At 38.3% G+C, this 277,107-nt stretch overlaps 42 protein-coding genes, 2 long non-coding RNA genes and 2 pseudogenes across 54 annotated transcripts; 29 read left to right on the plus strand and 17 right to left on the minus strand.

Moving 5' to 3' along the window:
* The window catches only part of LOC18793230, a 15,029-nt pseudogene extending 9,668 nt beyond the window's left edge, over positions 1-5,361 (plus strand).
* Positions 5,892-6,841, plus strand: LOC18793729 (MFP1 attachment factor 1). Its single transcript, XM_007223550.2, has one exon. It carries the CDS (start codon positions 6,063-6,065, stop codon positions 6,555-6,557), a length of 495 nt encoding a protein of 164 aa, XP_007223612.1. The 5' UTR covers positions 5,892-6,062; the 3' UTR covers positions 6,558-6,841.
* Positions 9,447-10,121, minus strand: LOC18790041. Its single transcript, XM_007227554.2, has 2 exons — positions 9,722-10,121; positions 9,447-9,675 (listed from the first exon to the last, which is right to left on the minus strand). The coding sequence occupies exon 1, from the start codon at positions 10,053-10,055 to the stop codon at positions 9,750-9,752; it is 306 nt and encodes a 101-aa protein (XP_007227616.1). The 5' UTR covers positions 10,056-10,121; the 3' UTR covers positions 9,447-9,675; positions 9,722-9,749.
* Positions 14,910-16,117, plus strand: LOC18793946 (F-box protein GID2). The gene has a single exon (XM_007223468.2). The coding sequence runs from the start codon at positions 15,304-15,306 to the stop codon at positions 15,862-15,864; it is 561 nt and encodes a 186-aa protein (XP_007223530.1). The 5' UTR covers positions 14,910-15,303; the 3' UTR covers positions 15,865-16,117.
* LOC18791451 (protein MRG2) lies at positions 20,927-25,522 on the plus strand. The gene is made up of 10 exons (XM_007225827.2): positions 20,927-21,289; positions 21,497-21,550; positions 21,805-21,818; positions 22,218-22,354; positions 22,969-23,009; positions 23,159-23,260; positions 23,745-23,821; positions 24,149-24,321; positions 24,918-25,002; positions 25,127-25,522. Exons 1-10 carry the CDS (start codon positions 21,095-21,097, stop codon positions 25,215-25,217), a joined length of 969 nt encoding a protein of 322 aa, XP_007225889.2. The 5' UTR covers positions 20,927-21,094; the 3' UTR covers positions 25,218-25,522.
* Positions 25,855-28,500, plus strand: LOC18792249 (putative receptor protein kinase ZmPK1). Its single transcript, XM_007224567.2, has one exon. It carries the CDS (start codon positions 25,910-25,912, stop codon positions 28,307-28,309), a length of 2,400 nt encoding a protein of 799 aa, XP_007224629.1. The 5' UTR covers positions 25,855-25,909; the 3' UTR covers positions 28,310-28,500.
* On the plus strand, positions 29,169-31,832 carry LOC18792425 (putative receptor protein kinase ZmPK1). Its single transcript, XM_007225194.2, has one exon. The coding sequence runs from the start codon at positions 29,186-29,188 to the stop codon at positions 31,583-31,585; it is 2,400 nt and encodes a 799-aa protein (XP_007225256.1). The 5' UTR covers positions 29,169-29,185; the 3' UTR covers positions 31,586-31,832.
* On the minus strand, positions 33,614-36,549 carry LOC109946816. Of its 2 annotated transcripts, none has more exons than XR_002269895.1 (2): positions 35,135-36,298; positions 33,614-34,067 (listed from the first exon to the last, which is right to left on the minus strand). It is a non-coding gene; the product is annotated as an uncharacterized LOC109946816 (long non-coding RNA). The 2 variants fall into 2 exon arrangements; XR_002269896.1 differs by lacking the exon at positions 35,135-36,298 and adding an exon at positions 36,305-36,549 and having other exon boundaries at positions 33,734-34,067.
* Positions 37,969-40,545, plus strand: LOC18791655 (putative receptor protein kinase ZmPK1). The gene has a single exon (XM_007227316.2). It carries the CDS (start codon positions 37,983-37,985, stop codon positions 40,395-40,397), a length of 2,415 nt encoding a protein of 804 aa, XP_007227378.1. The 5' UTR covers positions 37,969-37,982; the 3' UTR covers positions 40,398-40,545.
* On the plus strand, positions 41,774-44,634 carry LOC18793719 (putative receptor protein kinase ZmPK1). Its single transcript, XM_007227176.2, has one exon. It carries the CDS (start codon positions 41,996-41,998, stop codon positions 44,396-44,398), a length of 2,403 nt encoding a protein of 800 aa, XP_007227238.2. The 5' UTR covers positions 41,774-41,995; the 3' UTR covers positions 44,399-44,634.
* LOC18793580 (transcription factor MYB44) lies at positions 46,497-47,807 on the minus strand. Its single transcript, XM_007227653.2, has one exon. The coding sequence runs from the start codon at positions 47,625-47,627 to the stop codon at positions 46,689-46,691; it is 939 nt and encodes a 312-aa protein (XP_007227715.1). The 5' UTR covers positions 47,628-47,807; the 3' UTR covers positions 46,497-46,688.
* Positions 52,346-54,218, plus strand: LOC18794045 (probable carbohydrate esterase At4g34215). Its single transcript, XM_007226692.2, has 2 exons — positions 52,346-53,141; positions 53,709-54,218. Exons 1-2 carry the CDS (start codon positions 52,500-52,502, stop codon positions 54,009-54,011), a joined length of 945 nt encoding a protein of 314 aa, XP_007226754.2. The 5' UTR covers positions 52,346-52,499; the 3' UTR covers positions 54,012-54,218.
* LOC18793101 (probable carbohydrate esterase At4g34215) lies at positions 54,588-57,232 on the plus strand. The gene is made up of 4 exons (XM_007224004.2): positions 54,588-55,679; positions 55,941-56,161; positions 56,275-56,774; positions 56,878-57,232. The coding sequence occupies exons 1-2, from the start codon at positions 55,089-55,091 to the stop codon at positions 56,142-56,144; spliced, it is 795 nt and encodes a 264-aa protein (XP_007224066.1). The 5' UTR covers positions 54,588-55,088; the 3' UTR covers positions 56,145-56,161; positions 56,275-56,774; positions 56,878-57,232.
* On the minus strand, positions 60,471-62,811 carry LOC18792423 (probable isoaspartyl peptidase/L-asparaginase 2). The gene is made up of 4 exons (XM_007222610.2): positions 62,515-62,811; positions 61,926-62,159; positions 61,495-61,581; positions 60,471-61,390 (listed from the first exon to the last, which is right to left on the minus strand). Exons 1-4 carry the CDS (start codon positions 62,674-62,676, stop codon positions 60,893-60,895), a joined length of 981 nt encoding a protein of 326 aa, XP_007222672.1. The 5' UTR covers positions 62,677-62,811; the 3' UTR covers positions 60,471-60,892.
* LOC18789156 (cyclin-D3-1) lies at positions 76,048-78,259 on the minus strand. The gene is made up of 4 exons (XM_007227269.2): positions 77,390-78,259; positions 77,097-77,298; positions 76,819-76,949; positions 76,048-76,706 (listed from the first exon to the last, which is right to left on the minus strand). The coding sequence occupies exons 1-4, from the start codon at positions 77,927-77,929 to the stop codon at positions 76,449-76,451; spliced, it is 1,131 nt and encodes a 376-aa protein (XP_007227331.1). The 5' UTR covers positions 77,930-78,259; the 3' UTR covers positions 76,048-76,448.
* Positions 83,417-86,775, minus strand: LOC18793673 (protein DCL, chloroplastic). The gene is made up of 3 exons (XM_007226461.2): positions 86,113-86,775; positions 85,903-86,017; positions 83,417-83,814 (listed from the first exon to the last, which is right to left on the minus strand). Exons 1-3 carry the CDS (start codon positions 86,451-86,453, stop codon positions 83,644-83,646), a joined length of 627 nt encoding a protein of 208 aa, XP_007226523.2. The 5' UTR covers positions 86,454-86,775; the 3' UTR covers positions 83,417-83,643.
* LOC18792870 (F-box protein At1g47056) lies at positions 90,581-92,597 on the plus strand. Its single transcript, XM_020565050.1, has one exon. The coding sequence runs from the start codon at positions 90,808-90,810 to the stop codon at positions 92,407-92,409; it is 1,602 nt and encodes a 533-aa protein (XP_020420639.1). The 5' UTR covers positions 90,581-90,807; the 3' UTR covers positions 92,410-92,597.
* LOC18792147 (mannose-P-dolichol utilization defect 1 protein homolog 2) lies at positions 93,272-97,154 on the minus strand. The gene is made up of 8 exons (XM_007226021.2): positions 96,845-97,154; positions 96,093-96,246; positions 95,673-95,745; positions 95,488-95,554; positions 95,289-95,348; positions 94,494-94,554; positions 94,362-94,403; positions 93,272-93,782 (listed from the first exon to the last, which is right to left on the minus strand). The coding sequence occupies exons 1-8, from the start codon at positions 96,989-96,991 to the stop codon at positions 93,673-93,675; spliced, it is 714 nt and encodes a 237-aa protein (XP_007226083.1). The 5' UTR covers positions 96,992-97,154; the 3' UTR covers positions 93,272-93,672.
* LOC18792434 lies at positions 99,356-101,420 on the plus strand. Its single transcript, XM_007223060.2, has 7 exons — positions 99,356-99,626; positions 99,736-99,789; positions 99,875-100,006; positions 100,100-100,208; positions 100,297-100,338; positions 100,436-100,492; positions 100,571-101,420. The coding sequence occupies exons 1-7, from the start codon at positions 99,484-99,486 to the stop codon at positions 101,174-101,176; spliced, it is 1,143 nt and encodes a 380-aa protein (XP_007223122.1). The 5' UTR covers positions 99,356-99,483; the 3' UTR covers positions 101,177-101,420.
* LOC18789573 (cysteine proteinase RD21A) lies at positions 103,642-106,951 on the minus strand. Its single transcript, XM_007222823.2, has 5 exons — positions 106,358-106,951; positions 105,049-105,284; positions 104,812-104,952; positions 104,182-104,634; positions 103,642-104,091 (listed from the first exon to the last, which is right to left on the minus strand). Exons 1-5 carry the CDS (start codon positions 106,851-106,853, stop codon positions 103,999-104,001), a joined length of 1,419 nt encoding a protein of 472 aa, XP_007222885.1. The 5' UTR covers positions 106,854-106,951; the 3' UTR covers positions 103,642-103,998.
* On the plus strand, positions 112,369-116,470 carry LOC18789355 (probable WRKY transcription factor 7). 2 transcript variants are annotated; one of them, XM_020554243.1, is made up of 4 exons: positions 112,369-112,538; positions 114,639-115,418; positions 115,529-115,654; positions 115,906-116,470. In XM_020554243.1, the coding sequence occupies exons 1-4, from the start codon at positions 112,510-112,512 to the stop codon at positions 116,066-116,068; spliced, it is 1,098 nt and encodes a 365-aa protein (XP_020409832.1). In that variant the 5' UTR covers positions 112,369-112,509; the 3' UTR covers positions 116,069-116,470. The 2 variants fall into 2 exon arrangements, with proteins under 2 accessions (XP_020409832.1, XP_007222257.2); XM_007222195.2 differs by lacking the exon at positions 112,369-112,538 and having other exon boundaries at positions 114,407-115,418.
* Positions 118,349-119,917, plus strand: LOC18788764 (uncharacterized protein At4g06744). Its single transcript, XM_020554242.1, has one exon. It carries the CDS (start codon positions 118,369-118,371, stop codon positions 119,761-119,763), a length of 1,395 nt encoding a protein of 464 aa, XP_020409831.1. The 5' UTR covers positions 118,349-118,368; the 3' UTR covers positions 119,764-119,917.
* Positions 122,097-125,805, plus strand: LOC18793457 (probable inactive receptor kinase At5g67200). Its single transcript, XM_020555369.1, has 2 exons — positions 122,097-124,035; positions 124,892-125,805. Exons 1-2 carry the CDS (start codon positions 122,625-122,627, stop codon positions 125,521-125,523), a joined length of 2,043 nt encoding a protein of 680 aa, XP_020410958.1. The 5' UTR covers positions 122,097-122,624; the 3' UTR covers positions 125,524-125,805.
* On the minus strand, positions 129,190-130,658 carry LOC109947459. The gene is made up of 2 exons (XM_020557502.1): positions 129,539-130,658; positions 129,190-129,227 (listed from the first exon to the last, which is right to left on the minus strand). Exons 1-2 carry the CDS (start codon positions 130,656-130,658, stop codon positions 129,190-129,192), a joined length of 1,158 nt encoding a protein of 385 aa, XP_020413091.1.
* LOC18791540 lies at positions 131,302-133,219 on the plus strand. The gene is made up of 2 exons (XM_020564081.1): positions 131,302-131,607; positions 132,503-133,219. Exons 1-2 carry the CDS (start codon positions 131,443-131,445, stop codon positions 132,872-132,874), a joined length of 537 nt encoding a protein of 178 aa, XP_020419670.1. The 5' UTR covers positions 131,302-131,442; the 3' UTR covers positions 132,875-133,219.
* LOC18790308 (kinesin-like protein KIN-4A) lies at positions 133,319-143,062 on the minus strand. Of its 3 annotated transcripts, none has more exons than XM_020564073.1 (26): positions 142,556-143,062; positions 141,758-141,904; positions 141,493-141,642; positions 141,131-141,384; positions 140,624-140,811; positions 140,415-140,539; positions 140,247-140,283; positions 139,640-139,731; positions 139,412-139,522; positions 139,069-139,182; positions 138,760-138,853; positions 138,503-138,618; positions 138,307-138,405; positions 138,112-138,222; positions 137,901-138,017; positions 137,715-137,795; positions 137,222-137,293; positions 136,731-136,824; positions 136,443-136,474; positions 136,257-136,354; positions 136,077-136,175; positions 135,683-135,904; positions 134,803-134,965; positions 134,522-134,692; positions 134,120-134,428; positions 133,319-133,895 (listed from the first exon to the last, which is right to left on the minus strand). In XM_020564073.1, the coding sequence occupies exons 1-25, from the start codon at positions 142,670-142,672 to the stop codon at positions 134,216-134,218; spliced, it is 3,117 nt and encodes a 1,038-aa protein (XP_020419662.1). In that variant the 5' UTR covers positions 142,673-143,062; the 3' UTR covers positions 133,319-133,895; positions 134,120-134,215. The 3 variants fall into 3 exon arrangements, with proteins under 3 accessions (XP_020419662.1, XP_020419658.1, XP_007227060.1); XM_020564069.1 differs by having other exon boundaries at positions 138,503-138,633; positions 142,556-143,055; XM_007226998.2 differs by having other exon boundaries at positions 138,503-138,615; positions 142,556-143,052.
* On the plus strand, positions 147,949-152,949 carry LOC18793402 (long chain base biosynthesis protein 1). 2 transcript variants are annotated; one of them, XM_020561911.1, is made up of 14 exons: positions 147,954-148,140; positions 148,410-148,536; positions 148,623-148,823; positions 148,924-149,018; positions 149,406-149,497; positions 149,830-149,923; positions 150,012-150,084; positions 150,224-150,356; positions 150,889-151,063; positions 151,334-151,474; positions 151,567-151,662; positions 151,854-151,995; positions 152,183-152,310; positions 152,399-152,949. In XM_020561911.1, exons 3-14 carry the CDS (start codon positions 148,718-148,720, stop codon positions 152,573-152,575), a joined length of 1,452 nt encoding a protein of 483 aa, XP_020417500.1. In that variant the 5' UTR covers positions 147,954-148,140; positions 148,410-148,536; positions 148,623-148,717; the 3' UTR covers positions 152,576-152,949. The 2 variants fall into 2 exon arrangements, with proteins under 2 accessions (XP_007222663.1, XP_020417500.1); XM_007222601.2 differs by lacking the exon at positions 148,410-148,536 and having other exon boundaries at positions 147,949-148,140.
* Positions 153,221-155,057, plus strand: LOC18789148 (SUMO-conjugating enzyme SCE1). The gene is made up of 5 exons (XM_007223570.2): positions 153,221-153,571; positions 153,676-153,759; positions 154,213-154,365; positions 154,448-154,561; positions 154,659-155,057. Exons 1-5 carry the CDS (start codon positions 153,503-153,505, stop codon positions 154,719-154,721), a joined length of 483 nt encoding a protein of 160 aa, XP_007223632.1. The 5' UTR covers positions 153,221-153,502; the 3' UTR covers positions 154,722-155,057.
* Positions 156,003-158,965, minus strand: LOC18790059. The gene is made up of 2 exons (XM_007225476.2): positions 157,380-158,965; positions 156,003-156,956 (listed from the first exon to the last, which is right to left on the minus strand). The coding sequence occupies exons 1-2, from the start codon at positions 158,302-158,304 to the stop codon at positions 156,463-156,465; spliced, it is 1,419 nt and encodes a 472-aa protein (XP_007225538.1). The 5' UTR covers positions 158,305-158,965; the 3' UTR covers positions 156,003-156,462.
* Positions 161,650-163,361, plus strand: LOC18791925. Its single transcript, XM_007222641.2, has one exon. The coding sequence runs from the start codon at positions 161,800-161,802 to the stop codon at positions 163,036-163,038; it is 1,239 nt and encodes a 412-aa protein (XP_007222703.1). The 5' UTR covers positions 161,650-161,799; the 3' UTR covers positions 163,039-163,361.
* On the plus strand, positions 167,184-169,253 carry LOC18789186 (ethylene-responsive transcription factor ERF011). 2 transcript variants are annotated; one of them, XM_007223515.2, is made up of 2 exons: positions 167,184-167,389; positions 167,590-169,253. In XM_007223515.2, exon 2 carries the CDS (start codon positions 167,612-167,614, stop codon positions 168,137-168,139), a length of 528 nt encoding a protein of 175 aa, XP_007223577.1. In that variant the 5' UTR covers positions 167,184-167,389; positions 167,590-167,611; the 3' UTR covers positions 168,140-169,253. The 2 variants fall into 2 exon arrangements, with proteins under 2 accessions (XP_007223577.1, XP_007223578.1); XM_007223516.2 differs by having other exon boundaries at positions 167,185-167,389; positions 167,527-169,253.
* On the plus strand, positions 177,818-179,478 carry LOC18790010 (WUSCHEL-related homeobox 4). The gene is made up of 3 exons (XM_007223848.2): positions 177,818-178,153; positions 178,436-178,702; positions 178,798-179,478. The coding sequence occupies exons 1-3, from the start codon at positions 177,905-177,907 to the stop codon at positions 178,969-178,971; spliced, it is 690 nt and encodes a 229-aa protein (XP_007223910.1). The 5' UTR covers positions 177,818-177,904; the 3' UTR covers positions 178,972-179,478.
* LOC18790321 (polyadenylate-binding protein 2) lies at positions 181,097-185,040 on the plus strand. The gene is made up of 9 exons (XM_007226900.2): positions 181,097-181,765; positions 182,285-182,403; positions 182,515-183,171; positions 183,263-183,340; positions 183,436-183,525; positions 183,616-183,753; positions 183,847-184,023; positions 184,116-184,313; positions 184,558-185,040. The coding sequence occupies exons 1-9, from the start codon at positions 181,510-181,512 to the stop codon at positions 184,798-184,800; spliced, it is 1,956 nt and encodes a 651-aa protein (XP_007226962.1). The 5' UTR covers positions 181,097-181,509; the 3' UTR covers positions 184,801-185,040.
* On the plus strand, positions 185,924-189,245 carry LOC18793308 (uncharacterized acetyltransferase At3g50280). 2 transcript variants are annotated; one of them, XM_020555192.1, is made up of 3 exons: positions 185,924-187,675; positions 187,772-188,211; positions 189,105-189,245. In XM_020555192.1, the coding sequence occupies exons 1-3, from the start codon at positions 186,774-186,776 to the stop codon at positions 189,131-189,133; spliced, it is 1,371 nt and encodes a 456-aa protein (XP_020410781.1). In that variant the 5' UTR covers positions 185,924-186,773; the 3' UTR covers positions 189,134-189,245. The 2 variants fall into 2 exon arrangements, with proteins under 2 accessions (XP_020410781.1, XP_020410780.1); XM_020555191.1 differs by lacking the exon at positions 189,105-189,245 and having other exon boundaries at positions 187,772-188,291.
* On the plus strand, positions 193,169-195,128 carry LOC18788145 (uncharacterized acetyltransferase At3g50280). The gene is made up of 2 exons (XM_007226497.2): positions 193,169-194,346; positions 194,446-195,128. Exons 1-2 carry the CDS (start codon positions 193,445-193,447, stop codon positions 194,921-194,923), a joined length of 1,380 nt encoding a protein of 459 aa, XP_007226559.1. The 5' UTR covers positions 193,169-193,444; the 3' UTR covers positions 194,924-195,128.
* Positions 197,884-199,692, plus strand: LOC18792906 (uncharacterized acetyltransferase At3g50280). Its single transcript, XM_007224016.2, has 2 exons — positions 197,884-198,944; positions 199,034-199,692. The coding sequence occupies exons 1-2, from the start codon at positions 198,028-198,030 to the stop codon at positions 199,512-199,514; spliced, it is 1,398 nt and encodes a 465-aa protein (XP_007224078.1). The 5' UTR covers positions 197,884-198,027; the 3' UTR covers positions 199,515-199,692.
* LOC18790487 (NAC domain-containing protein 72) lies at positions 201,539-204,479 on the plus strand. Of its 2 annotated transcripts, XM_007224436.2 has the most exons (4): positions 201,543-202,115; positions 202,669-202,956; positions 203,612-204,023; positions 204,106-204,479. In XM_007224436.2, the coding sequence occupies exons 1-3, from the start codon at positions 201,675-201,677 to the stop codon at positions 203,726-203,728; spliced, it is 846 nt and encodes a 281-aa protein (XP_007224498.1). In that variant the 5' UTR covers positions 201,543-201,674; the 3' UTR covers positions 203,729-204,023; positions 204,106-204,479. The 2 variants fall into 2 exon arrangements, with proteins under 2 accessions (XP_020410880.1, XP_007224498.1); XM_020555291.1 differs by lacking the exons at positions 203,612-204,023; positions 204,106-204,479 and adding an exon at positions 203,273-203,415 and having other exon boundaries at positions 201,539-202,115.
* Positions 208,583-213,544, plus strand: LOC18790907 (probable E3 ubiquitin-protein ligase RHG1A). The gene is made up of 6 exons (XM_007225130.2): positions 208,583-208,888; positions 210,109-211,927; positions 212,372-212,425; positions 212,678-212,776; positions 212,876-213,013; positions 213,097-213,544. The coding sequence occupies exons 2-6, from the start codon at positions 210,200-210,202 to the stop codon at positions 213,226-213,228; spliced, it is 2,151 nt and encodes a 716-aa protein (XP_007225192.1). The 5' UTR covers positions 208,583-208,888; positions 210,109-210,199; the 3' UTR covers positions 213,229-213,544.
* LOC18793124 (probable receptor-like protein kinase At3g17420) lies at positions 216,001-226,802 on the plus strand. The gene is made up of 15 exons (XM_020554089.1): positions 216,001-216,602; positions 216,845-216,940; positions 217,014-217,079; positions 217,161-217,226; positions 218,080-218,383; positions 219,482-219,513; positions 220,640-220,687; positions 220,741-220,743; positions 223,808-224,295; positions 224,576-224,680; positions 224,851-224,973; positions 225,053-225,223; positions 225,324-225,453; positions 225,535-225,744; positions 226,362-226,802. The coding sequence occupies exons 1-15, from the start codon at positions 216,180-216,182 to the stop codon at positions 226,515-226,517; spliced, it is 2,421 nt and encodes an 806-aa protein (XP_020409678.1). The 5' UTR covers positions 216,001-216,179; the 3' UTR covers positions 226,518-226,802.
* LOC18789722 (subtilisin-like protease SBT1.8) lies at positions 228,094-230,529 on the minus strand. The gene has a single exon (XM_007224510.2). The coding sequence runs from the start codon at positions 230,475-230,477 to the stop codon at positions 228,132-228,134; it is 2,346 nt and encodes a 781-aa protein (XP_007224572.2). The 5' UTR covers positions 230,478-230,529; the 3' UTR covers positions 228,094-228,131.
* On the minus strand, positions 240,095-242,487 carry LOC18790981 (annotated as a pseudogene). The gene has a single exon (XR_002269919.1). The product of XR_002269919.1 is annotated as a subtilisin-like protease SBT1.7 (transcript).
* LOC18792944 (subtilisin-like protease SBT1.9) lies at positions 244,522-247,283 on the plus strand. The gene has a single exon (XM_007221896.2). It carries the CDS (start codon positions 244,677-244,679, stop codon positions 246,978-246,980), a length of 2,304 nt encoding a protein of 767 aa, XP_007221958.1. The 5' UTR covers positions 244,522-244,676; the 3' UTR covers positions 246,981-247,283.
* Positions 249,824-251,484, minus strand: LOC109946548. The gene is made up of 2 exons (XR_002269677.1): positions 251,301-251,484; positions 249,824-250,124 (listed from the first exon to the last, which is right to left on the minus strand). It is a non-coding gene; the product is annotated as an uncharacterized LOC109946548 (long non-coding RNA).
* Positions 255,389-257,646, minus strand: LOC18788483 (heat stress transcription factor B-4). Its single transcript, XM_007226426.2, has 2 exons — positions 256,761-257,646; positions 255,389-256,651 (listed from the first exon to the last, which is right to left on the minus strand). Exons 1-2 carry the CDS (start codon positions 257,007-257,009, stop codon positions 255,731-255,733), a joined length of 1,170 nt encoding a protein of 389 aa, XP_007226488.1. The 5' UTR covers positions 257,010-257,646; the 3' UTR covers positions 255,389-255,730.
* On the minus strand, positions 267,095-270,388 carry LOC18792835 (probable BOI-related E3 ubiquitin-protein ligase 2). 2 transcript variants are annotated; one of them, XM_007222442.2, is made up of 5 exons: positions 270,293-270,388; positions 270,101-270,192; positions 269,905-270,005; positions 269,281-269,597; positions 267,167-267,868 (listed from the first exon to the last, which is right to left on the minus strand). In XM_007222442.2, the coding sequence occupies exons 2-5, from the start codon at positions 270,169-270,171 to the stop codon at positions 267,341-267,343; spliced, it is 1,017 nt and encodes a 338-aa protein (XP_007222504.1). In that variant the 5' UTR covers positions 270,172-270,192; positions 270,293-270,388; the 3' UTR covers positions 267,167-267,340. The 2 variants fall into 2 exon arrangements, with proteins under 2 accessions (XP_020410887.1, XP_007222504.1); XM_020555298.1 differs by having other exon boundaries at positions 267,095-267,868; positions 270,101-270,314.
* LOC18788995 lies at positions 270,959-272,983 on the minus strand. The gene is made up of 3 exons (XM_007222885.2): positions 271,988-272,983; positions 271,713-271,898; positions 270,959-271,620 (listed from the first exon to the last, which is right to left on the minus strand). The coding sequence occupies exons 1-3, from the start codon at positions 272,471-272,473 to the stop codon at positions 271,339-271,341; spliced, it is 954 nt and encodes a 317-aa protein (XP_007222947.1). The 5' UTR covers positions 272,474-272,983; the 3' UTR covers positions 270,959-271,338.

Here is a 277,107-nt window from a genome sequence, read left to right on the forward strand (position 1 = left end):
TTGGACATTTCACGGAGAACCTTGGGAAGCAACTACTAATGCTAGCAGAAATGTTGAAGAAGATGATGGCCATAGTAGGTACAGTTTTGTGTCTGAAGAAATTGATATGGATGATAATGATTTTGGTGATTTTGGTTCGGATCCGTATGAGTTTGCCAATGTGATTGGGGATGGAGATCAACCAGTGTACCCTGGTTGTAGAAAGTACACGAAGTTATCGGCATTAGTGAAGTTGTATAATTTGAAGGCAAAACATGGGATGAGTGATGTCTGTTTTACAGAATTATTGATACTTCAAGGCGATTTGCTTCCAGAAGGAAATACAATACCAACCTCCATGTATGAGGCTAAAAAGACTTTGTGTGCATTGGGGCTGAGTTATGAGAAAATGCACGCATGCCCCAATGATTGCATCTTGTATAGGAAGGAGTTTGAGGATTCAACTAATTGTCCTACTTGTGGTATCTCAAGGTGGAAGGAAGGCAAAGATGCAATCTTGAAAGAGGGTGTGCCAGCGAAGGTGGTGTGGTATTTTCCCCCAATTCCGAGGTTTAAAAGGATGTTTCAATCACATGAGACAGCTAAGAGTTTGACTTGGTGGCATGTTGCTAGAAAATCAATTGACGGTCAGATGTCTCATCCGGCGGATTCCCCGTCTTGGAAACTTCTTGATGATAAATGGCCTGAGTTTGGTAATGAGCCGAGAAACTTGAGATTGGCTCTTTCATCTGATGGATTCAATCCCCACAGTTCTCTAAGTAGCAGATATAGTTGTTGGCCGGTTATCTTAGTTACATATAATCTCCCTCCATGGCTGTGCATGAAACGAAAGTTCATGATGTTAACCTTATTGATTTCCGGTCCTAAACAACCCGGAAATGATATAGACGTCTACTTGGAGCCTTTGATTGATGATTTAAAATCCTTGTGGGTTGGGATTAGAGGAGTGTATGATGCACATAATGGAGAATACTTTACACTCAGAGCTGCATTAATGTGGACAATTAATGATTTCCCCGCCTATGGAAACTTATCTGGTTGTGTTGTTAAAGGATATAAAGCTTGTCCAATATGCGGCGATGATACACCTAGTCACAGGTTGAAAAATGGCCACAAAATTTGTTACATTGGGCATAGAAAATGGTTACCAATCAATCATCCATATAGGAGGCAACGTGCAGCTTTTAATGGGAAACCTGAATATGGCATACCTCCAGAGCCATTAACTGGAGAAGAAGTGCTGCATATGGTTGAAAATGGTGACAGAGTTTGTTGGAAGAAGAAATCAATATTCTTTGATCTCGAGTATTGGAAATACCTTCCTGTGAGGCATGCCCTAGATGTTATGCACATTGAGAAGAATGTTTGCGATAGTATCATTGGTACATTGCTGGAGATCCCTGGAAAAAATAAAGATGGGATTGCTGCTCGATTAGATTTATTGAACATGGGGGTCAAAACTGATTTGCAACCCGAGTATGGAGAAAGACGTACTCGTTTGCCTCCTGGGCCTTGGAATTTGTCAAGAGCAGAGAAGAGAGAGGTTTGCAATTCTTTCTATGGTATGAAGGTCCCTGAAGGTTATTCTTCAAATATTAAAAATCTTGTATCTGTACAAGATTCAAGACTTCTTGGCCTTAAATCACATGATTGTCATACCTTAATGCAACAATTGCTCCCTGTGGCAATTCGTTCTGTTTTGGAGAAGCCTGCAAGGTATGCAATAACTCGTTTGTGCTTCTTCTTCAATGCTATATGTGCAAAGACTGTTGATGTTTCCAAGCTAGATAAGTTGGAAGAAGATGTAGTAGTTACTCTGTGTTTGCTTGAGAAGTACTTTCCCCCTTCATTCTTTGATATCATGGTTCATCTAGTAGTACATCTTGTCAGAGAAGTTCGTCTATGTGGGCCAGTATATTTTAGGTGGATGTATCCGTTTGAAAGATATATGAAAGTGCTGAAAGGGTATGTTCAGAATCGTACTCGTCCGAAAGTTGCATTGCTGAGCGGTATATAGCTGAAGAAGCGTAGAGTTTGGTACTCAGCATTTATTGATGTTAGTACAGTTGGAGTGCCTTCAAGCCAAAAGATGGGAGTTTCAAAGCCATTATCAGGGTTGCACAGTGAGCGTAGTTGATCAGGACCTGTTTGAATCAAGCACATCTTATATGTCTTGGAGAATACGGAGGAAGTCCTACCTTATATCGAGTACGTATGAGTTTTATTCTTTAAGTTTCCATTTAAAATTATTTCTTATGTTTATCTTATATATTTGGGACCGTAATGCTTGAATTTTTCGTGTCATGTAGGCAACATATGATCCACATCAAGACTGCTTATCCAAAATTTAGAAAGAGAACAAAGTGGCTGCAGGATAAGCACAATAGCACTTTCATTCAATGGCTACGCTTCAAGGTATATGTTGTTGAATAACGTATTTCTCTTTTAATTTTCTTCTTATTTATATGTTAGGATGAATTAAGATATGATTAATTTGCAGGTTCAAAGTGAAGTTGAGGAAGACAATCATGGCGTATCAGAAAATTTAAGGTGGCTAGCAGCTGGTCCAAACATGTCAGTGCCATTATATAGGAGCTATCTTATTAAAGGTATTAAATTCAATATCAAGGCACAAGATGATGTGCGGACAACTCAAAATAGTGGAGTTTATTTACTTGCACATACCATGCAAGTTGCTAGTGCCAAGGATAAAAACCCAATTCTCTCAAATATGGGTTTCTATGGTGTCATTCAAGAAATTTGGGACCTTGACTACCAAAAGTTTACAATCCCAGTCTTTAGGTGTGATTGGATAGATAGTTCTGGTCTTGTAGTCGACGAACTTGGATTTACCCTTGTAGATTTGAGTAAAATTGGACATAGGAATGACCAATTTGTTTTGGCTTCTCAAGTCAAACAAATATTTTTTGTTGACGACCCGATGCATCGTGGTTGGTCGGTAGTGTTATCAATGCCTAGTAGAGAATATAATGATGTTATTGGTGATGAAGTATTAGGTGATGTGATAATTGAGTGTGAGCCATTTACTAGAGGGATGCCAAATGTTGACACATTTGATGAACTGGTAGGTGAGTTAGGCGGTCAAAATATTCGAGATGGGTGTGAAGATATATGGATTGAATGATGCTTATGTAATTGGCAGTGTATGACATTAATTTTGTAATATATTGTAATGTGATTTCTTCACTTTCTACGTTCAAATAAAACACGACGTTATTGTGAATCAGTTATTCAGCATATTTACCGACGTCTTAAAGCAACGTAACAATGAAGAACCACGACGCTATTGTGAAGCAATTATTCAGGATATCACGTCGGTGAAGGATAAAGAACCGCCATGTAATTCAAAATAACACGACTCCAATCCCATAATACCGACGTCTAAAAAACGAGATATGTAATCTGAACGTTAAAAAATACGACGTCATCATACATTTTCCACGTCGCAAGTTCTTTTATAAACGAAGAGGAACGAAATTAATTCCGACGGAAATTCATTATAACCGCCGTCTAATAACAATTAAATGACGTTATTTGTAATACGGCTCCCATCATAATCTACGCCGTCTATATGTTCTGTAATACGGCTCTCATTTATTTGGAACCGACGTTGTTTAGACGTTCAACGTCGTCTATATTATTAAGTGCGTCGTGAGTAATGAATACATATAAATACAACGTCGACTATATAAATATATACGTCGTAAATAATGACACTGACAACTATTTCCACGTCATCTTTTTTAGATAAAATCGAAGTGGAAAATTTATTTCACGACGGTTTTTTGTAAATAAGAGACGTTGTAGAACTTTAGCAGACTAAACACGTCTGTTTTTATTGTTTTCCGACGTTGTTGTATTTAACAACGTCTAATATTTATGGTCGTTGTTTGTTTCTGAAAATAGGACGTATAAATTTTTTAATACGACTCTCATATATTTGTAACTGACGTTGTTTAGTTTTTCAACGTCTACTATAGAAACACATACGTCGTAAATAATGACACTGACAACTATTTCCACGTCATCTTTTATCAAAAAATCGAAGTGGAAAATTAATTGTACGACGGTTGTGTTTATATGTGCGACGTAGTAGGTATCAATAACGTCGTCTTCTAATGTATTTAAAGACGTCATATTTTTTATTGTCGTGAAAATTATATTTAACGTCGGCGTATTTTTATTGTCGTCGTTGTATGTCTATCTTGCGGCCTTGTTCTCTTAATATGTGTCATATTTTCCCTTTTTAACGACGGTCTTTTTAGAGAATTGGTCGTCTATTATCATCATCGATTGCTTTTTTTAGATCTTTTTGCAGTACAAAGACGTCGTTTTGTATTTTTTGATGACGTTGTATTGTTTAACAACGACGGTTATTTAGCGTCGTGGTTTATGAGGGAAAAGATGACGGTGGATTCCACGACCATTGAAAAACCAAATACACGACGGTGATTTACCGTCGTCTTTTTGCTTTTTTGTAGTAGAATGGTATTCAATCAAATGCAGCAAGTTCTTGCAAGGTTTGGTTGACGGACGCCATGAAATTCTATCTGCTTCAAGTGGTGAACATGTCAAAAAGTTGATGATTGACAACTTATTGTCGATGCAAGCAAAAGTGCCTGAGTTGTACACAGATATTATAATCAAAGGAATCATTTTGGTAATTGCACAAATCTTTTACATGTGTTTGATTAGGTTTTTGTTTTGGTATGAATTAATTTGATATCATGTGTACAAATTGCCAAGTAATTGTAGGTGTTGCTAGTTGCTGGGACTGCACAACATCAACAAATCTAGAAGGGGCAATGGCTCTGTTCCTAAACCATCCAGAGGCAATGGAGAAAGCGTGCGTTTTAAGAGCAAGACTTGCCAAAGCTGAGTTACTTACAAAATGTGATCAATGAGGCACTTCGCTTGTACCCGCCTGTTCCATTTCTAGTGCCTCATGAAGCCTCTGAGGATTGTGTTGTGTGATAGGGGGATTTGATGTGCCACGTCATGCAATGTTAGTGGTCAATGCGTGGGCCATCCAGAGGGACCCAGAGGTGTGGAAGGACCCTACGGAGTTTAAGCCAGAGAGGTATGAGAGATGGGTTGAACTTGATGAGGGCTCGGATGGATATAAGCTAATTGCATTTGGGGCTGGAAGGTGAGGATGTCCTGGGGCTGGGCTAGCGAACCGGTTGGTTGGATTGGCACTTGGAAGGTTAATTCAGTCATTTGAGTGGGAGAGGATTGGTGAAGAGAATTTGGACATGGATGAAGGCTTGGGCTTGACCATGCGAAGGGTCAAGCCCTTTTGAGGCTATTTTCAAACCACGACCCATCATGATAGCATAAATGTAACAGAGGATTTGAATGATTTGAGTACCACATTAAACCCCTTTTTTCGGGTTATATTTTATAAAGCGATATTCTAATTTACTCTAATGTATGGGGTGGTGAATAGAATTCGGGTGCAAAGGAGTAGGCAGACACATTGCCTTGATCAACTGGTCTAACGCAGGTTTGTAATTAGCCTAATAATTTATTTAGAATTGTTTAAGGTCTAAAATGCCTCAATCAAAGAAGGTTTAATTTTTGGGACAATACCCACTACCATCTCTATAGTAATAACAATCAAATTTAAGGGTGTGAATCAATAGAAGCTTTGGCCCAAAAATAAAGAAAATTATCAATAGAAGTTATAAATGTGGAATTAAAGTGGCCCAATTTGAATTGAACGGGCCGAATGTAAAAGCAAGAGCCCAACCAACCGGCAACCCTTCTAATTAATTACAGAGGCCTAAAGAAGGGAAACTAATTAAGTAAAATAAATAAAGATGAAAAAGGTGAACCGTCAAACATTTCATTTCAATATCAGCGCTCACTTCTAAGGTAACCCATCCTTTTAACTTTAATTTTTACCTATAAATAACCCACTCTCACCGTAGATTCTTCTCCCACATTTGAATTCCACCAACAAATAAATTTATATAATTTCTCTTTTTTAAATTAGGAAGTGCTTCTTTCCACCTCCACCACAGTCCTCATCAACAAAAATGTCGGACTCAGAGATCACAGTCGCACCAAACCAGAGCTCAGCCATGGATGCCGAACCCCAAAACCAGCAGCCAGAAGACGCACCAGCTCATAAGCCACAGAAGCCCAGCCACGCCACCTCCTTTAGCATATGGCCGCCGACCCAGCGCACCCGCGAGGCCGTGGTGAACCGCCTCATCGAGACTCTCTCCACGCCCTCCCCTCTCTCCAAGCGCTACGGCACCTTGTCCGCTGACGAGGCCTCCGCCGCCGCCCGCCTCATCGAGGATGAAGCCTTCGCCGCCGCCGGTGGCTCCGCGGCGTCCGAGGAGGATGGGATTCAGATCCTGCAGGTCTACTCCAAGGAGATCAGCAAGCGTATGCTCGACACCGTCAAGTCCAGGACAGCCTCTGCTTCCGCTGCTCAAAACGGTGCGTCGGAGTCCGAGAACCCGAGCTCTGTTGAGGACCCCACCGCTGCTGCCCCCAGTGAGGATATCAAGACCGAACCCTAGTGATCTCCTTGTGTGTTTTAGGGCATTTTTAGCTTCAAATTTAGGGCTTCCATTTCGAGATCTATTTCGTATTAGTTATGGATTTCTTGTGATGCCCATATACTATTATGACTTGCTAAATATTTATATGCTTAGGTATTATCGCAATGCGCTTCTGTTTTCTGTGGTTTATATCATGTGGGTTTCTGTTGAGTATAGATCTACTGGTTTTTTATCTGCTTTGTTCGGAGATGTTTGTGCTGAAAATGTTTATAATGAAGTGGATGCATTTTGAATTTGGAAAACATTAAAATCTTTCCTTTTGCATACTCTTCATGTTTTCTAGCTGGTTTGTGTTTCATTTCAGCTTCAATACTAGCTGAATTCCAATGTCTGAATTGAATATTTGCTTACATTTCTTGTGCATAATGTTGCTTCTTGGAGCTTGACATTGCCCTTTAAATAGTGAGGGGTGTTTCCTGCAGCTGGTTTTTCATCACACCATGCCTCTTTGGCCTGGTACCTTGTGTGCTCCTACAATGTGCAGGATTTAATTTTTCTAAAAGTTCCTTTTTCTTGTCAAATTTAAGCTTTCGGTGAAAGTGAGATTGGCTGATGTTGCTCAGAGCTCTGTTGTAGTTCAAGCATGTTAAAACCTAAAAGTAGTCTGCTTTCCATCTATGATGATATGCATATCTACTTTTTCTTGTTTTCACCTTATGTTGCAAATCATGAAAATAAAGGTGACTTACTTTTGGTGTAAGCATTATATAGTTCTTGGTTTTCTACAGCATAAATTCTACCTAATTTAGAGTATTTTTGTTGTAGAATGGTTGAGTGTAGGGAGGATTAGTGTCTGCTGCACCACAACTATTCACAAGTTCCATTCACTCGCACCTTGGACAAATTCGTTGGTTTTAGGTTGATGTTTATAGCAGATGTCTCATTTGTCATTAAGCAGTTTTTACCTCTCTGTCTCTCTGTGGCTGTTGTGGCACTGGCAAGTTTGATGTCCATGGTTTTTGGTGATATGAACATAATCAGAGTCTTGCTTTTGGGTTGTTGTTAGATTATTATGAAGAAGTGATGAAATATAAATGATTTCTTAGTGTATGTTATCTTTGGACCCAGCTCCAGTTTGTCCAGCAAACTAATATCATGCTTAGTTTTCTCTTTTAGCTGGAAGTAGTTGCGCGTTTTATGTCAGTTTTCATTATTTCTTGGTAGTACAGTGGTTATGGTTGTGGTTGTGCATGCTATCATTCTGCGTTTTGTCATGTGGGGAGATTAAGACGCTCCTAATGATGTGTTTAGTGGTTGTCCCCTTCCTAATTCATCAGTCTCTGTTGGTTGTCATCTGTTTCACCGGGTAGAAACAAATACATTCTCTGTAGACGAATTATAGAAACAGAAACATTGGTTTTTTAATTTTGGGGGGCCCTTAAACTGGGCTTGTTGGGGCGGCCCTTGGAATTTATTGAAGAGCAGCTGGTGACTTGGAATCGTTTGCCTTTATCACGTGCTTTAGGGCTATAGATTGTGTGCACATAATGCTGCCCCCTCCCCCTTCTGTTTTGAGTTCGGGTCTGGAAATTAAGGCTATGTTTGGTAGGCCACAGGACTAGACTGGATTAAATATCACTTGAAGTCCATATTTAGTAAGAGAGGGGACTAACTTAAATGAGACCATACAGTCCAACAGTGAAAAAATGGCTCATTCGCTCCTCTAATATAGTGATCTTGAAACGTGGCTCGCAAAATAGCATCATCGCTAAACTGAACAAGTGAGTCCGACTTCTCTTCCCTGATGCCATTCATCACTCTCTCTTCCCACAACTTCTCTAACTCAACAAAATTGAGGTTGAAAAACTGAAGCTCCAAGATATGCAAGATCTGATTGGACCCACCCAACAGTAAAAGAAAAGAACTTATTTTTGGAATTTCTTCTTACCCAACTCTGGAAACCCATCTCCTCCAACGCATCGTCGTCTATTGCATTGCCCCCAACCCCAGCAACATCAATGGCTCCCTCTCAATTCTCTACCCCTCTCTTTGCAAATTCAAAAACCCAACTATTCTTTTTCATGTCCAGAAGAAAGGTCCCATGGATGTTAAATCATTCTCCAGAAACCTCTCTTTGAATGTTTATTAAAAAAAACCGAATATGTGCTTAAACTAGTATATATGCTTTGAGTATCTGTTTTAAAGAATTTCTGAAGGATTTTAATTATAAAAAACATTTTTTATTTATTTCATTACAATTAAATTAAATGAACATTAATTATTGATGAAAAATCATTCCATCAAATATAGTTCGTTATTAATAACACCTGTCACGTCTCTATCCCCCACTGGATCCGCAACAGTTCAAATATTTTTTGGGTTGGGCCTTCCTTTAGTTTTTATATATAGCTTACGTATTCAGCGTAAAGGAAAAAATGAAATTGAAAATGAGCGTCAAACTTGGAACGCTTGTCGTTTATCTGGCTCGTAGGTAGGACCGTGTGGAGTGGTTGGTGGTGTTACATTAAAATATATTTCCACCGCGCCTTTGATTCTTTCAGCAATTTTTGGGAGAGATAGGATTTGTTGGTGGCTTCTTGAAAATTCAACTTTGGTGACTTAAAATTTTTTATACCTTTCATGACTTTGGTTCTCAAAAAATAAAATAAAAATTGTATGACTTTAATTAATAATATATAAAATGAACCCGGGGGCTTAGTGTCTTTTGAGGCTTATTGAAGTTTTTCGATTCGCACCAATTAAAAAACCAAGAACATTAGCAATTGGGAAATATTTATTTTTGCCCCTAAATAAAGTAAAATTGCAGATGGAAATATAGACCCTTCTGTTCATGCAAAAATCTTATTAATGCAATGTGCTTTGCAGGCTTAAGTTTCTTGGGGACTATTTGAGATTCATAAACAAAATTATTTATTAGTCTCTAAAGTTGGAGAGCTTGAACTAACAACAAAACATAATCTGTTGTCCAAATTGTCTAATTGTATGAACCAACCAAAGCCTGAAAAATTACATGTACGTATGAAAATCCTTAGGCGGATAAAAAACAATATCCAATATGTCACATCTTTGTGCATCATGAACATGGAAAATAATTCAACAAGAACAAAAGAATGAGGGGGAGAGAGAGAGAGAGAGAGAGAGAGAGAGAGAGAGAGAGAGAGAGAGAGAGAGATGTAGGCTGCAATTAGGCTAATGGCCAGGGCCTTTTTTGCTAGGTCCAGAGGCCAAACTAAACGCCAAGCTCCTCACTGAAGGACGACGAGCAGTGCTCGAGTTGTAGTTAGAAGAAACAGCAAAGGTAGCCATGCCTACCTCCTCAGCCCCATCAATTCCTTTGCATCCGCCATCACTGCCGCTGTCGCTTGTTGCTGATCGAAGGGCTCTGCAATCAACTTGACCGAACTCTGTTGACACAATCAGCAGCACCATCAACCCCATCACAAGCCAAACGCAACTGGTTGATGCTGTTGAGCTCTTCTTCATTCTCATTGCCATCTTTTACTTCACAGCTAGCACACAAATCTTTCTCTTGACAGTTTTCTGATTGGTTTGTTTTTCTGTGTTTTGAAAACAAGGCCAACCCACTTGTATATATACGCAAGGATTTGAGCTGCTGATGACGGTGCGGCTTAGCTATTAATGTAGTGGGGTCAATCTCATGATGTTTGACTTTTCCCTTTTTTTATATTTTATATTTTACTTTCGTTATAGTTTACTTGTACAATGGAGTGGGGAGCAAGGTGAGAATTCTGGGGGAAGGACGAAGGAGGGAGGTGTGCTTTTACTTTGAAATTGTTTCGTGCTGTTGGAATTTGACTTTAATTGCCAAACCCAAATACGTCTCAAGTCACCAAGAAAAAGCAAGAAAAAGGTTTTTTCTGTCTGCAAAATCCGAACTACTGTCATGAGCATCACCTTTTTGCATGGAAACACACCGTGTGTGATCCAAAACGCGTGCGTATTGTTCCATCTGTACGCGGCACTCTCTTTATTCTATATATATTTTTTCTTTCGTGGCGGAAAAGAAGAAATGAGTGACAGCCAATTGTTAGAGGGACAATTAAAGGCAGTGTTTTTGTAAACCCAAAAAAAAAACATATTTTGTTTGTTGAACCGTCTCTCTCTCTCTCAAGTACAGGACGGTGAAGGTGAACATAGATTTTCAAGATTAAGGGTAGGTGCTCAAATTAGTCCAAAGGGATAGCCAATTTCAACTTTTCAAAGGCTGTTCAAAGGGAGGGAGGAGGCATTAGGGATGTGCAAGAATTTCAACGATCCTTTTTATCTTCTTTTCAAGATCACATGGTCTTTTGAGTGTGCGGAAGACCACTTTGGGGATTTTCTTGCTTTGCTTTGCTCCCATTTTACAGGTAAGTAAGAATGAGGAGTTGGTATGAAACCGTGACCCCATTTTTTCTAGCTTTCAGCATGCATATATAGCAAGCAAGTTGGACATTTTGATTTCCCAACCGATGCCACTAGACACGTGCTTAGGTGTCACTAGACATGTTTGGTGGCCATCTAGTATCAAAATTTGGAAATATAACCATGACAAATTTGGCAAAATCCTACTCGTGACTCGTGAGTCATGAGATTTGATTGTGGTGGACTTTAAGTCATAAAATACAGGGAATTATAGTCACTTTAGTCCCTGCAGTTTTAATTTTTACAATTTAACCCTTGTTGTTTGATTCTGTTACTACACATCTAAATTCCTATTCCAAAATATCCCTATACGTAAGGGACAGGTGTTTATACTGTCAAGAAATTGAATGGAAATTTGGACATATCCTTAAATTGCAATAAAATCAAACTATACATGTCAAATTGCCAGAATTGAAACTACACGAATGAAAGTAGAAATTTCGTCAAACTACAACATATTTTGCCTAAAATATATTGTTGCTTGCAAATGAGTGTGAATGGATTGTGTTGTGTATCATATGTCTCATAAAACAATGACTTTGTAGAGGTCTCATAGGAACAAATATACGTATATTTTACATATGACAGATAGTATTAAAACGATCAACATGTTATATACGAGGCTCGTGAACTTTGATCCTCCAAACATCCAATATGTGATATATGTCAAGTAAGGACGGCGACCGAAATTGAGGACCATCATCCTGCAACAGCCGCCAACAATGGCATTTGCTTGCAAAGTTTGACATGTTATATATGGATTATTTCATGGTGTGTGCTGCTGCTGCCGCCGCCTATATATCATATATATTCACGGGTTCAGATACAATACACTTGTCAACTGAGATTTTCCGCCAAAGCATCTGAATTAAAACAAAATTTATGAAATCTTACTCTTATAGATTAATTTCTGACAGATATATATGTATACATATTCCTTATTGGTTTTATATTGTGAACCAAGAATGTTTACATGCTATATAAATATAGGGAGAAAACCGAACATATGATTATGAAACCTTAATTAGTTTAGTGTTAGGAAAAATTGGTGAGATTCTTTATTATACTACAAGCAATAATATGATATAACCACTGATTAGTTGGGTAATTATTAATTCCACATTCAGTTTAGGTTTATATATATAGTTTTCTTCCACTCTGCAAGTCTGTGACCAAAACTAATTAGAAGAGACTTGCACCAACCCCAAAAAAAAAAAGAACTTGGGAAGTAATCAACTCAATGGCTTCCATTTGGTTCTACAAACCTCCAAAACTGTGGGTTTGTTATTAGATTGGGTTGGAGGGAGAGAATGATATTATACAATAAAAAAATAGATCATGTTCCACAAAAGTCCAAGAGTGTATATATATTTAATTTTCCAATTCCCATAAAATAGGTTGTGCATGTCCCTCTGTTACATCTCCTATATATACTTGAACAATGTGTTGCAGCTCATTCACAAACACCCAAAACACCAAACCAAACTAAAAATGAAGAAGCACCATGGCTTCATCAAAGTCTTTGCAATGAACTCCATCTCTGCAGTCATCTTTCTCTTCCTCATCCTCTCATCTGCTGTGGAAGTTGAAGGCTCCAGGCCTCTTGTGCATAAGCTCTCTTCTAATTCTAATTCAATCAGCAAGTTTCAGATTGTTCGGGCATATTCTGGTCCCAGTAGAAGAGGGGTTGGCCATGCTCTTATGCATCTTAATCTTTCTCCTGCTCCGATCAAGATATCTGAAGCATATTCTGGTCCTGACAAAGGTGGGGATGGCCACTAGATCAGATTCATCACCATGTTCATCTTCTTTCTCCAAGCAGCCCAGCATGCTTGTTCTTATAATCCTATCAGTCGTTTTGTGCTTTTCTATATTATTATTATTTTCCTATTGTTTTGCTTAGAGACATATATCTCGCATTTGTTTTTGTGCAGAAGTGCATTGTTTACTGAAGTGAGATACACACAGATACCATAATTAATTTAGTTTTTTTTCTTTTCCCAAAGTTAAGAGGTGATGGGATATTCTCACACGCTATCGATGTCAAGTTGTCAGGATTCAAATCTTAGACCACTCATTTGCAAGTGAATTTTCTTTTCCACCAAATTAGACCCGTTCTCCAATTAATTTAGTTTATATATATGCTGTTGGGATGGCAAACATTATGTTATGTAGTGCATGGTCCATGTTCAAATTAAATTAAAGTTTCGCTCTCAAGTTTTGAGGGGGGGACATGGAGTGGTGGTTGTATCCGGGAAACAAGAAATGTGATGGCCAAAGTAGGTTGTAATTGTTGGAAATTAAGCAAACAAACAAAAAAATTGTTGGGAAGAAGAAATTCACCACTTCAGTTTATTTTAGTATAAAAAATACTCCAAATGTTGATCATATTTTGCAACTCAGCGGGTTATGAAGAGCCAATGTTTCCTTGGTTTTTTTAATCATTTTCAAATATTAACACACACACATATAATATTATATTATACAATAATGTATATTAATTATTGTAATTTTGACTAGTTTACAATTTGAAGGTCTTGTAGCAGCTTATGATGGTCAACCACTTACCCAAATTTTAAGCATTTGGGTTGGGTCATGTAGCAACCCAAATTTGGGCTGGACTTGAAGAAAACCATAGGACGTGTGCTGTATTTAATGAAATTGGGTTGGGCTTGTAGTTGTACCCGTTGTGTCGTCACCTATGACCAATGACGCTGTTCACTATTGTGTCAGTGCTTTGTGATGCAGCTGCCGGGAAAAAATCATTAAACAAAAATTCATGGAAGATGGTAAACAATAACATGACCGCACACTAGAACCTAAGTGCTTTCTTTCGTTTAACGCATGCATAAACTTAACTAAGTTGGCTGGAGCAGAAGTAATCTCTATTTTGCACGTGAATTTGAATAATTTGTACGTAATTTAGATAAAATTAAATTAGAATATTGCTTAATTATTTATTTATTTTTTCTTTTAACTTTTTCATTTCGTTTGAAACATTTTAGGCCAATTGTGGAAAAGTTAAATTATTTTAGTGATGGAAGGAAGATAATCAACTTACATTTACTAAATTACATTTAAGAATAATAATAAGAGAAGGAAACCGGATATTTATCCGGTTGACCTGGGGAAGAAAGTTGGGTGGTGCCAAAAACGTCAATTTCATTTGGCGATTGGCAACAAAATATTGCTCGGAATCTTACATACAAAACAACAAAATGGTTGGATTTGGATTAGGATGGATAGCTTCAAAAAGATGAAGAAGAGAACGTGGTTTTAGTGCCAACCACTGAAGTTTGTTTAACCACTTCTTCCCCCCGCCTTTTTTTTTCCATTTGTTGTTTTCTCTGCCTTTTCCACAAACCAAAGCTCTTTCGCTCATTCGACCAAGCTAAATGACCATCCAATAAAACAAGACAGAACAAAACAAAATAAAAATATCATAGTGTTATTGTCACATACGGTCTAGTTATAACGTCATTAATAATTCTTCGGTGTGACAATTATAACGTCAATTCAATCATATTATAACATATATATATTTATATATTAATACTATATTATAAGTTGATCACATATTAACCTAATTATCCACCTTCTTTTAATGGTAAATTATTAACATCACATGAGGTGTGACACTAACATTTTTCCAGACTGAGAAAGTAAAAAAGCAAAGATGCCATCTACCAATCAGCCAGTGATGTAATATATAAGAAGTAACCACCGAAATATATAATATTATTTACACAGTTAAACAAATAATTTATGGTTTGATAAAAAAAGAAGATATTCTATCGTTGTTAGCGCATGAAACAAATTAAGCAGGTAAAACAGAAAGAAAAGAGAGAAGGGTAAGAAGCGCAAGTGTACAGCAGCAGCAGCAGAGCAAACAGAGGATATATTCGTCAAAACAGAGACACAAACCAAAGCGCATTCATTTCAGAAATTGTCGTCTTCGAAAACGCACCAAAAACAGGTCCCCACCACTCCCCATAACCCCTCCTCCTCCTTTCTATAACCACCCCCACCCCCACCTCCCTGCCTCCTTATTATTACCAGTTATTTCCACATCCCAGATTATATAATTTGGGGTTTTCAATTCTTAACTGATCTCAAATCCTCTCCAAATTACTCTGAACCACCCAAAAGCCCCAACCTCCCTGCCTCCTTATTATTACCAGTTATTTCCACATCCCAGATTATATAATTTGGGCTTTTCAATTCTTAACTGCCCTCAAATCCTCTCCAAATTACTCTGAACCACCCAAAAGCTGGAACGCAGAGTAGGATCTTCGATCCATTCTGTTCTAATCGATCGATGAAACGCGCATCATCGGGGGACGATTCGATGGCGGCGACCTCAGCTGATGTGAAGATGAAGAAGATGAAGGTTGAGGGTGAAGAAGAAGAGGTGGAGGTTGACCAGATTGACCAGGTTGTGGAAGGGGCTGGGTTTGTGAATCTGGACGACAATCTCATATTCGAGGTGTTTAAGCACGTGGACGCTAGGACGCTGGGGATGGCGTCGTGCGTGAACAAGCAGTGGCACAAGACGGCGCAGGACGAGCGGCTTTGGGAGCTCATCTGCACCAGGCACTGGGCCAACATCGGCTGCGGCAACCAGCAGCTGAGATCTGTGGTCCTCGCTCTCGGCGGCTTTCGTCGGCTTCACTCCCACTTTATCTGGCCTCTCAGCAAGCCTTCCTCCAGCTCTTCTTCTTCCTCATCGTCGTCAGCTTCGCCTTGGGCATCTCCGTTGAAGCCCATGCTCGGCTCCAAGCCTAGCGCTCGTTGGGGAAAAGACGAGGTGAATCTATCACTCTCGCTTCTCTCGATTCGTTTTTACGAGAAGATGAATTACGCTAACAGAGGCAGATGATCAGAGATTCAGAAATTAAACTCGGAAATAAAATTATATAAAAAATATCTATATATAATTTCCTAATTTCAGTTGGATTTTCAATTTTCCCTAATTTTTTGGGATTTATTTGTGTTTTTTTGTTATTGGATCTGTATTCTTGTGGACTTGTAAGCTTAAGCTTTTCTTGTGTAAATTAAGATGGAATTGCTCAAGTTGTGTACTATAATTTTATCAATTTTACAATTATAATTGGTTTGCTAATTTTTATTTCCATGGATTTATTTGGATTGATTGAAAACCGTGTTGGGGGGTTTGGCGGTGGTTGTTGTGATTGGCGGTTCTAGCGATTCGTTTGGCGAATACGAACAAACAGAATAGAAGCAAAAATAAATGGCTGGTTCTGGTTGTGGCCTTTTGCTTTCTGGGCCTTTTGCCACGTTCTAATGGGGGTGTAAATAGCAAAGAGACAGAAGAATGAGTCTTTTTAGAGGTTTGATTAGATCCAAAGTTGAAAGAGTCCCTGGAGGAGAAGGACCAAATTGTCGTTTTTGTAGTCTTCATTTTCTTGGAGAATTGGATGGCTCTACGTCCATATAAGTAAACTCTGCCAGCCTGCCACATTCACCCCTTGACTTTAGTGTAAATTGCTTTTGGTTTCTTCTGCCCAGTTTACCATGTCTCCTCTTGGATCCCATTTCCATTTTCTTTCAACTATTCAAAGTTCAAACCAAATAGAAAATATTTAACCCATACATGGTAATCTGTGATTCGCAAGAAGGAATGATTTCCTTCAAGTCCTTCAAGAAGGAAAAGAGGCAAACAGTATCCAATGACATTTCCAATTTGAAATAATTAAAACGAACCCGATAAAAATGTTGGCTTCATTAGCAAAAAGGAATTTAATAAATGGGTGAAGGTTGGTTTTCGTATTTGTAGCTTCAGTTCAAGTTAAGTTCATGGGTACATGGATAAAGAACTAATATCAACTGTGAAAGCTCTGTTTGCAGAAGAAAAGAACCTTGTACATACAGACTTGTATACTTTCTATTCTACATGGACACTTGTTGCATGAAAACTTGTACAGTATGTATATATCTTCACTTCACCCGTGAAGGGTAATTTAGAAAGAATCTATGTAGTTTTTTAAATTATATGCTGAGGTTTGGACGGACGTCGTTGACAGTGAGCAAAAAGGCTGAAGCTTGCGACAAAGAAAAAGAGAATGGGCAAGTACGTTAGATATATTCTTGGTGGACTCACTGTTTAGTCTCTTGTGCCGTCCCTCCCTCCCTCTGCTTAAAGCCCTTTTCTTCCTCTCTTCTTTGGTCGGTTAACTTCCCTCACGAATTTTGGTCTATCAAATTAGTTTTGTCAGATTCTCTTCTTCCTTTTGTTTTCCTTGGCATTTGGTCTTCTGGTTGGCAGGACAATCCTATCAAATGAACTTTCCCATTTGGACCAAGAATTTCCAGACCTTCATTTTCATTCCATGCTTATAATGACTTACTGACTGCTCTGAACCACCAATGTGCTAATTTCAAAAGCGTAGGCTTATGAAGACTTGCCACCAAACTCATGTGCCAACATTTCAACTCACATACTTTTTTCTAACTTCCCAGGTTTCCTTAGTTTCTAGTCCCCTCCACAGAAACCTAAAATCCGTCCAATTTGTCACCGATCACTGTATTTCACCAAAGAAGAAAAGCCACGAATTTGCCTCACAACATATAACTTTGGTCAGTCAAATTCATTTTTGTGATGATTTTGGGATGCTTTCAACTTATGGCATGAAAATTTGACCCGTCATTTTCTTCCAGTCTTATTGTAGAAAAGGCAGTGCGGGACTTTAGCTGATCAACGGGTCGGGCCAAACTAGAAATCAACCGCTTAAACCCGCCTATCGGATGTTTGGTGACTAGAATTGAATTGGATTGATAAACTCACTATATTTAAGGCATGTTGTGGGAGGAAATGAAGAAATGTTGTCCAAGTTGGAAGGTAGAAGTGGGATCACTCGTGAAGGAAACTTATTCCATGCATTCCTCTCCAAATGGTAGTATAACAACACCTTATAAGTTCATCCCTTATAATATCCTCAAAATGAAAAATACTTAACATCTACCTTCATTTCCTCTTTCAATAGAGCTTACATTTGATGAATTATCTACGTAACTACATTGGACTTAAATGTGAAAACCATCAATGTGTTTCACTTATCAGGCTAATCTAGTACTTATATTACTAATTTGACTTTCTTTTAGGGAATATTAATTTGACTAATTTAGTTCACATTTTTGTATATGTTTCTTACTATAAACGAAATTGACCACATTGACTAACGAATACCAACATAGGAAATAAATTGGTAAAACTAACAAACTTTAGTCATTACAACTCCCTAAGGAATATGATTGGAGTAGAAATTTTATAAACAATTTAGAAAATAACGTTATAATATTTTCAATTAAAATTTAACTTAAAAATAAGAAGCATGATAAAACTAGCAAACCGGATAGACTTTTTTGACATTTAAGCCGAAACATTATACAGTTATACTGGCTTGGGCCAGGCCACAGAAGCTAGGTCCAGACTTGTAAATACAACTTATTTTGGACCAGTTTGAAGCTTTCGAAAAGACAATGTCCTATGGTATCGGCCAGGAGGCTCGTGAGTTGATTCACGACTCGGTGAATAAGCAAGGGCTCCTAGCTTTGATTACTCATCCGCCAGAGACTACTAGGGAAGACGAACCACTTTTCTTTTTTGGATAAGATTTAGGCGCAAAAAGCTATATACGATACCATCAGACGCGCCTCTCGCAGTCAAAACCCTCCTCGCCAGTAGTGGTCCGTCGACCCTTTACAGTGCTTTTTGATGTTTTCAATCTTACGCAGGCAGTTACGCAGGGCACATATCGACAACATGGGTGGGCGGATTCAAAAGGCAAAAGGGATAATTCTCTAATATATACATAGATTTATAATATTAAGTAAATAGTAACAGCATTTTTTCTTGTTTGTCACACAAAATTAAATATTCTACACCTACGTTCCTCAGAACTTAGACTACCTTACTGTATCCGAGTCCATCCATTACGTCCTCAACTGAATCCCTTCAACCAACCCCCTCGTGTTTGAACAAACGCATGCACTTTCCCACTCATTTCTTCCCCCTGGCAGTCAAAAATATGAATCTCTCATTCCCACCTCCTTGCCAATACTATTTATACCTCACAAATCTCCATCATCTTACAAATCAACCCAAATCAGAAACACCAGAAGCTTAATCTGATCAAAGCATCCTTGATCAATTCACAATATATATTCATTCATCCAGACAGATGGCCATCAAAAGCTTCAAGCCAGCTCTCTGCTCCATCCTTGTTCTTCTCACTGTGAGCTCTAGGGTTTTGGTCATATCAGAAGCCCGTCCTCTTAAGCTGGGGAGTTCATGGAGCTCCATAGACAAGGAGATGGAGAGTGTGTTTGATGGGCTGTTCATTGACGCAATGAAGAAAGAAGGCCCGAGCTCCGGAGGAAAGGGTCATGCCTTCACTGATTCTGAAACCCTTGGAGGGATAAAGCACTCTGTGTATATTGGTGCAATGAAGAATGAAGGCCCGAGCTCCGGAGGAAATGGTCATGCCTTCACTGATTCTGAAACCCTTGGAGGGATTAAGCACTCTGTGTATATTGGTGCAATGAAGAATGGAGGCCCGAGCTCCGGAGGAGATGGTCATGCCTTCACTGATTCTGAAACCCTTGGAGGGATCAAGCATTCTGGTCCAAGCTCTGGCGGCAGCGGAAACTAATAAAGTGCAGCAGTAGGCATTGCCACATACTCTTCGAGCTATTTATTCACTTTTGTAGTTGTTTAAAAGCATTTTGTCTAGTCTTAGTATAAAAGACTAGCTATAACCAGTTACAGAATTTAATTTAATTTAAATAAAATGTGTCCTGTATTTTAGAACTGCTATATGCAGCAATGATGTAATCGTACATTCATGATAATATAATAAAAGTGCGTTTTTCTTTTCTTTCATTCAAGGAGTAAAGTTTGCTGTGGTATTTCAGATTGATTGTTTATGGAAACTTGATTCTTAGGAAGTATATACATCTAAGTGTAGGGCTGCTCTGTTTGATTTAGGGTTTCAAAGCTTTTGGCAGTCAAAAGGAGACCAGACTTTCCCTTGTCATTTAATTTGGGTGGACAGTGCAATTGAGATCAAATAATTATAAAGAATGTGAAGATGGGATGAACTTAGAAAAGTCATTACGCCGTCATGAATCGATCAGATATCACTAGCCCATTTAAAACATTATTAGTTTTAATCAAACAATGTGGAACCTATCCTGCTATTGGCACTAATAAAATATGTTGGATCGATTAGTATATTGGTGAGGTGACCTTTACAACAATTGTATCAGAATCGAGCAATTACGTGTTAGAATATGATGATAGAAATGACTGAGTACCTGTTGCTCATTTCTTCAGTCATTAGGTGATAATGTAGTTCATCTATCGTAATGTCACTTGAATTAAGTACATATTTTGGGTAGGTTTCAAATTTTCCTTTCAAAAGTCTTGGCTTTAGAAGGGGGAGTTAACATAGACTTTCCCTTTGTGTGAATCATATACCTATGTGATTTAATGACTTAATTCGATGAACCGTTGTGATTCATGCTTCATGTAACTTTGGACCAATAACCACCTTCCTCATGTTCTATATTTTCTGGTTCAAAAACCACCTTCCTCGTGTTCATGATGAGATTTGGAATATGGTAAAAGTTTTGGTTTTTTCTTTTTTGGTCAAAGGTGTAATTTTTGGTTGGCTCCAGACTTTCAAACCCAAATCCAGTGTAAGCCCAAACTTAGAAAGCCCAAAGTTTACCGCGAAGTTATTACTTACGCTCCCGCCTTCCGGCGACGTGGCTTTTTATTTATTTACCCGTTGTGGTATAAATCCTAGACACGACGTCGTTTTAAGTTTTACCGGAGCGCACAACCGTTCAAGGACAAGCAAACAATGAAACCCCATCCACCGGGGGTGTTCTCGTACTCCTGCATCCGCAACTATAAATAAAGTAGAAGCAAACTCTGATGAAGAAGAACCGCCATAACTAAAAAGCCTCGCATACTAGTTCTCAAGCAAACAGCAATCGAACTTTCTGGAGAGTTCATGTTAATTAATGTTAATCAATTTACTAATTAATCATTACGCAGGAGCAACTGAGCACCCAAAACCAAAATGAGAGGCTCCAAGACTGTCGTTAGCGATACTGACTCGTCCGCCACCCAGTCTGACAGCTCCGCCACCAAGACCGATTCCGACATGATCGACGGTGAAGACGAAGAAGTTTCCGCTCCTTCCCCCGATTCATGCCCCTTCTCCGAAGGCGAGAAGGTGCTCGCTTTTCATGAGACCCAAATTTACGAAGCCAAGGTACTCATTTTCACACACGCACTCTCCCTTCCACCCTCTGTCTCTCTCTCTCTCTCGGCGATTGAATTCTATATGACTCTTAGGGTCTTATGTGCCTTAATATAACTTTAATTGCAATTTCTCGAATTTAATAGAGCGTTTTGGCTAATTGATCACGGATGAAACATTTTCAGTAAATCTCACTGTGCTTTGCGTTTTGTTTGCAAGGTGACCAAAGTCGATTTCAAGATGAACGAATGGAGATTTTATGTTCATTACCTTGTAAGCATCAACTGCTTTCCTATGATTTTTTATTTTCTCTATCAAACATTTACTAAATGCCTATCATGATTATACCTGCCTTGTTTCATTTGTAAGCTTTAATTTTTAATTTTTAATTTGCTTGGAAGTGGAATGCCCTAGGATTTCCATTAATCTTCTTTCGGCATTTCCTCCATTTTGGGGTTACATTGCTTGGGTGATATAGTTGCTCGTTTTGTGGTTACATCTTGATTGTATACTCTTCTATCCTGCAGGGATGGAGCAAAAAGTGAGCCCGCCTTCCTGCTTACTTATGATTCCAGAACGTTTACGAGTTTTGATTTCACATTCCTTGAACCAAGCTCTTGGATGTTGGAAGCATGGTCTACTTCAATTTTCGTTCTTGTTATTTTTTATTATCGTTTTCCATTTTAAGGGGTCTTTTCATCTCACTTATTGCACGGAATTGCATTTTCCTTTTTGTCTTTGAAAAATATGTTTATTAGACCATGGCAGATGTTAGTATTAGATCATTGCATTGAGGGAGGTTGGAAGGTTCTTCGAAGATGAAGACTTTGCTTAAGTTTCTCCCATTCATTCATGGGTTATTCATGCAGTTACAATCTCTTGAAACTTTTGATTTCATTTTATCTTTTTTACTTTTTCTCCCTTTTGCTGCCCTCAACAGTTGGGATGAGTGGGTACACTTGGATCGTCTGATGAAAAACACTGATGAGAATGTGAGGAAACAAGAGCAGCTCAATGCGAACCAGAGAACACACAAGAATGCAAAGCTAACACGCACGTCACAAACTAAACAAAAAGGTTATTATGGTTGGCTTTATCATCTTTAACTTTTACCTTTCTGTTTCCCGATTTTGAAGGCTATAGATTTATTCTTTCCATGCAAGTATGGAATGTATTACGATTTTTGTAGTGTCTTAAAAACGAAAAGATAGATGTAGTGCAGAACTTGTATTTTTTCTTTCTTTATTCATTAGTTTTGAAAGAAGAACAGAAATGTTTGGCCTAACAAAGCAGAACTTTTGGCATGTGACCTGAACCTTCCTATTTTTTGGTGAGCTTTGAGGTTTAAGGACCGTAAGTGTTGCCCTTTGAAGAGGTGGAGAGAAAGAAGTGGTAGGAGTAAGTATAATGGTTATGAGAAGCTGCAAAAGTAACGACGTGGTTAACAAATTTGTTCTCTGGAGAAAATAAGTCTTAATAGGCCACTACCTCATGAAAAGATTTAACAGCATGCTTTCTTCAGTCATGATCATAAATTGGTTATGGTTCTTGAATTAGGATGATAAGAGGTTGGGTTTTGAATATATATATATATATATATATATATATATATATATTTATCAACTTCCCTTGCAAGATGAATGTGTATATAATATGCATTGCTCTTACTTTTGATATGAAATTATGTGCAGTATCAAGAGGAAAAAAGCGAAAGAATGACTCTGTCATTAAGGTATGCTCTGTGATCCGTAGGTTGCGTATCTAGGCTTACCTCTTCCAGATATTGTGTGCTCACTATGAAGAGGCTTGTTATTTAATTTAAAAGTCAACATGAACCTTAAGTTGCAGGTTTTGATTTCTTCTTTTGTTGTCAAATTTTAGGACAAAGATGCCATACCCATGGAAGATCTTGTGCTTCAAATTCCGCTCACACTAAAGAAACAACTAGTTGATGATTGTGAATTCATTACTCATCTGGGCAAGGTAGATGTGTTCCTTTATCATAATACTGAATCCACGAATGAATTGATTAAATAACGTACTATGTAAATTACATGCTTGTGCTGATAATGGTACATCGTAAAAACTTGGAATCTCATGTTCAGACCGCATTACAGAATGGTCAATGGCATTGTTTTAACTTTTGTTATTTGTTTGGTTATGGTGATGTAGAGAGTAAATATTTCATATGGAATTCCTACTAGGATGGATGAATTGCTTTTGGAATATTTGGTCTACATGGCTTGAGCATTTACAGTAGGACTAGAGATGTTCTGGCATATACTTGTCAAATGGTGGGTCTGGCATATCTGGGTTAGTCTTTGTGCACTCTAGTTGTCAGTATGTGCATATCACTTGTGAGTTTCTAATTCCGATGCATCCACTCATCGCATTTTTAATTTCCAAACAAACTCCTATATTCAGTCGTAATGAATTCCCAGTTAATGATATCCACATATTCTTGCAGCTTGTTAAACTTCCACGAACTCCTAACGTGGATGACATAATGAAGAAGTATCTAGATTACAGATCAAAGGACAGTTTGTAAGTTTCTTTCCTTTCATCTCTGTGCATCCAATCTTCTTTTATTCTTTTCTCGGGTGCCATTTTACAAAATACATCCATTTTGAATTTTTTTTTTTTTGAGAGGGTAAATTAACTTTTTATCCTCACAAGAGTGAAGAGATGGATGGGATTACCAATGTCACTTCTCATACATTCTACTGGCTGGTTATCCACTTGGTGAAAGTTGGGGTCTTAACTCAATTATTTGGACCTACAACATTCATAACTTTCAACTTCTTTATTATCTAGAATCCAATTTGGATACAGGCACTGATTTTGATTGATGGACCATTCTTATGAATCTAGGAAGAAAACTCACTCAGTTGAAGAAATCCTGAAAGGACTGTGTTGTTACTTTGACAAAGCACTACCAGTAATGCTTCTATACAAAAATGAACGTCAGCAGTATGAGAAAGCAATTGCACATGATGCCTCTCCTTCATCTGTATATGGTGCTGAGCATCTGTTACGTCTATTCGGTAGGAACATATAATGCATAGCCAAGTCCATTATTTGTGTTCATAATGGTGTATTTCTAAATAGAATTGTTAAAATAAAAGTACTTTTCATCATTTTTGGTGTGATCTTGAATTTGTGGTTTCTCATGTTAATGTTCTACTAAATTACTGATGGAGATTACTTCTATGTTTAATAATTATGTTGAATTTGTAAATATCCCTTCCAATACATTAAAACCCTTGATTCCTTTCCTTCCTTAAGATGCATTTTTATATTGCCCTTGTGTAAATCATAAATTGTGTTTTTAAATGATTATGTACTCAGTATTTGAAAGTAAAAAAAAATTTATCCATGGTGGATTACCTGTGAAATTTGAATTTTCATTGTGATATACTTATCTGTAGTGCAGCGGAACATTATGCTGGTGCTTTGGATACTTGGGCATGTAGTGGATGACATTGCAACGTCCATGTGAATGCCAAATGTTTTCTGAAATTCATCATGCTGAATATTTTTTGGTTGCTTACTGCAGTTTTTGCAGTTTAAGCTTTTGTTATATTGAGTGCTAGTCATCATAAAGTTTGAACTTGAGATGTTATTTTTCTGGTATTTGCAGTTAAGCTCCCTGAGTTATTGTTGAATGCTAACATTGAAGAGGAGACACTGAAAGATTTGCAGCAAAAATTGGTCGACTTTCTCAAGTACTGTCTTCTACTTGCTCTCCTAATAGATATTCGATTGTATATTTTCCAACAAGTACCTGGCTTTCTTATTTTTCGATGTCATTTCTAGTTTTGCTGATTGATCATACATGCTATCATGAAGGTTCCTACAGAAGAATCAGAATGCATTTTTCCTCTCTACCTATCATGTACCAGATGATGTTGAAGCGAGCACCAACAAACCAGATGTTTAAGCGGGGGCATACTTGCAACAATTTGTACATAATACCATATAACCACAGCTGTTGTGAGATGTCTCAGCGCCGTTTTCAACTTCTGCGCTCCAAAAGCTGTTGAAGCCTAATATGCTAGTGTTGCACGTATTAGTATCCTCTATGTTCATGTAACTGGTATGTCAAACTTTAGAATATGTAACTTATGTAGTTAGAACATGCCTAATGCCTTGTAAAATTCTACCGGACACGGAATGTATCCTTTGTGCAATGATAGTTTTGCCTGCCTGTGGGCTGCGACACTTTACTGATTTGTTCTCGATAAATTTTGGAACCGTATTGATCCATTTGGGTACGCAGATTTTTCTTTTTTTGGGTTATATTGGAGGAAATCGAACCAGAACATATCGTACCCTCCCTTACCATTTGGGTAGGTTTTAATTTCCTAGCAATCCTATGATAATTAAGGGCGGAAAATTGTTGACAAGCGTGATTTGGCTTCAGTGTCGGGTGGGTTGATTTAACTTTATCTATTAAATAATGGAGGCGTATTTAGTGCGGCAGTTGGATTCTTCCAATTTTCCCCAGCGTTGGTTTTCCGTCACCCAATCGAAGACATTTAAAACCTTGTCGGGGGCGTGGTCCTACTGCTACAGACTAGTATTTTACTTCTTCAAATACCTCCGTAGCAGCCAGTGCCCCCTTCATTTCCAATGGGTACTCTGTTTCTCATTTTTCTTCTCTCTCTGGCCATTCATTCTCCACTTTCTTCTTCAACCTCCGACTCATTGAGCAGAGGCTCCTCCCTCTCTGTAGAGAAACCAGAAGATGTTTTAGTTTCAGCTGATGGTGTTTTCACTGCTGGCTTCCATCAAGTGGGCAACAATTCATTTTGCTTTGCCATTTGGTTCACAGAGCCATCAATCTCCGACCACTATCGAAACCGCACCGTTGTCTGGATGGCCAATCGTGACCAACCGGTGAACGGAAAACGCTCAAAGCTCTCCCTCCAAAAAACTAGTAACCTCATCTTAACTGATGCGGGTCAGTCCATTGTTTGGGCCACAACCACTACTTCTTTCTCACCAGCTCACTTGAGCCTCCAAAACTCTGGTAATCTGGTTCTACTTCACTCGGGGAGTGTCGTTTTATGGCAAAGCTTTGATTCTCCAACTGATACCCTCCTCCCACTCCAACCCTTCACCAGAAAAGCAACACTTATCTCCACCAGAAGCCAGAGCAACTTCTCCTCTGGTTTCTATAAGCTGTTCTTCAACAATGACAACCTTCTTCGTCTTCTTTTCGACGGTCTCGAGATTTCCAGTGTTTATTGGCCCGACCCTTCTCGTGTGAGTTGGGATAATGCAAGGTCCACCTACAACAACAGCAGAAATGCCATGCTTGATTCCTTAGGCAGTTTTATCTCATCAGACAACTTGACTTTTCTGTCAGCCGATTATGGCGCAAAGCGGCAGAGAAGACTGAGGATTGATTTTGATGGTAATGTTCGATTGTATAGTCGAGAAAATTCAGGAGAGAAATGGGTAGTTTCATGGCAGGCCATCTCGGATTCTTGCATGATCCATGGGATTTGCGGAGCAAACAGCGTGTGTAGCTATGACCCTGGTTTTGGTAGAAAATGCTCATGCCTTCCAGGATATCAGATTATAAATCATACTGATTGGTCTTTTGGGTGTGAACCACAATTCAACCACTCCTACACCAAAGTTAATGAGTCCAGTTTCCTAAAACTTTCTCAAGTTGAGTTCTCTGGTTACGATTATAGCTCCTACCAAAATCGCACCTATGGAGAGTGCGAGAGCGTATGCTTGGACCTGTATAACTGCAGGGGGTTCCAATACACATTTGACAGTGGAAGTGGTGTTTATAACTGCAACCCGAAGACGCAGTTACGAAGTGGTCGCAGATCGGATTTACAAGGATACCTTTATCTAAGATTGCCTAAAGCCTACCTCTTCTCAAATCACTCTGACATGAAGTACCTAAAACAATTTGGGCTTAATTGCGCAGACACAGTTATTTATCTTGACCGGCAGTATGTAAAAAAGCATGTTAGTAAGCCAGTAAAATTCCTGCTGTGGTTTGGCTGTGGATTGGGAGGGTTTGAGATCATTTGTCTCCTTTTGTTTTTCGGTTTGTTAACTAGTAGAACCCGGAAAAGTTCCAAGCAGGATATGCATGATGGATACCTTCTTGCTGCAACTGGGTTCAAAAGATTTAGCTATGCGGAGCTCAAGAAGGCGACACGGGGTTTTAGTGAAGAAATTGGAAGAGGTGCCGGAGGAATTGTGTACAAGGGTGTATTGGCTGATGAACGAGTTGCAGCAATTAAGTTGCTTAATGAAGCTATTCAAGGAGAAGCTGAGTTTCTAGCTGAAGCTAGCACCCTTGGGAGGCTGAACCATATGCACTTGATAGAAATGTGGGGATACTGCTCAGAAAGAAAGCGAAAGCTGCTTGTTTATGAGTACATGGAGCATGGTTCCTTGGCACACAATTTGTCTTCCAATGTTCTTAATTGGGAGAAGAGGTTTGAGATTGCTGTAGGCACAGCGAAAGGTCTTGCTTATCTGCATGAAGAGTGCTTGGAGTGGGTTTTACACTGTGATGTCAAGCCTCAAAACATACTCTTGGACTCGAATTACCAACCAAAGGTGGCAGATTTTGGCCTCTCCAAGCTATTCAACAGAGGGGAGCTTAAGAATTCAAGCTTTTCAAGGATAAGAGGAACCAGAGGTTACATTGCTCCAGAGTGGGTTTACAATCTGCCTATCACATCCAAAGTGGATGTATACAGCTACGGGATTGTTGTGTTGGAGATGGTAACCGGAAAGAACCCGACAATGGGCGTGGATGCTATTGACAGGGAGCAGAGAAGACTGATCATGTCTGTTAGGGAGAAGGTAAATGGAACTAGTGCTATTGGACCACAGATGGGAATGATCATGGACCCCTCGTTTGAAGGTGAATACGATGTGGAGAAGATGGAAATTCTTCTAAGGGTCGCGTTACAATGCGTAGAGGAAGACAAAGATGCAAGACCCACCATGAGACAAGTTGTTGAGATGCTTCTGCACCATGACAAGGATTAAGGGTAACACCGTTAGGCAAGACGTTTGGATCTTACGAGGTTGAGAGGCTTTTATGTGGTGCTTGGAATGTCCAAGGTACTCAGCTTTGCTCAGCAGCAAATATGATATTAGTACTTTTGTCTAAGTCTTTCTTTCTTTGCAATATGTATGCAACTTCTCAGTTCACATTAATGAACGAAATAATTGAGGAATTTTTGGATCATTCAAACAATGACTCTCTTTTTGGGTCGAAGAAAACTTCCTTAAAAGCCAAAGCAGGCCACAAAACAAACAGAACAAGGACCGGCGCCCAAGAAAACAGCAACACCAAAACAAGGCAAGACAAAAAAAAAAGGAAAGTCATTCTGGTGGAACAGGGAGGCCATCGCTAGAAAGGACCAGTCTTACGGCTTGAAGATGAAACATAACCTGTCTGACCCGGATGTCTCAGATGAGCCCAGTTAGGAACTCCTCCTACCACCGTATGTATTGGTCTTGGTCTCCGTCAGCCCAACAGTAAGTAAAAATCTTTATAGCTGTGGTCCTACAAAACGATGACAGCCCCATGTTAAATATGTTATGGTCTGTTTCTCTTTTTTCTTTTTCTTTTTTTGGGTAAAGAGGGGGCTCTGTTTATGCAGGTTTTCTAACGAGTGTCGGGTGGGTTGATTTAACTTTATCTATCAAATAATGGAAGCGTATTAAGGCGGTAGTTGAATTGGATATATATAATAAGTGCGTGTTTAGGGCGGTAGAAAAGTGCGTGTTTATTGGATGCTTCCAATTTTCCTCCACCTTGGTCTCCGGCGGCAACCCAATTGAAGAAAGTCAAATGCACACTAGTATTTTACTTATGCAAATGCCTCTGTAGCAGCCAAAGCCCCCCTTTCATTTCCAATGGGTACCCTGTTTCTCATTTTTCTTCTCTCTCTGGCCATTCATTCTCCACCTTCGTCTTCAACCTCCGACTCTTTGAGTTTGAGCAGAGGCTCCTCCCTCTCTGTTGAGAAACCAGAAGATGTGTTAGTTTCAGCTGATGGTGTTTTCACTGCTGGCTTTCACCAAGTCGGCAACAACTCATTTTGCTTTGCCATTTGGTTCACCGAGCCTTCATCATCTGACCACTACCAAAACCGCACAATAGTTTGGATGGCCAACCGAGACCAACCGGTGAATGGGAAACGCTCAAAGCTCTCCCTCCTAAAAACTGGTAATCTCATCTTAACTGATGCTGGTCAGTCCAATGTTTGGGCCACAACCACCACTTCACTCTCACCAGTGCACTTAACCTTACAAAATTCTGGTAACCTGGTTTTACAGAAGTCGGATCATTTTGTTTTATGGCAAAGCTTTGAGTTCCCAACTGACACCCTTCTTCCGCACCAACCACTCACCAGGAACACAATTCTTGTCTCCATGAGAAGCCAGAGCAACTTCTCCTCTGGTTTCTATAAGCTTTTCTTCGACAATGACAACCTCCTCCGTCTACTCTATGATGGCCTTCAGACTTCAAGTGTCTATTGGTTTGAGCCATGGCTTGCAGGCCAGGATGCTGGAAGGTCCACAGACAATAGCAGTAGAATTGCAGTGCTAGATTCATTGGGAAATTTTACTTCATCCGATAAATATACACTAATGGCAGCTGATTATGGTGCGAAGTCACAGAGAAGATTGACTGTTGATTCTGATGGAAATGTTCGGTTGTATAGCTGGAAAAAGCCCGGAGGCAAATGGGTTGTTTCAGGGCAAGTCATTTCTGATCCATGTAAGATTCATGGCGTTTGTGGAGTTAATAGCGTCTGTAGCTATGATCCTGGTCATGGTAGGAAATGCTCTTGCATTCCAGGTTACCGTTTGATCAACCATACTGATTGGAATTATGGTTGTGAGCCTCAATATAATTACACTTGCACCAAAGGTGAGTCCACTTTCTTTAAACTTTCAAAGCTTGAGTTTTTTGGGTATGATTATGGCTACTTCACGAATTACACCTACGAGGATTGTGAGAACTTGTGCTTGAAACTATGCAACTGCAAAGGTTTTCAGTACTCTCGTATCCCTGGCAGACCGACTTATAGCTGTTACCCGAAGACGGTGTTGCTCAATGGATACAGATCACCTAGCTTTTTTGGAGACTTGTATTTGAGAGTGCCCAAAAACCATTTGTTATCCTACCAGAAGCCCCAAGGAGAGTATAGGTTAAATTGCCTAGGGACAGTTGTTGGTCTAGATAGAAATTATGTAAAAACCAGTGTAACTGGTTCAGTGAAGTTCCTATTGTGGTTTGCCTGTGGAGTTGGAGGGTTTGAGATCATTTGTATCCTTTTGGTTTTGGGATTATTACGTAGTACCAGGCCAAATTCCAATGAGGATATGCAGGGCTACGTACTTGCTGCAACAGGGTTCAAAAGATTCAGCTACGGGGAGCTGAAGAAGGCGACGCGGGGTTTCAGTGAAGAGATCGGAAGAGGAGCAGGAGGAATTGTGTACAAAGGTGTATTGGCTGATCAAAGAGTTGCAGCAATTAAGATGCTTAATGGGGCTGACCCAGGAGAAGCTGAATTTCTAGGTGAAGCTAACACCATTGGGAGGCTGAACCATATGCACTTGATAGAGATGTGGGGATTTTGCTCAGAGAGAAAGCACAGGCTTCTTGTTTATGAGTACATGGAACATGGATCCTTGGCACAAAATTTGTCTTCCAATGTGCTTGACTGGAAAAAGAGGTTTGAGATTGCTGTGGGCACAGCAAAAGGCCTTGCTTATCTGCATGAGGAGTGCTTGGAGTGGGTTTTACACTGTGACGTTAAGCCTCAAAACATACTCTTAGATTCTAATTACCAACCAAAAGTGGCAGATTTTGGCCTCTCCAAGCTATTCAACAGGGGCGGCCTTAAAAATTCAAGTTTTTCAAGGATAAGAGGAACCAGGGGTTACATTGCTCCAGAGTGGGTGTACAATCTACCCATTACATCAAAAGTGGATGTATACAGCTATGGGATTGTTGTGTTGGAGATGGTGACTGGAAAGAACCCGACAATGGGCGTGGATGCCATTGATGGTGAGCAGAGAAGGCTGATCACGTGGGTGAGGGAGAAGGTAAATGGAACTACTGATATTGCATCGAGGATGGGAGAGATAATAGACCCTTCTTTTGAAGGTAATTATGATTTGAAAAAGATGGAGATTTTGTTGGAAGTGGCTTTACATTGTGTAGAGGAAGACAAAGATGCAAGGCCTACCATGAGCCAAGTCGTTGAGATGCTTCTGCAGCTTGAGAAAGACGAATCTCATTAGAGTGCAACAGTGAGTGATGGCTTGCTGTCCTGGGTCCATTGTCATGGTATTATTAAGCACTACATATCACATCTAAATATAGTTTATTTTTATCTTCTTTCAACTGTCAGTTGTCATGGTCTTAAAGGCTGGTTCCCAATATAGTTTCTTCATGTTCTGTTCCTGTAAGCTGTAACACAAAAGTCATCTTTAACTTTTACCTTTCTGTTTCCCCATTTTGAAAGCTATAGATGTATTACTAGCAAAAGGATCCGCGCGATGCTGCGGGTTATGACATTACGTCAAATGTGTATAAAGTTGTGGAAGAAAAGAAATATACAAACATGAAAATGCAGAAATGATAAGCAAACAAACATAACAAAAATAAAGAAATCAGTACCAAAAAAATAGTAAGAGTATAAGGAATAGAGAGGCAATCATGAATTATACCTTTAAAGCGAAGAATCGTTAAACAATTTGGCTGAACGACCGCTTCTCGTATTTGGATTTCGTACCTAAGATCTCTTGAAACAATCAAAATTTCATGGAAGACTGAGATTAAATCAGGGGGAAAAAAACAGAAGGAAAGAGAGCAGAAAACACGTAGTAGTATAGCCAAGTCGAATTTTGTGAAGGAATTTTGAGGCAACACAAGAGAATAAAAAAAGTCAATAAATCAAAATGAAGAAACATTAACCTGAAAGTTATCTTCGCTTCTTTGCTTCAGTGATTGCTTATACGTCAGAGAGGTGAGAGGCAATTGAATCTGTTGAGATAAAATTCTAAAGTTATTGACATGTTGATTTGATTGTGTTATTATTTTGATGAAATCAGGTTAAACAATTTAGTTATTAAAATACTATATGATTTCTTTTGATAAGGTTTTCTGTTTGGTTATTAAAAATTAGTTGGTAAACCCTGAAAATTAGTATTTGGATATGCTGGTTATTTTGTTACAGGGTTTAGGATAGCTCCGTTTTGGTAAGCATGATATGCTGCTATTTGGGTAACTCTGTTTAAAGATATGTTTGTTCTTTAACTATAGGGTTTTAATTCAAATTCGTTCTTATACGGTTTATGGGACTGGAGATTTGAATTTGATAATTTTTGTTTTGGTAGGGGAAATAAAATTTGGGAGTATGATTCTAGGAACTGATTGCAATGTTTTAGCATAGTTGACTTGAAAAAGACGGCTTTGGGAAATATGTGGTTTTTGAGGAAAATCCTTTCGTTTCTATATAAGAAGCCACGTTTAACAATAAAACAATTAATAAGAAATTGCTAGAGGATTAAAGGAACAATTTCATTATTTGCTACCTTAACACTACGATAACACACAATTTTGGGCCTAAAGAGGCTTTAACAATGTAAAATCAGAGGACTATATGCAATTGTGTGCTACCTTAACACTATGATAAACACAATTTTGGGCCTAAAGAGGCTTTAACAATGTAAAATAGGAGGACAATATGCAATTGCGTGATAATGCAGAATAGTAATTTTTTTTTTATTAATTTAAGTCTCGTCACAAATACTATGTCAAATAAAGTAGAGGCATTTTCTATGTTTCACTTAAATGCAATAAAGTACATGAAGAATCCTTTAATTTTGTTTATAATTTTTAGGGCTAGTTAGGCATTGCTGTGCTGTAAAAATAATCGCCGTTAGATTTGCTGTGAGAGAAATTAGCTGTGAAAGAAATCAGTTTGACATTTGGTAAAATTTTTGTTAAAAGTGTTGTTAGTATTGATTTTACGCATAATTAGAAAATGATTGCCGCATAATCATTAAACCCAACGCCTCTTCGAAACTGATTCCTGCATAATCAGAAAATGAAAGCACCTTATTAGCTGATTTCCCTTACAACTTTCTCTCACAGCAATTTTTAACAATAAATGATTTTCTCACAGTTTACCAAACGGGTTGGGCTTCCCAAATTTTTTTAAAAATCACTTATCATCTCAAATAAACAATGCCAAACGGGCACTTAGTATAGTGCTTTTATAGGTTTTTTTTTATTTTTTAAAAAAGCATTTTCAGACCATTGTAAAGCAAATGTTCTACTACAGTGCATATATCAACATTTGGTTTTGCATCTATTTTTCTGTCGCATCTATTTTTATTTTCAACATGCTAGCATCTCCATTTGCTACAGTCGACCCCATTCCTGTATTCTTAAGTAAAATTAACCATATAAAATCGCCATTAAAAATACTTACAAATACCAGGATACTACACAAAACAGCATGTACTCATATCTCATTAACATATTTGAAACCTTCTCTTCATACAAATTCTGGTTTACAGAGTGGGGTGATTTTGTTGAGCATGAAGACTTAATGACCATATTCAGCTCCTGAATAATCAGATTTCCTCTGTTCTTTCAATTCTGTAGCAATCTTCGTTCCCGCCTCCTTTATTTTGTTGTTGAAGTAATGGAAACACTTCATTGCATAGAATCCTATAGCAATTCCCTGCTAATTGTTACATCAATCTTCCTTTGCTGCCATTGAATCAATCTCAGAAAATTAAAGACTATTATTGATATGTCACATGATTGTAAGGAAGTATCAGCATCTTCATATAAACATAGTTAAAATTCTCAAATAGTTCAAAATGCTAAACGAAGAAACAATAGGTCACTATCAAGATAATCATACATAAAATGTTTACTTGACAATGACGAATAAGAATCACAGAGACAGAGAAGTGCCCAAAGAAATGTAGTAATTTAATGAAAACCACAAAGATAATATGGATTTGAGGGTGAACATGCATTTGAAACAATATTCTGCATAATAAAATAATACAATTCACTATTAAAAATGAATGCAATCTTGTACATCTTCATCCATTCCAAATGAAGGCAAATGGAAAAAGCAAAATCACATTAAGAAAATCTCTACGTTGCTTTTGTTCAGAAGAAAGATTTCATACAATGTATGCATTATTTTGCAACTGATAATTTTAGGATACATTAATTGTTTAGATAATACTTGTGTTAACATTAGTTATTATTGTCAAGATGAGAATGAAGGCATTTTCCTAATGGCTATGTGATAAAGCAAACGATTAAGCAAATAAATAGCAAAGAAGAGGACAAAGAAGAAACTGAGGAAAGAAAATAAATTGATATCCTGTATAATAAATAGCAACGCAAACAGGAGGAGGACATAGAAATGACATCTTGTTAAATTCACTCTCTTGCATAACAATATTAAATGAGGAAGACAAAAGAATAAACATGGGCAAATGAATTTATGCAAGATTTCCCCAGATATTTAAATCTGTGCAAAATTCAACTCTCTTACATAGTTTTTCAGCAAACCGTTAAAAAAACCAAAGACAAAAAATTAAGCAAAAGAATAAACTGAAAATAAAAATTTTAAAGCTGAAAAGAGTGGCTTTGAGGCATTTGAAAACCACGAAGTAAAAGCTGAAATATATATATATATATATATATATATATTTCAGGCATAAGTCAAACAAACACACAACCACAATGATACACACAAACAACACCTGCCAATCTACGAAACCCATTGGTAAGCAGCAAGTCAAGAAACTGACCTCATTTAGGTAGGTGTATGTAAATCCATTGCCCTTCTTCAACCATGGATGGCCTTTCCCTTAAGAACCTTTTAACACCCAGTCACCTCGATTTTGCATCAAGGTGAAAGAGGAAATCAAGGTAGATGTATATATTCCATAAAACATGATAAAGGAGCAGTAACAGATAATACAAACAGGAAACATAGAAACAAGATTATAAGGTTTGAAACTGAATTTTTTTTTTTCTTCAAATCAATTCTCATTCCAAAAGTCTAATATGCAGCTCTTATAAGCTCAAAATAGAATAAAACCAAGGTACTCCGGAATACTTCTATAGTTATCATTAAATTACAAAAAGCTTTACTCTAAAATAAACCTCAACAAAACACCCAAAAGATTCAACAACATACTCAGATATTAGAGGGTTTAGGGTTAGAAAGCTCATTTTTTTATTATCAAACAAATAATTGATAAACCCAATACATTTTTAAGGAAGAAATACCTCATTTCAAAATCTGTAGCTTCCAATCAAATCAATCATTAGTATCCAACACTGCAAATCTCATGAGTAAATAGCAAGTAATTCAACCAAGAAGATATCAATTCCATACTATAGATGCCTATAGTAATACCGTAATGCTATCAGAAGTCAGAACCTAAAAATCAATTCCATATCTAACACTATAACTAACAATCACATCGTGCAAAGAGATCTGAAGTCAGAACCTAAGAAATCTATTGCATATCTCAAACTAAGATATTAATTAGATAGAGAAATTTAAAGTGGTATATCGTTAAACCAAATTGAATTTCAGATACTTCACTACAGTTTCACGAACCATTAAGAGAGTACACAAACAAGGGAGGATGGCACTTTATCAGTATGGTTGCTGGTTAATCATTCCCAATTTCTATTTTGTCAAAACCTGATAAATCTTCACTTCTTTTTTCCTTGTGTTTTATCATTAATTTTTTTCTCCATATTTAGGATACAGCAACCAAAAGCAGATTAAAAAATAAATTTTTTATTTTATTTTTAAAGCACGCTTGGTCTTTGCTTTCCAGTGTTTTATCGGCAATTAAAACAGAAATTGGGAATGATTTCCATTTCTAAGATTTCTCCAAGAGAGCAAAGTCATTGAATCGACAATTGATTAAAAAAATTAATAATAAGAACGATGGAAATACCTGAGCTAATCTGTGAGATTCAATCCCCTTCCTGATAGAACCCAAGGGAGTCGGAAAGTGAGCACCTTGGAAAATCAGAGCAATGAAAATGCAAATTGATGGTCTGTGCAGATGGCTGTGTAAAACAGTCGAAGCCTCCAGATGTAGACATCGAAGAACCAACCCAGCTCTCCCATTTTTACCCCTGTAGCTCTCCAACCAGCCAGTTGAAATCGAACCAGACGCCTCTCAACCCTAAACAGCCACTAGTTACATCCGAAGGAAAGAGAGGGCAAAACGGGAAAAACACAAAATAATAGCCAAGGGCAAAACCATGATTTTACAGTTGGCTGAACAGCTTAAAATAAAGGTATTTTCATAAATTCATTGTGCTTAGCTACAGTGTTTAGTTGCATTGGGTTTTAATATATATATAATATAATTTCCATGCAAGTATGGAATGGATTACAATTTTTGTATTCTAAAAATAAAATAAAATAAGATGTAGTGCAGAACTTGTAGTTTGGTGATTTAGAGAAGTAGATCGTTACATTGAGGGAGGTTGGGAGGTTCATCGAAGATGAAGACTTTGCTTAAGTTTCTCCCATTTATTAATGGGTTATTCTAGAAGTGGGCATCTCATCCGAATTATTCGCGTACTGATCGTACCGACGATTTGGTTTGGTTTGATTAAATAATTATTTTTTAATTTTAATTATTCCTATCCGATCCATACCGAGATATTTGGTTTGGTTAACGGAAACAATATTCCTAACCCGACGAAAACTCGTACCGATCTAATATTTATATTTATTATATTATTTTAATTCACTGTATTTAGTTACAGTGTTTAGTTGCACTGGGTTTTAGTATATATAGAATTTATGGGTCTGATCCAAAAGAACCTTGGGCTGGGTTGAGAAAATAACAAAGACAGAAAAGACCCAAGTTTATATAAAGTCCAAGCATATTGGGCCTAGGTGATAAAGCCTTTATTTATTTATTTATTTTTTTTAAAGTTCTGGATTTGAACTTTGGCATGTTGAAGTCTGGGCGAAGTTTTGCATTCTGGCGTTCGAGGTCTAAATTTTGACATTTTAGAGCATGAAGAAGTATGAATTCTCAGTCAAATTTCCTTTGAGGGTGCTGCCATGGTAGCTACTGCGTGGTCTCTTGTAGCACCCAAGACCAATTCTTTGTTCTTATTCTTAATCTTATTAGTTTAATAGAAGCAAATGCAATTGGGTAGTTTTCAATCATATCAATGGTAGTTAGTTTGTCCCAACCTTAGTTTTTCTACGCTGGCGGCAACGACCAAGCAGCTATAGAATTTCTTTCGTTAGCAGCTTCGTTATGAGCAGGAGATCAATTATTTTAATGTTTTTTTGGATAAAGATGAGTCATGTCACAAATACTATATTTATGTAAGATATTTTGTATACGTCGATACGTCTGATTGTGCAATTATGATATCTCATTTTTTATCTAAATCAAACAAAATAGTCCAGTGGACCAAGTCGAACACATCGTGACATACATTATATCATATCATATACACATATAAGTGTTTGACCTTCCAGACCAATCGTCACAAATTCATACAAGTTGTAACCTTCCTTTTTATAAATGCAACTGTCTTTGCTTCTTTGGGGATCAGAATATTTGGCAAAAACTCTGTAGCACCGTTATGTGATCAATCATGGACGCCTATATGGTGTTTTTGTTTCTTTTGTTGACACTATTTTCTCAATTAGGATCATCAGCATCCTATAGTACAATGAGCATGGGCTCATCTCTCTCTGTGGAAAATCCAGCTGATATTTTGATCTCACCAAATGGCATGTTTTCAGCTGGGTTTTTTCAAGTAGGTGAAAATGCATATTGCTTTGCAATATGGTTCACAGAGCCATCCCCAACTCACAACCTCACCGTGGTTTGGATGGCAAACCGTGATGAGCCGGTCAACGGTAGGAGCTCCAAGCTCACCCTCCAAAAAAACGGAAATCTTATTCTCACAGATGCCGGCAAATCCACCATCTGGTCCTCCAACACTGTTTCAGCTTCATTAGCCCAATTGCGTCTCAACGACACTGGCAATCTTGTTCTACTCACTGTCAAGGGTGTTGCTTTGTGGGAAAGCTTTGCTTCACCAACAGACACCCTTTTACCTCACCAACCACTTACAAGGAACACCAAGCTTCTCTCTTCAAGAAGCCTCACCAACTATTCTTCTGGCTTCTACTCACTCTTTTTCGACAATGACAACACTCTCCGCCTTCTCTACGATGGCCCCGAGGTTTCAAGCATTTACTGGCCTGATCCTTGGCTTCTAAGTATCCAAGCTGGGAGGTCCACTTACAACAACAGTAGAATTGCCAAGTTTGATAACTTGGGCAATTTTAGTGCATCCGATGATTTCACCATTTTGTCATCGGATTATGGTGCAAAGCGGCAGAGAATAGTGAAGATGGATGCTGACGGTAATGTTCGAATGTACAGTCGAAAGCAGCCGGGAGATACTTGGGTTGTTACATGGGAAGCAGTTTTGCAACCATGCAAAATTCATGGAATTTGTGGGGCTAATAGTTGGTGCAACTATGTTCCTAGTTTTGGTAGGAAATGCTCATGTGTTCCAGGCTATGTGATTAGAAATAAAAATGATTGGATTTATGGTTGTCAACCAGAATTTAATCTGTCCCACAACAATAGTATTGCTGCTCGTGATCAGTTTGATTTTATGTTCATTCCTCGCGTTGAGATCTACGGGTTCGATTTCGGGATCTTTTATAATTACACCTGGGAAAAGTGCAAAAACTTCTGCCTGGATTTAGGAAACTGTACAGGGTTCCACTTCAAATATGACTCAGGTGGTGGTGGTTTTTATAATTGCTTCCCAAAGATGCAATTACGAAATGGATACCGTTCGCCTGGTTTTGATGGAGACCTGTATGTGAAACTACCCAAATCAATCCTTTCTGCCTATAATGTCACTGAAGCTGAAGAATCCAACAATATTTGCTCAGACAAACTTACAAGAGAGCTGGACAGAATATACCAAAAAGGCAACACAAATCAGTCTGTCAAGTTTATGCTGGAATTCGCATCTGGGCTAGGAGCACTTGAGGTTGTTTGTGTCTTTCTTGTTTGGTTTTTTCTGACTAGAAGAAACGGTGGAGATCAATTAAATTCAGATGATGTGGTCACACAAGGCTACCTTCATGCTGCCACTGGATTCAGAAGATTTAGTTACTCTGAGTTGAAAAAGGCCACAAGAGGTTTCAAAGAAGAGATTGGAAGGGGAGGGGGAGGAATCGTGTACAAAGGCGTATTGTCTGATCAACGAATCGCGGCAATCAAGCAATTGAATGGGGCTAACCAAGGGGAAGCAGAGTTCCTTGCAGAGGTGAGCCTTATTGGGAAGCTGTACCACATGAACTTAATTGAGATGTGGGGATATTGTATGGAAGGAAAGCATAGGCTTTTGGTGTATGAGTACATGGAGCATGGTTCCTTGGCTGAGAAGTTATCTTCCAATGTGCTTGATTGGAAGACAAGGTTTGAAATTGCAGTTGGCACAGCAAAGGGACTAGCTTATTTACATGAAGAATGTTTGGAATGGGTTTTGCATTGTGATGTGAAGCCTCAGAACATACTCTTGGACTCTAATTACAACCCAAAAGTGGCTGATTTTGGATTGTCCAAGCTACTAAACAGAAGTGAGTTTAGCAACTCAAACTTCTCAAGAATAAGAGGAACTAGAGGTTACATGGCTCCAGAGTGGGTTCACAATATGCCCATCACCTCCAAAGTGGATGTATACAGCTATGGGATTGTTGTGTTGGAATTGCTCACAGGAAAAAGCGCAGCGGAAAGTGTTCATGGAGTAGAAGGTGGAGGTGACACACAGAAAAGGATGCTGGCTACATGGGTGAGGGAGAAAATGAATGAAGCATTTGCAGATGCAAAGAGCCCAATAGGAGCTGAATATGAAAAGGGTGAGCTGGAAATTCTTGTAAAAGTTGCTCTTCAATGTATAGAGGAAGACAAAGATGCAAGACCCACCATGAGCCAAGTGGTTCAGATGCTTCTTCATCATGAAAACAATTTACTGTAATTATTAAGGGTGACTTGTTCATAATAATGGTTTGATTTCTTCTTCTGCTCAGATCAATCTGACCAGCTGACTGTGATGTTGGTAATAATACATGTATATATCTTGATTTCTTCTTTCTGCCCAAATCTATAAAATTTGCATTATTGAAGTATGATAATCTATAAGCTCTTTGTTCTGGTATAGAACGAATAATTAGCTCATTCTCCTTGCCTAAATTTTACATGCAGAAGCCTAAGAATATGCATCAACCTGTAATTCAAACAATGAAATGGAGGGCTGTTTGTCACTTTCGTTAAAACTTTTAATTGACACAGTATTGAGGATCAATGAACCTTGAAAGAATAGGAAATTAACATTAAATTTTCCTAAACCCACACATATCAAATGTGTGAACAAGTTTGGATCCCCCTCTTCCTTTGCCCTCTTCTAAAAGACACGTAAGGGTAAGGCCCATCACCCTCACCATAAAACGACATAGAACGACTCTATTCATAATAGACGCACAATAAGTTTATGGGCTTTTGTAAACTTCAAATTAGACCACTCTACAAATAAATATTAAAGTTCTTAACCCACAATTAGTTTGATTCGATTTGATTTAGCATATTTGGAAATCGTTTAAACGAACCAAATCACTTATATTAATTTCATTATTTTTTACACTGACAAATTTTTTTATTCGTTATCACCTATATTAACGTGTGACTTAATCAACTATTTAATACCAAAAACCAAAATTCCTAAACCATTCGAATTTGACTATAAGGTAAGAATGAAGTATTGTTCAATTTGCAGTATCAACTTTGGTTTGATATTTGTAAGAGAAGATAAATCTTTGGTTAATTGCTTGCTATAAAGATAAAATAGTTTCGTTTGATTATGCTACAATATAATTTGAAGTCGAAACCCAAATAATTTGAACCATTATGTTTTTCATTATTTCAATTTGTGATTTGAGCCCACCCTTTGTTGTTTGAAGAGTGTATCTGAAAACTTTTTATAGTCAAAGATACTGCTCAATATATTTTAATATTTCAGAGGCGCCATTTAAAAGCACCTTCCCAGTGCTTGCCTCCTCATTATTTCCACTACTTGGAAGAACATAAGTCTAACGGCTACAATGCTCATAATCACGTGTTTTCTTATTTCATGCATGAATAATTATTATTTTCTTCTCTCTTTTTTTTAATTCATTTCAACTGTAGGATATGCAATTTGCATAATCTTTTTTTTGGTTGGATTAGAGGAAAGAAACCTAAGCGCCATGGCCCATGAGGGGCCACTGGTGTTCAATCCTAAGTGCGATGAGGGAAGGGGGAATGCACACGGCTGTGGTGTGGACCCATTGGCGCAATTTGCATGATCTTTAATCCAAGGCAGATGCTTAATTCTCCCCAACGACAACATTTCAACCGCGGCGGCTGCCATTGCTACAACCCAAAACACACGAATGGTCAAAGGACTACATATTAAACCAAAAGCCTTTATATAGTTCAAACGCCTTCATGCAAGTTGCAACCTTATACTTTTATATGCAAAATCTTTTGCTTCTTTGGGATTAGACTACATTCATTTGCTAATTACCTACTTTGATTTCAATGAAACCCATGGCTGCTACATTTTTGTGCCTTGCTCTTCTTTTTCTGTCACAGTTTTCTCTACTGGCATCATCAGCATCCAACAATTTGAGCCTGGGCTCATCTCTGTCAGTGGAAAATGAAGCTGATACTTTGACCTCACCAAATGGTCTATTTTCAGCCGGATTTTTTCCGGTAGGCAAAAATGCGTATTGCTTTGGAATATGGTACACAGAGCCAGCCGCCCCAGCTCAAAACCTCACCGTGGTTTGGATAGCAAATCGTGACAAGCCAGTCAACGGTAAGAGCTCCAAGCTCACCCTGCAAGGAAATGGTAATCTTATTCTAACCGATGCTGGGAAATATACCATTTGGTCTTCCAACACTGTTTCAAATTCATTAGACCGATTAAGTCTCAACGACAATGGCAATCTTGTTCTGCAAACTCTCAAGGGTGTTGCTTTGTGGGAAAGCTTTGCTTCACCAACAGATACCCTTTTACCTCAACAACAACTTACTAGGAACACAAAGCTTGTCTCATCAAGAAGCCTCACCAACTATTCATCTGGATTTTACTCGCTTTTTTTCGACAATGACAACACTCTTCGCCTTCTCTACGATGGCCCTGAGGTCTCAAGCATTTACTGGCATGACCCTTGGCTTCTAAGTTTGCAAGCTAGAAGGACACCATACAACAACTCTAGAGTTGCAGTTTTAGATGCCATGGGAAACTTTAGTGCATCAGATGGTCTTATTGTTATTGCAGCGGATTATGGCACGAATTTGCAGAGAAGATTGAAGGCAGATGTTGATGGTAATCTCCGATTGTACAGTCGAAAACAGGCCGGAGATACTTGGGTTGTTTCATGGCAAGCCATTCAACAACCGTGCAAAATTCATGGCATTTGTGGGCCCAATGGTTTGTGCACCTATGATCCTAGTTCTGGCAGAAAATGCTCATGCCTTCCAGGCTATGAGATGAGAAACAAATTTGATTGGGCTTATGGATGTCAACCTGCAACTGATGGTTTGAATTTGTCCTGCAAAAGTAGTGATCGTGATCAGTTTGATTTTATGTACCTTCCAAGGGTTGAATATTACGGATATGATTTCTCGATCGTTGTTAATACAACCTTAGAAAAGTGCAAAGCTTTATGCTTGGAGTTGTGCGACTGTCCAGGTTTTCACTACAAGTTTGGTGGTGGTCATCATAATTGTTATCCCAAGACCCAATTTCGAAATGGATACCGTGCCCCGGGCTTTCAAGGAGAGCTGTATCTGAAACTGCCCAAATCAATCCTTTCTTCCTATAATGCTGCCACAAAAGAATCCAATATGTGCTCAAGCAAGCTCACAAGCCAGCTTGACAGAACATATGAAAAAGGCAAACAAAATGGTTCTGTCAAGTTTATGGTGAAATTTGCATCTGGCCTGGGAGGATTTGAGATTGTTTGTATCTTTGTTGTGTGGTACTTTGTGGCTCGAAGAGGCGAAGAGAAAGAAGATTCAGATGTAGTTACACAAGGCTACCTTCAAGCTGCCACTGGATTCCGAAGATTCAGTTACTCAGAGTTGAAAAAGGCCACAAGAGGTTTCAAAGAAGAGATTGGCAGGGGAGGGGGAGGAATTGTGTACAAAGGCGTATTGTCTGATCAACGAATCGTGGCAATCAAGCAATTGAATGGTGCTAACCAAGGGGAAGCAGAGTTCCTTGCAGAGGTGAGCCTTATTGGGAAGCTGTACCACATGAACTTAATTGAGATGTGGGGATATTGTGCGGAAGGAAAGCATAGGCTTTTGGTGTATGAGTACATGGAGCATGGTTCCTTGGCGGAGAAGTTATCTTCCGAGGTGCTTGATTTGAAGACAAAGTTTGAAATTGCTGTGGGCACAGCAAAAGGACTAGCTTATTTACATGAAGAATGTTTGGAATGGGTTTTGCATTGTGATGTGAAGCCTCAGAACATACTCTTGGACTCTAATTACAACCCAAAAGTGGCTGATTTTGGTTTGTCCAAGCTACTGAACAGAAATGAGGTCAGCAACTCAAACTTCTCAAAAATAAGAGGAACCAGAGGTTACATGGCACCAGAGTGGGTTCACAACATGCCCATCACTTCCAAAGTAGATGTTTACAGCTATGGGATTGTTGTGCTGGAAATGCTGACTGGAAAAAGCCCAGCCGAAAGTGTTCAAGCAATAGAAAGTGGAGGGGAGACCCAGAAAAAGATGATGGTTACATGGGTGAAGGAGAAGATGCATGGTGCATTTACAAAGACAGAGAGTCGGATGGGAGCAGATTATGAACAGGGTAGACTTGAAATGCTTGTTAAAGTGGCTCTTCAATGCTTAGAGGAAGACAGAGATGCAAGACCTACCATGAGTCAAGTAGTTGAGATGCTTCTGCATCATGAAAATAATTGATTGGAAAGGTGACATGTTTATAATATATGCTGGGATGTCTGTATGGTCTTCATTTTTCTTAAATCAAAATTTGCATTAGCAGGGAATGAATGTCGAATTTCTCAAAGCCTAACAGAGCAAGTGTGACATTTAGGGTGTATTCAATTTAGATTTCAAAAGATTTTAAAGAAGTTTCAAAGTTTAGGTGTATTTCATCATAAATTTATAGAAGTCTATACCATTCTTGGTGTATTCAATTTTGATTTTTTAAACTTCATTCAAATTGGATGTATTCAATCGCGACTTTAAAAGACTTCATAAAAGTTCGGGTGTATTCAAAAACTCATTCATTTTAAAGGAAATACAAAAAGTGGTGGATTTGGTTTGATTATAGACTAATTTTAGGTCATGAAAATTTTTTGCTTCCCCAAGAGATTTTGATAGATATATTATTTTTATTCTCAATATATGATTTCACCACTTCTACTACCACCATCTTATCATGGCTATCACCACCGCCACTGCCGCCGCCGCCACCACAGTCATCATCGTCGCCGCCACCATCACTACCATCGCCACCACCCCCAGCATCACCACCGCCTCCACCGCCCCCACTACCAACCCCACCATCACCCCCACTGTCACCACCACCACCGCCACAACCATCACCACCACAGCCACCACCACACCACCATCTTTACTCTCACTGCCACCCCCACTATCAGCCCCACTATCACCACCACCATAGCCATCATCGCCGCCGCCACTCCCACCGCCACCACCTCCACCACCACCTCACTCCCATCACCACCACCACTACCACTCCCACCTCCTCCCCTACTACCTCCTCCACCATTACCCACAAACCACCATCGCCATCACCCTTAAACTCTATGTTTATTTCGTGCTATAAACTCCATTAAAATCAATAATAAAACACTAACAAACTCAGTTTAAACCTATACACGAATTCAGTCAAAATCTATGTGGAGTTTATAAAATTCAGTCAAACTCAATTAAATTTCAATTAAACTCCATCAACTTTAAAACTCTTTTAAAATCATTTAAAATCTAAAATTGTATTAAATTGAATCTCTCAAAAGTATTTCCCAAATCTCTTAACAAATATAGAATATGTCAACGGCGTGACAAATTGTATTTATAGTCGACATACCCACCCAGGCCAGTGGCTGAGAATTCCCATTGTGATTCAAATCCAAATCAACAAGATCTGAAAACAAGATGACCAGACTGGGCCACAGCCACATTAAACCGTTGACAACTGCGTTTACTTGAGCTGTCACCATTTCATCTCCATAAGACTACAAAGACTTCACAGCTTTGAATTTTCTTTCAATTAAGATTGTTATTATTTCTTCAATTTTTCCATTTTTAATTAGAAATTTAATTTTCCAATTGAAGAGAAACAAGATTCCCAGATAGCCCAATTTCCATCCACCCAGTTGGCCTCCATTTTATCATATGAGAAAAGCCCCATCATAATCCGCAGTTCGTCCTAGGGGTGGGCACGGTTCGGTTTGGACCGGTTTTTGCCTAAAATTAGAACCGATCCGGTACTATTCATCCGGTTTGGTTCGGTTCGGTTTTAATAAAAAAAATTTCAAAAACTGTCCGGTTCGGTTTGAACCGGTTTCGATCCGGTTCCGGTTTCGGTTCGGTTTTGAACCGGATTATAAAAATTATTTTTTTAAATTATTTTTTAATACAATTCTCAACTGAAATATTATTTTTTTACTTGAAAATTAACAAATTACTCAATTTCATATAAAAAATAAATATTAAAGTAAGAAAAGAGAGATATTTTGACATTGAACTTGAATAAATATTAGGTTTTTTTTAGTGAAATTAAAAATATAGCATTAAATATAAATATATATTGAAATTATATATTTTTTTAGTTTCACCGGTTCGGTTCGGCCCGGTTCGGTTTTTGAAGACATGGAACCGGATCCGGAACCGGTCCAAACCAGTCCGGTTCGGTTTTTGACCGGTTTTTGACTTTTTGGTCAACTCGGTTTTTTTCCGGTTTGGTTCGGTACGGTTCGGCTCGGATTTCCGGTTTGCCGGTTTGAGTGCCCACCCCTAGTTCGTCCCTCTGTACACTACCAAAATTATTTTCACTACAACTTAAAAAGGCCCCAAATAAAAAAAGGAAATTGACGGAAATTTAATTAACAGAATTCATGCTGCTTTTGGGCTAATTCCAAGCTTTTGGTTCCGGGTCGGACTCTGGATCATCTCGATGATCTCAATACTAGGACTACTACGTCATTCTATTCGGTTGCTGCCGCTACTCGATTTTGCTAATCCCAATACGCTTTACGACGGCGTTTCTAATGGCTTCGGTGTGCATGCACAGCCCCGTCTGCTCAACCCCAGACATGTAGTTCCTCACTTCCTTTCTGATCATCTCCTGCATCACATCCAAGAATTCTGAGCTGAAGAACTGCTGATCGTACCCCATCTCACTGTTTTGGTTGCTCTGACGTGGCAGCTGGGCTCCCGCCACGGCGGCTGCTGCCTCTTGCGGTTGTTGTACCATCGAGGTCGGGCTCACCCCCGGGTTGGATCCGAACCCGGACGCCAAGTGATTCGACCCGTCACTCGAGTCAGATCCGGGCAGCGAGAGGCTGAGCGAGGTCGGTGGATCGACAGCCGAAGACGAGGCCTCCATCGGCGGAGCAATGAGGGGTCCGGTTCTCACAAGAGGCCTGAAAACTTGAGTCGGCGACACAATACCGGGCAGACTAGAATCGCTCATATCTGATCCGGACGGGCTACCCGGGTTCAAATAAAGACCCGAAACAGCCGTAACCGCACCGACACTGGCGGATCGTTTGTGAGCCGGATGGGAATGGACGTCCGGGGTCAAATCTTCGGACATGGATGAGCATTTGCGCTTGAGCGTGGAGTTCCAGTGGTTCTTTATAGCGTTATCGGTGCGACCATTGAGCAAGCGAGCGATGGTGGCCCACTTGTTCCCGAACCGGGCGTGGGCCCGGATTATAGTATCGTCCTCATCAGGACTGAAAGGGCGGTGCTCCACCTCCGGTGAGAGCTGGTTGCACCACCGTAGACGGCAAGACTTGCCAGATCGACCAGGTATCGATTTGCTGATCAGAGACCAGTTTCTGGGGCCATAGTTCTTCACCAGTTTCTGTAACGCTTCGTCTTCTTCGGGGCTCCACGGACCCTTTATCCGATCCGCTAGTTTCTTTGTGGAAGCCATAGAAAGTCCTTAACCTTCTTCTTCTTCTTCTAAATTATTTAAGCTAAAAAAATGAAAACAAATCTAAGAAAATTAATAAAAAGGATAATTTAATTTCAGTTGAAAGTTTTGTACAAGAGAGAGAAGGGTTTAAGAAGGAGGTGGTGGAGGCGGAGCCTCACCTTGTTCTGAGAGAGAAGGGCGTGTTACAGGTAGGGTATATATACGGAAGGATAGAGGTGACCGATTATAGCCGGTGCGAATGACCGGTCTTAGCCGTTGCGCGTGGGGATTCTTCCAGGCAAGGCAGTTACTAGCATACAGCTGTCAAACTAACACGCGTCGCTTCCTACCCCTTCCAACTTACACGTAGAAAATATAATCACTCCATCTGTTTTCGCTTTTTTTATTTTTTATTTTATTTTTAAAATAAGAAAAACAAACAAACAAAAAAGTGAAAACCAAAATTAGCTTTGCCTAATTGCCTACTCTCTCCCCCCACTGTTCTAACTATTTCTTTTCCACACACTAGAATCTTGTAAAGTCATCTCAAAGCTGAACAAGAGGCTCCTAGACGATGATGATGATCAAAGGTAGGCCCACATGCACATCCTCAAGTTGAATGCATCTTGACTAGCCTCAATCATCAACGTCCATTTCATTAATTTTTTTCCCGTATAATTTCTTATTAATTTGAATATTTACCGTTTAACAATATTCATTAAATTCAGTAACTATAACTGAGAAGTGAGGGGTTCCCACCACGTCTCTAAAACCACGGGATTTAAATGTTGAATGACCGTTTTGGAAGTTAAACGGTGATTGGGGAGCGGACGTTAACTTCTTCTTTTTTTCCCCTTAAATGCTTAATTTGAAAACAAACGTGGGTTTTAAGATAAAGAGAGTGATCTTATCGGAAATTTTTTAATTTTTTGAGAATTAAAATTAAGATTAAAGCTTAATCAAAAGAAGAGTACGGTTCGGTTTAGTTGGGAGGTGGGGTTGGAATTGGACGGGAGCGTAAGCGGATGGATGACTTTGACCAAAAGCCAGGCTGGCGAGCATTTTGGCGGGGAGGGGGGGGGGGGGGGGGATATTTTTTAATGGGAATGGGAAACGGACGCACGGAAGTGTCGAGCTGGATCACAAAACGACAAAGTTGAGTAGCAGAATCGGGGGAGGAACGGTACTGAAATTCTGTCAGCCCAGCCTGTAAAACCCGGGCCCACACTCCAGTGGACAGTGGCCCCTCCCCACCCCTAACTGCATATGTCCCCCACCGACACGTGTCAGTCACGCTCCCTGAACTGCCAAAACCGACTCCACCGTCTAACCAGCTTAATTTATTGCTATGCTGTTTGCTCCCTTCCTGGTTGCTTCGTCCGTTTGGACTTTGTTATATTTATCTGGAAATTAAATTTGAATCTGGTGGAGGTCGTCTTAGGAATAATATAGTAACGTGTTACAACTTACAACCAATCTCATCATTAATAGAAATGTAATCTTTTTATATATAAAGTAATGCCTTGACAACAATATAGTCTGGTGTGACGTATTATAGCTAGTCTGTATTTTCATTTAACCATAAACAAACAATATGTTAGTTGTCACTAACCTACTATCTACAAAATAATTGAATTTAGGTACATTGGATTGTTGAAGCGGTTATTTGGATAAAATTTTCAATATCATCTTAACACCGTCATATTATACTTTAAAGTAGTAATGTTTCTTCAATTGTTCTATTTTATTTTACCCTTTTAATCTTAAATTTGATGTTTAGGCCTTTTAATATTTTAAAATGTGTCGACATGCCTGAGGATGGTAGCCCCCATCACCGCCCTTATCCCCGATAAAAGATAATTTTGAGGAATACCCATTCTTGTGGACTACCTCCCAAACCCACTCCGAATCTCTAATTTTTTTATTATAAAATATTTATCCTATACTATAACACTTAAATTTCATCTTCAATTATCATTCAACTAAATTATGTTCAATCGAATTATAAAATTGAATTCAATAACTCAAAATAATCTCAGAATTGTAACATATTTGATGAAATAGGGCACATTCACATGTTTTGAAAACTAACATAAAATAGTTAGTAACATACCTGATGGACGGGTTGCCAGGGCATTAACACTCTTCTTAAATATTAGGATGAGTGAAAAACCGAATTGAAAGTTCAGAGAGCAAAGTGTAATACGTATATATAATGATATATGTTTAAAATGTTAAAATTTAAACGGGAGTATTGCTAAAATTTCATATATGTTAAAGTAGAATTGTAACGTATATATTTGCCAAATTATTAGTTGCGTGTAAGGGACATGAAGGCAGGAGCGTGGAAGTGAATTTGGGAAAAGAGAAACAGAAAAAACGGAAAAGCAAAGAGAGGAAAGCAACAACAACAAGAAAGTAAAGAAAAAGAGGGAGTGGGGGAGGAGGAGGGTGACTAGTCCCCAATCTTCAACAGTTTCTCTCAACTTCAACATGCAAAATTCGTTGCTCGGGAAACAGCTGTCTATAATTTTTTAATCCACGTATGCACGCACACTGTTACGGTTACCCACGCTCTCTCACGTGCCAACCCGCACCGGTCTTTTCCCACGCACCTACCTAACCCTGTCCTTTACCCGTACTCCTCACGTGACCTCGTCTGCCACACGAGTGCACCGCACGTGAGGACCGCACCTCCACACCCCACGGCCACCACTTGATGAAATGAATATAAAAGTCCAAAGTAACGGTCAAGTCCTCACCTGCCCAAGGTACTGATGGCCGCCAGTGTTGGAGGAGCCACTGATTTATAATGCAAATTGCAATGTGAATGCGTTTTGTTAATTGAACGTCCGTCGTTTTATAGTTAGCCAAGGGCCCATAGTGCACGCCTCACTTAAGTAGTGGATTTTGATTTGCTGCGGTTTTTTCTTTATTTTTTTTAAAGACAAGTTGGCAACAAAATATCCCAATTAAAATCATAATAATAACGAGGGATATTGTTTAATTAATTTTGGTATGCTCATACATGCGATCCATGTGATTTGTTAATTAAGGTTGGAATTAATTTACGGGTACGAATATTATTCCAGAATGTGGGGGCACTGCACTGGTGGATAGAGATATATATATATATATATATATATATAATTCATTGACATTGAATTGCACAGCTTTTTTGCAACACCATATGCTTTGGATTCTTTACAAGCAATACCTTCTTCATTGGGTTTAATATCTGCGGGACAATTGTACTCGTCTTTTAGGTTTTAACTGCAACTAGACTCGGCTCAATGTTTTTGGCTCTGAAAATGAGAGGTTCGGTCTTTTTTCTCTTTTAGTTAGAAAAAAAATTGAGTCTTATAATAATAGTCAGAGAGTACGTGATCCAAAAATAACATGTCACAGAATAGAAAGATCAACTATGTATGTACATGTTGTCGTACCAGTTTATATAACACCGATTTAGAATCACAATATATTTTTTGAAAATTAGATAAAATCATAGAAAGATATTTATTTTGCCGTACCCGTATGTTAGAGCATACGGATCTTTAACTGTACATTTTGGAAGAACACATTGTTTTTTATTGATTAACCTCCTTCCATGATATAGTTATTTGGGTTAATTCGATCTTCTCCACTATTTTCATATACGTAAGTACAGTCATCACATCAAGTTGATGGATAATATATCCCACTTGTGTTTTTAGGCGTTGGATGGTTTTGGATTTTTGGTGTCTGGCGTTGAGCAAGCTCACATGTATTGTCCCTTTATGTGTTGGATGCCATTTTTAAGCAGCGATTTCCAGGGCAGACTCATTTTTTCTGTTATGTCCTCACCTTTGTATTTGTAGCACTCATATTTGTCTAACAAGTGCCTCTCTCTATATACGAATTGGATCCGTCGGTGGTGATAGGGTTGTATTAATTTGCGGGATATAAACAACTTGTACGTGGTGAAAAAAGTCATGTATGCACTGTGAACTTCAGGGTCTTCTTCGATAAACATAAACCCTAGTAAATGACGTAGAACACTCGTCGCTCCTCAGGTTCCTTTGCTTTGATGGTTAATTGCTATATCCAGGCCCTTGTAGAGCTGGATTTTGTCACAAATTAATGATTTCGCCTGAGTAGCTAAGTCCACGTAAAGTTTTGTCTGATGAAAAATAAAATGGAAGATAGCTAACGTTCCTCTTATTTCTTATGACATTATCAAGATTTAGTTTGCAAATCAGGTAGTAGGTTGATTAACTGAGAGGGCGTGTTTTGATCTTACTAACTATAGCATGTCATAATATCCAACGGTTGAAGAGTCTTCATGCACAATTATTCCAATAAGACGTTTTAAAGAAACAAAAATATTGAGAACCTCAAACAAACTTAATAATATTATACACCTCCTCGTGGAGGGAAATAGAAAAGATTGTTGTTTGCACTCTCAGAAGACTTATTTGCAGTCCAGTAAACAAGTGCATGGGCCTAGTTTTGCTTCACCTTCAAATGGGCTCACACCCAGCAAGCGAAGAAGAGATAAATGTTCCTAAATGCTGCTAAGGTACCATTCAACAGTGGGCGGCATCATTCTGGCTAGGCATTATTTGAGCATTGACTTAGACCTTGTGCAGGCTCCGGGTCAGCTCAAATTCCAAATTCAATGATCCATTTATTTTTGTTTTCTTTAATCGGGAGTTAAGATTTAAAAAGAATTAAGAGAAGAAAGGTTTATTGGATATGGACTAAGATTCTTTCCTCCAATGAAGAATCATATGACCTTATCAGAAGCAAAGCCTTTTGCTTTCAAAAATGGGAGGAGCTTCCAACTTTTGAGAGAGAGAGAGAGAGAGAGAGAGAGAGAGAGAGCCCACACCACACCACTCTGTCCCCACGATGCTGCTTTTCGCCTTGCTCTTCTTCTCCCTTGTGGCCCAAGCCTGCTCGGCATCTCAACCAACTACCCACCCACACCAACCACAACAACAAAAAACAGAGCAAGGCACGAAAAACATATTCATTCTGGCCGGGCAGAGCAACATGGCGGGACGGGGGGGCGTCGTAAACGACACTGTCACAGGCATCGCCACCTGGGACGGCGTCGTTCCGCCAGAGTGCCGCCCCAACCCGTCCATCCTCCGGCTCAGCGCTGACCTCACGTGGATCGAGGCACGTGAGCCTCTCCACGCCGACATCGATGCGAAAAAGACCAATGGGATTGGACCCGGCATGGCCTTTGCCAAGGCGATCTTGGTGGCTAACCGCTCTGGCGCCAGTGGCGTGATTGGTTTAGTGCCCTGTGCAGTGGGTGGGACCAACATAACCCATTGGGCACGGGGTTCTTTCTTGTACAATCAGATGATCAGGAGAGCCAAGGCTGCGTTGAACAATGGAGGTACGATCAGAGCACTGCTCTGGTATCAGGGTGAGAGCGATACGGCTAACAGAGAAGACGCCAAGTCTTACAAAAACAGAGTGGAAACTTTCTTTGGGGACGTCCGCTTGGATCTGCAATCTCCGGCTCTCCCAATAATCCAGGTACCATTAATTAATTACTTAATTTAATTCACTCCTTTTCTTATCTAAAAATTCTGTTACTTGGGTTTTTAGTTTCAATCTTGGATCAAAAAGCTTCATATCACATGCCATTTGGTACTTCAATCAAAATTTACATAATTTATTAATTTTATATGCTTCTTTCTTATGTCCGCAGTAGGTAAGGTATATTTAATTTGGACCATACCTATGAAACCTAGTACAACTTGGTATTCTTAATTTGGGCCATTTATATTTGAGGGACATTCTTGTACAGCCCATAATGCATTGTATTTTAATGATCTAAACCGTCTAATTTTCATGTATAATTTTAGTAGTTATTTAAAATCAAAGCATTTCCAAGCAGAATTGAAATGGACAGAAAGAATTGATCATATCATAGGCTAGGCAAGCATTGGTTTTACGAAACAAAATATTCAGTTACATTCATTAAAAATATTCAGTTACAAGTTATGGGTATCTGCATGCATGCAACCTAGCTAGCAAGCATTGGTTTTATGAAACCAAATAAATCAAATAATGTCGTTCATTTTTGTGACACATTTGTAGGTGGCTCTAGCATCTGGGGAAGAAGCAGCTTTCATAGATATAGTTAGGGAAGCCCAACTGGGAGTTGACTTTCTAAACGTGCGAACCGTTGACGCCAAGGGTTTGCCATTGGAACCTGATGGCTTGCACCTCACCACCCCAGCCCAGGTTCGGCTTGGCCAAATGCTGGCTGCTGCATATCTTCAATTTCTGCCAAGCTCCTCCACTACCGGTACCAGTGATGCTCCTAGAACACTTTCTAATTTTGTTTCCAATTTGGTAATTTTTCTGCTTCTGAAAATTTGTAGCATAACCATAAGCTAACTTGTTAGTTCCTTCCTTCGTCGTAGGGTCCAAAATTCAAATTGTTTGGCTTTAGGGTAAAGGCCAAACTAATGCCCTGTACTCCATGCCATATATTTCAATTTTTGGAGATGTGATAGCATCAGTGATAAGAGTCATGCACCCGTAATGGGTGCCACACTCAATAATTTCCACGCGCAATTGACGATAGCATATTTCAAATTCTAATATCTAGATATTATGACAGTTTTAAGGAAGGGCAACTACATATATAGATCAAGATTATGACAGTTTTTTTGAAGTAAGTAGGAAGCTATGGCCTATTTATACATATGTGTGTCAATCAGATTTCATTGGAATGTTAAGACAGCTGCTTAGCTCACCTAACAAGCTGAAATGAGCTTTCTCAGTGCCCTTCTTAGAGCCCAATCCACATACTCTTGCTTTGTCTTTTTGGGTCACAGTCTTGAATCTACCTACCGGTTGTTGAATAAGCATCAATCTGGTCAAACACCGTGAATTTTGGAGGAAATTAATGATAATCAAATCATTGCTTGGGTTCAAAAAAATCTAACAATACTCTCTGCAGTCCACTTTCCCACCTAAGATATTAATTCAAGCTGCCAATCCAAATTTATGATTTTTCTTTTTCCCAAAATCCATATTTATGATGCTAAAATTAGTTAATATACCCTTTTATCAATAAATTAGTATATTCAACCTAAAATCAATTGATAATACGGAAAATTACCAAAACCATAATATTGCTTGTTTAAATAAATATGGGATATTACTCTACACACATCATTCCTTTTTTATTTTTTATTTTTTTTATGTGCCGGCCATTCTCCATTCGGTAAACGTTGTGATCACTTGAGCTTCACTGCCATGCCAAATGTAATTACCGCCCCATTTGGAAAAGTTGTGCTCAAATTTTCATCATTTACTCCACGTGAACTGCGACCCAATATAAAATCACAAAAAAAGAAAGATAGCACGAGCAATAATTTCTGTGCGAGGCATGAAGAAAAACAACTCTGCCGCCTCTGCTCACACAGAGTAAGCAAGCAGCAGAGTGAGACAAAACCCACATAGAAAATGGCCATGGTTTTATTGGCTACTCTATTTTCTCTATTGCTAGCAGCAACCCAATTCAATGTAGGCGCTTGTGCTGGCAACAAGAACATCTTCATCCTCGCAGGCCAGAGCAACATGGCAGGACGAGGAGGCGTCAGTGGAGGCAAATGGCACGGCAATGTCCCGCCCGAGTGCCAGCCCAGATCGTCAATCGTCCGACTCAGTGCTCAACTCAGATGGGAACAAGCACATGAGCCGCTCCACGCTGACATTGATGTGGGCAAGACATGTGGGGTTGGGCCAGGCATGGCTTTTGCCGATGAGGTTCTCAGAGCCAGGGGCTCAAGATTTGGGGTCTTGGGTCTGGTTCCCTGCGCTGTGGGTGGGACGAGAATCGGTGAGTGGGCTCGAGGGACTCGGTTGTATAACGAGTTGGTGAGACGAGCCACCGAGTCAGTCAGGGACGGTGGAGTTATCAGAGCGGTTTTGTGGTACCAGGGAGAGAGTGACACCGTGAACAGAGTGGATGCTGAGGGGTATAAAGGGAATTTCGAAAGGCTTGTTATGGACCTGCGTTGTGATCTTAAGAATCCAAATCTTCCTGTCATCCAGGTTTGCATCATTTGTGTCCTGTTTTTTTTTTTTTCTTAGTGTAAACTACTTTAGGGCCGAGTCACTCTATATGTCCAACTTGCCTAACTCCTGCACTTTGCTCTTGTTTTTTTAATCCAAAAAAAAAAACCAAGTTATTTTAAAAAGTTTATGCAGGAAATAATACTTGTGCCAAGAATTTTTCTTTTCAGTAAGATTTGAAGTGCCAAAATCATTGCGGAAATGTATTGTTGTGACATGCATGGTGATTGTGGATTGCAGGTAGCATTGGCATCAGGAGAAGGGCAGTTTGTAGATGTAGTGAGGAAAGGTCAGCTTGGTGTCAAGTTAGGCAATGTCGAATGTGTTGATGCAAAAGGCCTGCGTCTGAAAGAAGATGACCTCCACCTCACTACCATATCTGAGGTCCACCTGGGGATCAAGTTAGCTCGTTCTTTTCTTAATTCTTTTGGGCATCACCTTTAATCTGATGTGCCAAAATGGTAACACTCTTGAGAAATGTACCCATATTAGAAACTTCTTAAAATTTGCCGTTCCTAATTTGTAGAATATTTATTTCTAATATATAACTAATATTTTTGTTTGAGGACGATAGTAGCGCAAGTGGTCAAGGCACTCCCTTCATTACCCAGTCATCCTAGATTCGAAACCCCCACCGCTTGTAACTTTGTGAATACAATTTGGGTGTCCAAAAACAATTATTGGGTTGGGTCTCCATAAAATCATTAGTGACCTATTGGGCCTATTTGAACCTTCATATGGGTATGGGCTTTTGAGTTCATTTATCCATTAGCAGAAAGTTAACGTCGGCAGAAGAATCAAAGTCCCATATTATATAGCAGGTGCAAGATTGCCATTGGCTCAACGATATACAAAATCTTGTGGTGAATTAGCCACCGTCACAAATTCACATGCTTTGTACTGATAGACGATTCAGATGCGTGGACACAAAACGGACAGCTCACAGGGCACGTGTCAGCACCTGGTAGTCTTGAGGTCGACGAACTAAAACTATATGTATGTGCCTTTGCCCGCTGATTTCATTTCATATAACTAACAGCCAAAGTTGAATTTTGCAACATGAGTACCCCGAAAGTATAGAAATTTAACCCATAGTTTTCTTTTATGCCATATGTTTTTTTATTTGTATTTGGATTCATTGTAGTTTTGTTGTGATTAATTAGGTTGGGTTTTGCAGGTAACTGAAGAGAAAAAGGAGCAAGGTGGAGTGGAAATCAAGGTGGTGGACACGGTTGATTATCGATCACCGGCAGGGGAAGACAAAAAACCCACAAAGGAGGAGGTGGAGGTGGTTCATGAGACCAAAGATGGGGCCAATTCAGGGACTGGAGCCGGCGGGGTCCTTGCTGGTGCAGCAGCTGCAGTTTCAAATGCCTTTCAATCCGCCAAGAATGCAGTTTCTGGCAGTGCCAAAGATCAGAAGACCGCTAAATGACTGAGACCCTCTGATCATATCATTATATTAATGTAACATGTGCTTCTTGGATTGGAATTTTTATGGAGAATAAAGACTGTTTTGATTTAAATGTTTCCAACCAGGCACTCAATTGTTTCCTTAATTGGTCAAAATGGCTTTCATAAACTAACCTGAAATGTACAACACAACACCATCACTTGGGAAGACATTGTCTTCTTGGAGCACCTGGATTTACACTTAAGAGCATCATATTCCAATAGGATAGAGGATTAGACATTTTTATTTGGCCCAATATAAAAGACAATTAGACCTGAGCCAGGACACAGCCTAGAGTCCCTCTCAAGTTTAAATTCCTTCAACCACAACCAACGGGAGAAAAGGGAAAAGGGACAAGCAAAAATAAAACAAAAGGAAGTTTGGACATGGCATTGGCAACCATTAAATTCCCATTTTCTCTTTACTTATCACAACTCTCACCCCCTCCTCCTAGAACAGAAGAACCACTATCAACAGTTCCATCAATATTCATCTTATGCTGCATGATCACTGTACTAAACTCTTCGGTACCTATGTGCCTTCTTTCGTATGGCTTGTTTATCCACTATATACAGTTAATTTGCAAAGCTTATTCAAACCCTTTATATGCCCCTTCTCATCTTCTTCTAGGTACACCGGTTTGTGTCCAATGCAACCCACTTTCTTAATAAGTTGATACAAACACAACCCGGTAAATTAAATAGTGAAATAATTCAAATATTAACTTGACCTATAAGATTAAGATTAATGAATAACACAACACAACTCGTTTCATATGTTTAGAATTCTAATCAGAGCCGGCCTTAGTTCAAGACGACCAAGGCTACAACTTGAGGTCCAAAGTTGAGGAGGGCTCAAATTTTTTTTGTGTATCTAAATAAAATTTAAAAATAAAAAAGAGAAGCCAAACAGCCTAGAAGGAGCAGCGTGAACTAAAGAGGAAGCCAAATCAATCACTTTTTATTTTCTCAAGAAACTTACTAAGAAAAGTCAATTATTAATTATATAATATAATATAAAACAAAATAAACAAAACATGGGAAATCAACACACCTTCTTAGCCCCAAAAAAATAAAAACCAAAAAACCCTTGCTAACGTATGAGATCTTCTCAGAAGTTCGTAACACAAGCAATGTTTTGTTGTTGTGATTCTCGTCTCCAACACAAAATTGGAAAGCAAATCATCCACAAGCTAGAACAGTGCCTTTCTTTGAAGGTAATTTTTTTTTATAGATAGATATAGATGTATAAATTTTGTAAATTGTAATTTGTAATACATATCTTTATTAACTTTTTTTTCTTTATTATTTGATTCAACATAAAACTTGGATGAGATTCTTGTTCTTTATACTTAGAAGTTTCTTTATTATTTGCTATTTTTATTTTGTAGGTAAATGTGATGATTGTTTGCTTTGATTAATTGTGGAGGATGAAAAGAAGAATGATCAAATCAAGAAATGCTTACGGAGAATGGAGGGAGGAAGCATGTAGACTCAAATGTGTGATTTTTGTTTTTGAATGCAATGTTTACAATGCGGGGTACTCTTTTTTCTTTTGTTTGGGGTTTTGTCCCATTGGGTTTTCCCCAAAGAAAATTTTAATGAGGCCCCAAAATGTTCTTCCTTGTCTTTTGTAAATTCTTTTAATTTTAACAAAATTAATTAGTTAATATATTTTTTAAAAATAATAGTGTTTCATTTATATAAAGGGGCACACTTGGGAAAATTTGTCCTGCCCTAAGAAACCCAGGGCTGTCTCTGATTCTAATTAGTATAAATAATTGTGTTTTCAATAACAACATAAGTAGAATGCATTTTACAAATAAGTTCATTATTCAAACATATATAAGAAAAATGTAAAGAAAATGTTGAAATTACATGTTCATAACTTAATTTCTTAACAAGTTACTAACGTATTTCGTGGGTTAACACGAACATGATCTATTTTCTTAAAAAGTCACACACTCGTTATCAACACGACCTTTTAATACTTAACATGAATACTGAATCTTTACGTATTGCTAGAGAAATTAGCTAAAAGTGACAAAATGTTAATCATTAAAGTGTATTGACTCAAAAGAAATCAACAAGATTAACTTATATATTGAAAAAATCTGCTTCCAAATGTGAATTTCAAGAGATGATAATCATCGGACTTGATTCACCTCTTATGAAATAAGTACGGGCGTCAGAGGGTATGAAGAAGTTGTTGGGTTGTAAATTGTAAATTGTGAGGTGGATAGTAATAGCTTCTTATAAAAGCCAAGAAAGATCCAGCCAAGTTATGGCCTAGTACCACTGTCAAAATCAATCCTAAGTTGTCCAGAACTCATGCGTGGATGGTGTATCTTCACAATCAATATGGGGCCAACTCAGTTCATACTCATATGCTTTTCTGCTGTTTACTTTTTCCTTTTGCATTTGTCATGAGAATAAAAGGGAAAACATTTAATTTAGTAGGTCAACTCGCTTTCAGGTCCTCCGATCCTCTGGCTTTATCAGGCTGTGGCATCAAACAATTGGAAAAAGATAAATCACTATTAACAATTTGACAAATACAAAGCCCTACAACTTTTCAAAATTTCTTCCGTGCGTTGATGATAAATTCATTTGGCAACTTGTGAGAACAAGAATTTTCTGGATACCCTACCAAATTTAATGCACATTTCTTTCCATCACCAAATCTTGCTTCTCATAGATTGCCCCAAAGAATTCAAATTTATTATCTCAACAAATAGTTCTTTTCATTTCATTCAATAATGCCTTTATGGAATTAGCGGTGAAAATGATGCAAGGTGTTTTAAAATCATAGACACATGTATGTGTTTATAAAGATTAAAATGTAGCAATGGTCTCTAAACTAAAACCCAACTTTACTTTTCATCTTTAATCTCCAAAAATAGTAATAATCGTCCTCTGACACCACTCGACATATGATACACATTTTAGGGGCAAATAAGACTTTTATCTAACCACCACTTTTTCTACCCAATGACATGCATGTACTACATATTTTAGGGGCAAATAAGACTTGTACCTAACCACCACCTTTTCAACCGCACGCCAACGCCACCACCCCCTATAAATGGTTACGAGTCTTTTGGTGATTTATGGTGTTATGCTAATACTAGGGTTTCAGCAAACAAATCGTGGTGTGGGGGTGATGGGAAAAAATTATTTTTAATATTTGATATGCATTTCTTAATTTGTCCTTAATTTTGATAAAAAAAAAATTAAACAAAATTTACGAAAAGACCAATAATGCAACACGATATCTAATTGAAGGACCATAACAATTTTTAAAAGTGAGAGACGAAGAATAAAATTGAGTCTTAATTCAAGACCATTGCTACATTTTACCCGTTTATAAATGCTCAATAGTTGGTGTATTCCAATTTGCATATACCCTATAATTTGGTGCTTCCTGTAGTTGACCATTTATAAAATTACATATAAGATGGTAATAAGTTAATAATAAAGGAACTAATAAATCAAAGTTTACGAAAATGCTTTGGGCTTTTATTTAAAGATTATCAGTAAAGTGCATGGCCCACTTAAACTACAACTTACACCTAATGTGGCATGCCTTTCCTGATGGTAGAGAGCCTCCTCTTCAGATACAAGCAATGCAGTATCCAGAACGCCACCAACAACAACAAAGCAAATCCAGAAAGAGAAGCCTAGACACAACTATTTCTGTATCCAAGCAAACCCAGAAAGCTTTTCACTTTCAAAGTCCCTCACTGCTCCCAAATCCCAACCTCCATGAACCCATCCTCAGTTGCACAGCCCCTAAACATCCCAGTACAATTAAACCCGCATGCCACTTCCCCTTTGTTGGACACCGCTATCAGCCCGGCCTTCCCATCATCAAGCCTCTCTTTGATCACAAAGTCCACAGCCTCCTGTAGGCCCAGGCCCTTGTATTCCATCACAGCTGCCACCTCACGCGCCAATGTACCGCGAATGATGGCCTCGCCCTCTCCCGTGCACGAGACCCCGCACAAGTCACCCGCATACGTGCCAGCACCAATCAGGGGTGAGTCGCCAATGCGGCCCGTCATTTTGTTCATGAGCCCACCAGTGGATGTGGCCGCAGCGCAGCGCCCCTGGTTGTCCACCACCACGCAACCGACGGTTTCAGGGGCATACACGCTAATGGGGAGCCCGTTCATGTGCAACGGGCTCTCCACACCTGAGCTGCAACTCTCCATTCCAAGTGGGATCCTGTAATCAAACTGCACGTGACCAAAATTAAGAGTGGTTTAGTGTCACTCATGGACCACACAGCCATAGTATTAAATTAATTTAATGAAACATTAATCAAAAGATAAATAGATACCAAGATGGTGTTGGCTTCCTTTGCTAGCTTGAGCATGCCGACATTTTCCTCAGTGATGAAATATTCATTTTCCACAAGCTCAACTCCCTGACAAGTGACACCAAATCCCATAAAGATTCCACAGAGGGAAAAAAAAAAAGGAAGATCTTTGTCCAGAAAAATATGTATTAAAAATAGTAATATTATTATTAAATTGTTTTTTACATCCAATACTATTAAATTGTCGGGTTAGGAGATCTAGTAAAATTATTATTTAAACAGACGTGTGGCACTGGAAAGAATACGTGGAATCTTCGCACTAGATTCCTACACCTGCTGAAAAAGACAGGAGTATTTTTTCTCTTTTTTTACTTTTTATAGAATCAAAAGAAGACTTTGGTTCTTCGATTTGGTATTGATAACTATAGGGACCAAAGTGTAAATATACAAACCTGTTGCCGGGCGAAGTCTTCGGCGCCGGAGAAGGCGAGGTAGGAATGAGGGGATTTGTCCATGACGAGACGTGCCAGCGAGATCGGGTTCTTAACGGTGGTCAAGCCCGATACGGCGCCGCATCGTCTCTGGGGCCCATCCATGATGCTGGCTTCCATCTCCACCGTCCCTTTCTCAGTGAGGGCCGATCCACGGCCGGAGTTGAAAAAGGGGTCGGTTTCCAATTCCCTCACCTATGTTACACAACAAAAATAGTCAGTAATGTACACTTGGCACATTAAAAAAAAACAATAATAATAATATAAAAAAGTCCAGCATGCATGATTGAGCGCCAGCTAGCAGAGTAAAATAAGGAGTGGACAAAGTAAGCATGCAAACTAAGACAAATCTAAAAACTCGGAAACATAAATGGAAGGTTTTTTTCGTTATGTCCGGGAAAATTCTCGGGACATGTTTGGTTACAGAGAAAACCCACAACGTAAACACAAGAAATGAGATTTTAAAAAAATCAAATGGATTAAAGAATAGCAAAAAAAAAAAAGGTATGGGATTTGATGAGAATTGAAATGTGGAGAGAGAGGGACGTACAACAAGCTCAACAACATCAATGGCGGCGAGATCGGAACGAAGAGCAGAGATGCCGAGATTGAGGCAGCGAGTGAGGAGTTGTTTGGCCTGTTCCTGACGCTCCATCGGGAGATTGGGATCCACACCAGCGCCGCCGTGCACAGCGATTGCCCACCCGCCCATTTTCTCTCTCTCTCTCTCTCTCTCTCTGACTGCCTGTCTCTCGCTCTCTCTGTGTCCTCTTTCTGGACTTGCTTTGCTGTCTCTCCGTTTCACTCTCTAGCTCTCTCTCTCTGTATATATGTTGTGGCTGCGAGTATGAAGGGGGCTGAGGGAGGTTTATATAGACGCTGGCGGACTCCAAATGCCCTTTGAACCCGGATCTTAAAATTTAATTAAATTAGGTGGGGAATCTTCTGTTGGGCCCAAAAAATAAAATTGGAAAAATGAAAATTAGGATTCTTTGTTACAAAAACCGAGATAAATAAATAAATCGGGATTCCCTGCATCGCATTTGTGTCTGTGCCTCTGCCTACCACTTGTTGCGGGAGGTCCTGATCTGTCCCACATTCAAAAGGCGTCGTTTCGTGTCCTAGTTTTGGAAAGACCATATTTTTACGTAAATGCACGAGCTCAATTTAATTTGGTGTTTCTCTACAATTCTCTCTTTTCACTTACTATACTAGTTGTATAAATTCACCTATTTTTCAACTTTAAAAAAAAAGATTGGTACATTTACCCTATATTAGATAGGTAAACTATTTACCGATATGCACTTATATTTTCCATTTCTCTAATTTAGATTATATAAGTAAATTTACCTATAATTCTTTATGTTCTTCATTAAGACTATGTATATTAATTTACCTATATTTTTAAGTACAATGATTTTCTTATCTTTTAAAATACAATTTAAAATAGATACATAATAATTTTGAATTTAAAAGAATGGGTACATTACTCTATAAACGAAATTTGAATTAAAGAGAATTGGTAACAATTGATGGAATGAAAATTGAATATATTGCCACACCAAAAGAACACAGAGAAACTAAATTGATTGTAAAAGAAACAAATAAGAACATTGAATGTCTCCAATTTTTTTTTCAAACATTAAATTACACCAAATCAGTTGAAAAATATAATCAAGAGTATAAAAATAAATCAACACAATTAATTGAGGGAAGCTAAACTGTAATGAGGGGTATTTTTGAAATCTAAAAAGTTTAATAAATTAAATTTGTAGTTTAATTAGGTAACTAGCTTAATTTGATCCTAGTCATTGAGTTTTTCTTATAGAAGTCATGGTTTTATTTGTAGAGAAAATAACGTGATGGGTTGTAGATAATAAAAAATGAATTTCAAGAGGAAAAGATAAATTTACTATAAACAAGAAGAACACTTACTATACTAATTGTCACTAGAATCAGAAATATTGAACATGCAAAGGTAGGGTTGGCTGTGAGGTAAAAGTTGAGCGAGTATGGAGTAAATTTTTACATGTTTCATAATATGTTAAATTTACCGAAAGATTGTTAAAAGTAATCGTATGTATCTATAATTTACTAATGATGGTTTGTCGTGAGATTTCATTCCATAAAATAAGATATCATGATTTAGGGTTTAATTAACCGATATGCTTTGATGAGTTGACGAATTTCAAACCCATCAACTTCCCTAATCTGGCTCAAACAGCAGTTTAATCGGGTACTTAAGTCTAGTCATGAACAACGCAACACCTGCAGGTAGAGTTATTGTATTATAAGTAAAAAAATATTTGAGCCCCGACAATCTTGCAAATAAATACAAAGAGCTCTTCCCAGAATCTTACATTGAACGTGGGCTAATAATTTAAGGACAAAAATAAAGCCTCGGTCGACTAACCATTTTGTTGCTTTCTCCTTCTTGTGATATTTGTTTAGGCTTCCCCCTTTGCCCTTTCTTTATCGAAGAAGAGTTATTCTAATGCCTTTTTATTTTCCATGTCTAAAGCTTAATTTTTCGTTTCAAAGATTCTTTTTTTTATGAATCAAACGGAATCTTGGTATCTTGATATGTTTTCATGCCTAACTTTAATTGAATATATAAATTTCATTATATCAGATATTAATATCCCAAACCTAAATGTGCATGGTGCAGTTGTTATTTAAATTAAAGTGACTTGTAAAATTTCTAATTTCAAGTGACCTATGAACTTCTAATTTCACGTGACTTTGTTTCTTTCTACATATTTCTTTATAGCAAGTTAGGTGGGGCGGGCCTGGCGGCGGACCAAAATTAATTTCAAAGGCGGTGGTCCCTCCGATGCTGGATTTTTATATTCCCCACATGGCCATTATGAATTTAATTATTATTTAATTTTCATGTGATAATGAAATGATAAGAATGGTGATGATTGGCTAATCTTGCTTAGGCTGGTGACACAGTGAGGATGTAGCTCTCAGATATGCATAAGGCTCATTCAAACATTTCAGCTAATTAGCGTAAAGACTAAATCAAATTGAAACTCTACACATATGTTATTTCGCAAAGTCATATGTATGCAACTTGGATTTAATCTATGATTAGGATCTCAAGTTTCATTTCTATACAAATTTATTTTCAAAAAATTCCTGACCATAAGATTAAACAAATACTAATTGACGAAGATAGATGCACTCCCAAAGTTGGGGGACGAGACAGGGCACGTCAGCAACACATTTTAGTGTTCATGTACATTGCACCCACTAATTCCACTTTTATACGTCGTTTGTCTTTTTAATCTTCGGTGGAACATCAAAAAATTGTGCTAATTGTAGAAAATCACTTCAATTTATACCTCAATTTTAATTTGTCACTTTTTTAAAAAAAAATTGAGAGAAATGTCACCTAAAATTTTCAAAATTCATTATTTATCATCTGACTTAACACCATCCAATTTTCCATCTATTTTTAAGGGTATTTTAGTCTTTCTATTTTCAAGAAAAAAAAAAAGAGAAAAAGAGACCTCTCTCTCTCTCTCTCTCTCTCTCTCTCTGGGCATGTATAATAAAAAAAAATTATAATGATTTTTTTAAAATACCATTGCAAATAGAAAGACTAAAATACCCTTAAAATAAATTGTGTTAAAGTTAAATGACAAATCACGGATTTTGAAATTAAGGTGACATTTCACTTAATTTTTTTTTAATATGACAAATTGAAACTAATGTATAAGTTCATGTGACATATCTACAAAAATCTCAAACAAATTCACTAACACTTTTTTTTTATAATAATTATTGTTCCCAAATACAGATCCCCAACAAATCTTGAAATGTAGAATCTTTGGTAAATATTAATTTTTCATGAATATGTTAATGAGATAATTTGACATGCATACTTACCTGCCATCAAACTTGCATGCCTTTGGGACGAAATCACCATTTAACATGAAATTTATGATTGGGCAATGCTATGTGAGACAATGCTGTGTGTGTACAAACAACCCAAGTATTTTACCAACCTTTTTTTTCTTTCTGCCGACCTGTGTCCTAAGGGGTGAGACGATCATGTGGTGCAGATGTAGTTTTTAGTTTTGAAATGTGAGGGTGTGGTGTGGCCACGTCATCTGCAGTGTACCTATGTTGTACCTATGGTTTATATTTCATATTGAATCACTGGCGGACTCATGAATTTTTGAGCGTATGTGTAATTTTGAAAGGCTAAAAACTCTTTATAGATTGAACATTTAAGGTTTTTACCTAATTTGACCTTAGATTTCTTCATGCATTCATATCATACATGAAAAATTATTTTATGTAAAAATATTGACTAAGTATGAAAAATGGTTTTTCGAAATAATTATTTTCTCAAGATAATTTTTGGCAGCTTTTATTCCTTACACATCAAATAAGAAAACTTAATTTTATGAGATTTTAATATGAAGTATATATTGACTTAATGAGCCATCATTTTTAGCATAAATGTATTTTGCACTAAAACCAATTTTTCATATTTTGATTTGGTGGGAATTTGATTTTTTAGTATTTTTATTTGAATCCAAATAAGAAGTACTTCCTTATTTACATTATAAACTTAAGTAAATGAGGTAATATAAAAATAAATGAAAGTAAAAGGACAAAGACATTTACTTAAATGTTGAAAATAGAAATAAGGTAATATGTACACTAGCTGAAGCATTTACAATGATTTTTCTAGTGAGAAAAGATACAGATGTATCTCCTTACACTTTAATAAGTCCGCTACTGTCTTGGCCTAACTTCGGTATAGGTGGTGGGGTGAGAGCTTGAAAATTTTATATCCTCATTCATTCATATATTTGGTAAATTCCTTTTGTCCGTAGTTAGAAATTGATGCATGCATCCCTATTGGAGCACGTAAACATCCATTTTTGGGATAACTTGTACCTGCTTCTTACTGTCGTGAAAGAGCTTTCTTTTTACTTAATTAACTAATGCAAATCAATCAATGATCTGCCTCTAACAACTTCGAGTCATATGTCATCTAAAGTTTCAACTTACTTGTTATCACTAGATTAATTATGGTGCAATTGGGATCCACATGTTCTCTTTGGTGCTTATGAATTTTCCACTATATTCAAGTACGACTGTGTATGCGTCATTTCTTGCTAACTCACCTCACTAATGTCATTTTTTGAGAATGACACTCATATTTGGATATGGGTTTAAAACCCTCATCATCTCAAAAGGCAGAGTGCCCGTTTGACACCTCTCTCTCTCTATACACACAACACACACCACACACACCACACACACAAAGAGTAAATTTATTTTGCGTATCATTCAAATATTTAACGATATGTGAGGCATATTAATGCACGTTATTATCACCTTAATATACATGCACATGGAGAAGTTTTCCAAAGAGAAGGACAGGGTCTTAATCATTGACGCAAAAATGGTGGAAGCATATATAACACACCAGACAATTTGGAGAAAAAGATTAGGTATCGACATCATGCAATATTAAACAGTATAGCAATAAAGATTGAAACTATCAACATCAAGTAGCTAAGGTAGGCTGCTAGCTGGTTGTAACTTGTTAATGGTAATGGAGGAGTATGCAGAACGCATTTCCAAACAGAAACACTTTTGAGAATCGAGATGCACTACAAGTAGGCATATAAAACACAAACATAATATAATAAACTGCAAAAATACTTTTGATGGGTTTGATGAGAGATGCATTGTAAATTGGAAAACGCCACGTCGTTCATGGGCAGTGGGTGGGTGGGTGGCTCCTATGACTGCAGTTTAGAGTGTTGAGCCACGGAATCTTCAAATATGATACCTCTCTCTCCCTCCTCCTGCAATCGCTTTCGGGGGCCCACTGCTGAATTGGCAAAGGCTCCCCAATGGACCCCACTGTGCTTTGTTGTGCGCTTCAAAAGATTCGCATCACATGTTCTGTCCTATTGTCGTGCAGTATCTCCCAACTTTCCGCTACTCATTCTTAAAAAGACAAAAGGACCCCCTTCTCCTCCCAACAACAAAGTGGCTTCTCTGCCTCTGCTGCCCCCCAGTTAAATTATTTACTTAATTAAGATAATTTAACTAAAAATGGGTTTTGTCCCCTGTGTTTTTTGGCCCCTAATCCTCTACAGTTGGCCCTTTCGGCCATTGTGAGGCGCAAGTAAAGTTTCTTTTTTATTTTAAACTCAGTATTGTTAGAGACAATATTATTTTAACCGCACCATGATTAGGAAAATCAAAAGCTCATAATGAAATGGATCCATAGATCTTTGTCAATCATTTAACCTTTTGTCGGCATTTTTTTTCTAGGGTAAATTCAGAGGTACACAATAATAAAAGATCTCAGCAGTAAAAGGAACAATAAAAGAATCTATACTACAAGCTTTTTCAGGTAAAAATGTCAAAACAAATCAAAGACTAATTTTTTTTATATTTATTTTAATACAAGCGATAGTATAAACTATAAAAAGAGAAGGTTTCTGTCACACACATACAACAAAGATGTCATCAAGGTTCGAACCTGAGACCTCTGATTTGCAAGGTAACACTGAGCTTGACCTGTTGACATCAAAGGCTAATCATCTTTAATGAAGATATTACAATTGCATTAGGAATATACGACATGTGAAACACCTACTAGATATACAAAGTAAACATGAAATTAGCTACATTGATTTAGGAAACTAAGTTTTTTTTTTGTTTTTTTGTTTTGGATCAAATAGAAACTTCAACGGTACAATCAAAGACATCAACAAGACATATAAAATACCAATCCCAAGTACGCAACAAACTAACTTGCTAAAAGCAAAACTAACGCGAACAAAAGCCGCGCAAAAACTATTAGCCCACATCACCACAATTAGCCATAAGCCCAAACAAAGCCCAAAAACCCAACATAACCAAAATCCTAAATCAACCCATGAGTCTAAACAAACCCTACCACCACCACCTGAAGAAGCACCATCACGGCCACACACCCACCACCGCATCCGTAATAGATTTGGAGAAAATATGATTTCCAGCGATCTACCTGCGCATAAAAGCAAACAAATAAATGAAAACTAAGATGTTACTTAGTCAACACATGTTATACATAAAGAGAGATATCCACAAACCCTAGTGCATTTTGGCTCCCATAGCCATGGCGATTATGCGCAGCTAATATTTATATGGGAGATTCACTATTATACCAAATATATGGGCCCAAATTATAAAAATACCATATATAAAATGGACTATAGAAACACACCCAAAGCCCATTTACAACATAACAAATAGGCTTTTAACTTCTTATAAATTACAAAACTGACATCAATTTCTTAAAACAAGCCCAACCCCAAAATCTCATAAAAATACTCAAAATACTCAATAGGGCATCAAAGTAATTTAATAATCAATATTAAATTCAATAAGGTTAGTTGACATTTTTTGGGTTTTTTTTGGGTTTGTTTATAGAAATTCAATGGTGCGTTTTGTTTTTTTTTGAGTTGTCTATAATATTAGTGCTAAGAATAGGTATTTCACTAAATATCTCTATTTATAATTACAACCAATTAAAGATCAATTTAAGATGGCGAGATGCGAGACCATATAAGTGGTAGATGTAAAAAGGACCACTTAAGTTGCACCTCATAGGAAACAGAGAGAAAGAAGAAAACAAAAGGTTAAGTACCATGTCAATATTATAGACAAATAACCTTTGAAGTCTTTTTCAATCAATCTGTCAACCACCCACCATATATATATATATAAGGTCTTTATTCATAGATCATTTTTATAAAAAATTAGACAAATAAGAAGCCGTTTGACATCCAATTGTGTTCTACAAAATCAATTAACACGGTGCTTCAAGAAAGTACTAAAATTTCAATAACTCAATTGAGTGGTCAAATGATATCGGATTCAAGTGATTTTTTTATTTATATAGAGATGATCTTTGAATGATTACCTACAAAATAGATGGTTTGGATTAATGAAATACAATGTGGAGTATGCCCTACAAGGATGTCCTTTAAATAAGTTTATTTGAGGGATCCATCAATGGAAGTTTTGTATATATATATATATAAAGAAATTTTATCTACTGTACTATGCATTTCAAAATTTCAAGACGATTTACTTAATCAAATTTTTTTTTATTTTAAATAAGAGTCGATTGTAAGATTGCAAAGCATGTTTTAGAAAAGGAAACATTGCATAAAAACATATTTTTGCAAGATAGTAGGCTACATTAAGTATATTTGATTTCGATATTGAAAATTTGAAAGGCAATGAAAATAGTATTCCCAATTTTCTTACCAAAGAATTTCTACAAGAACAGAGGAATGGCGGATAAAAAATCCCTCAAAGATGAAACCCAGTCAACAACCAGAAAGCTTCCCTCCTCATTAACTACAGTAAAAAATACACCATCCCAAATCATCCATTTCACAGGGATATCCACCACTCCAAGTCATCAATCGAATTTCATCCCTTGGTTCTACAATCAGTCATCCTCGCTCTAATTATCAGTCAACTCTAGTGTCTAGTTATGATCCATTTCAAGTTACAACTCATTCTAACACCCAATCGCTAATAAATTATAGAAAAACATCCCCATACCTTCATAGAAGTAATACCCGTCTTTTTATGATTGAGCTTGTTACAATCCAGTCAAAATCGATAAAGCCTATTTACCTCCCAATCGTCATGTCATCCCTCCTCATCCAGAAAATTATCACCACTAGTATAGTATTGGTGTGCGAAGAACATGGCATGGCACTAGGGTTTGTTCCCTCCCTGTATAAAAGTAAATATCAACGGACGAACCAATAGAATGTGAAACACTTGGATTTGTCCCAATGTGGTGCGTGCAAGTTGCAACCACCGATATCACATATTAAGATAGGACATAAAGCCCACGTGATTTTTATATGTCCTATCAAAATGATCAAATATGCAAAATAAATAAGCTGTAACAAAACAATATTACTGTTCAAATGTAATCCGTACAATATTATAATGCAAGTGGGCGTGTGGGTGCGACGAGCCAAAATGACCAATTCGATCTGATTGACAAGAGGCCAAATTTCCATGCTAATCAATGTCATCAATTTGGGTCTTTATGATAATTATAAAATTTAGATTTTGAAAGAGATGGAACAAGCAGCTAGCAACAGAAAAATGGCCAACTGTCTCGCTCTCTCTCTCCCACACTGGGCACTGAGCTACTAGCTACTCGACTGAGACCAACATGGACCTTCCAGAACAGCTATAACCACACAGTACACGTTTGGCCTTATTACTTGAGCACTCTTCTGTTTGGTTTGGTGTGTGGTGCCTTTGTCGCCTGATGAGTCGACAAGTATTCTTGACTCTTCGACCCTTCGTCGAGGCAATTCAACACACACACACAGGTGGACAAGTGGGAGGCAGAAGAGAACGAGCCCAACATATTCCTCACCATATCTAATTTCATGCACACTAAATGCTTAAATTTACTAGCACCCAATATTTTGTATTAGAAATATAGCATATTTTGAGATGGTTTAAGAACTTTTGGCACTTTCTCCTTATCATTGGTACTATACTTTGCGGAATGGGCGACCTATAGACCGGATTAAGATGATATATGGAAATGTTATTTAATACTTTAAGATGAAGCATTGTGGAATGTTGAGACCCACTATCCGCATTGCAAAAATAACATAACTTGGGATTGTTTGAGAGCTTCGGGAGTATCATTTGTTAAATTTTAGAGAGATGGGCTAGCGGCTCACTACTAGCAACAACAATATTGTCTCCAATTTAACCACCTACAAAGCCCAGTAAGTGTGGGGTTTTATTACAAAAGACCTCAGTGATATTAATTGTGGAACCATTCATTATATGTTATATTTTATTCAGTCAAGTTTCCGATGTGAGACCTATATTCTTTAACACGCGCCTTCAAGTGGAACCACCACATAGTGGGCCAAGTCTATATCAGAGTCTATCATTTAAGCCCGACATGTGAACACTACGTATCAGGTAAGGGGTAAGGGTAAACATTCAAGTCTAACATGTGAATACCCAATTCAAGCCCAGTCAATCACCCCGCTTTGATACCATATTAAATTTCAGAAAAATGGACCAGTGGCCTACTATTAGCAACACCAATAAGCAAGTTTTATCCATGGCTCTTATAATTAAAAAAAAAAAAAAGAAGATTGTAGGCTTTGTCTCGACCCAAAAAAAAAAAAATGATTGTAGTGTCTCTTCTTAATTTTCATGTGAGAGCCCAAGTTCTGTTGTCCAACTCTCTAACGGATTCCAATGGGCTTGATCATGATGCCCAACTCCACTTGGGTTAGGCCTTAACTCTACGCATGAACCTTGGATTGGTCAATTGTGTAGTCGAAGTCGTACATTCTAACAAAGCCCAATTCCTGCAGAGACTTGAATGAGTTGAAAGTAAATCTCAACAGTTCTTATATGACCAATTAGTTATCAAAAGTACATTTCTTCTTTCTTGCGGGCCTTCAATTCTGTAGGGCTCATATTGATGGACAGTTCCCGTGTTGGACCCCAGAAAGGTGAACAAAGAACAAAACTGGTTTCCTGAAAAAACAGAGCTAAAACCTTCTTCAAATTTCAATAACAAGATATCGGGAATCTGAATGTAAAACCTCTTTTATTATTAGAAAGAGAAAAATCGCTAGAGTAATAGTTAGTTGGTATTTGATTAATTACGTTCAACCTTCAATGATATTTAAGTTTGTTTATCTTTAGTAATCAAGTTTTGTCCAAGTCAAATTGCCAATTAACATTCATGATTCATTTATAGTTGCCTGTTTTTTGTAAAAATAATATGTAAAATGTAAAATATACGCAAAGGGTAGGGTAATTACAGGAACTGTAATTCATCCATCCAAGACGAAGGAAAGACAACAGATAAGTTCAACAAGCATAAATGCTATATTGTCCCTATCTCTCAAGTCAAAAAAAAAAAAAAAAAGAGACAAAAGATTTACATCTCTGCTAAATTAAGTATACACAAAAACCTTGTCAGGGCAAAGCCAAATGGTTGAGTTATTGGTTGCCACCAATATTAATTAACTAATCCAAACGCCTGCAGAGGTGGATCTACACAGCTAAAATCTAGTAATATTGCTTTCTTTTTTCCCAGCATAGCTGGACACTTGAGGAGGCCTAAAGGTCATTTGCAGACTATCATTTCATGTATCTCATCTCAAGACGTAACCACTGCCCTCAAGAAACGATAAATACTTGTGTGAAACGAGGATAATATTATTTCGTTATTTTTGTTTTATACGAGTTTTTCTGCCCAAAAACACTCAGGACTAGATACTGTACTTGTAAGTAATTATATTTTTTGACCTTTTGAATTTCACTGTAAAAAAATGTTAACAGAGCAAAATGTTAAAAAAACAGAATGATGAACAAAAGGCAAATAGAAAACAGAAAATTACCTACCAAACCAAACCAAGAAACAAGTTTAATTTGCTAGATTGGACCACTGCTGCTGCTGCTGCCACGGCTGCTGAAAGCTAACCAATACTCTATCATAATCATATTGTGGACCACTTTTGTACGGCCATGGCATTGGCCGCATGGTTTGGCCAGAAATAATGGACCCTTGTTTAATTTTGTTTTCAAACAGATTATGTAAAAATACTTTCAAAGCATATGAGCCAGCCAGCTCCATGCATCTTCCGCAAAAACAAATAGGGAAGAACCAAAGGCAGTGCAGGGCTGTCTTGACTTGTTAAAAAGTCTGAGAGAGCCTCTGAAATCTGAATAGTACGTTTGGCATTTCATGGGAAAGTGACACATTATATACCAGAGACAATAAGCAGCCCAGATCAGTCCAGTTCAGACCAGCCCAGCCAAGCCCATTGGATGCCAATCCTGTGGTTTAGATCATATAGGATAAAATAATCCAACTGTAGTGCTGCAAGACTCTGCAACAACTGCAACCAAACCTGGGATTGATATGAATGATGATAAAGATGTTGCCAATTTAAACCAATTATTTGGATACATATTGGGATTTATGGGATAGATATAAAGGTCGCCTTATCATTAATTAAGCCACTCACGAGCAGAATGTGTGAGTTTTCATGAATTAATTCATCATCTGTGCCAAAACTGTGTGCGAGGGATTAATGATAATCTCTCTGACCCAACTATAGTTTCGCCGAATCAAAGGTAAAGTGAGGCCCCCCATAATAGCTTCTCGCATTGAATACCTCCAATATTGATTGAAATTTGAAATTTTTGTTGGCATTCTCAATAACGGAACGGTTGTAAATGATTGACAAAATTATTAATATGAAGGTATAAATTTTACATACTTGAGCAACTAGTCAATTCAATTGATATACAATTGTTGGAATTTGGAAAAAAGAAAAGAAAAGAAAAGAAGAAAAGGGGTGAGCTTTCAGGAGTTGAAAGAAAGAGGGCAGCAACCAAGAAAGATGAGGAAATGTGATATGCTGGAACCCATTGCTCTCTCTTTCTTTCTGGACTTTTTATCAAACAATCCGTATGTTATCATTGTCTTTCTCCCTTTTTCTTTTTAGGTTGAAAATACGCCTACAGTCTTAAATAGTCTTATGCCCAAAAAGCAAGCAAAGTGTAAGGAACAACAAAGACATCTCACACAAAATCAAAAGATATTGTTCCCCGATTTCAGCATTCCCCCCACCCCCCACCCCCTTTCACCTTTTCTTTATTTTTTTCCTTTGTACGCATGTTTTTCTTTTTCTTCAAAAAAAAAACTTGTATAAAACAGAAATAGTATTGTTTATTATCAACCTAATTTCTTCTTAATCTTCTAAATTCTCCACTTCCTTTTTTGGTGTCTCTTTTCCATAATTCCACCTTTCATCCACATGCTCTTCTTCTTCTACATAGACTAGGCCAAGAGATTTCTACACAAGTGCGACACTTCAATGCAATATTTATATGTATTATTATAGTGGCAATTACCAAATCTAGCAATAGATTACTTATATAGTATATGAGAAGGGTCAATATATATCAACGGAAATTTGAGCCAGCTTCTTATTTTATATTTACTCCGGCAATCGCGGTGCATTAGAAAATAATTAGGAGATTGATTAAATTGTACCTAAGAAAGCTCAAACACTAGGCATGCATTAAATTGTTTCTTGTGGGAGCTAGTAGAAAGCACATGTAGTGCTTATTGTGGGTGTCTTTTGTGAATGATTAACCACTATTAAGTGAGATCGATCGGTCCAATTCTTGCCTACAAATGTGGTGGGAGCAATCTAAATCTCATTTGCTAAGCAACGCATATCTAGATACATAGTACAAACGTCTTTCTCTATAATTTGTAGCTCTAGTTTATAAGAGAGACATTCATACAACATGGTAGCACTTTTTGTTATTTTTGATTAATAATGCAATGACACGCAAAATAACTTTTTCACGTATCACTGCATTATTCTCCGTTACCTAGCCTTGTTTGGTGGGGGATGCCATGCCACTGTTAATCCGATACTAAAGCTAATAAATGTATAATTACAAGAAATGCACTTTGGAAATATTGAACGGTCCATTTTGTATCAATGTTAATATTGATATAAAATGGTCCATTAATTACTACAAATAAAATTAGTAAATATTACAGGAGCTTATAGGTGGGGAGAGAGGCAAGGCTTAGGCATGCATTGAAAGTCGAGGTGGACGGTGTTAGAGATTTGGTGGGTTACACCTGTTGGTCTTGTTCAAGTGATTAGGGCAAATTTCAAACCCAAAGTCATACAAGATTTAGCTCATCCATCGAGGTCAAACCTCCAACTTATACTCGCAATATTTTCCTACACCTAAAATGCTTGTGGCCGACAGCATGTTCCTCTAACCACATGCATAACAGGCCTTTCCTCCCAAAATTTTCATTTTAATTCTTCAAGAAATCAGACCACAAGTGTTATTTTCATGTTTCAATTATGCAGAAATTTTTTGGGGTTTCTTTTGTTTTGTATTTTGGATTGCCGACTGCTATTTGCTACTAACCAAATGTTAACGTTGGGTACGTATTTCTACAAATTAATAATGATGGGCAATGAGAAGCTTATAATAATGTGGAAGAAAAAGCCACATAGATATTATTGTTTTCTTTTTGTTTTTTTCTTTAGAAAGGCCATGCAAGAGAGGCTTATGAGTAGAGATATATAATAATACTGCCTGCTGCAAGTACACTCTTCATTGCCATGTTCATGTTCTTAAAAAACTTTCCTCCGGATAAAATGCAAACCATCTCTGTTTCCTAATCCCATATATCCACCATCCACAGAAAAGTCCAGAGATCATTGAGTATGTGGATTGAATTTGGTTGGGAAAACTAGGATGAAAGTTTCAGAGATGGTATGCAATTTAACAAATCGCATAAGAACATAAGTACTTATTAGACATGGAAAGACTTTCTTTTTTTTTTGGGTCCTTAATGAAAAAAGGTGGGAACCATTTGAGGAACTAGCGAGGGATGAAGCTGAGAATCTCTGCATTTGGGTTGTGGCTGAGCTTCCGCTTCTTTGACAGAGGCTCTGGTGAAGATGAGACTGATGCGGCCACGGCCCACGAATCATTTGAACTATCAGAGCTAAATGACATGTCTATAACTCCATTTGGACTGCCAGGAATTGAACCAAACTTGCGCTTGTTGGATGGTTTGCCATGGCCTCCTGATGATGACAATTCCAGGACAAGCCTATAGCAATCATCCACTTTGTCCTGTTTAAGATTCAATCAGAATTAGAGAACTTTGATAAAAAAATTCAAACTTCCCATGTTTTAGTATAGGAAAGATTGGTACTTGGAGATTCGGGTTAAAGGGTGAACAAACCTTGTCAATTCCGAGAATGCCTAAGAGCTGGTTTTGATATTCGACATGTAAACAGGGTTCTATATTGTTGACAACGTGCAGCATTGTAGCAGTGGCCACTACAGATGGAAGGAAAGACATGAACCTAGAATCTGCAATTTTAAAATTCAAAGAAAAGGCCAAGAATATTGTAAGATAGGATTAAAGATTTCAACTTTACTTTCTTTGTTGTTTATGTTATTGCAGAAAAGGGATCAAGTTTGAGAGTAAGGGAAGGGCAAGATTAGGGATGGCTTTACCTGAAATGAGATTCAGAAGGATGAGCTCACATCTCTTGAGAAATTCCCAACAGAGATGGTGTTTTAGCCCAAGCCTCCTTGTGATGTAATCGACAAATGAAAGTGGAGTGACAGGGTTCATCTTCCATTGAAGTGTGGAGAGCACCAAAATTTCCATTCTCTTAATAGTTCTAGCTTCAAAAAAATACTTACTGTCTTCCACCTTAAAAAATGTCAGAAAAACCCAGATTGGTTTAGCAAATCAGGACACGGACACAAAATCACAAGCTTTAAACAATCAAACATGAACGTACTTGGAAGTCCAGTAAAAGGGGAACTTGGGTCTCCTCCACTTTGGCAGCAAGAGAGAGACAAGCCACAGCAGCAAGCTGGGTCGTCCATGGCTTCTCAATCTGAAACTGGAGGCTGAAGAAGAACCTATCAAAGTAATCCACAGCAAGAACGGCAGTGAGAGCAGAGAAAGAGAAGTGGGTAATCACTCTCAGCATCCAATCCACTGCCTCTTTACGAGCCCCAGACACAGATGAGCTGATTTGGAGAGGTTTTTGAAGCTCACCATTTTGTTCTGCTTCTTTGGATAACAGTGAGATTAGCTCCTCGTTGTCCCAAAACAAGTCTTGCTCTAGCAAGATTGGAACTTTTATTGGCTTATACGATGAAATATTGCTGTAACAACAACTGTCTCCTACAAATTCATCTTCCTCTTGGAAATACTCCACTACACTCGCTTGTTCCTCCAAATGCTCTTCTGAGCAATACAGAGCATCCAAAAGGAAAACTGGGTTTTGTTCTTCACTTGATTCTACTTCTTGCTGATGATGATGTTGATCCATCTTCTTCTGAGAAGAAGAGGTTTGGTTCTGGGCTCATTACTTCATGAACAGGCCAGAGGCAGAGAGTATGAAGAAGAAAGAGAGGCCTGAAGACTCAGCCTTAGGCATCTTCTCTCTATCTTAATCTCTACCTCTCTCTCTCTCTCTCTCTCTCTCTCTCTCTCTCTCTCTCTCTCTCTCTCAGTATTCTATCTGTCTGTGATTGAAAGAGCAGAGCAGTAGGGAAGAGGAGAGGGGAGGGGGACTGAGCAGTGACCACAACCCACTCTCAAAGATGCGGTTTTATATATAACTTGTGGGTTGTTTGTTTGGTTTTGTTTTTCCCTTCCTACTGTCACTGTAAAACTCTGCTCTTTTCAATTGGGGAGCTCGCGTGCCTAAATCCACCGGACCTTAATACATAATGGGCCATGCAGCACAACAAGTTGACACGTGACATTTGTATCTTCCTCACCTTGCATTTCAGGGCCCACCTCCTATCAACCCCCTCTGATCAAAGTCGTCGGATGCCATGAGCCGTCTGATCAGATGACCATGTGATGAACATGCACATCCACACCAAATATGAATAAAAAAGAATGCCTTGAGCTGGTAGAAGGGGGGGATATGAGTGGCCAGACACGAGAGGATCTTCTGCTCTGCGCTTGTGTTATTTGTGGGTGTTTATTTAATTATTTTTATATCATTTGTATTTTGTTTTTCTATTTGTTTTTATTATCGGAGGATAAATCTGGCCTTATATTTTAGTCTTGGATACAGCAAGAGTGGGTGAAATTGGCGCGAGCGGGAGCCCTTCGCGCGAAAAACAATTTACCCTCTAAATCTGGTGCACATTGCAACGACCAAAATCGGTGCCAATAAATTTGTTTTGAAATTTTCTTTCTCAATTCAAATATTATAAAATATTATTTGCAACGATAACAAATGAGCTGGCAGCTTTGTGTTGTGTAGGTTAGACACAAGATTGCATCGCCATTTTTGTATTGTGCTCTGTTTTCACACCTTTTATTATTTTACACATAAAATTTGTGGTGCAAAACAACTTTGTGTATGATTTAAGACCGTTGTGCATGAATCGGTGTCAGACTACGTGCTTTTGGGATGAAGCTCTCATCTCATATGATTCATACATAACGTTATGTATAAATTTATCTCATCTTACTTATTTAAAATATAAAAGAAAATTAAAAGAAAAGAGTTGTCTCTCTCAGATGCCTTTTGCTTCTGCAGCTCATATATACAAATTATCTCCATATATTATTAGACATTCAAGCGACGTGGGAGTGGGGCTAGGTGAGATATTGATATGGTTAGGGTGTCAAGTGTCAAGGTATTTAAAACCATGTTGTAGATGCCTATCTCTATGTTGGGTGCCATCAGCCATGACAATTGTTTTGTTTTTTGTTTTTTGTTTTTATCAACTAGGTAGATCTTAATTTTTAGGTCTCGTTACATTTTAATTTGCTTATATACTTGTCTATAGGTGAATAAAGAGCTTTTTATCATTGACTATGTATGGTTTTAATTTATACTGAAAATTTCGTAATAAAGATTTTGGTTTGATTGGTTTTGGTAAAAGGAAAAGTGAAACTGTGAAACTTTATACAAATAATTTTAAGCTTTAACCTAGAGAAGAAGTAAAGGCATCCGGGAGCCAACTCTTTTCTTTTTCTTTTCGATTCTTTATTTGTTTCTTTAAATATTGATGATCCTATTTGTTGCAGGGTTATTTTTCCCGCTTTGCTATCGTATTTGAGACACTCTATTGTATCAACTAGCTCTTAATCTAATGTTACTTCTCTTCACAATGTTATCAAATATCTCAAGTTTAAATCTCGCTCTTATATTAACACAGAACGCATAAGGCAGACTATAGTCACATAACTAAACTGTTTTGCATGTAATGAGTTTTGAATAATCCAATTAAGTTTTAAGAAGATTATAAGATTTTTGAAGGCTCATTATTTGTATTTATATATATTTTTTTGCTTTCTGGTATTAAGCATTCTTCAAAATTTCAGAGATCAACAAGCCAAGTTTAAAATGAATATTTCTTGGAATTATAAACTCCCCAGCAGCAGGACAACTCAATTCCTCTTTTGTACGAAAAGGTGGTCTCTCTCTGCACTGCTGCACTCAACCATTATGTTTACAACAGCCAGCAACAATTACAGATGAGAGAGAACACACTATGTATCTATCACTGTATGTCTTCAAGCTCCTCAGACTTTATCTTCCCCCCCTCTATGCCATTTAACATTAATAAAAGATTAAAAAGCAACCCTTTGCTGAGTGTTTGCTGTATATGTTGCTAATTCAGTACTCTACTCTACGTGTTTCTTAACAATAGGGACGCGACCGTTTATCCCACATACATGTTCTACTACCCCCTAATTCCATCCACACATGTTATAATCATGTTTCCGTTACTAATATCCTTGTAACATGTTGATTAACTGACAAGGAGCCTGTAACTCAAGTGTTTAAGAGTAGTTGAGGTCATGTGCTCGAATCATTCCCCTCGTAATATTATTCTTATAACATGTTGATCAACTTATAAGGGACTTGTAACTCAAGTGTTTAAGAGCAATTACCATGTATTTGAGGTCATGTGCTCAAATTCTCCTCTCATAATATCTCCTGTATAAAAAAAATGAAGATTAACCTCATAACATGTTGATTAATAAGACTACAAGAAATTTTTTCCCCCTTTACTATTTTTGGTGTCGAGGTTTTCTAGGGCTGAGAGTCTAATAAGACTGAGATGTTGCTTTAATTTTTTTTTCTTCTTTTCTTGGTCCTTTTATAGGGTACATTCTCCAAGAAATGAAGCTAGAGAGCGAAAGAAGATAGTGTGAGGACAAAAAGTGTGGGTGCTATAGCAGGTTATAGACTCAGACTCAGACTCCATCAATGAGATTGTGATTTATGCATTTGTGGCGGTGGTGGTGGTGGAGGTTTCCAAATACCAACCCCAACCCACTCAAATATCCCCTCTAACATCAAAACTGAAACTGAACAAAGGTTGGCCCTGTTTTACTGTTACAAAGCCTCCAAAAGCAATCTCTTTTTTTTTTTTTTTTTCCTAATTTACCTTTTACTTTTTTTTATACGATCATTATTAGCATTTTTTTTTCTTTCCTAAAACAACACCACCTCTTTCATCATTCTGGTCAAAGTCAGATATGCCCACTCTCTGAAGACTCAGAAAGTTGGTTCATTTCCTCACATTTCAATCACAGCAACGGAAAGCAAGCAAGCAAGCAAAGCCCTTTATTGGAACTCATCAAACCATCGTCATAGCTCGCAGTCTATAGCTGATAAGACCATCACAAGAATCACAGCCCTTGTTTGTTCGTTCAAGATCGTAGAGATCTTTTAAGCCCCATGTGTATTAGGCTATTAGCAAGCAAGAGAAAACTCATCATGCCTATTATATGGGCTCTGGGGGTGAGGGCCCACATGGATCTTCTCCGTCCAGCTGTGGCCACTCTCCATGTAGAGGAGGGGCCCACCCAGAATAGTGTCCCAACCTAATCATAATGTTTGTCTCATAATTATGGCACCACCCTACACAAGTTACTCTTATTGATTGTAACTACTGAGATGATGATAGACGAGAGTTGACTTGTGATTACTCAAGAGGCTAAGATCAGCCACTTTTCTCTAATTTACCTTTTCTCAATCTTCACACACCATGCATGCATTAAATAATAAGAATCATTACAGGTAAACAGTCATTACTCTAAACTAATTTAATTTACCGACCAACTAGCCTAACCAACATATGCAGTCAAAGTTTGCATACGTGTGAAACTGTAATTTGTTTGTGAGAAAAACACGCATAAAGAGACTCAAGTATTTTCCCATTATTGGTTCCCCAATAGCTTCTACAGTGAGTCTTTTTCAGCACCCTTTAACCCGCTAGGCCATATGCAGAGATTGTTATGCTAAACAAGTAATCGGCAGAGAAAGAGTGGTTCAATCCCTAATTAATGCGCAGCACCTATTTACTGTCATGAAACTTGATAATTTATCTACCCACCTGCAGCAAGGGACAATCACAAACCAACAATAATACAACATGCTTCTACAGAAACATACCCTCCCCTTTCCCTTATGGAATTGCTTCTTTACAAGCATAAAGATACACACAGTTTTTTTATTTATAGCATGGCAGAGAAGATTTCGAGCTTTATTTGCTGTTATTCACTCTTTTGTAATTGAATAGTACAAAGCAATAAAAGAGGGGGGAAACAACTGGTTTTTACCATCTTTCTGTTGTTCAAAAATTAATGCAAAGTAAAGCTCATGGGTGGGGAAACTTTAAAGTTGAGAATATTCTACCAGTTTTAGACCACAAAGCATTAAACAACTTTACCAAAACAAGCGAATATCCACAAGATCATTATACCAATAGTACCATCGAATAAATGGGTAAAAATGTTTTATAAATTTACACAATTACCTGGTCATTTTCTCTAACGACTAGATTCATGCCTTCTTGTTTTATACGTTTGTTCACACAAATTCTTGTTTATATTGCATCATGTGTGTTCTGACATTTCGGATAATTTATATAATTTGCAATTACCCGACTGGTCTAGCAATGACTTATTTGTGAATGGTGTAAGTTCTATTTCATCCAAAACTTCACTCTGCAAAAGTTATCTTCATACTAAAAGTATTTAATTAAAATAATTATCTTTTTCCCATATGTTTAGACTTTAGAGAATATATTGAAGCATAAGTTTTTAATTTGATTCTGGGTCTGGCTAGTCTAGAATTTTCCAAGAAGAAATGATGTTTTGTCTTCAATACTAACCACATTTCTGCAGACACAAAACAGTTGTACACTTGCCCTGTTTTGACTTGTAAAAAGCTAAGTACCAGCTTACACAGCGTGCCCATCTGATCTGAGCTTGACTCTTTTGACTCATACTACCAGTTTCAACTACTCAATATCTAGTAGTCAGTCAAAGAATGGGACCACTTAGGTAAATAATTTCAAATAATCAGACTTCTAACTAAACTGATTTGAACCAGTCCTCTTGTGTGGTCCATGGAATTCCAGACCCATTCAGCATCCAACTATTACCAAACACAAACACAAAATTCAATCATCAGTTTTTCTCACAATTGCAATGTTATGATCTCCTTTGAAGCTCAGCCAAAAAGCTACAAGATCATAAGATTGAACATCTTAGACTGATGGAATGAATTCGCCCAACTTCTGAATCGCAGACATAAGGAACTATGTAATTTCCTCCATCTAAATTCTTTAATTGAAGCTACAATGCATGACAAAGTTTCTAAACAATGAGAGAGAGCCAGGTTGTTGTCTAATGACCTTCGAGGACCTGTAGGTATTGAGCTAAGTAGTTCAACAATCCTATAAAATTCTCAAAGGCAGTTAGTTCCTAGGACAGACAAAAAAACCTTACATGTCATATAAATTGGAAAATATGTTCAAGGCCGCACAAAAGGAAATGCAAGTCAACAAAGTTCACTCCAATCATTTTCTTCGTCCTCATTCTTAAAGATACATTTGAGTGTCAGTCAAGGATTATCTACTACATTGACATTTTGTGGATCTAGGCTATATGTGGGTCATAGTACCCCTTCCCTAGAAAAATTCGAATTTCATATCATGCTGATCTCTAATTACCAAAGCCAAATTAAACTTCAATACAAGCATTACAAGTGATGCGCATTTAGCCACTACCACGTTTAAAATGTTCTCGAATGAATCTTTCTGCATGGGATGGGTACTTATCTCGGATATATGCTCGAAGACACTTCTGGTAGGAGAAGTCGATCCATATACCATCAGTTCTTATGACAAATAGGCACCTTGAGTGTCTAAATTGGGGATGTCGATCAACCTTCAGCAAGAGAAGTTAGACAGAATTGGTTAATTATCCTAGGCAAACACAACAGTACACATAATACAGAGGTTGATAAGAAATGGAAAGGATAAAACCAAGTGAGCTGACTTAGCTAATAACATATTACTGATAACAATTAGAACTTGAAAACTCGATGCCAACCAATAATCATTTTCAGTTCTATTCAAATTAAATGACAAATCAGAATCAGACTGAAGGGGAGAGAGTGTGTTTCATTTCATGGAAATAGTCATAGAAAGAAGGATTTCTACTTTTCAACATACTACCCATTTCAGGACCAAACTCATAAGCAAAAGGTAGCCAAAGAAACAATGAGACTAACATTAATAATAGTTCATTCATCAGTGTCCAAAACCATTTAATTGTGTTGAAAAGGAATGAATAACAAAAAACAATGGAAAGTAAGGCCCAATAGTCAAGGATGAGTTACCAGTAGATCTCGAGTCCCTCACTGTTGTTATATTGGTTAAGACATGCGGCTCTCAAAAACGTTACTGGCTAAAAAATCGCAAATGCGCGTAGCCCACTACATCTATTGCACGACATGAATGATCCCACTTACACAGGGGATGTAAAGAACTTCTGGGTTAGACAAATGCTTTTCTATTGACAAAACTGTTGAAATTTTCTTAAAACTTCTTAGCTGTGTTTGTTTGTGCAGCGCTATTCGCATATATCTTCTTTATAAAAAAAAAAACCTATTTGCATGTAATTCAGTTTTAGCTATGTCATACGGGTTAACTGCTTATAAAAGTCAATTTGCAAGTAATAAGGCTTGACTGCTTATAAAATTCTGGCGTCGTGTGCACCGTGGTTATCAGTGGAGGAGGGGAGGAAGAGGATAGGGAAAGGAGGAAGGGGAAGAGGTGACAGGAAGAGAAGAGAAAGGGAACAAGGAAAGAAGAAATAAAGAAAGAAAAATAAAATAAAATAAATCAATAAGGGTAAAATGGGTGATACTATAATTTCTTTTCGGCCATAAAGGTTAGGAGGATTGCTGTGAATAGAATTACCGGAGCTGTAATTAGGAGCACAAGTGAAATCCTATGTTGGAGTCGATGTATACCTATGTAAGAGTTTGATTAATTAAAAAAAAGTGTTTGGTTTATGGAAGACATGCTTCCCTAGGTTCCCTCCCTGTACCTCTGTCTCTGACCCTGATTATTGATCCTGCTCCTACACACCATTACCTTCACATGTTCACTTGAACACAAACTTGCTAGCTGCTTTAACCTATTTGCCTACCCAAGTCAGTTACTCTCCTCTCTAATCCCACATTGCTCCCACAATCATTAGGCCTCCATCAACCCATCAAAACAACCAAGACTTTTCAAACTACCTGCTGCCAGATTGCAGAAAGCATCTCTTCCAAACGTCTGCAAGTTTTAGCCTTCAAGAATCCATATGAATACCTCAAAACTAATACACAAACCTTTGGTTTCAACCCTTCAAACCCATATTTCCCTAACCCAAAGACCATCACAAAAGCATCATCAGACTAGCTTCCTTAAACTATCCTACTTCAAGACTTGCATACACACACTAGTGGTGATTGGTGAGGTGACTCACAGCAATGCGGCTTTCAAACCATCCTTGATACCACCACAAATAATTTAGTACCTGACTAAAATTTTAAAAGAGACGTTCATTTTCCATAGATTAGTGACACCAATTTCATGTTAAATCTTTTAACCGACACAAAAATTGGTTCGGCGGTCAGCATTAATACTACACCTAATTAATCAGAGGCTGAAAACAAAAAGGGGGCATGCATAGATGTTCACAAAAACCAGTGGTGGCTTCCAAACCATCCTTAGCAAACATATTGATATTTTCGAAAAAAATGAATGGTCATATTCAGTAAAAAGAAAAAACGGAAACTAATTAATATTATACTAATTAAGCTTCTTTTCTTTTTTTGCCAGTATCTTGTACTGTTTAAGGTATAAACATCATGTACAAATTTAAAAATCATATTTAAGAAACAATCCCCATTTGAATTATTATGATAGTCCAACTCCAACAAAGAATCTATCACTGTGATTATGAGGTATAGAAACTCACCATGATAGAATCAATTCCACAGCCAATTTTATCCTCAGAATGCGGATGATGAGCAAGAAGCCTTTCCACCACAACCTTTTCATCTTCAGCTGAAAGGCGCTCACCATCCATATACCTGCAAACACCACCAAAAACCACTAAAAACCTACCACCATAGCTTCCAACAAGGTTTACATTGAAACTGAGTCTGGACCTAAGCTCGTAGCATACCTGTCAGAATGAAGAATCTCCTTGGCGAGCAAAATGAGGGGCTCGATGTCGTTCAGAATCTCCCCTTCCTTATCCTTCCATTTACAGTAGTCAGGGTCGTCCCACCTCGGGTACTTTGGCGCCTCCTTGACGCTCAGCACTCCTCTCAGCGTAGACTTGTCCGCAGAGGATAATACACCCTCCGGCCCCGCCGCCCGAGTCGACTCGCTCGCGCCGCTGCACCACGCCCTACCACTCGGGCCCACCAGCCCAAGGCCCAGACGCCGGTGCTGGACCCGCACGCAGAGGAACGAAATGCTTCTGAGCAGCGTAGGGTTGAGAGTGCCCATTCTCGTCGTCATCTCATCGTTTGAGTGGCGGCAGTGTATCGTGGATCGTGGTAGTGACTAGACTAGCCTGTCAATGACTCGGTGACTAGTGACTGATGGCGGTGGACTTTTTCGGAATTCTGGTATTTGTTTCGGTTGTTTTTTTTTTTTTTTTTTTCTCTCAACAAAAAATTTGCAGACCCATGAGGAAGGCCCAATTGCTCGTGGAGTTGAGAGTAAGGCCCATGGAATTTATGATGGGAACCATCAATTTTTAAAATTTTATGTTTCTTTTGTCTTAGCCGAATGCCTTTTGTAGCTTTGTGTTGAGTCATTCTAAGTCCCTTAAATGATGCCCTATCTCTTAATCGTTTGATCAAACTAATCAATTTAATCCAACAGCTAATCAATTTAATTCAACGGTTAAAAGATAAGTCTCATCTAAGGACTTTAGAGGACCCTCATTATAAAAATCTACACTTTGTGTAAACCTAAGAACATGAACTAAAGACCGAGGGGTTTACTTAAGTGGTGAGGTCCCTCCACCTTCCCCCCTTGGTCATCCGTTCGAATCTCAAGAAAAGTAGCCCTTCCCCAGTAGCTGTAATTCAAAAAAGAACATGAACTAAAAATACATGGGCCATTGTGATGGATTTGGAGCACGCAAAAATATCATGTGAATTTGAAGTTTTAAAAATAAGGGACAATTTTGAGGATAACCTTGTTGCCTCCTCACAAATGATGAAATTGGGTGAAGGGACTCGACCCAAATTTCACTTTAGAATCTGGGCCGAACCCAACCCTGTGTGTGTTCGACACCTGCTAAGTGCCGGGCACAAATGACCAAAAAGCCCTTCTAAACCCAATTCAAAAAAATTCCAAACTCGACTTCTACTGAAAATTTGGCAGAGTCTCCCCTATAAAATGGATATTTCCCAAAAAGTTTTCCACCTGTAAAACAAGCATAAATATACATACATATACACAAAACGGCCAGCAAGTACTGAATTATATCCAGGAAAAACAAATATAATATCGTTGTATTATTCTGGCCTCAGGCCTCAACAATTCAAGCAAATTGTTATGCTAATAAAGTTCATCTCAGCTTCGAGAATATCAATAATACACTAACAACCTCAAAGACTCCACTCGTGGCTGCACCTTGTAACCTTAAGCTGCCTACGTACCTTTACTGAGGGATCAAGCCACACGTAATTCTTTCCTCTACTCATATTAGTCACACACTGAATATAAGTATGATATACACTGAACTCCATTATCTTAGTTTAAGAATGTCTTAGAACTGAAATTCTCTCCACCTAGGCGTACCTCTAATCTTGATCTGTCAACTTCATTAACACTGTCAATACCCTCCTCCAGGCCGGGCCGCAATCCTCGAAGGCCTCGAAGATACCGCTTCTATCCAAGCCGCAACTTATAACTAACTATCTATCCTCGCAGGGCGAGCTGCAACCTTCGCAGGCCTCCGAAATACCGCTTCTATCCAAGCCGCAACTTATAACTAACTATCTATCCTCGCAGGGCGAGCTGCAACCTTCGCAGGCCTCCGAAATACCGCTTCTATCCGGGCCGCAACCTATCTATTCATCCCGTCATAGGATTTGGATAACTCCTTTCGATCCGAACTTGTTTACTATAAACCCAACTCTAGGGTTGGAGTTTCTAGAGTATCCGAGACTCCACTTTACGATCCGTCAAATCCTATACGATCCTGAAATTACCTGGGTCAACATATCTTAATTTGGACTCGATCCAACAGGCCGAGCATAATGAACCCAGATAACGCACAATAGTCGTAACCTATTTGATAGCCAAACGACATCCGAATTGAAATCCGAGCACATCTACGTGCTCATGACAACTTGGAGATCACATTGGAACACAATGTATCTCTGCTACAGTGCCCATGCACCGCCACACGCACTGGCATCGCGTGGGTGCCCTAAGCGATATCGGTGACCGGACAACTTCAAAATCGAGGGCCACCCTTCCGGCTATAGCTACTACTCGACGAGTGGAGCAACTTATTCAACTACGGCAACGTCCAATTCGGACAGAAAGTGACTGGAATTTCACCCCAAAATTTAAAACCTAGGTTTTAAAATCGATACTCTAAACAAAGAATCGTTCCAATCCTATCCAACATGTAGCTAGATCGTGGAAAAAAGAGGAGAAACCATACCTGATTCACTGCAATTGGCTAACGATCGGAGCGGCACGACTGCAGGAAGAAATCGGCCCAAACCAGTCAAAACCGCCGCCAAGATTCATGTTTTCCGATCAGGAAAATTGGTGGGTCGTGACTGGGGCGTTGAGCAGGTTCGATTGTGCCCAGTGTCGGCCTTTACCGTGGCCCGTGCTAAGAGAATCGAAGAGAGAGTGACGGAGTCGGGAGAGAGAGAGAGAGAGAGAGTGTGTGTGTGTGTGTGTGTGTGTGTGTCGCACAGAGGAGAGAGGGGTTTTTAAAAATCTGATCTGGCAAATTACCATTTTGCCCCTTACCGTAACTTAACTGTATCTCTCTCGTTACAACTCGAATTTAAGCCCACTACGTGTCTACGGACTCATCTCGGAGTTCTCTACTCAACGGTACAACTGAAATTCTCAAATTCCTCCCTGATCAAAAAGTCAACTTTAATCCTAGTAAAATATTCTGGGGGTATTCTAGTCATTTCCTTGAATAAAATAGTAATTAAAAATTAATTAAGTATTGGGTTGTTACATTGGGTGTGTATGAAGAGCCAAGCATTGTTCATATAAAAGTAAATTAACAAAATGATATCTACTCTACATGTGCACAACACACACGCCCCCTCTCCTTCCCTCCCCCCCCCCCCCCCAAAAAAAAAAAAAAAAAAAGGCACTTAGGTCCAATTGGTTTGCGGATTAGAAGCATGGATATTTTATTTTATGTGTCAAACTTATTAATGGATGCGAATATTGTCAAATCAATTGTGCTTTTAAAAGGTGTACATACCTTTTTTTGTCACCTTTAGTGATTAAGAATAATTTTTACCATTACGAATTTATTCATATCATACATGCGTATTAGAGATTGTTCGAGAGTGATTTTAGAAGGAGGAGAGCATAAGAGAAGTGCCTTTCACTTTTTTTTTTTATCTCTAAACTCGCTTGAAATCACTTTATTATTCATGAAAATGATTATTGATCTATCCAAAATCACTCACATTTCTGTATACTATGTAACATCTTGGCCCCCCTCTCTGCCTTCAAGGTTTTGTTTCTGGGAACTCACGAGCAACTTCCCAGTGGATCATCCATCTTGGAATTGCTCTAGTCCCAACTCGCTTAACTTCGAAATTCTCATAACTCCGAAGCCAGTGAGCTCCCAAAAGAACTCGTGCTAGACGGAGGTGGACATGTACATATAAAACACATCATCCCCTCTTTATTAGTCAATCTTGTACGTTAAATACTATTACTTATTAGCACGTGTTGGTGGAAATCACGTGACTCTTCATATCATGGAATAAGAAATATTGTCAGGAAGAAGAAAACTATAACCATTCATGTAGAGTATCTTTATATGAGTTCTGAAAGGTGAATGGCTGTAAATTAAAAATGTTTAAAATCCTATGTTGTATTTTAAAAGTTTTTAAAAAAAGAAAAAAGAAAAAAAGAAAACATAATTGGTATTAAATACAAAAATCGCTTTCAAATAAATAAATAAATAAATAAATAAAATGTTGCTAGGATTGTACATTATTTTTTAAAAGAAGATTATGATTTAATCTTACTATAATCATAGCATGATTGTGAAGAGGAGTAGCCCTCTCCAGTCACTAGGATTGTACTGGTTTTGGAAATTGCACGCCGTGGATCTTTTTATTTTCAGTAAACAGTTTGGCGTTGATCCACCTGAAATCCATTTAACACTTGTAAAAGACGACACACCTGAATTGTCGCTATCCACTACTAATTTTAAATATTTGGTTGGTTTTATTTTGCGTAATAACTTCAAAATTTTCAAATTTTTAATTGACCATTTCCATTTATACGACTCCGACGCGACCAATCATAAACAGGTAGAAATTTAAAATCAGGGTCGCGGGTCCCACAACTGGACAAGCAATAAGAAAGAGTCCACAATAATCACATGAAAGCGCCCGCTTTTGATTTTTATCTCCCAAGTGGAAATATGACTATTCCATTTGCCAAACAACCAAGGAAAAAATAGAAAAGAAAAGTTCGACAGAAAATGCCAAATGCAATCCGATTTCAAGTCCGCCCCTCAAATATTTCCAGAGAGGTTGCCAGTGGCTCAGAAGCGCTCCTCTGCGGTGCTATTTACGATTAACCACGCCCAGGTGGCAAAGCTCGACCGTTGATTCCCGATTGGTCGTGGATGGGCCAGTCAGCTTCGGCGGCCGCAATCCCAAGTCGCCGTGAAAGCAACCGCGACAGCAATCGCTCCAAGCCCAAATCAACGGCTGCGATCTGCCCCATGGAGGCCGAGGACGAATCTTCTGAGATCGTCAACGCGGCCTATGACTTCATCTCCGATCTTCCGGACGAGTGCTTGGCTTGTATATTTCAGTCCCTCGGCTCCCGCGATCGGAAACAATGCTCTCTGGTCTGCCTTCGGTGGTTGAGGATCGAGGGACAGAGCCGTCACCGTCTCTCCCTCGACGCCAAATCAGATCTCCTCCCTTTTATCCCTTCCCTATTCTCTCGCTTCGACGCCGTCACCAAACTCGCTCTCAAATGTGACCGCAAAGTTGTTAGCATCGGCGACGAAGCGCTCGCCCTCATATCTCTGCGCTGCCGTAACCTCACGCGCCTAAAGCTCCGCGCGTGCCGCGAGTTGACCGATGCCGGCATGTCGTCGTTCGCCAAAAATTGCAAGGCCTTGAAGAAGCTGTCGTGCGGGTCGTGCACGTTCGGAGCTAAAGGAATGAACGCAGTGCTTGACAATTGCTCGGCTCTGGAAGAGTTATCGGTGAAGCGGCTTCGCGGCATCACGGACGGAGCCGCAGCCGAGCCGATCGGGCCCGGCGTAGCTGCCTCGTCGCTCAAAACGATTTGCCTCAAAGAGCTCTACAATGGACAGTGCTTCGGTCCTCTCATAATGGGCGCGAAGAATCTGAGGACTCTGAAGCTTTTCAGGTGCTCTGGCGATTGGGACAAGCTTCTCCAGGTGATAGCAGAGCGAGTCACCTCCATGGTTGAGATCCATCTAGAAAAGCTTCAGGTCAGTGACGTAGGCCTCGCTGCCATCTCCAATTGTTTGGATCTGGAGATTCTACACCTGGTCAAGACCCCTGAGTGCACAAATGTAGGTTTGGTCTCGGTCGCCCAACGCTGTAAGCTTCTACGGAAGCTTCACATTGATGGCTGGAAGGCCAACCGAGTCGGAGACGAAGGTTTGGTCGCGGTGGCCATGAGCTGCCCTAACCTTCAGGAATTGGTGCTCATCGGTGTCAATCCAACGAGAGTGAGCTTGGAGACTCTAGCTTCGAATTGCCCAAACCTAGAGAGACTGGCATTGTGCGGAAGCGACACCGTCGGCGATGTCGAGATTTCGTGCATTGCGGCGAAATGCGTAGCTTTGAAGAAACTTTGCATCAAGAGCTGCCCGGTTTCGGACATCGGCCTCAAAGCGTTGGCCAGTGGGTGCCCTAATATGGTGAAAGTGAAGCTCAAGAAATGCAGAGGAGTGACAGCGGAGGGTGCCGATTGGTTGAGGGCAAGCAGGCCTGCGTTGGCTGTGAATTTAGATACAGGGGAAACAATCCAAGACAACAGTGCCAGTGACGGTGGGGCCAACGATAATAACGCCGTCGAATTGCCGGCGGCGTTGGCCATCCAACCGGTGTTTCTGGGTATTGCGTCATCGAGCAGTACGGGGCGGTCGACGACCTCGTTTAAGTCGAGATTGGGACTATTGACTGGGAGGAATTTTGTGGTTTGCGCCCTGAGAAGGTGGTCAAGTCGGAATAATAGTTAGTGTTCTATTGAACTATACACAGAACAAGCTTCCTGGAGCCGTGTCCATTGCTCATTGCTCATTGTTTTTTTTTCTTCTTTTTTCCTGTATTATTTGGATTCTGACTTTCTTATGTACTTAATTTGATGCTGTGTGCTGTTTATTGTCTTTTGTCAATCCAATCTTTCTTCCTCCTCCTTTTGTTTTTTCGTTTGTTTTTGCATCTCTTCGTTGTTGAAACTTCCCCCTTTTAACACCATTTCCATTTTTGAACGTGCACAATATCCCTGTGCATCATCAAACTTATCTGCATGCATTTATATCTGTGTGTGTTTGGGAGCTCAAGCAAAAGCCAGGGTCGATTGTTCATATGGGGTAGTTTACTTGGGAGGTGCGACGAGGTTGCTTTTGTGAGTGCAAGGCCACTAATACAAACTAAACCTAGGAATGTATTCATAGCTAAGGCCTCAGTCATTCGGTGGGTAGGCTAAAGTAGTAGGATTGGATTGAGCTTGATCTCACCATAATCTCATTATGTGCATATTTTTTGTAGGATTACTTATTCTACAAAATGGGTGGGATATATAATCCCACAACTCCCACCCATTCGGGCTACTAGTTCCAATGAAGACTACTAATCATTTTCAATTCCATGCAGTGCAATCCCACCCCCTAATCTAATTCAATTCTAGTCACCAAACATGACCTAAGAGTAAGAGAGAGATCTTCACATTGCTCTTGGGCGATTGAACACTCGAGTCACCCAAATGATGGCAAATTCCTTTTTATCGTCCACGATTGAGCAAAGATAAGCTAGAAAAATCCTTGGAACCAACAAAAGAAGGATTAGCTAGAAGCTCCTTGATCTTTACATAAGGCCTCATTTCAACACAACCGTCATTAGAGCAACATAAATTGAAAAGCAATCTGGTCTAAAGTAATCACATACAAACGAGCAAAGATTAAAGTAACAATGATAAAAGGGGTTGAACTACATGTTCACTTTCGAAAAAGAACAAAAAAAGAAAAGTAAAGGATTATCTGCCATAATTTCCCGTTTATCTCACTGTTTAGCAAAGAAAAATAATAGAAAAAGACTACTCGGATAGATGAATAATGTTGTCTCCTTTCTATGTGTTAATGACCAACACCTGTAGAAACATTGTTAAGCTAAGTTTGAACGATAATGTAAGGATGATTAAATCCTTTCCTTGAACATTCGTTGCTGGAACTGTTGGTATCTTTAACTGAAGCAAATCTACCAGTATCGCGGGAGGCATTCTTCTACTCAGTTTTCTTCTCCTTCTCAGCACGTGGCTTCGGCTTTTGGTATATAATTATCTGACTCAGAAGGGTAGCATTTGTTGCAATGCCAATTACAGAGCCCAGCAAAACTAAGAAAGAATTAAGGAGAAGCAAATGAACGAATATATATATGTATACATATGAAGAAAGGAATACCAACACCATTGTTCTTATTTTAGCCTGTTCTTTTTCGAGTGATGCACACAATAGAAAATAATTATTTTCTCTGGGAACTGAATCTTTATTTTTATTTTTTGTATAAGCGATAGTCTAAACTATAAGGGAGATGGATTTCTCACACACACACAACTATGATGCCGTGAGGATTTGAACCCGAGACCTCTGGTCTGCAAGTCAAGGCCCTTTTCCACTGGCCTAGACCCCGTTGGCCTCTGGGAACTGATCTTGGTAGTCATTTTAGGGAAAAAGAAAAGAAACTCAACAGCAAGAAGTAAGTTCTGTATCACTAGGGGTGAACCTAAGAACTTGCCACTTCTACACAGATTCAGACTACCAAAACAAGTATAGCTTTACTCTACAAAGCATTTAGGAACGATAAAGTTACCAATTTGAAAATGGGCCACTTACAGCCATAACCTTCTCAAAACCTACATGCATGATAGCCATATCAAATAAAAGTGCAACTTAAGTCCAAGAAACAAGGATACCGCTTTTTGGTGCTGCTTCTTGGATGCTGGTAAAAACTCTCACTGCAAAAGGAAGTTGATAAATTCATGAGTCTGCCAAAATACATAATTTATACTCTACAGCCTACAGCCCTTTTAACATGTTTAACTTACCCATAGAACCTCCAAAATTCATGAAATTGGTTAAGAAGCTGAGCTCCCCTGTACTTTTATTCTGCATAAGAAACAATTAATCAGTATCGGAAAAGTAGCTAAAACAGGTGTGAATACTCAAAGTAGCTAAAGATTGATAAGCAGGAGATTAAACGAATTGGTTGCCATGCCAGAGATAATCTAAGCTCAGAATTACCTCTTTCGGAGACACTCAAACTATACCAAAATCCTCACCTTTATAAAGAGAAGAGAACTAGAGAACCTATTTAAATTGAACTCCACGAAGCACAAAATTTACATATTTATTTAGGCAAAATGGTCAACGTTCAGAGGATGGGTGATGGCTGGAGTGAGTTAGAGACACAGCAACAAGAAGACCCAACTAATGTATAAGATTATCTGAACCTGGTGCCTCACTAGGGCTGCATTTATATTGTCATCAATAGACAACATATATGCAGGCATAAAGGAAAGAATTTTGATTCTCTGCTTGTGTTCATATCGATTGGTTTTAAATCTGAGTTTTGTATCACAATCCAAGGGTTCTCCCAAATGTTTTTGGCTTCAATAGTACAACTCAAAGATACATGATAACCCTCAAGTAGATGAGCAAGAACCATAAGGAAAAGCCAAAAGAGTGTCCACCATAGTACTTTTGTCTGGGACTTCCAGACTCGCTCTAATGCATATTCATTATGTAAAATTATCCATCCAATTCAAAAAGTAAGACACAGTTGAAAGTAAAATAGAACACCCAATTTAAAAACAAAACAGGCCCTTCATATTTAAACTTACAGAAAAGTTCGCCCATATCTGTGGGATCTTAGCACATAGAAAAATTGCATGCTGGGATGCCTGTAAAAGATTGTTTCCACATTAGTAAAGCTATGGATAATGAACTACAGATCAGAAAAATTAACATCGAATTTGCGAGTACGTAAATTAGCTAGGCTACAAACAAAAACACAATACAAGACAAGGAAGGGCTACTTACATATAGAGCTTCAAAGAGAATAGGATCGATTTGACCAGCTAATATGGTTGGTGCTAGTGCACAGTATCTGGAAAACCATCATATTAAGGAGGAAGTTGACCGCATTTCTCAATTATACAGAATGAAGATTAGGAGGAAAAAAATAGAATGCCAAGACTGAACTGATTCTCAAGCAAGAAGGATACAGTAACGCCCTGATCCACGTTTTCATACCCACAGGTTGGGAGTAATAGTAGATAATGGCAACTAATATTATAGCTGTAAAAGACAAGCATAAGAGGAACTGTGTTAGAGCCTTTGTGATTGCCATAATTCGCTCTTCCTAATGCTATGAAATTGCATGCAACAGGATCAACAAATTTACCAAGAGTTTACAGCTCTTTGTGTAAAATCCATGATACTTACTATAATCAATAAACCACAAGTATTCACCCCAAAAATTAAATTCCTAAGATGGGTCAATCACATAAGGCTAATCTGGAAAAACTAACTCACTCTCCGCCAAAATAATGCTTTTGTACCACTACTTCCACCCTCACATCCCTAAGAAGCATTTCCCTAGAATATGTTAGATTGACAGAAAAGTACAAGAACCCTTGACATACCTTGGATCAGAAGAAAGGCCAATTCCCCATAAGCTGAGAATGGAAGCCCTTTATGAAGACAATAGGCCAGAGCAATGGTGTACCCAACTACTTCAAGCTCAAAAGCCACAATACTAAGACCTCTCACACTTCCATGTTGCAAAATTTTCATTATCTGCAAACAAAAGAACAAAAGCATCATATCATGTACAATGTCAAACTAAAATAAAAACGATTATACAATTACATGGTGCAACTTGTTTCATGGCGTTAGCTAAGTATTACAATTCGTTAATCACTTCAAAGTCAAAGAGGAAGATTCTCTTCCTTCCAACGAGATTGATGCCCACAACTTGCTATCTATAAAATTTGAAGGACATATCATATGCAGGTTTTAAACTATCAGTTTTCAAGTTTAAACTGGGGCCCTTCAAAAAGGGAGTCCTAAAACTGCAAGCTTTGGACACGCACAATTCATTGACCATAAGTATCTGGATTCTTTCCTGGCCAAATGAATTCTGGGTTTAGTTCTGAATGTAACAATTTCAAACCCTGTACTAAAATTTCCATCATGCAAGCCAGCAGCCTCGAGAATTCAAACAATAACTAAACAAAATCGACGGCACCCATGTTAGAGATCTGTCATGAGTCACCTTCTGTTCTTATAGAAACAATTAATTTCAACAAAGATTACAAAATGAAAACAGAAAGATGATTGCTTTAACAAATAAACACTGACACAAAGAAAGCAAAAGAAGAAGAAAGAAACGTGCCTGAGGGAGCTTGACAGTGGTGGAAGCGGCGACGATGGCATAGCCGAGGAGCTTTGAAATAAGGGGCAGCAAGCAATCCTTCTCAGGAAAGTGACCGTTGGCAAGAGCCCCCAACGCACAGCTGAAATCGATTCCAAGGACCTTCATCTCTGTCGCAATGGATCCTACTCCCCCAAGACTCGACCTTTGTATTTGTCTGTGGGACTTGTTCGTAACCACAGATACTTAAACCAACCAACCAAAGGCCTTCTCTTTTGTGTGACTTCAGTGTTATTACCGACGCGCGTACGCGCCAACCGGCACATTGTGATTTGTTTCAATCTCCTCTGATAATTACTTTCATTTAATTTAAAATAATAATTCGTTCATATAATTAAACATAATTTGTGGAATTCTCTAATAAGTATTTAAGTTAAAAATTTGTTATATATTTCTAATATCGGTTGCTGAATTGTCTTTATTAGATGTGTTAGAAGATTTAATATGCAATCTAACGCTTTAGATTGGAAATATGTAATCAATCCTTAACATAAAATATTTATTGGAGAATCTCTCAACATAATTTCATAAAACTATATATTAGAATAACATTTTTTTTCTTCTTTTTATCGAAGTTTGGAAGCTTGGAACCATGTATTTGATATAAAATCTAAATTCATTACCTCACTTTTTTGTTATCATTTGAACTAACTCAACGAACTTATATCATATTATTCATTAATAAGCTCATTACCTGACATTATGAGTTTACTTTACAAAAGAACACTTCACCTACTATAAAATAATTTTCATAATTTTTACACTAGTGACATGCAAATTCAAGAAAATCGCAATCCGAATATGTTACACTGAATGCTCGAGAGTGCATTGCATGTCAAGTCAAGTATCTTTGTTTATTGTCATTTTGCCTGGCTGGTGTTTTATAATACCAAAAGCCAGAAGCAGCAGAGGTTTGTGTAACTGGGCTTGGGCTAACATAAAACACTAACTTGAGCTTGGGCTTAGCTTCAACTAGCATCATTTTTTCTGCTGTGTAAGTGAGACGATGGACTAAACAACAAATCACAAGGTCATTTTATTGATGTGAATCGATTTCGTTTGGTATTTTCATACTTGTGGTCTGCAGTCCTGATCACATTAGCATAAAGTAGAGACCAACAAAGTTTCTTTAATTATAAAAGCATCATTGGTGGATCATCATTTATCTTTATTGCACAATATAATAATTTCTATCTTGAAGTTATAATTACCTAGAGATCTATAACATTTGTAATGAATGCTTCTATCTTTTTTGAAAGTTTTCCTATAAACCATTTTGATTGTTATTAGAGCATTTTCTGTTGGACTCATTGTTTGTTGAAGATGATGCATTTGGTTCATCCTTTTCTCTGGTGGGTGGGTCGGTGAATTGGCAAGTCACAAATGTGTGTGGTGTGGACTGTTCAAAAGTAGGGTTTGCAGGGAAATTCTGGGATAATGAAGGTTGAAAGTTTATTTTGCTAGTAATTATGCTGTTGGCTATTTTGTTACAAACAATCACCTTCCATTTGCTTAGTTGTTTTCTGTCAGTTTTGTAATTAAATGGTTTTTTGATCAATGATGTTGCCGTACTTAAGAACATTGATAAATAGTATACTGTGGCAGAGGCAATTAAAGGTTCTATTGGTGCAGCTATGGTGATCAATGCTCACCCTCTTGCGTGTTCCTTCATGAAAATACAACCCAAGCCTACAAGCTTTATGCTGCCAAGTTGACAGGTGGTCCGGATCACATACAAAGATGGTGATGATGACACATACATTATGAAAATATCAATTTCCAATTATTATACTGCTTCTCTTCATGATCATGTTTAGCCAACTGGATGAGTCATAAACCCTAGCAATTGTTGCTATATATTGAGCTTAAGGTGGACTCAAAATGGATTTGATAAGCACATGTTTTTGCAGTTACTTGTTGCTGTTCATGACAACAGAAGCAGCAAGAGCTAGTAAACAGAGTCTCAGTGTACACTTTGATCTAGCTAACCCTATATGTTGATTAAACATCCATCACAGTTGCAGATGAGGGACCATTGTAAGGACAAAGTTTGGTGCAATTTATAGCGATGGAAGTGGAAACCAGTTAGGATTTGAAGGACCACTGCAAGAAAATAGACAAACCATTAAAGTAAAGTTAGCTGCTCAAGCTCAAGACATTATGATGAGTTTTTAGGACAAAACCAAGGATTGTAGCTGAGCATTCCTAATTAGCCTACACTAGTTTGGGTTTTGTATAATTTAGCTTAGAGTCAAGATGGGAATTTGATTAAAACTTTCTGTGACAATTTGATATTTTGGTATTTTGTACCTGATAGGGTTTATTGAAGTCAATAATTCTTCCTTTCTGTATAGTAAATATCCAGGCCCCACCATGAAACCAACTCAAAGGGCCACTGAACAGTTGGTTTGGTTGGAGGCTTACTCTCCTAAGTCCCAACACTCCATGTCTGCGCGTGGACATTGGTTGTTTGTTCCCATCTCTAGTTTGCTCTTTCCCTTTTTAATTGTGATGGAAACAAGAGTAAGAGTAGAGTGTGCTTGCTTAACTCTAAAAACCTCTCTCTCTGTCTCTCTGTGAGTATTTGTGTGCGTGTGACAATGGAAAGTGGACTTCCTATGCTTAATTGTCTCTTGCAGCACACGCTGAGGAGCCTCTGTTCAGGTTCTGATTCTTCTAATTCTTCCAAGTGGGTTTATGCTGTCTTCTGGAGGATCTTGCCTCGGAACTACCCTCCTCCAAAGTGAGAAATTTTACTATAAAAACAGAACCAGCAGAGCTCATGTTTCATTCTACTCTCATGAAAAGCTTATGTTACAGTAAGTCACATTGCTTTTATTGTTGCATTGCAGGTGGGATTATGGAGGAAGTGCTCTTGATCGCTCCAAAGGAAACAAAAGGAACTGGTAAAGTAATTAACAAAGAATTGTGAGAAAACACCATGTTTCTCATTCTGATGATTTTTGAGTTTTAAGTGAATTTTGGTTTCAGGATTCTTGTTTGGGAAGATGGGTTCTGTAATTTCTATGAATGCGAGCAAGCAGAAAGTGGTTACATAAGGGGGAGGTTTGGAGCTGATATCTTCTTCAAAATGTCCCATGAGGTCTATAATTATGGAGAAGGGTAAGAATTGACCCTCTAATATTTTGTTGGCAAGAAATAATTTAGACACAGGTTAGTGACCAGGATGGTTAATTTGCATTATATTGCCTACAGATTAGTGGGGAAAGTAGCAGCAGATAATAGTCATAAATGGGTGTTCAGAGATACACCAAATGAGGGTGACCCCAGCTTCATTTCCTCTTGGAATGTAACCACTGAACCGGTAAGCAAATTCACTACAGTATTCTTCTTACAAAGTAAATGCAAGGATAAAATTTTCCTTATTTTCCCTTATCCATTCTTACATGCAGCAACCAAGGGCATGGGAGTTTCAATTCAAATCAGGCATACAGGTTGTTACTTTCAAAATATTTGAAACTGAAGTAGCTAACACAAATCATCAGCTCTTAATAGCTGACCTAGTCCTTTTCTTTTTCTGAATTTTTGCAGACCATTGCACTCATTTCTGTTAGAGAAGGCATAATTCAACTTGGCTCATTTGACAAGGTGTGTGTCTCCGTTTCCTTTCATTTTTCTTTTAAACTTTCAGCGAAGTCTGAATTGTTGACTAATGGGATTTTTCAGATATTGGAAGATCTCAATCTGGTAATCACCATACAGAGGAAAATCAGCCACCTCCAGAGCATACCAGGTGTTTTTGCCATGCAAAGACCATACCTACCGATCCAACATCCCTACATCCTCAAACCAAATAACCAGATGATTGGAGGTCAAGAAACAGCTTTATCAGTCTATGGCAAACGCCAATTGACCGGGGTTAAAAGGTTGTTCAATGAAATGGCTGATGAATCCCAAATAAATCTTGGCTGGAATAATCCACAAAATGGGCTAGCAGGATCACCCCATTGGCCAATTCCACCTCTTCCACCCTCCATTTCATGCAGCCTTGGAGCTCTTCTCTCAAAGCTACCTTCAGTCAATTTCCCATCCTATAATGCTGCTGAAGCTCCTGACACAGCTATGCTTATGAACAACAACATCAGCAACAACAACGGCAGTTGTGCAGATCAAACACTGAAGGCTAGTGGTGGCATTATGAAAATAGAGTCATCCTGTCATTTAGATGTAGCTCAAGAAGAAAAGCACAGCTCCATGAACCCTAATCTGGGTTTGGAAAATGGAGGAGGGGTAGACTTAGGATTTGGACCTGTAAGAAAGGGAAAGACGTAGGTGCTCTAAATCTTGATTAATTATAAACCTACAAGTCCACAATGTATTTTTATGGTCATGAGGATGGTTTTGTTGCTTGTGGCTGTGTAGGTAAATTGCAGCTCAATCTGCTTAATTGTGCTCAAATGGGCTCTTGTTCAAAAAACAATATTTGTAATTAGTCTTTTCACGCAATAATGTCTGTAACATGAGAACATTTCTAAGTGTCTCCTAATTTGGTTTCAATCATATGGGATTCAGACAATATATGATTACAGAGATACATACAAATCAAAACATAATTATGGTTCAAGTCCAAGCTTAACTACCTACCTTAAAGCTAGTTGCTGCTGATTATATATGATGCTCCATCTGCACTGATTGAGGGTTTTGGGATAGGATGGATAGAAGCAGGGTGGGGTAAGACTATTGTGGCCTATCCCTATCTCTTTGGGGAGTGGTCTTGCATTATGTTCAATGGTCCCCAGAACCAAATTGATGATAACTGGCAAGAGATTGTTGGGTTGGAGATCAAAGATGATTTTTCATGAGACTTATGGTATCTACCTCCCGGCAAAATGGATGGTCCCAAACCCCAATCTTACAGATTTTTTTTCTTCATCTTTTTGAGTGAGTATGGTACTAATTATAAGTTGTGACTTTTGTTAATACTCCAGAATCACTTATTGAGAGAAGCACCTCCCATGTGCTTTTGACCCATTCGACATGTCATCTAGACAAATGATTCTGGTGTCCTATGAGATAGGACATGCAGGTTATGTGCCTATGCAACTTGTCGGTTGGAAATTCCCACATCAGTCTTAAGTCTTAACAGGGTTGGACCCATTTTAGTTGGCAACCTTCAATACCAATCCATTTATGTCGATGAAATTCCTCACCAAACAAAAAGTGAATGGCTTCTTTTCCACAAATGAGGCAAGTGGGTTTATTAAACAATGCAACTGTACAACTAGGAAGCGAGGTCTACTCCCCACTCATGCATTCACAAATATACGAACCAAACTTAAATATTGAACTGCCCCTCAAGCCATGGTGTTGGCTTCAATTAACAGAAGAATTCTGGTTGAATGAAATCAAAATTCGAAAGGAAACATCAATTCCATAAAGATGATTTAAACGTGTGCTGATATGAATATTGACAGAATGAATGCCATAAATTGGCATAAAACCATATGCCTGGAAAAGATAGTGAACAATCGAGTCAATGCAAAAATTTTACAAAATGAATACCATAATTTGGCATAAAAATTGTCTGGCCAACCTTCACTTTATGGTTAATCCGTATGTATGTACAACATATTCTGAATACCAACCGCAAAATATCAATCTTTGGCCAAAGATAGAGTCACTTCACATTTGTGATCCCTTCATCCGAACAAGAGATTTAACCATGCGTATACTGCAAAGCAAATTCCCGATACACGGTGCCATTGGTGCTGAAGGGGTCCTGAGAGATCATTTGGGTCAATGGATTGGTGGCTTTGCTGTCAATATAGGCCAAGGAGAAGTGCTTGCAGCGAGTTGTGGGGTCTGTTTTTTGGGTTGAATTTGGCTGTTGAGAAAAAAGTAGATGATATTGTCATTGAGATGGATTCAGAGACTGCTGTGCTTCTTATTTAGAGTAAGGTTTTGAATGCTTGTCATCCTAATGCTGGGCTGGTCAGTGGCTATAAAAGGCTTATGAATTTGTTTCGAAGGATCAAGCTTCAACATATCTATAGAGAGAGAGGAATGATGTAGCTGGTGAGTTGGCTACTTGGAGTCACAATCTAGATTTGGGCTGTTGCTATCTTGAGGAGAGTCCTGCCTAGCTTGGATATCTGTTGCTTAATGATTCATTGGGAGCTGTTAAGGTTCCTCTGATTATTACTAGTTAATTGTTGTGTTGGTATCTTGGGGTTTCCCCCCTTTTTCTTCATAAAAAAAAAAAAGAAATCCCATACGCGAGTCACATGATTCCAAAGAAGAACTTTCAATGGTGATATTTTGTACCCCTTCAACACTTTCAAGCTGTAAGTCCTTAAGGCATTTGCAAAAACATGAGAGCCATTTGCAAAAACCCTCTTCTATAGTTAGAGGAAGAAGAGGATGGTACTTTTAGAATGGCATGCTTCACCTCCACCACCAATAGAGACCTCGAAGATCCACAAAGAAAGAGGCAAAACAGAAATTCTAACGGTGTCCCCTCAACGCTGTCTCTGAGTTCAGCCGGAACAAGTCCAGATGTTTCAATCCTAAGTTGGAGTACTTCAACATTACACCTTACCACATTGTAAATCCACGTGACGATCCGAAGACAAAATTACCATCAGTGATGCATGACGTTTATTTGTAATTCATATGGTGCCTCAAATAAATACAGAACTCTTGTGTCTTTCTATCCTCACGTTGAGTCAAGAATTCAGAGTTAAGAGAAGATTTAGTTGCAATTCAAGCGATTTGATATTTGAAGGGTGTAAACACAATTTGGCCAAATGAAAGATCATGTTCCATTATTAAGCGAAGTACAATAAGTAGGATCAGAATGAAGCACTTCATAAAGGCGAATGCCAAATTCATGACTGAATTTACAGAACATATTGGTAATTGACAACAATCTGTGTCTATAACTCAAATGCATGACATAAATAGAGCGCTATATACATACAAATCAGCATATGAAATACTCCATAACAGACAAACTATCCATTTCTTGGAATCTAAATGTTGGATATGAGAGAGTGAGCAAGTATGATAAACGAAGAAGAAGAATATCAAGGTGCCCTGATTTTTCTTCCTTCCTAGCTTTTGTTACCACTTCATAAAAGCACTGAATGTTAAGCTTAAGAACTGCTCCTCTTGCCACCACCAATTGCCCAGTGAGGTTTAGCGGGCATGCGCTTCAATGCCTTCACTCCCAGTGGATTGTCCTTGCTCTGTTGCAAGCAGAAAGGAATACAATGTAAGCAAAAACTTGTTAAAACCTATCTAACAATGTGAGCATATAAAATTTTAGGGTGTCTTACCAGTTGACAGGTTCCTGCATTGAGATTGCAGACTGGGTAGTCACTTGGGCAGCAACTATAATGGTCATCACAGCATGTGGCGCCCTCAAGTGGACAACATCCCCAAGCAAAGCAGTAGTTTGCATACTCATAAATACAGCAGCAGGTGTTGCTCTCAGGACAGGAGTAGTAATTATCACAAACTGACGGGGGCTGTACCGGAGACGGAGGAGATGGACCAGGGTTCGGGGGGTTCAGGCCACTCTTGACTGGATAAGAAGCCTCCATTGCAATTCCACATATTCCATGTGCGGTGTTGCCCAGGTTACGCTCCATCCTGATGTAGCCTTCCTCTCCCCAGCTGCCACCCCATGAATTTCTCACTATCCAGTAATCAACTCCTTTGTCTGTTCCATATCCCACAACTGTAACACCATGGTCCAATGATGTTCCACACCGTCCCGTAAATACACCCTGAAATAGCATTTGAAGCAAAGAAACAAATTAGTTCACTCGCGTTCGTATTGTCAGACAGCATAAGTTTGGTAAGAGAACATTAATCATTCTTCGATGACAAGAAAGTCTGTAAGTTAATAATTAACAGGATAAATGATAGGCTAACCCAATTGATGCAAAGGGAAGAAAACTTACAGAATTATATAACTGGAAATCCCTGCCACCTCCTTCAATGGCAACAGCAATTGGCTGATTGGCAACAGCCTTTTTCAATGCTTTCTCATCGTATGCAGGAACATCTTCATAATCATCAATGGAAACCACCTTGGCATTTTTCTGCAAAGACAACAAAAGTATGAGAATATAGCTCAAAAATTTCAGCCATCCGTTCTGTTTTTGTTTAAAACATTGAATTACAAAAACAAAACCAACCCTGTAGGTGTCACAGGTGGCATCATATCCTTTGTAAGGATAATCCTCTTCACTGTCAATTCCACCATTGCTGATGATGAACTCGAAGGCATAATCCATAAGACCTCCATTGCATCCTTCATTGTATGTTTTGTCACAGTCAACCAGCTCCTGCTCAGATAGTGAGAGGAGATCTCCGGTCACTAGCTTGTTGATCCCTTCCACTGAAGAGATTGTAGCGAATGCCCAGCAACTCCCTTTAACATAAAAATAATACTCAATGATTAACTTAATGACATAAATTAAGCTAACATTAAATCATTAAATTAAGCTCACATTAAATCAGCAAATAGAATATCTAGGAGGAATATCTGTTATCTATTTTTGTTTACGCCTTTGGTGTTGGGCTTTAGACCTATGTGGGTCGCTATTAATAAAAGCCAGGGGCCCACAAGCGTGAGCATTGCGAGGTCCCTGTGGGCACACGGCGTAATTAGCTCTCAGCAAAAAGCTCAGGAACAGCCATAGGCAACAAGATTCCTCCGTCAGATTCCGAAATATACAGTAAGCAATATTCGAATTAGATCCTATAGTCACAGTTATTCAGAGATTTAGTAACCCCACGGGCCAAAACTCCTGGAAGTCCTGGTAACTGCATGATCCGCATGTTCTCAAGTTCAAGCTGAAAGCCTACGGCTCAGCTGTCAGCCTCATCACCAATTATTATTCGCGGTATAATTGAATCCACTTTTTACAGGTCAATCTTTATGCTCAAAACCCTGATTCAAGTAGTCATTTATTTGGTACCTCCCAAGGAGCAGGAACTGCCATTCTAATCCTTCTAAGGGGATTTCATCCACAAATGCAAAGTTTATGACTGACTGATATTGCTCATTATCATTTAGCTATTGCGTTTATTTTTCTGATTGCTGGTCATATGTATAGAACTAACCAAAACATGATTTTTAAGCCAAAACCCTTTGATTAAGCAAACAACCAATCAGATTATCAAAGTCAACTACTCCCTAATCACATACCTTTGCTCTATCACCAAGCAAGCCCAAAAAGTCTCAAGGGAAAATGACCACGCAACATCACCAAACGTCAATGATTAATTATCAACTCATGAAAATTAGGTAGACGTAAATTAAGCGAATTGGCCATAACAAGGAGCCTACATCTTAACATACAAGTTCTAATTTTCCTTCCCGTAAATTAGATTAATTTAGACTATGACTTTATAACGAAAAATACTAACAAGCATTGGAAAATTAAATAAATACTAGAAGTAATAAAAAATAAAAAACAGAGTGGGAAAGTTGAAACTTACCGCAGCTCCCTTGGTCTTTGATGGGGTTGACTACGCCCTCCTTCCTCCAATCAACGGAGTCGGGCAACGAGTCGCCGACACGTGGCGCGTACCGGTCGCTCTTGGTGTTCCGGTTGGAGAGCCTCCTCTTCTGAGCGCGGGTCTTGGTGCCCAGGAAAGTGGACCGGTACTCGTCGTTGGACAGATCGGCGAACCGGTTCAGACCGAGCTTGTAGCTGAGGTTCTTAGCGTTGTGGTCGTCGATGTACCTGAGGTTGTCCTTGAAGATCTGGAACCGTCTCTCCTTCTCCCCCAATCCGTTGTAGGCTTTGCCGTGCTTGGCCAGCCACCCTTCGTATATTGACATCACCTCCTCGTCAGTCCTCCAGCTCGACTTCGACTCTCCGACGACGTTTTTGTCGTCGTAGGAGATGATCGACATGTCCAGAGCCGACGACAGGGTGAAGATCGCGAAGAGGACGACCGCCATGGTCGACGAGGATCTGTACGGTCCCATCTTTTTGCTGTGCTCTCTGTGTTTGTTTGCTGAGAAACAGAGTGAAGGAAGTGAATGTGTACGAGAAAGTGGCGATGTGGTGGGGTGTTTATAAAGGGAAAAATTACATAAATACAAAAAATACAAGTAGTTATAATTTGATATTGCTCATCTGAAAAAAGGAAATACACTGTACACAAAAAGAAAGTGGATGTGACGAAAACAACAAGGAGTGTGGGGCCCATTTGGATGAGATATGATAGGCTGCAGATGGAGCCCAGTTGCAAACCCACTGCCAATCGCTGTGAGCCGAGGGAGCCGATGTAGATGAGATATGATTTTGACCGCGGTTAAAAACAACTTTTTTTTATACCTTTGACTGAGGGGGATGACCGTGGTAAAAGAGAAGAGTTACTAAAAGGTCGTGGGATTGCCACGTAGACAGAGTTTGGTTTGGTGCGTTGTTTCGTATTATAGCGTCGTATGAGTTGGAGACTGTCGGAAAGAGACTGATCCATTTGTCCAGTTGTAATTGCGGTGGACCTACCCCAAAGATCGGAGAGACTTTTCATGTCGCTTGCGCCAATTTTTTCCTTCCCTTTCATTATCAGCTCGGCATTGGGTCACGTCGCTTGTAGTTTTTTATTTCCTTTTTCAAATTTTTAATAGGATTATTTTTTTATTCATTAAACTCATTTTTATCAACTTTTTATTCTTTAAATTTTTCTTTAATTTAGGGGTCTGTTATTTTGATGATGGTCCAGCCTGGCTTGGTTCTATTATCTTGGATGACATGTCACTTGGTGGGTTCGGACCTCGGTGTTTAGATAGCTGTGCTGTTTTGGGAAAATAAAATAAAATAAAAATTAAAGCATTAGGGTTGGGCAAACAAAATTGAAAACTATGATTGTGGAAAATAATGATTTGATTTTGGAATATTAATATAATATGTGACGCATGTAATGCATGCACCCAAAAGGAATTTGCCCATCTTCAAACTCTTATTAATTACGATCCTACATCCCATTAAAAAAATCAAATAAAAAAAAGAATTAATGTGATGTGATGATTTAGAGGGTCAGCTATATTAATTGAGAAAATACAAAGAGGTTAATTGCTGCTGTGTCTGTGTGGGCCATTTGCGACGGTCCAAATCAATCAATACAAAGACAATACCCACGCACGACACGTAAGTGGCTCAAGTGGGCACTGTAGGAGCCTTGCTTGACGAAGACAAGAATATATGGAATGAATCTGACAACTTTTAGACCCAGAAAATGAAAAGGAAAACAAATTATGTTTGTTTGGTTCACATATTCTTAACAATTAATATAAATGAAAAAAACAAAAAGCAATTACTATGAATTATTTTAGGAAAGTAATAAAGGGAATAAGGGCGTTAGATTCATTGTAGAGATACAGTTTGCGTGTGCGATTATCTTTGATCAGATCAAATTATGTTTACTTTATTTATGATTACAAAATGAGACGTGACAAATTAAGAAACATAAAGATTCGTTCGACAAATGCAACATAACTCTGCTCTCAATTGCCTAAATAAATCAAACTCAATCTCGCTTGTCCCATCGTGTAACTGTATAGTAAACAAAGTCCTCCATAAGGAGGCTGTATTGAGAGATTATAACGAGGGGGTCTTTAATACGGATTCATAAACTTCTCAATATAATTGTTAAACAATTAGATTTATGAAATCTTCAACATAACTTCTTCATCATAGAAATTTTCAAATTCCGAAGCAGTTGTGGAGGACAGTAGTGGGCCCAGAGGCCCATGCAGTAGAATTTCCAGAGATGAATGTGAGCTCACCACTTCTCTCCGCTATAATGCACAACCATCCGCCGCTGCCCATATTCCATCTCAATCTCACTGCTCCTTTACCTTGCAGGCGTTTGTGTGGATTGGGTCTCTGAAGAGGAGGAGGGCACATCATACATGAAAGTGCGTTTGAAGCTGTGATCTCCATCCACAAAAGCACTTTGAATATTTCGACTACTGGGAGAGTGGGGCACTTTTCGTCTCGTCTCTCCTCTAGCTGCTTGTCCATTACTAAATATTAGTTTGGATTGGATTATATAAGTTGATTGGTCCAATCACTTGTTTTTCACTCCAATGGTTTGGGACCCATGATATTCGTAGCACCTTAATTAAAAAGAGGTCGCGCTACCTTAATTGGTTTCAAATGCCACAACTAAAGGTTTAATTAATTAATGAGGATTTTACTAATAAACCAATTTTAGTATGTCGCTATATACAAAACCTTTATAGAGTCTATTTGAAGTGAAAATTTCAAAACTAGCCACTTATTATTTTCAAATTGGTTCTTATAAAATTTTAACGCATTAAGAACCAATTAGAAAACAAATGGCTAGTTTTGAATTTTGCTTTCCAAATAAGCTGTATATGATTTTTTGTATAATATGTCAATTGGTTTTGTTAATTAAGTTAGTTTGCCGTTGTGTGTGAGTTGAGGTACTCAGTGGCGTTCCTATAGCAAGGACATGATAGGCAGCTGCCTACCCCAAATTTGTTCACTAGAAAAAAAACCCTTATATATGTAAGCAAAGCTATTCCTACCCGGCCCATATGATAGTGTGAACCCATGCATACCCAAACTTAAAAGCAACCCACATGTGTTATGGCCCACTCAAACTATATTATAAAAAATTAAAAAAGGTGAGAGCCGAAATTATAATCAGCCCACACTTGTGTTATGGAATGGCCTAGTCAAACTTCAACAAAAAAAAAAAAAAGAAGAAGCAATATAAGCAACAAATTAATTCCCTTTCGGTTGTGCAATAGTCGACAGTCCCAAATCATTTTCCTTGGCAGCTTCTTCTTGAGTCTTGACATTCTCACTTGGCAGCATCTTCTCATATCTAAGGCCAACAAGCATTCTTCTTATTCACTCCTCTTTACTTTTTTTTTCTTCTAGTGTATAATAAGACATTCATCGAATTACAATAATAAGAATATTTAAGAAGTAGTTTTCGCCAGAGTTTTTTGTATTTATTTTTAATTTGTTGGTTTTTATATATAATTGGTATGGGAGAGGAAGGGAGTTTTCAACACAGAATCTGGAGTAGTGGGTTAACTATTACGAACCACTTGGCAGGCGTGAGTTTTGTAGTGATATGATGTTGATGAGTGGGTTGTGTGCATGTGCCTCTTATCTCCAGTCCTTGCCTATCAATAATTCCACAAGGCAATAAAACGTCACGTTTCTGTATGGGCATGACTAGCTGGTTTTGGAACCTTTTTTTGTCCTTGTAATATATGAAGAGGAGGCATTCCTTGAACGTTTGGGCCTTAGCACTGGGGCTTGCTGTTTGAGCGTCGAGGCCTTTTTCTAGTGGTTTTGGGCCGCGGGTTCCTCTGATCTGATGAACATCAACATAATGAGAAATTATAGAATAGTACGGATGTACCATGTCAGCGTATGATACTCCCATTCAAATTTCGACATGTGTCTATCTTTAAAAAGAAATTAATTACTTTATTATAGCTGGACTTACTTAACCTTTATCTTTTAAAATAAAATTAGAAAAATAAAAAATAAAGAAAGAAAGAATTTTCCAACAACCCTTCGTCCCCAACCCGAACACCCATAACCGCCAACTTGTGCCACCCCTCTCCTTGCTCTTCCTCTTCAAAATCGGATGCTCAGCAGACAATTCACCTTAGAATCCGATTTTGAACCCAAGTCTTTTATTAGCCAAATCAAATTGAAGAAGATTGTCCTCCAATTGATGCACTCTGATCATAATGGCAGCACCTTGGGTTACTTGGGCACAGCCCAGCATCCACAAATCCCAAACACAACACATCTTTGTTCACTTGCACCATTGAATTTGCTACAAACACACTCTCTAGTACACTCACTCTGCAACACACAAATCAATGGAAGGCACAGCCGATGTGGATTGAGTTGAAGCATACTCTAAAAGGTGCTACAGACGTCACCCTAGGAATTTGACAGGAAGAGCAAGGGCTAGGGGTGGCGCAGGTTTGAGTTGGAGATGGAGGGTTGGAAAATTCTTTAATTTTCTTTTTAAAGACTTTTCTAATTTTATTTTAAAAGATAAAAGTTAAGTAAGTCTGTAATAAAGTAATTAATTTCTTTTCAAAAATGGACACGTGTTAAAATTTGAATGGGAGTATCATACGTTGACATGGTACATCCGTACTATTCTATAATTTCTCCAAAATAATAGACCAAGGAATATAGCAAACATAAATCTAGCTTTTGTTTATGGTCAAACAAATAATATACCTTGTGAATCCCAATTATTCACGGGAATCAAATACCACCCCGCAAATGAAGTTTGAATTGGACTTTCTTTTCTGGTAGCTAGAGAGAGAGAAAGAGAGACGCAGGTCATTATTCTAAATGACAATTACAAAGTGCCGGAGGTTTCAATCAAGTCATAACCTTTGCAAGTAAGTAACTATAAAGATTAAAATTAAAACAAAATAGTTCAAACAAAGGCCGAAATTTTGGACTGCACCATTTACAAAGAAACTTGGTCCAGTCAAGTCGTGGTCTCTGATGCATGCATCCAAAGTGTCTTCCGGTGTCGAATCTCTCCGTAAATTGTCTTCCAGTGCTGACCGGCATGAACTATAAAAATCCCCAAAAACTCTCTGATTTTGTATATATATGAGAGAGAGAATTAGGTTTAACAAGATAAAATAACCATAATGAATGGAGTTAATTTGGTGATTAGGTTTAAATGCTTCACACACAACTTCGAAAGTTAATGGAAAGTTGTAGTTTCTCTTCGCCGCCCTCCTTTTTCCTTTCAAAGAAATAAAAAGTTTATGGAAACTGTGGAGAAGGTGGCATACAATTACACGTATATAAAAATTAGCCATATATGCATGCATTTTGTTGTAGCAGACACGTTGTATTGGTCCAATCCAAATCTATAATAGTGGAGAAGAAGGAAGCTTCTCTGCAACTCCTCATCTCATGAATCTCCATTTTAATTGGTGCACTTTGTTCTATAGTGGAAGCGGAAGAGGAGGCAATTGACTTTAATTAACGCGTCCAAAAATCAAACAAAACACATAGGCCCCCCAATAGCCATAGCCATCATAGCCATAGGCCCATAGGCAGAGGAGCCCTAGTTCTTCACGCATGCAATAACTACGTAGAAAATATTCAGTTTGAAGTTAAGAAAAATAAGTCTTTGAGTTTGAGCTGACGTCTAAACCCAAATCTTGTATAATTGGTTAAATAATTGGGCAGGACGCGAAGTTTAAGCCAATTCCATGGATCCCAAATAGGAAAGTCTTCACCAATTAACGTCTCTAAATAGGAAAAGTCAAAAATTGGGGCCTCCAAATCAACCTTAAAACATTGCATATTTCATGGAAATTTCTCGCTAACTACAAATTAAATAAATCAAACCTTCCATTGACCTCCCATTGACTACAGCTTTCTGCTTTCCATATCAATGCCACGCGTATTTATATATATATATATATATACATCCTACTCATTTGCCCATTTCCTACAATTTCTCTCTTCTATATCTTGCACTCTTTGCTTTGCTGATTTCTCTACCAACTTCGTCTTCTTCATGAAACCAGAATCCTCGAGCACTTTCAAAATCTTCTAGTTCTTCGTCCAAAGGCGAAACCAGAAGCTGGTCAAATGGATACTCTAGTTATTCGTCCAAACAGGTGACTTCATCATTCTAATTTTCTTCTTTTCATTATTTTTATTTATTAAGGTCATGGGTTACTCTTTTTTTGGGTGCATTGAATCATATTTTTAAAGTAATTGAGGTCATGGGTTACTTGGCGTAGCAACCTAGTGCTGGGATTGGTTTGAGTGATTAAAGAAAACAAACACTAAGTTAGACATTAACAACATTTTAATAATAATAATAATGACAATAACAACAACAATAATAAAAGCGAGAGCAGTAATTGGTTATCCAATGGCTGCCAGTTGTTTATTAAAAGATTAATCCTCGGAGGAGATTAGGCAAGTTTCATGCTTGAATTATGAAATAATAATCTCATCAATAAAAAGTCCACAAGCCAGAGAAAGAGGTGCTCCTACAATCAAACCCTATACAATATTATAAAGTAAATAAAGGTCGTCTAAGTGGGTTCGCAACGTCATAGAATTCTCCTTTCTACTCTAAATTAGGTCGCATGGTCTTTTTGTACATCAATATTTCGAATCTATTGGCTTTTGAGGCAGACGAAATAAAATAAGACACACACACAAACACAAAAATGAATAAAAGAGAGATATAAATATGAGTTTTTAAGGTCACGGCAATAATTATATGAATGAATTGAATGATTTATATAATATTGAAGATAGACTTTTATGAAACATGAATAATATTATTTTGATATCCTTTGATAATAATGCTATAAAACACATGATAACACTTTCACTTAGCATAACATTATTGACTGAGAATAACAAAGATTTTTCTTCGAACTTAGGCAAGAACCTTACATTGGGACCATTCTACCTTTTTATAAGGAAAAAAAAGTGGAATGAATCAAATTTCCTGAACAATACTCCATCATTTATGAAAATATACTATTGCACGTTTGAATTCCCTATAAAAAAAAAGAGAATGTTTGACCAAAATAATGGGACATTGCCCACATTGGAAAGAAAGTAGAATCCCTATTTCTTCTGGTCTGATTCCCCTTCCCCATTTGTTATTTGCCAATGAAAACTTTTTCAAGGTTTGTTAACAAAGCATCTGCCATGTACACACATCGCAGTCAGTTAAAATTAGACATGAATGGTCGAGATTCAATGAGCAAAACAAAGATTATTCCTAGTACTGTTGATTACTTCTCAACTAAAAATTCGTAGTTCGTTAGAATTAATCGTGCGTAAATACGTGACATGTATATAACTGTTAATGCGCACTTAAACTCAATTGTAGGACTCACATGTATCTACAATTCACACGACTAAACCATAACACGTATCCCATGGTGAAAAGTAGTATCAACGGTTCCAAATAGATTTAGGATTAAATCAAACGGATATTGGACCTTGGTTTTATTGTCGTTGATGACAAGAAGAATCCCATGTGACTTGAGGGTTGAGGCTTTGACGCAGCTTCCAGTGTCTGTTTAAAGTCGAAACCCTCTGGTCCCACACCCGACCACTTTTTCTTTTCTTTTATTATTTTTTCATAAGTTTTAATAATTTTTTTTTAAATTTTTTGTTTTTGTTTTCCGGCCGAACAACCCCACCACCTCACTCTAATGACTTTTTTTGCATTAAAAGCAGCAAAAGGTCAACTCTACCTCACTGTCTCCAATTAATCCTTTCCTTCTCTCTGTCTCTCTGATTTCCCTTCTCTGTTCAGTCAGCGATCCAACGGCTAATCCCAGCCTTTTGACCTTATCTATCTCTTTCTCTCTCTCTCTCATCATTTATACACGGTCTCCAAGCGGTTCAATGCCTTGCCAGAACTTTGCCACGTGGAGCCACATCATTGGCCCCTATGTTTGACGGCAGATGAAGAGCAGAGAGAGCCAATGCCTTGTAGCCTTATGAGGAAGGGCATCATCAGTTTGACTCGAATAATCTTTTGCCCTTTTTCTCTGTTTTCCTCTGCTTTTTTCTTTCTTTTGTTTTTGCTTTTCTCGTCATCATACCAAATCTCTATATTTACATTTCATTCCGTTGAGCTTTCAAGTTTTGAAACTACTTGTCTTTCTTCAATTCACAACCAATTTCATGCCGTGTTGACGAGAAATGGCTGTGGAGCTCATGATGGGATTTATTGACAGTTTTGCAGCGCAAATGGAAGAGAATGCTGTGAAGGAAGCGGCCTCAGCTGGAATTCAAAGCGTCGAGAAGTTCATAAGCTTGATTTCGCAACACCACCACCAATTCCAAGACTCTTCTTTTTCTTCCTCATCAAACCCTGAAGCCGCTACAGAGTACAAAGCTGTTGCAGACATGGCCGTGAACAAGTTCAGGAAGGTCATTTCATTACTGGACAAAGGAAGAACCGGCCACGCTCGGTTCAGAAGAGCTCCTGTCACTCCATCTCCGCCACCGCCACCGCCACCGCCACCGCCGCCACAGAAAACAGAGACCCAAATCCCAAGGCCTTCAATTCAAGAACCCCATAACCCAAGAACAGATCAACCCCCGGGTTTCAAAACAGAGCAATCCTCTGCTTTCAAGGTTTACTGCCCCACACCAAGTGTGCGTTTACCGCCTCTGCCTCACAATCCCCATCTGAAAACCACGCCTGTTGTGTTGACAAAGAGTGTTGGGTGCGCTGAGAGAAAGCTGGATGCTCCTACCACCATCAATTTCTCACCCTCACCTTCGATTTCCGCTGCCAATTCATATATGTCTTCTTTAACCACTGGGGATGCTGAGGGTTCTGTGCAGCATTCAATGTCTTCTGGGTTTCAGTTCACAAACATGTCACAGTCGTCCTCGGGCAAGCCTCCTCTTTCCTCTTCTTCGTTGAAGAGGAAGTGCAATTCCATGGACGATGTTGCAGCTCTCAGGTGCGGCTCATCTTCTGGGCGCTGCCACTGTTCCAAGAAAAGGTTGGTCCATGGTCATCAATCATCATGATTTTCAATTTGGTTTTAGTTTTTTCAATGTGGGATTTGTTCAAAATTGCGACTTTTTAACTTGTATTGCTTGGATTTATCAGGAAATCAAAAGTGAAAAGAGTGGTCAGAGTCCCTGCAATTAGTATGAAAATGGCTGATATTCCACCGGATGATTATTCATGGAGAAAGTACGGTCAAAAACCCATCAAGGGTTCCCCTCATCCAAGGTATAAGATTCTCATTCAATCATTCAATCATTCATTCATTCATTCATTCATCTTCTTCGAATTGATTGTTAAGGGAGATTATTGTGTGACATTTAAATTATAATATTATTCTTTGAATGTTGTAATTTGAGTGAATATCACATTTGACATTGGATACACTCAACTCGTTTTTCTAAGTTGTGTGAATCAATAAATTGAGTAACGTAGCCGCTGAGTTTTCTGAATGTCTGATTGCTTTTGTCACAATGCAGAGGATATTACAAGTGCAGTAGCCAGAGAGGCTGCCTTGCACGCAAGCACGTGGAGCGGGCTCTAGACGATCCAACCATGCTGATTGTGACCTACGAAGGTGATCACAATCACTCCCACACTGGCACGGATCCAACGCCTGATCTCGTCCTCGAATCATCTTAAGTCAACTCATCCAACGGATCAAAATGTTCCTTTTGTATTAAATATTGCAAGAAGCAAAGAAATTATATGTTTGGTCCATACAATAGTCAACGCTCATTTGCTTTGCACCGTCTCCAAGAGGATTAGTGGGTACGCCTAAGCTGCCTATACAAAACTAGATTCGTCTTTTTTCTTTTTTTATTATTTGGATTTATTCTTTTGCTGATTTAGAACCTTATATATTAGAAATTTAAAAAAGAAGAAGGAAGATATAGGGATAGGCTTAGAGATGATGGATTTGGTGGGAAGTCAATCATGCTAACTAGTGGGTTTTATATTTATATTTAATGATGTGCCTATATGCTCATTAGAAATGTTTAATATATATGATGGTGGATTTTGCCGAGGATGCCCACTTTTACTTGTTCCAATTCCCACTATACAATTGTTGAGGGTCAGCCAATGGATGGGCAGACAGTAGTTTATATGGAAAGAGGTTTGCATCGGACAGTTGACAACTCGAGCCCTAATCCCAATTTAGTAATGGTAAGTTGTGTGTGGAGAGAGAGAGATGAGGACTTTTGGGATGTTTGTGATTTTGTGCTGTCAGGTGGTGCCTAAGGATTGTGTTAATTTCCCATATTTTTCATCGAAGTTGCCTTCATGGATTCTCGGTTATAATTGGTTTTGTTGCAGAATCTTGAAATGTTGGTCTCTGGGTTCTGTTGAGAGGTCATCGGTGACCCATTTAAATTGGTAAATATTTGGCCAAGTCAATGTGGTCGGTTGGGGGGTGTTGATAGGTTGTCTTTTGTTTATGTTCAAATCGAACCATGATCCCAACATTTCTTGGTTACACATTCACTGTGGGTGTGGGTGTTGCTTTCTCAAATCAAAGCATAATGGCCAAAATGTCTTGATTTGTTTGAATTCCTGGTCAAACACGTTGCTCTAGGTCAAATGATTTGTTCCAACCTTTGCTCACATTTGGAAGGGTTTTCAGTTTCAAGTTCGGTGGAGAACTTTGCTTCTTTTCATGCTTCTTTAATTTGCTCCGTTTTGTGGTTTTGGGGCTAAAAGCCAGCTTGGTTTTGAAGTTATGCCAAAGTTTGTACCTAATGAAAAAGGCAGGCATATTTTTACCTTTTTTTTTTTAGGTTTTGGTCAAACAAATTTTCTGCTGGCTGGCCCAGAAGAAGCCCATATTACCAGGCTAACCTGGGAAATATCTCAGGCCTGCTTTCGATTACCTCCAGAGGTAGATATCACTATCACCAAACCAAATTTAGAAGCCCATGTTCCATTCCATTAAAGATAACCAAACCCGGGGCCACTTCTTCTGGTTTGAAATTATTTAACATGAAATTCTAAATACCTTTTCCGTTGTAACAACGAAGACAATATTTATCCCTACATGTTTTTTAGTACAAGCTATAATCTAAATTAAAGGAAACGACGATTTCTCACACATATATTACTAAGATGTAATAAAGGTTTGAATCTAAGATCTCTTATCTACAAGTTAATATTTTTTTTCTACTAGGCTATACCCGTTGGCTTTATCCCCACATTTTTTGTTCTTCAACATATATGGCCTTGTTAATTTGTTATGCTCATCACCTGAATGGTAAGAATGTCACGTAAATTAACTTCGGTTAGAACCAAAAAATTAAAATAAAATATCATATCGATTTTGATCAAGAACAGAAACTTTGAATATAACATTAACCTGCCGGTATCAGAATGAGCAAATCTTGATGCTAGTTTGAGCTAATGGTGCATTAGGCCCCCACAAGCTAATGGGTGTCGGTAGGTCAATTGTAAACCTGCTCCTGAAGGATAAGACCTGTGGCAGGCTGCCAGAAAATAATGAAAGAAACAGAACCCTCTTCTGCATTAGATTTTTCTTTTTCTTTCTCAGCGATGAAAAATTAATTATATAATTTGAAATGAACACGCTCTGCATTAACCTTGACTTCTGAAGCTATGCTTTGGCTTTATTCTATTTCTTTTGACAGTAGTGGATTGAGGGTCCGGGAAGATCCATGCTATGTTTCATGTTTGTATTGCTTAACTGTTTTCATTTTAGATACTTACGTTAAAAGGATAAAGAAGGCCAGAGTTATCTCATGAATATTAAACAGTTTTTGACTTTGAGAGTAAAACAAGTCTCGAGTGTTGAATTAGTGCTTCATAGAGCACATAATAATTAACTTTTGCATCTTATCCAGTTTTCATAATATAATAAAAATTAGGTTAAATTATTAGTTATGAAAAGAAAAGAAAAAAAAGTGTTCATGATTGAGCATAAAACCCTTGCAATGAGTGCCGCCTTCTATTTGCTCTCCTTCGCCACCTTTTGCTTTGCTCAAGAAAAACCTCTGAAAACAAGCAAATACAGTTCAACACAGGAAATAATGAGAAGCTCTGCTCCCACCAGAGCTTTAGTTTCAATCTCAACCTTCTTTTTTCTACTAACCTGTCTCAGTATTGCCTACTCTGTGACAGACCATACCCACAAAGAAACCCTCAAGCTTGTTTTAGGTGGCCACCATAGGGGAGGCAGCAAAGATAGAGGCAATAGAAAGCAAATAAGCCCACCAAAAGCACCTCCAGATTTACCAAACACAGAAGAATTTGTGTTTGCAGATCAAAAGCTTGAAATAGTGTACCCAATTATCCAAAAATTCAAGTCCACCATCACCTCAGACCCTCTAGGCATCACCAAAACTTGGGTAGGCTCCAATATTTGCAGCTACAGAGGCTTCTATTGTGACAACCCCCCAAACAACGGCTCTGCAATTGCCCTGGCCTCCATTGACTTCAATGGTTTTCAACTTGGTGCTTCTTCACTTGATGGGTTTCTTGACCAACTCCCTGATATTGCCCTCTTCCATGCAAATTCCAACAATTTTTCAGGCACCATCTCTGCCAACATTGCCAAGCTCCCCTATCTCTATGAGCTTGACCTAAGTAACAACCAATTCTCTGGTCCTTTTCCCAGCGTTGTTCTTGGGATGAGCAGCCTCACTTTCTTGGACATAAGGTTCAATTTTTTCACTGGGTCAGTTCCACCTCAGATATTCACTCAGGACCTTGATGCCCTCTTCATTAACAACAACAATTTCATGCAGAAGCTTCCTGATAATTTGGGTAGCTCTCATATTCTTCTTCTCACCTTAGCAAACAACAAGTTCATGGGCCCAATTCCACCAGGGATTTCCAAAGCCTTTTCTGCTCTGACTGAAGTTCTGCTCCTAAATAACCAGTTAACAGGTTGTCTGCCTTATGAGATTGGGTTACTAAAGGAGGCCATAGTGTTTGATGCAGGCAATAACCAATTGACTGGCCCTTTGCCATTCTCTCTGGCATGCCTGGAGAATGCGGAGCAGCTCAACTTTGCTGGTAATTTGTTGTATGGCATGGTGCCAGAGGTGGTCTGTGGGCTGCAGAATTTGGTAGACTTATCATTGTCTGACAATTATTTCACAAATGTTGGACCTCTTTGTAGAATGTTGATTGGTAGAGGAGTGCTTGATGTTAGGAACAACTGCATTCCTGATCTTCCATTCCAAAAATCAATTGAAGAATGTGCAGATTTCTTTGCACACCCAAGGTTCTGTCCCTACATGGGATCTTATACTTACATTCCCTGTAAGTTTCCTCATTTTGGTTCTTCTGCTCCTCTACTTCCTCAAGTGGCTCCCCCACCTTGACCTCCTTTGCTCATCTCCAAGACAAGGGTTTGAATTTTTTTAACTTGTAGTATGGAATTTTCATAAGACTTTGTATGCATGGTCAGTAATTCTTTTACTTGTAATATGAGAATGAGATGTTTTCCTAGATATGCAATCCTGAACTCTTCAGTCATTCCATGGATAATGAATTTGCATTAACATCATCAGCTAATTCAAACATGGTCTGCTGTGGATTAACAACTGAAAATAAGAAATCAGAGATTATAGTCATATAGTCACATGTGTGTGTATGGAAAAACAAACAACAGAATACTAGCTAGGTGAAAAGTAACCTAACCATCTATAGTGGGAATCATAAATGCCAGAGAAGAAAAGGTGCTTTTTTGAAAAACCATGGTCCCAAAATCTGTCCAAACAGAGACAAAACAGGGTGCCTTGCTCTGTTGCAGTTCCAGAAGAACCCGCAAGGCCTGAGCAGAGCTATGTCACTTTCTCAGGGAACCCTTCTTTTTTTTCTTTTCTTTTTTTGAGCTAAGTGCTGGTAGGTAAGAGATGTCCTCTAGTTGAATGAGGTAAGACAGACGATTCAATGAACTCATAAATCTCAAGAAATTTTAAAACTGATCAAGCATGCACAATAATATATCAAGACAGCCTTGCCATTGGTCACTTTTATACTAATCATTTGTTAATGGAGAGCTGCGCTGCGTATAGCAAGTGGATGATCATTCACACACTCTGATTGGCCTTCTATCCAAATTCGCCATCACTTGGCTCATTGCTATCGTTGAATTTTACTTTTAAAAAATCCCAATGCTTCTAAGATGAGGCTCAGGATGATGCAAATTTGGAAGTGCTTTGAAACCAGTATGGAACTGAGAATCTCTTTTTTATCAGGTGTCACTAGAAAGAAACTCAGAAAGGTAAGGAGCACTCAAAACGGTCGTGGGGGATACGGGAGGCAGAAATTCTAAATTTCTAAAATAAAATTCTTGGCTATGGGTCAATGGGGAGACCCAACCGGATTTATTTCTTGCACATGTTAAGTAGGCCCAAATTTGTACTCCTACTAGGTTTTTGAACTGCTATCCAAAATCTATGAATATGTCTGGGCCTGTTTAGAGTGTTATGGATTGGATTATCGCACGGCCCCCATTATTATAAGTATTGATTTTTGCGTTTTCCTTTTCATCAATTATATGCATTCAAAACTTCTACCTTTGATTTGAAAACTCTACAATTCTAATATTTTTCCATGTTCCATTATCTTGGGGCAAAAAAAAGAGTCGAACATATGTATTTATAGAATCGAGCACATGTATTTATAGAGTCGGATAAAAGATTAAACATGGCAACGGAGTCTAGTTAAATAAAAAAATGCATTTACTTGCAAACCGGTAATCTCAAGTTTGAACTCCCACGACACCTTTACAGTATGTATTTGAGAAACCCCCATCCCTCTTGTAGTTTAAAAACTCCCCCCTACCTTGCTCTTGTACTAAAAAAACAAATTGAACATATGCATTTTAATTCGAACAAAGCGAGTCATTTCAAGACATTCCTCTTTCGAATTTGTAAACTTTACCATTTTCTTCTGCATCTTGTTAACCCAAAATACTAGAACATGGAATGTGAGTGAAAAAAGCACCATCCAATTCACGGACTTTAAAATCACATGGCATTGTCAAGCGACAAGGTGAGAATTCATATTTGAAAAAGCACCAGACTCATAGGCTAGGGCAAATCAAATCAAACAGCCCATAACCGTGCATCAACAAGAGCCTTTTCCCCTTGGGATTTTTTCTTTTTGTTTTCCCCTCCAGACAAAAAATGTTCATAATATTATTTTTTTCATAAATTACATATGCATCTGGTGTTTACCTAGATTCCGAATTCTTAACTTTTATTGTGCCTCTGTTTCTTTTCTTTTCCTCCCTTCTTAAGCTCCGGTCCCTTCATGTTCTTCCAACCAACTTTTTCTTCTCCAACAGTCACGAGTATAGCTAGTTTTTAATAGCAAAATTTGTCGGAAAATGAAATCAAAAGCAAAAATAAAAAATAAAAAATAAAAAAACGTACATGTTGGGGTTTCATCTATATATATAAAGCAAAAGGCAGAGAATGGTGAAACATTCAAAATACCAGAAAATGTCATTGGTTAATGTAAACATTAAGAATTCAAATTATTAATTAAATGAGAATAATATGGTAAATTCATACTTTTTCATATTTAAAAAAAGAAAAAAAAAAACAGATAATAGATCCTATTTTTATAGAACACAACTACCTATTATCTTTTTTAATTCTAAAATAAATTTTTTTTTTTTAAAAAAAAGCCTCTAGTAAATGCGAAAACGCGTGCGAAGAAGCTAGTGAATTTATGAGATCGAACACTTTCTGTAACTGTAAATGTTCAGATGATTAGATCTCCACTCTGGCGTAGGGTTTTTCTTGTTTGACCGACACACATTTTGACATATTCTTGCTCCTTAAAACGCATAAAAGAGTACGTGGAAATTCATTCTTAATTTCCTGAAATAAACTTAATCATATACAACAGTTTTCTTGTCAGAAAATCAAAATGACAAAATTATATGTATGTTATAATGTTGTTGTGTGCGGCCCCATATGAATATTATAATTTTTTCAATTCCACGTTGCTCCCTCAATTTACCCCCTCCTTGGCCCGTCTCCTCCTGTCCTTCCTTGGGAACTTACTTTCACGTGATTCTGAGCTTTCCAGTCCGACACCTGCTACCCCTGCGCTCCTCTTACATCCTTTTGTCACCTTCTGCAGTTCCTTGCTCTTCTTTCTTCTCATATTTTTATGTTCTCTGTAAAACACAAAACAGGGCACCCTCTGTTTCTTCAGTTCAACAATGCTCAAGAAATGGCAACCCCTTCTTTTGTCAACCATTGTTCTGCTTTCACTCTGCGCCTCCACAGTTTCTTCTTCCAGGCCTGCACTCACTCAATCACCCTCTGTCTCAGACGATGATGTTGTTTCTCTCCTTGCATTCAAATCCAAAGCAGATTTACACAACGCTCTTCCCTTCTCGTCAAACACCACCACCCTCCAGCTTTGCCGCTGGACAGGTGTCCAATGCGCCCAGTCCAAAATAGTCCGTCTCATAATCCAATCTCAGAATCTCGGTGGCATTTTCGCACCCAACACCCTGACTCGCTTAGACCAACTCAGAGTCCTGAGTCTGCAAAACAACTCGCTCACTGGACCCATCCCCGACCTCTCTGGCCTCACCAACCTCAAAACCCTCTTCCTCGACCGCAACTCCTTCGTGGGTTCTCTTCCGCCTTCGCTCTCGTCCCTCCACCGCCTCCGAACCCTCGACTTCTCCTTCAACAACCTCACCGGTCCATTGCCCGCCTTTCTCATCACCGGTCTAGATCGGCTCTACTATCTCCGGCTCGACTGGAACCGGTTCACCGGACCGGTCCCGGCTCTGAACCAGTCGTCTCTCCGAACCTTCAATGTCTCCGGAAACAACCTTACCGGGGTAATCCCCGTCACTCCGACCCTTCTACGGTTCGGGCCGACGGCGTTTTCATGGAACCCAGGTCTCTGCGGCGAGCTTGTAAACAAAGAATGCCACCCAGCTGCGCCTTTTTTTGGTCCAACCCCAGCTCATGAAGCTCCACCTCCCACAAGAGCACTCGGGCAGAGCACTGCACAGGAAGTCCAGGGCGTTGAGTTGACTCAGCCGAGTCGAAAAAGGCACCGAAGAATCGCCGTCATTATTGGGTTCTCTTCAGGCGTCTTCGTCTTGATCTGTTCTCTTCTATTCTTCGTAATGGCTTTGAAGAAACAGAGGAAACCTCAAACCCACCGGAAGACCGACATTGCCAGTCCGGCAGGCTCCGATGCGCATGCGGCGGTAGTGGTGCAACTAGAGGAGGAGTTAGAGCAGAAGGTGAAGAGGGTACAGGGGATTCAAGTGGTGAAGAGCGGGAGCTTAATGTTCTGCGCCGGCGAGTCGCAGCTGTACTCGCTGGACCAACTGATGAGGGCCTCGGCGGAGATGTTGGGGAAAGGTACCATCGGGACGACGTACAAGGCGGTGCTGGACAACCGTCTGATTGTGAGCGTGAAGAGGCTGGACGCCGGGAAGTTGGGCGGGACTAGCAGAGAGGTGTTCGAGAGGCACATGGAGGCGGTGGGCGGGCTTAGACATCCCAACTTGGTTCCTCTCAGAGCTTATTTTCAGGCCAAGGATGAGCGGCTCCTCGTCTACGATTATCAGCCCAATGGCAGCCTCTTCTCTCTCATTCACGGTAAATGCTCTGTTTTGCTCTGCTTCAATCTTCATTTTGCTTACTCGGTTGTGTTAACTCAGTTTGAGTTTGACCAATGTTTGATGCTTTGACTATTTTGTGAAGTAAAGAATTTGGGAAACCCAATAGGAAATGGACACGTAAGCTTTTTGGGTTATCATTAGGAGAATTGGATTATGAAGACATTGTGGTGATGACATTAGATTTGGTTGTTTCTTGAGGTACCTTTTTCTCAATCAACGCCGAGAATCTTTGCTTTTGATTAAGACGACGACGTCGTTGGGAATTGACATGAATAATAATATATTGACCATATTGTTGGCTCGCTTGCCCAATTCACATTACTTGCTTAACCTTTTCTTCATAAAAAAAATTGACAGATTTTGGATTTTCTCATTCTTTTTCTTTCCCCCCTTGGCTGGTTCCCGTGATTCCATATAGATATGATAAGGAAAAACTGACTGCTTAATTTGATCTTACTGGCCTTTTGTTTATATTTTCAATCCACCAACCCCTCAATCTATGTCATCAACACTCTTTGATTCGATAAATTTTGTATGCGTACATAACATGGCCACGTTGTTCATCTCATGTAGCGTATATGCTTAATAAATATACACATATTATAATATGAGTAGATTAAGTGGTGTTACTGCCACACTGAAAAAATCGTCCGTTGACTATGTTTTCTTTGTTTGAGTATGGTAATTTCTACACTAAAATTGTCAGTGCTGTTTTCCAGAGGGAGGGATTGGCATGCATTACATCCATTTCCAAGTTATTGCTAATTAGCATCCTAAAATTAAGTTCCTTATAATGAATGTGCTACATGGGCACGTCCAAAATTGAACTGCAGGAACAAAATCCACAAGGGCAAAGCCGCTGCACTGGACATCATGCTTGAAAATAGCAGAGGACGTGGCACAAGGCCTCTCCTACATTCACCAAGCATGGAGGCTTGTCCACGGCAATCTCAAGTCCTCCAATGTCCTCCTTGGCCCTGACTTCGAGGCATGTCTCACCGACTACTGCCTCTCTGTTCTTGCCACCACCACCCTAACATCCGAGGAGGAGCCAGATTCTGCTGCTTACAAAGCCCCCGAGATTCGCATAAACTCATTGAACGATCACGATGATCATCAACAAAAGCACCAACCAACTTCAAAGTCTGATGTCTATGCATTTGGGATTTTGTTGGTGGAGCTTCTCACAGGGAAGCCTCCATCACATCACCAAGTTTTGGTGCCCACTGATATGGTGGAATGGGTCATGTCCATGAGGGAAGATGATCAGCATGATCAAGATGGGGAAGGCAATAGCAGGATGGGGATGCTGGTAGAGGTGGCCATAGCTTGTAGCTCAACATCGCCTGAGCAGAGGCCAACAATGTGGCAGGTGTTGAAGATGTTACAGGAGATTAAAGAGAGTGCATCCATGGAAGATGACAATGAATTAATGGACCCCCAGATTGTGACTGGTGTGCCCTAGCTAGTTAGGGTTACCGCTGTACCAAACTAGGAGTATTAATTAATTATTTTATAGAAAAGAAAATAGATGGAGCACACATGCTAGCTATATTATTAATTCTTACTTTTTTCTGCAGCATTGTTTGTGATCTTTACCTTTCATATGCATGGTGGATGGAGGCACGTGTTTCTCCTTGCCCATTTGTTTTTGCTGCATTGTATACGTATATATGGTCAGTCTGGCAAGGACCACTCTTCTCATTCAGCTTTTGTCTGCAAGAAAAATGCCCTAATTGATAAGATATTGCACACTTTTGTGCTTACCCACTTTGAGTGGCATGTATAATGTATTTGTAGCGTTTCATCGTAATTTTGAGGACTTTTTTTTTTAAACATGACAACTGCTTTTGGAACTCAGCTTGCTCCTCAGTTTTAGGTGTGTCTAGGAAGTTAGATTTCATAAACTAAGGAAATAAAATGCATATAAACTGAAGCCACAGGAATGGGCATATGCATATGATTGCTTCTTGTAATTTATAAACTAAATGATAAGGAGCCTATCTGATGAGAAGCATAGAATGGGATTATAATGTTCGATATATTATTCCACAACTAGGTTTACAGCTTTTATACAATGATTCAGTCATTAGTATCCTAAACTATCACCTATAACCAAGGCTTGATCAGAGACTAAATAAGGAAGCAAATAACTACAGTATCAATTTACAATATTGCCTAATTAATGGAGATATCTTCCTTAACACTCCCCCTCAAGTTGGAGTGTATGTTAATGACACCCAACTTGCTAAGTAAGACTTCAAACTGCGTTGAACTCAACGGCTTGGTGAATATATCAGCTGGTTGATCACTTGTCCTTATGTAAGCCGTGCGTATCATTCCTTCTTGAATCTTCTCTCGTACTAGATGACAATCGATCTCTATGTGCTTCGTTCGTTCATGGAAAACAGGATTTGAAGCGATGTGTAATGCCGCTTGATTGTCACAAAACAGGTTGGCTGGTTGTGGGTGTTTCACTCCTAGATCTTTCAGAATATTCTTCAGCCATATGATTTCACAACATGTGGTGGCCATAGAACGGTATTCAGCCTCTGCACTAGAACGAGATATAGTTGTTTGTTTCTTAGTTTTCCAGGAAATAGGTGCTTGACCAAGCAAAACACAGTACCCCGTTATCGACCTTCTAGTATCTCTACATCTAGCCCAATCGGCATCACAAAATGCTTGTAATTGTAATGAACCCGTGGAAGGGAGAAAAATTCCTTGTCCAGGTGCTTGTTTAATGTACTTGAGGACCTTGTGTGCAGCCTCAAGATGTGGTTGCCGAGGTTTCTCCATGAATTGACTTAGCATGTGGACAGCATAAGCCAAGTCAGGCCTTGTTATTGTCAAGTATATTAACCTGCCCACAAGCCTTCTATATGATGAAGGATCATTCAACACCTTTCCTTCCATTTGTGTGAGAGACAAATTTTGATCCACAGGAAACCGTGAAGGCTTAACTCCTAGAAACCCAGCATCATCCAATATTTCTAGTGCATATTTTCGTTGACATAGGGTAATTCCACGCTTTGATCGTGCAACTTCTATGCCCAAGAAATATTTGAGTTCCCCCAAGTCTTTCAATTTGAAATGGTGAGATAGAAATTGCTTGGTTTCTTCAATTTCATGCAGATTATTCCCTGCTAGTATCACATCATCAACATAGACTAGTAAAGCAATGAAGTTACCATGACGACTTCGGACGAATAATGAATAGTCGGACCATGATTGATGAAATCCAGCAGCCTTGAGAGCATTGGACAACTTGATGAACCATTGTCTCGAAGCTTGCTTTAAACCGTAGAGGGATTTATTTAATTTGCATACTCGAGTCTCCCCCTTTCGTCCGAAACCAGGGGGCAAGGTCATGTATACATCCTCTTCGAGATCACCATTTAAAAAGGCATTGTTCACATCCAGTTGATGGAGGTGCCAACCTTGCACAGCAGCCACGCTAAGGAGCACGCGAACTGTGGTTAACTTAGCCACCGGAGCAAAAGTTTCACGGTAATCAACACCTTCAATTTGACTGTAACCTTTTGCAACGAGGCGTGCTTTGTACCGTTCAAGAGTGCCATCAGGTTTGAGCTTAATTTTGTAAACCCATTTACAGCCAATGGGACGTTTATGCAACGGCAAAGGCACGAGGGTCCATGTATGATTGGCCTGAAGGGCAGCAATTTCATGCTGCATGGCAGCACACCAGTTTGGATCTCGGACAGCCTGCGAGAAACTAGTGGGTTCCTTAAGGAGGGTGAGATTAGCGGTATAGGCTTTATGGTGGGGTGAGAGACGATCATAAGATAAATAAGTGGAGAGAGGATGGGAAGTACCTGACGAAGACTGAACCACGTTCGTAGAAGATGTGGGAGCAGACCGGGACGGGAGAGAGACCTCGATATGAAAGTCCTGCAAAAAAGAAGAGGGTTGGGTAGGTCGTGTTCCACGCCGGGGTGGGGTTGGCAGGACGGTTGGCGAAACGGGTGGTAGGCTGAGGGGTGTAGGGTCCGGAGACGAAGGAGGCACAGGGATGGATGTAAGTGCCGAAGAGGGGGAAGGTGAAGGTAGGGAAGCGATAGGGGAAATTGGAGAGGAAGGTGCAGGGGGATCGTGTGACATAGGAGATGTGGCAGGAAAAGAGTCCAGATCAAAGTACGACAGGGAGGCGGGTGGATTGGGGGATTGGTTATGAGCAGCGGAAACATCGGAGTGATAAGGGAATTGGTCTTCAAAAAAAATCACGTCCCGTGATACAAACACTTTGTGGAGTTGGAGATCAAATAACCGATAGCCCTTTGTACCATATGGGTAGCCAAGGAAAACACAACGACGGGCACGGGGATCAAATTTTGAAGGTTTGTGTGCGTGAGTGGAAGCAAAACACAAACAGCCAAAGACTCGTAAATGTGAGTAATTGGGTGCTTTGTGGAACAATTGTTCATAAGGTGTTTTCCCGTGAAGAAGGGGTGTGGGTGTGCGATTAATAAGATAGGCTGAAGCAAGGATGGCGTCCCCCCAAAAACATTTTGGCATGTTGGCTTGAAAGAGTAGAGCTCGGGCAACATTGAGTAAATGGCGATGCTTACGTTCAGCAACACCATTTTGTTGTGGTGTGTGAACGCAGCTAGTTTGATGGATGATACCTTGTGTGGCATAAAAACTGGCAAGGTTAAATTCGGGACCATTATCGCTTCGAATCATTTTGACTTTGGTGTCGAATTGAGTTTCGACCAAATGGATGAATTGTACAAGGAGCTGTTGTGTGTCAGATTTGTGTTTCATCAAATAAATCCATGTGCTCCTACTGTAATCATCAACGATAGTAAGAAAATATTTTGCACCAGAAATAGAAGGGACATGATACCCCCCCCAGATATCAACATGTATCAATTCAAAACATGATTTAGTGGATATAGAACTCAATGAAAATGGTGCTCTTGTTTGTTTGGCTAATGGGCAGATGACACACTTAATAGAATCACAAGATTTATGTTGAAAACAAGGAAATAACTTGGAAACAGTTTGTGATGGATGTCCTAGACGTTGATGCCAAAGGTGATGGTTGGATGTTTGAATGGCATTGCATGTTCCTTTCTTTGGTGGATCGAGATAGTATAGTCCCTCCCGTTCAATTCCCGTCCCAATCATCTTCCCCGAGCGTAGGTCCTGTATGACACAAACTTGTTTTAGGAAGATGGTAATATAAAGGGAATCATGTGCAAGCTTGCTAATGGATATCAAATTTAATTTGAAAAATGGTACACACAAAACATTATTGAGCACAAGGTTGGGAGAGAAGACAACTTGTCCAATGTGGGTAACTGTGGCAAGGGAACCAGTGGGTAGTTCTACGGTATGGTTTGCAACAGACCTCGACGACGTGAGACAATGAGGACTGCAAACAATATGGTCCGTTGCACCACTATCCAAGATCCAAACATTTGTTATGCCATTATACATGAAGGAAAAAGCTTTACCTGAAAGTTCTTCATTATTCGAAGAATTACCAACTTGATTTGCAAAGGAGGATCTGTTTTTGCTCAACATTGCGAGCATCTGCTTGCAATCTTCTTGAGAAAAAGGAAAGTTTGGCATAGGAAAGTTTGGCATCCCGTCCTTTTTTTCGTGCACGGCAACTTGGTTACCCTTGGAAGTGGATGAGCGACTTTGTTCAGCTTCAGCAGCCGCTTTGCGTTTGCGGCAATATTCGAAGGAATGACCTTTCCACCCACAGAAGGTGCACTTGAGATGAGCACGGCAGTTTTGGGTGCTGTGATTTGTCTTGTTACATTTTCCACAGCGAAGACCACCATCCTCTGGTGCAGTTTCTCGGCCACTATTCTTCACAGCAAAAGCTGCCGCTTCAGAAGAGGGAGTATGCTTTCCACTTGAGATTTCTGCTTGTCTCTCATGGCGAAGAACAAGAGAGTAGGCCTTGTTCACTGTGGGTAAAGGCTCAAGAAGAAGGGTATTACTACGAACAGTGGAATAGGAATCATTTAAACCCATGAGAAATTTCATTGTTTTCTGGGTTTCAACATAAGAAGTGATTTCCTTCTTTGTATCACAACTACATGCAGGGATGGAGCACAGCACGTCACGTTCGTCCCATAGGCCTTTTAATTTGGTGAAATATGAACTCACCGTCATGTTACCTTGCACACAGTCATGAATCTCGTTTTCTATGTGAAACAATTGAACGATATTCACATGAGAAAACCTTTCTTGCAAATCGAGCCACATTTGCCGTGCATCCTTGCAGTTGATAACGCTACCTGAAATTTCTTTTGACATGGATCCTAAGAGCCACGTCTTAACCAAGTTATTGCATCGATTCCATTGCTGCAATTCTTCATGTTCATCTTCATTTGGCTTCTTGACCGTCCCATCAACAAGCCCTAATTTGTTTTTGACCGTTAAGGCCATGGTCATGGATTGAACCCATGTACTATAATTGTCTTCCACCAATGACTGTGGCACAAGTACTGCACCAGGCTGGTCCGAATAGTGGAGATAGAGTGGATGATTAGGACTCTCCCACCTTGAACGCGAAGTCATGCCTGAGGAGGTTGACTTCATGTCTGCGCTATCAACCATGGCTATGTTTGCTAGGTTGTTTTGGGTGTTTGTGTGTTTGCTTTTATTTTCCCAGATATCTATTGCTCTGATACCATGATGAGAAGCATAGAATGGGATTATAATGTTCGATATATTATTCCACAACTAGGTTTACAGCTTTTATACAATGATTCAGTCATTAGTATCCTAAACTATCACCTATAACCAAGGCTTGATCAGAGACTAAATAAGGAAGCAAATAACTACAGTATCAATTTACAATATTGCCTAATTAATGGAGATATCTTCCTTAACACTATCAACTTATAAATTCAATTGATGAAGGTAGGTGGGCATGAATGCAGTACATAACTGTGTTTCGTAATGGGCTTGTAATCTGAGTGGTTTAGAATGTCCTTGGTGCATCCGAAATCATGTGTTCAATTCCCATCCTGCACCGTGTTTAATTCCATTCTTTCCCTGATATCGCTGATATTATATATAATTAAAAAAGAAAAATTTAAAGAAAGAAAACTGATCTACATGATTGTTGAAAAATGTGTACTGGACTGGAAGCTGTTATATGGGTCATCCAGCGAAAGAAGCCCAAAATGTAAAGAGGCCTGGAAAAGAATGAGCTGAACTGAAGCCCATAACATCAAAACATCAATCACTGAGACATGGCGATGAAGCCTACCGTAACGTGAAGAATTTGCTAGAATCGTCCAGTTTTCAGAGGTTCTTCATTTTTTACCAAAAATATATCAAAAAGAAAATCTGCAATCGGCGTACAAGCATCATTAAGAGAACAGAGAATGACAACATGAACATGGACCGTACGGACGCGGAGATGATGGAGATGGAGACGACGGCGATTGGGCAGCCGGAGCTGCCGTCCGACGCCGGCCAAGGCGACGTCTTAAGGGACTTTCTCGCATTGGCTCGCCAGCTCCTCAATCAAGGCAAGCCATCGCAGGCCCTCCAAGCGGTAATCTTTAACTTCATCAAGTTTTTATTTTCTCCTTCATCACCTTCAATTTTTCTTCGGTTTGATTTGTATTGTCCATAGAAATGGAATGGCATTGATTTAATTTTTAATTTTGTGAGTTTTTAGCATCTCAAATCACTGAAGTGCTACTCTTTATTGAAAAAGAATCTCTTTCTTTTGGTTGGTCTTCTTAGGGTTTGTACTGTTTTGCTAAAAGTGACTGGTTGTTGACAACATTGGTTCTTCCTATTGGATTTTCAAAACTCAACACGAGTGGCTGCCTTAAATGGTTAGATAGGAAAAGAGAATTATCTTACTTCTTATTTCCAGTGCCTAACCATCCATCCCTATAGTACTGAACAACTGGCAAAATGGCAGTGTTGGAAACTAGGATAGTTATGGAGTTTGGGGGGTTGTCATCCCAATTCCCAAATGTGAGGCAAACCCTAAATTTAATGTTGCATTTGTAGTCATGCATTTGGAAGAAAAGATTTGGATTGGAGCTTTTAGTGTAAATTGATTGGCAACAATTTGAACACTTTTTACTGATGAAAACCAACTGTGAAATTGAACTTTTTTTCTAAGAAGCTCAATCTTTGGTCCAAAACCCCTCTAAGATGCATGACGCTCTCCGAAGGTTCTCCTGAGAGTTTAGGGTTATCATTTGCTTATTCATCTAATCTTGCGTGGGGCTTTGGTCTGGTAAAGCCCTGTCCAGATGCGATCCTTGGGTACTTTTTGTTGTGTGCCTATATGGAGACACTGCTGCATTCATAATAAAAGCATTGAGCTGCTATGAGGAGATGACATATGTACGTTGTTGGAAGCCTTAAGAATCAAGAGGAAGCTGTCCATGGAGAACCTTCGTCACATACTAATTTAGTATTTGGAACAGGTTGTTATGGCAATGAGAACAAGAGGTGGGGATGAGGCTGTATTTGAGTCCTTACATCGTGCTCGTGAGCTGTACAGAAGTAGATTGCAAGAAAGCTCTGCTGTTGATCAACTAGCTTCTTTGTTTGCTGAGTGTGCAATTGCTGAAGTCCATCCTTCCAAAACTGAACCAGCAGCAGGTGACGAGGGTGGCCCGTCAGTTGGACTTGGACCTGATGCTGAAGGAACTTCTATACTAGCGGAAAGTGGCAGGATGCAGATTGTATTGGATGCATTTTCAGATGGGAGTAGCTTCATTTGTTTACAGTGTGGAGGTCTTGTTAGTAATCATCGCAAAGACGAGCACTATGCATATTGGTGTGGCCAAACTTAATGTGCACATGCATGGAGTGAATATAAGCCCTCTTCTGCGATGCTCCTATAGATGCATATGATATGTGCCTCTGTTGATATGCATCTGCGATGCTCCTGATGCAGATTCTAGTTGCTCTTGATTCCAGCTTCTCTAATGGCCGCATTGTTAGATATTGACTCATAGGAAGCAGAACATATGAATATTTTGGTTTAGGATATGAAGATCTTGTTTCAGTTGGATTGGAGTATATTGATAAAATTTGTTCCCTAGTATGATTAGTTTGGAATCATGTAATACTTGTAGCAATCACACATTTTCACAAGGAAATAGTTAATGAACAAATTGGACAGATGATGTTGCATACTTCTGTTTTCTTTTTGTATATAAATGGTGTTCTAATCAAGGCCGCCAAAGTATGATTGCATGCATGTGTCGAGAATATAAATGAAAAGGAAAATAAAATTAAGAAAATGGCAGAGGAGCCTCTAGTTTGATTCAATACCTTTTTATTACAAATAGGCATACAAGAAGCAATCTTTCCAATAGAACGACTATAAGGCTTGCACAAAGAAAAAAAAAGAAAAAAAGAATCTACAAAAGAATTTCCCTTTCGTCGAAAACTGTGATGCAACAGAAAATGCTACATGGTGTCAAATGTTGTGCGTACACACAATAAACATTCTAAAGGCTAAGCCCAAAAAGTTACAAATTTGTCCTGGAAAAGGAAAAAAACGCAGACCCCTTTATACATATTTCTGTAACTTGAAGGATTTCCTCTCATGTTGTGTTGTTATTAACAGAAATGTACTATAACATCAGATGGCTCGATTTCTTCTTTCACCAGTATACCACCACTTGCAGTTTTGCACCGTTGGTGTCGTCTTCTAGCTAGCAGTATATCATCGGCAGCATCAACACAGCTTTACAAGATGCTCCGAGTGCAGTAACCATTGCAAAATTTTCGATAACAAACCTATGCTTTCCAAAATAAACTCATCCATGACCGTAGCAAAGATCCTCAACAGCTACTTATAGCACACTGCATTATTTTAAAAGTCAAAGTAGGTCAATCACTGTGCTGAACTATCCTGTTGAACGAACTGATCCGCAGTCATGTACTAGGCACTTACGAGATTCTCGAAGTGCCAAATACACTTCAGAGATCTTACTGCTACAAAGTACATATTTCTACATTTTTGTCAGTTGTGTAACTGGAGATATTATTTGATACATATGAGATTCTTAATCGTAATTTTATGGTACCTGCACTTGATTATCTGTTTTCCCATGCCATGCGTTGGGATGATACTTAGGTCAAAGATGAAATTTGGGCAACAAAAGGCTGGTGACTGCAGAACATCACATCACATCTGACCGAGCTTGTAAACGAGGTTTGGCCCTCATGATTGTTTCATCACTGTGCCTAATCCATTCTGAGAGTCTCCAAGGCTTCTGCCATTTCCATTTGAATTGTACTAACCACTGGTGATGACTCCTCTTCCACCTCCATAGCTTCCCAGCCTGTCCTATAACTGCTAGTTTTTTTGTTGGCAACTGCCCGATGGGTACCATCTGCACTAACAGCAAATCCCGTTTTCTTAGTTTTCTTAGCTGAAAACAGAAAACAGGGCCCAATTCTATAATTGAAAGGAGGATGAAATTGACCTTTCGTGTCTGATCTATGAAAGCTATCGATTCTCTGACAGAGCCGTTAACAATTCCTGCTGTATATTTCAGCTGTTTTTGTGCTGGCACAGAGATTGGGGACAAGGGACCACTCGTGTCATCAGCACAGTGTTTCAGTGAATTGTGCGAGTTCCCCTGATGGTGGTCGGCCTAAAAGACATAAAGACATAAAAACAATCCTTCACATACTTGAGCCAAGCTTAAGAAGAGTATGAGAAGAAGCATTAGAAGAAATATCACATAATGACTAATATTCTCACCGAGGCTGATGTTGCCAATGCAGTTGCAACAGCTTGCTCTCTCAATTTTAGTTCCTTCTCAACTTCCTTTCTTCGTGTCTCACTCTGCCGCAACAAACCTACGAGTTCTTTGAGATGCTCTTTCATTTCATCCATTTCCATTTCTTTCTCCCATAATTGGCACCTGTCAGCATGTGAAATGATACTTAGAATTTCAACTGCAGAATTTAAATATCACTCACACGATAATTTGCAAGAAATATGCAACGTGGTAGTAAAATCTATTAAGTTGTGAATTTTCTAAAGTATACTTAAATATGACAGCATGATCAATTTATTTGACAAATTGGGTAGTAATATATAGTGATAGTGGATCTATGGTTTATGTTCATTAATTAATAAGCTAACTAATTTTGCAATACAACTGACATTCCTTGTAGAGAATGCTATCCCTTTTATTTTATGTTCACCATGTAAATATTATTTTTTGGAAATTAAATTATTTGTTGGAGATTAAAAAAATTTCTGATCTCTATCAGAGAGGCAATGAGCAGGTAAAAGTATGGATTATGAGGAACAGATATACACCTCTCCCACTGTGGTCTATCATCTACCCTTCTAAATCCAGTCCTACATGCTTCCAAGTTATCTTTACCAATTACATGCTAATATTTCTTTTTCCTTTTTACATAAAAGAGAGACGCCATAATATGTTGCAGACCTCCTAACTTGACATTTCTAAACCTTTTTCTAGTTTATCATCAAAATTAAAAAAAAATGTTGAACAATGCCAGACTAATGTGTAGATATTCATATTGCACTTTTCACAACCATCATAGAACACCATAACAAAAATAAAAAGTAAAATAAAATCATTCAGAACACTAGGTCAAAAAAACACCTTGTATCTGCAAGAGAATTGAACATATATTGAAGCAAGTTCTTTGCATCTGCCATTGAGCGCAATTGGTTCCAACGTCCACGGTTGGTAAAGGCACGCTCCCGTTCTTCTGCCTCCGAAAGTTGCGATGCCATCGCTACAAGTGAGTTTGATGATATGCTAAGCATGTTCTCAAGTGAAGATATTCTGGCCATTCTTGCATTTGGTGACATGGAGGACACCCTGAACAAACAAAATACAGAAATAAACCACCAGAGAGAGAGAGAGAGACAGAAAAAATATTTACGTTCTACTATTCCATCTGTTTCATGCTAATCTTTTCATCAAATTCCAAACTATAAAACGGGGAAGAAGACAGAATTATGTAGATATAAGTGTTTAATACGAAACATACCTGGCAAAGCCATTCTTTCCTCTTGGAGGACTAAGGCCCTTTGAAGCGAATTCGTTTAATTGCTTCAGCATGGCCAACTCTTCTGCCAGTGCAGCTCGTCTGCATATTACAGCTTTTAATTAATAAACTCTCCAATACTATATACAATTCAGTATTAAATGAACATATATTTATGCATACACTTGACTTTGTTTCTCATATTCATGACGAACTTCATGCACATTCACCATGACTTCAAGCTCGTGATCAAGCCACCGTTGTAAGGATTTCTCATTGCTCTAGTGGTGGAACTTGAGTTAGAAAGATTCAAAATTCAAAGGGAAGAACATAAAACATATGGAAAGAAGAGGAAGCAAAGAGCATTACCTGTAAATGTGTCCCATTTCCGTTGGCAACAGCTGGTAAAAGTATACACAATTAGAAGGTATAAATATTAAAGGAGAAGGCCCATGCTGTGAAGTGTGAAGACCCTATGTTATAAAGAAGACATTTCTTCTCAATTGAGGTAATTTTAGAAATTTGGTGATTACATATGACAGTGAATTTAATCTTTCAATACCTCATCTGAGAGAACCAATGCATTTATGAATGCAATGGGTGTCCAGAAGTGCAGCCTTCAAACATTATAATATTATAATAGAAAACAAAGCATACCTGAGCTGTCACGAGCAGAAGATTTACGAGCTTCTAACAATTCTTTCAGCCTCTTGGTAGCCATTGCAGCCTCTTCAGTCTTTCTTTGAAGAACCTGAAAGAAAGGACAGTATTCACTTCAACTACCATTATATTATGTTGCAACCATGGTTTTAGTGAATTTATCCCACTTTCTCTGTTTATTAAGATATATCAAGTAGAGGAAATCAACTCTGCATGCTAAAATGCCACAACTCTAGGGGGCCCACGTAGCTTGAAAACTCTCCAATATTATACTGTAACTCTCTCATTAAAGAGAAGCACCCATAACTTCTTGAAGATAGCAATTCAGATAATTTTCCCAAATTAGATTTGATCTTAATAAGGGAAAGTAACATGTCACAGGTTGGAATCTCAGAAGTTAATAATCAGAAAATTACATTGCTGGTCAAACTTAGCATTGAGATCTTTGAAAGGACAACTAAATATATAGGCAACTGAGATATACTCACCATTTTCTGGCGTTGATTTAATGCTTGCAGCTTATGCCTTTCATATTCATTTCTCCTGCCCTCTTTCCGTAACTATTATAGTGAAAGTAAAACCAAAGTAGGGAGCATGAATTAATACAGGAAATCAAATTCAGTTCAGATAAGAAAGTAATTAAGACGTGGAAATGCTCATTTCCATCCTCTACTGTTATAGCATTGATGCATAAATACATACTTAAAGTGCTAACACTTCATAAAAATTTAAATATGCATATACTACTAAATATAATGGTGATCGGTCTCTGTTTCCTGTTACAAAGCCTAATGGCTCTCACTCCTGCTAAAGATTAATAAATCATAATAAATCATAAAAGATATGGCTCTCACCACTGCACTATATTTATTTAATTTTATGTAAAATGACATGAAACAATGGCAGGAGCTTCAGACTTGTGAACTTCCATATAACTTCAAAAGTTAGCAGGACAAGGAAACAAAGGAAAAAAGTAAATACCTGCAGCAATTCCTTCTCTCGAGAGGCTTTCCACTGCCGAAATTGTTCTGCTTCTTGTTTTATCCTATGTTGCAATTGAACCTGGAATTTTAAAAAATATTAAATAATAGCAGTAGATGCAGAGAAAATATTATCCTTATTAGGACAAAACTATGAAGATATTTTAACAGCATGATGAGTCTAAACCTTTTGTGCCTTTATTGACTGGATTTCATCTTGCAGTCGCTTTGCTGCTTCATCACTTTTTTGTTTTTGCTTCAGTAGCTGAACCTGGCTCTCTTGTTTCTTCTTAAGATCCAGAATCTGATATGTAAACATTGTAAAAGATGAAACATTTGGATTACAAGTCCCCTGCTTATCCAAAGTGAAACAGCTTTCTAGTAGAAAAGTATGGTACCTGTGCCTCAAGTGCCTTTAACTTCTGGGAATGGACATCTTGCAATTTCTGTGCTTGTCCATCACTATTAGCAAGATTTTCAACTTCACCCAGCAACCGGTCCCTCTCTTGCTGCAGTATGAAACAAGTAAAGAACAACAAGTGAATATCAGTTCTCCCAAGAAAAACACCGACGAGTTCAAAGGCTAAGTTAACCTGCACAGCTCTTTTCTCATCTTCAAGTTCCATGATTTTCTTTCCAAAGTGCTGCTTGAGTGCCACAGTGTCAGAACCTTCAATAAACTTCATTTCCGACTGCACAGACGTCAAACGTAAAGTCACACATAATACCTGAGAAGTCACTAATGATGTTTTCATGTGATCCCAAACAATATACACACTCAGACCATACCTCCTTCTGCTGTAGACGTTTATTCAATTCATGCAACTCTTTGTCCATAGTATTTTGCAGAATGTTGTGCTCCCACTCTTTTGCTACTTCCTCATCAATTTCCTGGGAATCACCTGCTACAATATGACATCCTACACTATATGAATTTCCCCAACACTAAAGATGCATGTGGCTTATAGGTGCTCACATAGCTGCAGCTGATTTTATTGAGAAAATAAAATGTTGTCAAGGAAGTCCTAAACAGAGATAAGTGATACCTGTTATTGCTTCACCCATTTGGTAGTCAGCTGATTCTATACTTTGCAAACCCCTTTTAAGGCCATCACTTTTTACAGAGCACGTACTACCAACCTGAAAATGAGGTTTTAGATTAACAAATGTACCTGTCTAGCTGATTATATATGCCGAGTCCTACTTTAACGATAATTCACAACCAAAAAAATATATAGATTACAAAGTGAAATAAGAAACGAAAACAAGTACAAGTCAAAGTCATATATATTAGTACTGGAAAGAAATAAGATTAAAGAACAGCGTGAATCTCTACTAAAGCGTGTAACACATACGTGACCATCTCTTTCCAACTGCTCTACACCAGTGCATTTACTACGGTATTCATGAAGTTCCCGACAAAGATCCTCATTAGCAGCTTCGAGCCAAGTAATCCTTTCCTTGAGAACCTACAGAATTCGTGAAATCGCTTAGAAATTGAAATAAATATATTAAAGAAAATAACAATTTAATCTATTCTTCTAGTACTAAAGAATTAATTGCAGTTTTATCATTTATTCCTTTTTTTATATATAAAATATCACCATACTGGCCACACAATGATGCAACTGGGGTAAGTCTAACCCTGGATGGAAGAATTCCGACACAACGATTCACAGAAGAGTAATATTAATATACCTGTATTTCATCAGAAGAAGATCCTCCTCCACGTGAACAAAGTTCAGCTTGCAAATACTCTAGTTGTTGGCGCATCTTCAGCATCTCACTGGACATGGGATCTCTGTTTACCTGTTACAATAAATCAGAAAAGCTACATAAATGACAATGGCACAAAGGCAGAAATATGTACCTACAGCGGTAAAAACTAAGAAAATTATGAATAAGAATTTATTCTGAACAACTTACAATAGGCTTATTTTGGATATTGCGAGCACGATTTGCATACTTTAAAGTGTTTAGGGTTTCCTCAGCATTGATATCAGCAGGACTGATGCAGGCTGTATGACATAAGGAAAATCATGATAGTATCAAGTGGACAGACAGATCATGCAATCAGCAGATAGGGTTCTTGTAACATCCCTTCTGCTGTCATTAAACAAAATTGAACTTTCTACATTACACTAAACGGTTTTCAACAGCACGTGAGATGAATAAGTGGCAAGATGAGAAAGGAAAATTGAATTGACAATCAGATGTGAGAACTTAGATATATAGGACCAAACGAGAAAAACAAAGATTTGATAATCTCAGATTTATGACATTGCTTGCACAAACTATAAAATATTGAGAAGAAAAGAAGAAATAAGGTTTTAAGCCTATAGATGCAGGTGTTAATACAAATCGTTTCTTTTCAAAAAAAAAAAAAAAAGGCCTAAGGGATATTAGTAAGATCACATTCAGGTGACTTCTAAAAAAGAGATACATTCCATGGGGCATACCAAAACAAAATCAAATATGCCTAGAGCAAGCACCAAATTTTTTAACACGGGAAAAAGAAATTTAATAAAGTTACCTATCATAACAGTTCGGCTGTTACCACCAAGTGAGTCCTGCAAAAATCAACAGACACCAAACCACAATTAAACAACAAACACTGCTAAACATTTTCACATGATTTTGTCAAGAACATTTGTCACACGTTCTACCACAAGGTTTTAGAAATTTTTGAATGGAATCAAACCTGCAAAAGCCGAGTAAGTTTACTATCTCGATAAGGAACATGAACACCTTCTTTGCGCTTCTTCTCATCACCAAGTGCACTGATAACATTACCAAGTGCAAGAAGACCCTTATTAATATGAACTCCTGTTTAAGAAAAAAGTATATCCACATGAAAATGTATTACATAAATGCGCTTTAGACACAAAAAGTAACAAACAATATATTTACCTTCCTTAAAACGCAAACCATCAGAACCTGTCCTCTTTGCGCGCTCAGACCCAGCAAGATCTACCAAATGCAACTTGGCACATAGATATTCTTCGTTCATACTCTCGCTAACCCCGTTGTTGCCAGAACATGTCGGGTTGACCTTATGCATTTGCTCTAATGTGATGGTGAAGATGGCATGTGAACGGCTATAGACATAAGCATAAAAGGAACAAGTCATTAAACCCCGGGGACTTAATGCAGAACCCATCTTGATAGACAATTGAATCTCAGGAAGATTTTAACAAAACAAGTCAAAAGAAATCGAGAAAGGATTTTGGAAAGGACCAATTATTTCTCAAGCATTGAAAGGCATATAGCACATACGTTGTCTTTCCACATTTTACAAAAATTTCACAAGAAATAAGTCTTTTCACCTATGCAAATATATATTACCAGTTTGTATACGTTCCATAATTAAGGAAAAATACACATAACTTAAAAGGAAAAGGAAGGCCCATAAGTTACCTTGATTGATTGTTCATATTTGTACTCCCTGTCGCCCTGCTCAAAGATCCTTGTTCCAGGCAAGCAGCCATTTCTTTTAGCGTACTAACACTGAGTTCAGTGGATCCTGCCAGTGTAATAACACCATTTGATGATTCTCGAATTTGTATTGGTGGCTTTCCAGGGGCTGTTACTTTCCCCACATGCCCGTTTGCCCCTTCTGGTTTGCTCAAAAAACTAGGATCCAGCAAATCTCGTACTTCTTCTTTGAGAATCTTTGCATCAAAATATCCTAGTTAGATTTCACTAATGCAACGTGGTACATAAAAAAATGGAGAATGGAACTTTAACAACAAAATTAAGAATAAAACACCATAACAAACCTCAATAAAAGAAACATGCAACTGGAATTCAGTTTGATGCTTTAGAGTTTCGATTTTGCTAAATAATACATTCATAACTTGAGGGATAATTCCAGTTTGGCAACCATCTCTGAAACCAGTGCCCATGGTGTATGTTTTCCCAGAACCTGTCTGCAGTAGAATAAAAATGTTAACCCTTAGGACACTAAATTGCAAAGGGAGGCTTAACAAAAGACGGTAAACTGCAAGACATTGAACCTCAGCTCTCCATGGAAAATATAAGTACCTGACCATAAGCTAGGACAGTAGCATTATATCCATGAAACAATCCATCGACCAGCGGAGCAACACATTCTTCAAACATTGCAGATGACGGCGAACCGGTACTCCCGTAGACATTGTCGAAAGTAAATGAATGTGTGCCAATTTGTACCTGCACCATTGTCACAATCAGCACGTAGATTAAACATAAATACGCCCCATGGGTCCAAATTTGGTCCGTAGCACACGTCAGCATTGCTCTCAAGTGAGTTCAGAACCTTAGAATTTGATGAAATACGTCGGAACGCAAAATTGAAAACCAATGAATGTGATAGGCACCACAAATTGCAGCTACCAAATGAGAAATGTCACCAACAATAAATAAATAAATTAAGATTAAAAAAAATTCCTTTTTTATTAATTATAATCCAAAACCATTTCTTTCCTTTAATTAGGACCGGACGGTGCTATGCCGAACAGAAAATCTGTCACCGGTCAAAATCTACGGCGTAAATTCGAGACCAAATAATTCCCCATATCAGCCAATCAATAATTCCCAATTGTGGAACTAAACAAATTACATGAATTTAAGGTGCTAATGTGAATCCTGATCCAAAATCAAATTGCCAAGTGAAGCATGCAATCCTGAGGCTTACTCAGTAAGCACATTTGGATCCAGATCTCCCAAAAGTTTGATTCTTTTTACTCAGTCAGCTAAAACTGGAGCTGGGTTAGCTCTAGATTAAAGCAAACAAGGAGAGAGAAAGAATGCACCAGAATGGCCATGGAGAAAAAAGTAAGACTTTTTTTTAGAGTGAGGTACCTGAGGCTTGCCGGGGACGACAGTGACGCAATCTTTACAGCCTTGGAGCTTCTCATCTCCGATGAGCGGCCGGATGTGGACCGCTACTTTCACACAGCAATCTTCCCCTGCTTCCATGGCTACAGCTACAGGGGAAGACAGCGAGCGAGAGGGAGAAATAAAAGAAAGATTCAATTCTGAGGAGATGAGTGTGTATTTGAGATTTGAGAGATCAAACCGTTCTCATTGTCTGTGAATTTAGTGAGAGAATTGCAGACAGGGAAAGTGATGGAACAACAACAGCAACCAGAAAAGAAAGAATGAAGGAAGAGAGAGAAAGAGGCTCAGCTCAACTCAGCTCTCATTGGGATTTTCATTCAGAGTCAGACTCTGTGTTTTTTGTGCTGTGAAGTGAAGAGTCTTGAGAGAGAGAGAGAGAGAGAGAGAGAGAGAGAGAGAGAGTAAAAATAGAAAGGAAAGGGAAGGGTAGTTGGGGGAATGAGCGGGTAACTGCTGGGACAACAACCACTATCATTTTCCTTGCGCTTCACTGCACCACAACACACACAGTTCCCTTCTCTAAACTTTTATGTCACTCTTTCCCAAAATGCCCCTTCCTCCTTTCACAACGGTCTCTCACCCTGCCTCCCCCCGTAAAGGAAGTTGTCCAGCTGTGATTTGTCCACCTCGCCCATGCTTGTGTCCGCGTTATTACAAAGCTTGCCCTTTTCTGTTCTTTTGTGTTGTTGTGGCGTCGGACGGTGCCGTTTTGGCGCGGGAATTTAGTAAGGAAAAGCGACGGACACAGCCCACCAAGCCACGCTGCCACGTGACATAGAGTGTTGTAACTTTTATTAATTGGGGTTTCGTAAAAGAAAGAAGAGTTATGCTTCGATAAGTCGCCTATAGTTTGATCAACGGTAGCAAAATATTTAATAAAAAGAGAAATGCCAAGGACAAGTCACTCTGGCGTAAACAACTCTTGTTAGAATAATGTTTTGGAGAAATTGGTAGTGCTTTGGAAGCACAAGGTGAAATGTCAATGCAGCGTTAAGAATTCATCCAAATCAAATCAATCATAATACATGTATAATTATAAATACATACATTCTAAATGTTAGAAAAACAAACCCTCATCTAACATAACATATCAAATTTTGTGTGAACTCGTAACATCGCGTCACGTTAGGACCACAAAATATAGGGCAAATGGGTAAACACGGCAAGTTCGTCCAGAGAAAATTAGGGGAGGGGGGCGATCTAGTGTTGAAAAAAGTGATGGTAGAGAGGTATTAGGGAGGGAGGACCCGGAGAAGTAAAGTGAGTGGACGGAAAGACCAGTCCCACAAATTAGACAGTGCCAGCTGGTGGTCTCCCACATCACATGGCCTTTTAGTGTCCATAACCCTCTGGGCCCCACCCTCACTCTGGGGTCAGAAGAAGACTCAGACACAACACACACTCAGACTCCGATGATGATGGCCCCACGATTTTGCAGAATTTGTAGCAGTTGAAAAAAAAAAAACCTCATCTTTTTAGTTTGCTGCTTTAAGGATCATGCTCTGGTGTGACTTCTTTAAAAAAAAAAAAAACCAGCTCATCTTGTTTTTTATGGTACTAGATAATAGAATCACCCAAAGTCTTGTTAAATTTCTTTGAAAGAAATGTGTCTTTCTCCACCTAAATTTTTTCCCCTTTGTATGCTATTGATTACAGCTATTGTAAATGGTAGGCAAAGCCCTTGTGGTGGTTGCATTATTTATTAATTATTTAATTCGAGGATTTAAAAACAACTGTTAGGAGTAGATGAGCAAGAGCCATCAATGACATCAAAAGTGAGAGTAATTGAAGGTTTGCATTTCAATTTTAGATGGTAGATGCTAATACTTGTTTTGTTTTAATCAAAATTCACAAGGGTGAAACCATATCTGGAATTGGGATCCAAATATCCAATCCATATATAGAAGAAGAAAGAAAAAAAGATCTTTAAGAACAAAAATAATGTAGACAAGGAGGTCAGCTAGATTATCATACTCAGAAAGCCAAACAAATTTTTTTTTTTTTTTTCTGGTGGGCCAAAGTTGGGATATATAATTTCATGTTTCCAGTTTTGTAGGAAGTTGCAGTACCAAAGTTTTGACACAAATGAGTACATTGCATAATGTGGACAAATATTTCTGGTAAATTTCCAGCTTGCCAATATATCATATATACATGTTACATACACTTAAACTGAACTTGACCCAAATTCAGAGCTTTCATTATTATTTTTCAACACACACTACCACAGTGATATGAAAGTTTGAATATGAAACTATTGATCTGCAAGTCAAGGCAGCCAGAGCTTTCATTATTAAGAACTCCGTTGTTGTTGGGATTGCAATCCCTTTGATGCAGCAAAGGAATGGGAAAATGATTCTTGGGTTTTTGGGGGGTTCTTTTATTATTATTTTTTTCTGAAGTGGTAGACTGCAAGTTAAGCAAGCTGCTCCACACACCAATTGTTTCTGCAGAAGTCCTTTATTCAGAATGAAGGGAAGCAAAGGAAAGGGAAAGCTGAAAAAATGATCACCAACACCAAGCTTCCTCTCTGTTCCAAACCTAACTTCCCATCTATTGAATTTTCTGAATTCGACCGTTAGCTTGGATGCAGACCAAGCAACTAGAATGAGGCCCCACTTTATATTTATATTGTATTTCATTTGTTTGTTTGTTGTGGAAGGCTTAAGTTTGTTGATTAACTGTGTAAGTTATCATAATCTCAACATTTATGTACCTACAAGATGATCTTCATTGACATCAAGAAATTAATGTTAGGCTTAACCAAATCAACTTTAAGGAATTTGAAGTTTTAAACAACATTTGCTTTATTGAATGATGACACTTTGACTACTAAAGCTGGAATTTGAGGCAACAAAAGCTTAAACCTTTTCCATTTAAATTAACTGCCAATATGGAAACAGCTCTGTATCTGATGTGTTCCCTGCAACCAAATCACCATGGCACTGTGTGTGCTGCACTGTACACTATTTTGTTTCTTATAATTCTGTATTAAACAAGGCACCAACTTGAGTTTTTTTATTGGGTTCATTTTAGTTTCATATCCGAAAGTTGGACCAGTAAGTAAGGCATGTTTCTTTTCCTTTTCTTCTGCAATGCTGAAGAAAAGATTTTAGCTTTGGGCCATCCAAATACCCTGCTCATAAAAAATTAAAAATAACTGTAACCCAATACTAAGCTCTCATTAGACCACATGATTTTGGGTTTTTTTTTATAAGAGTTTTTCATCTATGCTTCAGACAGAGGGCGCTTGCTGCTGCATATGTTGCAGTGTGTTTCTTTATTATATTCCCATCCCTTTTCCTTGTGCTTTCTACCATGTGGAGCTTTGCATCACATGCTTCCACCACCTTTACATCACACCATTATTCCCACACCTCCTTTTGATCTCAAGCTCCCCAATTTTTTCTCTCTTCCCTTTTGTTCATTGATCATCATCGCAAGCAATCCTATCTTGTTTTGCAGAATGATTAGCACTATAATTAAACAGATTTTGGACTATCTTACAGTCCAATCAGCCACTTCCTAGTCACTGAGGAGTGAGCAGTGAAGTTGTTTAAGTACATTTGTTGAATTATGGTTTCATAGGAGAGAGAGAGAGATATGATTCCAAATTGCACAATTATTAAAGTGGCCCTCTTGTCTATTTCAAAGTGAATATGCAATCTAATTGTGCTTTCTTTTTAACAGTTGCTTGCAATCCATCATATCTTGTCTTGGATAAACTTTGCAATATTATGCCTCTAAAGCTCTCTCTCTCTCTCTCTCTCTCTCTCTCTCTCTCTCTGCATCTCCATATTCTAGCTCTGCGTGTAAAAAGCATTGAGAGTGGAGCAGACACAGCATGTGCTAGCTCTGAAAATTTTCATCATTAGCTTCCATCAAAATTTGGTCTTAATTAGTACTTCCATGATGGTTTTTTTTTCTTTCTAAATGGTCTTAATACTAGAGCACTGTGCCTGTCTTTAGGTGGGTTTTGGGATTATGTTTATCAGTTAAGATGGGCAAACCCACACCTTACTGACTGGTATCCATTCACATTAAAATGTTAAATGATTGATGATGCAAATTTGCTGCTTTTTTTTTTCTTTCGGTGGGACAGAGAAATTGCACAACTGGAATGTGCCCTTCTAATTTGTAAGCCAATGACTCGTTTAATAGTGAGGGCCTTATATATAACCCTTATGTGAGATCCTATCTTTTAACCATTGAATCAAACTAACCAACTTGATCCAATGGCTAACCAATTTGATCCAACAATTAAGAGCCTTACTTAAGGCCATATATAAGGCCCTATAGAATTCTTGGTAAGGCAATAGCAATTTTGGTCCTCCTCAAATCTTCTTCAGGACATGACTTTTCAAGTTTAATCACTTTAATTGGTGCCAAGGTCCTGGCTTTTGCCCAACGAGGTTCAGCATGCAATGGTGGTTCCACCGAAGCCTGGACAGAGAAGGCAGAGGCTGCATTGATCTAAAGTTGCCCAAAAGATTTTCAGTTCAGGCTTGGTGGACCATCTGTTCTCCATAGGGTCATTTTGGGCCAACTTTTTTGGTGTTATGGAGGCCCAAAGATCAAATGACAAAACCAACTAAACGGGAACAGCCCAACATATCCACCTTAAACGGGCTCGGAATATAAAAGGAGGAGAGTGGATAGCATGTTCATGCATTCCATATCCAAGAAGGGGATCAAATTAGCCAAACCATCGGCAAATAAATATGCTTGATTCTTGAAAGGCCTAAAATCTGTTTTTATAACCCATAAAATACTTATAACTTCCGCAACAAAAAAAAAATTATAACTTTTCATGCTAAAGTTATCTAAAAATACTAACAAAAGAACCTTACCGAATCGAACAATAGGTGAAACTGTAAAAGATATATATTGGGTCATGAATCATATAAACAACAATACATAGTCCACTTTCATTTTTACAGAGGAAATTCTTATTGACATTTTAAAATAGTAATCATACACTCGTACAAGTGCAATTTCATGTTTCCATTTTTGTACAAGTCATAGAGCTCAGCCTCAATGAAATTTCCTGTAAAATCCTACATTCAACCCCATTCTCATTTCAAATCACAAACTTCACCTCTAATAACACCCTATATCACCCTGCTTACCAACATGAATGGAAAGAAAACACCAACATTATGATGTTGGGTTTTTTTAGGAATAATTTAGTGTCACAGCACTTTCATTCACATGATATGGACCGCATTTTTTTATTTTATTTTACGAGGACCATGGTGGAGTGACATCTTTATATTTATAGACGCACCATGTAATACGATGAAATAACACTATCCTTCAAATTAAAAAAATTTAATTGTCTGCCAAACACTATAATAATAATTTAGAAAAAATAAAAATAAAAATTTGTCTGCCAGACGAATAATCAACGTGGTTGACCCTGTCCCTCATTTTCATCTGAATCTGAGAGAAGCGAAGGGCGGGGAAGAAGAATCACAATCCTCTTCCGTTTGCTCCGTTGCAGCCTCGCCCTCAACTCCTGCCATCTCCGCCCTTTCAATCGTCAGGTACTTTCAGTCGTCTCCTCACTGTCTCTCTGTATTTATCTTATACTTAGACGACTGATTATAACGATGAAGAATCGAATTTTTGGTTAATTTCTTTTTGGAGGCAAGTGACTTTAGGGTTTTGTTAGCTTTTGGATCTCATTGATAAATCACCATGCTTTCCTGCGAAATATATATATATATATATATATATATGTATGTGTGTGTGTGTGTGTGTGTTTATATGTGTGTGTGTGTGTGTGTTTATATGTGTGTGTGTATGTGTGCAGAATAGATTTGCATGCAGAATTTCGAATCTACTCTACTAGTTTTAGCGCATAATAATTGGAAAGCTCGATGGGCTTACTTTGAAGAACTCTTGTTGTGGCTTGCCTCATCGTAGTGAGCTGAACTATTGTACAAAACAATCGTGGAATGACCTTGTGATTCTGTAAGTTTTTGTTACTGAATAAGTAATTAGTGAATAACGGTATTCACTGCAGGGAAAAGGTCTCTGTGCTGCCTATGCAAGTGCATGAGTTTCTACACAAGTGATGCTTGAAGCCTCTTTGCTAATTGAATTGAGATATCGAGTAAAATGGCATCAAGTTTTCTGAACATAGTGAATGCTACTTTAGATTGGGTGACAGCGACTTTGGATGCTCCCTCTTCTCGAGCTATTGTTTTTGGAGTTCCTATTGGCGGTACTAGCTTCTCCAGATCCTAATAACTGCTTATTGCTTACCAACGTAAAATAATGTTTGTGCTGAACAAAGTTTTGTTTATTTGGCCTTTTTCTTGCAGGACATTTATTTGTAGAAGTTCTTCTTTTCTTAGTCATTGTTTTTCTACTTTCCCAGAAAAGTTACAAGCCACCTAAGCGGCCTTTAACAGAGAAGGTTTGTATGAGAGATTGCAACCCTTTTGTCTCCTTGAATAGTTATCTCTTTGCCTGCACCCCTTATTTTATTTTTCAATTTTTCCAAATGAATGGTTTCGGTTTCTTAGTTACTTAACAAAGTAAGGATGGGAGAAGTGCCGAGGCATTGTTATGTCTAGATTATATCCCTAGTGGGGTTTTTATGAAAAAATATGCATGCGGACAGATTTAGCGTTAACCTTTTGTCTCATTGAATGGAATTTGTAGTGATGCCACTTTACATGTTTTGTGCTTGTCACATTTTAACTTTCCCTTGAAAAGGTTTAGTATGGTATGCTTCTGATTTTTATCTGAGGGGTATCCTGGTTTCTTAATTGAACTTGGCTGGTGTATCTGATATCTGTAGGAAATAGATGAGCTATGTGAGGAATGGGTTCCTGAATCTCTTATTCCTCCTATCACTGAAGAGATGCAGTATGAACCCCCAGTGTTGGAAAGGTGAGTGAGATTAGTCCTAATCTCGTCATAAAATGATCTCCATATTTTTGTGGTCAAAATATATGCTTTCATTTGTATGTACCTTTTTCCAAATTTCTTGAAGATAGAGTGAGATGAGTTCCTTTAACAATAGTGTGTGTTTTCCCACACAAAATGGTCCTGGATCTTTTTCTACATGTTTTACCCTGGTGTCTAATAATTTCTACATGTTCCTTGTGTAAGCAAAGCATTTTAGTGGATTTTCTACAATTCATATTCTAAGGTTTTGGGTGAAAATTGAACAATGTCTTCATTGTTCTAAAGATTTCTGCTAATGAGTGGAATTTTTTCAGTGCTGCAGGGCCACATGCAATAATCAATGGTAAAGAAGTCGTGAACTTTGCTGCAGCAAATTATCTTGGATTGATAGGACATGAGAAATTACTTGTAAGGGATAGCTTTTCAAATTACTGATATACTTTTTCTTCATGAATAATTGCTTAAATAGAGCATTTATAGCAGTGTCTAATCTCAGGAGTCATGTACCTCTGCATTGGAGAAATATGGTGTTGGTTCCTGTGGTCCTCGTGGGTTTTATGGAACAATTGGTATGCCTCAACTACCATGAGATAAAGTATTGATGTTTTTTTTCTTTTCATATATTTAATATTAGTTAATTATTTATTTATAAAGGTAGACAACTCGCAGTCTATTTTATAATTTTTATTTCATTTTATTTTGTATCAGATGTTCACCTTGATTGTGAGGCAAGAATAGCAAAGTTTTTGGGAACTCCTGACTCAATTGTCTATTCGTATGGACTGTCTACCATGTTCAGTGCAATTCCCGCATTTTGCAAGAAAGGAGATATTATTGTTGTGTGAGTATGCATAATATTGTTCATTTTAAGTATTCCAGTCTCTTTTTTTCTTTTTTTTCGTGTTGTAGAACTTGTTTTGTTTAGTTGAAGAGTTTGTCATGAAAGGAAAAAATATGGATAACATGGAAAATGTGTTATACTTTAAGCAAATGCTTGAATCTTTTAATTGTTATTATGGTTCAAGATTAAGGCCTCTAAAATTACTGAAGAGTTACTCGTAAACCTTATGATTTTACTCTAGTCTGCATTGATTACTTGTTTTTCTCTGTTTCTTTGCTTGATTTAAGAACTTTTATTGAAATATGATGCCCACTGGTTTTTTATTGTATGACTTTGTCTAGATACATGGAGTTCAATATACTCAAGCTTTGTTTTGATATTTTTGAAGTACTATATATGTATGTGAACTTTCTGGTGCTGTACTTTCCTGATCCTAGCATTCATGGAGCTTATGCTGCTAAAAAGCTTTCTTGAAAATTTCTGTTTAAATATGAATTTACATGTAAAGCGGTTTATGTTTCTCCTTTTCTAGGGATGAAGGAGTCCATTGGGGAATTCAAAATGGTCTATATCTTTCTAGAAGTACAATTGTGTACTTCAAGCACAATGACATGGAATCTTTAAGAAATACTCTGGAGAAAATCACTGTGAAGAATCAGCGGGCTAAGAAATTGAGGCGCTACATCGTGGTTGAAGCTGTGTACCAGGTATCTCAGTCTATTAAGTGTATCAAATTTCATTTAATTAATTATGGTTTTTATATTAGCGGCAAGACGAAAATGCAATTTAAAAGCAAGGGCTATTTTAGAAATTGAACGAAGTGTCTTTTTAGCCATGAATGTTGCCATTGGCATGTTAGCATTTTGTCCCGAGTTTTCCTGAGAATTGAAGTAGCTGATGCAATTATAAGTATGCTGATTCCTATTTGGAATATTATTGACTTTTATGTATTTATTATTCTAATCTAAAATTTGCAGAATTCTGGCCAAATAGCCCCCTTGGACGAGATTGTTAAATTGAAGGAGAAATATAGGTTTCGTGTTGTATTGGATGAGAGCAACTCATTTGGTGTGCTTGGAAAAGCTGGAAGAGGTCTCACTGAATTCTGTGGGGTTCCGGTATTTTTCAGAAATCCTTTTTTTTTTTTTTCAATCTCCCTTAACTGTTGATCTATTATATGTTTGTGATTTCTGGTGGTGTGATATTGCAGGTAGAAAAAATTGATATTATTACTGCTGCAATGGGACACGCATTAGCCACAGAAGGAGGATTCTGCACTGGAAGTGCTAGAGTCACTGATCACCAAGTATGGTCATTGAAATTTATGAAACTGAATTTTGGTTACTGGAATTTATACTACTAACCAGTTAGTAGATCATCATTGCGCTGGTAGATGCCACACTTGTATGTACATGCGGACACACACACACTTTATTAAATTTTTTTCTCTTCCAAAATCTCCAAAACAATAAAATTTTGGGGTATGGTCTTTGGCAGCGATTGAGCAGTTCTGGGTACGTCTTTTCTGCTTCTTTGCCCCCATATCTTGCAAGTGGTGCCATTACTGCCATTGATGTCCTTGAGGAAAACCCTGATCTGATAACAAAGCTGAAGAAAAACATTGCTGTATTATGGAAAGGTCTGTTCTTGGTCTCCTCTTCACATGCATAGTTTGTTGCTTTGTATTCCTTATCTGGATAGTTTTCATCACTGTGGTTTACTCATCGATGATCAATTGCCTTGGCATCCCTGTTGCTTTGGTAGATCATTTACCACCTGCCTTACACTGTGATGCTCTTGATTGAGAAATGTGCTGTGATGTGCAGGTTTGTCAGGTATACTTGGCCTCTCATTAGCGAGCAATCCTGAATCACCCATTGTTTTTCTTAGACTAGAGAAGTCAACAGGTTCCGTGAAGAGTGACCTACAACTCCTTGAAGATATTTCTGACCGTGTAAGTAAATGGTTATATCTTAATTACACTTAGCTGAATAAATTTCTGCTACTCTTATTTCTTATTCACAATGGTTGTGGTTCTGCAGTTGTTGAAGGAATATTCCATTTTTGTGGTGACCTCCAAAAGGTCAACCCTTGATAAATGTCGTCTGCCCGTAGGAATTAGATTGTTTGTTTCTGCTGCCCATTTGGAATCTGATCTGCTCAAGGCATCCGAATCGCTAAAAAGGGTTGCAGAATTGGTGCTGAAGGATCATATTTGACTGGTGGACGCCTGATTTCTCTCGCTTACACATGCACTTGGACAGGATCTGGATGCAGGAGCACCCCCAGTGTCTTTGTGAAGATGCCCTTCGATGGTTGAACAGTTTTGTAATGCAGACTAACAAAGAAAGGCCTTCGAATGTGGATAATTTATGCGATAGAGATATGATTAAATTAAAATTGCAGTGTTTTTTGTCCCTTTTTTGACATGTGAAAAGTCAGTCTAGAACACAGGTGTATTTTTTATTTGTTCGCAATGCCGTGGAAATTTTCACGTCACTCGTGTACATTTGTTGTTCTTGGTGCTGTCTTATGAATTCTTTACCCTTTTAGTGGGAATGAAGGAAATATTAATCATTCTACCTTTTGGATATTCGAATGTGTTAAGGCATTAATATCTGGGACTCTGTTACTTGTGAATTGAATATCTTGATATCCTTAGCTCTTACTCCCCTCGGATGTCTTATGAACTGAGGTACGAGGCCGAAAAACCTATTTTTTTGATAAAATAATATTCCAAATTATTATAATGTACAGAGAGGAAGATCGAATTCGGAAGACAGGACGGGCACACTTATATGGCCCAGCCCACATCTACGTATTTTTGTTTTACTTTAAAAGGAAAATAAAAATGAAAAGAAAAAAATCCCACACACCCGCGCTTTTGGACCGACAAAAGGAGCAGAATCCGCGTAAGATTGACTCTATGGTGGTACGGTACGGGTCTACTGCTCTGGCGCATAGAAGTTTCTCGAATTGTTGTTCTTTACTCAATCTATAACTTCGTGGATTATCATTGAAATTTGACGACGTAGAAGAAAGAGAGAGAACTTACATTTGATTGATTGTTTCCTAGCCAGAACAGAAGAGGTCTTGTTTGCTTCTTCCTTCGCGCCACACACACAACACAGAGAGAGAGAGAGAGAATGTCCGGAGGGATCGCGCGCGGTCGTCTCGCCGAGGAGCGAAAAGCCTGGCGTAAGAATCACCCCCATGTCCGTACTTACAACCATCACCTAATTCTCCATTTTTATTGTTATCAAATTATTTTAAAATTTCAATTTCAACGCCTTACCCTTTTTTTATGCTTTAAAATTAGGGTTTTGTGGCGAAGCCAGAGACTGGTCCAGATGGCGCCATCAATTTGATGATCTGGCAGTGCATCATCCCTGGCAAGAGCTCTGTGAGTCCTCTTCTTCTATTTCCTCTAAGAATTTTGCAGGACAATCAGAGATATAGCTAAAGTTGGGGCCTTTAGAGATTTTAATTTAGAAATTGTTGTGTTACATTAGATCAGTTTTCAAATTTTATGGGTTTTCTGATACGTATGATCAAAGCCGTCAGAGATTTTATTCTACTTATTCTAGTAGAGTATCTGAAAACTATATAAGAGGGGCTAATAATAATTGAATGAATACTGGAGGTGGGAGGAGTGTTAATTTAATTATAGCAACTTATTGAACACATTCTACCGAAGATAAGTTCACATCTTTTGCTTCATAGAGACTGACATTGGGAAAGTTTATTTTCATGATAGTGGTTACTGGTTGCTGGTGTAACATTCATATCAGAAATTTTCTTAATATCTTTTTTTGTTTTGTTTTTTGTTTTGGTATTGATCTTGTTGCTATTGCAGACTGATTGGGAAGGTGGCTACTTTCCACTTACACTTCACTTCAGTGAGGATTACCCCAGCAAGCCCCCTAAGTGTAAGTTCCCACAGGGCTTTTTCCACCCCAATGTCTATCCTTCTGGAACTGTTTGTCTTTCGATTCTCAACGAGGACAGTGTAAGTAATCAGCACTGCTCTAACCGGTCGATGGAGATTGTCGTAATTGGTGAATTCATTTTAATGTGAATATATTTTTCAGGGGTGGAGGCCAGCCATTACAGTGAAGCAAATCCTAGTAGGCATTCAGGATTTGCTAGATCAACCCAACCCTGCTGATCCAGCACAAACTGACGGTTATCAGCTCTTCATCCAGGTTTAACTTTACATTGAATTCTAGTTGCTGCATATTCTCTGTTGTGACAGCTTGTGAAACTTGACCTATGTTTGAGCAATTTGACCCCAATGTGCAGGAACCGGCTGAGTACAAGCGAAGAGTGCGGCAGCAGGCAAAGCAATATCCACCTGTTCTATGATGTGTGCGTTTACTATATATGATTATCAACTCATTGATTAGTTCAAGAAATTCATGCCCACCGCTCCCTGCAAGGCTTGATCAACCTTATAAGTGCGTTCTCAGTTGACTTGCAATTTGCAAATTTCACTTGATAGTTTTTTTTAATTTATAAAAATATTTATGGTCGTTGCTGTTTTGGCAGTGGACGTGCTGCCATCGTATGTATCATGGTTATTCTCATTATAATATGTGAAAGAATAAAAAATTCTTGGACAGTAGAAGCTCTTATGCACCTTAAAACTTCAAAACTCAGTTTTTGATGTAGCAATGATATTGACTAATGTCCTTCTGATGATTGTTTATTGTTGCCATTGTAATTTGGAAAATCATATTCACTCAGTGTAGTTCGGCGGAGTTTTCGAATCAGAACAGGGGGACTGGGTTTGTGGCCTGTTCCTGTGAGCAAAGATTGGAATGCATAATGCAATCCAATTCCTTTGAATGTCATTCATTTGAATAAGAAAACAGAGGGATTTTCACTTTGCTGTTTAGGTAGATTTACCTTAACAAAGCACAAGTTGAGTGTCAGATATGCCATGAGTGTATGCTATGACCTCACATCTTGAAGAAGACTCGGCAAGAAGCCCAAATTACCGTTACAATCAGAGCAGAGCAGTTTTTAATTTTATTTTATAAAATTAATAGTAACTACTCTTATTATTTTATACAATCGGTAGTAACTACTCTAATGTACGGAGAGGAACAGCGAACTTAAATGGCCTTAGTTAACTGACTTGATCAACAGAAATGGGATTTGGACTTTTTATTCATGCTCTTTTCTAGAGAAATTTAATTGGTCCTGGTCCTGGTTCTGTTTCATAAAATTCATTTCTTTTGTTACTTTCCCCCCTTCTGTCAACCTCATTCATCAAATTGTCAGCTACGTTGCAGCAAGTCTATAATGCACTCCAAGCCCCACCTCCTGCCTATCTCATGTCCTTTCTCTCACTTGCACTTTTTTTATTTTATCAAATTCTCTCACTCGCACTTTTTTTATTTTATCAAATTCTCTCACTCGCACTTTTGTCAAGCATTTGAACATCCTTAAGAATCATCAGGCATCCATTTCAACCCCCCCGTCAATGTCACTAAATTTGCACGTAGTCTGCCATGATTTCTTTAATTTTGTTTCTGTCTTGTGGGCAAGTTGATCTTACAATCAATGAGTATGCAACCCAACATGTAAATTCCTGTCAGGGTTTAGGAATCGAGCTGGCTGGTTTTGCAGAAAGCATGGCAATGTCAGTGTGAAACTTTTTTATTATCAAGCAAATTCCAACCATTGATCGATGTACAAGTGATTGCCAATGAATATCATGTGGCTTCTGTAATACAATCCAAGGCATATCAAAGCTCAGTTACAACTTGAATAAAAGATTGAGTTTTGGAATATATTATATATACAAAGGGGGAGAAAATAAAATGTTCTCCTGCAGAAAGCAAAAAGATACAGACCAACAAAATCAAAAGGAGAGAAAAATAATAAGAATTTCGGTGTATGAACCTATTTCTATCTATATATTTTCATGACGAGCAAGCTAACGCAGAATCTACAGATGTAAATCACAGACAGGACAGCAAATCCACCTCACTCCCACAAGCATTGCATATAGCCGATTGCCAAAATCAGAGGAAAAAATCTATCCTTGCTGATACTTCTGGCACTGGTTAGTGATATTTGTATGTATATGTCTTTGTTTCTATGATACTACGTGTGGGGATCTACCACAACTCTCCAAGACAATCTCAAATAAATCAGCCTCAGATTCCTCATCAAACTCCAGTTCATGGTTTGCAGCACTTGGGTTTTGGCTGCCTTTGGTTGTACATCTGTTGAGCCACTGAGAGTCAATTCTTTCCATTGAGAAGAGCTCCATGCTGTCTTCATAAAAAGCAGCAGCTGAGGATCTAACGAGAGGGCCAACAAAGCAAGGATTGGGTGTCCTTTGGGCATTGGCTGGGGCATACTTGAAGACACTTTGTCCCAAATTGACCAAGACTGTCATGTCAGTGTTTGCTGCAAGAGTTGGATAGAGGGGAGTGCTAAATTCCTCTGACTTGCAATGGATCACATGGACCAGCTCTGATTCTACAGTGAAGTATACTTTCTTTTGTCTAGGATCAAACCCACACCCAATAACTTTGTCTATTCTTCCCCATGTTGCTTTTTCTGATTCAAAGACAAGTTTAATCCCTGAAAGAAAAAGAACCCATGTTAAAAGTAATTGTAATGTTCATAAAAATAGAAGTAAACTACACCTACTAATATTCTACCTTTTATTTTTTATTTGTTAAAAGTTTTATCAACAACTCCAAACCTACTTCAGATACAACCAAGGATGGCACCATGCACTGGGTCCATACATTAATTTCCATTTATAATCCATGACATCCTGCTGGGCTGTCAGAGATTCTTTAGGTGAGAGATTTATTTCATTTTGGTGGTTTGCCACTCTCTCTTTTGTTTCTTTTTGGGCCAAAATAAACCCAAAACTAGAAAACTATCATACTCAGCTGTCCAGAGACAATGCACATTGCAAAGAGCACAGTGGTCATCTGTTCGTCATCATCATCTTGGGTAAAATTCAATGCAAGAGATAAGGGAAATTTAAATTACCATCAAGATGGACTGAACCATTGGAGCCGAATCCGATGCTTCCGGGGTAGCTGCCTGGAAGTTTGAGAGGAAGAGAGCCTCCTACAGTGAGCCCAACTGACAACAAAATAGCCTCACCTTTGCCATGATTATGATGATCCTCTTTAACACTCAGCTTTAATTCCTCAATTCTGCTGATTCTTTGACTGCTAGTGACATGAACCAAAGAATCTGAACCTGGGTTTTCTTCTTTAGTCTCTTGAATGAGTTTAGTCTTTTCACCTTCCTTCACCTTCCCATTTGACTCGCTCAATTCATCCCCACGAGAATACAAAATTGTGATCTCAAAATAAGTTTCTTGCGGGAAAGAGTTGTTCCCCAAGGCAGGGCCTGGCAAAGGCAGAGCTGTCCTGATCACAGAGGCAGCAGCCGTAGAATTAGAACTGCCTAAATTCAACACCTTTTTCAACCCAGAATTTAGCCTAATCTTCTGCATGAAATCAGCCGAACCTTGACACACTTCCCAGCTTATCTCCGGCTCTGTCTCCCTTATTCTCTGATCACCAACCGCGCACAAACCCAAAAGCCTTGATTTTGTTGAAGGGGATGACATGAAACTTGTGAAAGCGAATCGAGACCATCCATTTTCGACAGCATCAGTGATGGACGTTGGATGATTAGCCCAACTAAACAGAGGCTTCCCTGAAACCCCACGTCGATAGTAATTGTTTCCTGTTGGTCTCTTGCTTTCTAAACCAGCTGGCTGATGATGATGAAGCTTTGCAATCCCAGCTTGCAAGCCCTCAGGTCTAGTATTTTCCGTTCTGCCACCAACACTTTGTCTATTTTTCCTGTAACAATTCCATCGCCATAAAACGAGACCAACAATGACTGCAACAATTGGTATGCACACCAGCACCACCACACCATGTACCAATCCAAACATCTTTTGACTCTCCACCCAAATGGGCTAATCAAAGTTATGTTCTTTTTGTGAAACGAATCAGAAAATGAAAAAAAAAGGCAAAGGTTGGTTCTGATAAGAGCAGAGAAATCACAAGGAGAAACCCAGAAAGGCAGGCGTGGACTAGGACTGGTTCAAGAAAGGCAGGAAGGAAGAGGGTGGTCTAAGCAAACAAAACAGAGGCACATGATAATAAGAAGAAAGAGAAAACATTAAAACACGGCAATGGCAATGGCAATGGCAAATTGTGGCATGGCACATCTTATGTGACTCCTGCCCTGATAGATGGGCCAAACGTTTTTCAAAGACTGAGACTTTTAATTTCTTTAATTAATTTATGGGAACCGACAGTCTTTCGTCATTAAAAAAAAAACGCGCTGGTTTTTTATTCATTATGGTTTTTCTTTTTTTCTTTTTTACTCAAAAGAGGTAGAGACAGAGGGATGCTTAAGAATCAGGATATGTTTTGTGTTTTTATTTGGCATGCACTTCTAGAAAGCCAAAAGGTCAAAAAATATTTTTACTGAGGGGGTTAAATATTCTTTTCTTTTGGCTTATTTTTTCTTGTCTGGTATTCGGATTATGAGAGGGGACACAGAGAGGTTTTGGGTGCATGCATGATGCAGGGATGGGGGATGTTAAAATAAAATAAAATTACAAAAAGGTAAAAGAAACTGCAGAATTTATAGCAGTTGGTAGTTACTTGTCGAATGGCAGTTGGTTTCATTTTGATACCTTTATGCTTATGGGAGCTAAGTATGCTTATCCGCATAATGAGAGTCAGTAAGTCATCTTAAAAAGGCTTCAACCACAATGCTAAAAGGTAATTTGAGATTATAAGGACAGACAGAGGCCGTAAGATCGGGGATATAGGTAAAGGTAATCTATGGAAATCGAATGTTTTTTTCTTTGTTACAGTGATTGGACTCAAAAATATGGTAGGTCTCAATTTTCATGAAATATTTTTCAATGGTTGGATTATTTAGTACTATCTACTCTATTTTGGAACCAAATCCACTAATTAATTTCCTTTCTATTTTAGGAGATACGTTATACGAGAAAGATGATGAAAAAAAATAAACTTTTACTCCGCGTTTGAATGAGGGAAAATAAATTTACGAACAAATATTTATAAATTCCACATCCAAACGTAAAGTTATAATATAGTTTATTTGTCTCATTTGGGGTTTAGCAAGCTTGTGTTTTGGTCAAGCACATACTGGGTAGAATAGATGGTGATGGTGGTGCATTCAACATGCATAGCACTAAACTGTATTTATAGTAGTGACCCTCCTTCCTTTCTTTCTTTAATGATGGTCAATTAAATATATTTATGGAGATAACCCTAATTCTTCCATTCAAAACAACTATCTTTTATGTGCAATGTCGATGGCACACACACTAGTACATCAGCCGCCCACTTACTACCATATTTTATTATAATTGTCTCAAAAGGGACATTTGAAAATTCAAACCAAAAATCCTTGCTTTGATCTTCATGTGGTGACTCTAACAGCTGCTGCTGCCATTCCAAGCCAAAAGGAAGTGATTAAATTTTTAAGCATGGAAGCTAAAGTGAAAGTTAGTAACATGCAAAGCTTCAAATTAAAGACTTAAAAACAGAACTTTTCTGAATATATATTTGCTTAGTACTAAACAGGATTTTATCTTTACTTACTATAAAGCAAGCTTTGGAGTCTGCATAATTAAGTATTGGGACCGTACTAGCTAATTTCATTATTCAGGTATGTTAATGCAAACCGGGATTGGTAGCTACTCAACTACAGAAGACCCACCAAAGTTGTTCACTTAATTCCTTATCATTCATCAGCAAAATTTAAATAAGAGACATAATAAATAATTAGTTATCATCTTGTGACTAATCATCTCAATTATATTATATAATTGCCTTGCTTTTTGGGGCTGGTAATCTTTGAGGATAAAGACTGTATTAATAATAATTCTGAAGAAAACTGCCATGAATCAAGGAGGAAATAATCAAGGATATCCTTAGTGCCCGTAGCACAATCTTGAAGGACTCACCAAATTATACATATTGGAGTCTATCCTAATTTGGATGATAAAACTTACTGTTATGATATAGCTCAGTTGGTTAAGTTCTTTCATCTTCTTTACTCATGTGAGCAAAAGTTCAAAACCTCAAGGCACCCAATGAATATTTGTATGTAAAACCCCTCTTCCCCATCACTTGTACTAAAAAAATTACGGAAACCCATGTTCAAAAAAAGTTATGTATAAACCATTTAAACACAAAAAATAAAGTAATTTGTGATGGAAAAATTGTTATGGACGATACGTGATTGGATGATATGAAGCAATTCTCTCTTCTTCTTTTTCTGAGCTTGAAAATGGCAAAAGAACCTTTCAAAAAAGGAAAAGAGAAAGTGTATACTGATAAAGAGCAAGAAAAAGAATGAACGCCACCATTGAGGATAATGACCTGAAAATAGTAAAGCCTTTTCAAGGCACAACATTTCCAAGCACAACCATCTAAGTAAGAGCTCACCCATTTCATTTGTCTCTCTTCTCACAGACAGAGTTGCCACTAGCTATGATTGGCTAGGGTTCCTTAGGAGGATAATCTAGGACTTGGGAAACCAAACCAAATGACATTCCACTAGACGTCAAAACTACATCATCGTATAATGAGTAAACATTTTTAGCAAAAACCACTAGATTCATGATCAATGAGTAAAAGGGAAATTGTTGACAACTATTATAACATGTCAGTCAATAAATAGGATTAATGTTATGAAAATTGAGTTAAAAAGTGAGATTTTTTGAATGCATTTCGACGCAATAAGAATTGTACAATGCTAAATGAAATTTCAAATAGGAGTGTATTGAGGAGTTCAATTCAGTCGTTTAATAATAACATTTTTATTTATCAAACCTCGAACGGCTATTAAGAAATCCTTCACTATAAACCCTCATTATAAGTTACTAACCTCTCAGCATGCGCTTCCGCGCTTGCGAGAGGCTTTATTTTAAAAAAAATTTAAAATTTTTTTAGAATTAAAAAGTATTCCATAAAAATATGATCTATTATTTTTTATTTAATTTTAATTTTTTATAAAAAGTGTGAATTTACCATATTATCCTCATTTAATTAATAAATTTAGTTCTTAATGTTTGCATCAACCAAGGATATTTTCTGCTATTTTGAATATTTCACCATTATCTGCCTTTTACTTTATATATATAGATAACACATCACTAAAGCCTTACGGTTAACATTGGCAACTAAGAAAGCCCATTCATATAACTGTAGGCTTAGTTTTTCAGACTGAAATTGTGAAGAAGGCCCATTGTTGAAATCCCAATGGATCAATTCGGATATACCCATTTAATATCCCAAACGGATAACAGAGTTGCAGACAGCAACCAAAATAACCAAGCAGCAAGACGAAGACGCGCTCTCACTTACAGTGACAGAGTGACCGCCATAAATGAACCATGAACCTCCTCTGCAACCCAATACACACCTTCCCCTATAAACCCTTCCCTCTATTTTCCCTCCATTCCTCCCGCTCTCCCTTCTTCAACTCAAAACGCTCGTTTCAACCCCAACCCATCATCACCTTAAGCACAAGGACTCGGAGCTATGTTGCTATCAAGGCAGCAGCAAACTCCGAAATTGACATGGTGCAGAACAAGCAAGGCATATACACTCCGAAGCAGAAGAAGGTGGTGATCTTATGGGACTTGGACAACAAACCCCCTCGCGGGCCGCCGTACCAGGCAGCCATGGCCCTGAAACAGGTGGCTCAGCGCTTCGGTGAGGTCGTAGAGTCGTCAGCCTACGCCAACCGCCATGCGTTCGATCATTTGCCTCAGTGGGTCATCGAACAACGCCGCGAGCGCAAACAATTAGACATATTGGAGCGCAAGGGTGTAGTCGTTCCTTCTGAGCCTTACATTTGTGGAGTATGTGGTCGAAAGTGTAAGTCCAATTTGGATTTGAAGAAGCACTTCAAGCAGCTGCACGAGAGGGAGAGACAGAAGAAGCTGAATCGAATGAGGTCTCTGAAAGGGAAGAAACGGCAGCGTTTTAAGGAGAGGTTTGTATCTGGGAACCACAAGTACAATGAGGCTGCGAGGTCTTTGATCAAGCCCAAGGTTGGGTATGGGTTGGCCTCGGAGTTAAGAAGAGCGGGTGTTTTTGTGAAGACTGTGGAAGACAAGCCTCAGGCTGCTGATTGGGCATTGAAGAGGCAAATGCAGCATTCTATGAGCCGTGGGATTGACTGGTTGTTCTTGGTTTCGGACGATTCAGATTTTTCGGAGATGTTGAGGAAGGCTAGAGAGGCCAACTTGGGGACTGTGGTGGTGGGGGATTTTGACAGAGCTTTGGGAAGGCACGCGGATGTTTGGGTGCCTTGGATTGGGGTCGAAAATGGGGAGGTTTCAGAGAAGGATTTGGTACCCAAAAGGAGGAGAAGTGAGTTCTTTGATGAGGATGATGATGATAAGGGTGATGGGTTGTTTTCGCATTCAGTTTTCGATGGTGGCAGTGAATTGGACAATGTGGTTGATGAACTTGTTGTTTCTAGGCCCCTGTCTAGTGGAATGAGGATTTCGGCTTTTTCGGAAGGGGAATTGGAAGAAGGAGATTGGGTGGAAGACGATGGGGATAGTGAAGATAGTGAGGACTATTTGCTGGATAGTGAGGATGAGGAAGATGGATTTTTTTGATATGGCAAACTTAGTTGGTTGTTGGATCAGGCATGTGATTGAACTGATACTTTGAGGCCATTTTGATTCAATTGTGGCACTGGTTTAGTTTTTTTTTCTGAGGTTGAGCAAATATGCATTGGGGGTGTATAGGAATATACAAGGAGATGAGGAAGGAATGGCTATGGCTATTCTAATTGATTATTCATGGCAAGGATGCACTTGGTTTTTGTCACCATGTAAAGTGTTTATAGTTTCTTCATTTAAGAATTCACAGGATATGTATGGCCAGAATTTCCTTCTTCATCATACACAATTTGAAGGTTCCAAATTTCTTTCGTTTACATTTCCTTTAGCTTAGTATGAAATGAATACTAGTGCTTATGGTTCTGCCCTAATAATTAGTAATCCACTAACTAAATTCTATCACAATTAGCTATATATGTTTATTATAACATTGCATTTCATTTGTTGTTTGAGCTTTTGAATCATGCTTATTCTTAGACATGCCATTTTGTGGGTTATGGATACTTCGAAATATACAATTGCAATAGGTGGTTGATCAGTTGCATTTTACCAACTGCAGGCATTTCCATTTCCCCTCAATCCCAAAGTTTTTTTTCCCACTGACGTTTCTTTTGCTAATTAGATAAAGATAAATATTATTGGGATGATGTTGTCAAATGCTTTGTATGTACTGGTTTCAAATGTTTTTCCTTCTCCATATCTGGAATCACTTGGAAGCACATACATACAATTGTTGTAATAACTAAAACCTGGAATTAGTATAATTTTGCTGGGACACAAATTGGATACCTAATCACGTTACGCTTTGATAGATCGCATACTTTGTAAGAGCCTACATGCATATAGAACAAATCCTTTCTCTTCGTAGAAGCTTCACTCAACATTATAGATTGAAAGACCCTACATCTATATAGTTTGAGTTTTAACTTGTTTTCGTTGTTAGGGACAACTCTAGTGTAGCAGCCAAATGGCATTTCTATATTTCAAGTATGAAATTTTGATACTGATATGCAAACACTGATAGTTCCTTCCTACAATTTGGTTCACCCAACATTAATTGTGTGGTGTGCGAAAACAATTTCATGGAATTCTATCATCATGAAGGCTTGGTGATCGTAAATAGGCGCAACGGGCGCCAATGTTGGGGTTGCAGATGGCTTTCTATGAATCTTCTTTATACAGGTATTCATCATTCCTGAGTAGCAGAAGGCCTTATCAGCCTGGTGGAGGTTTCTGGCCATAAGCTTCTGGATCCTAATAAAGAGGTCAGATCAGTTAATCAGCAATTTATTTGGAACAAGCGTAAAGATTTCCGATACTATATGTTGTAAGTTGACTCTGTGAACTGCTCTGTAATTAGTAGCCATTTCATTTGGAATAATAATAATAATACAAAGGTCATGCTTCCCATGAAGGCATAAACTCTTAGGCGCAAATGTGCATTTTGTGTGTGTTAATTTTGTTAGTGATTGAATGTTAGAATAGTTATGAGTATGATTATGATATGCCTAAATGACAAGCAAGATATTCCTGTCCATGACAGAAACTGATATGCAGGCAGAGACAACCTGAAGAAACCCCAACGAGACAACTATTAGAATCATTTACTTATTATTTAAATAATATTTTCTGGTGTTTTCATGTTATTATTGTTTTGGGAAGGAGGCAATATCCCTTGTTTTTTTCCCATTAGTTTCTTTGCTGCCGACTGAAGTCTGAATGAATCCCCAAAGTTGGCGAGCCCCACGTCCCACTATATATATATATATATATATATATATATATAATCCCTTCTCAAATAAAAAATAAATAAAAAGTAGGCAAACTTGTCCACGTCGCCCGGTGTGTTTCATTTCTAAATGCCAACAACTTTGTCGACAGCCAAAAAATATAATTTAAAAAAAGAAGAAGATTGTAATAAATAACGTATGCGTCTTGATGTCCATTTAGGCCAAAGCTTAGACTTGAAGTTTTCCATGTTTCTCGTCATTTGCTCTGCTTTTCCAACCGCCAAAACGAAAACGATAATGAATGAATGGAAATTGGAATTTTGTAGCCTCGTCCTCCGTTGCCGTTGGTTGTATGGCATTGGCGGGTGCCCAAGAAAAAACATCGTCCCATGGCCATGGGCCATGATATCTTTGTATTTAATTTGTTTTTTTCTAGTGACACAATAATCCAATTTTGTTCTCAGCTGGTGGTGGGGGACTTGCTATGGCCCATTTTAACGGTTAAGATTCGTCGCACCCTATGGGCTTCTACATTAGGGCCTAGCACAACTCAAACAAAATATTTATTTATTTATTTATTAAAATCTTTTATTTTTTTAGACGACTTTTTAATATATATATATATAGTCTAAATTATATAGAGAGAGAAGTTTCTCACAAAAACTATCAATAAGTTATGGAGATTCGAACTTAAAATCACTATTTTAAAAGCCAAAAGACATTTTTCACTTGACTGGATCCCTTTGGCTTTTTGAGAAAACTTTAATTTCTAAAACTTGAAATAAAATAAAATACAAAGGAGGTCTACGGGTTGGAATTTGGCAGGATAGTTCAAAGCGTCGTGGTGCCTTCTCCAACTCCCAAATATGAGATATGAATGAGTGACAGAGAAAACCTCATTCCACTGCTGTTGGATTATATTTTATTGTTTTATTTAGTAAGGCGGTGCCATTGCAGCCTAAAACTTTTTCATGGCGTTGAAGTCAATATTCAATTTGACCACCCCGCAATAATTATCCACAAGCCACTGCACAGCTGACACGTACCTAAAAATCATTTCTTTTTAGGTGGCCCCTGCCAATAGCTAGCCTATAATATTATAAAACAAAATTTTGTGGAGGCAGTATTTTGGAAATTAAATAAAAAAGGGAATTTTAATTATCATTAATACAGGAAACATTACTATATAGAAAACAAGTGACAGGTCTTTGGGGGAAATAACTTGAACCGAACTGATTTTATAGTTATCAACTCTATCTTTTTCCTATTTTCTACAATTCCACTTATTGATGTTGCCATCTGTCTATATCCATCACCGACCTCTATGGCCACCTCTTTCATGGTCCTGATTGTTACTTTTAATCGCAAGTGGCAACAAACAAGTTGAAAAAGAAAAAAATAAAGCAAAACCAAGCGTGAAGAAAAAAAAACAAGGATCTTTTAGCCTTCATAAAAATAAAAATAAAAATAGAAACAGGAATTTTTAGTTAAAGTAATTAAGGGTATTTATTTCTGTATTATGAGGTTTTAAGTTTAATTTCTCATTTCCTTAATATTGATTGTAAATAAAAAACCGTGTGAAAATATAGTAAGCTTGTTAAGATAGTATGTTCACTCCTTTACATCCGAGTTCATTCCCATTTCCGTATATTAAATAGAGCAGTCCCGATCTCTTGGATCACAGGAGTCCAATAGATTTGTGGTCACTCACCGTTGGATGTAAATTCAACGGTTCACTACAGTCCTGATCTCTTGGACCACAGGAGTCCAAGAGATTTGTGGTCACTCACCGTTAGATGTAAATTCAACGGTTCACTACAATCCTGATCTCTTGGACCACAGGAGTCCAAGAGATTTGTGGTCACTCACCGTTGGATGTAAATTCAACGGTTCACTAACAGTCCCGATCTCTTGGACTCCTGTGGTCCAAGAGATCGGAACTGTAATTAGAATATAAAAAAAGAGTGAAGAAGAAAAAGCTTTTTTTTAACTTCTAAAAAAAGAGTGACTTTTTGCCTAAAAAAAGAGTTAAACAAATTTGATAGAAATTGAGAATTGTCCTTGAATTGTTTCAAATAGAAACCATTAGAAAAAAAAATTAACTAAATTAAAATGAAAAGAATCAAAATAATAAAAATGGCAAACTACTGGAACTAAAAATGACTTTTTGAAAGAAAAAAAATAAAAAAATTAGTGAAGAAAAAAGTTACAACAACAACATGAGTATGGTCCAGTTATTTCAGTTTCACAAACAAAACCTGAGCTCACAAAATAATGTAAAATTGTACAAGTGGATTGCGTACAAGAGGTGTAAACATCCATCCACGTCGGCTCTCACATGCCCACAAAACCGCCTACGTGGGCCCCACTTTTGCATAAAAATAAACTACAAAATGCCTTTTCGTACTCACTAAAGGAGAAACAAAAGAGAAACGGGAGGAGAAAGACGAGAGAGAAGATGGTATAAAACGTAGCGTTTTAGACACAGAGCTGAGTGAGAAGGGGAGGGAGAGAGAGAAAGGGTGGGAGCTGATGGAATATGTCGGCCATTTTTGGATTTATCTTCAAGATACATCAACGTGGCGGCCGTGCCCGGACGACAGACTAGCAGCCAAGTACGAAACTAATCTATCTTTATGCCCTCTATCTGTTTGTATATATTTCCCTGTGAATATAATATGACCTTTGCTCTCAGGAATTGCAAGAGTTTTCTGATTATTTTCATTTGGTTTTTTTCGTTTTTGTGTTTTAGGATTATTTAGTTTCTAAAGCAACCACAACAGCAGCAGATTAAAAGGGTTTTGATTAATATTAGGTAGCTTCTAACTTTTCTCGGGATGGAAGGAGAGTATTGTTGTTCTTCATCTTCTTCGTCTTCAACAACCACAACAACAAGCATAGAGAAGCGCAAGCAGAGGCAAAACCAGCAGCAACAGCAACAAGTAGGAGGCAACCATGATCATCGTCATCAAGAAAAGCAATACAGAGGGATACGGATGAGGAAGTGGGGGAAGTGGGTGGCTGAGATTAGAGAACCCAACAAGAGGTCTCGAATCTGGCTTGGTTCTTACACGACGCCGGTTGCCGCCGCCCGAGCATACGACACCGCCGTTTTCTACCTCAGAGGCCCTTCTGCGCGCCTCAACTTCCCGGAACTTGTGTTCCAAGAAGACGGCCAGCAGCTACACGACATGTCGGCGGCTTCGATACGAAAGAAGGCTACGGAGGTTGGGGCCAAGGTCGACGCCGTCGAAACTGCTCACCGCTCACCAATATCGCAGTCGAAAACGACGTCGAGCCTGGTGAATTCCCAGAAGCCTGATTTAAATAAGTATCCCGACCCAGAAAACTCTGATGAAAATTAATTGAAAAAAAAGAGGTCTTTAGAGAGATATGAGGCTGATCGATCACCAACTGTTTATATTATTTTCCTAATTTCTGGCTCTCTTTTTTTTCTTTTTTCTTTTTTCTTTTGAGTTCTTATATTTATATATTTATATTCATGATCTTAGTTTATCATCACTAAGCTAGTCTACGTGTGAAATAAGTGAAAATATAGAGAAAATAGAGAGACGAGAAAGGTATTATTGGGTCTGTTCAGAGAACAGAATCAAAAGGGTTCTGTTTGATTGGTATAGTTTCTCTTTCTCTTAAATTGTAACATCAACAACAAACCAGCTGAAGAGCAAAAGTTCTTAGTTACTGGTCATCAAGGATGACAAGGAGTTCAAATTCATTTCAGTATTTGCTTTCTTGAGTTTTTCCACTCTTGATTTTTATGGTTTGCGCAATCAAGTTATTTTGATATGTTATCTTGCCCAGAAGACAAGGTGGTGTTACTGTAACACGCAATAATTTTTCCTTCTCATTTGGGTTTAGAGAAGAAATTTGTTAGGTGTGGATACAGTGGCTAGGCCTAGAAGGGTCATTGGCTTGAGGCTAGTGCAGCTTGCTTTGCTAGGGCAATTGGGGTTTTGGGCCCCCCAAATTTTACCAAGAGAAACAAAACAGAAAGAAAGAAAGCAACATTGGTGTGGCCTACGTTTGGTTACTGTACTGGTACGATCTTGTTGAGTTGCCAAACAAAAAACACAAGTAGATAAGGAGATAAGGAGGAGTTGGGGCACCAAGAAGAAGAGCTGCTTGGTGATGACGTGCTTGTGGTGTGAAGTATGATGAAGGAGAAAGCAAGATGGTCCTCCTCAATCAAATAGGTTGTCCCTGTCATTAGACTCACACACTCCATATTTTGGTGGAAGCTTACGACAGTGTGTGTGTGTGTGTTTTTTTTTGTTTTTTTTAATTTTTCTGATGATGATGATGGATGATGGACGGTGGACGGTGAGCCCTTTCTTTTTTTCTTGTTTTGTATTAGAGGTGATTAATGAATAATTAGTAATATATTAATCTTCGACTGTGATCTGTATGGAGACCAAATTAAAACTGAGTTTATGATACGTGTGGGACGATTCTATTTTCTCTTTTGTTGCCAAAATCTGCGGCTGCCCAATTGTCTTGTAATCAAAATTTGACTTTTTCTCTTTGTTTTAATTTCTTATTGGAATAAAATTAATTTACGGTATTTATGGATCTTGCAGGGCTTGTTATAGTTTCCCTTCATCTTGATTATAAATCTGCTTTGATTGTCTTTTTGCCAAATGATTAAATCGTACTTACTATATTAAACCTGAAATATAAATCTCATGAAGCGTATGACTTCCAAGAAATCTCCGTAACCTTCAACATTCTTTCTTTGAAGTTACCATATGACTTTTGTACTTTATTAAAATCAAAGTTCACTAGTTTTTTTAATCCACAGATGCTTTTGTGGGTAATTATCTATTGGCGGTGGGATGTCTTAGTCAAAAGATTTGACAGAAATACTACTATCAAAAGTTCATGAGCTCTAAACTAGCGTAATTTTCGCTTCAAGTAACCCGATGAAGTGGGGGGAAATTTTTTTATTATGTTGTCAAATTCTCAATCTAAATTATTGATTAGATGAATTATTGTCTTAACACACGTAATGTTAAATTGGCAGGCATGTAAAATTACCGAAAAATTAGTTCCTGCAAGAATATTTTTAAACTGGTAATGCCAAGTTCTGCTTAAACCTGATTATAGTTGTCTTTAAGCCTATGTCTTTTATAATATCTTATCTTTCCTTCTCCATTCGAAATGCCTCACCACATAATAACTTGACTTTATAGAAAAGGGGCATTTCGGTGGCGTGTGTAGCCAGATGACAGGGTCTCCTTTACAGATAAACATGCACTTTTTGATTCATAAAACCACATTTCTATATAGAAAAGCTCAGTTTGCTTCTCAATCAAAACAACACCATTGTATCCAAAACAAATATCTTTAAAACCATGACAGAATGAAAGAATGGTGGTTTAAGAATTTCTTCAAACCCTAATCACTCTGGAATTTCTGGTTTATTAACTCAAGACATGAACCTTCCTTCACAAGTAAAAGCCAAACCCAATCGAATCCCAAAGATATTGAGATCTTTTGTTGGATGAAGTACTTCAGCTATGTGGCAAAAAGAAGATAACGCTTTCCCACCAACAAAAGCTAAGACTAAGAGGATCATATAATAATATTCATTTGGCCTTCAACAAGTCTAGACTTGTCCAAAGTCCAAACAAAATCTCACAGCCTTATGTCCAATCCAATCCAAGGATTAAGTGATTGAGAGATAAGTGTGTTTCCTATCTGTGGTGTTGGATATCTTTTTTAACTGTCACAAGGAAAAGTGAAAAAGAAAGCTGCAATTTGCCATTTTTTATCCAAAATGTTGCAGTCAAAATATAGCCCTCCTCATCACCTGAAATATACAAAGGGCCAGTTTTTGAGCATTGACTCTTTTTTTTTTTTTTTTTCTTTTTTTTAAAAATAAAATGTCACAGCAATCCATCCTCACAATAATGCAAGCTAGCAAGCTACAAGACAGAAGTTCAGAAGCAGCAGAAAGATCTGAATACAGAAAATGACCCCCAAGAGAGTGACAGAAACTTAGTGCCAAACCTTGAACACACTAGAACTCGAAAGAATCAGCATATGCCTGTTCCTGTCAACTTCTCCTTAACATCCAAGGCAATCAATACACAACAAACTGACAAAACCAAGTATAAGGACACACCATCTGTTTTGAGGTATTTTCATCTTCAAGATTTCACGGTGGAGCTTTGCCCAAGAGCAGTTCAAAATTCCATGGGTGCATGAAAACATTAATTACGTACAAGGACTTTTCTATAAGAAAGGAACATTTTTTTTATTAATGCGTGTCATCCTTGTGTAGGGACCATGCTAATCTTTTTTGTATTGTTCCAATTTTATGGAATGTACCGGAGAGAACTTCTATAGGATAATATTAAACGGGCCCTAAAGAAGTAAAGATGAAAATGGCAGAAAAATAAAATTGGATAGTGGAAAGCAGTTAGCCATTAGCTGTGAACTGATGAGCAGTGTCCACAGCAGAATCAGAATATCATATAAATTCGGTGTTGTTTTTTTCTTTTTTTTTGAAGCCTCAATTGTTGTTTGCCACTCAAATGTGTGTCTGGATAGATAGTGGATGGCGAATCAAAGAATCCTGAGACGAGACAAGGCACCTTGTCATCCTAGCTAGCTGACCAAATTTTGTTAATTTACAGAAAACTTTGACATGATCTTTAAATCACTGAGAGCCAAGCCATTATTTTATTTCATGTTCAACATGTAAAACGGAAAAATCAAGATTATCGTGGACATATTAGCTAGGGTGCACATGATTCAATTCCCAAAAGTAAAATGCAGAAACATTGCATGTGTGCCATAATTTGTAGTAGCAGTCAATGTACGTAACAAATTTAAACACCATGAATTTGTCTACAGCCAGCAAAATTAGACTTTGAATAAATATCCATACCCATAAACCAATCATCATCATCATCACACGGCTCTAGTTCACGTGTTGGTTGAATGAAAAGCATTAGACACAATTAAATTATTACAGCAAAAAATAAATAAATAATTGAAAACGGGTGTAGGCCTGGAGGCTATCGACCCAACAAAACAACTGAGAATATTCGATGCCCAAATGAACTCCAAGACAAGACCCCCCACATAATTCTCACTGTATCCAACATTAAGTATTTCATGATTTGGGCCTTGCATTGGTTCTTCATTAATTCCATCTTAAGACAAGTCCTTGCAAACCTCAACATACTGTAAGTCTGTAACTAAACAAAGTTTCTTATAGAAAGAGAAAAAAGGTAGAATTCATTGTGGGTTTGGTAAGTTTCGTGTACTTTGTTTCATATGGTTCGATTGTTCGCTTCATAGGCTCCGGATTTTTGCATCATTATGTTCATAGAGTCCAATTTTTTATTCGTTTTCTTCATTGGGTTGAAATTTTAGTTTTATTAGGTTCAGTTTTGCTATGCAGTGTAAAAAACTATTGGTCGACCAAAACAAGAATGTCAAAGACTATTGCTGGTGCAAGTGAGCAGCTCCATTCATTCAACTAATGGACGAGGGGGCACGTGGCATTTGTAGGACGTCTAATTGGACATTGATTTCAGACGCTTTAAGAAAAGAGTGTGACAGCTGCACAGTCGCATATGGAGTCTCCAAGGAGAAGAAGAAGATGACAGAGAAAGAGACTTTTTACAAGACACAGAGAGAGAGAGAGAGCTGTCAAAATATTAACTATCTTCGAGAGTTTGTGCAAAACACCAACACCGCAAAGCTAGCAGAGAAAAAGAAAGAGAAAGTAAGAGAGGTTAAAAAACAAACCCGATGGAAGAAAAAGAAAAAGGGGGAGGGAAAAAAGAATATATGAAGAAAAGTTTGTATAGTGAGGATCTTTCAGTGCCATCAATTCAATTAATTGTGTTTGGACTGTCATCCATTTACTTCTCCCTCCCCCATACAAAACTCACTTTCCCTACACATTTGCACCCACTTTCCCTTACATGGTACGACCATTCTCACCATGCGATCATGTTCTTCATCCCACCCCCCTCAACTTTCTTTCTTCTTTCTCTCTTGAGAGAAAAATTTATATAATATATATATATTTTGAAAAAGATAAAGGAGTATGAAAAAGAAACACTGCAGATCCATAAAGTCATGAGCTCAGTGTGTATAAAGATGCCCCCCATCTAAATCTAGTTGGGAATATATTTCAATCTCAACAATGATGGCTTCTCCAATTCTCACTTTATTTGGCATAATAGAGATAGAGAGAGAGAGAGTGGAAGGTTTAGTCAGTGACATTTGCATCGATCACAACAATCCCTTTCCATCAATTTCCAAGTTAAAAAGGCTTCCAACCCTAGATGAGGAATAGAAAATCTAAAAGTCATTAAGCAGAAAAGTAGCTGACACATGACCTTTATCTATCACTACTCTACGACTCCATGTACATAAAATTTGAAGATAACAAAGATAAAAACGAAAACAAAGCAAAAGGAAAGGAAAGGGTATAAACAAAAAAAAAATGTAGTTAATAAACCAAACTATTAATGCCTTCCTCTAAAGGTTAAGGGAAATTAACATACGAATGCATGACAACCGTACTAATATATTGATATATAAATAACTATTAACTGTTTATGCATTCATTTGTGAGCAACCCGTTCATAGAAGAGTCAAAATAGGGAGGAAAGAGTTTTGATTTTAAAGCTACAGTTTGGTTTTTAGTGTGAGAGTAGAGGGAGTGAGAAATAAACAAGAGATTGATGGGAGTTGAATGTGGTCCATTGACACGTGCAAATGATGGCATTGTCTTGGCTAATGATGGATTCCCACCGCTTCTTCCACTGCGTGGGTTCCCACTCCTATCATGCCACCCAACTTCATCACCCCAATTTGTTTGCATCTCCTCTTTTTCTTTGACCGACAAAATAACCCTTCAAATCAAATTATTTATATCAATCTTGTGCTACTTAATTAATTAGCAAAGTCATGATCCTCTTCCGATTCCTATGGCCATCTGATCTGATCAGTATATGTTTTCATGAATTGGGATGTCCGCAGATCATAATAATAATAGATAATAGTAATAATGCTTGATTGGATGTGACATTTTTGGCCAATATCAATGAGCATCATGCATCCTGCTGGCCCTTCATTTGGTAATTCAAAGAAAAGCTTTCGAGATAGTCGTTAAAAATAAGGCCAATCGTATGTTTGTTGGGAAACATTATCTAAGCTATGTGTTCAATTTCTTTGCTTCTTCAAACGTAAGGCCCACAAATAATTCAAATTATTAGCTTGACAAGTTTGAAGGGGAAATGTCCTAATCCTGTGTTAACTAATTTCTTAGCTTAAAAATATCTGCAGCAGGAGGGTAAAATTTAAAAGGTTTAATGAGTGGTCCTTGTTACTTGCATGCATGTAATTATCTAAAGCAACCTTAAAAATAGTAATTTTTGGTTTTATGGATCGACATAGAACGGGTTAGGTGCAGAATGATGGACACCTACCTAAGTAGGAAGTAGGAAGTAGGAGCAGATTTATGTTAAGTGAGGAAATTATTTATGTTGTCGTGATTGAAGGGAGCTGATAGGATGTAATGATACAAGAAATTTATATATATTTATGCTTACGTGTGAGTCATGTGTAGCTAATAGCCATTAGCTATTAGATTATTAGCTCATAATCTTTTAATTAATTTCAACGATGGTATGATTATCGCACGCATATACGTCAAAGTAGAATGACAAGTGTCCAATGAAATTACAAGTAATTGGTCACCTCACCTTTCAAAAACGATCTTCCACTTGTGGGAGTATCCAATTTTCATTTTTCACCATGCAAAAGTACACGCAAACTTACCTCTTCTGTCACTCTTATTGTACAAGTAAATATTCCTACCTAGCTTACATAATTCAATTTTGTTTTCATCAAATCAAAAACCAGAGGGTCAGGCTCACTGTCCCCTGACAAGGGCTAATTACAACTAGTCCCTAAATAAATAAATAAATAAATTTTTTAATGTAACAAAAAAAACCAGTGCATCTTGATTTTTCATATAACTTACTAATTATAGTCATTAATAATGTAATTTTTGACTTTTTACTCTCTAGAGCATTGTACTTAATTCAAAAATAACAGTTTAACACATTCACTGAATAATAGTCACTACTGCCAAAATATTTTCAAGGTAATGGCATTCCAGATTGCTAATGTATATCATTAAAGATAAAGTCATTCAATCATATATATTATATTGATGTTGATTATAATATTATAGTATCATGTCTTAAACATAAATCTTTCCAACTGTCCGATGTATATCGGATAGTACACTTTAAACAGGGTGTTTGCTTTCATGCAACGAACGGGGATATCACTTTTTGCTATATTCTTGCTTAAACTCCTAAGATAAAATTTTCACATTTTATGGTATTAATGGCCGGAAATAGCAAAACAGTATTATCCATATTGTAAGTAAGTTTTTCAGCTTAATTCCATTTTTCTAAAAATCTATCTAGAAACCCTTCCATAAAAGGAAAACGATTTCTTGAGCAATTATAATGCCTTTGTTGTATCGGAAGGAACATCTGGCAATTTCTACCTAGCACGACTTTGAGGAGCGATAAGAAATTTAATAATAAAACAATTAGTTCATGCAATGAAACTGTCGTATGTTGGAGAATGGCTAAAGTGCAGATTTGGTTGAGATTTGTTGTCCATGTTAAAGTCCACCACGAGTTCACAACAACGAAATTAGCTGGTCCGCAAATTAAACCGAACATGGTAGCTTAAAGTTTTTTTGATAACCTAGTAGTAACTATTAAAGTTAATTTGTCCATATTTATAACCCAGAAACAAAATGTCACACGTATAGATAAAGCACAGTAAAACAAGTGTTGCATTACTCACAGGAAATGTGAATGTGAATGTTAAAACTACAGAAATTTCATGCTGTTTTGAGTTTTGCAGTGAAATTTTGTTTCAATTTTAGTGTTGCTTTTGAATTGCACATAATGATGCAGCTTTTGGCAAATAGAAGCTGGGTAATTACCATAAGGGGGAAATCAGCTTAACTAATTACCTCCAAGCTGATTCAACCAAGACTTTTACTTCAAATTTATATATATATATATATATATATATAAATTAATAAAAAAACAGAAAGAAAATTCTTCACACATAGTCTAATTAAGGTTGGGAGATAAGGGAAGAGTGTCACATCATGCAACCGATCTTGGCACATGAACCCTAATTTATAGGGGATTAAGAAAGATTTTGTCGACATCGGTGCATAAAATTAAGATAATATTATTTGTCTTGCTCATGCTAATGCATGCCTCATTGTCATTGCCTTTAATTTCAATAATATATATCCACATTCACATTTGGTATTGTTTCTAATACCAGCTTAGCTTAAGGGTACGAACTGACTTTTACTAACCTAATTCCATGAACAATAGTGTTTTTTTGTTTTCTTTTTTGTTTTTTTATGAACAAGAGTTGAATATTCTCTGCAGTCGTTGTGCTTTTGCAGAGCAGTGACACTGACACAGTTCATGGTAAATCTTTTTTCTGGAGAAGAATGGCTTCCACGACGTACGCGTGTTGTTCCAAATCCACATAATTAAAGCACTGCAAATTATGTCTCTGAAGCATATTCATTCATACAAGAAAGAAACTAGATTTCATTCACAAATTCCGTACTTTTTGGGCCCTCATGCAACATCAAATTAATGGAACTTCGTCTCAACCGCATGCACACGCAGGTGTCTGTGATCATGATTCTTGACTGTACACGTGTAATGTGTTCCTAGCTGAATCAAGCATATCTCTGCCCAATCGACCACACGTGTAATGCTCAATTACCTACTCTCCAACAATTAACTGTGTGCCTGATTGACCGCAGTAATTAACTAGACCCCCCCTGCCTGTAAAGCCAGTTAATCAATTTTACCCTAAACTCATCATTCTATGCTGGACTGGGAATATATATATATATATATATATATATATATATACACTTAAGATATATATCAGAAAAGAGGTCTATGCGTAAAAAGGATAGGTTATTGGTTAATCCGACAACCGAGCCCTTATGTATTGAGATACTCACCTAATTTTCTAGATCTTGTTCTTTCATCAATAAAATTTTATCGCTTTGATTATTAAAAACAAATCGTATAGATATATAAATATATTTATACAGGAAATGTTCCTCCCTCCTATTGGCTTTGGCGGTGTCAAGGTATTGGCAAACAAAAATTGAATTTGGGCAGAAAGTGGGGCTGGGAACTTGTGAGGGTTTTTTTATTTATACAATTTGGGAAAATGGAACTACGTACAGTTCCCAAAAGAAAGAGCCAAAAGGATATACTGGCTATTTGGCTGTGGCTTGGCATGCAGTGAGTCAGATAGGGATAAGATTGGTTAGGTTGGAGTCGTGTGTAAGTTTTTTCAACGTTGTATACGACTAAAAGAGTGAAAATTAAGACTTAGATACGACGGCATTCATTCATATTGAGTTCAGTTGTTTTGGTTATATTTGTTTATATGATATGTCGTATCTTGAAATTTGAAAAGCAAAGGGCATGCAAATGGCAAAAGGGCAAATGGCAAAAGGGCAAAGGCTAGTTCCCATTTTCAAGTTTTGGGATTGGAGGAATCTTTTTTCTTTATATTATTATTCTCCTCCCTCTTATGAGACCCCTCGCTTTATAGTGAAAAAAAGCTGGAGAGAGAGCCAAAGAGGCCACCGAAAAGCATGGACACCTTATCATGAAAGCAAGAAAAAAACGACCCGATTTGACGGGCCAACCCAAACGCACATACACAGCTTTGCTACACACCCACACGCTCATAGCTAGCTAACCTTTCACATACTCATACTCTCATCTCTCATACATATTGTTGCTTTGCTTGCCCTATTAATTATTGTCTCTCTCTCTTTCTCTCTGCTTTCTCTTTTTCATATTTTTTTAGTGTGGAAAATCCCAAGTCAACCGCACCTCATCATTTGGTCTCGCTTGTTCCAAGCACCACCTCATTTCCCACTTTGTCACCTTTAATTCTCTGATATCATGAGCTTCTGTGTCTGTGTTCGGCCCTCCCTTATATAATTGCTGCTTTACCTCTATCATTCAGCCCACTACCACCCACCACATATGGGAATAAGCAGCATGAAGGTGCACCAGTTCGCACGTGGACTCTGGGAACACGAACCCTCCCTCACTCTTGGCTGCACCAAACGCCTACGCCCTCTCGCTCCCAAACTGGCCAACACCACCGCAGGCGACACCACTACCACTGCCCTTGCTCCTTTCGACCTCAAGAGCTTCATCAGACCTGAAAGTGGCCCTAGAAAACTAGGATCCTCTGATCATCAGGAGAAGAAAGATTCCCCCCACCCCCAGGTATGCTAAATTTTTCTTGCAAGCATACATTACTTCCATGTCCACAACACGTTAACTTATAACCAAACATCTAATTGTCATACTGTAAATTTAGCGAACGCATTTGAATAATTATCAATATTTTTAATTTATAGTCTGACAACATAGTACATCGTACATCGATCTCTCTAACGGTAATTCTAATAATTATAACATGTGTACTCAAGTATGATGGACATTATTAAACAAAAAAAGTAAATGGTTTCAACGAATAATTATTAAGAAAAAGTATTGATGGTGCAGGTGGAGACGCACCCAGGAGGGACGCGTTGGAACCCAACGCAAGAACAGATAGGAATACTAGAAATGCTGTATAGGGGAGGCATGCGCACTCCTAATGCACAACAAATAGAACAAATAACAGCTCAGCTTGGCAAGTACGGCAAGATAGAGGGCAAGAATGTGTTTTACTGGTTCCAAAACCACAAAGCACGCGAGAGGCAGAAGCAAAAACGCAACAGCCTCGGCCTCAGCCATTCTCCCAGAACACCAACTCCTGTAATTACCAACGTAAGTTGCACTATACTTAGTTACAAAGTTAAGCCGGTTTTCTTCTTCTTTTTCTTGGTTGTTTTTTAAATTTTCTACATATATTTTTGTTGCAGCTGGGAGAAGTAGTAGGGGAAAGAGAGGAAGATAGTCCGTACAAGAGAAAGTGTAGGAGCTGGGGATTTGATTGCTCGGTAGAAGATAGTGTAGTTTGTAAGGCGGACGAAGTCGTGGAGGGAGGTAGAGGTAGAACTTTGGAGCTCTTCCCATTACATCCGGAAGGGAGATGAGAGGAGAGATGATCATGGATCGATGTGCTTACTTTGACATTATATCATGTGCTTTCCTTTAGGTTTAATTCCTTCTTCTTTTTCTTATTCGTTTCGGGAAAGAAGAAAGGCAAGCAAGTGTCTCTTTGTACTGATCTATCTCTCTCCCTCTCTAGATCTCTGCTACCACTAGATGCCTTTTGGAGCCAAAAGGGTTTGTCAATTGTCACTAAGTGCTCTTTATTTCAAGCTCTCTTTCTCTATCTCTGGCGATGGTGGGTGTCACTGTTTTGACCACAGGGACTTGAAATGTTGAATCGAAGCTTTTTTAGGTTAAAAGCGCGCGGGAAGCTAGATATGGACACTGAAGTCCACGCACCTTCTTCTTCTTCTTTTTTAACCTACTAAGAAGACTATCAACTCTTCGTTTTGATCTTGCATTTCAAAATTGGAAAAGAGAAACGTCCTCTAGCGCCAATGTCAAAAAATTATAATGTTATATAATTCGCCACTTATATGACTTTCACACATAAAGTACCCTATCATTATCATTGATTATTACGAGAGACGTGCGTTACTATTGTTTTTCATCATTGCCTTCCCTTTTTCTTTTAAGTTTTTTAAAACATCTTGCGAGTGGAATTTGGTGGGATCACGGTCATTAGCTAAACTGTAGTTCATGAGATTAAACTGACACGTATTAAGTATATGGATATTAGGACTCGAACTCAATATTTTTTTTGAAGAGTCCTTTACACGAATGCTAATTTCAAACTTGTAGTTAATTAAGTTCTTAAAATCGATATTAATTATTATGGAGTTTGAGGACCACAACCAAACATTCATGGCAGGTGATGATAGTAATCAATCGTACGTTCTCAATCCTACAATGAAAGTTTGTCTTATGCATGCATGCAACAGCTTTTGAATACATATGGTGGAGGGAGAGCTAATTAGATATATATTAATTGCAACTGATTAACTATAATACAATCAAGTAGATTATCTTAGATGTCCGCTAACACAATATATTGGAACTGGTTTATACAACTATACGCAAGATCTTGATGGGCCATGCATATATTGTGGCAATCATGGCAATTCCACAAGTTGACTCTGCCAATCAACCTTTTTTTCGGTGTACCAATAAACTTTGTTTATGCATGCATCAACAGAGTATAAGAAGGGGCCTGGTCTATCAAAATCCCAAACTTCAAAAAAGAAGGCTAATATTGGTCAACAAGACGCCCAAGTTTTCTAGACATGAAATTAAATCCCAACAATTTCTGTCAGCTATATGAATGTGGTAATGTTTTAATGCGGCGATTCTTCCAATCATATGACCGCATAAATTGACTTGTCATACATCGATTAGAGAGGACTGATCAAACCTGCTTCTTTCATGGGCCAAAATTTGTGACGACAAGTGTCTGTATGACTGTATGTATCTTTGGAACTAAAAGAAAGTTAAAATATTTACAAATTATTTTTATAACGGGCCAATATTTGTAAAACTACATAACGCAATAGAGCCATTCATAATTAAGTGTCCGGCTCATCATAAATATATATCATTGGACCAAATGCTAGTTGGTATTCATCTAAACTCTTGTTCTCTGTATTCAATGCAAGAATTCTTTAGTGAGGGCTTATTTCTTAATCATTGGATCAAATTGATTAGATTGATCTAATAATTAAGAGATAAGATCTCACTTAAAAGCCATATATAAGGCCCTTACTATAGAATGACTCGTATTCAATATAATTCAAATTGCACTGTTTTTGGGCAAGCGAGAAGAACATGAAAATGCAAGGGAAAAAAGAAAAGAACTTTGAAGCCTTGTTGGTCCAACCCAAACTCTCCAATTTAGATGCATGAGACCCAACTGCTACACAAATCCCCACAAGGGTCAAAAAGCCCATTAGTTTTGCAAGTTGGGCTTCGTTTCTTAATTATGGGCCAAGCTGAATACATGACGTGAACTCAAACATTTTGTTTGTAACATTTCATATTCTTACCTAATCAATCTCGTGGGCCTAGCACATCACATGTCCTATCACTACGTCATCATAGATATCCCGCCTGACTGTGGCAGCCGTTAAAAATCCTAAACACTGATCTGACGGCCCATGTTTAGTTTCCAAAATCAAATTAGGGTTTCCCCAAGCCCACAGGCGCGCCGACTCACATATATAAGCTATGCAGTTAACTCCTCAGCCGGTGCGGTGCAGTTTTTTACTCTGCCCTCCTCACCCCAAAAACCCAAAAAAATTAATTTTCAGTTTTCCTGTTCGTTTTATATTTCCGTCGTACCGGTTCGAATTTCGGACCGTCTTATCCCCGATTTTTGCCCCCTCTCCTCTGTATCCTCAGAAAAAAACCAAAAAATCTGCCAGATTATCACTTCCGGTCCTTAGGTTTTTTTCAACTTTATCGCCGCCGGTCCATTGAACTTTCGTTTCTCGTTGTCTGTTATCTCTAGGGTTTATTATAACCCGAACAGAAAAATCTTTAAAAAGAGAACCAATTTGAAGTGAGGGTTTTGTGATTTTGGTGTGATGGCTCAGATTCAAGTTCAGCATCAGCCTCCGGTGACCGGACCGAACGGCGTCGCCGCCAACGCCGGTGGCGCTCCGGGCCAGTTCGTATCGACGTCGCTGTACGTTGGGGATCTGGACCAGAATGTGACCGACTCGCAGCTTTACGATCTGTTCAACCAGGTCGGCCAGGTCGTGTCGGTGAGGGTCTGCAGAGACCTGAGTACTCGCCGATCTCTCGGCTATGGCTACGTCAACTATAGCAACCCTCAAGATGGTTAGTCTTTCGCAAAAATTTCATTTTAATTTTTAGTTGATTATTGCAATATTGTTGGCCTAAGTGCTTATATTAGCGTAAGTTGTTCGCTTTGCATGTTGAATCTTGCGTTATTGATATGAATACTGGACGAAATGAAAAATTATTGGTTGTTTATGGTTTCATTAGTGGAAATGAATTCTTGAATTGGACATTAGAGAATTTACATTGGTTGAACTTAGCAGTTTGAAGCTTTATGTTGACGAGTTTGATAAGTCGCACATTTAGGTGATGTTAATATTTTGGAAATTGTCTATGATTATTATTTTTCCCATGGGATAGGTTAGTTTGTGTATTGGTATTGATTATGCTGGAGGGGTTTGTGTGTGCGTTGTGTGGTGGCTTTTATTTGGAACTTAGACAAAAAAAATTTATTTTATGTTTAACTTCACTAATGCATAAAGGGTCACTGCTTCCGTCCCCTGCTGCCCGTCGGTTATTGTTTATGCTGTATTTGATTTGATTTTTCTAACTATGCAGCTGCGAGGGCACTGGATGTTCTGAACTTCACTCCCCTGAACAACAAATCCATCAGGATTATGTATTCTCACCGGGACCCTAGTATTAGAAAGAGTGGAACCGGAAATATATTTATCAAGGTATCTACGTTTTCTTGTATAATGATTCAGATTCCTTTCCCTCCCATGAAGTTTCATGTTGTTATGTCTATTTTGGTCTTACGCCTACTTTGTTCTTTCACATGAGTGCAGAATCTGGACAAGGCAATTGACCACAAAGCATTGCATGATACATTTTCTTCTTTCGGAAATATTCTTTCTTGCAAGATAGCCACTGATGGCACTGGCCAGTCGAAGGGCTATGGTTTTGTGCAGTTTGATAGTGAAGAAGCTGCTCAGAGTGCAATAGATAAGTTAAATGGCATGCTGATTAATGATAAGCCAGTATTTGTGGGACACTTTCTTCGCAAGCAGGAGAGAGATGGCGCTTGGAATAAGACAAAATTCAATAATGTCTATGTGAAAAATATATCAGAATCTACAACAGAAGATGATTTGAAGAAAATTTTTGGTGAGCATGGACAAATTACCAGTGTTGTAGTGATGAGGGATGGGGATGGCAAGTCAAGGTGTTTTGGTTTTGTCAACTTTGAGGATCCAGATGCAGCTGCGAAGGCTGTTGACAATCTGAATGGAAAGAAATTCGATGAAAAGGAGTGGTATGTTGGGAAAGCCCAGAAAAAGTATGAGAGAGAACTTGAATTGAAGGAGAGATTTGAGCAGAGTATGAAGGAAGCTAGTGATAAATTTCAAGGTGTCAATTTGTATATCAAAAACTTGGACGATAGCATTAGTGATGAAAAACTGAAGGAATTATTCTCAGAGTATGGTACAGTTACTTCATGCAAGGTCTGTGAACCTCTTTCTATTTAAGAGTTCCATTTAAAAATGTGGTGGCAGTGACCTGGAATAACATGATTTTCTTCTCCTGATTTCACAGGTTATGCGGGATCCTGATGGAAATAGTAGAGGTTCTGGTTTTGTTGCCTTTTCAACTACTGAAGAAGCATCTCGAGCTGTATGTCTTTTAACTCAAGTTGTTTTAAAATAATAAAATTAGGAAAATATGTCATCAGAAATTACAATTTATCTACCTCAACTGTGTACTTCCAGCTTGCTGAGATGAATGGCAAAATGGTTGTTAGCAAACCTCTGTATGTTGCACTTGCCCAAAGGAAAGAAGAGAGAAGAGCAAGATTGCAGGTATGGTCTACTGGGAGTGTTCCCAAATTACGATTGAACTTTGTGGTGTTCTTTCTTTTTATCCTTATGTTTGTATTTAATTTTTGACAGGCTCAGTTTTCTCAAATGAGGCCAGTTGCAATGGCACCTTCAGTGGCTCCTCGTATGCCAATGTACCCTCCTGGTGCTCCAGGTCTAGGACAACAATTTTTGTATGGGCAGGCACCTCCATCGATAATTCCTCCACAAGTAATTATTTATTTAATTGTCTTTTTAATATGGTTGATTTTCTATATCAATTTTGATGAGTGTGTCTCAATATTTTTGTTTTTAATTATGTAGGCTGGATTTGGTTACCAACAGCAACTTGTGCCTGGAATAAGGCCTGGTGGTGCTCCAATGCCAAACTTCTTTGTTCCAATGGTCCAGCAGGGTCCTCAGGGCCAACGCCCAGGAGGTCGACGTGGGGCAGGTCCTGTGCAACAAAACCAGCAGCCAGTCCCAATGATGCAGCAGCATGTCAGTCGAAACATATGAGTTTCATCTTGATGTTTATATGTGTGATGTTCTTTTATTACATTTATTTACGTTCGCCTTTCTCTGTGTTTCAGATGCTTCCTAGGGGACGCGTGTATCGCTATCCACCTGGTCGCAACATGCAGGAAGTTCCATTTTCGGGAGTTCCCAGTGGTATGCTTTCAGTACCATATGACATGGGTGGCATCCCAATGCGAGATGCCGCAGGAGGGCAGGGTGTTCCAGCCTTGGCCACAGCCCTTGCAAATGCTTCAACTGAGCAGCAAAGGACGGTAAGCACATTTCCTTTTTTTCTTGATACTTGGGCCGATGTTTTGATCTACATCAGCCTTTCTTGAGAAACGAAGTCATAGGCACGTAATTTTAGTAAAAGGTGCTTTAGATGCACGTGGTTCCAAGTTGATACCAAATAAAAAAGATTTTGGTTATAGCCCTCACTGACGGAGTATAAATAGCACACTGGATGGATCATTCAATGCACTTAGTGATTTGATTTATCTGTTGTTGGGTGGACAGATGCTTGGTGAGGCTTTATATCCCCTAGTTGACCAGTTGGAGCACGAGTCAGCAGCTAAGGTGACAGGCATGCTTTTGGAGATGGACCAGACTGAAGTTTTGCATTTGCTCGAGTCGCCGGAGGCTTTGAAGGCCAAAGTGGCAGAGGCCATGGAGGTCCTGAGAAATGTTGCCCAACAGCAGGCTAACAGCAGCGCTGATCAACTATCTTCATTGTCTCTGAATGACAACCTTGTCTCGTAAATGAGAAGTGTGGCATCTGGTGTTTCCTTGCTATGTGGGGAGTCTTTGGCATAAGTTTTCGTTTGATGTTGGAGTGATTGTAGCTTTTTCAAAATTAGAACCTAGACTTAATTTCCTCCTGCAATTTTTTGTTTTTGTTTTTGGTTTTTGGTTGTGTAGGATTTTTACTGTTGCTACATTTGGCGTGCATCATGGATTCATGGTTTTGGTTAATTTAATGACTTTAGACATTTTCTTAAATTTTTTTTGTAGTCTTTTCTTATTTTAATCGTTTTGTTTTGAAATTTTAATTTTTCCCCTAGATTCTTTTTAGCCTTTCACTATTTATCCGATTCATTATGGTAATATTCCGAATTCTATTACGATTCGGATGGGTAAAATAATGGAAATGAATTGGCGAGTCGAAGGGAACTTGGAGGTGTGTGTTTGGCCGGAAACAAAAGCGCCCTTTGAAAGCGACAAGGAATTCTGATTCTTTGCTAGTCTTTTAACTGCATTAATGACCAATTTGTATAAAAAGTGTTGCAAATTCTTGGATGTTGCCATTGTCCACAAATGTCTATCCGATATGACATGTGGCGTATTACGGGACGGCTCTCAGAGGCTAGCAATTGAGACTTAAAATAATGAGCCTGCCTCTGTCGAGAGGCTAGCTAGGTCTTTTGGGTGATTCAGACGGCAACCAAAAAAGAAGAAAAAGGAGGAGGAGAGAACCCAACAACAATCTCCCTCAGCTCAAGGTTTTCTTCTTGTTCTTTTAATAAGCTGCTGGGTTGTTAATTAGATAATAGTTATATGGGTAATATTGGGGTGGGAATGGCTGTATATATTCCTTAATAAGCTGTTGTGTGGTTAATTTGTGAAGGATAGATGATAATACATATATTAGTTGGTAGCAGTGGCGAATCCAGGATTCTCGGGCCAATGCTCTTTTAAAAACTTTACATTATAGTTTCATAAATCATTTATTTTTTAATAATTTTAGGCACTTTTGTTTATGCCTTATCTAAAAGAGAATATCATTTTTTATAAAGAATAAAATTACAATGTATAGAGACTACAATTATCTTTTAAATTTTTTTTAAATGAAACTAACCCAACCCCCTACTTTGAAAAAGAAAATTAAAAACAAAAAACAAAAAACAATATCTCTCATTTTCTTTTAAAAATAAAATAAAAAATACTACATATAATATAACATGTTTGCTGTTGTTAGCGTCCCCCACTTTAATACTTCTAATATTATATTTTTATGTTGTTTTCAAAGCAAAATAGGCATTCAGAAAAAACAAAAAAACAAAAAAACAAAAAAACAAAAAACAAAGAAGAGACTAGCTCACGACACAGCACGAATCAAATATACTCTTTTTTCCCCCTCTCCAGTCAAACTCTCTGTCGGTGGCTCTTCTTCCAGGGACTATTTTGCGCCTCTGGGTTGCAACACAAATTTCTTTTGATCTGCTCTACCTTGTCTTTCCTTTTCTCTGTCCAAAATTAAAACTCACCCACCCATTACCATTGCAGTAATCCATCAACCAACCTCTCTCTCTGTCTTTGGGGACTTTCATCGAGCACGTTCATTGCATTCAAGGGTCAACAAGCTGCTGGCTAAGGGGTCTGCAACTGCTCTCCTGCGACCTCCACAGCCAAACGGCGGCATCCCAGGGGGTCAATTGACCCCTCTTGTCCCTTGGTGCATCCGTTTGTGGGGTCAAGCGACCCCTCTTGTCCCTTAATCCGTCCGCCCCTGGTTGGTAGTTGGTACTTTGTTTCCTTGGATATGTTCAAAGTTGGTGACTGTCTTCTCATCTTTGCATATACTACGGGCAAATTAACACTTGCACTAAACAATTATATATCCAGGAACTGCAGCCCACGTCTGCAACTGCATATAAAACCAGAATAGCTAAGCAGAGGTGGAAATATCGAGAAATTGAAACAGCTCACTGCGCGTGAGTTTTTTTTTCTGTAAAATGAATTCCCCAAGTGTCAAATACATTTCAGAATGCTTTGTCCAGCCACACCATGCCTCAGAAGAATCAAAGCAGCCCTTCTACTTGACCCCCGGTGATCTGGCCATGCTCTCCGTGCACTACATTCAAAAGGGCCTTCTCTTTTCCAAACCACCAGAAGCAAAACTGGGACAGGAGGATTTCACCAATTCTCTGTTGGAAAGGCTCAAACACTCTCTTTCCATTGCACTTGTTCATTTCTACCCATTGGCAGGTCGCTTTGTGACCGAGAAGAACGAAGACCCGCCTTTGTATTTGGTATATGTAGATTGCAACAACAGCCCTGGAGCCAAATTCATAAATGCAACTCTGGACATGTCAATTTCTGACATTCTTTCACCAACTGATGCGCCTTTGGTGGTTCAATCGTTTTTTGATCATGACAGGGCGGTCAACCATGATGGGCACACTATGTCCTTGCTAACCATTCAGGTCACAGAGCTGGTAGATGGCATTTTTATAGGGCTTTCCATGAATCACTGTCTTGGTGATGGAACCTCTTACTGGCATTTCTTCAACATTTGGTCTGAGATCTTTCAAGCACAAGCACAAGGAGATCATAATAATTTTGTACCCAAAATCTCAAGACCACCAGTCCTCAAGCGCTGGTTTCCAGATGGTCATGGCCCAATTATCAATCTCCCTTTCAAACACTCGGATGAGTTCATTGGCAGATATGAAGCTCCCAAACTCAGGGAGAGAATGTTTCACTTCTCCTCGGAATCCATAGCCAAACTCAAAGCAAAGGCCAATGCAGAATCCAATACCACCAAAATCTCTTCCTTCCAGTCCTTGTCTGCCCTGATGTGGAGGTCTATTACTCGTGCGCGTGGTTTACCCCGAGATCAAGGAACCAACTGCAGGCATGTTTCCTTCAATACATTCCACTCAGAATTCCCAAGTAGTTTTCTGTTTCTTGATATTTTCATAAACATCGATATTTAATACCTTGGTTGCAGGTTGGCTGCGAATAACAGAGGAAGATTAGAGCCACCATTGTCTGGAGATTATTTTGGGAACTCAATTCACCCGATTAGATCAGAAATTGTCCCAGCTGGTGAGTTGCTTGAACATGGGCTTGGATGGGCAGCGTGGAAGTTGCACGAAGCGGTAGTTAACCACAATGACAAGTTGATAAGGGAACATGTTGATGGCTGGCTGAAGTCTCCAGCTGTTTACCAACTGAGTTTCTTCGATCCATTCAGTGTGATGATGGGGAGTTCACCGAGGTTCAACATGTATGGAAATCAGTTTGGAATGGGAAAAGCACTAGCGCCTAGAAGTGGTTATGCAAATAAGTTTAGTGGGAAAGTGTCATCGTACGAAGGCCGCGAAGAAGGAAGCATAGACTTGGAGGTGTGTCTTCCACCTGATGCAATGAGTGCTCTTGAATGTGACAGTGAGTTCATGGAAGCTGCCTCTTTACCCCTTTATTAGTGACAAGTGATCATATGAATAAGAATCATGCAATCTGCACAATGTTTAAGTAGAGTTGAGAATAATATGAATATGCATATGCTTAATTTGGTAGTGGAATGATAGAAAGGTGTGTGGAAGGAAGAATGAGAAAAAATGGAACAGAAAAAGAATATTTCATTAAAAAGCACTTAGTTCAAAAGATATGAATAAGGTGTATATGGAATTTACACATTCAACCAAATCCTTAGCCGTTCAGCCAAAAATCATTTGTTAGTAACTTTGTGCTATTTTAAACATAAAAAATATTGTTATGACTAACAAGATATGACGGATGATTGTCACATTTTTTATAATTATCCACATAATAATAATATGGAGGCAAAAGCCAAGGGCGGCCCTAGGTGGTGCAAGTGGCGCCACCGCACAGGACATCAAAAAAATATTCTTTATATTATATTATATTATATATATATATAAATATATTAATATTATAGGAATTGTATATATAGTATAGCATTGTTGTTGCATTTGTGTTTAATACAATATAATTTAATTTGTTAATGACATTTGTGTGCAACTACTTTTTAATTTTTGATTGCCAATTTTTTTTCCTATTAAACACAGATTGCTTATTAGAGGCAGCAAGGGACCTTATAGGGGCACAAATAGCTTATTTTTGTACCAAGCATTTAATTTTATCTAATAGAAACATTTAAATTTTTATGAATTTGATTTCTGATTGTCATTACATACTTATTGATGGTGACTTTTTAGTTATAAAAAAAATTGTTTATGACATTAAGTTATGGAAAATTTTTATTTATAGTATTTTCGTATTAGATTATGTGATGCTCCAATTTAAGTTTCGCACAGGGCTCTCAAAATCTCAAAGACGACCCTAGCAAAAGCCAAAGTAGCAAGCATGTGGTTGCTTGGCATGAGCACAAGATTAAAACGTTATGTTTTTAAATGACAAGAAAAAAAATGTAAAGAAATGTTAACATACCTTGGGTGGACAGATGCTTGGTGAGGCTTTATATCCCCTAGTTGACCAGTTGGAGCACGAGTCAGCAGCTAAGGTGACAGGCATGCTTTTGGAGATGGACCAGACTGAAGTTTTGCATTTGCTCGAGTCGCCGGAGGCTTTGAAGGCCAAAGTGGCAGAGGCCATGGAGGTCCTGAGAAATGTTGCCCAACAGCAGGCTAACAGCAGCGCTGATCAACTATCTTCATTGTCTCTGAATGACAACCTTGTCTCATAAATGAGAAGTGTGGCATCTGGTGTTTCCTCGCTATGTGGGGAGTCTTTGGCAGAAGTTTTCGTTTGATGTTGGAGTGATTGTAGCTTTTTCAAAATTAGAGACTAGACTTAATTTCCTCCTGCTCCTGCATTTTTTGTTTTGTTTTTGGTTTTTGGTTGTGTAGGATTTTTACCGTTTGTTACATTTGGCTTGCATCATGGATTCATGGTTTTGGTTAAGAGTTTTTATCAAAAATAGTTAAAATTTACCTGATACTTTCATAAATGTCCATTTTGATAAAATTTTTCAAAAATAGTTAAAAACTCACGTAAATAGACTAAAATGCCCTCAAAACTTAAACCCACATAAACCTAACAAGAAAAAGAAAGTGCCCAGTAAAATGAACTCAAAATTTAAAGAGGATATTCCAAAATAAAAATGAAATCATTGAAGAAAACTAAAGCTACATGGAGCAAAACCAACCGCTAAAGGAGACAAGAAAAGGGGGAACCCCCCAAACAATCAGAAGCAAAGAAAACCTTGCAATAACTCAAAGGCTCCCATAGTACAACAAACTGAAGGCAAAGGGCCTATCAGACCAACGAAGAATGTATAGCTACAAAGTGAAGAACTGTGCAACTACAAAAAAAAGAAATCCTTTTAAATTTTTGGCTTGTTGATTCTTTTTTATTTATTTATTTATTTATTTATCTCACTAGTAAAATTTAATTATCCTTACTTGAATGTTTGTTTACGGAATCCATAGATAAAATCAACAACTATAACTTTATGTAACATCCCACATCGATCAACGGAGAGGGAGTGATGTGTCTTATATGTATATGCCCGCCTCTATCTAGCACGAGGCCTTTTGGGAGCTCACTGGCTTCGGAGTTATGAGAATTTCGTAGTTAAGCGAGTTGGGGCTAGAGCAATCCCAGGATGGGAGACCCACTAGAAAGTTGCTCATAAGTTCCCAGAAACAAAACTGTAAGGGCAGAAAGAGGGGCCCAAAACAGACAATATCGTGCTACGGCGGAGTCGATCCCAGGATGTGACACTTTAATTATTGTTTGGCAACCAAGAGTATGCCACAGTGATGCACAGTCACCAAAAGAATTCAAATATTTGAAGCTCAACATTGAGGAGTCTTGCTGCAAGTAACTTGGTGTGCTTGTCTCCTTGCAAATTTGCTGCACACACGAAGAGTAGAGGTTTGTCAAACAATTGTTAGAATAAAGTTTTGCTTTTTAGGTTTATGTGGGTTTAAGTTTTGAAGGCATTTGAGTTTATTTACGTGAGTTTTTGGCTATTTTTGATTTTTGATTTATTTATCAAAACTGACATTTATAAAAGTATAGGGTGAATTTTGGCTATTTTTCATAAAAACTCTTTGGTTAATTTAATGACTTTAGACATTTTCTTAATTATTTTTTGTTGGTAGTCTTTTCTTATTTTAGTCTTCTTCTTTTTTCAAATTTAAATTTCCCCCAGATTCTTTTTAGCCTTTAACTATTTATCAGATTCATTCTGGTTATATTCCGAATTCTATTACGACTTGTGGAATGGATGGGCCTAAAATAATGGAAATGAATTGGCGAGTCGAAGGGAACTTGGAGGTGTCTTTGGCCGGAAACAATAAGCGCTCTTGAATGTGACAAGGAATTCTGCTTCTTTGTTAGTCTTTTAACCACATTATTAACCAATTTGTAGAATAAAGTTCGGCAAATTCTTGGATGCTGCCATTGTCCACAATGTTCAATTACAGTCAACAATATTGAATTTGATGAACAGTTCCATGGTATTTGTCATGTTGGTAAGATTAGAATTTTAATTACAAATGGGAAATGTTGATTGATTAGGTTATATAAAGGTGAATGGGAAATAAAACAATTATTAAAATCTTAAAGGCACTAAGGGCACTTCCAAAAAACTCTAAGGCACTTTCAGCAGAAGGCCTTTTGTTCAGGCAGGATAGGGCCTGGCTCACAAAACGGTTTCAATGCTCAAAGGCAAGCTTGGGCAATTTGTCCTGCTGCCTGGGCAAGTGATGTAATGCTAATGTCATATTGACGTCTAACAAACCATTTAAATAACAAAAAAAATTAAAAAAAGAACCCAAAAAATCAGATTTTTGTTATATAAATACCTCATCATATTCTTTACTTCTCACACCAAAACTCTATACAAATTCATTTCCTCATATCTCATGTGAATAGTGGTTGCCCTTGAGTTGCCATGACAATAGGTGGAAACACAACAAGCCTTTTGCAAGGGCAGCCACTATTCACGTGAATAGTAACAGCCCTTACCTCCCCTTAGAACACCTCCACCCCAAAAGATAAGGACAAGGCAAGGGCAGACACTATTCACATAAATAGTGTCAGCCTTGCCTGTTTTGGATCCACCTCAAAGGGCAAAGATAAAGGCAAACACTATTCCCTTTACTTTATTTTCAATTTTTTTATACTTAACTATTAATTTTGATAGCTTTTCGGATAATATTTTCGGTTGCCACATGTCACTATTTATTATAAAATTCTCACCTACAATTTCAGATAACATTTTCGAATTAAATTTTAAGATAAGATTTTCAATTGCTACGTGTCCATCAAATTTTAGAAAAAAAATTGGGATGAGATTCTCGGTTGCCACATGTCTTATTTCAGATAAGATTTTCGGATATTTATTATTAAAAAATTTATAATGTCAGATTGAAGATAAGATTTTCACCTTCTAAAATTGCGCCACGTGTCCCATGTCAGATAAGATTTTTGATACAAATGAAAAGTAGTAGAAAATTGTGAGTCGAAAGTAAAAAATATTGGAAGGAGAAGAGTTTGTATGAAGATTTGGTGTGGAATATTGGAAGAAAAAGAGTTTGTATGAAGATTTGGTATGGAAAGTGAATAAAATTGTTATGTATTTATAGGGAAAAAATCTAGAATTTTTTGGTATTTTTTTTAAAAAAATTTCGAAATTTTTTCGAATGTCGTCAGATTTCTGAAAAAAAAACCATCGCATCGTCCAGGAAGCTCCACGTGGCTTTTTCCTGTTGGGTTATGTCAGGGCTAATGTCAGCAAGCAAAAGTCAAATTTTTTTACTGTTGGCGAGTAAAACTCACTTGCCAACAGTAAAAAAAAAAAATTTGAATTGCTCTCGCTGACTTCAACTCGACGTCATCGCTGACGTCACCGCCTTTGGGCTTGAGCCCAAGCAGGATTTGTCAGTGGGCTTGCCAGGGGTAGTGGGACCTAGGGCTTGCCCGAGCTGGTTTCTTCGCGTTGGAGTCGGATTTGGGCTGGCGGGGGGGGCCTGTTGCCCTGGTAGGGCCTGCGCGCTGCATTTGCGCTTACCCTTTACCATAACAAATGGGTGAAAGTGCTCTAAATAACATAGTTTTATTAGCCAAACTCGGTCAAGTCATTTTGATTGATTCTATTTTCCATGTAATAGATTGTTGACTAATGAGATATACTAGATGGATGGTTGCAACAAAGGGCGGAGTAAGTCACCTATGAAAATTGGGTAATTAAAAGCAAGAAAGATATGACTTTGCTATCCTTTTGTAGTTTTCTTTGGTTTGGTAAAAGGAAAGCAGCAGGAAAGAGCATATACGTAATAAAAACAAAAAAAATATTATATTCAAATTCTTACCTACCCACCTTTACAAAGTTGGACTGGATGATAGATGATGCATATATTAGTTGGTAGTTGGTACTTTGTTTCCTTGGACCAATATGTTCAAAGTTGTGACTGAGTCTTCTCATCTTTGCATACTCTACTGGGCCAAATTAACACTTGCAATAAACAATTATATATCCAGGAACTGCAGCCTGCAACGGACCCGTGATCACCACGTCTTCAACTGCATATAAAACCAAAGCAGCTAAGCAGAGATGGAAATGTCAAAAAATTGAAACAGCTCACTGCGAGTCAGTTTTTTTTTTCTTTTTTTTCTTTTCTGTAAAATGAATTCCCCAAGTGTCAAATACATTTCAGAATGCTTTGTCCAGCCACACCATGCCTCAGAAGAATCAAAGCAGCCCTTCTACTTGACCCCCGGTGATCTGGCCATGCTCTCCGTTCACTACATTCAAAAGGGCCTTCTCTTTTCCAAACCACCAGAAGCAAAACTGGAACAGGAGGATTTCACCAATTCTCTGTTGGAGAGGGTCAAACACTCTCTTTCCATTGCACTTGTTCATTTCTACCCATTGGCAGGTCGCTTTGTGACCGAGAAGAACGAAGACCCGCCTTTGTATTTGGTATATGTAGATTGCAACAACAGCCCTGGAGCCAAATTCATATATGCAACTCTGGACATGTCAATTTCTGACATTCTTTCACCAACTGACGTGCCTTTGGTGGTTCAATCGTTTTTTGATCATGACAGGGCGGTCAACCATGATGGGCACACCATGTCCTTGCTAACCATTCAGGTCACAGAGCTGGTAGATGGCATTTTTATAGGGCTTTCCATGAATCACTGTCTTGGTGATGGAACCTCTTACTGGCATTTCTTCAACATTTGGTCTGAGATCTTTCAAGCACAAGCACAAGGAGATCATAATAATTTTGTACCCAAAATCTCAAGACCACCAGTCCTCAAGCGCTGGTTTCCAGATGGTCATGGCCCAATTATCAATCTCCCTTTCAAACACTCGGATGAGTTCATTGGCAGATATGAAGCTCCCAAACTCAGGGAGAGAATGTTTCACTTCTCCTCGGAATCCATAGCCAAACTCAAAGCAAAGGCCAATGCAGAGTCTAATACCACCAAAATCTCTTCCTTCAAGTCCTTGTCTGCCCTGATGTGGAGGTCTATTACTCGTGCGCGTGGTTTACCCCGAGATCAAGGAACCAGCTGCAGGCATGTTTCTTTCAATACATTCCAGTCAGAAGAATTCCCAATTAGTTTTCTGTTTCCTGATATTTTCATTAACATCGATATTTAATACCTTGGTTGCAGGTTGGCTGCGAATAACAGAGGAAGATTAGAGCCACCATTGTCTGGAGATTATTTTGGGAACTCAATTCACCCGATTAGATCAGAAATTGTCCCAGCTGGTGAGTTGCTTGAACATGGGCTTGGATGGGCAGCGTGGAAGTTGCACGAAGCTGTAGTTAACCACAATGACAAGTTGATAAGGGAACATGTTGATGGCTGGCTGAAGTCTCCAGCTGTGTACCAAGTGAGTTTCTTTGATCCACTCAGTGTGATGATGGGGAGTTCCCCAAGGTTCAACATGTATGGAAATCAGTTTGGAATGGGAAAAGCACTAGCGCTTAGAAGTGGTTATGCACATAAGTTTAGCGGCAAAGTGTCATCGTACGAAGGCCGTGAAGAAGGAAGCATAGACTTGGAGGTGTGTCTTCCCCCTGATGCAATGAGTGCTCTTGAATGTGACAGCGAGTTCATGGAAGCTGCCTCTGTACCCCGTTATTAGTGACAAGTGATTATATGAATAAGGATCACGCGATTTGCACAATGTTTAAGTAGAGTTAAGAATGATAGAAAGGCATGTGGAAGGAAGAGAGAAAAAAATGAAACAGAAAAAGAATATTCCATTAATAAGCACTTATTTCAAAAGATATGAATAAGGTGTACATGGAATTACACATTTAACCAAATCCTTAGCCATTCAGCCAAAATCACTCAAATTAGAGCATTTCCAATTGATATGTTAAAAGTGTCATTGTAAGATCCCACATTAACCAACGGAGAGGGGGTGATGTGCCTTATATGTGCACGCCCGCATCCATCTAGCACGAGGCCTTTTGGGAGCTCACTGGCTTCGGAGTCGTAGGAACTCCGAAGTTAAGCGAGTTGGAGGCTAGAGCAATCCCAGGATGGGTGACCCACAGGGAAGTTGCTCGTGAGCTTCCAGAAACAAAACCGTGAGGGCAAGAGGAGGGCCCAAAGCAGACAATATCGTGCTACGAATATCTCCCCATACGCTGGTACAACCAACGCCACGTATGGGGCCTGTCTCAAAGCCGGATAACCTACGCCACGCGAGACCTGCACATCATATCACATATCTCCCCATACGCCGGTACAACCAACGCCACGTATGGGGCCTGTCCCAACGCCGGATAACCTACGCCACGCGAGACCTCAATTTCATATCACAAATCTCCCCATACGCCGGTACAACCAACGCCATGTATGGGGTCTGTCGACAAGCCGGATAACCTACGCCACGTGCGACCTCAACACAATATCACATAACTCCCCATACGCCGGTACAACCAACGCCACGTATGGGGCCTGTCTCAACGCCGGATAACCTACGCCACGTGAGACCTGAACATAATATCACAAATCTTCCCATACCCCGGTACAACCAATGCCACATATGGGGCCTGTCCGCACGCCGGATAACCTACGCCACGTGGGACCTCACTTTCACTTGGTGGTACTTGTAGTAAATCCAACATCCGGGGAGGTACCTAAAGTAGTGCGCACTCCAAACTGACATTCTAGACTCTGTTGCACCCTTGTACAATCATATATAATTATAGTTATATAAATTAATTCTAATATTGTGTAACCCTTCACAATCATCTAGCACCCGATAATCTCCCCTGGAAAGGTAAGATTACTCCGGGAGACTCACGGTCAACCAAGGGTCAAACTATTCTAACCCTGGTCAAACGGACCTGCGGAACCCACGACCTCCAATTTTCGATCCGAAAGTCCCTATGGGTTCTACCAGGTATAGGACACTTGTCCTGCAAGTTTGGTTCAGATCGGACGGTCGGATTGCTCACGATCGCACGATCTGACGGTTAATATAAAATATAAGCTTTAAAATTATTATTCGAAACATCCGGGGCTCCGATTCACAATCCGTGAAATCCTACACGATCCTAGAAATACCTAGATCAACATATATTAAATTTGGGACCATCCAAAGGTCCCAACCTATCGAACCCGGATAACGCGCAATATGCGAATACCCGTTCGATAGTCAAACGACGTCCGAATTGAGATCCGCAAAATCCTACGCACTCGTGATAACCTAAGGATCTCATCGGAACACAGTGCTACTTTTCTACAGTGCCCACGCGCCGCCGCACGCGCCGGCAGCGCGTGGGTGCCCAAAGCGATAACGCTTCGCCGGAAAATCTCAAAACCACGGCTCCAAACTCCTACCCTAGGTATAACACCCTATTTGGAGCCACTTTTGTTCTTGGACCTACCCCAAAAAGTGGCCGGAAGTGGCCGAAAACAAACTCCCAAAATCGGCAGAATTTCAAATCGAAGATCGACTATCCTAGGCTCAAAATTAAGGAAATCTTACCCAACCATCAGCTAGAGCATGGAAAATAGGTAGAAATCCATACCTTACTCGTCAAATTTGGAGAAGAAATGAGGGAGAACGAGCTCCTTGAATTTTGGGTTAAAACCGATCGGTTTTTTGCATTTTCCGGCGAGCACAGGTGGTTCCAGTGGCTGAGATTGGTCGGGATGGAAAGAGGAAAATGACACGGTTCTTTTGGGACCGGTGCCACCCTGAGCGGTGGCCGGATGTGGCGGTGGTGGCCCAAAAACCGCCGCTGTGAACAGTAACAGGGGGGGCTGTTCTGCGCGCAGGGAGGGAGAGAGAGAGAGAGAGAGAAAATCTGATTTTTATAAAAAATCTCATTTCGAAATATTTACAATTGTGCCACTGAGCTTCTTTTGATCATATCTCTCTCGTTACAACTCCGATTCGAGCCCACTATGTGTCTATGAACTCGTCTCAGGACGACCTATCCAAAAATACTAGTCACTGCCCCAAACTCTCTTCGGTTAAAAATATGACCAAAATACCCTTAAATAATTAAATAATTAAATAAGGGTTAAATTTGGGGTCGGGGTGTTACAGCCATATAAACATTTAATGGCTAAAAATAACATCTCACATCACTTCAATCAAATTATCAAAGCTGATGTAGAATGAAGGCTGGAAGTTCTGTTACTTCCATTTATTATTTTCCTTTAATAATATTATTATTTTTGAATAATTTATCGTTACAATAATCATTTATTTAACATATCGAGTATAAAACTGTGTAAATATTAACTTACCACATAAATTATCAAATTTAAATTTAATATTTGGTATTTGACATAGATGCTCTTAGTGCTATTTTAAACATAAAAGTATTGTCATGAGCAACTAGATACAATGGATGATCATGTCACTTTTTTTTTTAATTATCCACATAATAATAATAATAATAATAATAATAATAATAATAATAATAATAATAATAATAATATAGAGGCAAAAGCCAAAGTGGCAAGAATGTGGTTGCCTGGCATGAGGACAAGCTTAAAACGCTTTGTTTTTAAATGACAATAATAATAAAAGGTAAAGAAATGTCAACATACCTTGCGTGATGGATTTTTCATTTAACCCTTGACTGAGCCGTCATCGATGATAAATTAACATAGAAACTACACAATCATAAATTCAGGATCGAGAAGCTGCATACAAACCCAGAGCAGCTGCTAAGCAAAGAGGAAATACAAAGAAAATCCACTCAGGCAAATCAGAAAATGAGTTCCCAGAGTGTAAAACACATCTCAGAGTGCTTTGTCCAGCCACAGCATGCTTCAGATGAATCAAAGCAGCCCTTGTACTTGGCACCCACCGATCTTCCCATGCTCTCTGCCCACTATATCCAAAAAGGTCTTCTTTTTGCCAAGCCTCCAGAAGCCATGAATGATCACAAGAAGGCAGATTTCATTAATGCTCTGCTCGAAAAGCTCAAGCACTCTCTCTCCCTGGCCCTTGTTCATTTCTACCCACTTGCAGGTCGCCTTGCAACAAAGAAAGAAGAAAACCCACCTCTCTATTTGGTTTATATAGATTGCAACAACAGCCCTGGAGCTAAATTCATCTATGCAACTGTAGACTTGTCCATCTCTGACATCCTTTCACCAACTGATGTGCCTTTGGTTGTTCAGTCGTTTTTTGACCATGACAGAGCAGTCAACCATGACGGGCACACCATGTCTTTGCTAACAGCTCAGGTCACGGAGCTGGTGGATGGCATCTTCATAGGGCTTTCCATGAACCACTGCCTTGCTGATGGTACCTCTTACTGGCATTTCTTCAACACTTGGTCTGAAATCTTTCAGGCACAAACACAAACACATGCCAGTCAAAACAATAATATCATACCGTATATCTCAAGACCACCAGTCCTCAAGCGGTGGTTTCCAGAAGGTCATGATCCAATCATCAGCCTCCCTTACACGCACCCAGATGAGTTCATTGGCAGATTTGAAGCTCCCAAACTCAGAGAGAGAATGTTTCACTTCTCCTCAGAAGCCTTAGCCAAACTCAAAGCAAAGGCCAATGCAGAGGCTAAAACAACCAAAATCTCTTCCTTCCAGTCCTTGTCTGCCCTTCTCTGGCGCTGCATTACCCGGGTGCGGCGTCTACCTCCGAGCCAGTCAACCAGCTGCAGGTATGATCTTGTTCTACAAATTATAATACATTTCACTTCGAATTTCCATCAATATTTGTTAATATTGATATTTAACACATACATTACAGGTTGGCTGCGAATAACAGAGCAAGATTAGACCCACCATTGTCTGGAGATTACTTTGGGAACTCAATTCACCCAATCAAATCAGAAGTTGTGACCGCAGGTGAATTGCTTGAACATGGGCTTGGATGGGCAGCGTGGAAGTTGCATGAGGCTGTCGTTAACCTCGATGACAAGTCGATACGAGAGTTCATTGATGCTTGGTTGCAGTCTCGAATGGTGTACCAAATAGGCCAGTTTTTCGATCCGCACAGTGTGATGATGGGAAGCTCCCCATGGTTCAACATGTACGGAAACGAATTTGGAATGGGAAAAGCATTGGCGCTTCGAAGTGGATATGCAAATAAGTTTAGCGGCAAAGTGTCATCTTACCCGGGAGGCGAAAGAGGAAGCATAGACTTGGAGGTTTGTCTTGTACCTGATGCAATGGGTGCTATTGAATGTGACCATGAGTTCATGGAAGCTGCCTCTGTAACCCATTATTAGTTTCAAATTGTTGTATGCAAATCTTGCGTAAAGGAGAAGCAACATTCATCGACTCAAAACCTCGAAGTATAGGTTTTTCTGTTTCTTCGAGAAGCAAAATTTATCGATGTTGTTTCAGTCAATCTTTTGTTCATTTTTCAAAATATTGTTTATAGCAACGGCGATATAGCTTATGTGATGGTCATATAACTTGCAAAGAATTCGCCATTTAAAACACTCTTGTCACTATCGAGATATACTGTATAATATTCCAGTGTATCAATGGTTTTTGTATCAATGGACAGAGTGATGGCTTGGTATGCCGAAAGTTACAGTTACTTCCATTTTGGGACATGTGCCTTTTTTTATAAGTTTTGGAAGGTGCGCATGTTGTATAGAATTTTAATGTGGGACTGTTGACATTCGATGTGGATGCTCCACGTGGCCAAGAGATGCATTTGCCTTGGCCTTGCCATCAACAATCTTGGGTACTGAGGGCTACCTTGCCGATGCTCTATTTTGCACTCATGTCATGCCCTTATTGGTCCGTTGATTCTGGTATAAACAAAGACAACTAGAAATATTAACAAAAGGATAAATGCCTCGCATGTGGTGTTTTGATATGACGACGTCAAGATTTAAAAATCCTTTCTTTTTTCTTAAGAAAATATAAAGCATAAATAGAAAAGATATGTACTTGGGTACCAAATGGCGAACGCAATTTATTGGCCAACTATTCATTCATTTTAATGGAGATAACATACTTCAGGCAAGCCCTTAACCTTCAATTTCCACGTCACTGTGGAGACGAAGTTTTGTGAAAGCCCTCCTGGCCCATTGCCTATACTCCAGCCCAACCAGAAAAAATTAAAAATCTAGGTGCCAGCCCATAACAACTTAATCCAATTTATACGCACAAAGGGCCCAACCTTTATACGCATTAATTATAGGATTGATAATGGGTTGTATCACTTGTATCATGTCAGGATTATATATATGTAAGAATGCTCAACTCAAATTCAATCCATTTAATAAACGTGTCTAGTCGGGTTGATTCGCTAATTTTCCGTGCGAATTTTGAGTCATGTATTGAGTTGACACGCTAAGTGGTAGCAACTAAAATACATAAAATAAATAGAAAAATAAAGAATAAACAAAGAAATGAGTTAGTGGATTAGCGGGTTACACTGGTATTTTAGCAGGTTAGAGGGTTACATTCGTATTTTAGCAAGTTGGTAGGTTGACCCGGTATAACCTATTTTGTTAAACCAGTTACATAGGTATTTTAAGCAGGTTGACCCAAAATTCACTCATTTATTTAACGGGTCATGATGAATTGATTCGAAAATGATCCAAAAATTTAATCGTACAGTTTGACCTGTTAATTTTTCATGCGGATTGACCCACCAATTTTTCAAACGAATTTCAAATCATGTATTGAATCGTATCAGAAATTATCACCCCTCTTAATTCTTAAAATCCGTAAATACACCCACATATATTAGGAAGTGTAGAACACCCACAAACTGCTGTATTTAATTTTGAATTATATATCAGGAAGTGTAGAAAATTATATTAATAAATTAAATATTTTAATACTTCCTCCTTCGAAAACAATTGGCAAGTTGACTGACTCACTTACTATAAGAAAGTCAAGAATCACTTTTCTTTTCAGCCTTCCAAAATACTTGCTCTTTCCTACCTTGCTGGATTTTGACCAACACGTGGCGGACGTGCAAATTATGTCACCTCGTACAAGTCCGACCCAACCCAATAATTAAACTTCGTATTTGGAATTTTCAATGTTTTTTTGTTTCTTTTTTAGGCATGTAATTTATGACATCGAACCCAGGATCCGAACCCAAACGAAATGTCGACTTACCCCGGCTTAAGACAAGTCGTTTCATTTTCAACGTACACGTAATCCTCATTGAAAACGCGGCGCCATCTGACGGTTGAAATAGGCGGGAGCACGTACACCGGAGTTGTAGGTGATCACCACACTGGCGAAGAGTAACGAGAAAGCTTCAAGGGTACGCTACTAGCGCTCTCTCCTCGCCTTCATAAACCCCTCACAGCCCATTTTCATAAACCCCTTCACAGTCCCAGATTCATAAACCTCACAGCCCGAACCGGAAAAAAACCGAAAAACCTAAACAAGCTGACGATCTCAATTTACGCATGGGAGATCCTAAAGCGACGTCGTTGCGTTCGCTCCCTCCCGGTTGCCGATTCTACCCCTCCGAAGAGCAGCTTCTCCGCTGCTACCTCTCGAACAAGAACGACGCCGACCTGGCCCAATCCGGCGGCTACGATTTGATCAGAGAGCTTGACTTGTACGACCACGATCCATTTGACTTACCTGACAGCGCTTGCTATTCGTACGGTCACGCGGGGAGGAAGAGGCACTGGTTTTGCTACACGGTTAGGGTTTTGAAGGAGAGGAGAGCGAAGAGCGGGTATTGGAGGAGGAAAGGGAGGGATAGGGACGTGGTGGGCCGTGGAGGGAAGGCGGTGTTGGGGAGGAGGACGAGCTTTGTATTTTATTTGGGGAATTCGCCCAACACTGCTGTACGGACTGATTGGGTTCTCTATCAGTATGCTCAGGTCGATCATGTAAAGGTACTTTTTTTTTTTCCTTAATTCTCGTTTTTTTTCTCAAATTTAATCTGGATCAATGAGCATTGACTTATTGGCATTCGAGATTTTTATCGAAATTATTAATATTTTCTTTCGTGTTGGTTAATTTGGTTATTGATTTATAACATATATGCTGAATATTAATTAAGAAAATGTCACCTTCATTTTTTTTTTTCATTGCTGAATATTTTATTTGAACGAATAATTTTCCATGTCTGATGAGTTGTGAAGAATTTTAGGTTTCTTTGCTTAGTAGATTAGTTATCGAAATTGCCTCATTAGAAACCAAGAGGCTGTGCAACGGTGAAGAATTTGTTTGCATTGTTGAGACACGATTAGAAGTGTAGGTATTGAAACTCTCTGTTACAAATATATTCTTCATGACGTTCAACCACATGGTCTAGCGGGGCTCTATTGTTATTAAGCATTGTGCCTTATACTATACAATTGATACACCCATTAGTCATTACCGCACAGTGCTAAATAATGGCGTGTGTGCACATGAGTAACATGTCCTATGTCTGTCCATGTGCAGGCTTCTTTTGTCCTGTGCCGAGTGTTTGTCAGATCTCGTCATGGAAATAGATTATCATATAATGGGGTAAGTTCTTGTGCTGAAGAAAGTGCTTGCACAGTTCGTCACATTGGAATTCAGCATGATGGATTTCATACTCCCAATATTGTTGAAACTGAAGTACATGGTGACAATTCTGCGCATAGGAAGAATGAGATGTTAAATTTTCCAATGAGACTGGACCGTGAGATAAATGACCGAGTCAAGAATGGGCCAGTTTCTATATCAAGACTTCAGCCTAATGGACAGGTAATGTATTCTAAGCAAACTCTCTTGTTATTACTTTAAATTTGGCTACTATCACCATTTACATGCTTGATAAACTATCCTTCAACAACATCAGAGTCATATCCCAACTACTTGGGATCGTTTACATGCTTGGTCTAATAGATGTTCAATAAATTTCATCATTGGTGCTTGCTATATTATAGGTGGTGTCAATAAATGGCTTGAAGGAAAGTTGTGAAATTCATATCGTGATATGTATAACTTGTCCAGAGTTGAAGTTGAGTGATTAATTTTCTTAGCGTCAGACATTTTTCTGATGCTTGTTTTATGATTGAAGGTTTGCCGTCAGAAATATCCACATGATTCCAAACAGATGAAAAGCATCAACCTATGGTTGGAGTCTTAACAATCTCAAAACTGTCATTTTTTTAATCCTTATAAATTGTCCAGTTGTTATTTATAAACTTCATGTCCCAAAAATATTGTATTAGTCAGTGTCTGACGTTGGAAAGATGAGGTGGCTTTTGAGATTCTAGCACTAGAGTAATGCTAGTATATACATGTTAGATATCCTGCAATATTACATGCTTAATCTTCTCCTGTTTTTAATTATAGTCTTATTTCCCCTAAATTATTTAGATTGCTTTCTGTTGTATGACTCGTGGCTGGTGTGCAGGTCCCGTCATCCGTGCTTGGTGGTAGTAATCCAATATTTCTTGATGATTTGGAAACTGAGCATTTACTTTCCATTGTAGAGGGTGATTTCATAGAGTTGGATGATCTGAACGATTGATCATCCAATTTAGATGTTAAAGCAATTGGATCGTCCTTATTAAACAGAGTCTTAAAGACTGACTCTCATAGTGATGGATGTTTACCTTAATTTTAAGGCTAAATTATCATCTGAAGCAACTATTCTGAGGAGCTAAATTGTCACTTGAAACAATTTTCCTGATACTGTGTTTAGATACGGTACAAAGGATGAGAAGGGTCTAAGTACTGAAAACCCTTTACGAAACATTAAATGATGAAACATACTGTTGGTTGTGAAGTTGAGAAGGATGAATGGCATGTCAACGCCTGTAAAGGTAATTGTTACATTTGCTTTTCTGTGTTTTAGTTTCAGTCAATGCGAGGAAATATTCATTTTGCTTTGGTTTGGGGATGCAGATCTGCTCTTTGCCCAAAAAGAGGCAAGGGCTTCACTGGAACAAGAAAGACTAAAATATGTCTGATGATGGTAAATTCAATATCGAAGCTATTACTGTTAGTATCAGCTGTTTCACTGGGTTTCAACCCTGCTGCCTTGTACCTTCCTGTGGATACTTTGAACTTATGGAAAAATTAGATTTTTCCATCGTCTAGCGCCTTCCCTTCGCAAGGCCTACTTTGCACTCTAAACTACTGGTTTTTATTTATTTGACTCTCTTTCAGTACAAAGATTGAGTAATTTTGACATAGTGATGACATTCATTTGATAAATTGTCCTTTTACTATGCAATCTCTTGATGCATAGTTGTGGGAAGTTGTCCATGGTTTTAGTTGATCTGGATTCTAGTTTTTGTTAGTAAGTTCGTTTGCATAATGCTTACAATGTCACATTTTCAGATGCTCAGGTAGTCTAAAATACAGTTTAAACAACTACATTTTCAGAGGCAGGGGCCGCAAGTATGCTTGTTTGAGGTTCCCTGGTTTCAGCCTTTTGTCCCTAGCTGTTAGCTTTCGGCTTAGGTTTTGTTGCCATGTACTTGTTTCTTTCTCTGTTCACCCTCGGCCATGGCTTTGCTTTGGGCTTTGCTCTCCTGTTAACAGGCACCTGTTTATTAGGGTCTGCAACGAAAATATAATACTGGGAACACTTTTCGTCTACCCAGAACAGATGGTGCTCCAAAGTCAAACAAATTGAGGCCTGCTTAGTCGCACAAAATTGAGCTCTGTAGCTTTTTAGTTTGTCCTTTCCTTTCAATATCTTTTACTGTTCTCTCTCTTTTTTTTGCCGAATTCTTGTTTGCTATGATATGAGAAATCATGGGGGTCTAAATGTGTTTGCTTTTTTTGAACGGGTCTGTCTCTTCTAGAACTAACACATGCGCTCATGATCTAAAAACTATTCAGTGTTGACCTTTAGGTTAAGCCAAAATGTAGCTATCTATATATGTATCCCCTCTATTTTAGAAATATTGTGACTGAGAAAAAAATTTAGCCAAATTAATCATTGTATTTTCATAAATTCACAATTTATAGACATTTCGTTAAGTGCAGCTTTTATTTTTATTTTTTACAAAATGCATTTAATTTTCCTCCTTTAACCCAATGAGTTAGGATATATTTGTATTATTAGGATTTAACAAATTAGGAGAAATCTTGGATTGAAATCGGAATTGTGAGGTATAAGGTCACGGATTGGATGCTATATTGAAGCCTGAATTGATTGAGTGAGAACCATATTGTGACTTTGGATAGAAATGAGACATTATCAAGGTGACAGAACACCAACCAAAATATATTGGTAAGTTATTGATTTCATTTTCATTTGGTTTGGCTTTTTATTTTTCTCATACTCACAATTTCAATTTCAACCAAAGATCTCCCAATTTGTTAAATCCTCATAGCATACTCATAAAAATATAAAAATAAAAACTGCACTTAACTGAAGAAAACGGAATACTTATAAATTGTAAACTTAAAAAAATACGGTGACTAATTTGACTAATTTTTTTTCTTTAATGATTAAATTGAATTTTAATGTAAAATTTAATGATAAAAAAATATATTTAACCTTTAAAAAAAAAGGTTTACTTTATACTGTGGGATCCGAAGACGGGGGGTTGTTTGGTCTGCATTGATTGCGATTTAAGAAATTGAACACGATTGCTAATTCCACTATCGTTTCTGATAAACTTTAGAAGTTGTTCAAGCTAAAAGCTGACAAATGTGTACTACGAATTAATTTGCAATTTATTCAAATTGCAGGATGCCATGTATATGATAATTTAACCTCACAAGTCAAAATTGGTGATTGCTTCTTCTGACCCTGTAAATTTGCAAGTGGACCTGCGTGGATGTTGATGCACCTCTAATTTCTCTCTGGTATAATTTCTAGATGTGCCCATTTTCGCATCTACCCCCAGCACTGACATCCCTCTATAGCAAGAAAATTTTTCCCATCTCTGTTTTATTGTCTACCTCTCTCTATCTCTCTCCTTCTCAGATAAGTGACACGAAAGAGATAGACATAAGAGAGATAGAAAGAGGTAAACGTTGAAACAAGGATTCTCCAAGCCCTTTGTTTTGTTCATGCCATTGGTTTACCATGTGCATCTGTGCGGTGCCCTTTTATGTGGTAATTTGGAGCAATTTTCATCATCTTGTCTTGAGAAATTTATTTATATGAGAATTCATTCATTGCCTTGCTTTGAGGCAATCTTGCTCCCTCAAAGCTACTTATTAAAAACATCGGCCCCTAGTTGTTCTCTCTTCATGTGTCCATATACAAAACTGAGACTCAAACTTCTCCCATGTGCATTATCATCAAGTCATAAGGGTCATGGGTTTTGTTCCCTTGGTTGATTCAATAACTACACCACCCACCTTTCAGGAAAAAAAATTGATTTAAGGGAGTAATTGCAAAGATTAGGTCCCATTCTCAGCCAACCACCACCACAACCCTTCCCAATTCAACTGGCTCTCTGTCTATATCTCACCACATAACCCCACTACTAGCCTCAAGTAATTTTGTTTAATTGCACAAAACCCATTATGCCTTGTCTTCAATTTTTGATGCATAATTGAACCTAATTTTTATCATAGACTATTCAAAAATTATATATATATTCTTCTGGGCTCAGCTTAATCTTAGTCCCCTTGGCGTGTTCCGTAGCTAGAGTTTTAGCCTGTCAAGTTTTCTCCATCGTCTAAAAAGCACCAAAATTTATAATATTCTCTTTGTTGAAGGAATCGTCAAGCTTATCTCATTAGTAAATAAGATATGTATTAACAGTCCTGATCTCTTGGACCACAGGAGTCCAAGAGATTTGTGGTCACTCACCGTTGGATATAAATTCAACGGTTCACTCAATCTTGAATTCCTTTTAAGAAACTTTTTTGAACCATTGGATTAATATCCAACGGTGGGTGACCACAATCTCTTGGACTCCTGTGGTCCAAGAAATCGGGACTGTATGTATTAATTAATACTAATAATAATGGTTTTCAAAACAGCCATTGCGCTTATTTTCGTGGCCTCAAATCAAAACACACAAAAAAAAAAAAAAAAAAAAGGAAAACTATTCCAAGATAAAAATAAAAATAAAAAAAAGGAAAGCACGCAGCCTTGAAAGGTAAGGGAGAATAGAAAAACAAAAGCACAAATAAGACCAAAACAAACGTAAAATAAAGAGGCCCACGATTGAGATATGAACGGTAGGCAAGGCCATTTATAAAAACAAGTTGGAGAAGAAGAGAACCTGCTTGGATACTTGTTAATAGGGACACATACACACATTAGAAGGTCTTTCTTCCATTCACACCTCTTTTTAACCAAAGTTAACACACACAAAAGACTCATCTCCTCACCTTCCCTTATTGTCTCTTAAAGGCAAAAGGGAAATTTTTTTAATGTTAATTTAAAGCTCTTGCTGTCTCCAAAATGATCGAGGCATCAAGAACAACCATACCCATTTGGCACTAAAATTGTACCGACAGAATAATTAAAATGACCCATATGGGTAAAATTCTGTTTTGGAATCCCACTATTATTGCTTCTTAGCCAAAAGATAATTGATTTTAGGGGTTTTAAAAAAAAAAAAAAAATCTTCCAACCATGTAAATGGGAAACAGAGTGCCGAGAATAGTTGGTCAAAATTTTTTAGTCCTATATAAAAGCACACCAAGCCAGATCTTTAGGAAGGTGAGCATAATCCAAAGTCATCCAGAGGAGTTGGGACCCACGATATCATAGCATGCCACGTGTGCTCATACGAATTCACTTTTTTTTTTTTCTTCATGCAAGTTTTTTTTTTTTTTTTTTAAAATTAAGGAGAAAAAAATAACTAAAATTTTGTGTGGGGCAACTCAAACACAGCTCAATGCACTCTCACAAAGTCAGAAAGGGCTCCTCAAGGAAAATGCAAAGGGAAAAGGGGGAAGCAGCAGCTGCCAGCAGCAGAGCAGGGCATGTGAAATTGTGATGGTGAGGCGTGAGAGGGTGTGTGATAATATTGATATGAGAGGGCAACAGGTGCTTGGCGTGAAAGAGAGAGCTGTGGGGCTGCAAATGGGACGCCAATTGGTCTTTTTATTTGTTGGGTTATAGAGAGAGAGAGAGAGAGAGAGAGAGGAAGATAAAGAGAAAGAGAAAGAGAGAGAGTAAAACTCAAACTAAAAACCCAAAGTTTTAAGCTTTCAAAGTTCAACACCAAAAAAGAAAGAAATCAGGACAACCTGCGTGAGCCATTTGGTAAGCGGCCCCCCAACTCCAAGTCTCCAACATATCGCACCTTTTGAAACCCTCCCCGCACACAACACCTAGTAGGTGATGTTGTTCGTTTTTATTTTATTTTATTTTGAAATTTAAAATTTAAAATTTTTATGTTTATTCATTACTTTGTTAGGAAACTGCTCTGTATGACCATTACTCTCCTTGGTTCTCTCTCTCTCTCTCTCTCTTTGGGTTATTTCGTAAATTAAAGATTACCGTCCTCTTTAATCTCTCTTTCCTTCTCCTTTTCTCTTTCTACATTTCATTTCATCCACCCAAAGGGCCAAAGCCTCTCCCTTTCTCTCAACCCCATTGCTCTCAGTGGGTTTTGTTTTGTTTTGTTTTCTCACCTATTTATTTTTCTCCAGAGAAATAAAGAAAAGAGAGGTCTTTTCATCATCTACCCGGAATCTCCGGGCTTCTTCTTTGGTTTTCTGCACCATATTCTTTACATAGATCGGTTTCTTCATCTGGGTATGTATGGTTTTTAGATTTATTCCTTTACTTTGTGGTTTCAATCGATCGGTTGCTGATAAGACTGGATTTGAGAGACTTCCTATTTGGCTTATGGGTTTTCAGCTTTGTTTTGTTCTTTCTGTGCTTGTTATGTTTAATCTACGGAGCTGAAAATATAAAGGCAAGGGTATGTATGAAGCCCTTATACCTTTCCTAACAAACCCAAAGATTCTTACTTTCTCATCGGTTTTTTGTTCTTCTGTGTCCTTAATATTTGATATCTGTTTCTGGGTCGTCATTTGTTTAATTAGGTGAATCACTTTTCATATCAGCTGCTTTGAAATGAGATTTTGGAATAAGGTTTTCCGGCCATCCATATTTGACCTTGTCAGTGGGTGAAACCGATCTTGAAATTTTACCAGTAAATGGGTTTGATCAGCCCATCTCTAATTATACTGACGATTATTCATCCTGTGCTGTGTGTGTGTGGTCAGTTGCCTGTTTGAAAGCTTGCACCTTTCAATTATATGACCTAGTTGTGCTTTCAACTTTGATCTTTTGACTGGTGGGTGCCTAGTTTTTTATGAATTCAATGGCCTGGTAAGGGTTTAATAAGCGGGTTTTGTGATATTTGGAAATGTGTCTTGTGTTTATGCATTTTGGGATGCTTGTTGCACATTCGGTCATTCACTCCTTTTACTGATGCAATGATAAAGAACATTTTATCCTGGTGTTCAACAACTGCTAGCAGGTCAGGATAGCACAGGTTGATTAGTCATTACCTCATCATTAATCAAAGCTCAGTGTGGGTTTTCCCATTCGGTCAAGTAGGTGTTCTAGTGGCAGTGCAAATACAGAGTAGTTTTCATCTATCACCCTAAAGCATCAGTAGCCAGTAATGGAGGATTTTATATTTTCAAGTAGGGGTTGTACTTTCCATACCTATGTGGTTTCGTGCATATTCTGGTAATTCTTGGATTTAAGTAAAACAAGAACATTAGCAAGAGGTTAAAAGAAATAAGAAGTAATAAAGGCATTGCTCACACTCTAGCCTCTTCCTCCAATTAGGCATTCATTTTCACGCCTCCACATAGGCCCGTGTAGAAGATTTGTGCTTCACTTACCAATGAAAAAGAGAAAAAGAAAAGATTGCTTACTCTTATAACATAATTGTGTACCTCTAACTTGCTCTAAAGCTCTTCAATGTTTATAACCTTTCTTCTACTTTGTTGTGCCAGGTCTGCCAAGGTGCACATAACGTATTGTTTGTACTGAAGATATCTTCAAGTTCTTTACATATATTTTACAAGGAGATTAATATTAGCCCTAATGCAAGGGCAGAGGGGTACTATTGGTTCCTTGCCTGAAATGCTAGATTTTGACCATGGAAGTACATCAAGTGATGCTATAGATCAGCAGATTTGCTGGAATAGCACACGGAATCCTGCAGAAAATCGGATGCCAGACTATGTTCAATCGCCCAGTGATATGAATGTCGGGTTTGTGAATTCTATGGGACATGAACGACAGCACTTGAGCAGATGGTGCTTAGGTGAACCTAGTTCTAGCAACTCACAGACTGAGGTAAGTCGTGATGAGCGGAAACCAGAACTTGGATGGTCTTCTTCAGTGGATCCTAGTGCTGAAGCTGCTTCAAGGTTAGAGGAGCGGCGTTATGAACCAACTAATAACCTTTCACTGGACAACAACGTGAATGCTATTTTTACACAAAGTTCCAGTTCTGATGCAATTCCACAGAATCTGAACTTGAATGCAGGTTTTGCGGGTCATGGTGGTGATAATAGTCAAGTCATGGAATGTCCGAATACATACAAGTATAATGTATCTGAAAATGAGCGAATTCGACCTCCTAGTAGTTCTGATCCTTTTATGCTTCCTTCTGGAAGTGCTGGATTTTTAGTTGGAGAGAATGATGGCAGACCAGGTTGTTCATTGGAGGGTCGTCGTGTATCTTGTAAAAGAAAGGCTATTGAGGGAAATATAGGACAGTCTTCTGTAAGTGGAAGTTGTAGTTACTTTCAGCATACAGAAAGTGGTGGAAGGCCTTCTATTCCTGCTCACTATAATGCAGGCGGCAGCCTAAGCATATCTGCCCCCTCAGAACAGGGGAATCCAAGACTTGGGGCAGGAGGGAGAGAGCTCACTTCTGACAGCCTTCCTGATTCAAATGCTGGAAGAAGTTCAGAAGGCTCTCATAGGAACTTCCGTGTGAGAATCAATCCTTCAAATCAACAAAATTCTATAGCCTCTGCTAGGTTCTCAACAGGGAGGGCTGTTAGGCATTCTGGTGTCTCATCTTCCCAGCATTCACCAAGTCTTCTTCCAGTTGATCATAATATGGACCTGAGACCAGCACCAGCACTAGATAATATGAGTTCACAGAACCAGCCAGTTGTCATCCATGTTCCTGCTTTGCCACAAAATGTGCAATCATTAAGATGGAGTGGAGGAGGTTCTAGCTCAAGAACTGGCAGCTTATCCAATTCTGTGGTTTTTGGAGACAGGGATGCTCCACCGCGTGAAGAAGTGAACTCAAGAAGCATGGCAAGACACATTTTGGATCATCCTATTTTTGTACCAGCAACTGAATTGAGAAATTCCGCTCGGCATCCTGCCGGTGCATCCAATAGAAATTTAACCGGTGGAAATGCAAGTATTCCTGGAAATGTTGCTTCTGCATCCCGGACTGGCTCAAGTTCAAGTGTTCATCCAGCATCTGCACCTACGTGGGTTCCTCATCACAATTCGCATCCGCAATTTCCTCGAAGATTATCTGAATATGTTCGTCGATCATTGTTTTCTGCTACTGGTAATGAGTCTGGGAGCCAGGGCACCAATTATTTGCCATTGCGTTCGGCTCCTGCATCATCAGCAGAGATAGGTAATTCATCTGGTGCTGGTAACCAGGGTCATCATCATTCTCACCCAAGGTCAGCATCTTGGATGGAGAGACATGGTGATGGTGGACTTGGGGTTCCCTATTCGTTACGGACTTTGGCTGGTGCTGGCGAAGGAAGTAACAGGCTTGTCTCTGAGGTATGTTTTAGAACTCTCTCTCTGGCTTCGAGGTTTTTCTTTCGAAATATATATATATATATACACACATTATTTAAAGCATTCTGATGAATATCAGGAGTACTCACAGTTGTTCTTAATCACCTGTTGATTCTGATACCATCAAATTTCTGATTATAATTATGACCGCAATGATGCATGGATTAAGAAATCACCTGTTTGCCCCTAGTCATCAGTTTTCCCCCAGTCTTATCAAAATATTACTTGGTTCTGATATTGAATGTTATCAGATGGTGAAGATATATGCTTTTTCAACTTATTCAATTTGTTCACGTTTTAGAATGTAAATTTCCCGTGTTCTTTTATCTAAGTTTTTTTGTTAGTCCACTACTTTGAAGTTCATATTATTTTACTAGTTATGGATGATCATCTAGAACTTATGAAGTTTTTCTTTTCTCTTTTCAGCAAATTTGCAATGTCTTGGGTCTCATGCGTAGGGGCGAGAGCTTGCGATTTGAGGTTAGAATTTTATTTGTGTATACATCAGCGTAATTACAGTTTTGAAAAAGAATCTATGTCTTGGTAAAGCACAAATACTTTATTCTCTACGCAGGTTTTGGAAGTTTAAGGGAATTTATGTTTGTCCTCGTGAATTTGGGAACTCAATGTATCCATTCTCTTGTATAAGAATATTATAACTAAAAGCTGTTAACAGATGTGATAATTTCTTTTTGGGTGTTCTGACATTTGACTTATGCTTCTTTATGTCAGGATGTTATGATTCTTGACCAGTCAGTTCTTTTTGGGGTGGCTGATATTCACGACCGGCATAGGGATATGCGACTTGATGTTGATAATATGTCTTACGAGGTAATTGATACTCCCCTACAGAAAGAAAAAAAAAACATTTGGTTTGGCATTGGTATAAATGAGATTACTGAGACAAAACAAACTTTATGAGTAATGTAGGAGTTATTGGCTCTGGAAGAGCGCATCGGAAATGTGAGCACGGGATTAAGTGAAGAAACCATATCATTTCGCTTGAAACATAAGAAGTATATTGCAGTAGGATCTCAGGCAGAGACAGAGCCATGTTGTGTATGTCAGGTAATAACCGCATATTGCTGCATCTCTGTGTTACATTACATGATGTTTTATATTGCTTGGCTTATTTATATTGTTATATGCAGGAGGAATATAATGATGGAGAAGATCTTGGAATGCTTGAATGTGGACATGATTTCCACAGCGACTGCATAAAACAATGGCTGAAGCACAAGAATTTGTGCCCCATCTGTAAAACTACAGCCCTCGCAACATGAGTCGATGACATCAATGTTTTTGCAGGCTAGTTTTTCTTCAAATTAGGTTAAAGAGGGTTGCTTACGGAATTGGGCTGCCTATATGTTGGCTCACCGAGACCCAATGCCTCAATGCCTCCCCTTTCCGTGGTTGTCAAATTGAAGTTAGTCCAAAGAACTACTTCACCAAGAGTCGAAGCGGAAAATTACTATTATTTTTTATTTTTATTTAAAACCAGGCCTCTTATTGGAGGCAGCAAATTTCAAAGTTGGAAAAGCAAAACTGGCACTGACTTTTCATTTTATCAATGAATGATTAGGTTTTTATGTTTTGTAATGGTTTGACCACATTTGTGCTGCAGATTTTTTCGTTACATCTCTCTAAAATTTCAAAATCTCATAGCCCTTTTTGGAGGGCTTGATAGAAAACAAACTAGTATCAACATCTATGCTTCTCTTTTGAGCCTTTTCTTTGTAACTTCATGGTGCTGAAGCATATGATTTTTCCAAGTTTCTGTTCAAACTATGCAATGCAGTAAGGTCTTAGATCGTAGTCTTCACTTCCAGGGTCCCCATTTTGATGTTTTACAGAAAATGTCAATGAAGCTCATCTTTTTGTCCTGTACTTGATGCATGAAGCTTCTTAGCTTTGAACAACTAAGGTAGCCAAAGAAGACCATGAAACAAGGCAGAAGCTTCAATCAAGTTCATGAATCAAAATGCTCATATCAGTCAATCAGTCGAAATTCTTCTCTGTTTCCTTTGTTAGTTTCTTGGGTCACTTTTAGGGTTGGAAGGCAAGGCGTAGGTAGATTTCCTGTAAAGGAAAAAAGACCAGGCACAACAACACAAGACAGAGACAGAAGAAGTAGGCCTTTGAAAATGAAATCGTGTGATGCAGAGCTTGTAGGAACACAATAACACGCCACCAAAAGGGCGCCTCGGGAATTGCACTTTTTGTTCCCCTTCATAAATTCTTCCTTGGTTGGATAAGACCGTGATGAACGACATGATATGATGTGTTTGACTTTTAACCCATTGGGACGTTGAACAACGCACTTTTATTTATTTTTATTGCAACTCGCAAGTAACAAAAATTATGAAATGCACACACGAAAAAAGTTTATTTGAATTTTTCCTATTGGGTTTTTTGTTTTTTGACAAATTAACTATAACAAGTTAACAGCTCAGAGGGACCTAACTGAAATGTCCTAGGTAAAATATAGAAAAACGTCAACAACAAAAAAATAGTTTGTTTGAGCCAACCAGCTATAGGCCTTAAATTCGAGAAGAGATAACGTGTTGTGAGTCGTAACTACTAGTTATCAAATATCTTATCTTCCAATTTATTTATATTATCTTTATAGATTTCAAAAAAATAATTTAAATTTCATGAATGAAATAGTATGATTGGAAGCTAACAACATCCCTAACAATCTTTGTGTTCTCATGTTCTTATGTTTCATGATTATGATTCTAAAAATTCTTACGAGAAAATGAGTTCAATAATCATTGAATATACAAATTTGCCCTACCTTAAGAGTAGTTTAGAATAAAGATCATGATTGGTGTGTAATGTACGTCATATAACAGTTCGTTACGAAAACAATTTATTATGGTAAATAATAAAAACAAGGGACTCAATCTGCAATATACAAAAAACAATGGGAGCTCAAAAACAAAAGTAAATAAAACAATTAAATAAGGGGAATGCAGCTAGCAACTTTCTCTATAACCTTCTCCTTTTGTAGCTTGACATGTGTTATTCTCTTTAGAGCCAGTTTGGCATTGCTGTGCTGTGAAAATAATCGCTGTCAGATTTACTGTGAGAGAAAGCAGTTTGACGTTTCGTAAATTTTTTGTTAAAAGTGTTGTTGGTATTGATTTTATGCATAATCAGAAAATGATTGCCGCATAATCATTAAACCCAGGGTCTCTTCGAAACTGATTCATGCATAATCAGAAAATGAAAGCACCTCATTAGCTGCTTTATTTTATAGCTTTCTCTCACAGCAATTTTTAACAATAAGTTATTTTCTCACAGTTTACCAAACGGGTTAGGCTTTTCAAATTTTTTTAAAAATCACTTATTACCCCAAATAAGCAATACCAAACGGGCACTTACACTTAAAACAATGTCATTAATATATTATATAAGTTAACTTTTGCTTTCCAACATACCCTTATTAAATGTATTCAATTTATCCAAAAAAAATTCACAACTTTCTTACCATCTTATTAATTTTTTTTTTCTAACATCAATTATTTTTTAAAAGAAAATATATGCTTTTAAGAGGAAATGTCTGGTTTTTTTTTTTAATTATTATTTTTTATTTTTAACACAAAGGGTTTAGATAGAAAAAAAAAATTTCATTTGTGTTTAAAAAAAGGGGACATTTCCTATTTTTTGAAAAAATTAGACATTTTCTTGAAAAAAATAATTGACGTTAAAAAAAATTAATAAGATGGGAAAAAAGTTTTGAAATTTTTTTGAATAAATTAAATACATTTAATAAGAGTAAAGTTGGAAAACATAAGTTAACTTGTATAATATAATAATGATATTATTTTAAGTATAAAGAGAATGACATATGTTAAGCAAAAAAAGAAGAATATTCAAAAAAAGATATTATAAAGAAGATTGCTAGCATTCTTAATTAAAGAAATGGGAATTTCTGGACAAGATACTGTATCTGAGAAATTGACAATTAGCGCGGGAGAATAATCAAATTGCGAGCTTTAGAGGTTTAAAACCTTTGTTAAAGATTTAAGGACTGACTGCACAGAAAAAGAGAGAGAGAGAGAGAGAGAGAGAGAGAGAGAGAGAGAAGCCAAAGCCACCAAGAAAAAGTGGAGAGAAAGCAAAGGAGCGATGACGAAGCTAACAAATTAAGAACCTCCCCTCCTTCCTCCAGCTGAGTATCGACGACTGCACTTTGTTGAATTTCTCGTCCTCTTAGGTTTTTTCAACTATGTCGGATCTGTACGGGACAGCTCCAGACTCCGAAGAAATCTCGAACATTCTCAGCCAACTCCTCCACGGCCACGGCTCCTCCGCTTCCTCTTCCTCGTCTTGCATGCCGTTTAAGCCCACTTACACGCATCTACCGCATTCCTCAGTGGCGCCGAACCACGCTACGACTTCCGAGGTCTTGATTTTGGAGACTAGGCATGAAGATTATCACCGGTTTGCCCGATCGGAGGACCGGCGAGTCGCGGACGGGAACTCCGCTGCTGCGGTTGTCGAGTCTTCGTCCGGTTTCGATTTCACCGATTCCGGTGGCTATTTCCAGGCAGAGGTAAAAGAAGGTATGGAGTCTGACGCGAACACGTCCTTGAAGGGGAGGAGGATTTCGTCTGAGAATGATCTCGGTGACTTTAGCTATGATAGTGAGGTATTTCTTTGTTTTTTATTTCTTTCTAAATTCTGTTTGGTTGCTAAGTAAATCAGGTAGAACATTTAAAGGAAGCAACTTTTGAATTCTGTTTCCGCACTTATTTTTTTGGCCCAATTCAAAAGACAGTAAAAAAAGACAAAGATGGCATTTTTGTTGTCTTAGCTCTATTTGTATCAGTTTGTTCAACCTTAATTGCGTGGAAATTTGAAACCTTTGGGGGCTTTTGGTGGAATTAGAAGGGTCATGACCGGTCAGAGGTGCCATTGAACCCAGCTCCGCCACGTAGTTTATCCAAGAGGAGCAGAGCTGCGGAGGTCCATAATATGTCGGAAAAGGTTGGGTCTTTTCTCCTTGTGTAAAGGTTTAAGATTTGAGCATGCGACAAATGAAATTTTGATTGGTGGACAGAGAAGGAGGAGTAGGATCAATGAGAAAATGAAAGCCTTGCAGAACCTGATTCCAAATTCGAACAAGGTAACTCTTAAACAAAAACTTCTACAGCCTTTTTTGTGCTTTATTTTTCAAATAATTTCATTGCTCTCTTGTTTTTGTTAGACGGATAAGGCTTCAATGCTGGATGAAGCAATTGAATATTTGAAGCAGCTCCAACTTCAAGTACAGGTGAGATCGTTTTCAATGTTTTGGGAATATAATTGTGATTAAGATTATGAGCAATTGGGATCTTTTGATATACCGCTGTCTAAATGCTGTCTAAATTCAAATAGAAAATGGATTTTACTGATTGCTACTTTTGCTGCTTGGTGTGGCAATAAGATGCGACACAATTAAAGACAGAACTTTGCTCTGAAGTGGAACTGAGTAACAATTGGTTTGATTCTAGCTGACTTGGTTTAAAATGAACTAAAGTTTAAATTACTCGGTGAAGCACTTAATGTAAACCTGATTAAACTGTGCTGCTGCAGTAATTCTTAATAAACAGCAAATGTCCCAACGTTTCTTATCTGGAAACTTGGTAGACTTCTCAAACTCAATGAAAAATTACATAAAATGTAGCTACATGTGGCAGGGATTGCCGAAATAATCATATAAAATCTTGAGTAAGATAGATCAGGACCCTGTATAATATGCTAAGTGGTATGCATTGTTATATTAACATTGTTCTGGCATCTTCGTTTGACACCATAAAGTGTTGCTTTCATCCACTGAAGAACCCATTATACTCATCTTCCGACCTATCAGCACCTATGTTCTCTGATGATGCACAATTTTATTTTCTACGCGAGGAGGACAAAGTTTTTTAGTTGACATCTAACAGTAATTATGATTCCTTTGAAAGATTTCTGGGATGCACAGCTAAATTAGGTTGTCTTGTGTATGAGACTGTTACTTGAAATGTTGTTTCTTTAAAATCTCCTTCATCACTTCCTCCTTCATAATGCTGAAAGAGTCTTGGAAGGAAATTTATTTAGTATTCTAAAGCTGATATATTTTTTGCTTCTGATTATATTTGCAGATGTTAACAATGAAAAATGGATTGAGCTTGCATCCAATGTGCTTACCAGGAGTCATGCAGCCTATGCAGTTGCCTCATATGGGATTAGGCCTTGAAGAAGGAAGTAATAAATTTCCAAAATCGAGCAGAGGAATAAGTCCATTTTATGAGAGTGAAGAGAACCCGATGCAATCTGCGTTTAATATTTCCCCTGGATGCACAATCTCAAACCAGCCAATGGTCTTACCTTCAGTTGCAAATGTCCCCACTTCGGAAGCCACATTTGGTTTTGAACCATCGATTCAAGCTCTCTACAGACCCTTCAGTGTCCCCTCATCTTCTAAGGTAACTCTAGCATGAATGGCGGAAGTAATATATTAGAATTTTGGGAACTGACACTGTTCGTTTTCTTGCCATGTGAAGGAACTCTTCAGAGACGGTGAACCACAAGCAAAATTAGATACCAGCGAGACTGGGAAGAACTCTTCATCACATGTCGACATATTGTCCACAAAGCGGCCGGATGTATGACATTGCAGCCTGTTTTCATACAGTTCTTTTCTTCAACCAAGAAACAACCATGGTCCTTCAAACTGCTGACTTTTTCAAACTTGATCAGGTTACATATTTCATATTTTTCTAGTGTAACAGATCAACACGATTGTGGGACTGTTGATTCTTCTTAACTTGTACTTGTATAAAAATACTCACCAGTCTTGGTATTTGCCATTTATAAAGCCATGGTCTTTTGTAGCTTTGGATGGATATCTCAAATCTCAATTGCTGTCCTTCATGATTTTTATTTTCTTTTTCCAAAAAACCTTAATTATATACAGTGGCATATGAACTACTATCAGAAATGCCAATGTTTGAGAATTCGGGTAAGGCATCAAACGGGGACGAGGCTGATGAGTAGCGATAGCGTTACAGGTAAAGAAGAAAGCGTTTTCTATGGAAGATCAGAAGAGTTTGTCTCATTCTCTGCAATGAGACAATATATGAAAAGGATGGGATGCTTTTCTTTGGCTGCAGTTTTGGTGTCAGAATTTTCTTTCCTTTTGATACACCTATGACATATCTGTCATAACGGCCGTTTCATGCCAACTGCAATTTATTCGTCCTCCAACTTCACCGCAATTTACCAACATGACACTGATACGATTGTTGGTCTTGGCTATTTTCGGGGAGAAGGTTCATGTCTTCTATTTTTATTTTCTCAAATACCTTGTTGAGTTTTCACTCATGTGAGCTTAGGCAGATTATGATAATAACATTGAAGTTGCAAGTGTCTATGAAATTTTGTAACGAAGTGAATTACATAATTATAGGTAATCTTATATTAGTATTTCTCTTTCTAATGTTAAAAGATGTTCAAAGTTCGAATTCATCCGTTGATCAAGAAAACGAATAAAATACCAGTAAGACCTAGCTCATGATTATGCTTTAATCTGTAATGTCTAAAGAATAGTATTGCCTTAAATAATGAATTGTGTTTATTTTAATTGGGAGGTAGATATATAACCTAATTGAAATGCTTGAAACCGGAAAAAAAAAATATATTGATTAATTATAGCCTTTTATTAGTCCTATTCTATACTGGACTTCCATTATCTGTCAACTTCTATTCTATAAAAAAGTACAAAATTAGCACCAAAGAAATATAACTCTCTAAAATAGTCTAATAGGCAAACCATTAGTCTATGATTAGGATTTCATTATATTTTTGAATTGGCAACCCAAAAAATATTGATGTACCCACTGAGACTTTGAGAGTGAAGACACTATAACGAAAAAAAGGAAGGGGAGGGAGGGATGGTGATTCGGTAATAAAAGGCGGGAAGGAGGGTGAATAAGTAAATAAAAGTGAAAGCTGGAGGGCCCCGCTTAAGAAGAAGTCTCTAAAATTAGCTTCCGGTTTTTGTTTGGACGCCAAAATAACGGCATTCGACTCATGATTGTATTTTGTTGTGTAGCCCAAAATCCTAATCATAATCCTCAAAGCTCAACAAAAAGCCTACCATCACCACCTTTGTCACCTTCCACCTGTTTGTGAAAACGTCCCATTCAACTTTTAAACCAAGTCCCTTATATATTTTCTCAATTCTGGAACTCCCCAAGCCACCTTTTCCCCCTATCTATAAGATCATTTAGCCAATACCCAATGTCTTGCTTACAGCAAAACTCTGTTTTGGGATCTCCCAATTCCAATTTAGGCACTTGTGGTGGTGGAGAGTTGTTGAAGCTAGAAAAGATGGGGATGAATGTGAACTCATATCTTAATTCAAGCTCTGCATTAATGGAGAAAGGGGTGATCAAAGAAAGTACTGGCAAGGCTGCAAGTGGTGGTGGTAATGAATCAGAGCATGGCATGCACACTTGGACTGAGAGGGAAAGAAGGAAGAAGATGAGGGACATGTTCTCTAGCCTTCATGCTCTGCTTCCTCAGCTTCCAGCTAAGGCATGTAATCTTCAAACTCAAAAGTTTTTTTAGATCATATAAATGCAAGTCTAAATATATATATTATGTTTCAATGATGTGTATGCAGGCAGATAAGTCCACCATTGTTGATGAGTCAGTGAGATATATCAAGTCCTTGGAAAAAACTCTTCAAACAAAACAAAAACAAAAGCTTGACAAACTCCAGAGCACTAGTGCATTGATAGCATCAAACACAGAGCTAGCTGGTGAGACAAGGGAAGCGTTTTTGGCTGATCTTCTACATCCATCAAAGAACTTGATGGTCACAAATGCATTCCCAGCTTCTCTTTCTCCCGCTTGCTTCGAGACGTGGTTTTCGCCAACTGTTGTCGTGAACATTTGCGGCCCTGATGCTCAGTTCAGTGTTTGTTCGCCGAGAAAGCCAGGGCTCTTGACAACCATCTTGTACATTCTAGAGAAGCATGAACTGGATGTAGTCTCTGCTCACGTCTCCTCGGATCAATATCGTTGCATGTACATGATCCATGCTCATGTAAGTCTAAGAATTCATGCTTAATTAGTAACCCAAAATATTACTTTTAATTATAATGATCACTTGATTAATTAATCTGCTGGCTTTATACTCTTCTTTCTGAATCAGGCGGGTGGAGCTTGTGATCATTTCCCTGAGGCATTATCAGTGGAGGACACATTCAAACTAGCAGCAGGTGAAATAAATTTGTGGCTCTTGTCCTGTTGAACATACTTGATATATATTGTAGAAAATTGCTTTCACTTGTGTACCTTTGGTCAACTGTTCTGAATGATCTTGCTGGTGTTTATGGACCATGAGCCGCGTGTATAAGGCCAATGGGCTAGTTGTTCTGTTTGTTTTGGGCCTTGTGACTCCTCCATTATCAAAAAATTAAGTTTACTCGATGAACCCAATTAGCTCAAATTAAGTATGTTTAGTGCGGTGATTGGGGGACTAAATCCAATCCACCTCAGAAACTCATACGTGTCCCTACTATATGACTGCTGGCAGCAGCTACCACTAGACTTGTCTCAGTCCTTCCCCTTGAACAAATGGCACATTCACATGGCTGCTACACTGTTTAGTCACATTAACATGTTATTTTTTTGTTTTTTGTTTTCCAATCAAGGATGGCAAAAAAAAAACAAAAAAAAAAACGTGCGCACACTCTCGCTTTAGAATGAGATGGCAATGGCATCAAACCTAAGATGTGCCACTCACCAAAAACAGAAATGAAAAAAAAAAGTTGCCTATCATTTACTTCCAAACCTAACTTTGATGACTTATGGTGCATGAAAAATGTTGACAACTGCTAAACAATGACCTCAGAGAATGACATTGCGAAAATATTTTGGAAAAAATTTATTTAAAAAGCATGTCTGTAATTCAATTAACTTCTTCATTTTTTTCCGCTTAACAGGAGAGGGAGTCGAACATGCAACGGGGGAATCATAATCCTTACCCTAACCCATTCACATTTCTAACCTCACTCCCTTCCAACAGAAAAAGAAAAAGAAAAAGGAAAGAACAAAATCTCAAATTCTTGTGGGGAAATTGAGATTCTCTAGCACAAGAGCAAGAGCATTCGCCAGCTACCGGCCTCTCTGGCCTTCAAGTCCACTTTACACAACACTAGTGTCCAGTTAGAGTGGACCCAAAGAAGACACCCCAGTTTGATGTTAACCTACTTTTAAAAGAAAATAGTAAAAATCATATTAAGAGATGGAAAACAATGCAATCCTAATCCTAATCCTAATCCCAATCCCAATGACACATAACTCAGGCTGAATTAAAATATAATTAAGTAAAAAATTAATTAAAAAGGTCTCTTATTTATAATATCCTGCATGGCCAGAGTCAAACACAAAATCCAACATTGGAAGAAAAGCAACTAAAAGCTTGAATTTAATAATAAGGAATCAAATTCTGCCGTCCCTTAAATTTATAAAGCACCACCTCTCATCCTTTCTTTCAATAATCATTTTCTTCCCTGGCCACGGATTTCCTAATTCTTTCCTCAAGCATTATAAAAAGGATCGTATACCAAACAAGACTTAAGGCCCCATTAACAAAACTAGAATCTTTGGATACAAAACCAGTCAGCACCATATCCAATGATCAACAAGTCGATAGCCCACAACAAAATAATTATAATTAATGGGAATTAAAAAATCATAGTTAATGAACAAAGTTAATAGAGTATCCCAACTTTGTTTACTTTTTATTATTGTTTTAAGTATCATGAGGTGTCTAGGTCAGCTTGTGCGAAGTTTGATTAATTCCTATTAGCGGAACTGAGCCTGTCGCTAGCCACCAGATATTGCAACTGCTGGGACTCGAACTAGAGAGCAAACCCAACTGAATCCTAGAGTCTTATCCAAATGACGAACAAATCACTGAACCACTCCTGGTTGGTGGTATCAACTTTGCTTACTATTTTAAAACAATGTGTTGGATAACTAAACAAATTCTATAGTCAAAGCATATGGTACAACTACAACTAGTTTTTTGACCTTTTAGATTGACGAGTTTATTTTAAGAGTTAGAGTGAATCTGTCTGTATAAGATATAATTTATTTTACATTTTTTTGCAAGTAATTCATAATCATAAATACGTGTGGATCTCGTAAAAAGGGCCACATAGAGCAATGACACTAGAGCATAATATTTATGACAACAGACTGTCGATAGTTTTCGCATTGCTAGGTACATTGTTATGTTAACACGTTACATGTTTTGGATGAAGTCAAAATGGGATAAAAATGGAGAGCACAATAGTTAATACAAGTTAGACCAGAAATAGATACCATAATTACACGCACAGAGATTTACACTTGTGCATAAGCATAAGAAGAAGGTTAGTGGAGGATTCTCATGATTTGTGCTGGCTCTCTCTCTCTCTCTCTCTCTCTCTCTCTCTGTGAACCCCACTCAGTCTGAGCTCAGCAGCCCAATTTCTCAATCTCTCATTTATCAAGTCCCCACTGTCACTGAATACTCTCTCTTTGTCTGACTCTCTGTCTCCATTCTAAGCATTCTTCTTCTTCTTTTTTCTTATTCTTCTTCTTATTTTTTCTCCTTCTTCATGTGAAGAAGAAGAAGTGACTATTACAATGTCTGGTTACTCGTTTCTGAACGACCAGCTCTCAAAGCGGACCTCCATTTTCGGTTTGCACTTGTGGGTTGTTTTGGGAATTTGTGTAGGAGCAGCCATTGTTCTGGTTCTCTTCCTCATATCACTCTGGTTCACTTCACGGCGCAACAGTAGTTCCTCAAAAGCCAAGACCTTTAATCAGAATTCAACCATCCCGAACGTCTCTAAGGAGATCCAAGAAATCCGAATCGACCACGCTCGGAACCCAGTACCCGACCCGAATCCCATCCAGCACCAGAACCACCCCGACCCGGTTGCTGACTCGGAGCCCTTGGCCAGAGCCCAAGCCCTGCTTCTTCAGCCGGAGGATCATGAGAGCCCCGCTGGGGGTGGTGGCCGACAAAGAATTCACATTGAGATTGGGAAGGACCATCGGATTTCGTACCCGGAGAAGGGAGGGGGGTCCTCGCATGGAAGTGGTGAGGCTCGTTCTGGGGACCAGGGGCTGATGGCTGTGCCTGAAGTTTCGCATTTGGGTTGGGGCCATTGGTACACTCTCAGAGAGCTTGAGGATGCTACTAATGGGTTTGCTGATGAGAATGTGATTGGTGAAGGTGGCTATGGAATTGTGTACCGTGGTATCTTTGAGGATAATCATATGGTTGCTGTCAAGAATTTGCTCAATAACAAGTATGTAAATTTCGCTTCTTTATGGTGTAGTTAGTGTTTTGCAGAGTTTGTTTTCAACTTTTGCTATGGATTGTACTAGTTCTGGGTAATTCGAGATTATTATCATGTTCACTGTGAACCCAATTGGGAAATTTGAGACCTTAGCTTGGGCAGTGAACTAAATTTGTTAGATTTTCATGCGTTTGGGCAAAATATACTATTTATGTTCCAGCTGCTGCATGACCTTTGTATTGGGGAGTTGGCCATGAGAAAGCTTAATGGCTTAGTTGGCTTGGTTCAGGGGACAAGCTGAGAAGGAGTTTAAGGTCGAAGTTGAAGCAATTGGCCGTGTTCGCCATAAGAATTTAGTAAGGTTGCTTGGTTATTGTGCTGAAGGAGCTCATCGGTAATTTTACCTTCATTGTTATAAAGTATTTTCTTTCGATCTTTTGTTTAATGCAAGACCTTCTGTTGATGGCTAATTTGTTAAAAATCTTTCTGATGATTTCTTCTTTATGGATCAAGTATAATATAATTTCCTGAAATGATTGCGCTAATAAACTTGAGTTTTTATAGGATGCTTGTATATGAGTATGTTGACAATGGAAATTTGGAACAATGGCTTCATGGAGATGTTGGGCCTACCAGCCCTCTTACGTGGGAGATTCGTATGAATATAATACTTGGGACAGCGAAAGGGTATTCCTTGAGTTGAATGACCTCAGTTGTTTTTGAATCTTTGTTGTTTATCGTAATTAAAACTTTGCGAACATCATAGGTTGACATACTTGCATGAGGGGCTTGAGCCCAAGGTCGTTCACCGTGATATAAAGTCTAGCAACATCTTACTTGATAAGCAGTGGAATTCAAAAGTATCTGACTTTGGCTTAGCAAAGCTCCTGGGCTCAGAAAGGAGTTACGTGACAACTCGTGTGATGGGAACATTCGGGTGAGTTTAACCTCCCTACTTGCCTATTACTTGCTTCGTATCTGGGAGTCATGATCTTGTTCTTGCAAAACTGAATCACATATCTGGTTTTGTTTTGTAGATATGTAGCTCCAGAATATGCTAGTACTGGTATGTTGAATGAAAGAAGTGATGTTTATAGTTTCGGAATTCTCATAATGGAGATAATTTCTGGGAGAAACCCAGTGGACTACAGCCGCCCTCAAGGAGAGGTTTGTTTTCATGATCAAGATTACTTGATAACATTGTCTTCCAACCAGAATAACTGGTGCTGATTGGTGATCAAACTTCAGGTGAACCTAGTTGAGTGGCTTAAAGCAATGGTTACAAATCGAACTGCTGAGGGAGTTTTGGATCCTAGGTTACCAGAGATACCTTCTTCAAGGGCACTGAAGCGTGCTCTTTTGGTTGCCTTGCGTTGCGTGGACCCGAATGCTCAAAAGAGGCCAAAAATGGGGCATGTGGTACATATGCTTGAAGCTGATGAGTTCCCTTTCCGAGATGTAAGTCTGCGTTCATTTCTTCCCCTAATTAATCTTGCCAGCTAGACGTCTATTTCCTAGCTGATTTATGAAGCGAAACCTTGTTTGAAACTGCTGTCAAAGTGTTTCGTTATTTGTCTTCATGGACTTGCATTCTGCGACTACCAACAACCTTTTATCTATTTCTTTAGCTAAAAATACAAGCATTTCTAGATGATTAAGGATTGGCATGGAATTTAGATTTCACATTAGTTGCATGGGTGCTGCATTTCTTTTACCTAGATCCAGTGTTTTAAGAAATTGTCGATTTGATATAATGTGCAAATCTTGGAGATAAATAATTTGAGTCCCCTAGATCTTGTTATTGCAAATGCGCCAAAAATATATATGGTTTCATCTTAAATTTTGGTTTGTGCTTTGCGTGTAAGCAACTCATGGTACTTATCAATAGGTCTATAGTCTCCACGTGAGATTTTTTACTGTAAATTGATCTAATTGTATTTAAAGAACTTTTATAGAAAAATGAGGTTTGCCCTGTTCTTTTTTTTTTTCCTTCACATGAAAGCATGTAAAACAAAGTTTACCCTGCATGGATTTTATTTCTCATCCATGATTAAGTTTTCTGTGAATAATTTCAGGACCGCAGGGCTGGAAGAGAATATGGACGGTCACCACGTGATGCTTCAAGGATGGACAAGCGCGTGATTGAATCAGGTGATAGTAGTGGGTATGAGAGTGGTGCCCAAACTAACCAGTCATTATGGAGAAAGCGAGAATTGGAAGAAGAGCATTAGCCTCACCAGTCACCAGTTTCACGAGTAAGGTGAATTGACTCACCTTGTTTTGCCCCTATGCTTCTGTCTAGGGATAGGTTAAATTATGTAGCTGTTAATTACTTCCCCTGTATAGCCATTCATGTCAATATGAGCTTGCACTTCGGTGGATTCTCTAGCATTTCGTTCCTTTTCTCTCAATGTAATTGAAATAAACCAGATTAGTGTTTTTCACTCCACCGGCTCTTCTATGGTAATTCGGTCCCAAGGGAATTTTCATAAATCGTAATTCTCGAATCATTGCAATCCTATGGCCTTCAATTTGTTTGATATTTTAACATGAACTGATTTTTTTCATTGAATAGGTAAGTTGTAAATTCTGATTATTGAAATTTTTGACTGACAAAGAACAACATGCAGGCATTGTTACTAGGGTATTTCAGTTAAGAGGCAATATCAACAACATTCATGCTAGGTTTAGGTTGACTTAGAATAACTTAGGTCCTACAAATTCACAAGAGTTTGTATTGCATTCTGTCACAGGCTTTAAGGGTGTGGGGTTTGTTTTTGCTGCAGAAGAAACCTTGACAGCTATGAATGTTGTATGCATAAATCATAAAGGTGTTCAACCTTTGGACCCCATAATTATGCTTTATGCCGGTTTGGTTTGGTGTTAATGTAAAAGTCATCACAGGGACCTTCTCTTTCTGTCTTTTTTCTGAAGGGGGCTTTTTATTCTTTGTTCATTAGGCCCCACACCAAAAGCATTGTTGGTGGTTTTGCATTTTGTTTTCTTTTTGTTTCGCTTTTAGACTGAAAATCTGTGGTATTTGACGTGTCGCTTAAACAGAAAAATGCAGATTGTAAACAGAAACAGCACATTAAAAAAAAGGGACTGGTCTTCCATGGGGCTCTACCTCTCGCAGCTGTACATTGCCGCCTGGTACCAAATTTTGATGAAATGACATATGTGCCCATATGTCAATGCCTTCCTAAGTTTTGGAAAATTTTATAATATTTTTGTTTATAAATTATAATTAATATTTGTTGATTTTATGAATTATAATTTAATATAGGGTCATTAGCTCGCATGATTTATGCGTTTGACTATCAGAGACCACCGACACGGCAAATCGGGGAGAAAGTAACTAAAGGCAACGACTGCCCGCGAAAGTTGAATGTCTCTGAACGAAACATCGTATGACAAAAAAGAGCAAGCCTTGCCCTTAATTATAGGCTACTGTTACTTTAGAAAAGTAAAAGATGGAAGCTTTTTCATGGTGTTATTCAAGAAGAAAAAAGAAAGAAAAACAAAGAACCTGAATAATTGACATGCTCTTCGTATATGTAGAATCTAACTACCCAGAAATCTTGTGTTCGCACCACTTTATTCAAAGGATAAATAAGAATAGAAATGAGTCAGGAAACAATATAAGATTCCACATCTTTCTTCTCTTTATTTATCTTGATCATCTTTTTTTTTCCTACTCTCTGTTTCTCTTCGTTCAAAGACTGTCAAAGAGTAGCAGTTTAACAACTGGAAGATGCTATGAAGTTCAATTGTTTTTCCTTCTATGCATGAATATGCTGATATTGACCAAAAAAAGAAAGAATATGCTGATAGTATCATGACCTCTAGTAATTAATGACCACTACAGGGCTTGACACTATGTGGTTTTGTTGATCAATCCATTTGAGATAACCATAGGTCACCTTAGGAGCATTGTTATCGATTTCGACCCTCAAAACAAAATCTTGCTCCTGATTTTTCCCAGTGAATGTTAGACTACTAGGCTCTACTGCAATCTTCATTCCACTAGGAACTTCCAAAAATGCTTTGTAAATCGATGTGCCGTCTCCCACGTTTGTCACAACCCTGCTAAAGTTTTTGGCTTTCGGAGAACCGTCTGTGCCATTAAAGATGGCTATAAAAGAAGGGTAGTTCAGTTCAGTAGGCTGTTGGCGGCAGCTCCATTGACTTCGCCTGATAACAGCACTCATTTGCTTAGCAGTGTATCCAAGCCCACATAGAAACTCAATGTAATCTTGCACATCCATGTCATAGATGAGTCCAGGGTTCATGGCTCTGTTTGGGTTGATGTGGCCTGCACCAAATTCCAAAGGTGTGGCTGGAAGACCACCCCATTGGTCTTTTATGGTGGTCTTAGTATTGTCGAGGGAGTATGCTGTGGTCATGATCGCTGATCGAATGGCTGCTGGGCTCCATTCGCGGTGAACAGCCTTTAGAAGAGCAGCCACTCCAGCAACATGGGGTGCTGCCATTGACGTCCCTGACATCAGTTGATAATCTGACGCCAGATTATAGTTGTTTACTTCTATGAACAACCTGTTAGGTGCAACTGCAGCCAGCACGTCAACCCCTGGAGCAAGAATGTCTGGTTTTAGAATGCCTGGAGTGATCGGGTCTGGTCCTCTTGAAGAGAAGTATGCTACTTGTGGTGCTGGTTTTATCCCCAAATTGGTGTGCACAAAGGTCAAGGTCTTAACTTTTGTTGTATTGGCCTGGGTTGCATACTCTCTAATCACGGCCCCAGTAGAAATTGGCACAATTAGAGCTGGAAAGACAAAGTCTTGTGGGTCTAAAAGTGACATATCTGTCATGAAGATTCCAGCATAAGCACCTGCACTCCGAACCTCTTCCTTTTGTCCATCAACATCCGTCTTCATGGTGTTATCACAGAGGACTACCTTTCCAGCAACTTCTTTAGGATCCAATGCCCCATAGTAGCATATTGCTTTGCTTGCATTGTCTTTCCCGTAGTACAATGGTTTATCAGAAATGTAAACGCTTTCTGGGAAGTATGATTCTCCTTCCACTGTCAAGCCGTTGTCTAGAGTCAATGTTGCAGTGAAACTACGATCAAGCGTGCCAGCTCCTACTGTTGTGATCCAGGGTGCTCCATTGTATGTTGAATTTTCAGCCCAACCATCATTCCCAGCAGCGCAGACAACAACAATCCCCTTCTCAATTGCTGAAAGAGCACCAATGGCGATGATATCATTGTAGTAAGGAAGGAAGTCAAAGCCAATAGACAGTGACATGATATCAACCCCATCAGAAATTGCCTGATCCATCCCAGCAAGCACATCACTAGCTGCACTCTTTTCTGAATCTGATGCCCACAAGACCTTGTACATGGCAACATGTGCGCGCGGTGCCACCCCTCTTGCTGTGCCTTTTGCATATCCAAAATGACTTGCACTGAGTACATGATTGCCTGCAGCTGTTGATGATGTGTGGGTTCCATGACCAAGGAAGTCTCTTGGCGAGTCATAGTCATATTGTTTGGAGATGCTTATTCCTGCAGCTTCAAGCCCTTTGCTAAAAGATCGAGCACCAATGAGTTTCTTGTTGCAGAGAGATGGGGTGAATGCTGTTCCGTTTTCACACGCGCCTTTCCATCTTTCTGGCACTTCTGACATTCCCTTGTCACCAAAACTTTCACTCTCTGGCCAAATTCCTGAATCAATGATCCCTATGATCACATCTTGGCCATATGAGGCAGCAGGCCATAAGCCAAGGTTTTGTCTGAGTCCAAGAAACTTGGGGCTGTGTGTTGTGAACATCTTGCCAAAAGATTCCGGATACGTGGCAACATGAGCTGAAGAACTCTCCAATTTAGACAGCTGAGAGGGTGTGAGCCTGGCACTGAATCCATGCATGACATGGCTGTATGAGTAGAGCAACATTTCACTGTCGTCACGATCTGCAGGAGAGGTGGACGACAATGATTTTAAGGTGGACCTGTGCCATGCCTCGTGCGTCAAGAAATATGCAGGCTTGTGAGAATGGTCCATATGAATTATGTATGTCTGGTATTCCTCAGCATTTGATGCTGCATTGGTTATTTGCAGCAACATTAACAGTAAAATACTGATCACATTGCACAAACCCATCTTTCTAGTTATGAGTCTTATGGCAGAGGAAATGGAGGGATTTTTGAGCTTTATAGGAACCATGTTGTGTTGCTTGTTGGATGATGTTGACCTTCTTTGTTTAATTGCAGAGAACGTTATGTTCAATGTCCATGTTTAATTAATAAAACTTTCTGGTCGATTTTCCATATGTCAAGTTCTTGACTCTGAATGATATTGGATTTTGTTTGGTTTCTTGTGTTTGCATTGAAAAGGGTAAATAGTCCACTGCATTAGCCGAAACAAAACGCGTACTATAGGTTCTTTCGTTGCCATTTAGATCAATTGGATTGTCCTCCTTGTTGGCCTGGATTTTCATCCTCCTTGTCTGGCTTCTTGTTGGCCTGGATTTTCTTTTCTGTCTTTTTCCTTTCTTTGAACTCTAATCTTTAGGAGTTCTCATCACTCTATTAAAAGTTAAAACCAATCTGCATGCCAAGTCAAGCCACCCAGAAGTTGTTCTTTTTTATGCTAAAATATGAAAACTATGAGAGAATATTTGTTTGTGGGAATTTTCTGTGTATTCTTCTCCTTGTAGGAGGTCATATTTATAATACAACGAAACCTGAATGGGCAAGTAAATAATAAATTCCTAAATCTATTTGCAGTAGGAAATCAGGAATTAAAGTAAATCAATTACAATTATAATAGGAATTCTTAGTGTGTAAGGAAAGTAAGTCAATATCCACAAGTCACGCCAACACTCCCCCTCACGTTGGTGCATAGATGTCGCCAATGCCCAACTGATCTAGTGAATTGTGGAATGCTTTACTGGAAATCGCATTTGTCAAAATATCCGCCAATTGATCCTCGGATTTCACAAAAGGAAACTGAAACACTTTAGCCTCAAGCTTTTGTTTGATGAAGTGTCGATCCACCTCAACATGTTTAGTACGATCATGCTGAACCGGATTCTGTGCAATGGCTATAGCAGCCTTGTTATCACAAAAGAGATTCATTGTGGATGTAGGTTTATACCCAAGTTCAGTAAGCAACTTTCTTAACCAAAGAAGTTCACAAATCCCTTTAGTCATGCCTCTGAACTCGGCTTCTGCACTGGATAAAGCTACTACATTCTGTTTCTTGCTTCTCCATGTCACCAAATTACCTCCCACGAATGTGAAGTAACCCGATGTGGATTTTCTATCTGTTACATTACCTGCCCAATCTGCATCTGAATAACCATCAATATTTAGATGACCATGCTTTGAGAACATAAGTCCTTTTCCAGGTGCAGACTTCAAATATCTAAGTATCTGAAGAACTGCATTCATATGGTCTTCACTTGGAGAGTGCATAAATTGACTGACAACGCTCACCGCATAAGCAATGTCTGGTCGAGTATGTGACAAATAGATCAATCTTCCCACTAACCTTTGGTATCTTTCTTTGTTAGTTGGAACTTGATCCGGATATTCTCCAAGATGATGATTCTGAATAATAGGAGTGTCCGCAGGTTTACAATCTAGCATTCCTGTGTCTGTCAACAAGTCTAAGACATATTTCCTTTGAGAGAGAAATATGCCTTGCTGCGATCGAGCCACCTCAATTCCCAAGAAATACTTGAGTCCACCTAGATCCTTCATCTCAAACTCCGTAGCCAGATAGTCTTGTAGCTGTGATATTTCCTGTTTATCATTCCCAGTAATAATCATATCATCAACATAAATTATTAATGCTGTTACCTTCCCTTTTCGATGTTTCAAGAACAAAGTATGATCTGAGTTGCACTGTTTGAAACCATTATTCTTCATTGCCATGGTGAACCGTCCAAACCATGCACGTGGTGACTGTTTCAATCCATACAATGCTTTTCGTAACCTGCAAACTGTTCCAGTCTGAGTAGTATTATATCCAGGAGGAATGTCCATGTACACCTCCTCCGTGAGTTCGCCATGTAGAAAAGCATTCTTTACATCAAACTGGTGTAGTGGCCAATATAAATTAGCTGCAAGGGACAATAAGACTCTGACGGTGTTTAACTTTGCAACGGGAGCAAAGGTTTCTTCATAGTCTATACCATAGGTCTGTGTGTACCCTTTTGCCACAAGTCTTGCCTTGTATCGCTCGATAGATCCATCTGCATTGTGTTTTATAGTAAACACCCATCTACATCCGATAGTCTTTTTTCCTCGGGGTATAATCTCCAATGTCCAAGTCTGATTTTTCTCAAGGGCTTTCATCTCCTCTTTTATAGCTTGGACCCACTTAGGATCTTTCAATGCTTCAGAGACCTTGGTTGGAATATGGATAGCAGACAACTGATGCACAAAAGCCTTAAGTGGTTCAGACAGCTTCTCAGTGGATACATGATTTGCAATTGGATACTTGGATGTCTTGCCAATATCAGGTGAATAACGGTTTGGTGGCTTCCCACGATTTTGCCTGAAAGGTAATTGATATCCAATAGTTTTATCATCTAAATGCACAAGTCTAGTAGGAGTAGTTACCTCAAGGATATTCTCAAGAGATTGGTCTGTTGGTACTGTTGAGTTAGAGGGGGGGTCTTCATCTTGTTGTTCTGTATTGTCTGTAAGTGTGAGACTCGGATCAGAAATATCTTCGCGTGGATCAGGTGGGTCAGGCAATTGATCGCTATAAATGGGCGATTGGTCGCTTTTCAACTGAGAGTAATCTCGTGCTCCAGACTCGGAATGATCAATCATTTCTGTACAAAGGAGAATTTCTTGATTTTCCAAGTTGCTCCAATTCTGCTCTTCACTTCGTATCTCCCCCTGAAGTGTAGAATTGGATGATGGGTCATGGAAGAACAGCTCAGATTCCAGAAAGGTCACATCCAAAGTGACATAGGTTCGTTGGGTAGGAGGGTGATTACAACGGTAGCCTTTCTGATGAGTGGCATAACCCACAAAAACACAACGAAGCGCACATGGATCAAGTTTGCTACGTTGATTTTTGTGGAGATGAACGAAAGCCACACATCCAAAGATTCGGGGTGTGAGTACCAAAACAGAAGGCAGAGGTCTGTGTTGTGCAAGCACCTGTAAGGGAGTTTTAAAGGTCAGTACACTAGAAGGCATGTGGTTGATCAGATGAACTGCGGTAACAATAACATCATCCCAGTGATGGCGAGGAACATGAGCGCCAATCAGAAGTGCTCGGGCGGTTTCAAGAAGATGTCGATTCTTTCGTTCAGCAACACCATTTTGTTGTGGTGTCTGAGGACAAGTCGTCTCATGGATAATTCCATGTTGTTGGAAGTAAGTCTGAAAGTCATGATTGACAAATTCTCCACCATTGTCGGAGCGAAGAATCTGGATTTGAGCATTAAACTGAGTTTTCATCTGTTTGTGGAAGGACTGAAAACAGGAAAACACTTCGTTTTTATTCTTCAGCAAATAAAGCCATGTCATCCGTGTACAATCATCGATGAATGTGACAAACCATCGAACACCAGAAGGAGCAGTGATAGGAGAAGGTCCCCAGACATCAGAGTGAATTAACGTAAATGGAGTAGTACACTTGTTCGTACTCAACAGGTAGGGCACACGGTGACTCTTGGCCAAAATACAAGTATCACATGTGAAGTCAGAGTCCTTGAAACCTGAGAATAAATCTGGTATAAGATGCTTCATATAACTAAAAGAAGGATGTCCCAATCGACGGTGCCACAACCAGATTTGCTTTTGTTTGCTATCAAAGGGATGTGTCACGCTGTTAGCCATGCCGGGACTGAAGTCATCGACATAATATAGCCCCCCTCTCTTAGTACCACGACCAAGAATCTCCTTAGTGTGAATATCCTGAAGCAAACAAAAACTCGGGTAAATGAGTACACAACAATTCAATTGTTCAGTAAGCTGACTAACTGACAATAATTTAGTGGATAAAGATGGAACACGTAAAGTATTAGACAGTGTGAGAGAGGATGAGAGTGCAACAGTGCCAGCCCCTGTCACACGATAAGTAACACCATTGGCATTTGCAATACAGGTTCGTCGAGGTTGTGTAGTATTCAGAAAATCATCAGGATCAAACGTCATAGGATCAGTTGCACCGGAATCAATTATCCAGCTCCTGGAATCAATCTTATCGGAAGTATGGAATCCATAACCAGTACCATTACTGGTCATATTGCATTGTCCTCGATCTATAAGAGTAGCCCACCAATTGGGGTAGCCATGCGATTTAAAACAAGTCTCACAAGTGTGTCGTGGATCACCACAATATGCGCAATCTAGTCCACGTGTCGGGGTCGTTAGTCTAGAAGTCATAATTTGTGCAGCGGAAGATGCATAAGATACAGGTTGAGTAGGAATTGGGATCGGAATCTGAGCCTGAGTCGGGGCCGGAGTCGGAGTCGAAATTGGGATCAGGGTCTGAATCAGAGACAAATTCGGGTTTGGGGTCATCATCGGAGTGGGGGTCGGGGTCGTCTTCGGAGTCGGGGTCGGGGTCGGGGTCGGGGTCGGGGTCGTCGTCGTCATAGTCGGGGTCATAGTCGGGGTCGGGGTCGGGGTCGTCGTCATAGTCAGGGTCGGGGTCGGGGTCGTCAAAAAAGGATCCGAATTCTGGATCGGGTTCAGGGTCAAAGTCTGCATCTGTAGGAGCGGAGCCATCTGGGCACTCAACTCAATGATGGTTGGTGGAGAATGAGAGAAGGAGTCGGTGGTGCTACCTCCATGAGGGTTGAAAAAATCATCAACCCCCATAGCAGCGGCGGGGGTTTGAAACTAGAGTCAGCAATTCCAAGATCGCCGCTCTGATACCATGCTAAAATATGAAAACTATGAGAGAATATTTGTTTGTGGGAATTTTTTGTGTATTCTTCTCCTTGTAGGAGGTCATATTTATAATACAACGAAACCTGAATGGGCAAGTAAATAATAAATTCCTAAATCTATTTGCAGTAGGAAATCAGGAATTAAAGTAAATCAATTACAATTATAATAGGAATTCTTAGTGTGTAAGGAAAGTAAGTCAATATCCACAAGTCACGCCAACATTTTATGCCTTTTGTTTTCATTTCAGATATCCATTCACAATACCAAAGGGCTATATGTCGCCTAAAAATAACTTATTTTGTAGATTACGGGTCCACATGACATTAACTGGGTTTGCAGGCATGCTCCAGCTTTTTCATATTGAAATTTCAAATGCAACCAAAAGCTGAAATTTACTAGTAAGTTCTTATCCCTTTCCTATTATCATCTAGGTTAAAAGTTCATGATACAATATCCAAAACATAAAAGAGTTGTTATTGGATTCATATCCATCGGGTTAACCAAGACAAAGGAGGAAGACAGAGAGAGCATGAAAAACGAAAAACAAAAGTGCTTGCTTTGAGGGTGGCAAGCAACTGAAATTTGAAATTTATTTAAAGAATTTAGCACTTTCATGTTTAATATTGTAGTAAACACGTACGCAAACGTACAATATTCATATTGTACATGTACGTACATATTTTTCAAGTTTAATACACGTATTTTTATATATAAAATTTTAATAATCCACACAAATTCATGTATTATACACATAATTCTCACATATTATTGAATAAAAACAATATATACTAAAATTTATAAATTAATTTAATTAATTAATTAATTATAAAATAGTATAGCCGCGTGGCTATACACGAGGGCACCTAATCGTTAGGCTGGTCTTTTTTTAGTATAGCTTCCTTTTTTAATTTTGTTAAAAAAAAATAGTATAGCCGGACGGCTGTACTGGGATTTTTTAAAATTTTTTTAATAAATAGTATAGCCGGTCGACTATACTCGGTTTTTTTAATTGTGTTTTAAAAATAGTATAGCCGATCGGCTATACTCTTTATCCATTACTAATGAGAGCATTATCCATTACTATTTAGGCCATTATCCGAGTCTCTATTGTCCCATTTTGATTTTTTAATTTTTCATAGTTATTACTTGTATAAAGAATTTAGCACAGTCACGTTTAATATTGTATTATACACATACGCACGTAGTTTTCAATAATACATTCATGCTTTGTACACATCTTAAAGACTCAGTAAAATTCACGTACAATATTCATGTTGTACATATACGTTCATATTTTTTATGTTTAATATACATATTTTATATATATAAAATTTTCAATAATACACATAAAATTTAAGTATTATACACGTAGGGTATGTTTGATAGGCCTCACTAGACTGAACTTGATTAAATAGCACTTGAAAACTATATTTAGTGCCCGTTTGGCATTGCTTATTGGGAGTGATAAGTGATTTTTAAAAAAATTTGGGAAGCCCAGCTTATTTGGTAAACTATGAGAAAATCACTTATTATTAAAAATTATTGTGAGAGAAAGCTATAAGTGAAAGCAGCTAATGAGGTGCTTTCATTTTCTGATTATGCAGGAATCAGTTTCAAAGCGACGGATTTTAATGATTATGTGACAATCAATTTCTGATTATGCCAGAAATTAGTACCAACAACACTTTTAACAAAAAGTTTACCAAACGCCAAACTGCTTTATCTCACAGTTGATTTATCTCATAACAAATCTTACAGTGATTATTTTCATAGCACAGCAATGCCAAACTAGCTCTTAGTACGAGGGAGGACTAACTTAAATGAAATTGTGGAGTCCAACAGTAAAAAAAGGCCTCACTCGCTCTTCCAATTTAATGAGGCTGAAACGCGTTTCGCAAAATAGCGAGTTTGCTAAATAGAACACGGCGAGTCCTCCAACACCAACAACCTTCAACGCCTCTCTCTCGTTTCGTTCAACATCGACTCCCGCTCTTCTTCCAAGCTATACTCAAGTAAGTTTTTTTGGTATCTCCCTTTGCATTACAATTGAGGTCGGGCTTGCGGTTGCAAAGAGATAGAGAAAGAGGTGAACCAAAATATATTATTGGGTTAGGGTCTTTCAGCGACAACTATATCTTTTGGGTGGCTTTAGGCTCTGCCATCGCCGTAGAGATTGAAAGGAGGTTTCTTGGGTAAGTATTTGGTTCTAGCCATCAGCTAAATGAAATTTGAATTTTGAGTCTTAGCCCCAAGATATTGGGGCACATTTGTATCTGTCATTGCAAGGGCCATGTCAAAATCAGGTCTTGCGATACCAAATCCATGGAATGCCGAATCTTCTTCTGTTAATTATTGGTGTACATTAGTTTGATTATGGGGTTTTCAGGTGTGGCTAGACGATGTGGGTGGCAACACTTGGATGTGCCTGCTTGGTTTGGTAATCTCGGTGGCAACACTTGGCTATCATTTTACAAATTTTATTTTGGAGCAGAGGTATGGGAAAAGACCTGAAGTTGAGCTGCCCAAGTTCTGTAATTATCTGCCTTTTTCTCTTTCTGGGTTGTTTGTAATTGAATGATTTTTCGTCAAATTGCATGCTGATTTTGTTTTTTTAAACATGTATGTATTGATGATTGTTCTGCATTCTGAGATTAGGAAGCTCAATCGTCTATGGCACCCATGGGAGAGAGAAAAGGTTGAGTATTTCACATTGAGTGATCTCTGGAAATTTTATGACGAATGGAGTGCATATGGTGGAGTTTCGCATGCAATTCTCCTTTGGTTTTTACTTATATATGAGGTCGAATTACATTTGTAGTAGCTGTGCCTGCTTGGTTTGCTAATCTAATTGTGGGGTGATCAAATTTGTAAAATGTTGGTTTTGATTGGCTCAAAGCTAATATGGCATCATTCAAGTTTGTTATCTGTGCAGGCTATTTTGTATCCGGTGGTGTTTTTTGATTTTTTATACCATTGAAATGGTTTGATTCAGATATGGTTTCCCAGAAATGGTCAAATACAGGTAAACTCACCTTAAGTAGCCAGGCTTATGACATTAATTTGATCGTGATGAATCTAGACTCCATTTGATTTTATTAGGTGAAACGGTCAACTTGTGCCATGAAAAGAGTGTTGCATCTCTCTCGCCGCGCGGCTATACTACGATTTTTATTTTTAAAAATAGTTTAGCCGCGCGGAAATACTTTTTTGACACTTGGGCACTAGGCGGGCCCTCGTTCTTTGTTTTTTAAATTCATAAATAGTACAGCCGGGCGGCTATACTCTGTTTAAACTGTTTTTTGTTTTTTAAATAGTGTAGCCGAACGACTGTATGAGGCTTTGTTATAAATTTTTTAACATATCGTATAGCCGCTCGGCTATACTAAGGTTTTATAATTTCGCTAGGCTGGTCCTTTTTTTAATAATTTTTGTTATTTTATAAATAGTATAGTCACGCGACTGTGCCGGGCTTTTTTATAATTTTTTAATGAATAGGATAGCCAAGCGGCTAGACTGGGTTTTTTATTTTTTTCAAAATAGTATAGCTGGCCGGCTTTACTGGGCTCCTTTTTTTTATTATAATTTTTTAAATATATAGTATAGCTGGTCGGCTATACACTTTTGTTTCATCGGGCTATACCCTGCTTTTTGAAAATTTCATAATTAGTATAGCCGATCGGCTATACTAGGCTTTTTTAATTAATTGTTTTTAAAATATAGTATAGCCGAGCGGCTATACTAGGATTTATACTTTTTTTGACACGTGGGCATTTAAGCGATAGGCTGGTCCTTTTTTAAAAAATTATTTCATAAATAGTATAGCCGTTCGGCCATACGTGGTTTTTTAAGTTTTTAAAAAAAATAGCATACTCGGTTTATAATTTTTTTAATAAATCGTATAGCCGTGCGGCTGTACGGGGTTCTTTTAATTTTTTTTAATAAATAGTACAGGGTTCTTTTTTAATTTTTTTAATAAATCATATAGCCGTCTGGCCTTACTCAGTTTTTTATTTTATTTTTATAAAAATAGTATAGCCGTGCGGCTATACCAGTTTCAAACACGTGGGCTCCTAGCGCTTGGCGGGTCCTCTTTTTTTTAATTTTTTAAAGAAAATACTATAGCCGCGCGGGTATACTGGGCTCTTTTTATTTATTTTAATAAATAGTATAGCCGGCCGGCTATACTTGGTCTTTTTCTAATTTTTTTTTTAAATATTTTAAAAATGGCATAGCCCAACACTAAAATGAAGCTTAAAATGTAAATCACAAATAATGTTTTCTTAATTTTTGTCAACTTCATTATAGAAATTTTTTTATAAATTTTATTTAAATTCTTATGTTTTGGGGGTTGAAGAAGAATACATTGGGCCTGTTAAATATAAAGAAACCTCAACTCAAATTTACGTAATTAGTTCTAAAAATAATAAAAGCTACAAAGTTGGGCTTTTACTAAAAATAAGAACATCAGGGGAGACGGGGCATTTATCTGCAGCTCACCCTCACTCACCCAAGTTCATTCGAGATGGAGAGACACGTTCATGGTGGACTTTGGGTTCCCTGTTCGGCTTTTCTTTGTGGACTTTGACTGCTGCCATTGAAGGAAGTAACAGGCTTGTATCTGAGGTGTGTTTTACAACTCTCTTTCTCTGCCTGTGAGTTTTTTCTTTCAAAATATTTGTACTTTGTTTATACCATTCTTTCAAGCATTCTGATTGTGGTTTTGGGTTCGTAATTTTACTTCTTTTGGGTAAGATGAGGTTAAGGGTATCTGAAAAAGAATTTCATTGATGCAAAATTTTAAAGGCAACATGCTACTATGATATAAAAATGTGTTGCTTTATACAGTATTTACATAAATTAATCGATAAGGAATAAAAAAATCTTGAGTCCTGCACATGAAGTTGCTGTTCATATCAATTAGTGATTCATTGCCACTACAGGGCTTGATACAATGTGGTTATATTGATCTACCCATTTGAGATAACCATAGGTCGTGTTCGGAGCATTGCTTTCGATCTCTAAGCTCAAGCGAAAAAGTTGCTTCGGATGTCTTTTAGTGAATTTTAGAGTGTTAGGCTCCACTGCAATCCTCATTCCGCTAGGAACTTCCAAAACTGCTCTATAAATTGATTTTGTATTTCCCACATTTGTCACAACCCTGCTAAAGTTTTTGGCTATTGGGAAGTCTTTTCCATCGAAGATGGCCATAAAAGAAGGGTAGTTTAGTTCCGTAGGTTGTGCGCTGCAACTCCAACGCCATCGTCGAATAACAGCCCTCATCTGCTTAGCATTGTACTCAAGGCCACATAGGAACTCAATGTAATCTTGCACATCCATGTCATAGATTAGTCCAGGGTCCATGGCCTTGTTTGGGTTGATGTGGCCTGCCCCAAAATCTAAGGGCGTGGCGGGAAGACTGCCCCTTTGGTCTTTGATGGTGGTATGAGTATTGTCATCTGTGTATGCTGTGGTCATGATCGCTGATCGGATGGCTGCAGGGCTCCATTCTCGGTGAACAGCTTTCAGCAAGGCTGCCACTCCAGCAACATGGGGTGCTGCCATTGATGACCCTGGCATCAATGCATAATCTGTTGCCAAATCGTAGTTGTTTACGCTAAATATGTATTTCTTGTTAGTTGGAAATGCAGCCAGCACATCGACCCCTGGAGCAATAATGTCTGGTTTTAGAATACTTGGATTGTTTGGGTCCGGTCCTCTTGAAGAGAAATGGGCCACTTGTGGTGCTGGTTTTGCACCAAACTTTGTGTGCACAAAAGCCAGGCTCTTAGCTTGAGTTGCGCTGACCTTTGTTACATGTTCTCTAATCAAAGCCCCTGTATCAGATGACAGAACCATAGCAGGAATGTTGAACTCTTCTGGGACCATAGTTGAGAGATTGGTCATGAAGATTCCAGCAAAAGCACCTGCCTTTTCTACGTGTTCCTTTTGCTGTCCAACATCAAACTCCGTAGTGTAATCACATAAGACAACCTTTCCAGCCACTTCTTTAGGATCCAATGCCCCAAAGTCGCATGTTGCTTTCTTCACATTTTCTTTCCCATAATACAATGGCTTATCTGTAATGTAAGCTCTCACTGGGAAGTACGATGTTCCTTCACTGTCAAGTTATTATCTAGAGTCATTGATGCAGTGAGACTACGATCAAGCGTTCCAGCTCCTACTGTTGTGATCCAGGGTGCTCCATTGTTCATTGAATTGGAGTTACCATCATTCCCAGCAGAACAGACGACAACAATACCTTTCTCAATCGCTGAAAGCGAAGCAATGGCAATGACATTGTCATAGTAAGGGAGCCTTTGCAAGCCAATCGACAGTGATATGATATCAACGCCATCAGCAATTGCCTGGTCCATCCCGGCAAGCACATCGCTGCTTGCACTAAATATGGTATCTTCTGACCACAAGACCTTGTACATGGCCACATGTGCGCGCTGTGCCACCCCTCTTGCTGTGCCTTTTGCATATCCAAAATGACTTGCACTGACTACATGATGGCCTGCCGCTGTTGATGATGTGTGGGTTCCGTGAACTAAGGAGTCTCTTGGTGAGTCATGGTCATATTCTGAGATGGGTTGTCCTGCAGCTTTGAGCCCTTTGCTAAAAGATTGAGCCCCAATGAGCTTCTTGTTCCATAGAGATGAGGTGAATGCTGTTCCATTTTCGCAATTGCCTTTCCATCTTTCTGGCACTTGTGGCATTCCCTTATCACTGAAGCTCTCACTCTCTGGCCAAATTCCTGAATCAATAACTCCCATGATCACGCCTTCGCCGTAGGACGCAGCAGGCCATAAGCCAAGTTTGTGTTTGAGACCAAGAAAATTGGGGCTATGTGTTGTGTCAACTGTCCAAAAGACTCCGGGTTCGTGGCAACAGAGCCGGAGATTTCTCCAGTTCAGACAGCTGAGAGGGTGTGAGCCTGGCGCTGAAGCCGGGCATGACATGGTTGTATGAGTACAGCAACATTTCACTGTCGTGTTGATCTGCATGAGGTGATGGTTGTGATTTTAGGATGGACCTGTGCCATGACTCATGGGTTAAGAAAGATGCAGATTTGTGGGAGTTGTTCATGTGGATGATATATGTTTTGTATTCTTCAGCAGTGTTTATTTGTGGCAGCATTGAGAGTAGCAGAGGCAAGATCATGTAGCACAAACCCATCTTTGTAGTTAGGCCTCTTATGGCAGAGGAGATGTGGGAGATGCAAATAACAGAAGGGTTTTGGGAGCTTTATAAATATTTTTTAAAAACATGTTTATTAGGGTGTATGGTTTAATTAGAAGGTCATGTTCAAGTACATGCTTGTGTAATTAATTGGCTTAGGATTTTGGAGCAAAGATTTTTACAAAACTCTTTTCCAAGAGCCATAAACTAAGTGATTTGGAGATATTCACTATGAAAGGCATAACATAAACGTGAAACCCTTCATAATATTTCTATAATGAGCAATAAACAAAAGTGATTTGGTGATATTCACCATAATTCTTTTCCATAGAACCACATTGTGGGAAAGAGAAGTCGAACACCGGTTCTCGAGTAGTTCTTAACAACTTAAGCTATAAATCTCTTGGATTCTCTGTAAATCTTTGTGTGATTTTGTTAGATATTATCTTAATAACCATGGTAATTATCTTTAAAAAATTATTGGAAATTTTATGGCATTTTAATTATTCGAATATAGTTCATGCTTGGAAATCAAGAAAAATCAGATAATTTACCTGAAGGGAGTGATGCAATCGGGTGATTTAAGGAGAAGTCATTGTGCAAATATCATGGGTTGTTTTACCTAGTATTTTACTGTCATGTGTCCTGGGTTTGAACTCAATTGGGCCTTACCAATTATGGGTAGCCAAGTGCTAATTCTAGAATCTGAGGAGGCCTAGCGGATCATCCCAAAATGTTTGGTTTGTTATAAAAAGAAAAAGAAAATTAGTAAACCGAAATTGTTTGAAATGACAAATGTGGATTAGGTCAGTTGGTAAATACTCTATGTTTGCCTCATTTCACTCGAGTTCAAACTCCATTTCCCATACAATAAAATAATTTAGAATACCATATTTGTCAAAATAAAAATAACAAAGAATTTGAAATGTAGTTTGTTTTGGTAAGATGGGGAAAGAAATTGCACTGCAACTTTTGCTTTAACCTATTTTTTTATAGTAGTTTTGATGTTCAAAATGAAAATGGGCACAAAAGAATGAGCCGACGTGTAATTAACAACCAACCAGTTGACTCTGGAATTTGGCAATGTCATGATCAAAATGCACCGCCCATTTTCGTAAGATAGCTTTTTCTCTCTGTAGAATATCTTCTTCTATGCTTTGCTCGGTTGCACTTTGGCCGTACAAAAGGAAAATCCTAGAGTGGCGGTCCATTACAATTGTGCACTAAAACAACCATATTCCCTTAGACACGAGCAACTGCTCTCAGCCTCTGGTTTGGTCTGAGTGAAACTGAAACCTCAAGCTCACCCTTCACTTGGAAGAATGAAACCAATCGGAGAATCATGCAAAATTTCCAAAAATATTTTATTATTATTTTTAAACCCAGATAAGTGATCATATATATAAGATTATGATGCCTGTGGTTTATATTATTATCTGGCCTACTTATACAAGAAAATAACCAATAATGTAATTGGTGTGCCATAACGTGCCGGCATGAGAAAGGAACATAATGTAATTGGTGTGCCAAAGTGACTAAATTTTATGTCAACTTTTTTTGAAAGGAACATCTGAACCAGCATGAGAAAAAAACCAAAATGCTCAGGAAATTTCTCTCTCTTTTTGTTTTGTTTTGAAAGTGATAGGAACATGATGGGTTCACTCTGTTTTTGTTAATCATATTGATATTTACGTCCACTTGCTGCCTTAGGCATGCGGTGGTTACCCAATTCACCATATTCCCCTGTTTTTGTGGCGGCCCATCCATATAATGACAATGCTGTCATATAGCAGCAAGCAAGCAACCGAAGAGCAATGCTAACTGGGTCTAGTCGCATTAACTTATAGACTAGTGGTCTTATGTTCAAACCCTCATGACACTTTAGTAGTATGTGTAAGAAAACCCCTTCCCTTTTCCTTACTTTGGCGCAACAACAACAAAAGCAACCACGAGCATCATCAAGATGGCCTTGCCAAACGAAGGATCCTGATCTAGTGACTGAAATGTTAAGGATCACAATTATTAGAATCCATAAGTTAGGGGAGTGTGTATATTTTGAAGTCAAGCCATCCATTATCCATCAAATCCATAAATGTATGGGCAATTGGGCATCAATCATGTATGGAGATACTAAGGTTATCAAGGGTCCCCTCAAATTATAAGATACCAAATGGACAAGTTGGAATAAATCAGATGGTGGTGAGGAATATCTTGATTGGTTCCCATGCTCCTTAAAACTCTATAAAAATTACGAACTTTACAAATTCAATATTGTGTTCTGAATTTTCTCTTCCTCCCTCCCTTGTGCTCAATTTCAATGGCTATTGGTCATCATGTTCGCTTGTGTTTTTGGCTTGCCATTGCAATTATCTCCACCACTTTGGCTCAACCCAACAATTATATCATCCACATGGACTCAACCATGATGCCAAAAGCCTTTGCTGATCACCATTCATGGTATTTGGCCACAGTAAACTCTGCACTGAGCAAGTTTAGGCCAAACACCACCACAACCACCTCTTCTTCTGCCCTCTCTTCTAAACTTATTTACAGTTATACTCATGTCATAAATGGGTTCAGTGCAAGTCTCTCCCTTTCTGAGCTCGAGGCCTTAAAAACCTCTCCAGGCTACATTTCTTCAGTCAAAGACTTGCCAGTAAAACCAGACACAACTCACTCCTCTCAGTTTCTTGGCCTCAGTTCCAAATCTGGAGCTTGGCCGGTTGCAGATTATGGCAAAGATGTCATAATTGGATTGGTGGACACTGGTGTTTGGCCAGAAAGTGAGAGCTTTAGTGACGATGGAATGTCAGAAATCCCACCAAGATGGAAAGGTGAATGCGAGAGCGGCACCCAATTCAACTCCTCTTTGTGCAACAAAAAGTTGATTGGGGCAAGGTTCTTTAACAAAGGGCTCATTGCCCAAAACCCCAACTTGACATTTCCTGTGAATTCAACAAGGGACACAGATGGGCATGGGACCCACACCTCATCCACAGCAGCTGGAAATTATGTGCCCGGGGCATCTTATTTTGGTTATGCACCGGGCACAGCTAGTGGCATGGCTCCGAAGGCTCACGTGGCCATGTACAAGGCTCTTTGGGAAGAGGGCAATTTGTCTTCTGATATAATTGCTGCCATTGAGCAAGCGATTATAGACGGTGTGGATGTTTTGTCCTTGTCATTTGGGCTTGATGGGGTTGCTTTGTATGAGGACCCTGTTGCCATAGCCACATTTTCAGCCTTGGAGAAAGGTGTCTTTGTGTCCACATCTGCAGGAAATGAAGGCCCTTTCTTTGGCACCTTGCACAATGGCATCCCATGGGTTCTCACCGTTGCCGCCGCCATAATCGACCGTGATTTTGAAGGAACTGCGCATTTTGGCAACGGAGGCTCCGTCACGGGGTCTACTCTTTTTCCGGGGAATTCATCTTCAACCCAATTCCCAATTGTTTTCCTTGATGCATGTGACAGTTTGAAAAAATTGAAACAGGTGGGGAAGAAGATAGTTGTGTGCCAGGACAGAAATGATTCGTTAGGCAAACAAGTTTATAATGTTAACAACGCAACTGTTGCCGGAGGCCTTTTTATTACCGACAACACTGACTTGGAGCTGTTCCTCCAAAGCCCATTTCCCACAATCTTTCTCAGTCCAAAGGAAGGCGAAGCGATCAAAGATTACATCAACAGCAACTCTCAGCCAACAGCAAGCTTGGAATTTCAAAAGACACTTCTTGGTACCAAACCAGCACCAGTTACAACAAGCTACACCTCCAGAGGGCCATCCCCCAGCTTCCCATTTACCCTGAAGCCAGACATTCTGGCTCCAGGGTCATTGATCCTAGCTGCATGGCCTCAAAATATCGCGGTAGCCGTGGTGAACAATAAAGACTTGTTTAGTAATTTTAATCTCTTGTCCGGGACATCCATGGCGTGCCCGCATGCAGCCGGTCTAGCCGCTCTTCTAAAAGCTGCATATCCAAAATGGAGCCCTGCTGCTATTAGATCGGCCATGATGACGACATCAGACACAATGGATAACACTCTCAGCCCCATTAAAGACATTGGTGATGGTTACCAGCCAGCCAGTCCTCTAGCCATGGGAGCAGGTCATGTCAATCCCAACAAAGCCCTTGACCCGGGGCTCATATACGATGCGGAAATAGAAGATTACATAAATCTTCTTTGTGCACTGAACTACACCAACAAGCAAATCCAAACCATCACCAAATCAGCCTCGAACAATTGCTCAACTCCTTCCTTGGATCTTAACTATCCTTCTTTCATTGCATTCTTCAACGCAAACGATTCGAAGCCGAATGTACAAACTACTCAAGAATTCCGGAGGACAGTGACCTACATAGGAAAGGGACAGTCGACCTACGTTGCAAGCGTTACACCCTTAAAAGGGTTTGAGGTTGCAGTGGTTCCAAACACATTGAAGTTCAAGGAGGAGGGTGAGAAGCTGAGCTTTGTGCTGAGTATAAAAGGTCCAAGACGAACGAAGGAGACTCTGGCTTTTGGCTATCTAACTTGGGCGGAGAGTGGAGGTGAACATGTGGTGAGAAGCCCCGTCGTGGCCACAAACCTCAGCTCAGATACGGTGTCGCTGCAGAGCTAACTTGCCTGCTCTAGCAAGCATGGGATCATTCCCCTTTGCTATAAATAAATTATAGTTTATAGTTTATAAATCACATCAGGATCGGGTTAACAGCAGGTTGGTGTTGTTGTTGTTACTCAAATTAAAGCTGGCAGCTAGCAAATTAAGATTATTGGGAAAGGTTTTGTGTGGTTGTTAGTCGATGGTAAGCAGCTTTGTTTAATCATACATGATTTAACGTACCATATTGGAACTTGGAAGACATTATTTAGAGATTGTCATATTGATACAAATAAAAATAAACAGCCCAACTTTATTTGTTTATTTTGGCCGGACACACTATTTATTTAAATGATTAATCATCTAAAAATCAACGTGAATCATCCACAGGACTTGGACAAAAAGTACTCCTTCTTTTATATAATTCAACAATTATGATCAGTACAACTTAATGGACAAAAACAAAACTACAAATTAGCTACAGTGTCTTTGGGTCCGTCTCCATCACATCCCTATCGATCTCTACCATTAAAATCGGTGCTTCATGATCTTCTAGTAGTGTTTACTTGGAATTATATAAAAAAAATCATTTTTCGTGATTAAAAATAGGACGATGAAAGTGACATACTACTAAACCAAAGACTAAACATGCATAAGTGCGTATAAATATGTGAAGCTGCTTTTAGCTAAAGGCAGAAGGATAATGTTGGATTGGAAGTGGGTCAAGATTAGAACCTCTTTTTAACATCAAAACTTTTTTATTTGAAATGACATGAAAATCATTATGACACCCTTGTATTTTTTCTGGATAACTTTTACTTCCGGTAGATTTTTTTTAACCCCTTTTTTTCCTATCTAAACTTGGGGTAATTTTCAGGCAGGATGAACATATAAGTCGTCTGTCTGTCATATTAATTACTGCCTGGGAAATGACTTTTTTAAACTTTTCTTTTTTCAGGTAGTGTTTCCAATAATTAGAGTTGGAACTTGGAAGCAAAGAAAGGGTCTGTGTGTTTCACAGCACACCAGCAAAAAAACAGAAAAGATGGGAATGAGAGTGACACGACCCATAACAAGCAAACTCACATGGGATGGAATCATGGAAGTGGGGATTGTCCCAAATTATCTTCATATATCTTTTCTATCTTTTCTTCACTTCGGTTAAATATTTACTGCACGATGATTAAAATTGCAAGCTGTGTAAATAAAATTTAACTCTTCAGCCCCTTATGAATACATAAGATTTAGTGGATATACACAATAGACTTGTAGCTCAAGTAATTAATTAAACGATCGATATCCTAGGTTTGATTCCCTCTCTCTCCTAATGTTGCTTGTGTCAAAAAGATTTGTGGACATAATTGAACGATCGATAGCTTAGCTATCATATAATAAATTAAACTGAAAATATAGCCATGCATTTTGCAAACTGGTGGCGACTCAAACTGCATCAAATATTTAAAAGGGTTGTTTTTCTTTTTGGAACTTGCCAGGCACCTCTTTTTTGATTGAACAGTTTGGATTGTATCTCCATGAAATGCATGCAATGCTCCAAAGTCATGAAAAAGATTGCAGCAAATCGAGTCTCGTCAACTTAAACTATTTTTAGTTTGTTTATTTGCAATTGCAAGATCACATGAACTTTTTATAAGGTTTTTGATAATATTATTATTATGTAATAATATGTGGATATCTCTATGGATTTGGATCAGGGGAATCTGTCATGCCGGACTGCATATCCAATCAAATGCCCTATAATGTCCTGAAAATTTCCTTCGCGTTTTTGGGTCCACAAAATTGCATGAGAAAACAAAACCTCTCACAGCTGCTTAGTACTAATACATTTTAAAGTCTGGAACTTCTGATCCATCATTTTTGTCAGTTATGGCGATAAGTCTCTGCAACTTCTTCCCAAATTTTAAATTCCAATTAAGTCAACATGATGATCGAACCATATCTCACAATCCTGTGGCTGCCCGTTGAAGATGAAAAGATGAATGTTGCAATAATGGAGTAATTTAAATATCAGTACAATTATGGCTCGTATAAAATTTAAAATTTTAAAAATACCTCAGTATAATTTATCAATAAAATGAGAAATTATAGAATAATATGATAATATGGTTACACATTATATCTTGTACACGTGTTATAATATGAGTGAGTGACATAGTTTATTTTCCCCCTTTTAGAGAATGGTATCAATAAATATTCACTTCTAACACGTGTACAAAATATGCCACGTTGTCGTACTACCGTAATATTTTATGGCCATGTTTGGTACGGCGAACTGTTATGGACTGGACTAAATCCTGTGACTATCTTGGATTGGCTTGGCTTGGTCCAAGCTGAATTAAGTACTGACCTACGTTTGGTGTTGCGTTGGATTAAGAAACTGGATAACAAAAATAGTACTATCCTGTGTTTGGTTTATGCTCGGACTGGGACAAAAAAAAAAATTTAAAATTTTCTTTGAAGTGATAATATTTTAATTATAAACTATTTTTACTATAATTCCAAGACCAAAAATTGGTATTAAAATTTCCAAAACTTGCCTATATTTTAAGAACATTTTCAAAATGTGAAAGTTCAACTTCCCTAATGTAAATTGTCAAACCGTCACTAAGTAATTGCAAACACAACATGCAATTGCAATCACAGTTTGCAAAAATTAAATGTCTGTTTGCAAACACAACATACAATTGCAATCACAGTTTGCAAAAACCAAATGTCTGTGTGCAAACACCATATGCGATTAGCAACATGACCTCTACCCTTTTATTCTTCTTTTCTTCGTTCAAACATGGTGGTAAGACAAGCTCCAAACCATCCCAATATCATATAAAGCAAAACTCATACAATATTTATAGATGCAAAAGTTAGATATTTTATATATATGCGTTATCCACATGGCTTGAAATTACAAATTCACGTTCACATATTACTTTCCACAAGCGCACAAACTAACAATAATAATAATCAACCAAAACCCACTAAATAACATATATAAATAAACATCCACAATTCCAAGCTGAGCCGTTGATATAAGCTATTGATTTCTCCTCATTTTGAATATCATAAGCACAAAAATTGTGCAACCACACATTGTCTCTAAATGCCACATCTCCATCAGTAATATCAACAAAAGCTTTCTTCGATTCATATCTCATAAATCATAGAAACCAACAAAAATTAAGCATGTGTATTTTTACAAACCAACAAAGTATATGTTTAGATAATATATATACAAACCAACAAAGTGCCAATCACCATGAAAAAGAAAAACCAGCATCTAACAAAAAGTTATGCCTAGCCACCCATAGAGAAATTATAGAACATCCATGAGCAATTGAAAACTATTAGGAAATGAGAATAGCAAGCAAATTGGGCACATCAACTCTACTTATTCCTATTAGAAATTTCTTTAAGAAAACCAAGTCTCCCTATTTTCATAGTTTATATAAGATCATTTAGCTGTGTTTCTTTCATTTGATCCAAGACTTTTCTGCAAAGGGCCGATGTCAGAATTAGTTATTTGATTTCATAAGACTCTGCAACAACCAATTTCTAACCCATGTGGCTTTAAGCCAATAAATAAGACAAAGTAGGCCCTTCTAAAGATTTCAACTTTTATGAATTGCTTAACTTTGAGCAAATTGATGGTGCATGGAAGAAATTTGATTCCCTATTTTTTTTCTTCTCACTTGCTAATATCTAAAAGTAGGCCCTTCTAAAAGTATTATGCAAACGACAATGACTTTCATTAAATTTGTTCAAAGCTCCAATTCCACCCATCAATTTATTCATTTCTTCTTTTTCCAAACAAAAACCTCATAATCAAAACAATTTTAAAATATCCAATTATAATCCAATAAAAATTAACCATAGAAAAGCATCCAATTATAATCCATGAAACAAAAACCACAAATTGCCTAGAACATTTCCAAAATGTGAGAGCTCAACTTTCCTAATGCAAAATGCCAAACCATCATTAAGTAATTGCAAATACAACATGCAATTACAATCACAGTTTGCAAAAACCAAATATCTGTTTGCAAACACAACATGCAATTAGCCACATGACCTATACCCTTTTATTCTTCTCATTCCAAACAAAAACCCCATAATCAAAACAATTCAAAATTAAAAACCCTAGAAAAATACCCAATTATAATCCAATGAAAATTAACCAATACAAATGTTAATTCTCATCAAATTAAGCTAACTACAAACAACCAAATAATCAAAACTTAAAAATCAAACTAAGAAATAGCAAATTGAACCCATCAAATATCACCAAGGAGAGAGACAAATAGAGAAGAAGAGAGTGGAACAACTAACCTTGAGTGAGTGAGAGAGTAGAGCACAACAGAAGATGAAAACAAAGCAACGTGGAAGAGGAGAGCCAGAGCAACGTCGAAAAGAAGAGTCTTCAGAGCAACGTTGGATAATGGTAGACTCAATAGCATCTTCATTATTATTTAGCGGCATCTCTTCAGAACCTCTTCAGAGTTCTCTATTTTGTGTCAACGAGTGAAGTGTTTTTTGTAGGCCAAGATTATATAATCTCATTTAACTTAAAGATAGGCTGCACCAAACATGGGCTTAGGATGTTATTTAAATTAATCCAAGCCAATCCAAGGAGGTGTACCAAACAATGCCTATAATTACTCAAGTTAACAAAACAATTTTGAAATTCTGCAGCACTTAAATATTTTATCATGGATTTTTTTAAAAAATCCTTTTTTTACGTATTTTTTGGGGGGCTCTGGAGGGAAACCAACCAAGCCAACATTAATGATTTAGCACATTGGCAAGTTCATTCAGCCCATGGGTCAAACTCAACCCACATTTATGATTTGGACCGGTTGAACCGGCATGCCCAACAACAGCGCGTAGTGGATTGTACAGCACACGGGCTTTCCTTTCCTTTCAATTTTGGTCTTAAAATCCTTTGTGGCCCAACATGGTGTGATGTTTTGTATTTTGTATTTATTTATTTTTTTTGGTGATACAAGCGATGCGATATGAGGGAGGGGGAATGAATTGAACCTAAGAACTTGAGTGCAAAAGTAAATACCCTTAATCACTTGAGCTATAAGCTCCTTGCATGGTGTTTTGTAATCTTTAACATACTTCTTCTCTCAAGAAAACCATATTTACTTCAACTTGTTTCAGACCCCAAAAAATAAGAAGAAAAAAAACTCACACTCCACCTTGCTATTCCAAAAAAGAAAGAACGACAACAAAATACAAACGTTCTATTTGTGGCACTAAAACACTTTTTCTATTATTTGAAGGCACCAAAACACACCCGAAATTTTTGAGTTGGGGTTGGGCCAAGGTTTCAAAGCTATTGGGCCGAGCCTAAGTGGGCTTTTCGAGCGGGGGCACCCATTGCTTTTTGTTATTATTTTATTTTATATTTTGCCTTATTTTCATTCTAAACATTGAAGTAAATGTCTTGTCTTTTTACTGTATTTTATTTTTATATTAATCCACTTATTTAAGTTTATAATGAAAATAAGGAAGTACCTCCCATTTGGATTCAATAAATAATACTAGAAAATTAAATTCCTAAAAAATAAAAAAATGAAAATCCATTTTATACAAAAATTGATACCTCAATAAGTCAATGTATACTTTATGCTAAAATCTCATAAAATCGTGTTTGATTATTTAAGTTGTAAGGAATATAAATGGCCAAAAATATCATTGAAAAATATTAGTATTTCAAAAGTTCATTTTTCATACTTTAGTCAAATTTTGATAGAAAAATATTTTTCAAGTATGATATGTAGTAATATAAAAATAAATTAAGGTAGAAAGACAAGACATTTACTTAAATGTTTAGAATGGAAATAAGGCAATATAAGGGGAAACAAAAAATAACAAGTTAATAAGCAGACTTACTCGGGCCAGGCCAAACCAGGTCATGGGCAGGCCTTGTCAAGTTAGGCCAAAGGCTGCCTAGAGGTTTCAAAACCTAAGCCCGAGTCCTACCCAACCTTAAAACGAATTGGGTCGAATAGACCTAACCATCAAGTCGTGCCAAGTTTTGACCCATTAAATTTAAGGCTACCCACTTTGACCCGTGGGCCAAATGATGACCCCTAAATATATCCCTCTATTTTAGGAAAGTTCTTTTGAATTCCTTCGTTTCCCTCTCATGCATATTGGATAGGTAAAATTTTAGAGATAAATTCGAAATTCATAAATTTGAGGATTTCTAAATATCACTCATTTTGAGAAACCGATGACTTGGAAATGAACTCTATAAAAAGCAAAAAGAGGGGGATCTTTATATGAAAAATACACAACTAAACTTAACCACGAATAACAAGGATATGAAAATACTTTCATATAAAGGGAGAAAGTTTAGGATTTGGTGAAATAAAACAAACAAACAAAATGAAGAAAAAGAAAAGTACTGCAATATTACACCATAGTGGGTTGTCTAAAACAGTCTTTCTTTCTTTATTTTTCTTAATTATTCGACAACCCTTTCGACATGAACACGCACATACAAAAAGACTTCGGATTTTATATTTGAAAACATTATAAAGCATTTATAAAAGAAGAAAATGATGAATCTATCAAAGTATTATTCTGAATTTGATCTTTTTATGTTCTATATATATATATATATATATATTATATAGGGCCGAAAAAGAAATCTACTTAAAAGTGGTTTAGGTTCCCCCTAACACATGGCACCTCCTACCAATACAATTCTTGCAATCGTGTGTACTTGTTAATTTGCCAATAAAATATGACACTCACTATGATTTTCTTAACTTGTGAAAAAAGTGTGACATACCAAAAGAGAGAAGACGAAAAATGTCAACAAAGTGTATTCAAAAAAGACTTCAAACGCAGCAACATTTTCCTTTTTGCCCTTTTTAAGCTTTCAAGAACAACCAACCCAATGGCCAATTTCGTGGTCCAATAAATCCCTAAAATTCCTTAAAGCATCTTTTACCCGGATGATCCGTATCCACTTTTGCAGCCCATCACCCACTTTACTCTTTAAGCCTCTTACTATTGGACCAAAAGCATGCTAGAGAAAACTTCTATTTCTTCTTCTATTCTATAATATGCACGTGACACACTCCACGTTCATATTTCCAGTCACGTGCGACGACCCGATAAAGGACAAAAGCTTAGAAGGGGGCATAATGGTGGTGACTTGTGTCAATCTAGGGTTAGGGTTTTTTTTTCCTATTTTTTATTTTTGCTATAAGACGAAAACTAAAAACCAAAACCATTTTACAAGTGCGACAAAGATATTCTACTTCTGATTGATTCTATATTAATTTCTCCTCACTTTATCTTTTTCCAGACTCTTGAAATAGATCTCTGTCTCGCACACTCACACAGTTTTTAATGGTCCCAAATTGCGAATACATTATCAAACGAAGGGTCAAAAAAATGCCATATGTGTAACCTGTGGCTTCGGAAATTATGTTTGGTCAAACTTTTATCAAAGCCAAAGAACAGAAGGGGTGAGAGAGAGAGAGAAGCATGCAATAAATGAAAGAAGGGGAAGGAGAAATATATAGAAGGGAAGATTCAAAGAAGGGTTTGAAGACGTTGATGAGAGAGATACTTAAAGTGGGAAAAGGCAAAGGTTTCTGGTCCAAAGAAGAAGAAGAAGAAGAAGAAGAAGAAGGAGCATAGAAGCATTGATAGAAACATTTCAAACCCACATTTTCAGTCAGTTTCTCTAACATTTCGCTTTCATCGAAAACCCCACCTTTTTTTTTTTGGTTGTTTGTTTTCATTTTCTTTGTTACTACAACAACACGTCTGTATTTGTATGTTTGTATGTATTTGTTTTTTCCTGCGTGAGCACTGACAGTTTCATGGAAACGAGAAATAGAGATTATAACCTTGATCCAACGACATGATGGCTTTCTTTTCAGTAAATCATAGTATACTTTCTTCTTTCACAATTATAGAGTGCAAGTGAGGACTGATGAGAGATAATAATAATAATTATTACACTGATCATAGTTTGATTTTGAACAACGAATTGTCATGCTGTGTCTGTCAACTGCTTTTTCATTTTTAACCATTATTTACTTACCCTTCATTTTCCTCTTTTTTTTTTCTTCTTTTTTTAAAGCCAAGTATTTTGAGGGTCACAGACTCACAGTTGTACGTATGACCCATTAATGGATGGGCTAATCAGAGAAAGCCCTAGAGGAAATTGTCAATGAACCAGACTGTATATCCTCAGCCTTTCCTTCAATGGCAAGAAGCTATCAATACCCTCTCTCTCTCTCTCTCTCTCTCTCTCTCTCTCTCTCTCTCTGAGTCTGAGGCATTAATGTAACTGAAACATTCTGGGATAAAGCTCAGAAACTGCAGAGAAGAAGAAGAAGAAAGGAAGGAGAAAAAAGAGATGCGGTAATCGAGATCAGTAATAAATTGCACCACTGAATATCAATAGATCAGCTAAAACAAAAACATGGCCATTTTGAACTTCAACTTCAAATTTAACATCTTCACTAAAGTTATATATACAGATCAGAGTAGTAGTAGCCGTCGATCACAAACACCCCACCGCACGCACACACATAATACTTTTGATCATCAACAATATCGATCATCTGACTCCATCTCATCAGACCCAAAATACAATCAACCAAGAAAAACTAGAAGAAGGAAAAAAAAATGTAAAATATCAAAAAGATATAACCTTTCAAAGTTTTGAATGTGGGATTTGATGAGTGAGGAGGAAAGCAAACTAATAATAAGTAGCTCAGCTAACATGCGGAGGGAGGCATGAGATGGAGACCTAAGTCATCTTTTTCCAAAATCAGACGAGCCTTGCTGGCCTCCATCATGCTGGTCCCATGGTTCGAGCCATACTCCTCCGGGTGCAACCGCTTCTTCGAGTGAAGCAGCGGCACCCCAAACAGCTTGGTATTTTTGCACCCATTGCTACTGGGTTGTTGCTGGTCTTCCAGAATCGTCACTGAGCTGCTCTTGGACGTGGTGTTGCTCGGGCTGGAAGAGTTCATAACATGATGGTGGGTCGTCGTAGACATGTGAGGGGTTTGCTTAGCATTTGTAGCAGGAGCTGGATAGTACCCAAGAAGCTGGTTGAAATTATTACTAGGCTTAGTAGCAGTAGCAGCAGGAGCCATGGAATTCGGAGGAGGGTTACAGAGAAGCAAAGAAGAAGGGTAGGAATTGCTTGGAGCCACAGGCTTGACATGATTCTGAACAAAGTAGATGATGTCGTTGTAGAGTTTTCTCATGTGGGCTAGCTCTGACATCAGCATGGAGTTGCTCCGCCGCAGCCTCTCATTGTCCTCCGCCAAGCCCGTCACCGACGCATTATTAATACTCATAAAATTATTATTGTTGTTGTTGTGATTGTTAATACCTCCGGTTGGTGATGGGAGAGGTGGTGAGTCCGAGTCACACCAGTTGGGCGGCTCGTCCGAGTCGGAGGGGGAGATGCTGCCACGACTAGGGAAGGGGAAGAAGCTCGGATGATGGTGGCCGTTGATGCCGAGTGGCGAATGCGAGTTGTGGTGGTGGTGGTGGTGGTGGCTGAAACCCACCTGATGAGGCTGAGCTGTCTTTCTTCTATGGATCTCACAGAGCAAATGCTTCTCTCCTTTCTTGAAGAACTCATTGGCAAACTCCCATCTGTCCGGTACAATCTTCCTAAAACCCTAGAAACCCCAACAACAACAAAACGACGCCGTCAGTGAAAATCAAATAAAACACACGAACAAAACCAAAAAAATTTGTGTGATGAATTTTATGTATGTTATCACGTACGTAGGTGTTGAGCTGGCGGACGAAGCTGGAGAAGTTGTTGTGCTTGAAGTAGTTGGGGAGGAGGTCGCGGGCGAACTCGGGAGGGCGCCAAACGACGAAGGTGGCGTCGTCTTCGCCCCACGAGACGATGTGGTCGGTGGCCGGATCATCCACGAGCTGGTACGTTTTGGTCAGGAAGGGAGCCGGCACCGACTTGTGCGAGTCGAGGGAGAGCAATATGCCCTCACAATTGTCCATCATCAGAGCCATTGATTTGACAAGAGAAAGAGATCTGAGCTCAGAAGAAGAAATGGAGCTTCTTGTGAGAGAAAGAGAGTGAGAGAGAGAGAGAGAGAGAATGAATGAATGTTTGTGTGAGAAAGTTGGGGGATAAAAATGTTGGAGAAAAAGGGGTGGTTTGTGGTGTACTAGTAGTAGCTAGTAGTGTGTTGTGTTTATTTGCTTTTTTGTTTTTGTTTCTGTTTTTGTTTTTGTTTTTTTAATGAAATAAAATGGGGATATGATATGATATATGATAATATTAAAATTTTGTTTCCCTCCTCGGTTATGTAGTGAGAGAGAATATGTGTCTGTCTGTCTAGGACTGTGAAATAAGGGCCTTTCAAGACAAACCCGTGACCTCTTTCTTTCTTTCTCTCTCTCTCTCTCTCTCTCTCTCTCTCTCACATACATGCTGTCTTTTGTACTGACAATCGATCCCGCGCACACCCACTTAAAAATCACGCACAGGAGGAGGATGGTGCAGGGTCTGTGTACCCTCCCGTCTCATTGTGTGTCCTGAAATGACCATGGTGCCCCCTCCCTCCACCTTCCTCTTTTTTTTTTCCTTTAATTTATTGATTTTTGTACTGAATAGAGACAGTAAAAAACTCGGTCTGGTTGGTTACTTACAACTTACAAGCTATACATGTCTATAATTCCTTTTCCTTTTGCTAGGCCTGGACCTGTTTAGAGCCTCCTGTGGTATATACAGTTGTGCAGCTTCTGCTACTGAGCTTCTGCTTCTGAGCTTGTGCTTTGATGTTAGTGGTTTTGTACCATCTCATTTAATGCAACCCAGCCCTTGACAAATAGCATAGCTTTGCATGTAAATGTACAGATCATGTCTAATCATATATTTCGACAAGTGATGTTTTTAATGTAACCCAAAAGTATGCCCTAAAAGAAACTGGGAATATTATGTATCATGGAATATATATATATATATATATATGTTGGTCCTCATGGAATATTTTATTTATTTGAAGAAAAAAATGCATGGTTATTTGAAGAGAATCTTGGAGGAGAAGCCTAGAAGGGTATGTTGGTCAAAGGAAACATTATATTATTAGTTGGGTTGGGTTGAGAGCAATGTTAAAAGAAAGAAAAAGAAAAAAAAAAAGATAGGAAGAAGAAAGGAAAGGTTTGGGTTGGGGTTCACGTCAAACGAGTGTCCTCTTTTCGATTTGTAAGTTAGCTTTTGTTGTTTAATAAGTCTGAGGCACCAAACCAAACACACAGTCTCCAATTTCTAATCCCCCATCATTTTCTACTTCTACTATTACTTACTTACTTACTTGTATCTCTCTCCTTCTCTCTCTCTCTCTCTCTAGAGAGCTGGAAGATATAAGGTAAAGGATACATCGAACTACGTGATGGGATTTAAAGCCTGTTTCTTTCTTCTTCATGACGACATTTTCTTCTCCTTCTTCTTCTTCTATTTTGCTTGCCTCTCTCTCTCTCTCTCTCTCTCTCTCTCTCTCTCTACCTTTCTCTCTTCTTCTTCTTCTTCTTCTGCTTCTTTTTTTTATCTTTTTTATTTTTGCTGCCCATAATATTCCAAACTACAATATACCATCAGGGCTAAAGAGACCTAGACATGTTCTATCTGGCCACTACAACCTTTACTCACTAGCTTACAATTCTTCTACCTCTTTCTCTCTCCCTCCCTATGCCAGCCAGCTGCTTTCGTAGTTTGGCTCTTGCTCGCTCTCGGCTCGGCTTCTCTGCTGACGTGTCCAGGTGATCCATTGAATTATTGACCCTAAAAGTTTCCATGAATCAACAACTGAAAAGAAAATTAAAATGAATATTTACAGCTTTTCCTCCCTCTATCTCTTTTGTAATGCCCCAAGAAATATTCTTTCTTTTTACACACACTACTCTCTCTCTCTCTCTCTCTCTCTCTCTCTCTCAGAGCACAGACTCTGTGAAAAGGAGTAAGATGGAGGAGGCAAGGCAAGACATATGTTTAATTTCCATCCCATTGAGAATCAAATAATAATGACCTCTGCCACACAACCAAAGTGATTCACTTTTCATTTTCAAAATTAAAAGAAAAACAAAACAGCTTATAAATTGATGTGATCTAGATTCTAAACCCATGTTTTATTTTTTGAATTTTTGAAGTGTGACAATTTAATGTGGGAATTTTGAAGAAGCTAGCTAGATTGCATGAAATTCAATGTAATAATGAAGTGGGCACTAGCAGGAAAAAAAAAAAAAAGGTAAGGGATTTATTTTGTGATAAGTGAAAGCCTGACTGCAAGGAAGTAGAGGGGTAGGGAGGGAGGGAGTAGGGACACAATCAGATGTTCCAGGGTGCAAAGTGAAAACAATAGGAAAATGATGGCTAATTATTTCACAAAGATACTCAACTGATTATTTTCATTATGGTCTATCATTCTCATTATTGGAAAAACAAAGTTAAACTCATCAAACTGTCCCAACTTCACTTCCCCACCCCCCTATAATTTCTCACTTTTTACAGTTTTCTCGGCGCTCCCCTCATTTGAAATCGGTGCAAATTTATATTCATCACCATATCATTAATCCTTTTTTTTTTTTTTACTTTTTACTTTCAAGATTTTTTTTATAGCCTAAAATACATTTGCTATGCCTGAAGAAAATGGAGAAATACATATATTTCTATGTGAAAGCATTACCTTCCGATAACCTCCCTTTTTTTAATTTTCTTTTTAATACAAGCAATATTGAAATATGGGGAAATCAAACCTAAAACTTGAAGTGCATGGATAAATACTCTTAACCACTTTAACTAAAAACTCCTTATATTTGTTTTCAGTTTTGTGGTAATCTCTATTTTGCGCTAGAATGGGCAAGTACCTATGAAAAAAAAAAAAAAAAAATTCAGTTTTATTAACAAAATATCAAGTATCAAAAAGGCAAATAGACTGGATAGAGAAGGAAAATATCCCTAACGAATATGTAGGTATAGAAATTAATATTTGCATGTGACACTGGCACACTGCAGAAGTTTATATAATTAAACAAAAAAAAGAGGGGAAATTAATTTATATATATATATATATATATATATATAGAAAATAGCATGAAGAAGCAGTGTCCGGCTTCAAGTCCCGATATTCAATAAAAATGGGAAAATTTTAATGGTTTTTTCTCCCTAGCATGAGAAGAAGAACACACATCTTCTACTACGTTCTTGGCCTGCCCTTCTCTTCTCTCTCCCAGCTCGGCCCACACATACATCTTAAACCCTGCACTCTTCTGTGCAGGCAGCAGAGATCTCTGCACCGTTTCAGCGGCTGACATGGAGAGACAGAAGCAGCTAGCTAGTCCTTTTTATTTTGAAGGGCTTCTGCTTCTGTAGGTGTAACCGCTCTCGTGATTCTTGTTTTGTTTTTTTCCTTTGCATAACATATAATTATTACCACCACCCTTTTCCCTCTTGTTCATGTTACATGCACATTTTTGGGAATTTACCGCATGTGTGTACACATTACCCATCTCTAGGCTCTAGTTTAGCTCCCACCAACCGACCCATCAATCCCAACGTACACATTTGATTAATCTCCAACCCTTTTTTTTTAAAAAAAAAAAATACAATCGATTCGAACACATGATGTCGTGTGAATGAATAATTGCTCTTAACTACTCGAACTATAAGCCTTTACAAATTACTCATACCTCAATGTGCAAGAAATCATGGGCATGCATGCATGGAGAATCGGCCTAATCCATTAACAAACGTAATTATGCGACCATGATGAAGCGTATGGATTGTTTGTTGATTGAGTAATTAATCAAGCGTGGTAGCAAGGTGAGGTAAAATGAATTATGAAGCAATTTTACCCTTTGTTTGAACAATATAAGACATATATGAGATAAGTTGAGAGGATTGAGAGGGGATGGGTCCACAGAGAGTATGGAAATCTAGAAAAACAAAGGCTGATTTCTTTCACAAGTTGTCAGCAATTCTGGACATGAATCCTTATACCGAGCCCACCACCACCATCACTACCAAAATCACACCCACCACCATCCTCTCCTAAACTACAACTCATACCCCCCAATCTCTCTCTCTAGATAGCTATGTGCTGAAGAGCAAGAAGATTCTATTCTAATTTCTAAAACGCTGTGAAAGTGAAACCAAACCCCACCTCCTCTCACATGACCACCGCCGATACCAAACAAAAGAAGAAACTATATAAATTAATTAGTGGGTTTAAAAAACACACAGATTTTTTTATTTTATTAATGAGAGTCTAATTATGATATTTTTATCCAAATACGAGAATTCCAAGGCGAGACAACTTAAAACACAGAGCGAATACGGATAAAAACCCACCATATTTAAAATGCCTAAGTGACTGATCGATACTCATGGGTTCCCTACCCATATACTTTCAACTATTATATTCTTCTTAGAAAACCCTTTCTCCTTCTTTCTAAACTGAAAAACTCAAAGAAAAAGAATCAAAATCTGTATTCTTTTCTATACGACGACAAGCCTACAAGGTTCTTTCTTCTGTCTCTTCTCAATCTCGCACTCTCTTTTGTCTTTCTTTGTGACCCCTTCCCTCCTCCTCTACCTCAATTAACCTAATTATATATATATATATATATATATATAATATGGTTTGTATTGTATGGCATGGATTTGAATTGGGGTCAAAGTGAAAGTGCTCTAGGGTTCGAATCTGCAGGTGCTGGGGGGGCTAGACAGAAACAAAATCAAAGGTCACGAGGGGATTTAGATACCACGAGGAAATGGGCATGCCATTTTTCTGAGATCATTAAAGATCAGACAAGATACCCGTTTGTCTTTGGTTCTAGCATGCCCTAATGTTAATTATATGTTTTTTTCTTTTCTTTTTTTGGTTCAATTGACGTTTCTGTCCTTAATTCTGGGCTTCTTCTACTTGTAGATCACATCCTTCTCTTCAGTCACACGGTGCAACCTTCTTCCATAAATGCATGCAGAAAAATGAGGCATGTCTTATTTGTGTATAGTTATTATAGTCCATGAATATATTAATGAAATAATTTACCGCTGAGACTGAGGGATGTGAAATTTGACAAGTGTTAGAACTCCATTTGCTTTAAGGAGGAACTCCTTTTCAATTTTAAAGAGCCAAACTTTTTTTCCGTAAAATGTCTCGATTTACATTAATTAAGGATAAATAATCCTAGTGGTAAAGCAGCAATCAATCGCCCTTATCCTCTTTATATAGTTTCCCTAAAGCTTGTTGTCACTTTAGGTGGTACTGACTTTGTGTAAAGGAATTTCATCGTCAAATGAATTCGGTTTGATTTGGTCATGTCCCTAAAATTAATCGCTTAGAACTTCGCACTAAACGATTTCAAATTACCTTAATAAAAATTAGGTTTTGATATATGTCCCCAATCTTTGTGCATGAGAAAGTCATATCTATTGGACCCAAATGAAATAATTGAAGAAGAAGTACTAGTTCTATATGTGTGTATGTCTATATATATGTACACATAGACAGATGAAAGGTTAAAAGAATAGTTTAGAGCAATAATTTAGATTTAGTTTCCATGCAAAAGGTTCAATTCTTGAAAAAAGACGTTAAAAAGCAGCTTCTCTACCCAAAGGTTTAAAAAATATATATAGACTTGCATGGCCTCCATTTTCTTTTTCAACGAATAAAAAAGTTAATTTTAACTCACTTTAGAATTACATTAAAAGGAGAGAAGAACAAGAGTTGTCTTTCATCCACTATCTTTCTCCCTTTCCTTTCCTTTTTTTCTTATCTCTTTTTTCCTTTCCCCTCTTTTATTTATTTCTTTCTTTCTTTGTTAAAGACATTCATTCATCTTCTACGTTAAAAAGAGATCCTTCTATAAACGTGTGAGAGGGACTTTATTCAAATAGTCATACATAAATAAGAGTATTTGATAGTATATTCTAAACATATATATATATATACTACAAACTCTTGCACATCAAGGTGTTCTTTTTATTTTATATTTTATACAAACCATAGTCTAAACATATCTAACTTCTATGGACATGAAGATTCGAACTTGGGTGTAAAGTGACGAACTCACTGACTTAATCAACTGGCGTAATAAGCAGCATTTGGTCTTGCTTAGCAAGTTAAAGACAATATAAACATTGATGATGGTGGTGATGTTTCTACATGCATGATATGATATTTGGAGCCTAAGATTCCACTAATAACATACTTTTGAATCGGTGCCATATTATCAACCATGGCCGACCTCGCATGTCTTATAAAGATGGGACCCCAATTAAATAAGTTTTTAGTACAATCTAATCTATGTATGACCTAAACATGATTAGCCAAAAAAGTATGAGTCACCGAATGTCAAAAAAGAAAGACATATACCACATCATAATATGCACAGAAGAAAAGGGAATGTTAGAATGGTTGGTTTTTTTGTGTGATTTGCAAGTTAGAATAGAATAGAAAAGAAAGAAAGAAAGAAAGAATTACAAGTAGAGGGGAACATAAAGGCTGTTGGATCACATGCACATCACATTCCTTTTTCTTCTTCTCTTCTCTTCTTTTTATACTGTGGTGGCTCATGAACGTTCCTTCATAAAGAAAAGGTCTTTGAAAATTTTGGGCCCCGCAGGGCTCTCAAGGCTGCTGCTGCTGCAAATTACGAATTAATTCCCCTTGCTTAAATATATATATACTTCCTCAATCCAAGGGATTCCCATGAGATGATGAATTAAGCTCATGTGGGGTCCTCCATCATCCTCACCATCATTTCATGCATATACAAGAACAAGACCCACCTCTCTCTCTCTCTCTCTCTCTCTCTCTCTCAGAGTCTCACGTCCATTTACTTACACAAAGCAAAGTGCTTAAAGTGGCATTTTTTCTGCTTCTGATGCCAGCCAATAATGCATCATATAAAAATGGTAAGCCCCTCCCCCCACCCCCTTCTCATCATCGAAATCTGGTGAAATTTAATTATTTATATTCACTATATCCATATCCATATCTATATCGTAATCGATCTTATGGATTCCTCATTCATCGATTGATTATTATGAAGCCATCACAAATTGATCATTGCATGGCATTTGCATGTGCTAATTTTGTTTCATACAATTTTCTTTTAATTTCTATTAATTAGTACATATATATTTCCATAATCATACAAATATTATTGCCAACTAATTATCCACTAAGGAAACCCTTTTTTGGCTGCTCAATCATGTCATCGGACATAAAGTTTCTAAACGATCTGATACACAAATCATATTATATCGTGACATAATATATATGTTACACCTAACTTATTGTCATATTATGTCCAATGGTCACCCTCATTTGTAACATAAAATTGGAAAGATTAGCTCAGTTTTCTTTGTCGTTATATTACAACTTTCTTCGCGGTATGGAGATCCTCCTGATATCGTTCAAGATGTTCTGCTAACATATAGTACTTTGTAATTCGAAAAAGAAAAAAGGAAGATAAGGCAAGGCATGCACAAAATGTGGTTATATTGATTGATTCACCATGCAAGTCACACGCATCAATTGAAGAAGATAAATTAATGTTGAGGAGCACTAGAGGTTCTAAGTAGGATCTGAAGAGCTTATGGACAGGGACGTGAAGTTAAGGTGGGTTTCTTCTATTTCTAGGACCACCAACATATATATTATAAGCTACTGTTTGCCAAAAGTTGAAACCAACATTGGAACAACCTATGTCCATGTGACACACTCAAATTTGGCTTTTATTTGCAGAGAAGGGTGAAATTGTCTCACGTCCCTCCAAACACCATGGGATACGTACAAATATATGAGACAATCTCCTAATGCTTGTGGAACTTTGAACTGTAAAGTGTTCTATTTGGATGACTGATCGAATTGGACGTTGTCTTTTTTTTCTTCTTTCTTTTTCTGAAAAAATATTGAACAACTTTTCTTTCCTTTTTTTCTTTTTTTTTGGGGGGGTCTTGGCGGGGGCCATGCATGCACTCATATATTATTTGAAATTATATTGCATTCAAGAATTTGGAGGAGGAGAAGAAGAAGAAGAAGAAGAAGTGTTTCTTACGCACGAATCCTAAAACCATCCATGGAGATATGATATGCGAACCTCTTTTTCCCTAGTGCAATTATCTGTCTCATTGGCATTGGGTGTATCGTATCTAGATAACAGTTGATTTAGACGGACCACAATTATCTAATAATGAAACCCAATTGTTAAACCTACTACTTTCTTCATAATTATTACCTTGTTTGAATTCTTTGCTGAAAAGAAATTAAAAATTCCAAATTGATAAAATCTCAGACACCCAAATACAATGGCAAAAAAGAAAAGAAATAGAAGGATATTATGTATTGAAGATATGGCGATCAGAAAAGCTCATGGATTCACTTTAGAATGAAATGGGATCGATGGAATAACTTTTGACTGTGAGAGAATATAAAGCTGGAGCCCCAAATATACTTTCACTAACATACGAACGTCTGGTGAAAAGAAGGCAAAGAGATACAAAGTGGAATGAAGCCACGAAAAGGCTGGGCAAAGTCCCCACAATAGAAACAAGAAATAAAAGAAAGTGAACCAAAATAAAATCCACAGCTTTATAGGGAATAAGGAGGAGGAGGGGTTGGAATGATTGCACTGATCAGGTAAAGTTTCAATCTTGATCCTCTTCTTCAATTCAATAAATAAATATGGAAATTAATTCATATGTAATAAACCCATCTAGTCTAATTCATTCATTCATTCACGGACTTTTAGGAAATTAAGAAGAGAGAGAGAGAGAGAGAGAGAGAGAGAGAGAGAGAGAGAGAGAGAGGTCATGTTGATGTAGTTAATTAGGGAGAGAAAAAAAAAAGGCAAAAAAAAAAGGTGCATGAGCTTGAGTATGACAGGACTTAGTTCGGCTGGGGTTTGCGGTGGTGGAAGTGGAGGTGGAAATAATAATGATAATAGAAATAATAATAGCAATAATAATGGAGTTGCTAGTTGCAATTTGGTAGAGAGAGAGAGAGAGATAATAGTTTTACAATCATGGGGGAAGCATATTCACTTTCCTCTTTGTCATCACTTTCTAAGGCATGATTAGAAAAAAGTTGATCAATCTTCTCCCTCCCTCCACCAAAAGCAACTTCAATTTCCCTCCCTTCACTTTTCTCTAACACCAACCCAAAACTATTACCTTCCTCCCAAGATTCATACCATATTATAATATTTGGGCAGAAAATTGTATTCATTTCATACTTTTATTATTACCATTAAATTTAAAGGTAAATTATTAGATCATATTGGGCTACTTTTCTTAGGCTAACTGGCTTGGCTCAGCTACTTTTCTTAATCTCCTTGTGGGTTGCGTTGCGTATCATAGAAATCCACCTACAAGGTTTCTTGGCCCTGGTTGGAGGGCTGGAAAGAAAACAAATTAACAAGAAAATGGGCCGGACTTTATCATGTCCCATTGCAGGCCAGTTCAGTTGCTTTATTAGGCCCATGAACATGCTCTCTTCTAGCTATTAACGGGTCGCCATGTCGGGCCGGGTAACGGGTCACCGTGTCAAACCAGTTCATACAACATTTTTTCAGTTCTCACCCATAAAGAGTTTAGCAGGTGGAGTATACAACAGAGGTGTTAGAGCCTTGCACGTTACATACGGTATTGTTCAGCAAACCTAGCTAATACCTTGTTCAAGAAGGCAACATAATCTCAACTCTCAAGTCATATTGTATCACAAGCAATAATTGACTAATCAAATGCAGCCACGTAATACAATCCTGCTCATGGTTCATGAATCATGAATGGTTCACTTCACAGTTGGCTAACCACTCTCCTACTTTTCGAGTTCCTAAATTTGACACCCCATACAAGTTATTGCACCAAAGAAGACGAGCATGTCACACATTCAATTACGTAACAATCTCAGACACAAATAAAATCATATATAGAAATGGCATGTCTCCAATTTACATTATGAAGAAACTAGTATGCTTTAAACATCAGCAGCTGCAGAATATCTAAGATTTAGGTTCAAAGGAGCCCTTCCTTTTGGGAGGTTCAAAAGGAAGGTTCAATTGATTGATGTTTGTTCGGTAAGACGAAACAAAGTATTTCAGAATTCATATAGAAACAAACATATAGAAGAGTATAAGAATATTTAGAATCATGCTACTATTCACAAAACGGCTAATGCCAATGCTGCTCTTTGCTCTTAAGCCCTATTTTTGGATGGCCAAATAATGGCAGTCTTGTGCTCAAGCGAGCAATCATCAGATGACAACAACAATGCATATGACTTAAGACATATGACTTCGACATGAAAATAAGAGCTTTGACGCGTAACGCATTACAAATATACCTCCATGCCGATAAACTTAGAGGACTGACACAGAGGACAAAGGCTAAGCTTACTTTCACAATCTTTACATAGGCAAAGATGCTTACAAGGTAATAGAAGCATGCACACTTCATTGACTCTGCAGGCCTTGCAACTCATCATCTCTTTCACGTCATTGTTCTCCTTGCAAAACATATCAAAATTGAGGGTACGGCCATTGCAGCAAGAAGCTGTATCATCTACCTCACTGTCACCACATCCTTCTTTACTATCTCTACTTTGAGCATATACATGCTGAAGACTGAACCTTAGAGATGATATCATGTTTTCGTTGCGCCTGGCTAGCTGTTGCCAAGCACCTGCTTCAACAGTCAACTGTTCCATTCGTTCTTCAAGCTCCATATTCTTCTTGTTAATGCTCTCCACTTCTGCTTCTTTCTCTCGCAGCTTCTGAAGGACTTTTTCTTCTACAACCGAGAGGGTCTGAAGTTGGGTAGCTTGGACCTTCTCCAGGATATTTTGCCGCAATCGGTCACCCTATAAATAGGAAAAAAGATATTTAAATTTAGTTTAGAAGAATTATAAAAATGTAGTCGTTGCTAGTAAGTAAACACATGCACATGAAAAGCAACCACCAGAAAGCAATGGTGACCACAGCAAGCCAAAAGTGGAAGGGCCAACACAGAAATCCGAGAGAGATTCCTTAAGGACAAAAGAAGTTGCAAGATTTACTAGAATAAGAAAACTACTTCTTTATCCATTTCGATAACTTATTTCTTGCCAAAACAACAGCTGTCAACCCTCAAGCGTCGAGAAGTAAAAAAGAAACATACATCCAAACTCTCTGGGAGTATCTCCCACACAAGCAACATAAATAGAGCATAACGTAGTTCCAGAACCTTCCTAAAAGATGGCATCGAAGTGAGACAGACAAAACCCCCCACAAGGAATCTAACAAGCAAAAGAGGACTTAACCATGAACATACAGAACTAAACTTTCCTTCACACCATCACATCTTCTACGTCCATAAGCACCATTAGCAACAAATCATCTTTGAAGGACTCGCCAGTATAAATAGGCATTAACCACAAGGATCCTCCATCAAAATGGAATACTTGCAATATTAGACAAATATCAGGTTTTAGCAAAATCTAGCTCAGTTTAATTAATTCAGCCTCCCATTGTTAAATTAATGATTCCAATTTATTCGATACAGTTCATAGTTGGATTGTATCTACATCAGTGCAAAGGAAGAATCAAATTGTCAAACTACGGTTGGGCAAAGATATTTATTATTAAAAGATCTGCCATAAATTTAGTAACACATGGCAGATCTTTTGGTTATATATATCGAATCATAATTGGACGAACATCATACTCCAAATGGACACAAACATTATCCGTGATGTTCAACCGTCAAATGTATTTGATAAGTTGGATAATCTTTTGAGTAGCATCTTGAATTAAATTACATGACACATACTCTAATCATAATGACCTTAAATGTAAAAAGACATTCCATAACTGCAATAGGTTAGATTATTATGTTACACGTATACACTTTGGGTTTTGAACACTGTTGAAATATTACTTAGCCAATAGGATTTAGACTAAACTTAACCAGGTATCACACCATACATATCATTAATTGAAAATCAAACCATGCTTTTATAGAATGAAATCATTCGAAACGAAATCCATGAAACTGCGATCAAAACTTTAGATGTTCAAACCAACACATAAACCCAACACACATGACATGATCAGCAAAACAATGACACAATCCCACTATAAACATATATGAAACTGGGAGACCAGTTATGAGCAGATTAAGTAAACCATGCTCTTATAAACACTAAATAGTAAATCCTTTTGCAACCTTGTAAATCAGTTCCTACAATATATTCAACAAAGCAACAAGATAAGGTCTTTGCAAAAGAAACCAGACCTGATCCTTGAGGAACCTATCAATCTCAGCATCCTGTCGTTGTAGCTCATGATCCACGTCATCCCCGATGAGTGACAGCAATGCCGAGTCCCCGGTAGAAGCCATTCTAGTATTGTCAAGGGACAAGCCCAAGCCCGTGGAGACTGATCTCGGTTGCAGTAACTCAACAGACGATATCTGTGAGTTGTTCTCCAAGAAATCCTGTTCCTTGAGTTTTTTCCTTTTGGATTCGAAGCCATATTGCCATTGCAAATCAGCTCCATTATCACTGCCGTCTGTTGCAGCGACTGGACCGGGTGCAAACCCCACTACATGAACTGAAAAAATACCGCTAAATTTAGGTAATGTTGCACAAGCTGAAGGTTAAAGAAAAGATATAAGGCCGTTGCTAAGACAATTAGGGAAAGATAAGAAAAATAAAGCCTTAATTAATTAAAGTCTCGCGCTTTCTGCAGTTTAGTTCCTAAAAGATGATAAATTTAGCTCAAATTCGCAGCAAGAAGATCACTTTTTCAACGAATTTTCAATTTCTGAGCTATAGTTTGTCACAAATTCTCGGCAGCCAAACGGAGCATAAAAAAATAAAAAAATAAGAAAAAGAAAAGAGGAGGAAAGAGAAATTACAGGGTGGAACATAAGGGGGATGCTGCGAGTGATCTTGTAAAGTGCTGGGGTCGTAATAGGCCATCGCCGGCGTCATATGACCGTCGATTGTGTACAAATTTCTACAACAAAAATGTGAAGAAAAAAAAAGAAGCTTAAAAAAAAAGAAATGGAAAAATTATTATTAGAGGAACTTGAAGAAGAAGAAGAAAATTACCTGAAAGACTTAGAAGATTGTTGTTGTTGGGGTGGGTAGTGCTGTTGAAAGTGGTGTTGAGGAAGAGCCATAACTCATGAAGCTGAGAGAGTCTGAGACACACACAAATTTCAGAATTAAATTGATCCTCCTGAGGCAGAGAGAGAAAGAGAGGAGAGAGAGAGAGAGAGAAGGGGAGGGGGGGTTACTTACTTGTGTCATATGCACAACTGGCGAGCTGGCCGTGGGAAGATTCCATCTTTAATTTTATCGCTTGTCCTCATTAATATTTTTATTATTTATCATCAATTTGCAATTCGTGGGCAACTTCGTAAATTTAGCACATTTTACCAGCAAGGGGAAGGACCCTTCGCGGTAGTTGACTCCTACATTCGTTGGACCTCTGTACCGGGCAGGCGGTCCAATATCGGCGACTCATTCATGGGCCTGATAATCGTTTTCTAGCCCGGTCCATGTTTTGCACGCACAAAAGGTTAAAACTTAGTTCTATTCTATAAATTATCATCATTTTTGTAATGAAATTTGATTCAGTGACACGGACTTGTAGCTCAAGTAATTAAGAATAGTTATTCATTCACTTAAGGTTATGTATTCGAATTCCCTTCCCTCAATGTCGCTTGTGTCAAACAGTGTCAAAAGTTTCTCTTGGGAATGAGAATGGACAATGTCTATTGCAATGACTAGTTTCATCATGGATTTTAATCCCGTTTTTGACTTAATTTGTCAAACACATGATTTGATAAATAAATTTAGTAATAAATGGGGTAGATCAGCATCAGTATTCAGTGGATAGAAAATGCTGGCCAGTTTTCGGTGCCAAAATTCGCCATACCATCATTCACCAAAGGGTGGAGATGCTTTTGAAACTTTTGAATGAGATTTGCATTATTGAGAATAAATAAATAATTTCTTACTTTTACAAAAAAAAAAGAAAAAGAAAAAGAAAAGAAAGATAAATAAACAAGGGAGAAGGTAATATGACTACCCAATATCGTAAAATACAACCTGTAATCAACACTCTCCGGGCACTCGGGCAGCCCAACAGGTCCAAAACCGCGTTTTCTCACTCTCTGCTCGTCCCAAAAAAAAAAAAAAAAGCTCTCTGCCCGGTATGCCCGTACAACTCTGGAACTTGCCCGCTGAGTTGGCCACCACTTGTTCTCTTCAGTCTTCAACGAAAAGAAACAAAGAAAGAATAAAAAATTATAATTTATGTGCGCCTCCTCCTTTTCTGTCAATCAACTAGTGGTGCAATTCTTGAGCGAGATTGGAACGTTGAGCTTTTTGGGATCGAAAGTTACAGAACACTGAATTCGCCTGTTGAATTTTGGCTTCACCAGCTTGCCCAAGACGTAGGCTCGAGATCGAATCACGAAGTTCAATTGGAGAGGCACTGGCAGCGCCGTCGTCCCTGTTGAGGTGCTCATGCTCGCGCCACTGCCATAAAGCGGAATTTTATTGCCGATCACTGACACAGAGATCGATCTCTGGCTTTTTCTCGACTGATAAAACTTCTTAATCTGCAGAACCCAATTGAGATTAACAATGCAATTGATGAAAGTTCAAAACGTTTTTGCTTTTAGCGATGGCGACTGAGAGTCGATGGACTTACAGTTCCAGAGGCTATGGTGATTTGGGAGTAGGATAGATCTAGGGGTTTTGGCGAGACGTGCATCCCGAAGAATGTGCCAGTGTTGCGAAATGTGAACTTCACTGTCGAATTGACTGAGATCATATCAGTGGCCACGCCAGTAGCATCCGAGCCAGCTTGAATCTTGAACTGTTCGAACGTAACACTCTGCAATTAAACAAAATTAACGCGAATTAGTAACGACCCAGAAAGTCAATTATCAAAATGAAGCTTCAGGACGAGATAATCGAACCAACCTTCATGGTGATCTTGGGTTTCATGGGCTTACTGGCACCCCAGAGAATCAGAGAGAACATAGAGAATAGCAGGAAGAAGCCGAGGACGAAAGCGGGAAAATAACAGCGGCGAGGAAAGCCCTTGGACCCCTCTTCGCCTTCCAGAAGGCCTTCCTCTTCGATCACAGCCTGCTCCTTCCACGGCTTCTGACCCTTCCGGTGGTGGCGCGACCCGTCGTTGGGGTTGATCTTTCTGGATCCGGGTTTCAGAGACCCGGAGAACCGGGTGGAGGAGGACTCGCGGGAGTGGCGGCCGACGGAGGAGTGAGAGTGGGGCGGGGAGCCGACGGGGCTGAGCACGGGGGTGGACTGAAACGACGTCGTGGTCTTCTCGCCGTCGTGCGAGTCACGTGAGGGGCTCTGGACGTAGTAGACTGGGCGGCGGGGAGATCTGGTGGGAGACGACGCCGCGAGGCTCGTGACCTCCGAGTCGGTCTTGGCGTGCATTGTGTGGGGTTTGTTTGGGTCGTCGTCTTCAATTGCAGTGCTGTAATGGAGGGGGGTGCTCTAAAAAGGAGAGGGTAGATGGTGTGGGGGGGGTTAGGGTATGATTAGGATTTACGAACGGGGGGTTTGAGTTAAGGGGGGGACTTGGAGTAATATTATACCTTTCTGCAATGGAGAGGAAGACAAAAGTGCTGATTTTAATTTTTAATTAGTGGGTAAATGTTTGTGCTTGTGTTTGGTGGGTGCGTGGGAGAAAAGTTTTGGGTAGACGAAACAGCGAGGAACTTAATTAACTGACAGACATATCACAGTTGGCACCGCGCGCCTATGATGCCAAATTGAATATTAAGTCTATGTTATTATAAATCGATAAATTAAAATAAATATAAATATATGTAAGTGATCGAATATATATCAATTCGATTTGTTTGTTAGTGTTCTTTGTTGTAAATGCATGAGTTGGTGGATGACCACCATACCTCTTAATATTCCACCGTTGGATTTTATGTAACCGATACACTAAGTATTTGTAATTAGTACTTGTAACCTATAGGTATATTGTAAATGATGGTATTCAATCTCCTATCTTGTAAGCCTATAAATAGGTGGTTCTACCAAAGATTAATGAAGGAATAAACATGGTGAAGCTTTATCTTTAGCATATCACTTCTCTCTACATTTTCTCCCTCTAGTTTTATAACACGTTATCAGCACGACATTGCTCTTGGTATGTTTTCTTTCTCTGAATTTTCTTTCTTCTTATATGAACTAGAGTCATCACATGGTATAGAGTTTCTTTGTACTCACCATCAGACTTCATCATGCTTGTTTAAGAAAAAAAAATTCTTATTCTTATTACACATGAATATAATGCCATGTTTTTGTTTTTATTTGTTTGTTTATTTAATTTTAAGTATGATCTTAATTATTATGATGAGTTTGAATTATACAAAAGATCAGGAGCCCGAAGTTCCGTGATCCTCATCATATAACTAGATTAGGATGTAGAGTCCTTTTGATTGAATCAGAACCTGAAGTTCTTTGATTCCAAATAATTGAGGGCGTGAAGTTCCGCGAATTTAAAAAGCACATAAGGACATAAAACTCCTCGATTTTGTATTAATCAAAATCAGAATTCCATGAGGCCTACATATGTCAAGAACTTGAACCAGAAGTTTCGAGTGCATATACATCGATTTGAGTATGAAGTTCAAAGCACAACTATTAATTCAATTTATTTAGATCTACGTATTCGTACCTGAAGTTTCGAATATATATTGATATGAACCTGAAGTTCATAGTTTTTCATGGATCTTAATACTATATATGAACTTGAAGTTCATTATTTATTTGTGCCTATATGAACCTGAATTGGTTGGAAATCCAATTCTTAAACTTGTAGTTTTATCTACATATTGAATCCACATTAATATTGGATTATCTTGGAATTTCATAATCTTTAATTGATTTATTTTATTCCTTGTTTATACCACTTTACTTATTTTATTATATTTTATTTTATTTATGTTAGGTTATTAATTAATTTCGTTTTACAATGGTAATGTTTTGTATTACCGCCCCAATATTGATAGCCAGAGGCGTCTATTGGAGAAACTTCCTACTTTCTTTTGTGGGTAGGAAGTTTATGATGTTATGAACCAAAAGTTCTTGAGGCCCCAATATTACACAACTATTATAGTTGAAGATTATGATGTCATGAACTAAAAGTTCATTGACCGAATAACTTTTATGTTGTGACGTGACTATCTTGGCAATCCATGTCCCACAATGATGCATAAGATTTTTATAAATTTGTAAGGACATCGTTTAAAGACTCAAATTATTGTCTTGTCCAACAATATCATTACAAAGAACGCTCACAAATAAAAGCTGTCATAAGATCATCTCAGTCAAAAATTGACTTTGAGCCATCTTTCCTGAAATAATTCAAGGGGATATTTGTGAGCCTATACAACATCTAATTATGGATCACTTCACCAGTTTTACTGAATGTGCCTACTAAAATGGTCACATATTTGATAACGACTGTGAGTTTATTTTCCTACATTTTGAGACAATTTTCCCGCCGTTAGGGGGAGAAATGACAATTCCTAAAGAACGTCGTGAAATAGTGTTGAATCAATCCGCTTTTGTCTCATCAAGATAATGCATATATAAGTTGTACATATGCTAACATGGATTGATATTCTCGTATCACAATCCATTAACATGGTGACTATATATATAATGCATGCCTGAAGCATGTCAGAAATATAGGTTCTAAAGACTTAACTCCTCAGAAATGGAGATTATTTGAAAAATTCAAGCCCTATAAAAAATAACGCTCTATAGGAGGTTATAATCCACATATTCTAAATAATTCATTGTAAAAGAGATGTTTGTCCCATAAGTGACAACATAAGCCCCTGAAGAGGCATTGGTACCCCAAAGCAATGAGATGATTATAAATTATGCATGTGCATGCACATAAGAATTGTGGGATCACAAATTGATGATACATTTGGTTTATTAGTAGCTACTACAATCATCAAGGGCTATGATTATATTAAATCACGTTTCATGAATGTCGACAAGTTAAGTGATTGGCCAAAAATGGAAATAGGCAATTCCATTTATCACTAAATAAGAAGAGTTGGATATTGAACCTATAACTCAAACACCAAATTACAAATGTTCAGTATGAAGGTTACGAATTGGTGTTTGTGAAGTGAAATAAGATCACTAATATGACATAAGGTTTCCTGGGAGAGACATGTGGTTTTAGTCTCCAATCTCATCGTAAATGCATCCACATTTCTATAAGTGCGGTTGTTACTTTAACGCAAAACTTATAGTATGTGTTAAATGCATATTTATTAAGACTATATGGTACATGAAAATCCTCAAAGCTCATGAAATATTTGAGATATATCGGATGAAGCAACCTCTTGAAGGATATAAAGTACCACAATATTCTTAATTAAGAGTTAACACTAAGAGTTTGAGTATTTTGAATTCAAATTTGATATTGTTGTAACATATTCTAACTACTAAATTAGTTGTTGATACTCCTAAAGATTTCAATCATTTGAAAAGTGAAAAGCAGGTTGAATAGTGTGATAGATGATCATGTATGAAGACAATGTTGCTTGTATTGCTCAAATCAGAGAAGGAGATTAATCAGGGGGAGATATCAATCAGGGGGAGCATCCCAATTCTACTACATTCAAGGCAGATGCGCGTTGTACTCTTTTTCCCTTCGACTAGGTTTTTGTCCCACTGGATTTTTCTTAGCAAGGTTTTAACGAGGCAATATAAGCTCATCCAACACCATATCAATGATTCAGAAGAAAGTTTCACTCTTTTTCCCTTCGCTTTGGTTTTGTCCCACTGGGTTTTCCAAGCAAGGTTTTTAATGAGGAAACAATGTTATTGTATGGTGGACATCCAAGGGGGAGTGTTGTAAATGCATGAGTTGGTGGATGACCACCATACCTCTTAATATTCCACCGTTGGATTTTATGTAACCGATGCACTAAGTATTTGTAATTAGTACTTGTAACCTATAGGTATATTGTAAATGATGGTATTCAATCTCCTATCTTGTAAGCTTATAAATAGGTGGTTCTACCAAAGATTAATGAATGAATAAACATGGTGAAGCTTTATCTTTAGCATATCACTTCTCTCTACATTTTCTCCCTCTAGTTTTATAACATTCTTAGAATAAATTCTTTTCTTAAAAATTTACAATTGTGATATTCTAAACTAATTTAATTTTAAATTACTTTAATGTACGTAAAGGAGGTTCAAACTCGAGTGTAAAAGAATGAGCACAATGCCTTAATCAACTTGTCTAACTCATATTTATAATGCTCTTGAGTCTTAATCAACTGACATAACCCACAAAAGCAATAACAGAGCCACTCGTAGACTCGGAGTGGCCCTGGCCCTCCCTATATTTTGATCTCTCCTATATTATATTATATATAACATATAGAATTTGTAATAAACTTATAATTAAAATTAAAATTTCATCTAAAACAAATTAAACATTACTAAATTAGATATATTTAACTCAAAACATGTAACTATTGAATACATAAATATTTTATATACTCATATTTTTAATTTCGACTCCCAATTTTACAATTCTAACTCCCCTTGCACAAAAGCAGAATCTGCTAATTACTTCCTTGATAAACACATTGTAAAAATGTTGGCATGCAGTTATTCCAGGCGGTCTACTTTTACTACAAATTGCCAGATTGAGAAGTCTTATATAGTTGGTATTACTTTTATGAAAGCTTTGTTAAAAAGAAAATTAGAATGTAAAGGTGGGCTCCATATAAACATGTGAATGCATGTGAAGAAAAAGAAGTCCTGGTGCATATATATTTGTTATAATATGCTCAAGAGATGTAATGCGTCCGCCGTAGCTAACAAAGGTGATCTAATCCATGTGCTATATTTGTTATTTATTGGGTTATTGTTTATATGGGAAATTTAATTTAAAATTTTAGTTATATACCCAATTTTAAACTTGAAAAATATTTTAACATATAATAAAGGACCATTTGGTTCGTAAATTAAATTTCGTGAAAATGAACTTCTCATGTTTAATCCCACGAGAA

Source organism: Prunus persica, chromosome G1, assembly GCF_000346465.2.
Source record: "Prunus persica cultivar Lovell chromosome G1, Prunus_persica_NCBIv2, whole genome shotgun sequence".
Classification (NCBI taxonomy): domain Eukaryota; kingdom Viridiplantae; phylum Streptophyta; class Magnoliopsida; order Rosales; family Rosaceae; genus Prunus; species Prunus persica.

What these genes read in the sequence shown, in the direction of transcription:
- LOC18793729 (XM_007223550.2), top strand. Translation starts at nt 6,063, where the DNA reads ATGTCGGACTCAGAGATCACAGTCGCACCAAACCAGAGCTCAGCCATG.
- LOC18790041 (XM_007227554.2), bottom strand. Translation starts at nt 10,055, where the DNA reads ATGGCAATGAGAATGAAGAAGAGCTCAACAGCATCAACCAGTTGCGTT.
- LOC18793946 (XM_007223468.2), top strand. Translation starts at nt 15,304, where the DNA reads ATGAAACGCGCATCATCGGGGGACGATTCGATGGCGGCGACCTCAGCT.
- LOC18791451 (XM_007225827.2), top strand. Translation starts at nt 21,095, where the DNA reads ATGAGAGGCTCCAAGACTGTCGTTAGCGATACTGACTCGTCCGCCACC. An exon ending in CCCAAATTTACGAAGCCAAG is followed by an intron (nt 21,290 to 21,496) that starts GTACTCATTTTC and finishes TTTGTTTGCAAG; the next exon opens with GTGACCAAAGTCGATTTCAA. An exon ending in TACAGATCAAAGGACAGTTT is followed by an intron (nt 23,822 to 24,148) that starts GTAAGTTTCTTT and finishes TTATGAATCTAG; the next exon opens with GAAGAAAACTCACTCAGTTG.
- LOC18792249 (XM_007224567.2), top strand. Translation starts at nt 25,910, where the DNA reads ATGGGTACTCTGTTTCTCATTTTTCTTCTCTCTCTGGCCATTCATTCT.
- LOC18792425 (XM_007225194.2), top strand. Translation starts at nt 29,186, where the DNA reads ATGGGTACCCTGTTTCTCATTTTTCTTCTCTCTCTGGCCATTCATTCT.
- LOC18791655 (XM_007227316.2), top strand. Translation starts at nt 37,983, where the DNA reads ATGGACGCCTATATGGTGTTTTTGTTTCTTTTGTTGACACTATTTTCT.
- LOC18793719 (XM_007227176.2), top strand. Translation starts at nt 41,996, where the DNA reads ATGAAACCCATGGCTGCTACATTTTTGTGCCTTGCTCTTCTTTTTCTG.
- LOC18793580 (XM_007227653.2), bottom strand. Translation starts at nt 47,627, where the DNA reads ATGGCTTCCACAAAGAAACTAGCGGATCGGATAAAGGGTCCGTGGAGC.
- LOC18794045 (XM_007226692.2), top strand. Translation starts at nt 52,500, where the DNA reads ATGCTGCTTTTCGCCTTGCTCTTCTTCTCCCTTGTGGCCCAAGCCTGC. An exon ending in CGGCTCTCCCAATAATCCAG is followed by an intron (nt 53,142 to 53,708) that starts GTACCATTAATT and finishes ACACATTTGTAG; the next exon opens with GTGGCTCTAGCATCTGGGGA.
- LOC18793101 (XM_007224004.2), top strand. Translation starts at nt 55,089, where the DNA reads ATGGCCATGGTTTTATTGGCTACTCTATTTTCTCTATTGCTAGCAGCA. An exon ending in CAAATCTTCCTGTCATCCAG is followed by an intron (nt 55,680 to 55,940) that starts GTTTGCATCATT and finishes TGTGGATTGCAG; the next exon opens with GTAGCATTGGCATCAGGAGA.
- LOC18792423 (XM_007222610.2), bottom strand. Translation starts at nt 62,676, where the DNA reads ATGGGCGGGTGGGCAATCGCTGTGCACGGCGGCGCTGGTGTGGATCCC. An exon ending in AAGACTTCGCCCGGCAACAG is followed by an intron (nt 61,582 to 61,925) that starts GTTTGTATATTT and finishes GTCACTTGTCAG; the next exon opens with GGAGTTGAGCTTGTGGAAAA. An exon ending in AGGAAGCCAACACCATCTTG is followed by an intron (nt 61,391 to 61,494) that starts GTATCTATTTAT and finishes GGTCACGTGCAG; the next exon opens with TTTGATTACAGGATCCCACT.
- LOC18789156 (XM_007227269.2), bottom strand. Translation starts at nt 77,929, where the DNA reads ATGGATCAACATCATCATCAGCAAGAAGTAGAATCAAGTGAAGAACAA. An exon ending in CCTTCTGAATCTCATTTCAG is followed by an intron (nt 76,950 to 77,096) that starts GTAAAGCCATCC and finishes TTAAAATTGCAG; the next exon opens with ATTCTAGGTTCATGTCTTTC. An exon ending in GCATTCTCGGAATTGACAAG is followed by an intron (nt 76,707 to 76,818) that starts GTTTGTTCACCC and finishes AATCTTAAACAG; the next exon opens with GACAAAGTGGATGATTGCTA.
- LOC18793673 (XM_007226461.2), bottom strand. Translation starts at nt 86,453, where the DNA reads ATGACGACGAGAATGGGCACTCTCAACCCTACGCTGCTCAGAAGCATT. An exon ending in GAGATTCTTCATTCTGACAG is followed by an intron (nt 86,018 to 86,112) that starts GTATGCTACGAG and finishes TGGTGTTTGCAG; the next exon opens with GTATATGGATGGTGAGCGCC. An exon ending in GTGGAATTGATTCTATCATG is followed by an intron (nt 83,815 to 85,902) that starts GTGAGTTTCTAT and finishes CTCTTGCTGAAG; the next exon opens with GTTGATCGACATCCCCAATT.
- LOC18792870 (XM_020565050.1), top strand. Translation starts at nt 90,808, where the DNA reads ATGGGCCAGTCAGCTTCGGCGGCCGCAATCCCAAGTCGCCGTGAAAGC.
- LOC18792147 (XM_007226021.2), bottom strand. Translation starts at nt 96,991, where the DNA reads ATGAAGGTCCTTGGAATCGATTTCAGCTGTGCGTTGGGGGCTCTTGCC. An exon ending in ACGTGGATCAGGGCGTTACT is followed by an intron (nt 95,555 to 95,672) that starts GTATCCTTCTTG and finishes ATGGTTTTCCAG; the next exon opens with ATACTGTGCACTAGCACCAA. An exon ending in AGATATGGGCGAACTTTTCT is followed by an intron (nt 94,555 to 95,288) that starts GTAAGTTTAAAT and finishes TTTCTTATGCAG; the next exon opens with AATAAAAGTACAGGGGAGCT.
- LOC18792434 (XM_007223060.2), top strand. Translation starts at nt 99,484, where the DNA reads ATGGAAAGTGGACTTCCTATGCTTAATTGTCTCTTGCAGCACACGCTG. An exon ending in CGGAACTACCCTCCTCCAAA is followed by an intron (nt 99,627 to 99,735) that starts GTGAGAAATTTT and finishes GTTGCATTGCAG; the next exon opens with GTGGGATTATGGAGGAAGTG. An exon ending in AATTCAAATCAGGCATACAG is followed by an intron (nt 100,339 to 100,435) that starts GTTGTTACTTTC and finishes GAATTTTTGCAG; the next exon opens with ACCATTGCACTCATTTCTGT.
- LOC18789573 (XM_007222823.2), bottom strand. Translation starts at nt 106,853, where the DNA reads ATGGGACCGTACAGATCCTCGTCGACCATGGCGGTCGTCCTCTTCGCG. An exon ending in CAAAGACCAAGGGAGCTGCG is followed by an intron (nt 105,285 to 106,357) that starts GTAAGTTTCAAC and finishes TTTATGTTAAAG; the next exon opens with GGAGTTGCTGGGCATTCGCT. An exon ending in ATTTCCAGTTATATAATTCT is followed by an intron (nt 104,635 to 104,811) that starts GTAAGTTTTCTT and finishes ATGCTATTTCAG; the next exon opens with GGTGTATTTACGGGACGGTG.
- LOC18789355 (XM_007222195.2), top strand. Translation starts at nt 114,604, where the DNA reads ATGGCTGTGGAGCTCATGATGGGATTTATTGACAGTTTTGCAGCGCAA. An exon ending in TGCCACTGTTCCAAGAAAAG is followed by an intron (nt 115,419 to 115,528) that starts GTTGGTCCATGG and finishes TGGATTTATCAG; the next exon opens with GAAATCAAAAGTGAAAAGAG. An exon ending in AAGGGTTCCCCTCATCCAAG is followed by an intron (nt 115,655 to 115,905) that starts GTATAAGATTCT and finishes GTCACAATGCAG; the next exon opens with AGGATATTACAAGTGCAGTA.
- LOC18788764 (XM_020554242.1), top strand. Translation starts at nt 118,369, where the DNA reads ATGAGTGCCGCCTTCTATTTGCTCTCCTTCGCCACCTTTTGCTTTGCT.
- LOC18793457 (XM_020555369.1), top strand. Translation starts at nt 122,625, where the DNA reads ATGCTCAAGAAATGGCAACCCCTTCTTTTGTCAACCATTGTTCTGCTT. An exon ending in CCTCTTCTCTCTCATTCACG is followed by an intron (nt 124,036 to 124,891) that starts GTAAATGCTCTG and finishes ATTGAACTGCAG; the next exon opens with GAACAAAATCCACAAGGGCA.
- LOC109947459 (XM_020557502.1), bottom strand. Translation starts at nt 130,658, where the DNA reads ATGGTTGATAGCGCAGACATGAAGTCAACCTCCTCAGGCATGACTTCG. An exon ending in GAATAATGAAGAACTTTCAG is followed by an intron (nt 129,228 to 129,538) that starts GTAAAGCTTTTT and finishes TGTGTCATACAG; the next exon opens with GACCTACGCTCGGGGAAGAT.
- LOC18791540 (XM_020564081.1), top strand. Translation starts at nt 131,443, where the DNA reads ATGAACATGGACCGTACGGACGCGGAGATGATGGAGATGGAGACGACG. An exon ending in CATCGCAGGCCCTCCAAGCG is followed by an intron (nt 131,608 to 132,502) that starts GTAATCTTTAAC and finishes TATTTGGAACAG; the next exon opens with GTTGTTATGGCAATGAGAAC.
- LOC18790308 (XM_020564069.1), bottom strand. Translation starts at nt 142,672, where the DNA reads ATGGAAGCAGGGGAAGATTGCTGTGTGAAAGTAGCGGTCCACATCCGG. An exon ending in AGTCAATAAAGGCACAAAAG is followed by an intron (nt 137,796 to 137,900) that starts GTTTAGACTCAT and finishes TTAAAATTCCAG; the next exon opens with GTTCAATTGCAACATAGGAT. An exon ending in AATTCTCTTGCAGATACAAG is followed by an intron (nt 134,966 to 135,682) that starts GTGTTTTTTTGA and finishes ACATGCTGACAG; the next exon opens with GTGCCAATTATGGGAGAAAG.
- LOC18793402 (XM_007222601.2), top strand. Translation starts at nt 148,718, where the DNA reads ATGGCATCAAGTTTTCTGAACATAGTGAATGCTACTTTAGATTGGGTG. An exon ending in CTGAATTCTGTGGGGTTCCG is followed by an intron (nt 151,475 to 151,566) that starts GTATTTTTCAGA and finishes GTGATATTGCAG; the next exon opens with GTAGAAAAAATTGATATTAT. An exon ending in CTAGAGTCACTGATCACCAA is followed by an intron (nt 151,663 to 151,853) that starts GTATGGTCATTG and finishes GGTCTTTGGCAG; the next exon opens with CGATTGAGCAGTTCTGGGTA.
- LOC18789148 (XM_007223570.2), top strand. Translation starts at nt 153,503, where the DNA reads ATGTCCGGAGGGATCGCGCGCGGTCGTCTCGCCGAGGAGCGAAAAGCC. An exon ending in GGCGTAAGAATCACCCCCAT is followed by an intron (nt 153,572 to 153,675) that starts GTCCGTACTTAC and finishes CTTTAAAATTAG; the next exon opens with GGTTTTGTGGCGAAGCCAGA. An exon ending in CGATTCTCAACGAGGACAGT is followed by an intron (nt 154,366 to 154,447) that starts GTAAGTAATCAG and finishes TATATTTTTCAG; the next exon opens with GGGTGGAGGCCAGCCATTAC.
- LOC18790059 (XM_007225476.2), bottom strand. Translation starts at nt 158,304, where the DNA reads ATGTTTGGATTGGTACATGGTGTGGTGGTGCTGGTGTGCATACCAATT. An exon ending in TGGTTCAGTCCATCTTGATG is followed by an intron (nt 156,957 to 157,379) that starts GTAATTTAAATT and finishes TTTTTCTTTCAG; the next exon opens with GGATTAAACTTGTCTTTGAA.
- LOC18791925 (XM_007222641.2), top strand. Translation starts at nt 161,800, where the DNA reads ATGAACCTCCTCTGCAACCCAATACACACCTTCCCCTATAAACCCTTC.
- LOC18789186 (XM_007223515.2), top strand. Translation starts at nt 167,612, where the DNA reads ATGGAAGGAGAGTATTGTTGTTCTTCATCTTCTTCGTCTTCAACAACC.
- LOC18790010 (XM_007223848.2), top strand. Translation starts at nt 177,905, where the DNA reads ATGGGAATAAGCAGCATGAAGGTGCACCAGTTCGCACGTGGACTCTGG. An exon ending in AAGATTCCCCCCACCCCCAG is followed by an intron (nt 178,154 to 178,435) that starts GTATGCTAAATT and finishes TTGATGGTGCAG; the next exon opens with GTGGAGACGCACCCAGGAGG. An exon ending in CAACTCCTGTAATTACCAAC is followed by an intron (nt 178,703 to 178,797) that starts GTAAGTTGCACT and finishes TTTTTGTTGCAG; the next exon opens with CTGGGAGAAGTAGTAGGGGA.
- LOC18790321 (XM_007226900.2), top strand. Translation starts at nt 181,510, where the DNA reads ATGGCTCAGATTCAAGTTCAGCATCAGCCTCCGGTGACCGGACCGAAC. An exon ending in CTGAAGAAGCATCTCGAGCT is followed by an intron (nt 183,341 to 183,435) that starts GTATGTCTTTTA and finishes GTGTACTTCCAG; the next exon opens with CTTGCTGAGATGAATGGCAA. An exon ending in CAACTGAGCAGCAAAGGACG is followed by an intron (nt 184,314 to 184,557) that starts GTAAGCACATTT and finishes TTGGGTGGACAG; the next exon opens with ATGCTTGGTGAGGCTTTATA.
- LOC18793308 (XM_020555191.1), top strand. Translation starts at nt 186,774, where the DNA reads ATGAATTCCCCAAGTGTCAAATACATTTCAGAATGCTTTGTCCAGCCA. An exon ending in GATCAAGGAACCAACTGCAG is followed by an intron (nt 187,676 to 187,771) that starts GCATGTTTCCTT and finishes CCTTGGTTGCAG; the next exon opens with GTTGGCTGCGAATAACAGAG.
- LOC18788145 (XM_007226497.2), top strand. Translation starts at nt 193,445, where the DNA reads ATGAATTCCCCAAGTGTCAAATACATTTCAGAATGCTTTGTCCAGCCA. An exon ending in GATCAAGGAACCAGCTGCAG is followed by an intron (nt 194,347 to 194,445) that starts GCATGTTTCTTT and finishes CCTTGGTTGCAG; the next exon opens with GTTGGCTGCGAATAACAGAG.
- LOC18792906 (XM_007224016.2), top strand. Translation starts at nt 198,028, where the DNA reads ATGAGTTCCCAGAGTGTAAAACACATCTCAGAGTGCTTTGTCCAGCCA. An exon ending in AGCCAGTCAACCAGCTGCAG is followed by an intron (nt 198,945 to 199,033) that starts GTATGATCTTGT and finishes CATACATTACAG; the next exon opens with GTTGGCTGCGAATAACAGAG.
- LOC18790487 (XM_007224436.2), top strand. Translation starts at nt 201,675, where the DNA reads ATGGGAGATCCTAAAGCGACGTCGTTGCGTTCGCTCCCTCCCGGTTGC. An exon ending in CTCAGGTCGATCATGTAAAG is followed by an intron (nt 202,116 to 202,668) that starts GTACTTTTTTTT and finishes GTCCATGTGCAG; the next exon opens with GCTTCTTTTGTCCTGTGCCG. An exon ending in GACTTCAGCCTAATGGACAG is followed by an intron (nt 202,957 to 203,611) that starts GTAATGTATTCT and finishes GCTGGTGTGCAG; the next exon opens with GTCCCGTCATCCGTGCTTGG.
- LOC18790907 (XM_007225130.2), top strand. Translation starts at nt 210,200, where the DNA reads ATGCAAGGGCAGAGGGGTACTATTGGTTCCTTGCCTGAAATGCTAGAT. An exon ending in GCGAGAGCTTGCGATTTGAG is followed by an intron (nt 212,426 to 212,677) that starts GTTAGAATTTTA and finishes TCTTTATGTCAG; the next exon opens with GATGTTATGATTCTTGACCA. An exon ending in TTGATAATATGTCTTACGAG is followed by an intron (nt 212,777 to 212,875) that starts GTAATTGATACT and finishes TGAGTAATGTAG; the next exon opens with GAGTTATTGGCTCTGGAAGA.
- LOC18793124 (XM_020554089.1), top strand. Translation starts at nt 216,180, where the DNA reads ATGTCGGATCTGTACGGGACAGCTCCAGACTCCGAAGAAATCTCGAAC. An exon ending in TGATTCCAAATTCGAACAAG is followed by an intron (nt 217,080 to 217,160) that starts GTAACTCTTAAA and finishes TGTTTTTGTTAG; the next exon opens with ACGGATAAGGCTTCAATGCT. An exon ending in AGCTCTCTACAGACCCTTCA is followed by an intron (nt 218,384 to 219,481) that starts GTGTCCCCTCAT and finishes AATACCAGTAAG; the next exon opens with ACCTAGCTCATGATTATGCT.
- LOC18789722 (XM_007224510.2), bottom strand. Translation starts at nt 230,477, where the DNA reads ATGGTTCCTATAAAGCTCAAAAATCCCTCCATTTCCTCTGCCATAAGA.
- LOC18792944 (XM_007221896.2), top strand. Translation starts at nt 244,677, where the DNA reads ATGGCTATTGGTCATCATGTTCGCTTGTGTTTTTGGCTTGCCATTGCA.
- LOC18788483 (XM_007226426.2), bottom strand. Translation starts at nt 257,009, where the DNA reads ATGGCTCTGATGATGGACAATTGTGAGGGCATATTGCTCTCCCTCGAC. An exon ending in TCCGCCAGCTCAACACCTAC is followed by an intron (nt 256,652 to 256,760) that starts GTACGTGATAAC and finishes TGGGGTTTCTAG; the next exon opens with GGTTTTAGGAAGATTGTACC.
- LOC18792835 (XM_020555298.1), bottom strand. Translation starts at nt 270,171, where the DNA reads ATGGCTCTTCCTCAACACCACTTTCAACAGCACTACCCACCCCAACAA. An exon ending in CAATCTTCTAAGTCTTTCAG is followed by an intron (nt 270,006 to 270,100) that starts GTAATTTTCTTC and finishes TTTTTGTTGTAG; the next exon opens with AAATTTGTACACAATCGACG. An exon ending in TCCCCCTTATGTTCCACCCT is followed by an intron (nt 269,598 to 269,904) that starts GTAATTTCTCTT and finishes GTATTTTTTCAG; the next exon opens with TTCATGTAGTGGGGTTTGCA.
- LOC18788995 (XM_007222885.2), bottom strand. Translation starts at nt 272,473, where the DNA reads ATGCACGCCAAGACCGACTCGGAGGTCACGAGCCTCGCGGCGTCGTCT. An exon ending in AACCCAAGATCACCATGAAG is followed by an intron (nt 271,899 to 271,987) that starts GTTGGTTCGATT and finishes GTTTAATTGCAG; the next exon opens with AGTGTTACGTTCGAACAGTT. An exon ending in TCACCATAGCCTCTGGAACT is followed by an intron (nt 271,621 to 271,712) that starts GTAAGTCCATCG and finishes TGGGTTCTGCAG; the next exon opens with ATTAAGAAGTTTTATCAGTC.